Source organism: Geotrypetes seraphini, chromosome 3, assembly GCF_902459505.1.
Source record: "Geotrypetes seraphini chromosome 3, aGeoSer1.1, whole genome shotgun sequence".
Taxonomy (NCBI): domain Eukaryota; kingdom Metazoa; phylum Chordata; class Amphibia; order Gymnophiona; family Dermophiidae; genus Geotrypetes; species Geotrypetes seraphini.
Genome location: NC_047086.1, coordinates 380,580,798 through 380,828,533, shown reverse-complemented (window position 1 = coordinate 380,828,533; position 247,736 = coordinate 380,580,798). Strand labels below are relative to the sequence as shown.

The following is a 247,736-nucleotide window of genomic DNA, read 5'->3' as shown; positions in this document are numbered from 1 at the left end:
TGGGGAAGACGGGGGGGGAGAAGGACGCTGAAAGCACATGGGGAAGACAAAGGGGTGGAGAAGGACGCTGAAAGGACATGGGGAAGATGGGGGGTGGGGTGGAGAAGGACGCTGAAAGGCCATAGGGAAGACGGGGGTGGTGGAGAAGGACGCTGAAAGGCCATGGGGAAGACAGAGGGGGGAGAAGGACGCTGACAGGACATGGGGAAGATGGGGGGGGGAGAAGGACGCTGGAAGGAAATGGGGAAGAGAGAGTGGGGAGAAGACGCTGGCAGGGAAGAAGACAGAGATGCCAGACTATGGGGGGAGCAGAGGGAAGAAGATGGGTGCCAGACCAATTTGGAAGGGGGGAGAAAGGGAGAGGCACAGTAACAGAGCAAATGGAAGACGCAGAAGGAAGAGAGACAGTGGATGGAAGGAACTGAATGAGAACATGAGGAAAGCAGAAACCAGGCAACAAAGGTAGGAAAAGAATTCTTTTTCTTTTTTTTTTGCTTCAGGATAAAGTAGTATATTAGTTGTGTTGATAAAAATTTATAAACAAAAGAGGCTCTGGTAGAAACCCATTTACAAAGTGTGTATTCTTCCCAATTAATATTTTCAAATTAATAAAGTCTTTTTGCTTATTTGTAAATGGGTTTCTACCAGAGCCTTTAATTCAGTAGCATAATTAAATGAAATAACTATTTCTGAAGTTTATAGGGACGGGCGGGGACGGAGGGGATTCCTCATGGGGATGGAGGACATTCCTCGCGGGGACGGGTGGGAACGGAGGGATTCCTCACGGGGACGGGTGGGATTCCTCACGGGGACGGGTGGGGACGGGTGAGACTTTGGCGGGGACAGGTGGGATTTCTGTCCCCGCGTAACTCTCTAGTCCGCAATTAAGATATGCGGCGTGGCGGGAGGCGAGTGTGACGGTGTCTGCTTTGCAGCTCACCTGGCAACAGGGCCGGACTGGCCATTGGGAGGACCGGGCATTGTCCCTGTGGGCCGTGGCCCATCCTCCTGTGCTGGCTGTAGTCCTGTGAGTGGATGTTTAGCCTGCCTGTCTTCCCCTTAGTATCCTATGAGCCAGGCAGTGTGTGAGGGGGAAGTGGGGGGAGGAAGAGAAGCTTCACACTGAGTCTGTCACAGGAACTCAGTGAGGCTGTAGTGTGACTCCACATGTGACATCTGTAATCAGGAACAGTTCCTAGTGCTCCCATGTTAGAGAGGTGAGGATATGGGGGGAAGTTAATGTGTCTAATAATGTGCTCCTCTGTAAAAACCTCTGTATCTTCCATGGGGGACATGCTAAATTCGAGGAAATAAAAAAAGCTGCTTATGATGATTGCATAGAGAAGTTCAGTAAGCTGAGAGGAGGGCTGGGCTCTCTGTGAACAACCAACAAACCTCTGCGCTGTACCTTATGGAAAACTCAATATAGCAAAAAACAGTAAAGTGTATATGTGGCCCTTCACAGTGCTTTTGTAAACATCATAATAAAATAACAAAGGCTCCAATAATGAAAAATAAAAGTCCTTTTCCCATACACTCAGGTTGCACAAGTCCGGTTTTCACCCGGACAGTATATTTTTTGACCAAAACGGATGTCTACAATTAGTAAAATTCCTCAATCACATATTTTTTTATGGGGACGGATTTGTATACAGCACTTCATTAGATTTTTTTTATTATACAAATTTTATCTTTTTGTAGACTTGAAGTCTTGAACAAAGAAAATGAGTATAGCAAAAAAAGCAAAAACAGATAGTGGAAGACCATTCCAAGAGGCCTGGACAGAGTACATATGGAGTGATTGAACGCAGTGGGAAAGCATTGTGTATTATGTGTAATGAAAGTGTTGTGTCTCGCACATCAAGTGTCAAACGTCACTTTGAGACCAACCATAACAGTGTTGCTGAACTTGGTTTAGCTCAAAGAAAAGAGTTCCTTGTAGGAAAATTAAAGAAATATCACTCCCAGTCTCTTAGTTTTAGCAATTATCTTTCAAAAACTAATCATCTTACAGTTGCCAGCTTTCAAATTTCACTGTGCATGGCAAAACATGGTAAGCCCCTCTCTGATGGAGATTTTATCAAAAAGGCAATTTTGGCTGGGAGTAATTCATTCTTCCATGATTTCCAAAACAAGGATAAAATTGTGCAGCGCATCTCTGAGATGCCGCTAAGCAGAAATACTGCAAAAGATAGGGTTCTGCGAATGTCAAGTAAGTTGCAAGTAAGTCAACAGCTTACTTGCAACTTACAAAAAGCACCCTTCTACTCCATGTGCTTGGATGAAAGTACAGATATTACTAACCATGCAAGACTAGTGCTCATTTTGCGTTATGCTACTGGTGACATCATGAGAGAAGAGCTGGTAAAACTGCTGTCTTTGCCTGGAAGAACACAAGGGATAGATATCCACAATGCTGTGATGGAGGCTTTTTCATCACTAGACATAAGTCCAGAAAAAGTAGTTTCAGTTACTAGCGATGGAGCACCTAGCATGGTGGGGACAACATCAGGATTCATTCATTTCTTTGCTAAGGAAGCAAAACATCCACTGATTCATTTTCACTGCATAATACATCAAGAGGCTCTCTGCGCCAAAGAAAGCAGCAAAAAACTTGACGATGTCCTCAAAGATGTAACAAAAATGGTGAACTTCATCATGGCGCGTGCTCTTAATTTTTGACAATTTCAAGCCCTTCTTGATGAGGTTCAGGCACAATATAACACTTTACTGATGTACAATAATGTCCGGTGGCTGAGCAGAGGACGAGTGTTAGAGAGATTTGTGGCCTGCTTGGAAGAAGTTAGGCTATTTATGAACAAAAAGGGGGAAGACTATCTTCAACTCACCAACATGGCCTGGCTTACCAACCTCATGTTCTTTACAGATTTTACTAACCACTTTAATGTACTAAACAAAAAATTACAAGGCATGGGAAAAACAGCAGAAAGCATGTTTAGTGACATCAAAACTTTTGAGAGAAAATTGCATGTTTTTGAAAAAGACCTTGAGAGTGGACAGCTAAAATATTTTCCCAACCTAAAAATACATTTGGATAATTCTACAACATTTGTGGACAGTCATAAAAAACACCAGGAAATCCACAAAGCATATTCCACCATTGTAGTCGAAGCAAAGGAGAATTTTAGTAAAAGATTTTCTCAGTTCCGTAAGATGGAGACAACCCTTTCATTTATAACTTCCCCAGAAAAGTCCACATTTGAAGATCTTGATCTTTCCTGCTTACAGTGGTTGGATATTCAAAATTTGGAAATGGAGTTACTGGAATTTCAAGAAAGCTCTATCTGGAAAAGTAAATTCAATGACCTGCGTGCGGCTCTTGAACGTATTGAGTGTGAAAGGGTGACAAATGAAATCACTGCTAGCAGTTCTGAAAATGAAATCCTAAAAGCGTGGAATTCTCTGCCAGACAATTTTAAGTCCATGAAAGCACTTAGGATTGCTCTTCTTACTTTGTTTGGGTCATCCTATGCTTGTGAGCTGCTGTTTTCGGCTTTGAATCATATAAAATCTGATGCTAGAAACAGATTAACGGATGACATGAGTGCTGCATGTTTTGCTCTGAAATTAACGCACTATGAGCCAAGGATTGACAAGTTATCAGCATGCATGCAACAACAAAAATCACATTAATTTTTTTCAGAGCATGCCCAATGCATATGTTTACATGAAGCAGTGTTTTCAGTTTGCAGTTAAGACACTTTCTAAGTTATTTAAAGATGTTATTTAAAAAAGGGACTTTACATGGCCCTGTTGTATTCCAATCTGGAATTTCCAATAAAAACGGTTGGTTTAATTGAAAGCTCTTTTGTTTTCTTTACATCATATTATTAGAAATGTAATGATTTCATTATTTTCTAATTTGATTGTAAATTTTACAAAAAAACATGTATAGACTCTTTGGGAATGCACACCGAGTCTTGACACAGTTAACAGTTTTAAGAAGTTTATCTTTTATTTTACTCAGGATACATTTGACATGTTATGTGAATAATACATTTAAAATATATTGTGTAACTGAATCAAATTCTTCCTAGATTCATTAAATTGAATGAAATCATTAAAACATTATAAATTGCCAATAAATTGAAATGAAAAACAAAGGATTGTGAATCAAATTGATTCTCTGACAATACAAAGATTCCAACCTTTAAAAATGATGTTACATAGTTCAGGCAACTTTATAAAGAGTTTTTAGATACTAAAATCTTGTTATTAAGGTTTAATTGACGTGCTGGCACTTTGAGGAAATTCTTTGGTTTTGTGCGGCAGTTTGGGCACTCGGGCTCAAAAAGTTAGCCATCACTGGTCTAATGCCTGGCAAATAAAATTCAATGCAAAGAAATGCAGAGTAATGCATTTGGGGATTAATAATAGGAAGGAACCGTATATGCTGGGAGGAGAGAAGCTGATATGCACGGACGAAGAGAGGGACCTTGGGGTTATAGTGTCCAAAGATCTAAAGGCAAAAAAACAGTGTGACAAGGCAGTGGCTGCTGCCAGAAGGATGCTGGGCTGTATAAAGAGAGGCGTAGTCAGTAGAAAGAAGAAGGTGTTGATGCCCCTGTACAGGTCATTGGTAAGGCCCCACTTGAAGTATTGTGTTCAGTTTTGGAGACCGTATCTGGCGAAAGACGTAAGAAGACTTGAGGCGGTCCAGAGGAGGGCGACGAAAATGATAGGAGGCTTGCGCCAGAAGACGTATGAGGAGAGACTGGAAGCCCTGAATATGTATACCCTAGAGGAAAGGAGAGGCAGGGGAGATATGATTCAGACGTTCAAATACTTCAAGGGTATTAACGTAGAACAAAATCTTTTCCAGAGAAAGGAAAATGGTAAAACCAGAGGACATAATTTAAGGTTGAGGGCAATGTTAGGAAATTCTACTTTACGGAGAGGGTAGTGGATGCCTGGAATGCGCTCCCGAGAGAGGTGGTGGAGAGTAAAACTGTGACTGAGTTCAAAGAAGCATGGGATGAACACAGAAGATTTAGAATCAGAAAATAATATTAAATATTGAAATAGGCCAGTACTGGGCAGACTTGCACGGTCTGTGTCTGTGTATGGCCGTTTGGTGGAGGATGGGCTGGGGAGGGCTTCAATGGCTGGGAGGGTGTAGATGGGCTTGAGTAAGTCTTAACAGAGATTTCGGCAGTTGGAACCCAAGCACAGTACAGGGTAAAGCTTTGGATTCTTGCCCAGAAATAGCTAAGAAGAAAAAAATAAAAAAAATTTTAATTGAATTGGGTTGGGCAGACTGGATGGACCATTCGGGTCTTTATCTGCCGTCATCTACTATGTTACTATGTTACCCATAAGTTGGGGGAGAAGGGGGAAGATAAAGTGATCCATTCCAGACTGAAGGGAGGAACAGATGCTGCACCTACAAGTGGGAAGGGGGTTGATAGAGAGAAGAAGAGAGTGAGGTGGGAAGGGAGACAAAACTATAGTATTTTTGGAGTAACTGTTAAACAACCAGAAACTACAGTTATCTGGCACCCTCCAATCCCCATGGGTACTGGATAACGGAGTTTATATGTAAACCACTTAGAAAAGGCAGTATTCATGTTCAATTCCCCCCTCCTTTTTCCAGCTACTTTCTTCTAATATACTTAAAAAAGTTTTTTAGAGTGGTTTTTGCCTCCAACTCAATCTTCTGTTACATATACCCAGGAGTTCATGCATTAGCTGTTGATTTCCATTAGTCGTAAATCTGCAGAAGAGTGTCGCTTTAAGATCTTAAACTATTTCCCTTCTGCATTAGAGAACAGCTCCCTCTTCAGTTTTTCCTTCTGTAAGCGAACTGAGACGGTATGTTCTGATCTGCTCTGCTTCTTTTTTAATTTTCCATTTATTTTTTTTTTATTATTATTATTATTTTTTTAGTTTCTTTGTGGCTTCAGTGCTCAGAGGTCCTCTTCTTGGGCTTACTTCGCCAGGGATAGGACACTGTCCCACATGGATTGCTGCTGCTCCCAGGCCAATCTCTTCACAGTACCTGTGGAGCCAGCCTGCTTGGTGTTCTTTAGGAGCTTGAAGTCCGTTCCCCTGGGAGCTTCTCACCTGATTAATCAAATGCTTGAGCATAGACTGTGGAGCACCTGAGAGAGAACCCGCAGGGTATCAGGGAGCTGGCTGATTAGCTTCTCCCCCATCTCTTTATAAGAAATTTCGGGGGTGGGAGTCTATGGTTGAGATCCGTTTGACCAGCAGCCAGAAGATCTCATCAATGGTTGAGTTCCTGACAACACCTGAGGCAGAAATCCTTTCCCTGCAGGCAGGCTTATACAAGCTGACAAGCACCAAAAGTCACAATGAGTACTCCCATTATTCCCTATGGGGAAAATCAGGGATGAGGGGGAGGAAGGGGATCTGAAAATTTCAATTCATTATTAAGGGTTTCTGAGGTTAGAATTAGGTTCCCCTTCCTCCAAAACTTCCTTTTTTCTGCCTCGAAACCACTCATTTAGCCTAGACATAGTAACATAGTAAATTATTGCAGATAAATCTAATCTAATCTAAACCTTAAGTTTATATACCGCATCATCTCCATGAGAATGGAGCTCGACACGGTTTACAAGAACTTAAAATAGTGGGTAGAGAAGAAGAAAAAGGATTACATGAACTTATGTGTAGAAGGGGGGAGAGAAAGGGGGGAAGGATAGAGCTACAATTTGCTGAAAAGCCAGGTTTTCAGTTGTTTGCGGAATAACTGAAGGGAGCTCAGGTTCCAAAGACCTGTGATTTTGAAGAGAAGGGATTTTCCCAGTTTGCCTGAATAGTGGATGCCGCGTGGAGAGGGGAAGGCTAGTTTAAGACCCAAATGGCCCATCCAGTCTGCCCAACCATACATTCTCTATAAATTAATGATTTAATTTAAATGGTCCCTTAGATATTTCTGGACCAGAAACCCAGAGCTCTGCCCAGTACTGTGTTAGGTTCCATCTACTGGAGTCTCCATTAAAGCTCACTCCAACCCATCTAAACTATCCCAGCCATTGAAGCCCTCCCCAGTCCATCCTCAACTGAATGGCCATATACGAGACACAGAGCATGCAAGTTTGCCCATTACTGGCCTTAGTTCTTCAATATATACCATTATTTTCTATTGGATGGGAAAAGTGATTTGAATCAAAAAATCAATTCAATAGGCCAAATCAAATTGAAAAAGTATTCCCTGAATTGGGAAGCACTAGTGTGTACTCGCTCCAATTATATCAAATCTTATGTTATGATTACTGTTATCGAGATGCCCCAGCAACATTATCTCCTGTACATGCGCTCCTCCACTAGCTGTGGAATTGCTTTGTCTCTTGTCTGTTCCTGAACCAGCTGCTCCATAAAGCAGTCCTTGATTTCATTAAAAAATTTTATCTCCCTAGCATGTTCTGATGTTATATTTACCCATTCAATATTATGATAATTTAAATCACCTGTTATTATTGCATTACCCAGTTTGTTAGCCTTCCTAATTTCTGATAACATTTTTAATCTAATCAGGATTTCTTAATCGTGCTTATCCAGTACAGGTTCAAGGTGATTTACAAGATAAGAAGCTGTTATCATATCGTAGAGGAAGGTTACACTGCTATAATAAGGGAAGGAGCTATAGCCAGGGCCGGATTTAGATGAAAAGAGGCCCTAGGCTATTCCACTTATGAGGCCCTTTCACCTCCCATTTTTAAGTTTGTAAATTACATGAGAGATAATAAAATACATCATTACTGTGATATATATCAATATGTTAAATGAAACATGTTGTTATTGGTATTAACCTTTATAAAAAATGTGACACGGATAATAAATAAAAAAAGTCGAGAACACTTATTTGGACATTTATTCTCAGCACCATATATAGTACTTGTAACAATAATTAATCAAACATAACACACAACATTGCCCCTTCCTATGTCTATAGTGCCCCCAGTGCGTCCTTCCTCACCTCACCCCCCCCTCCGATGCCCGCCTGCCTCCCATCCCCCTTCCATTGAACACCCCCCCATGCCATCCTGCCTGCCTGCCTTCCATTAACCCCCCCCTCCGATGCCAGCCTGCCTGCTTCCCAACCCCTTCCATTGAACCCCCCCCCCCCCCCCCCCCGATGCCAGTCTGGGCTCCCTGTCTTGACGGATCCACGTTTTGCCTCTCTCTCCGCGGGGTTCCGGACTGACGTCTTTCCCTCCCTGATCCTCCTCCCAGGACGAGAAAAAGAAAGGGAGAAGCCGAGTCGGCGCCCTGTTGCAGCCGGAGCCGGTTCCGATCCCAAAGCATAGAATTTCTCCTTATTTTCGGTTCAGTGTTTTAGTGTTTCACTGTTTTTAGAATAGTGTAATTTTAATTTTGCTAACAATTTGAATGTAGGCCCCTCTTGATCTTGAGGCCCTAGGCTGAAGCCTAGTTAGCCTATAGGAAAATCTGGCCCTGGCTACAGCACATTGTAGAGGAAGGTTACATTGGGCTAGATTCACAAAGCAAACCGATCATGTACGAATCGGTTTATGGCCCCAGCCCGATTCACTTACCTGTCTTCCAACCATCCTCCGATCCGTGCATGCAAATGAGGGCAACGACATGCAAAGTAGGCAGGGACGCGATTCACTAAACAAAACCCTGCAACACCGACTGGGCTGGCCATTCAAAGAAAAGCAACTGCTGAGGACCAGTCCCTGAAGCCCTTTGCGACTGCCCTGCCTTCTGCAGCCCTGCTCTCTGCCTTGTCAGCCCCGAAGTCCTGCCTGCCCCGAACTCCTGCAGCCCGATCTCTCTTGCCGCCCTGATTCTTCCACCCTTCCCTGTGTGTGCACAAAACCTTTCCCTTAAGAAGAGGGAATAGTAGTGTCCCAGCGAGTCCTACACCCATCTCTCTCAAGCCCCTCATTTCGCTCCAGCACCGCCAAGATCTTAGGGCTAGATTCCCCGTAGTGCAAGCCCGTGGTTTTAACCCACGGGCTCCAAACGTCCTGTTTCACATTCCCTTTCCTCTGCCCTAGAAAAAAAAGTTGTTAAAAAAAAAAACCTGGCCCCGGCTCGAACGGGCATGCGCAGACCATCTACAGATGGTCTGCACATGAGCGCGGATCGCACAACAGCGATTTTTTTTCCTTTCAGAATTCGTCAGACCTGCCCGGATCGGGCCCGATCGGGCAGGTTAGTGAATCCTGGCCATTGTGTTGAGGATGACTGCTACATTGTCATGGAGAGAGGGGTCACTGAGCTGAAAGGAATTCGTCAGCATCCATCTATTCCAGTGTTCTTCAACCTTTTTACACCCATGGACCGGCAGAAATAAAAGAATTATTTTGTGGACCGGCAAACTACTAAGACCGAAATAAAAAAACACATTTTCGCCCCGTCTCCGCAAGCTCGGTCCCCACAAACCATCTGATCCCATCTGCACAAGCCTCAGTTATGATTTTATATTGAACGTATTTTATTAAATTATAAAAAGAAACAATATTCTGTACAATTGTCATTTTATAAATATAAATATTCAGAGCAAGGACCAACAAAACCCCTGTCTCCCCTTCACATATATCCCCTCTACTATCAAGAAAACTGAACAAGCCAAATTATTACAAAATGCTACACAAAAATATCATGCTAACAGAATACTGCAGTCACACATGATAGGAATAGTGTTAGGCTTTGCAGTCCCCAGTTATGACTCTAGCAGGATATATATTTCAAATCTGATATATTGTAATGACAAAATAGAAATAAAATGATTTTTTCTACCTTTTGTGGTCTGCTTTCATCTTCTTTCCACTCTTCCTTCCAGCATCTGCCCGTTCCATCCACTGTCTGGCCTCTCCCCCTTCCATATGTATCTGACTTCTTTCTATGCCCCTCTCCCCTTTCCATCCAGCCTGTGCCTCCTCTCTCCTTTTTACATCATTCATTCCAGCTTCACTGCTTTCTTCATTTTTATCTCTCCTACACCAGTCTAGCATCTTTATTCCTCTCTCATTTCTCTGCTGACCCCCTTTCCAGCATCAATCTCTCTCTACTTTCTCATTCCTGACTCTCTCCTTTCCCTCCTCTAATCTCCCTGCCAGCTGTTTCCTTCCTATTTTCCTTCTCCCTTCCCTCCCCCCTATCCAACAGTAGCTCTCTTCCCATCCCTTTCCCTCTTCCCCTCCCAGCAGCATCTCTCTTTCTACCTCCCTCCAGGTGCAGTAGCAGCTCTCCCTTTATCCAGCAGCTTCCCAGCCTCCAACAGTGGCTTCCTCTCCTTCCAGCAGCTCTCAGTACTTGCCTGCAGCAGTGATTTCCTTAGGCAGCCTTGGGTCCGTTGCCCCTCCCACCCGAGGAAAGGGGAAGTTGCCAAAGTGAATCACTGCCCTGGTAAGTACAGAGCTGCTAGGAGAGGAGACAGCCACTGTTGAAGGCTCCCCATGATCTTACACCTGCTGTGCCCTGCACATTCGCGACCCCCCCCAAGCCGGCAAAAACAGCTTTGCACCACAGGCTCTGCCGCCCAAGACGAGCTGGAGGCCCCTACCCGCCGCATCCTGCACGTGGGCAGACTCTCAGCACAGACACTGCTGATGGCCCCAATCCACACGCTGCCCCCCACCGCGCACGCTGACCATCTCCCTTCTACTTGCAGCTTCCCCGCGGCCCTCTTCGGTGACTCGGCAGGGGCAGCGATCAAGACAGGCTGCCGACGTCTGGATCTTTCCTCTCTGAATCCCGCCTATTTTGTTTCAACTTCCTGTTTCTGCATAGGCGAGACTCACAGAGGGAATGCCCGACGTCGGCAGCCTGTCTTGATCGCCCGAGGCTGGGAGGATCAGAAGATTTTCGCGAACACCACCGGGGCAGGAAATTTAACGGCATCCATCTCGCCAGCCCTGCGCGGACTGGCAGGAATTTTCTGAGGACCGGCACCAGTCCGCGGACCAGCAGTTGAAAAACTGTGATCTATTCATTATGGTCAGGCGGACAGTAGTACACTCCTATCACTATCTTTTTACCTTTTACATTTCTACCCACAGGGATTCCCAAGATGTGTTTTGGTTCCTGTAGAATTTTTAATAAATTTGATCCACCCTATTATTTAGATATAATTTGTACCCTGGTATCACAGTGTCCCACTAGTTATCTTCCACTAGGTCTCAGAGATGGCTACTATATCTAGCTTAAAAGTGTATGACTCTTTCACATAGATAAGTGCAAGGGAAAAACAAACCACTCGTACACAGGCCAGAACTTTAAACCCAGAAGAGGAAAAAGCCTGAGACAACAAACCCTCCCACCATCCACAAAAGTAGGTCTAAAGTGTTCAGGCTAAACAACATTGGCATTAAAAAACCTCCCTTGGAATTTCAAAACAGGCTCCTTGTGGTGGCACTTTTGTGGATGGTGGGAGGGTTTGTCATCTGAGGCCTTTTCCTCCTCTGGGTTTAAAGTTCTGACCTGTGTATGAGTGGTTTGTTTTTACCTTGCACTACCTATGTGAAAGAGTTATACACTTTTATTATTGGATTTTTCACTATATCTGTGTTGTTTAAAGTAATCTATCTATCTTTCCATTTAGTGCAATATATTCGGTTTATCCCATCTTGTTTAATTGGCTGCTGGCATTTACATACAGACATTTCAAACAGTGTTTGTCATTCTTATTTACAACTTGCTCAGCAGTTGACATGGATAATTTACCATCTTTAAAATCTATCTGTTGTGTATTTAAGGACCAACCAGATGCAAAGGACTTGTAAATAAGAGAATATCTATAGTACATTATAGAACTCTCAGATACCTGTGCTGTTAAATCATAATAGATTTCTCTTAAACAGCTTGTACAGGTCAAAGATATCATTCACTGAGTTCTGTATTTTTCATGAAGTGCAAATGCTTTGTGCAGATAACTCAAAAATAAAGTGCTACTGTGCAAATAGAATTAAAGACAGCACTTATCTTTAAGCGCTATCAGTTGTAATGCGATGTCTATAAAGCCCAACGGGACCTGTTTCTCCGGCTTCTTCAGGGGTCTTATTTAAGGTGGGCAGCTTTGCTCCGTAGTTCTCTAGCAGCCATTTTCTGGCAAAGATACAAATGAAAAAAAAAAATAGCTGACACAGTAAAATGGGGGAACAAGACATTTTTTAGATATATTAGTGATAGGAGGAAGTGCAAAAGTGGCATTGAGAGACTCAAAGGTGAAGGAGAAAAATATGTAGAAGCTGATAAAGATAAGACTGAATTGCTTAACAAATATTTCTGTTCTGTGTTCACAGCTAAAGCACCGGGGAGCTGGACCGCAGAAGACAAATGAACAATTTTTAGAGGATTGTGTTTATGAGGAGCTAGCTAAAATAAAGTTGGCCAAAATGATAGGGCCGGATGGTATACCTTCAAGGGTACTGAAGTAACCTAGGGAAGTTCTGGCAGCTCCGCTATCTGACCTTTTCAATGCTTTTCTAGAGTCGAGAGTGGTACCGTAGGACTGGAGAAGGGCAGATGTCCCTCTCTGCAAAAGTGAAATTAAGGAAGAGATAGGGAACTATAGGCCGGTAAATCTGATTATGTGGTAAGTAAATCAATGGAAATGCTTTAAAAAAAAAAAAAAAAGAACATTGAAGTTTCTGGAATCCAGTGGATTACAGGACCCAAGACAACATGAATTCATTAGAAGCAGATCTTGTCAGAAAAATCTGATTAATTTCTTTCATTGGGTGACCAGAGAATGGATTGAGAGAGAACGCTAGATGTTATGTATTTAGATTTTATCAAAGCCTTCGACTGCATTCCACACCAGTATATAATAAACTGAGTGCCCTTAGTATGGGCCCCAAAGTGACAGACTGGGAATGGAATTATTTGAGTGGAAGGTGACAGAGGGTAGTAGTTAATGGACATCTCTCTGAGGAAAGATATGTTGTCAATGGTGTGCGTCAAGCTTCGGCATGTCCTTAACATTTTTGTAACACAACAAAGAAAAATGGGGAGACCCAATGATCCACAGTGAAAACAATCCACCGATGTAAACAAATATAGCGGTAAAAATCCAACCGGACCCTACACGGTCTGTGTTTCAGCGAACACGCCTTCCTCAGGGATCCAATTGTTTGCATTTAAAGACAATAGACTGTTTTCAGTCCAATTTTTTATATGTGAGTTTGCAAACAATTGGACCCCTGAGGAAGGTGTGTTTGCCGAAATTTGGACCGTGTAGGGTCCGGTTGGATTTTTACCACTGTATTTTTTATCATTGTACTTTTTTCATTGAATTTTCATGTTTTTATATGTCAGTATATAATAAATTTTCTCGAACATCTGTATCCACAGTTTTTTGTTTTTGTTAACATTTTTGTAAGCAATATTGCTGAAGGGCTGTCTGGTAAGATTTGCCTCTTTGTGTGCGATACCAAAATCTGCAATAGACTAGACATCCCTGATGGTATGGATAACATAAGGAAGGATCTAGCAAAAAGCTGGAAGAATGATCCAAAATTTGGCAGCTAAGATTTAATGCTAAGAAATGCAAGGTCATGCATTTGGGCTGCAAAAACCTGAAGGAACAGTACAGTTTAGGGGGTGAAGAACTTGTGTGCATGACAAAAGAGCGGGACTTGGGTGTCATTGTATGTTATGATCTTAAGGTGGCCAAGCAGATTGAAAAGGCAATGCAAAAGCTTGAAGGGTGCTTGGGTACATAGGAAGAACAATGGCAGTAGGAAAAAGGAGGTATTGATGTCCCTGTAGAAGGTTTTGGTAAGACCTCATTTAGAATATTGTACAGAATTCTGGAGATCACACCTTCAAAATGATATAAACAGGATGGAGTCGGTCCATAGGAAGGCTACTAAAATGGTTGCTGGTCTTCATCATAGGCATAAGGAGACAGACGTAAAGATCTCAATATGTACAGTATACTGGGAGAAAAGACGGGAGAAGGGAGATATGATAGAGACTTTTAAATATCTATGTGATATAAATGTGAAAGAGATGAGTCTTTCAATTGAGAGGAAGCTCTGGAATGAGAAGGTGAAAGAGGACAGATTTAGAAGTAACCTCAAAAAATACTTTTTTATAGAAAGAGTGGTGAATATTTGGAACAGCCTCCCAGTGGAGGTGGTGGATACAAAAAGTGTATCTGAATTTGAGACAGCTTGGGACAAGTAGGTTAGATATCTAAGGGAGAGGAGGGGTAATAGATGGCATGCTTGAGCAGACTAGATAGGCCATATGATCTTTATCTGCCTTAATTTTTCTCTATTTCCATGCATAATGATCAAATCTCCCACTACAATGGCTGTCCTAAACCTTCCTTCCTGGGCAGAAATCCCTGGAGATACATTTCTGTTTGAGATGATATTTTCCACTTATTAAAAAAAAAGGAGGATGAAAGACAAAATGGCAGCCGGCATGGTTGAGCGGTGAGGTGATAATGAACCTATTAGAGCTAAAAGAGAATCCTTCAGAAAGTGGAAGAAGGATTTGACTGAAAATAATAAGAAACAGCAAAGGAATGGCAAATCAAGTGTAAGGCACTGATAAGAAAGAAAAGACCTTGAAAAGAAGATTGCGCTGGAAGCAAAAACACATAATAAAAACTTTTTATGTATATTAAAAGCAAGAAGCAGGGAAAAGGATCGGTTGGAGCACTAGACGACTGAGGGGGGTGAAAGAGGTGCTCATGGAAGACAGGCCATAATGGAGAGACTAGATGAATTCTTTGCTTTGGTCTTCAGAGGAAGATGTAGGGGAGATACCAGTGCCAGAAATAGTACTTAACGCTGATGAGCAAGAGAAACTGAAACAAATCTCTGTAACACTGGAGATGTAATGGGGCAATTTGTCAAACTGAACAGTAGCAAATCGCTTGAACCTGATGGTATAGATCCCAGAGTACTGATAAAATTGAAATTGCAGAGCTATTCTTAGTAGTTTGCAATTTTTCTTTAATATCAAGAATGGACACTAAGGAAGCAAGATAGAAAAAAGATTGACTGACTGATTTGAGCTTTGGTGCTGGAGAAGGATTTTATGCATGCCATAGTCCACCAGAAGAACTTACAAATTGATTCTGGAAGAGATCAAACCAAGCAAAGCCCAAATGATGACGTTACAACTCTTTTTTTTTTATTATTATTATTTTTTTTTTATTTGGTCACACCATCAGAATTGAAAGATCATTGGAGAAGGACATCATGTTTGGGAAGATGGAAGGAACCAGGCAAAGAAGGTGACCTGCAATCTGATGGCTGAACACATTGAAAACAACCATGGGGATGACACTGGAGGACCTTACTAAACTAGTACAAAATAGATTTTTTTAAATATCTGTAATTCATCAAGTCGCTAGGATGCAAACACTAGTCGATGGCACCTAATATCCAGGCATGGTACCAGAAGACTGGAGGGTGGCCAACGTAACACTGATTTTTAAAAAGGGTTCCAGAGGTGATCTAGAAAATTATAAACCAGTGAGTTTGACATCAGTGCCTTGCAAAACGATAAAGACTATTATTTGTTAATGCCTTCCTGTGCTAATGCTATTCTCTGTTAATGCTGTTCTGTTCTGTAAATGATTTTATGGGATCTTGTGTTTCCATCTTGTAGGATGAATTTAAAAGAAGATTTTAATAATGATACCGTTAGTTTATGTCTTCTTTTTGTCTTGTTGAAACACGTTTAGCATTTCTTAAATATGTATGCATGCAATTTTGTAAACCACATAGTTATTATGCAGTATATAAATTTTTAAATAATTAAATAAAAAACCAAAATGGCAGTGCATATATATATATATATATATATATATATATATATAATATATATATATATATATATATATATATATAATGATGCAGAGCCAACATGGATTTAGTCAAGGGCGATTTTGCCTCGCCAATCTACCATATTTCTTTGAAGGGGTGAATGAACATGTGTATAAAGGTGAGCTGTCAATCTTGTGTATCTGAATTTTCAAAAGGCATATGACAAAGTACCTCAAAAAAGACTTCTGAGGAAATTAGAAAGTAATGGGATAGGAGGAAATGTCTTATTATCTGTTAAGAAACATAGAAACATGATGGCAGATAAAGAACAAATAGCTCATCCAGTCTGCCCATCTGCAGTATCCATTATCTCTTCCTCTCTCTGAGATTCCACGTGACTATCCCAGGCTCTCTTGAAATCAGACACAGTCTCTGTCTCCACCACCTCTACCGGGAGACTGTTCCATGCATCTACCACCCTTTCTGTGAAAAAGTATTTCCTTAGATTACTCCGGAGTTTATATCGCCTCTTAACTTCATCCTATGCCCTCTCATTCCAGAGCTTGCTTTCAAATGAAAGAGACTTGACTCATGCGCATTTATATCACGTAGGTATTTAAATGTCTCTATCATATCTCCCCTCTCCCGCCTTGAGACCTAAATTAGATAAAACTAGAAGAAATCCAATACTACAGATATAGAGGTGGATACAGCATCATGACAATGAAAAAGGAGGAGAACTGTGTCCATTTCTGCTGGTAACACTGCTGCATAGACGGTTTTCATGACTCTTCTAAAAATGCATCTGACAGGATGAGAAAAATAAAACTCAGTCCATGTCAGCCCGAGAGGTACCAAACTGTTGGGTGTAAAGCCCCTGGAGACAACATCCTTAGTGTAAGAGGATATTCCATCTCTTGGTGTGCAGGTCCTACTACAGGATTATTTCCTATTTCAGGGTAATGCTCTCCTTTTAGGAGACCTCCCTCCTCCAAGGCAGTACAAGGGCTGCCAGATTGGAGGTGGGACTTCTTTACAACTTTCCTGTGTAGGTCTCCTCTATGTACCTGTCTGTCTCCCTCAGCTCCTCCAAGTCTGCCACTCTAGCCTCAAAACAATGGACTCATTCTCTGAACTTAACTATTCTCTGAGCGAAAAAATATTTCCTCCTATTGGTTTAAAAAGCATTTCCCTGTAACTTCATAGAGTGTCCTAGCCTAGTCTTTGTAATTTCTGACGGAGTGAAAAATCAATCCATTTGTACCCGTTCTACTCCACTCGGGATATTGTAGACTTCAATCATTTCTCCCCTCAGCCATCTCTCGTCTTAGCCGTCTCTTTTCCAAGCTGAAGAGCCCTAACCTTTTTAGTCTTTCCTCATACGAAACGAGTTCCATCCCTTTTATCATCTTGGTCGCTCTTCTTTGAACCTTTTCTTTAGATAAAGAGACCAGATTTGAACGCAGTACTCCAGATGAGGTCACACCATGGAACAATATGGGGCATTATAACATTCTTATAACAGTCTTATTAACCATCCCTTTTAAAATAATTCCTAGCATCCTGTTTGCTTTTTTGCCCGCTGCCATACATTGGGCGGAAGGGTTCATTGTATTGTCTACGATGACAGCCAGATCCTTTTTTGGGCTCTAACTCCCAAAGTAGTCCCTAGTATCCGTTAACTGTGATTCGGGTTATTTTTCCCAATGTGCATCACTTTGCATTTGTCCACAATAAATTTCATCTGCCACTTGGACGCCCAGTCTTCAAATTTCCTAAGGTCTGCCTGCAATTTTGTACAACCCGCATGCATTTTAACAACTTTGAACAGTTTAGTGTCATCTGCAAATTTAATCACCTCACTCTTCGTTCCACTCGTTTATAAATAAGTTAAATAGCACCAGTCCCAGTACAGATCCCTGCAGCACTCCACGGTTTACTCTCCTCCATTGAGAAAAATGACCATTTAACCCTACCCTCTGTTTTCTATCCGATAATCAATTCCTAATACACAACTGAACTTTACCACCTATCCCATGACTCTTTAATTTTCTCAGGAGCCTCTCATGAGGAACTTTATCAAAAGCTTTCTGAAAATCTATATACACTACATCAACTGGCTCACCTTTATCCACATCTGGCATTTGCCTCCTTCCCCCCCCCCCCCCCCACACACACAAACACCTACCTCCCTCGGCACCTTTAGCAGCAGCAGTGATGGACATCCATTACCTGTGCTGTTACACAGGCTTCTACCTGTGCATCCTGTACTCACTGACATCACTTCCTGTTTCAGTGAGGAACTCCAGAGCGATTTGTGTCGGTTAGAAAAATGGGCGGAGAAATGGCAGATGAAGTTCAACGTGGAGAAATGCAAGGTAATGCATTTAGGCAGTAAAAATAAGGAATACGAGTACAGAATGTCAGGTGCAACTCTGGGAAAAAGTGAACAAGAAAGGGACCATACTCCTCCCCTTCGACCCATCAGATACCACCACCACAACAAAGCTGGAAACAACCTTAGATACAGTAGAAAAATGGATGATGGATCACAAACTAAAACTAAACTCAGAAAAAACAAAATTCTTCTTGCTCGAACAGGCCAAAACGCCTGCCATCACAGAACTGAAAATCAAAAACACCAAATACCCAATACAACCCGAACTAAAACTCCTAGGAGTTATAATAGACAGATGCTGCACAATGCAGTCCCAAATCAACAAGACGACCCAGAAAGCTTTTCTAACCATGAGAAATCTACGTAAAATCAGAAAATTCTTCAACCCAGCACAATTCAGACGAATTGTCCAATCCCTAGTCTTAGGTCTGCTGGACTACTGTAACTCCCTCTATCTTCCTTGTCCAGCCACTATGATAAAAAGACTCCAGACCATACAAAACACCGCCCTCAGACTGATCTACTCACTCAGAAAATATGATCACATAACTACTGCCTTCTTAGACTCCCACTGGTTACCCATACAAGCACGAATTCAATTCAAATTCTACTGCCTATTATTCAAAGCGTTACATGGCTCTTCCCCTTCCTACCTAAACAACCGCTTAAACCAGATCTCCACCTCAAGACACAGAAGAACCCCAAACCCTTTTACCTTTCCCCCACTCAAAGGCACACTACGCAAGAAATTGTTTGACAACCTTCTGGCTACACAAGCAGCAAAACTCAACCATACCATCTCCAATCTGCTGACAACATCGGACGACTTCAAAACATTCCGAAAAGAAATCAAAACCCTGCTTTTCAAAAAATTCATCCAAATATCTTAACCTTTCTTCACCTACCTCAAGATATTACGTCCCCAAATAACCCACCTAAACACCTTCCAAGCAAACAGACCCCAAAAATTAGATGGTAATCTTACCTACTCTAACAATATTCTCTTTGTCCATATCACACAGTTCGGCACTGTCATTTTACTATCCAACCCCTAAATCCCCTTAGGAATCTATCCAGCTATCTCTCCTCTGTCAAAAAAAAAAAAAAAAAATTGTATCTTCACTGGAAAATGTCCAGTCAAATCTTTTTGTAATCCGCCTTGAACTGCAAGGTATAGGCGGAATAGAAATCCGTAATGTAATGTAATGTAATGGATCTGGGTGTACTGATAGATAGGACCCTGAAGCCGTTGGCACAATGCGCGGCAGCAGCAAATAAGGCAAATAGAATGTTGGGCATGATAAAGAAAGGAATCTCGAGTAGATCGGAGAAAGTTATAATGCCGCTTTATAGGGCAATGGTCAGACCCCACTTGGAATACTGCGTCCAACATTGGTCTCCCTACCTAAAGAAGGATATAAAACTGCTGGAGAGGGTGCAGAGACGAGCAACTAAACTAGTGAAGGGTATGGAGAAACTGGAATATGAGGATCGACTTAAAACACTGGGATTGTTCTCCCTTGAGAAAAGGAGACTGCGTGGGGATATGATCGAGACCTTCAAAATACTGAAAGGAATCGACAAAATAGAGCAGAGAAGATTATTTACATTGTCCAATTTGACATGGACAAGAGGACATGAAATGAAGCTAAGGGGGGGCAAGTTCAGGACTAATATCAGGAAGTTCTGCTTCACACAGAGAGTGGTTGACATCTGGAATACTCTCCCAGGGGAGATTATTGCGGAATCGACAGTCCTAGGCTTCAAAAGCAAACTAGATGCATATCTCCTTGAGAGAGGCATATAAAGATATGGTTGGCTATAAAATAAGCCAGGTGTATACCTAGTAGGGCCTCCGCGTGTGCGGATCGCGGACTTGATGGACCGAAGGTCTGATCCGGAGATGGCGCTTCTTATGTTCTTATGTTCTCCCTGGTGGAATGCAGCAGACCAGCACAAGCAGAGGATGTGCATCATTGCTGGTGCTGAGGTAAAGAAGAGGGAGAGAAATGCTAGGCAAAGAAGAAGGGATTTGTAAAGCCCACCCAAAATGACAAGTCTGGCTTCACCCGATTGCAAGATATCGGAGAGATGTATTTCTAAAAACTGTCATATTCCATTTAATATGAAGAAGGAGATAGATCCTGCACAAATGGGGACCAATTTGTCCCTGTTTCATTCTCTACTGCCGATTTCTAGAACATGGAGAAAATAATTATTTGACAAAATGCTATATGCCAACTCCCTAATGACATATTTTATCATTTACTATATAAAAACAAGAATTGCCATGCAAGATCAAATGAAAGGCACGTCAGGCTCAAAGATCCTGGTTCCATCAGTGGCCAATAGGAGTATCTGACTGGATCTCAAAAAGTAAATAGATGCTATGCTACCCACTAGCAGGATTAGCAGTGGCTTTCCCCAAGTCTATCTGGTTAATTATGGCTTATGAACTTTTCTGATTGTGGAACAGGAGATTGGATGTACCAGTTTGTAGCTTAATAAGCGTCCAAATAACTTAAAAACAATACACTTCTCCCTCCGTATTCGTGGTGGTTACGGGTGGGACATAGCCACGAATATGGAAAAACCGCAAATAACTTTTTGTGTGGTATTCGCAGTTTTTTGTAACAGCCAGCATTTTTAATATTGAAACCGCGAATAACATTTCCCCATTTCTCCCTCTCTAGTCCACCAACTCCCCAATACAAAGTTTGGCTGAGGGCACCCCGGTCCCTACTAATGAATGAAGAAGCGAGGTTCAGCTGCTCCCCGGATCCTTCGTCTCCTCTGAGTGTGGCTCAACCTGAGCTTCAGACACTCAACGCAGGGAGCCGGGACCTCAGCCCACACTTTCCCACACGAGGATTGGAGATTCGAACCAAGCCTGAAGCTACTGTCACCCTAAGGGGCCCGTGCTTCCCTCTCACTGCTCTTAGTGCTCCTCTCAGAAGACCTGAGCCCATTGTCACTTACCCCGAGTGGCCCATGCTTCCCTCCCGCTGATCTTCTTGGCGCTGATAGCAGTCAAGCAGCGATTTTCAGGCTGAGAAGCAGCGATTTTGTGGGTGAAAGCGTTAACCTTTTTTTTTTATCGGTACTCATGATGTAATTTGGAGGGAGGAGTCAGCATGCGAGAAATCGGGAATAAGTGAAACCACGAGTGCTGAACTGCAAATATGGAGGGAGAAGTGTAATCATAAAAACAATCCACATAAGTCAGCTAAATTTTGTGGGGATACAATTCTTATTTTTCCTGATATGGCAAAAGCTACGCAATTAAGGAGGAAGGCTTTTCTACAATTGAAATATAGGGTATTATCTTTAGGTGCTATATATTATTTGAAATTTCCCTACAAATGTATGATTTAAATTCCACAATCATGAATATATTTTTGGGGATGTTAATCAGAACAGTTTAATTCAAAGGGAACAACATTAGGATAATTGACTTCTGATCTTTTAGAGTAGTCAAGAATTGATTCATCACCGCAGTATTAGAGGGGAATGCAGTCTAAGATAAGTGTTTGCCTGTTTTAGTCTAATTTTTGAGGGAAGATATTTCCTTTAGTAATGTATTACTTTCTTGATTTTATTTTTGATGTTTATAAAATATGAAATGGTCCTCCATTGATGTGGCTAGAGGGATAATGAAGTTGCTATTGAAATGTAAATAAGGTTGATAACCTTTTTTCTCTTTATATTTGTAAATCCCTTTATATTTGTAAATCCATTTCCTTGCTGTATTGGCAAAAGTTTGAAATTAAAGTGAAATAAAAAAAAATTTAAAAAATCCACAACGGGTGTAAGCAGTTGCAAGTGAGCCACAGGATAGAAACCAAATAATATATACAATAAAAATGACCCAACACGGGCCGTGTTTTGGCAAAATAAAAATGCCTTCCTAAGGGGTCTTATAGGGTCCTTAGCAATCTTAAATATAAAAACATAAAGGTCACAAAAAAATCCAAATAGTTAAGAGGCTGCAAACAAGCAGCACAGCTCACAAGGCTATAATGTAGGCTGGTGCCATGTAGTCTTGTGAGCTGTTCTGCTCATTTGTAGCCTAGAAAAAAATTTAATCATTAATTTATAATGTGTGTAACTATTGGGCAGACTGGATGGACTGTTTAGGTCTTTATCTGCTGTCATTTTATGCTACTACTAGTCTTTAAGCCCGTTACATCAACGGGTGCTAGAATAGATGTGTCTGTCTTTCTTTCTGTCTCTCTCTCTCTCTCTCTCTCTCTCTCCTTGACCACTTTCTGTCTGTCTGTCTATCTCTGTCTCTCTCCTTGGCCACTTTCTGTCTGTCTCTCTCTCTCCTTGGCCACTTTCTGTCTATCTGTCTCTTTTTCTTTCTTTCTCGCTCCTTGGCCCCTGTCTGTCTCTCTGGCCCCCTGTCTGTTTGTCATTCTTTCTGTCTGTCTCTCTCAATGGCCCCCTGAGCAAACCAAGATTGCTGCCTGCCCCCCAGCACACCCCTCCCCCCAAAGCAGCCCCTTTTCCCTCTCCCCTTCCACTTCCCTGTGCAGCAGTAGCAGCTGGATGCCTCGCAGCACCTCGAAGGACACCTTCCTGCCGATGCTCTCACCACAGCACATGCCGCAATCCAACGCATGCCGCAAATGGAACACGGCACGGAAGCAGAAATCACGGCAGCAGGGATCATGCCATTTCAACAGCACGTGCGCGGGTAAGGGTTTTATTATAGAGGATTATGATACAGATGTTTAAAACATGAAGAAGCTGCTGGAGTCGAGTTAAAAGAGGAAAGGCTAGAGACTGACAAGTGTTATATTTGATCATTGTGAAAAAGTCTAGCTGATCTTTGAGTCATTTGTGTGAAGCATTGCTTTAAAACCTTGTACAAAAATAAACAAGGGAAAGGAAAGAGGGAAAAAACCCAAATTAATATCTACCACTAGAGGGCAGAATGTTATTGCAAATTTTGCATAGCCAAATCTTTCTAGTAATGTAGAAAACGAGGGCATTGGAGCAAAGGAATGGGCTGAAGAGAGAAGTGGCATTTCTAGTTCCATAAAACAGAATCCAATAGCAACTGTTTTGAATGTTATGCTCATTACGAATCAGTCTCTGCAGTGCTTTAAAACCTAATGCTGACTTTTACTAAACTGTGGTTCTTGTATGGGACACTACAAATGTTCTCTTTAATAATTTAGGGAGGTTTGTACCGCAGGCTGGCAAGATAAATGCTCCGACGTTCATAGACTTCCTATGAGCATCGGAGCATTTGCCTCACCGACCTGCGGTAGAAACCTCTACCATGGTTTAGTAAAAGGATCCCTAAATTACTAAAGAGAACATTTGTTGTGTCCCATACAAGAACCACTACAAAGCCCTCCTGGCCTCTCGCCCCCCATATCTTCCTGCGGTGCAGAAGAGCCCCAGTTCAGTTCCAAACTAAGAAAAGAAGGGGAAGCAGGAGAGATGTGAGAATAACTGCCTGTTGTCCCTGGCTAACACCTGTTTCAAGAAAGAAAATGTGCTTTATCCAAGAACAAGCAGGCAGGGTATTTATTTATGTATTCAGTTTTCTATACCATATTCGCATGTATGAAACTCCCTGACTGCCGGGATTATGGTTGTGAAAAGAGGATGTCCACCACCCACCATGAGCCTGGTGAGACCAAGTGGAATGGGGAACTTTGGCTTCCTAGGGTGATTAAAAGTTGTAAAAGAGCAGTGAAGGTGCTAGACTAGGATTGCTAGACTACTGCAACATCCTCTACCTCCCCTGCCCTGCCACGATGACCAAGCAACTACAAACAATCCAAAACACTGCTCTGAGACTCATCTACTCACTGAGGAAACATGATCATATCACAGAAGCCTACATCAACTCACACTGGCTACCAATCCAAGAAAGAATATTATTTAAATTCTACTGCATGATATTCAAAACCCTAAATGGAAACAGCCCAGCCTACCTAAACAATCGCCTCATCCAAGCAACCTCAACCAGACATAGAAAAACGCACTCCCCTTTCACACCTCCCCCGATCAAGGAAGTAAAACGGTCAAAACAATACGACGGCCTCCTAGCCACTCAAGCTGCAAGAATGGATAACCAAATCTCCAACCTACTGTTAACCACCCCAGACTACAAGATTTTCAGAAAACAAATAAAAACTATACTCTTCAAGAAAGCCCTGAAACAGTCCTAACCACACCCACCCTTAAAACCTCTTACTCTTAACAACACTTTTACCTATCAAATGCTTTACATATCAAATGCTATCTAATACCCATAATTTCACCACATTCTTACCTCCTAAAGACCTCCACTTCCCTTTGGTAACTCTTTATCCAATGTTTATTACCTTAAAAAATTCTATGTCATCGCTTATTCTACTCCTTTTAATTTGTATGTAATTCCTGTTTTTTAGTTGGAATGTAATCCGCCTTGAACCGCAAGGTAATGGCGGAATAGAAATCACTAATGTAATGTAATGTAATGTAATGTAATGGAGGGCCAGGTGACTGCCCTACAAATGTCCTCAATGGAAATCGAGTGGAGATAAGCTACGGTAATAGCCATGGCTCAGACTTTGTGCGCCGTGCCATGGCCATCAAGGGGCAGTCCAGTCCAAGCACTCTCTAAAGTTAAAAGGGGATAGATTCTATACAAACGTAAGGAAGTTCTTTTTCACCCAGAGAGTGGTGGAAAACTGGAACGCCCTTCCAGAGGCTGTTGTAGGGGAAAACACCCTCCAGGGATTCAAGACAAAGTTAGACGAGTTCCTGCGGAACTGGAACGTAGGATTGATCTTGGTTAGGGCGCTGGTCTTTGACCTAGAGGCCACCGCGCGAGCGGACTGCTGGGCACGATGGACCACTGGTCTGACCCAGCAGCAGCAATTCTTATGTTCTAGTATAGCAGAAAGAGATACAGTCTGTGAGCCATGTAGAGATGATCCTTTTGGAAACAGACACTCCCAGTCTGCTGGGATCAAAGGACAGGAACAGCTGAGTGGAGGTCCTGTGAGACTAAGTACAAGTTGAGTAGTAGGCAAGAGCTTGCTTGCAGTCCAAGGTGTGTAGAGCTGCCTCGTCAGGATGAGAGTGTGGCTTCGGGCAGAAAATGGAACACAGTGGACTGGTTAAGATGAAAGTCCAAGACCACTTCGGAAGGAATCTAGAGTGGGTGCGAAGGACCACTTTGTCATGGTAGAATGTCATAAGTACATAAGAATTATCATACTGGGTCAGACTGAAGGTCCATCAAGCCCAGTATCCTGTTTCCAACAGTGGCCAACTCAGGTCCCAAGTACCTAGTTAGATCCCAAGTAGTAAAACAGATTTTATGCTGCTTATCCTCGGAATAAGCAGTGGATTTCTCCAAGCAATCTCAATAAGGGCCTATGGACTTCTCTCTTAGGAAATTATCCAAGCCTTTTTTAAATCCTGCTAAGCTAACTGATTTCACCACATTGTTTGGCAATGAATTCTAGAGTTTAATTCTATGTGTGAAGAAATATTTTCTCCAGTTTGTTTTAAATCTACTACTTAGTAGCTTCATCACATCCCCCCCTAGTCCTAGTATTTTTGGAAAGAGTGAACAAGTGATTCACATCTACCCTTTCCACTCGTGAAAGAATTCTGAGAAAGTTAGAAAGTCATGGGATAGGAGGTAATGGCCTATTATGGATTAAGAACTGGTTGAAAGACAGAAAACAAAGAGTTGGTTTAAATGGTTGTGAAAGAGTAAGGGGTTATCTTCTGCTGATGCTACCATTCCATCTTTGTACAGCAGGGGCTGCCAGTCCGAGATTGAGTGAACTACATGTCCCAGATCGCACTGGTCTTTATAGCTCTGTGCTGAGTTACTTTAAGGCAGGGGTAGGGAACTCCGGTCCTCGAGAGCCGTATTCTAGTTGGGTTTTCAGGATTTCCCCAATGAATATGCATGAGATCTATTTGCATGCACTGCTTTCAATGTATATTCATTAGGGAAATCCTGAAAACCCAACTGAAATATGGCTCTCGAGGACCCCAGCTTTAAGGTAACCCTGCTGAGTCAGGAGACAGGGTTTTATCTGCCACAGAGGAGAATCATTGAAGAGAGGTCCCTGGTGGAAGAGAAAGGAACTCCCTAGCTTTCCCCTAAATGTTGCTGCAGCAGAAGCCTGGGGAAGCTAACTTCACTTGAGCTGAGAAAGAAAGACTGTACAAGGTGAAACAGTTACTGATAGCTTGACTTGAGGGTATCTGGGCTGTATGTGTGGACCAGCTTTGCCACATATGGAGGCCCCAGAGGGAACATAACATAAAAATTTGCATCTATACCACAATACAGTTAAGTTCTATGCAGTTTACAAAAGAGAAAAGTGAATACATTAGATGAAATACTTCAATTACCCAAAGAATGTAGTAAACAAATATATTTTTAAAAGTTGCCTGAATTGTTGATAAGTGTTGGAAGACATAATTAGACGATTCAAATCCTTGTCCCAAGATACTGCTTGATAAGACAGAAGGCGTTTATCTTTTAAATTTACAGCTTTTAATAGATGGAAAAGTGAATAGAGCACATGAATGTCTGAAATGTTTTGAACTAGCAAGTGTGAACAAATCCAGGAGATAGTTGGGTATGAGACCTGCTAACACCACTTAAAGCAAATGCAACTAAACTTAAACTTTACACGGGCCTCGACTGGCAATCCATGCAGTTGTCGGGGAAAAAAAGGTGTAACATGGTCAAACTTATTTAAGTTGAAAATCAAACGAACAGCTGCGTTCTGAATAATGCACAGTCTCTAAAGATTTTTTTGAACAACAGCAAGATGGACAATGTTATAATAATCAAGCTGACTCAGGACCAGGGATTACACCAGAAATCTGAAGGATGAAACATCAAAGTATGCTCTTATGGTACGCAATTTCCATAATGTTTGGAACCCCCTTTATACCAGAGCATCAACCTGATTCTTCATTGTTAAATTTTGATCCAAGAGTACTCCTAATATCTTGATAGTAGATTGGATGGGATAAATTTTAGCAAGTTTGATGCGGAGATGCATAAAAGAATTTAGTCTTTTCCGGATTAAGTTTTAATTTAAATATGGCCATCTGTTGTTGAATTATCAAGAAAATCTCAGCGATTATATGGCTGGTCTGAGAGAGTGAGATAGGGATGGCAATCAAAATAGTTATATCGCCAGGGTAACTGAACAGCTTAATCTTCAAATGGGATAATCTATTACCCAATGATGACAAGTAAATATTAAAAAGCAAAGGGGATCAATGGTGAACCCTGTGAGACGCCGAAGTCCAAGCTCCTCCTCAGCCATGCCACTAGGAAGAAGCCTTGCTGCGGGCAAACTTACAGGTCAGTGGCATTATCCGTTTAAGATTACCTGCACAAAGGGCAGGCATTTTTCTAAAAGCCTCTTTCCACAGCCAAAATACTGTTCCCCTCATATAAATAGCATACAAAATTATTGCACACCCCCCCCCCACCATCATTTCATCTGTTTATTAACATCTCTTTTTGCAATTGCAAAGTTAGATCTATTCATCTTTCTTTTCCTGGCAATTGTTTTGTACGTAATATACAGGCACATGTTACACCGTCCTGTGAGAGTCGCAGATTGGTCTGCTTTCTGTAAAAACCAAAATATGCATAGTCCAGTGGTTCTTAACCTTGTTGGAGGTACTGAACCCCACCAGTTTCATATGCGTGTTCACCGAACCCTTCTTTATTCCCTTAGTTTTGCCGGAGCTAGACTAGAATTACTCAACTTGGCATTGCAAATCATGCAATTAGGACGCTGACTCCCATCACGTTCCGTTATACATGTGAATCCATATTGTACATATTCGTCCGACCACTTTCGTATTTTGCTCGGCATAGTTAGTAAGGGATTAAAATATTAAGATAGGTATCACACGACGTACCATCACAACAGTTACAATTCGACTACTGTGCGCATCAAATCCCCTGCAGCACAGATAGGCCAAGCGATGTTGCATCATCACCTGCAGCCAATTATGGACAAGCAGGGCGTATCATCACGAATTATAAGCGCTTCGGTCACGTTCAATCATATCAGTTAAATCACAAATTTTGATCAGGAATTGACTGATGTATATAAGGCGTTAGTTACAGATTGATAGATCAAGAAACCGAGTACACGATCAGTCTTGATCAAAATCACTGAATAACTGATAGATGATTGAACGTGACCGAAGCGCTATATGAGTCGGAGGTGTGTTTTGACCTCTGCCGAACCCCATCGAGACCGACTCACCGAACCCCTGGGGTTCGGTCGAACCCAGGTTAAGAACCACTGGCATAGTCCCTTGCATGTAAATACTTCTGATGAAAATTGATTGTGAATACCCTGGAAAAAAAAGCATAGGCTCTTTCATAGCTTGGGATAGCCTAATACACACAGACAGAGACACACACACGCTGTTTTGTGAATATTTTGAAATATATATAGTTCATGTCACCCTTGTCCTTCTAGCAAATTGCTGAAAAATTGCATAAACATGAATATCTTTTTTTAAGCTTGGCTGTGTTTCACTGCTATGTTGCTATCATTATACAAACAAAACACCCTGTTCTTTTGCCTGCCAAATGAACTTGGCATCATGGAAAGTGGTTAGCTGCTAGACAACCATGAAAATATTGGGATGTTGTGATTCCTATCGTGGTGACGAGGAAAGCGGAGGGATTATGTTGTACACATCTCCCCACCCCAGTACACACACACACACGGGCACGAGGCAGCTGGTTCCTGGTGTAGTCAGAAGTCGCACACCAGGTGTCAGGGAGAGGAAGGGAAAGCCTTGGCCCGCTGACGGCAGAACAGCGCTAGACACTTTCCCCAGCAAAATGACAAGCTCAGACTTTCAAGAGGCTTCTATTCGAAGAGGGATATGGAAAACAATATTTAGCATATAATGGTGTTTTATGAAATGCCTCCAGGTTTAGCACCATCTATACTATACTTAAATAGTCAAAAATAACACGCTGTTATCGTGTTGCCATGACTACAGCCTACATATAGCACATTAAGCAGATTCATGGCTTTTCTCACCTCTGTGTTAATAAATTATAGCAGCTGATGAGATTTACGCCTTCGGGAAAGGCCAACATGGTGTAGCAAATTGATTTATCACATAACACTAGAAAAACCTTTTTTCCCCTAGAATCTGGCATTTCTCTGTGGAAAATATTTAGATATTTATGTTTAAAAAAAAAAATTGATGGGATCAACATTCAGCAGGACATTTGTCGGTAGGAAGAACTCTTACCTGGATAAATCATGTTCACTTATGCCCTTTTACTAAGCTGCGTGAGGTGCCTAACACAGCTGAAATGGAGTACACTGGGACACACTCGGGCATCCTGCGGTATCTCTGAAATGTGCGCGCGCTATAAGATATCTTGAATTTTTTATTTTTTTTTTTGCGGGGATGTGCCATAGGCAGTTTGTAACAGAGAGCCGTGCTGCTCCCGACACTCGTAGGAACTCTATGAGCGTCAGGAGCAGTGCGGCTCACCGCGCTAAAACCTGCTCTCACAGTTTCGTAGAAGAGGGGATTAGTGCAAGAATACCCTATGAGCCCATACGATGAGAGTCAGTAAATGGCGCTCAAAAATGGCTTTTTTTTTTAAAAAACCTTTTCCTATCATGTGTCCCGGATGATGGGACATTCCCAAAATGACATAGACAGTGGATAAACAGTTTGTATGGACTAATAAAGAGCCAGGAACACAAAATATTTGAATTTACAGACTTATGACTTATTTACATTATGTTTACAATAGCCGTAAGTGATAACGGTGAATAATACAAAACTTTGCTAAAATAATTACGATGGGAACCAGCGTGACGTAAAATTTATTACGATAGGAAAAGGTTTAAAAAAAATCCGAATGGAGCACTATTCTGCGCATGCGTTAGGATCGCTATAGAGCAAGCCAGGCAGGCGGTTGGGGGCATGATTCCGATTGCCCTTATTTGCATGAGGGCAATTCGTGAATCAGCCCTCCAGACACGGATTGGATCCGATCTGTGCCCTTAGTGAATCTAGCCCTTAGGCACCTACAGTGTAGGCCTTTAAAATCCTGGCCTACATTATAGATGCCTAAGTTTTAAGGGAGGTGCAATTCTGTACTAGGCACTTACGTGTGATTGACAAGAGACAGGCATCTCGATTGTAGGCACCTATCTTTTTAGATGCCATTTACAGAATTACCCCTATATGATTTGTGCGCAGATCTTTATATAACTGTACATATGCCAAATTAATGCCAATAATTAGCACCTAATTATTGGTGCCAATTGGCTCATTAATCAATTTAGTTGTGCATACCTCAAGGTAGCATGCAATTTTGTGTGTGCAAATTTGGGCACCATTTCTAGAATCCAGGGTGTTACTACTTACAAAATAGATGATGGTACATGTTCATGCGGCAATTTTTTTTTTTTTTTTAATGGTTGCCCGCTAATGGAAAGGAAAAACACAAAGTGCAGAAGACTGAAGAAATGGCTATATGGACCTCAGCTTCAAATGGAAAGTTTTTAGTAGGCTGACCCGACATGGCCGTGCATTAGGGGTCATTACATAATCTGTAACCTGTTCTGAGCTCTTCGGGGAAAACGGGATTGAAAATCAACTTTCTACCATATTTATTTAATATGGTAGAAAGCTGATTTCTGTTATATCCACAATGCGAGTGGTGTACCTGTCGTGCCAAAGCATCCCCTCTTATCCAGAACACCCCCTGCATACGTCCATCGGCTCCTCCAATTCCCCACCATGGAACAGAAAATTAATGTCAGGGGGTGGAAACTGACGGCCATGCAGAGGCGAACCATAGTCCCACAACCGCTCTGGCACCCCTAGGTCCCCTGAACCTTGATACGCCACACAACAAAGCTGAAACTGAAAATGATGTGTCCCTTCAAAGCTGTACCGCTATTAATCTGGAAAATGCCGCTGACAATTCAGTCAGATCACTTCGGTACTATCCATGATTGATGCCATGACATATTTCCTGTTCGGCTTTTAAGCACAGGGTGCTTTGCTCCCCGTTAGCTCCGCCTTCCTCCCAGCCAGCTTGTTGGACGTTGAATATCTTTGCCTTCTTACCTTAAGGATTCCTGATGAAGGGACGCTGAGTTGCCGAAACCGGGCTTGGTTGAACCCGGCCACAGGAGGTCTTCAATTGAGGTGACTAGTCGGACTTCCTGCTCGTTGTGGAAACCTGCGCTTCTGATGAAAGCAGCCACAATTACAGCCTTCAAGCTAAGTTTTCAACATTTGCTTTTTGGGAGTTGACTAGGGGTGGTTTGCAAGGAGCACTCTTAGTGATTTCAGTTTAGCAATTACTTAAAAGTTTGTTATAAGCAGTCTATTTTTCACTGCTCACTGTCACTCTATTTATGCACATGTGAGGTTTTCAATGATGGTGTGCGGGTAGGGGCTCTTTGCTCCTGCTTGGTCAGTTTCTGTGGTGGAGGTTTGTTCCTCCTGTCCCGGATTCCCCACACTGAGAATGCCCCGTTTCACTCAATATATTATTTATTGTTAGTTTTATTGGCTATAGTGATCTTCTTTGAGTGCTTCTTGTGACCCTTGACTATTTCTGCCTTTTTGTGGTATCTTAAGTTTTGTTTGGCAGTTTCCTTTTTGGGGTTTTTTGTGTGTGTGTAACATATACAGCATCTCCCCATTAAAAAAAAAAAAAAAGGTTAGGTACGCAATTGGTCTTGGTCAGTCGCTTTTTTTTGGATCGCTAAAAGCGATCACTTTTTTTAGTACACTAGGAAACCGTGTTAGAGCATCAATCTCTCTACTAGTTTACATGTATTTTAATATTAATGAGCTTATTTGCATGGTTGGATCAGGGAATGAGTGATCGTGCAGAAAAGCAGGCGGTAAGCCATTTTCTGCATTGTGTTGGTAAATGCGATCGTCGCTAAAGCTGTTTTTTTTAACATGTTTATTAAAAGTAGACATAACAGTACAAATAACAGCAGACAAAAGAATAAAAGAGGAACATTGCCATATGCAAGGTACAACAGATCTGATGAACAATAAAGTTTTCAAGTTTATACCACACTCTTCCCTTCCTTGACGCTACAATACAAGCGGGAGATCTCCATGTAGTGAGTAGACAGATGCCAAACAGTGTAGTCACAAATTCAACAATCTGCTTCTAGCCACTGGGATCAAAGAGTTCCAGAAGGGCTCTCAGATGGTCTGGAGCTGTCTTCCCTTAAGAGAATCCAGATTTGAGACTCCCAGACGTTCCAACTGTAATGATAAGCAAAGCTCTCCTTTGGATGACAAATGGAGCCGTTGGCATTAGGTGGCAAAGCAAAATGGCTTTGACACCCAGAAGAAGAGCAACCTTGAGAAAGACTCGCATACCCCAGGGCAATGAGAAAACACTACCATGGGGGTCAGGAAACGCCTCACCTTCCATAAAACAGATACATGGTGCAAAATCCTCTTCCAAAAGCCTTGAATGGAAGCACAAGAATAAAACGTGACCAAGAGTAGGGATCAAAGATTAATCTATGAATGGAATACTGTGGCCCCTATGGGCTAAACTATTAAATAGAATGGCCCTCTAAAAAGGGAAGGGAGTTGTCAGCAGGATTAACATATGGACAGCAATGTATCAAATTTTCTTGTATCTGTTTTAAGTTGATTTGGGGATTGGCCCCCAACTTATCTTTTATCTCATTTCGTATTGTATAGTCTTATAAGGAAAACTAGGAATTCACATTTATTTGCTTATCCAAAAATTACTGGTTGCAGATAGAAGACTTTTTTGGATAAGACTCTTGCATTCCAAGCAGGTAAACAGCAATTTTGGCTGGGTAATAATAATAATAATAATAACTTTATTTTCCTATACCGCCATAGTCAAACTGACTTACATTGGTGAAGCTATGTTGTCTTATGGTGCATTTTGTAAAGAAATTAAGTTAGCGCTGTTTGACAAATTTATTTCTTAAATGTGTTAGCAAAACTCTACTTTGAGTATATCTAAGTAACTGTTGTATTTTTAACTATTTGTATTTTGCTGATTGTCCAGCCTTCTTCTGTGTAAACCGCCTAGAAATCGTTTGGTTCTGGCGGTATAGAAGAATAAAGTTAAGTTGTTATATGTTAAGGGAGATTACAGTAGTCTTTCTTTTTAAAGGCTGGTGGCTTTTTTTTTTGTTTGTTTGTCAGTTAACAACTCCTGGTAAACGAAAAGTCAAGATCAGATAAATGGAAACCTGAGTGGTGTGCTGCCTAAATTTTGTATTACATTATCAACATTGATGATAGTAGTTTGGTTTCTTATAAAGTGGATATAAGTATTAAGAATTTGAGGTTTGGGAATGAATACTGATTGTGCAATTTTACAGCTGCTATGAAATTTCTCTTGAAGAGCCAGTCTCATTGAAACTGGGCCAGACTGAAGCCTATTGAAAATTTATTTGCACTTGAACTAGGAAGGGGTTTTTTTTTCACAATTTTTCTATATTTTCGCTTTTTGAGCACATGGAGTAATTGGAGACCAGCCTTAAGGAACCAACACTCTTTTCAACAGATTTTTTCAACACCTAAACCTGTGAACATTTAAAAAGTTACCAAGATTCAGGTGCAGATGAAGCAACCTCCTCGGGCATTGGAATAAGTTTCAGATAAGTAGTAGTCTTTTACGCGGTGTCAGGTCAAAAGCGCGCCCAGACAATTGAGGGTTCATAGACAACGGCACGAAAGACAAAAGCACACGCCGACGATTGAGCGCCGCCGCACCGCTCTAAATTACAGTTTTTAGGGGCTCCAATGGGGGGTTTTGTTGGGGAACCCCCCCCAGTTTACTTAATAGACATCGCGCCGGCATTATGGGGGGTTTGGGGGGTTGTAACCCTCCACATTTTACTGTAAACTGAACTTTTTCCCTAAAAACAGGGAAAAAGTGAAGTTTTCAGTAAAATGTGGGGGGTTACAACCCCCCACACCCCCCACAACGCGGCGCGATGTCTATTAAGTAAAGTGGGGGGGTTCCCCCCACGCTCCCCCGTCGGAGCACTAAAAACAGTAATTTAGAGCGGTGCGCACTGCGCTCAATTGTCTGGGCGCGCCTTTGTCCCGGCGCGCTTTTGACCTGACACTATCTGACTCGGCGGTGACTACACTGTGGAGTATGTGAGAGTTCAGCCTTTGTTCTCTGACCCATGCTTTCTTCTTCTTGATAAAGAGCCCCTTGAAGCACAATCTGTGTCAAGGAAGCAGAACAAAGTTTGCGTTGTTTGCACATTCATGGATTATTCAAATTTTTGATAGACTGTGATACTTTTTATCATCACTTTTTTGATTTTGGACTATATTATGGATTTTTGGATATAAGGGAACACATCACCAATTGGTTTGTCAGCTGGTGAAGCTCTTCATGGCACTTTAAGATTTTAACGCCTCCCTGATTGGAACATTGCAGCACTGTCAAGACTGTTTGAGATAAGTACATTGGGCTATATTCACTAAGCAAACCGATCATGTACTGATCGGTTTGCGAGCCCTTTGCGACCGAAGTTCCCTCCAGTCCCATTCACTAATGCCTGTAGCGATCCGATACCGACCCTCCCATGCAAATTAGCAAAACCCCATGCAAAATAGCCAAGCGATTGATTCACTGCTTGGCTATTTTGAATCTGGTTTTACTATTGGCAAACCCAACTGTTGCAGCCCTGTCGGTAACACACGCAAAATATCTGTGCCATGGAAAAAAATGAATAAAAAAGAGACAGGCCTGTAAAAAACCTGCAGACCAGTAACTCAGTAATCTTAAAGTGCCGACAGGTCTGCAGATTTTTTGACAGGCCTGCCTCATTTTTTCCATGGCACAGATATTTTGCGTATGTTACACATGCGAAATATCTGCCCCATAAAAAATTTTATAACAGACAGGCAGGCCTGTCATAAAAAATTTAATACACACAAATGCGCCCCTCCACAAAGAAAACGCACCCCTCCCCCCCCCCCAAGCAGGAGGGATGCCAACTCCCTCTTGCCATAAACACTTAAAAAATCCCCACATTATAATGCCGATGCTGCACTCACCCTCCCTCAGCATGGCATGGCATGGCCCTCGCCCCTCCTCCTGGTACAGGCCTCCCCCTCCTCCCCCCTCCCGGCATGGCTACCCACCCCCGGCACCAAAAAGTTGGGAGCAGGAAGGGTGCTCAGTCCCTCCTGCTCCGTAGGCCTCCCACCCCCTGCCCACCACGATCGTCCCACCCCTGATCGGGCCGGCCTGCCTGCACCCACCTCCCTCCCCGTACCTTTAAAATAGTTGGGAGCAGGAGGGGTGCCCGACCCTCCTGCTCCTAGGCCAATCTTCAGGAGCAGGAGGAAAGTCCTCCTTCTCCCCCAGCCACTGCTGCGCAATAGCAGTCTTAGGCCCCGCCCCGGCACATCATCTAATGCATGGGGTGGGGCCTAAGGCACTGATTGGCTGAGGCACCTCTGGCTCCGCCCAGGCTCCTTACCTTTTTGATGTTTCTGATATTTTAGATATTTTAATGTTACTTAGGAGATAGGGAGGGCTTGTGCTTTGATATAATAAGCTGCATAATAGTCTTTCAGCCTTCCAGCTGCATTTATGCATGTTCATGTCACTGAGCACATATTTATTTATTTATTTAAAGATCATTCATGTAATGTATTTCATTCATGTGAATTCTCTTGGGAGACTTTGCCTTTTGAGAATTTAGTGATATTTATTATTCTTTCATTTTTCAAATATTTGAGGTATTGGTAATACCATTTTACCCAGCTTTAGTGTTGAAATATGAATAACTGTGGGAACACAGCAATGCAGTGATGGTTCCTGAATCCACTAGGCTTTACATTCAGCACCCAAAATATAATTCCACTGTAAATATGAACTCTGTAATGGGAATTATACACGTAATTCCCATTATAGAATACTAGTGTAAGTCTGCAGTTATGTGCCTAAATTAAATGTGAGCATATACACCAGCTCAATGGCTGGTGTAAATGCGTGCACATAACTGCTGGTATTCGACAACCTGTGCGCATAAGTGCTAGGCATATCCCTGCCCCACTCCTTCGCCCCCAGGCCCACGCCCCCTTTGAAGTTGCACACTATAGATTTTGTGTGCACAATTTAAAGAACACCGATTGTGCATATTAACTGCAAATTATGGCCAATTAACACAAATTAAAGCCAATTAGTGATTGTTAATGTCAATTAGCAGCTAATAAGAAGAAACACAAGCACTGGCAAGTTAGATGCAAAGCACTGATAAAGACAGCTAAGAAAGAATATGAAGAGAAACTTGCAAAAGAGGCAAAAACTCATAGCAATTTTTTTAGGCATATCAGAAGCGGAAAACCTATGAGGGAATCTGTGGGACTGCTGGATAATCAAGGAGCAAAAGGGGCGCACAGGGAAGATAAGGCCATTGCAGAGAGACTGAATGAATTCTTTGCTTCGGTCTTTACGGAGGAAGATGTAAGAGATCTACCTGAACCGGAAATGGTTTTCAAGGGTGATGATGCGGAGGAACTGAAAGAAATCTCAGTGAATCTGGAAGATGTACTGAGCCAAATTGCCAAGTTAAAAAGTAATAAATCGCCAGGACCAGATGGTATACATCCCAGGGTACTAAAATAACTCAAACATAAAATTGCTGACCTGCTGTTAGTGATCTGTAACCTGTCACTAAAATCGTCTGTAGTACCTGAAGATTGGAGGGTGGCCAATGTTACACCAATTTTTAAAAAGGATTCCAGGGGAGATCTGGGAAATTACAGACTGGTAAGCCTAACTTTAGTGTGGGGCAAAATGATATAAACAATTATAAAAAATAAAATTGTGGAACACGTAGACAAACATGATTTAATGAGATGGAGTCAGCATGGGTTCAGCCTAGGGAGATCTTGCCTCACCAATTTGCTTGACTTCTTTGAAGGTGTGGATAAAGGTGAGCCGGTTGATATAGTGTATTTAGATTTTCAGAAAGCTTTTGAAAAAGTTCCTCACAAGAGGCTCCTGAGAAAATTAAAGTGTCATGGGATAGGTGGTAAAGTTCAGTTGTGGATTAGGAATTGCTTATCGGATAGAAAACAAGACCATTTTTCTCACTGGAGGAGAGTAAACAGTGGAGTGCCGCAGGGATCTGTACTGGGACCGGTGCTATTTAACTTATTTATAAACGATCTAGAAATTGGAACGAAGAGTGAGGTGATTAAATTTGCAGATGATACTAAACTGTTCAAAAGTTGTTAAAACGCATGCGGATTGTGAAAAATTGCAGGTGGACCGTAGGAAATTGAAAGACTGGGCATCCAAATGGCAGATGAAATTTAAAATGGACAAATGAAAAGTGATGCACATTGGGAAGAATAACCTGAATCACAGTTACCGGATGCTAGGGTCCTTCTTGGGGAATAGCGCCCAAGAAAAGGATCTGGGTGTCATTGTAGACAATACGATGAAACCTTCCGCCCAATATGCGGCAGCGACCTAATCTGGAGTATTGCATTCAATTCTAGACTCCTAATCTCAAGAAAGATATAGTGGCGCTAGAAAAGGTTCAAAGAAGAGCGACCAAGATGGTAAAGGGGATGGAACTCCTCACTTATGAGGAAAGACTAAAACGGTTAGGGCTCTTCAGCTTTGAAAAGAGACGACTGAGGGGGAGATATGATTGAAGTCTACAAAATCCTGAGTGGAGTAGATCAGGTACAAGTGGATCGATTTTTCACTCCATCAAAAATTACAAGACTATGGGACACTCGATGAAGTTACAAGGAAATAATTTTAAAATCAATAGGAGGAAATTTTTTTTCACTCAGAGAATAGTTAAGCTCTGGAACGCATTGCCAGAGGATGGGTAAGATCGGATAACGTAGCTGGTTTTAAGAAAGGGTTGGACAAGTTCCTGGAGGATAAGTCCATAGTCTGTTATTGAGAAAGACATGGGGAAGCACTGCTTGTCCTGTATCGGTAGCATGGAATATTGCTACTCCTTGGGTTTTGGCCAGGTACTAGTTACCTGGATTAGCCACCATGAGTATGGGCTATTGGGCTTGATGGACCATTGGTCTGACCCAGTAAGGCTATTCTTATGTTCTTATTAAATTATGTTACCTGTGCAACTGACACTTTTCTATAGCCTATGCCTATGCTAAACATAAAATTGTATGCACAAGTACATAGACTGGGGGTAACTAGATAAATTAGGACAGCATTTTTGCTGTCCTAACTTTATCCAGATAATTACTTGTTAACAGGCTGAATATGGTCACTAACCGGATAACCTCTGGCTTTACCTAAGTTCTACTCATGGACTGCTCTGGCACTATCCAGATAACACCAAGATGGTCAGAGGAAATATTTGACAGCCCTATCTGATTAACACTGCTGAATATCCTCATTACTGGCACTTACTGGTATATACTGTGATAGGTCGAGTTGCTGTCAGACTAGAAAAAGTGGTGGCATAGTGCTAGGAGGTTGCAGGGGGGAGTCCTGGCTCACTGATGTCTGACATGACAGGTGCAGTCATGGCCTGTCTTGGAGGTGCCACAGGAGGGAGCTCTAGCTCCAGAATTATAAGAGCTACAAGTAATAAAGAAATGGTAGTTTCCCTTTAAATTAAAAGACAACTACAACTTCCAGGAACCCTTAGAAACATGATGGCAGATAAAGGCCAAATGGCCCATAGGGCATAGAGATTCCAACTAGAGAATGACACGGGGAAAAAATATTTCCCCGTCACTGCACCGTCCCCGGCCCACCATCCTCTGCACCGCCCCGTCACCGCCGTTCCCTTCACCGCCCTGTCACCGCCACCGCCATCCCATTCACCGCCCCGTCACTGTCACCGCATAAAAGCCTCAAACAGGTATGATTTTATATACTTATCTTTATTAACGTATAAAGGAAACATTCTTTACAATTTTACAACTTACTTAACTATACAAAAACAAAACACAACCTGTACTAGCAGATTTAAACTAGCAGATTTAAAAAAAAAAAAAAAGAACCAGCTCCATGCTGCAAAAGCAGCTCAACCGGACACCCCCCCCCCCTCCGCCGGAACCCTGGGCAGGCAAACAGAAGGAAAGTGTGGGCCATTTCCATGGGTTACTGAACACGTGCTGGTCCTGGATTGAATTCCTCCAGTCTTGCAGCACGTGTTCAATAACTAGCAGATTTAAAAAAATAAATAAATAAACCTAGCAGATTTAAACTAGCAGATAAAAAAAAAAAAAGAACCAGCTCCGTGCTGCAAGAGCAGCTCAATCGAACCGAACTCCCCCCTCCCCTTCCCTCCCCTCGGGAACCCTGGGCAGGCAAGCAGAAGGACCTTACCTCTTACAACGAGTTCTAAAACGAAGTTTCAGCTCCAAGTCCGCGGTGACTCCGGTCCAAGCAAGCAGCAGCGACTCCAGTCCAAGCAGGCAGCAGCGACTTCAGTGCAAGCAGGCAGCAGTGACTCCAGTGACTCCAGTCCAAGCAGCTCCTTTCCAAAATCCCAATCGCTACTGCTGCGCCACTACAACCCATTAAATGGGGTTTTCAAATCATGTGTGGCAGTAGCGATTGGCAGTGGCGTACCTAGGGTATGTGGCACCCGGGGCCCATCATTTTTTGACACCCCCCCCACCCTCCATGTAAAAAATATTTTTTGTAATAACCATGAAACGGTATAAATGGTCAGAATAGAAACAGGGAGTGAAAATATTCTTTTATTGAACCTCATATATGTAACCATTATTCCAAACATAACATAACATAAATTATGTCTGAATTGTCATGACATCAGAAATACGTAGGTGATGCTTGGGACAGTTCTGATTGTGTTAGTTCGGTTTTATGTGTTTTTTGAATAGAAGGGTTTTTATTTCTTTTTGAAGGTTTTGTAGTCTGTGGTCGAGGTCAATAGGTTGTAGAGTTGGGGGTCGAGTGTTAGGAGGTTGTCAAACTGTTTTTTTTTCTTTTGACGATTTTGGTTGGAGGGTGTATGAATGGTGCGTGAGTTCTCCTATGTCTGGTTGAGGTGGATTTAATTATTTAGCTGAAGAAATTAGTTACCCCCTCATCCCACACACATTAATTCTCTTCCATTTTTGTTCCCATTATAAAAAACACTAATAAGTTCACAGAAAAAAAATGCATTAAAATAAGAAGTGAAACCAAAGGCCCCTACAGATGAGAAGATAACATAAGAATAGCCTAACTGGGTCAGACCAATGGTCCATCATGCCCAGTAGCCCATTCTCATGGTAGCCAATCCAGGTCACTAGTACCTGCTCAAAACCCAAAGAGTAGCAACATTCCATGCTACCGATCCAGGGCAAGCAGACACTTCCCCATGTCTTAATAACAGACTATGGACTTTTTCTCCAGGAATTTGTCCAAATCTTTCTTAAAACCAGCTACACTATCTGCTTTTACCATAACTTCTGGCCACTTCATTTTTAAGCTTAGATCTTTCCTTCCAAACAGAGACCTTGCTAGATGTCAAATACAACACAAGGGAACTTCACACGGACTTAGCTGTGCAGGAAATATGAATCTCCTCATACACCCACCTATAGTGCAAAAATGTGCAAAGGTCTGTTTTTTTTCTGTCGATCACTAGATAGCCTAATGCCACACAAGCAGCACTGTTACAAAAGGTCAATGCTAAGGTTAACAAAGTTTCCTTCCTTGGACCACAAGGAGATACTGACAAACCACTGGAAGAGATCCCAAAACAACTACCTAGGCACAATACCCAAAGACCCACTCAGTGTGTGAACCAGTTGAGTGGAGTGGACTAACTGGGGGGTGGAAATGGGCCCGGAGTTTGCTCAGGAGAATTTCCCAGACCACCTCTTCCTCGCAACACATTGACACACTGCCACCACCACCACCACCACTAGGAACACCTCACTGGGTAGGCCAGCAATGCTTAGAAACTTTATAAAACACATTATTATATTTTTTTTATAAAGCACATATTTTAACTGAACTCTCTGACATCCTCAGCCTTTCCATTCACAAAAATAGAAGGAAGAAAAGTTCCCATTTCCTGCTGTCTCATGTCCCCGGCCTATACAATATTTTTCTTCTGCAGACACTTCAAAAGTCTGACCAAATCCTCATTTCACTTGCATTATAAAGTACTGAGAATGCCATCTCTTCCCAATCCCAGGTCCTATAGTCTGAGACAGTAGCGTAAACTACCCGATTCAGGAAGAAAAATTTCGATTCAGCCTATTTAATTGGTTTTTCGATTCGATTTTTCTGCCCAGTTGGGTGATTTTAAAAAAAAATCCTGGTGGGTTTTATAGCTTTTTCACCTCCTTTGGTTTTTCCTAACCACACTGGCGCTGTGGTGTAAATAAAATAAAGAAACAAAAAGGACTTTTCCTCTCTCTGTTAAATCCTAGCTCACGTTTGTGGTCTAACACCAGCTCTGGCAGGATACACATTTCAAATCTGACATATTGTAATCACAAAACAGAAAATAAAATTAATTTTTCTACCTTTTGTTGTCTGGTTATTTTTCAAATCTTGTTGGTCCCAGGCTCTGGTTGTCTTCTGATAACTTGCTTGCCAGGGTCTCCTTCTTTCTTCATGCTAACCATCCATCTGCCATCTCTGTCCTCCCTTTCCATTTCCCTTCCCTCCCCAGGAAGTCTGGTATCTTTCCTTTTTTTCATCTCCCTCCACAGATCCACCTTTTCTTAACTACCCTTTCATCCGGCATCTCTCCCACCTTCCCCACCACCCCAGGGCCCACCATCTCTCCCTTTCTTTTCCCAATTACCCTCCTATCCAGTATCTCTATCCCTCCTCCAAACCATCCCTTGTGTCCAATTTCTCTCCCTTTCTGTTCCTTCCCTCCCTAAATCCCATGGTCCATCATCTCTCTCCCTCTCCTCTATTTTCAGACCCATTATTTCTTTCCCCCCAAAGTCTGGCATATGCACATCTCTTTGAACACCCCCTTCCCTTTGTGTACTTCTACACCAGGGTCCCCCCCAAAGGCCTGTCCCCCTCCCTTGAAGGCCTGCACCCCCCCGAAGGCCTGTCCCCCCCTTGAAGGCCTGTCCCACCCCCTTGTAGGCCTGTCCCCCCTTAAAGGCCTGCCTGCCTGTCCTCCCCTTGAAGGCCTACCTGCCTGTCCCCCCCCGAAAGCCTGTCTCCCCCCATGAAGGCATGTCCCCCCTTTAAGGCCTGCACCCCCCTTGAAGGCCTGCACCCCCTGAAGGCTGCACCCCCCCAGAAGGCCTGCACCCCCCTGAAGGCTGCACTCCCCCAGAAGGCCTGCACCCCCTTGAAGGCCTGTCCCCCCCCCTTGAAGGCCTGTCCCCCCCTTAAAGGCCTGCCTGCCTGATCCCCCTCAAAGCCTGTCTCCACCCATGAAGGCTTGTCCCCCCCTTTAAGGCCTGCATCTCTCCCTGAAAGCTTGTCCCTCCCCTTGAAGGCCTGCACCCCCCCCCCCGAAGGCTGCACCACCCCAGAAGGCCCGCACCCCCCCGAAGGCCTGCAGCTCCTTGAAGGCCTGTCCCCCCCCTTGAAGGCCTGTCCCACCCCCTGTCCCCCCCTTAAAGGCCTGCCTGCCTGCCTGCCTGTCCCCCCTTTTAAGGTCTGCTTGCCTGTCCCCCCCCCAAAAGCCTGTCTCCCCCTTTAAGGCCTGCATCTCCCTCTGAAGGCCTGCCTGCCCGCCCCACCCCGAAGGACCGCTGGCCCCCCCTCACCCCCATCCAGACTTCCGGTTCTTCCCCTCTGGCCTCCCCGCACCATTAAGAGTACCGAAGCAGCCTGCAGCAAGATCGCGGTGTCAGCGATCTTGAGCTGCTTGTGCTGTCCTCCGCCGCGGACCCGCCCCCCTCCTCTGACATCAGTGGAGGGGGCGGGACCGCGGCGGAGGACAGCATGAAGCAGCGTGAAATCGCTAACATCGCGATCTTGCTGCAGGCTGCTTCGGTACTCTTAATGGTGCGGGGAGGCCAGAGAGGAAGAACCAGACGGAGGGGGAGGGGGAGGGGGAACGGACGCCGGAGCACCCCTTCAGGGCTTGCACCCGGGGTGGACCGCCCCTCCCGCCCCCCCCTTGGTACGCCACTGGCGATTGGTCCCCTCACTGCTTGAGCAGGAAGAGGTGACTAATCAGGAGCCAGCACATTAAAAGGGGGCAGAGTCAATGCGGCAACACGGCGATGGAGAGCTGGAATGGAGGAGACAGCATGGCCGCCGGAGGAAACAAAGGATCAGGCACGGTAAATCGCGGTTTCGCGGGTCACAATGAAGGGGGTAAATTTGCCTGCGGGGACAAATCTTTTCACCGTTCTTGCGGGTGATGAAAAGTTTTGTTCCCGTGTCTGCGGCGATTTGGCTGGAAAGTCCCCATAGCCCGCGGGCAAACCGCAGCAGACCGCGGCTCCCCACGGTGATCACTCACTGTGTCATTCTCTAATTCCAGCTCTCAAAAAGGGGAAGCTTAGAAATTTCTGGCTCTTGCCAGAAGAGGGATAAGGAAGGAGCCCAAGAATGTGGGAGGAAGACTAGTTCACTGATAGGTGGGGCAGTTTAAAGGAGGGGAGAAATTCCAAGCTGCATGAGGGAGCTTTCCCCAGAAAACAGATAGTAGAGAAAGAGATGCCAGGAGAAGAATGTTGCCTGCAACTAGAGAGGATGGATGAATTGGACTGAGAATTCTGGGGTGTGGATCCTTAAGCAAGTAAGAAGTACTTACCTGAAGATATTACGATGTGGGGGAAGTTGCTGCTCTGTTTGGACTAAAGTTTTTGCAGTGAATATGTTTTTATTGGAACTGAAACTAACAACTGGAGGTGAAGGACAGGATCATAAAGTCATGTTGAATGTTGTCCTGTCCAGATGTGAAGGCTGTTAGGCTGCACTCCTGAGAGGGTGTGGTCCCGAAATGAAGCAGTCTTATTTTTCAGAAGTGAGGAAAACTGGTTCAGAAACCACCTTAAGAAAGTGCCAGTGTTTTCTGAGGAAGTCCATTTACATAAGGGTGGTGGTGGTGAATGAACTAGTTTGCATATTCCGTACACTCCCTAATCCAGTTTAATTCTTGTAGAAATGAAGGAGCCTGAGGCTCTAGAATTATAAGAACTGGTCTATTACCCAAAGAAAAAGGGTGTCAGTCAGAAGGAGATCCAGCTAAAGGAAGATGTGAAGTTACTCTAAGTGTGCAGAGGATTTGAAATAAGGACTTCTGTTGTTAAAGCTTTGCTAGGCCCTTCTCACCATTTGGTGACTGTGATCATAGTTGTCCAAAAGGCATCATACAACATGTGCCTGACTTTATCAACTATGCTTATAGTGATTTCTACTGTTGAGTCCTTTAAGAAACATTTGAAGAGTCATAAGTTTGGTCAGGCTTTTGATTTTGGCAAGGAATGTCTCTAATGGGCTGAGACCTCCCACAATAGATAATATGCTCACTTCTTTTGCTAGCTCCTTCTTATTCCCCATGGAAACTTTCTCAAAGTTCTTAGTGCTGCTGCCCATCTCCTTTGCTTGAGACCTTCCATACTTAGCTGTAGAGCAGTGGTCTCAAACTCAAACCCTTTGCAGGGCCACATTTTGGATTTGTAGGTACTTGGAAGGCCTCGGAAAAAATAGTTAATGTCTTATTAAAGATATAGCAATTTTGCATGAGGTAAAACTCTTTATAGTTTTGGCCAAGTCTTAATAATAATATTGTCATTTATAGCTAAAGAGACGTATGATGAAGAAACTGTTTTATTTTACTTTTGTGATTATGATAAAAATACTGAGGGCCTCAAACTATGCTTAGAGTGATTTCTACTGTTGAGTCCTTTAAGAAACATTTGAAGAGTCATAAGTTTGGTCAGGCTTTTGATTTTGGCAAGGAATGTCTCTAATGGCCTGAGACCTCCCACAACTTGTGGGCCGCAAGTTTGAGATCACTGTTGTAGAGAGCTCTCCTTCTGGCTTGGTGGGAGAAAGCTACTACCCAACCCTCCTAGCTAGTGAAATTTCTCTCTCTTTCACTCTCTCTGTCCTGTGTTCTGTCCCTACAGAAAATCCCTCCTTTAAAAGGTTATCTGGTCTTAGGAGACCTGATTGGTAATTAATTACTGCAGCTATGAACCTAACGAATCTTCAGCCTTCCTCATACTTCCCTCCAAGTCTTATAGGATTATGGGAAATGTAATAGTAACTTTTCTCCCGCTGCCCTTATTTTTTTCTAGGCTGTGATATGTGGTTTCTCTCCAAGGGGAGGAGCTTTCACCACAGTCTGCTAGGGCCATCCTGGAGTTAAAAGAGGCCAGTAGCTCATCCCATGCCCCCTCAATCCAGAGCTTCCTTCCAACTGAAAAATACTTGCCTCATGCACTTTCATGCCACGTGGGTACGAAATGTCTGTCATATCTCTCCTCTCCTGCTTTTCCTCCAAAGTATACATATTGAGATCTTTAAGGGCTCCTTTTACTAAGCTGCGCTAGTGGTTTTAACGCATGCTGCATTGCCCCGCCCGCTAGACGCTAACGCCACCATTGAGCTGGCGTTAGTTTTCACGTGTAGCGCGGGGTGCAGCGCGCGGTAAAAATGCTAGCACACCTTAGTAAAAGGAGCCCTAAGTCTGTCCTCGTATACTTTATGACAAAGACCACTGACCATTTTAGTTGTTAGAATGAACAGGGAGAAGAACAAGACCAATACAGGTGAAGAAAAGAATCTTTGGAGACTGAAAATATTTAAGAAAGATACATATACATAGTACATACCAGGTATTCCAAAATAACTTTGGGTTCCTGAATGAAAGAAAATGCATTACATAATTCAAATTCTTAATATAGAGAGAAACAGTAATATCTTGATAGAAAATGAAAACAGTATACTTATTAGATTGATATGTATTTCTGCCATTGAGAAGTAGTTCGTAGTAACTTTGAAATTCTGTTGAAAAGATTAGCTAGCATGTTATTGTACAATTATTGTAAAGCCAGTTTTAGGCTTTAGTAATTTTTAATGTCTGATCTTAACTATTATTAATGTGAATTTTAAGATTTTAATCGATTAAAAAAAATTGTAAACATTTTAGCATTCCCCTCTTTTACTAAGCCAGGGTAGAGATTTCTACCACGGCCCAAACTGGAAATGCTCAATGCTCTGACACTGCTACGATGCTCGTAGAAGTGCTCCGGGCCTTTGTAGAAAGCTCTACCACGGCTTAGTAAAAGAGGGTCATTGCTAAGGCCACTTTTTACCACAGTTTGGTAAAAGGGTCCTTTAATAGCTAACACAGCCTTATGTGGGTCATTCCTCCCTTTATTGCTGGAGTACAATGGCTGATTTTTAAAAAATTTTCCCCATTAATGTCCACAAGCTAAATTTATGGCCATTAGCGGGTGAGCCTCTACCAGCACCCATTATGCATGCGGTAAGGACTCACTCACTAATCACATGCTAATCCCGGTCAGTATTTTCATTGACCCCCCTCTTTGAGAAGAAGACTGGTTTGAGGTGTCTGCAGCCAGTTTTTGATCTATGAAATTGGTAAAGTAAAATCCAGATTTTCTGTCTCAGTAGTACAGGGTCACAATCTAATATAATAAAATGCTAGGCCGCGCATGCGCACTCCCATCTGCGTGCGTCCGTTTTCCGTGAGATGTAGGGCACCTTAGGTAGGAGTGCGCATGCGCGCTTATGTCACCAGCCGCCGATGCCTCCATAAGCCGGGACCGCAGCCAGCCGCCGATCTCTGTTCATCCAGCGGGCGGGGGGGGGGGGTGTCTCGGAGGAGAGGGATCGCGGCCGCTCAGTGCCCCCACCGAGGAGCCCAGCAATTTTCCGCCCCGGATCGGGACCCGAATCCTTTGCCCCCCCTCCCTTCTCCTTACCTTGGCGATTCAAGCAGCGTGTGCAGCAGTCTTCACACGCTGCTTCGGGCCCTTCTACTGCCCTGATTTGCTCTGCCGCATCTCTGATGATGTCATCAGTGACGTGCCAGAGTAAATCAGGCCAGTAGAAGGACCTGAAGCAGCGTGTGAAGACTGCTGCACACGCTGGAATCGCCAAGTTCGTAGTCTGTACCGCGGGAAGGGAAAGAGGGGTAGAGGAAACGCTAATGCTGCTGCAGGGAACTGGTGTGGGGGGAGGAAATGCTGCTTTGGACAGACAGACAGACAGAGGGAGGAAGGGAGATAGAAAGAAAAGAAGAAAGACACAGGGGCAGGGAGATAGACAGAAAGACATAGGGGACCAGGGACAGAGACAGACAGAAAGAAAGACAGCGGGAGTCGCGTCAGGAGGGGTGCGCGATGCGGCAGAGGGAACTTTTCCAATGGGTGCAACTGGGTGGCTGTCGGGAACCTCTGATCAGGGGCAGAGCAAGGTAAGTGTATCATAGGGATAAGAAGGAGGGGGGGAGAAAAAGGAAGGGTCACCTACTGCTGGACAGGGGGAGAAGGAAAGAGGTGCTGATGGACAGGGGGGAGGTAAAACAAAGGGAGAAGGGCTGCTGCTGCTGCATAAGGAGTGCAGTGAAGGGGTGGTGGTGGACACAGGGGAGGTAAAAGGAAGGGAGAATGGACAGGGGGAGCAGGCAAGGGGTGGTGATGGACAGCCAAGGAAAAAGAAAGAAAGAAAGCGGCTAAGGAGAGAGAGAAAGAAATAAAAGACAGACACACACACATATATTCTAGCACCCGTTAATGTAACGGGCTATAAGACTAGTAATAATAATAATATCATAATAACAGTAGTAATAACTTTCTGGATGATATTCAGCTGGTATCATTTTTCATGCCCACCACTAACTATATTCCTGGATATTTAATGCTGGACCATGTCTGAGCACTTTCATTGAATATCCGGTTTTAGGTTAGCTACTAAACCTTTTGGGCTCATTTTTGAAAAATGCAGATGTCCAAAACAAGGACATCCTAATCGCCAGGATGAACAAGTGCCAATGTTTGAAACTGTCTTTCTGGACATCATGTGAGGCATCCCAGCCACTATGCATCCAAAACAAAAGGGAGATGTGTTAGAGGCAAGTTCTGGGCGGGGCTTAGACTTGGACATCTTGTGGTAATAATCAAACCTTTCTCAAAACGTCCTGGATGGAACTTAGACGTTGTGAGCTAGACCTGTTTCAAAAGTGTCGAAGTGCCAGAAAGGTACCAAAACTGACCAGATGACCACTGGAGGCATAAAGTTATGACCCCGCCCACACTCCCCCAGTGGGCAGTCTGAGTAGAGCATCACACAGGTGTCTTAAGTAGCTTGGTGAGTGGGCTAATGAGCCATAAAGAGGAGGACCCAGGCCGATAAGCCACTCTAACCACTACATTTATGATGAAAAGTGTGAGCCTACCAAAATCATACTATACTGCCATATAGGTGCCACCTGCAGCCATAAGGGCTATTGGAATGGTAGACAGGTGGGGAGCTTTGGAGGGCTCAGCATAAATTATAAGGGGTATATGGTGAGATGTACACCTGACACCCTTTATGTGAAGTTCACCGCAGTGCTCTCTAAGGTGCCCCACTGCTCTGTTGGAAAGTCTGTATGGCCAGTCCGTTACAATGATGGCCCCTCCCATGCCCAAATGGTCTGGGTTTGGACATTTTGCCCTTGGACGTTTCTGTGGTTGAAAATGGCAAATAAAGTTGGACGTGCTAAGGTTGGACAGCCTGGCAGCCAAGATGTCTATGCAGGTTTTGAAAATGGCTATTTGTCCGCCACATAGACGTCCTATCGAAAATGGCCTTTCGTGTGGTTGGGTGCAGTATTCAGCCCTTGGCCGCATAAGATGAATCTCTTAAAGATAGGACTTCTGTTTATGTGGTTCAATTTAAGTTGTCATCTGAACCTAACGGATGTAGCGGTATATAAGAAATAAATTACATTACATTACATTACATTATGTGGTCAAGGGCTGAATATCAACACTTAACAACCATGTACGCATCAACCTTGCCCCCAGAACGCAGTAGTAACCGTGAATATTCAGCAGCGCTAACTGGTTAAGAGCTGCTGAATATCGGCAGTTAGCCACAAGCAAACAATTTAAGCAGACAGGAGGCTCTCCTGCCCACCTTAGCCATTTTGAATACCAGCAAGTTAATTTCTGTCTCTGCTTTGCAAGCCATCATACAAAAAAAAAAATGGTGGCCCGACTTTTTACCCATGACATGACTTTATGTATGTATCGTGTTTCTATGATAGCAGCTTTGATCATCAAGTACAACTAAATACATGGGAGGGAAAGACTCTGATCTTTCAGAGTTCTTACCCCGTCGGTTACAACGGGCAGTTATTTCCCTGAGGCGCTGCCATTTCCTCCTTTCCTTTTCTTCCCATCATCCGCTGTCCCTTCTCGATGTACGTTCCTATTCCAAGGGTAAACGGTGCTGCCGAAGTAAAGCCTTTCCTACCCGTGGACAAAAACCCCGCAGAGCGATCATGATTGCAAGCTTGCAGGTCTGACTCTGCCGGTTGCCTCGAGACTTCCCCTAAATCCCACACATTAACTGTCTCAAAAGGCCACGCGGCATGAGGGCCTATGCCACCAGCCTGCGTTTTCTTCGGAATCTGATTTTCAGAAGCCTCAACTACTGCTTACATTTTCTCACAGAACCCTAGACAAAAGCCACCGTAATTGTCTTAAACACAGACATGTTGATTTTCCCTATTTACTGACTTGAACAGCTTCACATGTCAGGCACAAGTGGAGATGTCTTTGTTTAAGAGTATGCGGCTCTCACTACCTTTCTTTCTTTTTACCCACCAATGTATACTAGAGGGATTAGGGCAAACAGATAGCTTTGTATTATGAGTCTGACACCAGCTATTAGTATCCATATGACTAAAGAGAGGAAAGTAAGGGCCATGTTTGCAGGCACAAAGTGAATTATTGAAAAAGGTATCTTTGTCAATGTACTAGAGCAAATATTTGTAGTACAGATTGAGATCTTGCAGTGTGGCAGCACAACGCAAAACAATTTTACCAAGATTGAGAAAGGACAGAGGGAGAATGGTGTAGACTAGAGACTATATCCACATAGCACAACCTCAAGAGCGTAGGATAACAAGTCCAAGTGTTACTCTTCAGGGAGAAAAGACCTCAGTGTCTAATAGGGAAAATCAAAGCAACCCCTATAGACAGGCTAGTTGCAAATATCACTTGCAGCCAGCAGACACATCCTCGGTCAAAAACTCCCAAAAAGTTGAGGACACAATTTCACAGTGAATTTCAACAGTCTTAATTCTAAGTCTCAAAATGTTTTCCAAAAAAAACCCACTTATCTGAAAATTGTTGTCTTCTCGATCAAATTGCAAACACAAGAACGTGATCCTGGAGCTTGGAAGCAGGAGAAAATCACTCCATAGGAGACCAACTCAGAGCATGGCAGCTACTAAATATCACCACTAGCATAATCCAGACTAGAGACTGACACGGGGACAAATTTGTCCCTGTCCCCACAGGAACTCAATTTCCCCGGCCCGTCCTTGTGAGTTTTGACGCTGCCCCTAAGCTCTGCCTTAACCGCACAAGCCTCGAACACTAACGATTTTAAACTGTTTGAGACTTGGGCAGATGAGGACTGAGTTTGTAAAAACAGGGCAGGGACAGGATAAGAACTTGCTGGGACCGGATGGTAAAATGAGTCCCGACGGGGAAAAATTTGTCCCCATGTCATTCTCTAGTATAGACAAGGTCAATGGCCACGACTCACACCAAGTAAGTGCATAATTTTAGGCACTCAAACAGAATTTAGGCACCCAAATTGAGATTTGAAAAGGCAATTAGGAACCTTACCCTGTTTCCCCAAAAATAAGCCCTATCCTGAAAATAAGCCCTAACATGATTTTTAAAGATGCTCCTAATATAAGCCCTACCCAAAAAATAAGCCCTAGTTAAGATTGACCCCCCCCCCCAAAGCCCTCCACCCTGAATGTCCCTGACACAAGTGCTGCCTGATTTTGCTGAAAAAAATCTGACTCGTCAATTCATCAACCCCCACCCCTGCTGCTTTAGGAGGCCTCGGAGTGGAGGTATGTCAGTCTCACTGTGGGAGGGTCGGTGGGGGTTCTTCTGCACAAGGGGATGGGTGAGAGGGGAAGAATAATGCTGCACATGGAGGGGGAGGAGCGAAAGGAAAGAGGAAGAATTGGGGGAGAGGAGAGGAAGGGAGAGATGATTGTTGTACATGAAAAAAATAAGACATCCCTGAAAATAAGCCCTAGTGCGTTTTTTTGGACCCCTAAAATTAATATAAGACACTGTCTTATTTTCGGGGAAACACGGTACTTAGATGCTATTCCATAAATCAGTGCCTGAGTGCTTTAGCTCCTAACCACAAAAGAGGGTATGCATGCGGGCAGGGCAGGTTGGGTCACACATTTAGGCACAGTGTTGTGTAGTAACTAACCCCCTCTTTTACAAAGGCACGGTAGCGGTTTAACGCACATAATAGCGCACGCTAAACCGCCGGCCGCACTAGCCGCTACCGCCTCCTCTTGAACAGGTAGTAGTTTTTGGGCTTGCGCATGGGTTAGTGCGTGATTAAATGTCACGCGCATTAAAGCCCTTAGGCACGCTAGCCATTGTAGCGCGTGCTAAACGCTAACGCGTCCATAGAACATGTGCTAAAATGGCTAGCGTGCCTTAGTAAAAGGACCCCTAAGTAAATGTAACTAGTTGTGTTATTTTTACTTGTAAAGAAGTTCGGATAACATTTACATTACATTACATTAGTGATTTTTTTTTTTTGTAAATCTTTATTAGTTTTCAATTATTAGCAGTGAATTTAAACATAAACGAATCAAACAAAAGCACTTTAAATATACAAATATTTCAACAACAAACATTTTCACCCCCCTCCCCTTAACTAAAGAAAATAAAACCACATGTATGATTTCAATCAAATAGATATAATGAATAATAATTATAATGTTTTCCCATCTCCCTCCCTCCCACCCTGGATAGAAACATAGAAATTGACGGCAGAAAAGGGCCATAGCCCATCGAGTCTGCCCATACCAATGACCCACCCCCTGACTTTTACTCCCCTATAGATCCCACGTGAATATCCCATTTTCTCTTAAAATCTGACACGCTGTTGGCCTCAATCACCTGCTGAGGCAGTTCGTTCCAATGATCGACCACCCTTTCGGTGAAGAAGTACTTCTTAGCATCACCTTGAAATTTCCCTCCCCTGATTTTCAGCGAGTGTCCTCTGGTTACCGAGGGCCCTGTAAGACTGAAGATATCATCTTTCACCTCTATACGCACCGTGATATATTTAAAGGTCTCAATCATGTCCCCCCTCTCTCTTCGCTCCTCCAGTGAGTACATCCGCAGTTTTTTTAGCCTTTCTTCATACGTGAGTAAGGAGGACAGATAAAAAGTGATTAGTGATTTCTATTCCGCCATTACCTTGCGGTTCAAGGCGGATTACAGATCGGAGTTATCTGGACAGTTTCAGTGGTATTACATAGCGGAGCGGGTTGCTATTGGAGATTGAGATGATTCTTGCTGTGTTAGTTTGTCTTTAAGGATTTCATGAATAGCAGGGTTTTTATTTCTTTTTTGAAGGTTATTCTGTAACAGTGGTTTCAAACCTGTCCTGAGGGCCACTAGTTGGTCGGGTTTACAGGATATTCCTAATGAATATGTATGAGACAGATTTGCATGCCTGTTATCTCTATTAGATGCAAATCTGTCTCATGCATATTCATTAACCTAAAGCCTAAGCTTGGGTTTTTTTTTTCAGTTAATTAAATAGCTTCCTATTGGCTAACTCAAATTCTTAAAACCAGCTATTAAATTTGAGTTATGCATATTCATTAGGGATATCCTGAAAACCTGACTAGCTTGTGGCCCTCCAGGAGAGGTTTGAGAGCCATTGTTATGGAAAATTTTCACTTGTATTAATTAGTTATGGTTTATTGAGATTTGATTGTTTTAGAGTTTTATCTTTAGAATTTTTATTATTAGAATTGTTACTATTGAGATGTTGATTGTTATAGTATTTTAGGGGGAAAAAATGAACTTTTGCTCTTATTCTTTCTTTTTCTATTTTTAAATGGAGTTCTTTTCTTAATTAATGTGAACTGTTTAGATCCTTTGTAGGCTGTTATGTGATATATAAAGTTTTTTGGGGGGGTTTTAGTTCAAAAATTTTTTTTATTGAGTTTAGTATATAAAGTACAATAAATGTTAACAAGGCAAGAAACATGCTGTACCAATGCAAAGATTCACAAAATATTATCTACAGAATGTAATACAGAAGGCAGACCCATGCCTGTCTATAAGGAGGAAAGTAGCAGCATAACACCAGCCAAAAGTACATGTAGTATCCAAAACACAGAGAGACACCTATAGAAATACACCTATAGAAACACTGGGAGTAATCCATAAAGTAAGAGCCAGGTTGAGATGATGATATCCATATTTTAGCACATGAACTGAATGTCGTCAGCCTGTGTTGCAATAGAAGTTAACCGGACTCCATATTTTAGTATAGGAACTCATGGCCTTATATTTTTCCGCTATAACACTTTCATATTTTACTGTACGGCATAGCGTATTCCACCTTGTGTTGTAATTCACCTTAGACATGTCTTTCCAGCAATGTAATATGTTTTTAAGGGCTAGAAATATCAATATGTTGAGCAGTCACGCATTATGATCAGGCAGCGCATGCGGGATGCCATGATGACCTAGTATTTAATAAACATAAACATTTATATCAGTTTGCCTTTCCTGTGTTTTCAGGTGGACTTTCTGGGACACCAGGCTGCTCAGTGGTACAAATTAATATCTGGATTTATGAATAAAAAAACAAAAACTGGTCTATGAGACATTTGGAGCATTGAGATAAAGCATCAAATTAATGCGTCTCGATGGCCACGAATTTGGTCTTGGAGAATGAGATGTACAGTGTCTGCATCTATGAGGCAAACTTGGTTTTTTCTGTTACATAGAGCATTTTGGACCCCGGTAAGTTTGCAAAAATTAGATAGCTCCAAGTCTAATAGATGTCGGCACTGTCATCTTGAAGCTGGTACATATATTGTTTTTTTGTCCTCTAATTTATAATTTTTGGAAATCTATTTGGAGTCAAATTAATAAATTACTTGAGAACCGAGTAGCGCTTTCATATGATGCGATATTATTGAGGAATCAATGAGGAAAAAGAGTCAAATTTCCTCCAAAAATGATAAACTTTTACTTATAATGACAGGAGTTGCCATTCAACAAATTACAAGAAATTGGAAAAATTATGATAGATTAAGTTACACTTTTTGGTGGAATTCAGTATGTCATATTTTCAAAATGGAGAGGATATTAGCTATTCAGCAGGGACGTTATAAAAAAAATTCATTGATGTTTGGGAGCCATTAACAAATTATTGTAAGGATTGTTTATAATTAATAATTTATTTCTTCCCCTTTATTTATTGAAGCATAGGGAGGGGGGGAGGGGGGATTAATTTTAAATTATCTGAAATTATAAGAATATAACGGAGGGAGGGAGAAATAGTATTATGATTTCAATATATGTAAGATTAATAAGTTTATATTAAATTGAATATGATGGTATTATTATGTACTTGTTGAAAGTTTAAAAATGAATAAAGATTAAAAAAACCCAAAACAAAACATTTATATCAAAATAAAGAGGTAATGCTAGCATGCATTGCCAAAGCCTTTCTGAAAAAGAATGGCTGAGTTTCTTCATACAGCTAGCAGTGTTAGCTATCAGTAGAAGACTAATCGGGATGCTGTTCCCTTCTTGAAGATCAGCAGTTGCATGATCTAGCTTCAGCAAAGTAAATTGTAGATGAAGAAATTCCATGCCTTTGGGTTTAAAGCTCTACAACGTCTAAATTTGTTGGAAAAAGTAGAAAGATAATAGGTCATCATTTTCCAGTGCCTTGTGCATTAGCAACCAGTGCAACACTCTGAGATGGGATTGATATATGATGGTGTCATGGAGGCACCTGTTACCGAGCTGCCAGCAGCATTCTGTATTGGCCGCAAAGCTCACTGAAGTGATTGTGACAGCTCCAAATGAAGAGAGCTGCAATAATCAAAAGCTTTGTACACCAGTTCTAAAATCATCCTTACATAAAGTGGAGGGGCATCTTTGATATGACGTCCAAATCCGAGTTTGAATGTTTTTGCAAAAAAAAATCGTAGAACAAGCAAGTGCCAAACCAGATAAACCTCTTATCTTTTTGGTACAAAAATCACACTATCTTAGATGGTATTGTGCTTGATGTGTCCTCCTTTAAGGGCCATTTTCAAGCAAAAACATGTACAAAAACAAGCCATCGGGATGTCTGGAGGCTAGAAATCTAACTCGAATGTTCAATCTCTACAGCATTGAATAATTGTACAATTGACTATTTGTATAACTTGTTCTGCTCCACATAATATGTAATCGTTAGCACTGGCTTATTTTATGAGCATTCAGATGACGACTGTGTTAAGCTCCCCGTGTTAAGTATGGACTCTTAACTTTATAAATCACCTTGAACCTTTATAGGCATAGTGCGATACAGAAATATTAGATTTGAATCTTAATCCCATTTTTGATCGTAACCACCTTATATTATACTAGTATTTTAGCCCGTCACATTAACGGGTGCTAGAATATATGTCTGTCTGTCTTTATTTCTGTCTCTCTCTCTCTCTCTTTCTCTGTCCTGCTGTCTTTTTCTGTCTGTCTCTCTCCCTGGCCCCCTTTGTCTGTCTGTCTTTCTGTGTCTCTCCCTGTCCCTGTGTCTTTCTTCTTTTCTTTCTGTCTCCATTCCTCCCCCTGGTGGTAGAATATATGTCTGTCTTTCTTTCTGTTTCTCTCCATACCCCTGTCTTTTTCTTTCTGTCTCTCTTCCTCCCGCTGTCTTTCTTTCTGTCTCTCTCCCTCCCTGGCCCCCTTTGTTTGTCTGTCTGTCTTTCTGTCTCTCTCCCTGCCCCTGTCCCTGTGTCTTTCTTCCTGTCTCCTTCCCTACTTCCCTATCCAGCAGCCACAGCATTCCCTCTCCCTCTATTTACCGCGAGAGGAGCCTGCACGGACCTAACAGCCCGAGCCCCCAGCAGTGTAACTTCCCGGCGGCTCCTCTCACGAACACCGCCTTCTCCGACGCAGGAGTGGCTCTTGAGAGGAGCCGCTGCAGCGTCTTTGAGAAGTTGAAAAAAACTTCGGCCCGTCTCCGTGCTCGGCCGTGGCGGGCTACAGTTGCCGCGGCCTGCAGCCGCCGATAGCCGCCACGGCCGACATCCGCCTTGCCGTATTTTTTTTTTAGTTGAAAGACGCGGCGGTGGCTCCTCTCATGATCCCCACCTGCGTCGAAAGTCCGACGCAGGCGGGGATCTTGAGAGTAGCCACCGCTGCGTCTTTCAAAGAACCGTAAGCCACGCATGCGCAGTTCCTATGGGTCGCTACAGCTCACGGAAAATGGACCCACACGATGGGAGTGCGCATGCGTAGCCTTGCGTTTTATTATATTAGATGGTGAGCCCTCCAGGAAGATCAAAAAAATGTACTGTACCCCACTATAATAGCCTTCATGCCACCTATATGTAGGTTCAGTAGGTATTCTGTGATTTTTGGTGCACCCACTTCTACCTCAAGTTACAGTGGGATATGGGCCTTGGCAGTGGTGCATTGAGGGTGAGAGATGCCCGGGGCAATGGCGCCCCTCCCCTGACCCTTCTCCACCCCCTCCCCCCACTGCACACATGCACCTCTTCCTAACCTGTACCTTTTTTTTTAACTTTCCCAGCATGAGTAGTATCGCCAGCTGTCCCTCTGATGTCACTTCCTAGGTGTGGGACCCAGAAGTGACATCAGAGGGAGAGCCAATGCTGGCATGAAGAGATAGAGGTACCGGGGGGGGGGGGGAGGAGTGGAAAGGAGCAGGGGAATGGAGAGGAAGATGGTTTCTGGCACCCTCACCAAGATGGCACCAGAGGTGGACCGCCCCCCCTTCCTTACTATGTCACTGGGCCTTAGTCCCCTTCTCTATAGTCCACTGCACCGACCACTAGGCTATTCCAGGGATTTGCTTGCTCCTCTAAGAGGAATGGCCATTATATCTCCAGCTGTCATAGAGCCTGGTATGTACTGTCACTTTCACCTCTTAGGGGGTGGGAAGGGGGTCGGTGACCACTGAGGGATTAAGGAGAGTCATTTCGTATTAAATTTAAAGTTTTGAAACTCATACACCAGGGTGTTTATGATTGTCTGCCCTAATATCTGAAAAAAAATTTTTTTAAAAAAATCTTTATTCATTTTTAATACTTTCATTAAGTGAATACAAGGAAAAGAATACATTTTACACTTTATACATCACCTAAAGTCTTTACAATATATAGTGAGATCAACATATTTCCTCCGTAAAAATTATTATATATAAAGTTACTGATAAAGTAAATTCATACGCTTCCAAATATGCAAATATTTAATTGTGCAAACCCCAACCCAATCCTTCCCACCCACCCAACCCATCCCCTCTGGATGTGCAATTGATATAACAACAAATTCAAAACTATAATAGATCTACAAATGACATATTAATTTAAAAATTTTTATGTTTCCCGACAAATCAGCATTCACTTTCTCATATTTATAAATTTGCCCACCAGAATGTGAAATTTAAATGGTCCCAATTTTTCCAGTTTCTCATAATTAATTGTATAGCTGTTCCTGTCATAATTAAAAACAATCTCTTTCTATATTTATCAAGATTTTTGACGTTGTACGTTCCACCGAGGAAGCTGAGATCTGAGAATCACAGGTTCTTAGATACAAAAAAAAAAAAAGAGAGTAATGTTCATTATGTACAAAGAGTTCCTGTTTTTCTTTAGCTGGAATGTGAAATGCTTTGTCCGGAATGTTACGTTTTTGTGGAAATCTTCTGCAATTCAGGAAGTTGCTTAAAACCCATCTGCTTGTCCAAGCTTTCTTTAAGTGAATATAAAACGTTTTTTTTTTTTAGTTATGTTGTTATTGGACAGCTGTGTACTAAATTGAAGAATGGTGTAACTTCACAATTGCTCAGAAGGAACTGCACTGTAGCCGCAACGATTTTATATTGTGACCTTGTATTTTCCCTCTATTTGATGTATGTCTCCTTTGAAAATGTTTCTTTTATTATGCATGGAAATTTGTCAGCCGCCTTGGATAAAGGCAGATTAGAAAAGTTTTAAATAAATAAATAAGGCCTTTATCCGTCCAGTGGTCATGTGGTCAGTTTGGACACCTTTTTGGCACTTAGGCCCTCTTTTACTAAGATGGCGCTAACCGATTAGCGCAGGCTAAACACGAATACATGCATGTTAGTCTATGGATGCGTTAGCGTTTAGCGGGCGCTAACCGGTTAGCGCACCTTAGTAAAAGAGGGGGTTAGTTGTAATTGAAACGGGTCTAGCCAGAAACGATCTAGGTTCTGCCCTGGACGTTTTTACAATGTTCCATTATTGCAGAAAAAGACCAAACCATAAACCCACCCTAGTCCCAGCCCCAAAACGCTTCCAACATGCCCCCTTGAGATTTAGATGAACTTCTTAGAAAAACATCTTAAAAATTAGTTTCAAAAATAACAATTTAGATGCTTTGTGCTGTTTTATGGTAGTAAGTAATAGTTCTAGAGCAGTGTTTTTCAACCTTTTTACACCTATGGACCGGCAGAAATAAAATAATTATTCTGTGGACCGGCGGTTGAAGAACACGGGGCTAAGTCATGGGCCAGACCCCACCCATCTCTACCCAATCTCCACCCCAGACCCCGCCCCCATAATAGTACTAATTGCATCTTGCACGTCCCGTACCTCATCTGGAAGCCTTCTTTTTGACATTGCAACATCAGAGAGAAGGTTTCCGGTTCAGGTACAGGACGCGCGTAAGAGCCACTGCCCGTGGCTTTGTGCACTGAATCAGTTAGGAAGAGGGAGGTGGCTCGAAGATAACACTGCATCGATCGCACCGTGGACCAGCGGTTGAAGAACACTGTTTTGGGCCCGATGCACGTGCTGGCCCTGTGGGCCGGCAGGAAATTTCTGTGGACCGGCACTGGTCCATGGACCGGTGGTTGAAGAACACTGTTCTAGAGTGTCCAACTTTGCAACATTATACTGAAAACGTCACTTTTTCCCTAAAAAAGAGGGAAAAAGTTAAGTTTCCAGTAAATGAGGGGGGTTACAACCCCCCAAACCCCCCCACAACACCGGCGCGATCTCTATTAAGTAAAGTGGGGGGTTCCCCACCAACACCCCCTGTCGGAGTCTCTTAAAATACTGTTTTTCTTCGGCGCGCTTCCACCTTGCGCTCAGTTGTCTGTGCTGGGTTGTCGGTGCGCCTTTGTCTATGAACCGTCTTTGGGAGTCCCAGCTTCTGTGGGCCTCCTTATGAGATAAGGCTTTTTCATTAATTTGTGGAAAGACAGTGCAGTCAGTGTACTTTGCTGACTGTGTTAGTGTTTTACTGCAATAATAATTTTTATGTAAATATTTATCGCTAAGGGCTCCTTTAACGAAGCTGCATTAGCGGCTTTATCTCATGCAACTTTCAACGTGTGCTAACCCCCGTGCTAGCCGAAAAACTACCGCCTGCTCAAGAGGAGGCGATAGCGGCTAGCGCGGCTGGCAAATTAGCGCGCGCTATTACGGGTGTTAAACCACTAACGCGGCTTCATAAAAGGACCCCTAAGTGTGTTTGCTCTATTTATTTGATTTTCACTGCACACATGAAGACTCGATGTTGGTGTGATACGTTGGGTGGCTACCCACGCACGGGTTGTAGGACTGAACGTTTTTACGTTTATTTGACTTATCAATCCACACTGAGGTCTTCTCATTAAATTTAAAATTGTAATTTATTTATTTGCAGTTCACACTACCCAGTCGCAAAGTAGGATACTTTAGAACAGGGGTGGGCAATATGTCGATTGCGATTGACCGGTAGATCAGGAAGGCAACGCGAGTTGTTCGCGGAGCCCATCTACCGGGCCGATCAGCCTTCCTCTCCCCGCCGTCAATTCTGATGTCGGAGAGGATGTTCTGGGCCAGCCAATTGCTGCCTGGCTGGCCCAGAACTTCCTCTCCGACATCAGAATTGATGTAGGGGAGTGGAATGCTGGTCAGGGAGAGCATGGGCGGCGGGATCTTGGGAGCCTGTTCCCCGATGGCTTGGGGGAGGGCAGGGAGACAGAAAGAAAGGGGGCATGGAGAGAGAGAGAAAGAAAGAAAGGGAGAGAGAAAGAAAGAAGGGGGCAGGGTGAAAGAAAGAAAAAGTTGGGGGAGGGAATGAGGACTGGAGGAGAGGAAGCATATAGGAGGATGAAAGAAGGGAAGAAATATTGGATGCACAGTCAGAAGAAGAAAGTGCAAACAGAGACTCATGAAATCACCAAAGGTAGGAAAAATTATTTTATTTTCAATTTAGCGATCAAAATGTGTCCGTTTTGAGAATTTATATCTGCCGTCTATATTTTGCAATCGTGGTTTTTAGCGCAGGGAGCCTATGCGAATCAAGAGCAGCACAGGGCATTTAGCGCAGCTCCCTGCACTAAAAACTGCTATCGCAGTTTAATAAAAAGGGAGGGGGGTATATTTGTCTATTTTTGTATGGTTGTTACTGAGGTGACATTGCATAAAGTCATCTGCCTTGACTTCTTTGAAAAAAACCCGGAATATAAATGATAATTAACATTTTCTCTGCATACAGTGTGCTTTGTGGGTTTTTTAATTTTATTGTTGGTAGATCATTTTGACTTGGTCATTTTAAAAGTAGCTCGCAAGCCCAAAAAGTGTGGGCACCCCTGCTCTAGAACTATTCCTTACTACCATTATTGTGCTGTTCTAGCAAGCTTTTGGGTTCTATTGTTTTGATTGTGCTGTTTTCATGTTTTAAAAATGAGCCTCATAGGTTTTAACTTATTCAAAAGCCAAAGATGAAAGTTCATTGACTGCATGACTGCCTAACCCCCCCCCCTTTAAATGTCACGTTAGTGTTTTTTAATCGCCAGCCGCGGTGGTAAAAGTTCTGACACTCATAGGACTTCTATGAGCCTTGGAGCTTTTACTGCTGCTGGCAGCAATAAAAAACGCTAATGTCATTTCATAGAGGGGGGGGCAGTAATTTGGGCTTTTATTACCAAAGTTGAATCCAGAATGACAACTGTGCTGACAAACCATTAGCTGAATATCTTTCAACGCCAGGCAAGATAGTGTATCAAGAAACACAGAAGAATTAAACACATTACCGTAATCTCTGCTTTGGAAAGAGTCAAGACTAAAAGTAGTCAGCACAGCTTGGTTTTTTAAAAAAGGTTTGGATACATTCCCAGGAGGGTGTGGTGCAGTGGTTAGAGCTACAGGCTCAGCACCCTGAGGTTATAGGTTCAAATCCCTTGGTGTTTCTTGTGACCCTGGGCAATCCCCTCATTGCCCCAGATACACTAGATAGCCTGCTGGGACAGATAGGGAAATATGATTATTTATTTGTTAATTTTTATAGTCCGTCCTCCCAATAAGCCCAGAAAGGGTTACAATAAAATAAAAAAATAAAAAAAAGATAAAGTACCTGACTATAAAACCACTTAGGATACAAATGGTATATGAATAAATAAAAATACAAAAAAATAATAGTTATTAAGATAGATCTAGGGAGAGCTACTGAACAGACCTGGGAGTTGGTAATATGGAATCTTGTTTCTTTTTTGGATTCTGCCAGGCACTTATGACCTGGCTTGGCCACTGTTGGAAGCAGAATACTGGGCTAGATGCATCTTTGGTCTTATGTACATTTTGTGACCATGTATATTGCTACAGATTGCAGACAGTAATGTAATTTAATAGTAGCTTTAGAAAGAGAGGTATCAAACTTTCTAAGCTTATTCTATAAAGTGATGCATATAAATCTCAAAAGGGAGCATGGCCAGGTGGGTGCACGGGCAGGTCGTGGACATTCCTAAAAGTTAGACGCACTTTATAGAAAACATCTGATTCACTCACAGCTTAAGTGAAGGTATTTAGGCCTGGTTTTCGTTGGCCTAAATGAGTGTGCCTACATGTTAGTCACAAGTATGGGTCTTAAGTGTGATTCTATAAACTGCACATAATTTCAGAGGCATTTTATAGAACCATGCTAAGTGCCGTCCTTGTCAGATCTGAATTTTTTAGGAGTCATATAAAGAATATAGCGCTTGGGGTAGGGGAGAAGTCTATAAATAGCATCTGAAATTAGACACCAAAAATGAGTGCTGAACTAGAATTCTAAAATGGCAACTTTGTACGCCAAGTCTGTTATAGAACACTAATGCAAGTCCTTAGATATGTGCCAAAGCTTAGGCTCAACCACTTAAACTACACTATAGACACAAAAGTAAAAACAAAGGAGAAGACCAGACCTTCAAACTAAAAACTTTTAATAACAAAATGGGAAATGGAGCAGGAAAATGGACCCAACACAGGCCGTGTTTCAGCTACAGAGCCTGCATCAGGCGTCCTCAAGTTGTCCACTCAACAAAAAGACAAAATAAATGAGTTTATGTAGCAATCTAATTCAGCAAAAATTGTCATCACTATTCTAATATAATGTAAACTAGTTAACAATCTCTATGACATACAGGCCTTCTCCCGCCCCACCACAGACTCCCCACCATCGGCCAATGCTCTGGCTGTATTCTTCAACAACAGAATCAACTTCCTAAGATCCAACCTACCAGTCACTACATACAACCACTTGAACTACCCAGTGGCTCAACACATAGTCGAACCTCGGGTAGACATGTCCTGGAATAAATTTTCGATCCCCACCTGGCAACAATTCTGCAAATTCTACTCAAAATACGTCGATTCCTACTGCAGATCAGACTGTTGCCCACCAAACATCATGAAAACCGCCCCAGTCACCTTCAAAGCCAAGTTACACAATTGGCTCTCTTCTCTTTTACTGTCAGGCACTTTTCCCGAGGAGTTAGGTCAGATCTTAATCACACCAATTGTAAAAAATCCCAAAGAATCTATCAAGCTGACATCGAATTACAGACCCATTACGAGCATTCCCTTATTTGTAAAGCTGATGGAAGGTTTGGTAAACCAGAACTTAGTAACGTACCTGGACAAACACAACATATTACATGACAACCAATCAGGTTTTCAATCCGGGTGCAGCACAGAAATAGTTACTGCTTCATTGCTAGATTCCTTGCTGAAATTATCTGTATGATCTGGATGAGTGGTAGCAGTATAGGCGGTTGTTTAGGTAACAGGGGGAAGTACCATGGGTTACTTTAAATAGTAGACAATAGAACTTGAATTGAGTTCTTGCTTTTATCGGAAGCCAGTGAGAGCCTATGTAGACTCTCACTGACTTCCGATAAAAGCAAGAACTCAATTCAAGTTCTATTGTCTACTATTTAAAGTAACCCATGGTACTGCCCCCTGTTACCTAAACAACTGCCTATACCGCTACCACTCATCCAGATCAAGGAGAACTCAAAACCTATTCACCTTCCCGCCTCATAATGGTACCCGACGTAAGAAACTATACGACAGCCTTCTAACGACACAGGCAGCGAAAATTGACCCCACCATCACCAAACTGATGATCAAAACAACAGACATCAAAGTGTTTCGAAAAGAAATCAAAACATTTCTATTCAAAAAACACGTCCCTACTAACTAATCTCCTCCCCTTTCGCACAAGCTCTCCCTCTCGTGAATAACATTAGTCAACTCCTAGAACCTTACCTTCCAAAAATATTCTGATTCCTAAATAAGCATCTACCTTCACTATCCAACAAACTTCTTCCGTCATTGTTAGGTAATTTTTCTTCTGTAACCCGTATATACTGATATTCTCCACTGTATCCTGTTATCACTTGATTCTCTGCTATGTAATTCTTTCGGAAAAATCCAGATATCTTATAATTTAATCCTCTACCACACCATGTAAAGTACATGAATCACTGTTATGTAATTCTCTAGGTAATCATTGTAACGTAATTCTCTCGGTAATGTCCAGATCTCTTCTAATTTGTAATCCGCCTAGAACCGCAAGGCACAGGCGGAATAGAAATCACTAATGTAATGTAATGTAATGTAAATTATTCAGCCAGAGTACAAGCGCACTAATCCTGCAGCTAGACTTGAGTAGCGCCTTCAATTTAGTCGATCATACCATCCTAATTGACTGTTTGGAGTCAATTGGTCTCTCAGGTAATGTATTAAAATGGTTTCGAGGTTTCATGACTACACGTTCATACCCAGTCCATAGCGATAACAATCTATCTAATGTAATGTAATTTGTAATCCGCCTAGAACCGCAAGGCACAGGCAGAATAGAAATCACTAATGTAATGTAATGTAAATTATTCAGCCAGGGTACAAGTGCACTAATCCTGCAGCTAGACTTGAGTAGCGCCTTCAATTTAGTCGATCATACCATCCTAATTGACTGTTTGGAGTCAATTGGTCTCTCAGGTAATGTATTAAAATGGTTTTGAGGTTTCATGACTACACGTTCATACCCAGTCCATAGCGATAACAATCTATCCACCAGCTGAGTAAACCCATGTGGAGTCCCACAGGGCGCCCCCTATCTCCCACTCTGTTTAACATCTACCTAGCCCCTTTGGAGAATCTACTGCAAAGCTTAAAAGTCAAATTTTATTGACGACATCACCATAGTTCTTCCCCTAACAAGCCTGACGTCTGAGACCAAGAATCATCTGACATCAACTTTAGAGCAAATCGAATCATAGATGGCTGAATTTAAACTCAAACTCAACTCAGAAAAAAAAAAATTCTTCCTGGCGAGTTCGAATGACAAAATAAAAGATACTTCAATTTCCTTGAACAGTCAGACCTTTCCTATTGCTGACACCATAAAAATTCTGGGAGTGACGCTGGACCGCTACCTCACTCTAGATGTTTACACTGAGTTACTAGTTAGAAAAGGCTTCTCGACATTGTGGAAACTAAGAACCATCAGAAAGTACTTTGATGCAGCATCATTCCGCTTACTGGTGCAATCTTCCATTTTAAGCCTGCTCAACTATTGCAACATCATTTATCTAGGGTCCTTCAAGAAAACCATCCAAAGACTCCGAATCATACAAAATTCGGCAGTTCGACTGATTTTTGGTATAAAAAATGGGAACATATAACCCCCTACTACCAAAAACTTCACTGGCTGCTCCTGGAAGCAAGAGTGCTGTTCAAATTTGCTTGTCTATGTTGCAAATCTATTCAAGGTTTGGCCCCCATATATCTGGTTTCCCACTTCAACTTGGACTGTTCCACCATTCCTACTCGCATGTTTAGCCACCCAACATTAAAGGCCTGCTAATTCAAGAAATATATGGGCAGAACTATTGCTGTCCAGGCAGGCCAACAGAACGGTTGGCTGGGTAACATCATTAAGCACATCTCATCCTATCTTAACTTTAGAAAACTAGTCAAAACAAACCTGTTCAACCGATTTGTAACCAAGAACTCTTATCGCCTTACCACGTACTCTTCCTACATGTACTCGATACCTCTACTCCAGTGATCTCAAACTTGCGGCCCCCCAGGTACTATTTTGAGGCCCTCGGTATGTTTATCGTAATCACAAAAGTAAAATAAAACAGTTTCTTGATCATATGTCTCTTTAGCTATAAATTACAATATTATTATTAAGACTTAGCCAAAAGGAAAGATTTATAAACTATTTCTTTAATAAGACATTAACTATTTTTTCTGCGGCCCTCCATGTACCTACAAATTCAAAATGTGGGCCTGCAAAGGGTTTGAGTTTGAGACCACTGCTCTACTCTGTGTCTATCACTCTGACTCACTCCCACTCAACTTGTATCCGCCCTTCTCCACTTGTACTCGACGACGTCATTGTAATTATTTTCATTGATTGTCCAGCTCTTCTTGTTGTAAACCGCCTCGAACTACCAAGGCTTTGAAGGTATATAAGAATAAAATTATTATTATTATCATTATTAATAATCTAATCTTTGGTTTATATACCGGGTCATCTCCCAGTGGAGCTCGGTTCATATATAATTAAGACTAGAGTACATAGCAGAAAACATAGGAGAAGGAAGAACTAATTAAAAACTACATAAGAAAAATAACTATAATATTATCATTTCGTTGAGGCTGTAGTTAAACCATTTAAAAATTGTGAGAACAACAAAGTTTTCAGGAATTTACAAAATAATTGCAGCTGGCCTAAAAGCCTAATGGAGTCAGGAAGTTCATTCCAGATCTCTACAAACTTGAAAACAAAAGATCGACTGAGCTTCCCACTAGATTTAATTCCCTTAAAGGAAGGGAAGGCTAACTATTCCCTGTTTTAAAAGTGTTTCCATTCATCTACTTACCATTCATCCACAGACCATTCATCTACTTACCACAGTCAGACTTACCAGCCTGTAGTTCTCTACTTCTTCCTTACTTCCACTTTTGTGGAGAGGGACCACATCCGCCCTTCTCCAGTCCTCCGGTACCACTCCCGACTCTAGAAAAGCATTGAAAAGGGCAGCCAGCAGAGCTGCCAGAACTTCCCCAAGTTCCTTCAGTACTCTTCTTTGTACACCATCTGGCCTATCACTTTGTCCACTTTCAGTTTAGCTAGCTCTTCACAAACACAATCCTCTGAAAATTCACGACACTTTACCCTATCTGTCAAAAAGTATGCACTATGTAAAATAAGTGTTTATTTACAGAACGGCTCTTGGGTAGAATTTTGGCATTTATGTACATCTGTGCACACATGCATGTGTATATGCCATTACTCTAATAGTTTATGTGCAAACTTGCCATGTAAATTTTAGTGACAAAGTAAGCTGAACATGCAAGGTAAAATTAATATTGAGCAGCTACAAATTAATTCCTGCTCTTGTCTGAATGAAGGCCATGTTGGCTGAAAGAGACTAGGAACAGAAGATAAATTTGACAGTTGACAGATATTTATTCTATTAAGGGTCACTTGTGAAGGCTAAGTACAAAACACATATTACGGAAAATATGGATGCCACTGAAGACAAAAAAGGAATGCTGATGAAATCCTAATTTAAAAATTGGAGCAAAGACAAGTTAAAGAGTGAAAAAAAAAGACCTTAAAATGTTTGAATCATAGTAACTTAGGAGCTGATATTCAGACTGCGGGAGGAAGTGATATCAGAGAAAGCTCCGAAGCCAAGGCGGGTAGCAAGTTCTTCACTGCTTGCACCATAGTAACATAGTAACATAGTAGATGACGGCAGATAAAGACCCGAATGGTCCATCCAGTCTGCCCAACCTGATTCAATTTAAATTTTTTTTTTTCTTCTTCTTCTTAGCTATTCCTGGGCAAGAATCCAAAGCTTTACCCGGTACTGTGCTTGGGTTCCAACTGCCGAAATCTCTGTTAAGACTTACTCCAGCCCATCTACACCCTCCCAGCCATTGAAGCCCTCCCCTGCCCATCCTCCACCAAACGGCCATACACAGACACAGACCGTGCAAGTCTGCCCAGTAACTGGCCTAGTTCAATATTTAATATTATTTTCTGATTCTAAATCTTCTGTGTTTATCCCACGCTTGTTTGAACTCATTCACAGTTTTACTCTCCACCACCTCTCTCGGGAGTGCATTCCAGGCATCCACTACCCTCTCCGTAAAGTAGAATTTCCTAACATTGCTCCTGAATCTACCACCCCTCAACCTCAAATTATGTCCTCTGGTTTTACCATTTTCCTTTCTCTGGAAAAGATTTTGTTCTACGTTAATACCCTTCAAGTATTTGAACATCTGAATCATATCTCCCCTGTCTCTCCTTTCCTCTAGGGTATACATATTCAGGGCTTCCAGTCTCTCCTCATACGTCTTCTGGCGCAAGCCTCCTATCATTTTCGTCGCCCTCCTCTGGACCGCCTCAAGTCTTCTTACGTCTTTCGCCAGATACGGTCTCCAAATTTAAAAAGGAACGGGGAAGGGGTGCGGGAGTGCATGTGTGCACAGCGGGGGGGGGGGGGGGGGCGGGAGAGGGATGCCACTGCCCTGGGCACTAGTTACTCTTGCTACGCCACTGGCGCAGACTGCAGATGATTGAAGGCCGGGCTGTTTACAGTGACCAGCATTGAATATCCTTGGGTTTTTTGGGTGGTGATAACTTAACCAGCTAAGACCAAAGATGCATCTAGCCCAGTATTCTGCTTCCAACAGTGGCCAAGCCAGGTCATAAGTGCCTGGCAGAATCCCAAAAAGTAACAAGATTCCATGTTACCAACTCCCAGGTCTGTTCAGTAGCTCTCCCTAGATCTATCTTAATAACTATTATTTTTTTGTATTTTTATTTATTCATATACCATTTGTATCCTAAGTGGTTTTATAGTCAGGTACTTTATCTTTTTTTTATTTTTTTATTTTATTGTAACCCTTTCTGGGCTTATTGGGAGGACGGACTATAAAAATTAACAAATAAATAATCATATTTCCCTATCTGTCCCAGCAGGCTATCTAGTGTATCTGGGGCAATGAGGGGATTATGTGACTTGCCCAGGGTCACAAGAAACACCAAGGGATTTGAACCTATTTACATGCACAGCAAATGCTAACATACAGATTAAAAGGTAGCCTGATGTCATATCCGGATTATTTTTACATTCAGATCAATTTATCAATTTATTTGGTGCAAGTAAGTTAAAAATATTTATTAGAATTTAAATTTAAAGATTGTCTTGTTTTCTCGTAGTGATATTGCTGGCGCTTTTCCCGATGAAGCTCTTCTAATTGTATGAGCGAAACGGAGATCTTCCGTCGTTGTGAAGCTAAGTACTTCCTAAATTTTATTCTAAAACGGAAAAGTACTGTTAAACAAATAAAGTAATGAAGACCAGTATACAAGTTAAAATAAGACTTACAAAGTATTTAAATATTTAAAACATTGAAAAAGAGAACATAAAGGAGCAATGATAGCTCACCCTGTGGTTATTAGCTTGAAACATATATCAGGCTTATAGCTGTGAGCGCTTGAGATCTTTTGTAGTTCTCCATTATATTCATTTGGATATACTAACTTGTGCTTTAGCCAAGAATTTATATTAGTTTAGTGTAATAACCAAAACAAACAACAAAAGAAATTATATGATAGGAAGGGGGAAATTGCGCAGAAAATACCTAAATATTCTAACTTCACTAAGGCTGAATTTGAAGATTCTCTTCAGAGAATCCTCAGATTGTGATTATAGCTGCTGACAAAGACAGTGGGATTGTTCTAATGGACCTCCACAAGTACATATCCAAAATTGAATGGCAGATAAAAGACAACAATTTTTATGCTCCCCTAAAATGTGACCTTATACCAGATCTACAGAGAGACATTAAAGAGATTATTGAAGCTGCTGACACAATGGGGTTCATTATTCTAAATGAAAAGAAATTCCTAACAGTAGACCATTCAGTGATCCCCACTATATATGTACTACCTGAAGTACGTAAAACATTGATTGATCCACTAGGCAGACCCATAATTTCAGGTAATGGTTCATTCTTGAGCTGCTTTCTGATTTTGTTGATTTCTTCCTGCTGCTAGGAGGTTGGATATTTTTTGGTGGTAATCTTTGGCGTCCATCTCTACAGTTGTGTTCCCTTTGTCTGCAGCGAGAATAACAGAGAAATCAGATGTAACCCTCCATGGCAGGGAAACTGATCATACAATTAGGTTTGAGAACACAAAATTCCTGGAGAAAGAAGACTGCTGGTAGCCGAGAAGAACCAAAGAGGCAATAGAGATAGCAAGACACCCCAATAACTTCAATGGAGATAAAGGGCTCTCCATAAACAAAGCATGGCAACCACTCATCCAAAAGAAATTCAGCACAAAAAAGGACTGGGGCCGAGGGCAAACGCCTTCTCCCTCCATCTAAAAGTTTCCACAACCCCCCCCCCTTTTTTTTTGGGCTGTCAGAATTCAAAAAACGTAACCACAGACTTTACCGCCAGAATTTACAATTGGGTCTAATGGATGTTCCTGCCAAAATTCAAATTTCCCACCAGAATTCAAATCTGTGAACAACAAACTTTCCTGCCACATTTCAAATTTGTGACCAACAAACTTTCCCGCCAAAATTCAAATTCATGATCAACAGACCTTTCTGTTCTCAATCAGGTCAGTCAACCCACTATATATAAAAACAAACTGCAAACCTCACAAGCATATCATGAAGAGAGTCACAGCATGATGGCTGAAACGTCGGTTCTATCTATCCAGATGCTGCGAGACACGGAAAACAGCAACAATCATTTTAAATAGTGTTGCTTAATTTCATACTGCTATATTGTAGAGTATATATTCTCTACTTTAATAGAGCCAATTTATCCCTCAGTCAATGCTCCTCCCGACATGAATCCACATTTCAAATTCTTCTTCAGGGTCGAGGTAGTTATTGAATGCAGATTGAAGCATTTCATATTGAACCTTCGATAACCACTTTGACCCTGAAGAAGATGCCAGACTTCTGTTATCCAACAACATGGACAAAGACTGTGTGGCAAATGTTTGATATGCTGCCTTGCATTATCTACAGCAGCGGTCTCAAACACGCGGCCCGCGGGCCACATGTGGCTCTCCAGGTTTTATTTGCGGCCCGCAGTCTGGAGGCATCATTTTCTTCCTTTTGGAGCAGCAGCCGGTTCGTTCATTCAAAGCCGCGGGTTGGCGGCTCCTTGCGCTATCCACTCCTGCATCGGAAGCCTCTCTGATGCCACCGCCGCCGCGGAATAGGCTGCTGCTGCTGCCGCTATCGGGAACAGGCCATCTCCCTGCTTCTCTTCTGCACGGGGCCGACCAACTCTCGCGGCCCGATGTCAATTCTGACGTCGAGAGGACGTTCTGGCTAGCCAATCACTGCCTGGCTGCCCGGAACGTCCTTTCCGACGTTAGAATTGACATCGAGCAGCGAGAGTTGGTCAGCCCCGTGCAGAAGAGAAGCGGGGAGATGGCCTGTTCCCGATAGCGGCAGCAGCAGCAGCCTATTCTGCGGCGGCGGTGGCATGGGGGAGGGCAGGAAGGAAGAAAGAAAGAAGGTGGGGTGGGGACAGGGAGCCAGAAAAAAAAGCAAAAATTGGGGCACGGAGGAAGGAAGGAAGAAAGAAAGAAGGAGGGGGGACAGGGAACCAGAAACAAAGCAAAAATTGGGGCACGGAATCAGAGAAAGACAGACATAGAGAAAGAAAGAAAAAGTTGGGGGAGGGAATGAGGTCTGGAGGAGAGGAAGCATACAGGAGGCTGAAAGAAGGGAAGAAGTATTGGATGCACAGTCAGAAGAATAAAGTGCAACCAGAGACTGGTGAAATTACCTCATGCAAAACCTGATGAAACAAAGGTAGGAAAATGATTTTATTTTCAATTTAGTGATTGAAATGTGCCAGTTTTGAGAAAGAAAAGATATTGAATTTTAAATGTGAGTGCTGCAGAAAAAAATAGAGTACTTGGAGGGCCGCAGAAAAAATAGTTAATGTCTTATTAAAGAAATGACAATTGTGCATGAGGTAAAACTCTTTATAGTTTATATATCTTTCCTTTTAACTGTTAAAGGAAAGTTTTATAAACTATAAAGAGTTTTACCTCATGCAAAATTGTCATTTCTTTAATAAGACATTAACTATTTTTTTCTGCGGCCCTCCAAGTACCTACAAATCCAAAATGTGGCCCCGCAAAGGGTTTGAGTTTGAGACCACTGATCTACAGCATTCTGCTTCTGGAAGATCTTCTAATTTGAACTTCTCTAGCGATTATAAAACCAGCAAGGTAATTTAGATTATCTTGTGCCCATGCAATCTGTTATATAAAGTTTCAAGTTTATTATTGATTTGATATACCACCTTATCATTTATTTCAAGGTGGTTGTACAATAAAAAAATTTGGGTAAAACAGATAATACAATTAACATAACTTAACAAAAGATTAGGTACACTACTGGACAAACGGGTGCAAATGGAAAGAAGGGAAGAACTACAATAGTTAAAGAAAAATGAGGTACAAAGGGGAAAACAAAAGCGTGGGTGACAACGGGGAGCCCTGAGGTACCCCAGATGGATTGCTCCAAGAATGAGAGTATTTTCCATCACATATCACTCGATAAGATTCCTTTGTCAAAAAACCCTGAAATCAGTTCTAGGCTCTTCCCGAGAGCCCCATTGCATCCAAACAGTGTAGCATTATCAGGGTAGCTTAGAGATATTGTTGAGTATAATGTAATGTTTTGTGTATTATTGCTCTAGGTCAGACATTTATCGCTGCATAGAGCTGCGTAGTGGATACATGGTAAAATTGCTCATCCCTCTTTTGTGCTTATTCCACTGGCTTTTTCTGCTCTCCCTGTCAATATTTTACACTGGCGCAGGCACACTATCATTTTAGGTCATTATAATTATTCTCTATATTATGTACACTCTTCGCTTCTTATCATCATACCATGGATATTTGTTCTGTTCATGAACCAATTTTCTTACTTTTCCTGTGCACCATTATCACTTGTTTGTATTTTGTGCACATAACTCAAGCATAATCAAGCATATTCTCTTTATGAACCACGTTGATTCCTGTTGTTCACCGCTGCATATTGTGACCTGTGTTCTTACTTTGGAGACTTGTTATATTTTTGATTTTTAATAAATATTTTTTTTTTTTACTATTTTTACCTGCATTGTTTCCATTTTTTTTGTGGACATTTTTCCTTGTGGCACTTTTACCCCCTTTTGCCACTTCTGTCATAAGGAATACCATTCATTAAGGCAACAGACCTGGGCTCTTTTCTCATTGGTTTACAAAGGCTGAGGTCATCTGCTGAGTCATTCTACCCAGAGCATCATGTTGCTTGTTCCCTATAAACAATTGTTAACCATTTGTTAATCAAACGTAGTAATTTCCAGATCCTATGAATATTCAAATGAACTCATGATATTAATCACAGCTGCTACTTATTGGCAAGTCTCTTCTAGCTTTTCACAAGCTTCAAAATAGCTCATTATAAATAGAGCGAAGAAAAGACTTTAAGCAAAAGACAGTTGCCTGGAGAATAGAAGCCATTAGGGACACCGAGGCAGGTTTTCACTTGTTCAAAGCCTGTTAACCATCCTTGATACAGAGATAATCACTGTCTTTGGAAACAAGGCAGAAAAGCTGAAACAAATTTCCATTCTTGTAGTATATGAAGCCATAAGAAGGAAAAAATACCAAGATTTTTTGCAAAAGTCAGAAAACTTATTGAGTAGAGAAATAAGAGGTTCAAAATAGATTTAGCTGCTTTTTTAATTTTTTAAATAAATATACATCCCAGCAGTGGCATAGCAAGTGTGAGAGGTGCCCGGCGTGGTGGTGCACTCCCCAAGCTCCTTCCACGCCCGCCACACACGCACCGCTTCCCTTCCCCCATACTTCTGTAACGTTCCTGGCGCGAGCAGCAATCCCCTAGCTGCCATTGTGCAAGCGTAGGCCCTTCCTCCAATGTCACTTCCTAGGCGCAGGTCCAGGAAGTGATGTCAGAGGAAGAGCCGACGCTGGTGCGATGGCAGCTTGGGGGTTGCTGCTCGTACCGCAAACGTTACAGAGGTACGGGGGAAGGGAAGTGGCGTGCAAGCGCAGCAGTGGGTGGTAAGGAAGGAGCAAAGGGGACGGAAAGGAGGACAGGCGCCTGCACCCTCACCATGATGGTGCCCGGGGTGGACCGCCCCTTTGCCCCCCCCCCCTTACTACGCCACTGCATCCCAGTGACTGACCCAAGAAACACCATTAGGATTTATACATAAAAGTCACAATGTTTGGTGCCTCTGACACCTGCCTCCGTGATCCTTGGAGTTTGCTCACACTGATATTCCAATGGAGCTTTGGTGCTTACAATCCCTACCAAGGAATTGGGGCATATTCACTACAAAACATGGCAAGCACCATGGCAGCTGGTGAGGAAGAGATTAAACCGAAAGAAACTCTGTGGAATGATGATGTTCCTTAAATGGACTTTATTCGAAAAATGTCAAAGTTCCAAAGGTACAATAAATCATCCACATAAAATAAAATCATCCACATAAAAGTAAAATAATCCAAAAAAAAACCTTAAAGGACCTAGTCCACTAGGGACACAGGACCCAACATGGTCCGTGTTTCGACAAAGAGTCTTCTTCAGGGGTCCCTGAGGGTCCTGTAATGGTGAATACGTGGAGATGCTAATATGTGGTGAACCGCAAGCAAGATGCTACTTGCATCCAAAGTGAATAGGAAGAGATTAATCGGGTGAGGAAGGAAGAGCCCGGCTCCGATGCTCTGGTCCTTCTCAGTAGGGAGAGTTAGAAGGAATCTCTGGAAGAGTGTTAAGGTGGAACCAGAGCATCGTTCGTCCCTTCTTTATACACTTTGGAGGGAATTCTTTAAATGCCATCAAAAAACGGACACCGGGAAAATCAGCACTTAGGGGCTGATTCTACAAATGGTGTCCCAATCGTAGGCGGCGGTAGACATCCTAAGGCTCCCGGGCCTATTCTGATTGGCCCAGGTGCCTCAGGCCCCACCTGTGGGCGGGGTTTATGCTGCCTGAGCCAATCCAGCCCCATTCTGGATCCGGCTGGCCTGCCAGACGGGCGGGCTTGGCACCCATCCGTCTGGCCAACTTACAGGTAAGGGGTAGGGGTGGGGGTGGGGGTGGGGGTCTTGGGGTCAGCTGGGGAGGTCGCGGGTTGGTGGGGGGCATCCGATTGGGGTTCTGGAGGGGGCAGTTGTTGGGGGGAGGGGGGTTGTGTCGAGGGCAGGAGGGCCTGGGATCCCTCCTGCCCATATTGTAGTGGGGGGTGGTGGGTAGGGATCGCCGAGGCCAGGAGAGCTTGGGCTCTCTCCTGGCCCATTGTGTTAGTCGGGGGGGTTGCCGGGGCTAGGAGGGCTTGGGCTCCCTCCTGGCCATATGGAGTCAGGGGTGGGCACGATCGCCGGGGCAAGAGGGCTTGGGCTCCCTCTTGCCCCGATATCGTTGGCGGGTGATATATTGCGGCAGGAGAGATTGGCCATCTCCCCTGCCGTGATGCGATCACTCCTGTACCCGAACTGCCACAACCCGCGGCAGAAGAGATTGGGCATCTCTCCTGTTGCGGGTCGCGGCAGTTCGGGTAGAGAGGTGATCGCATCGCGGTAGGGGAGATGAGGCATCTCTCCTGCTGCGATGGTTGTGGTGGGTAGGTTGCCGGGCTGCTGAACTGATCGCGCCAGCGGCCATCAGCTCAGCGGCCCCTTTTTCGGCACTTAGACCTGGTTTGACTTCATCTAAGTCAAAAAGGTCTAAGTGCCGACTAGGCAACCTGTGAAATGTTTTGGTTTTACCTGTTGTACGCCTAGATGTAGGTCGGCCCACCTCCCGCCCACTGTCCGCCCTTTCCCCTCCTCTAAACACGCCTCTTTTCCCTCTGTGCGTCTAGAGGCAGGGGAAAGGCCTAAGCTGTTTTTAGATACGTCTAAAAACTAGCTTTGGTTATGGGTACTTGGACGATCAGGCTTTTTGATCGTCCAAGTAGCCATTTAGGACACTTTTTAGACGTTTGTTTGGTTTTTTTTTAAATTATGAACCTCATACTGTATATATATTGTATATATAAATGAAGCACCTAGAGAGAGGTCTCTTGGTCTATAAACCAGAAAGTCCCTTCTCCATTGTGACGCATGTGAAACATCTGGAAAAATATGTATCATTGAGCCCATAAATTGAGCATTTATATGTCTGAAGTAAATTTTGAGAATTAAATCTCTAGTGAACTCAAGAGCAAAAGTCACCGCTAGTATTGTCCTTTCCACAATCACTTCAAGAGAATTTTCCAAAAAATTTGTCAAATCAGTTTCACCTCCAACATTCTCAGCCTTATCAGTTGGTGTAGAGCTAACTGGTTTAGCTTTAATGGTCAGATATTGTGGCAAATTATCAACGGGTATCAATAACACTTCCCGCAAATACAGTATCTACTGACCATCTCAATGGCTGAGATTACTGACGAACTGGAAAAATTCAGAATTCTCAAGTTAGTTTTCCTTTGATAATTTTCCATATACTCCAACTTTTTCTGAATAACAGATCTTTCTTTAACAATATTTAATTGGAGATCATTAACTTGATTTATCTATTGTTCATGTTTTTGAATAGTCTCACCATGCTCTTTCAGGATTTCACCGTGGTGGTTCACCTTTGAGTTGATATTTCCACAAGCTGTCCTCAATACAGCTATGGCTTTTTTCAGGTTAGAGTCCATAATTTCTATTGCCTTCCATATAGCTTCCATATTTACAATGGCAGGTATCATCAGCTCTCCAAAATGTAGGTTTTCCTCCCCAGGTTCTCTTCCTCCTTCAGTCTCAGTGCTGGAGATCGTTGCTAGATCTCCAGCTGGTTCTTCAGCCACACAGGGTCCCACAGCCGCTCCTTCAGGGCCCAGTGCTTCCGTTTCCTCTCCTGGGGACGCCAACGCTGCCTGCAGCACAGGACTGAGGACACTGGGCTGAAGAGGTGCCTGTTGTGATTCAGGGCTCAACGAAGCCCCATCAGAGCTAAGGTTCTCCATTCGAGGTGGAGTCTCTCCCGAATCAGGCTGCGTCTCCTGTGTTGCCCGGAAAGCCAAACCTTCCAAAGTTATCTGGACTAACCGCCGCGGAGTCACGGCCACTGGAGGCACAGCATGCGACGATCCTTCATGCTTCCCCATCGCAAAACGGGTAAGATAAAAGTCAGTGTTGTCCAAACTGCAGCTAATCCTTAGTATATTAGACTGAATCTAATCCTTAGTACATTTGCCCCATACTGTAAACTGTGGGGGAGGGGGGGGGTTCTCCGAATACCTTCTGATGATATTCAGTGCACTTTTTGGTCTGATCTGAAGGTGATTATTTGGGCAATATCATCAGTGTAAGAATTATTATTATTATTATTATGAAGCCTAGAGAGATAATAGAATTAATAATAATGATTTTCTTTTCTCAAGTTTAGATCTGATCATTATCCTGTATGTGTTAGTGTTAACAGGGTTTTGATTTTTTGTAAAGACAGTCATGCAAGACCTCTATAGAAGGTATAAATCTAAACTAAACTAAACCTTAGGTTTGTAATGTAATGTAATTTATTTCTTATATACCGCTACATCCGTTAGGTTCTAAGCGGTTTACAGAAAATATACATTAAGATTAGAAATAAGAAAGGTACTTGAAAAATTCCCTTACTGTCCCGAAGGCTCACAATCTAACTAAAGTACCTGGAGGGTAATAGAGAAGTGAAAAGTAGAGTTAGAGGAAAAATAAAAATAAAATAAACATTTTAACAAGACAGCATTGATCTAAATACTTTGGAAGGTAGAAGAGAGGAGAGAAAGGAATAGAAGCATGATGAAGTGATGAAGTGGAGCAAGTAAGTTTAGGAGGAGCGATTGACGTTTCCAGAAAGGGCTTCTTCAGGGAAGAGACTTGGCCGACAGTCCCAGGATGCCTATGTCTCCTCCCCTGAGATGTTCTCCCATCCATGCATTCCCTCCCAGACACACTGCCTGTGCCCCAGCCGCTCCAAGGATGCTGCCCCAGATGAGGCCCACGGTGAATGCAGGATTCTCTCCTCTGCAGGAAAGCCGCCCGGAGCCGACAGTCGATCTTCTTAGCGGATTGCAGGGGGGGGAGAGTTCACACTCTTGGTAGTATCGGGTCTGTGTGCTCTCGGTGGTTGTGGCTGGTCTTGGTGCTGCTTAGGTGTAAAAGCAGTTGATCTCCTACTTCTGATGATATTTAAAAGCAAGCATATTGATTTTTCCAACGGAATGCTGGGGGAAGAGCTTACTTGTCTGGCTGGATCAGGGCAAAGGGCTCTCGGTAGTGGTGGCTGGTCCTGTTGCTGCTTAGGTGTAAAAAACAGTTGATCTTCCTAGTTTGTATACCGCGCCATCTCCACAAGCGTAGAGCTCGGCACGGTTTACAGGGTTAGGTTGAAAAGGAGCTACAATGAAGGGTTATAGGAAAGGAGCTAGGAAGATAAAGAGGGACAGGGAACCAAAAAGCGGGAAGTGTTAGATTTTTGAAAAGAGCCAAGTTAAATAAATGACACAGTAAGATTCTACTTGCATCCTCACCACTTACAAAAGCTGGGTGTTTACGTTCTAAAAACCTTAAGAACATAAGAGTGCCATAATGGGACAGGTCAAAGGTCCATAAAGCCCAGTATCCTGTTTCCAACAGTGGCCCGTCCAAGTCCCAAGTACCTGGCAAGATCCCATAGGGCAAAACAGATTTTATACTGCTTATCCTGAAAACTGAACGTGGTCAAGATGGAGCTACTCATCCTTCTACCTAAAATGACCTCTCCTCTTCTCTCCCCACCACTCTCTATCTCAGTGGATAACATTCTCATCAGCTGGTAACCTGGGGGTCATCTTTGACTTCTCTCTCTCTTTCTCTGCACAAATCCAAAAGACTGCCAAAACCTGTTATTTCTTTCTCTATATCACCAAAATCTGACCCTTCCTCTCTGCACCAAAACCCTTATTCACACCCTTATCACCTCTCACCTTGACTACTGCAACTTGCTTCTCACAGGTCTTCCACATAACCATCTCTCTCCCCTTCAATCCAGTCAAAATTCTGCTGCACGACTTACATTCCACCAGTTACTATGCTCACATCATTCCTCTCCTCAGTTCAGTTCATTGGCTCCCTATCCATGTCCACATACAGTTCAAACTCTTCTGATTGACTTACACGTGCATTCACTCTGCAGCTTCTCAATATTTCTCTTTTCTTATCCCTTCCTATACTCCTCCTCGGGAACTCCGTTCATCAGGCAATTTTCTCTTATCTGTACCCTTCTCCTCTACTGCCAACTCCAGACTACCTGCCTTCTCTCTTGAGGACCAGATGCCTGAAACAGACTGAGCTCTATCCCTTTCCACTCCACTCAGTATTTTATAGACCTCAGTCATATCTTCTGTGAGCCATCTCTTCTCCAAGCTGAAGGCCCCTAGTAGTTTTAGCCTTTCCTCACAGGGAAGTCTGTTTAGATTGTAAACTCTTTGGCGCAGGGACTGTCTTCTTTGTGACTCTGTACAGCGTTGCGTAAATCTGGTAGCACTATAGAAATAATTAATAATCCCGACCCCCCCCCTTATCATTTTTATTGCCCTTTGCGGTACCTTTTGTAATTCTGCTATATCTTGCCATGACTAGTATTGCACATAGCATTCGAGGTTCGGTTGTACCATAGAGTGATACAAAGTATGTCTGTCTGCATTTCTTTATTTCTGTTATAAGGGAAAGCACCCTTCAGGGATTCAAGACAAGGTTGGATAAATTCATACTGGAACAGAACATACGCAAGTAAGGCTAGACTCAAATAGGGCACTGGTCTTTGACCTAAGGGCCGCCGCGGGAGCAGACTGCTGGGCAACAAACACAACAAAAATTTAACCAGCAAACAAAAACATTAAATAAATACATAAAATTATCCTGACACAAAAATAAAACCTCATATGTAATCTGAACTAATGAGAGGCTAAAATAATATACACTTACAAAGAGAAAATTACTTAAGTGCTCCGCTTAAAATATAAAGGTCAATTTTCAGCTGCCATGATCAATCTTTTTTTAAACAGCGGTTGCAGTAGTGAAAAAGAATTCAGATATTCAGCACCACTATCGGAATAGTGGCCGGGACTGAATATCTGGATAAGGCAGTAAGAACTGGAACTTATTCAAACAGTGGTAACATTGTCTGCTAACTTAGGAGAGATTTTTATCAGTTGCAAAATATCCAGATAGGAGACTGGAATATTATCACTCTAAGGATAGATTCCAGAACCGTCCAGTTCCAGCCATGCTGCATCCTGGCACTACACACATTACAGGCAGATCTACAACAGGGCCCTTGTAAATGAAGAGCAAAGTGACTTGGTGCCATTCTGTTATACCAGTGGCCTCAAACTATATTTTCAGGAGATATTTGCTCACTGACGATTCTGAAGGATATGGGGCAATGTTTTTTTTTTACAAGTATTGGTGAATGTGGTTAATCTGATGTTGGGACAAGGTGTCTTCCAAAACCTTTGAAGGTTGCCACACGTCAGCTTCCTATTAAAGATCCCGAGTTAGGTTTTGATCAAATATCTAATTTTAGACCAATTTCAGGGCTCCTTTTACGAAGCCGCGGTAGCGGTTTAACGCGCGCTAAACTGCTGGACGCGCTAGCCGCTACCGCCTCCTCTTGAGCAGGCGGTAGTTTTTGGGCTAGCGTGGGGGTTGGCGCGTGATTAAAAGTCGCGAGCATTAAAGCCGCTACCGCGGCTTCGTAAAAGGGAGCCCTCAGTTTTGCCAACTTTAGCTACAGTTGTGGAAAGAGTTGTGCACCATCAATCGGATGAACCTTTACGGTAATGCTCTGTGCTGGACATTCATCAATACGCTTTTTGTAAGGCTCATAGTATGGAAACGCCGTTGATGACTACATTGGATGAACTCTGTGCAGGTGTTGATCGAGGTATTAAGTATTTAATGTTTTTCTAGATATCGCTGCCATATTGTTAAGTCGGCTTGCTGAATGTGGGCTACGAGGAATAGTGTTCCATTGGGATGAGTCTTTTTTGAAAGATAGGATGCAGGAAGCGTGTAGGGAGGGATGTTTTTCTGGATGTAGAGAAGTGGAAATAGGGGTCCCGCAAGGATCTGCGCTCTCTACGGTGCTGTGTAACTTGCATCTGCTTCCTTTGTGCAAATTAATGGTAAAGCTAGACAGTTGTCGGCTGTATGCAGATGACTTGCGACTTTTTTCCCCCAATTGAAGATTCCCTATCTCAAGCTATCATTCGTTTGAACGCTGTATTGGAGAAAGTGAGGAACTGGTTAACTGCTAATAAGATGATGTTGACTATTGCTAAAACTGAAGTTACGGTTGTATCAAAGCATGTGCAGTTGGCATATCCAATAAGGTGTGACTGTTTTAAATAATATGCTGTGTTTTTCTGCAGAAGTTAACTAGTTTGGGGCGATTTTGGATACTCAATTAACTTTTCGCTCTATGTTCAGAATGCAATCAAGAAGGTTGTTTTAAGCTGTGCATGCTCAGTAATTTACAAATGTTTTTATCCAAGTTTGAATTTAAACAGGTGGTGCAGGCTATTGTCCTTGCAGGCTTGGACTATTGTATCATCGTGCTCTTGAGGATTCCATTATCTTGTCACCAAGCCCTGCAGGTTGCTCAGAATTCAATTGTTGGCTTATTGTATGGGATTTGTAGGTTTGAGCATGTAATGCATATTTCATTTCAATGTATTGGTTGACAGTGGAATATTGAGCAAAATACAAACTGTTATTGATGGTGTATCTATGTTTGCATCGACTTTCTCCTATATACTTGCAGAATTGTATTGTGCTATAGGTACCAGCTAGGCAGTTGCATTCTGCAGGTCATTTTGATCTAGTAATTCCATCATATAAAAGTTTTCAACATGAAGTAATCAGGAAAAGTGTTTTCTCTTGTGCTGTACCTGTGGAGTGGAACAAACTTCCAGAATACATTCATCAGTAGAAAGATCTGGGCCAATTTAAGATGCTGTTGAAATAAGACCTTTTATGCTAGATGAAATATGCCTCCTGACATGGTGGACGTTTATGGTGTTGATTGATAGATGACCATCTTCCTCTAAGGCGCTCTTCTATGATTACATTACATTACATTAGTGATTTCTATTCTGCCATTACCTTGCGGTTCAAGGCGGATTACATCCAAACTAAAACAAAAATTACATTCAAAATTTGAAGGAATAGAATAAGCGATGACATAGAATTTTTAAGGTAATATATGTTGGGTAAAGAGTTACCAAAGGGAAGTGGAGGTCTTTAGGAGATAAGAATAGGTTGAAATTATGGGTTTTTGATAACGTTTGGTAGATAAAAGAGTATTAGAGAGATCTAAGGGTAAATAGAGTGTTGGATATTGGGTTGGGATTGGTTGTGCTGGATAGGTCTTTGTTGATGTCTGTCTGTTGATGATTGCTCTGTAAACTATAAACTATATGGTAACATTTCAAAAATATTTTTCTGCCTTATGGAAACCATCATGTGGGGTGTCTCAAGGTTCTCCTCTTAACATCTTAATGAGTTCTTGGGATACTTTCTTATATCGAAGGGTTGTAGCGTTCTTATGTATGCAGATGATATAACTTCTGCCTTCAACTTGCATTGTCAACTGTACATGTCAGCTTGAGAAGTGGATAAGCAACCATTTCTAAAACTGAATATAGAAAAAATAGAACATTTTTAATGATTGGTCAAGTTGACCAAATTTGGAATGATTGTCTTTTCAAGCTGATGGTTATCAATTCAAGCTTGAAGTCCCACCAGTCACATGGCTGCTGTGCCACTGCTAGGTGGGCCTGTACTTCCCCAGGCCCACCTACGGCTGTGCTACTGAGAGCAAAGATGGAATTGCAGTACTTAATAGCAGTGCTTCCCCAATCTGTCCTGGAGAACCACCATAGTTGGGCTTTCAGGATATCCCTAATAAATATGCATTTCCCCAAAATGTCAAAGAAGCTATTATAAAGATATTTTTTTCAATTTAATCTGCTATAAATCTTAATAATAACAGTAATAAATGCAGTAATAAATATGCATGAGAGAGACTGGCAGGCATGCAAATCTGCCTCAAGCATATTCATTAGGAATATCTTGAAAATCAGACTGGCTGGTTTGAGATCCACCGCTTTATAAAATCCATGTACATTTATGTAGTGATAAAAATGTATAAAAACCACACAATCTACCATTCTTGGCGATGTACATTCACACATTTTTATCTGCTCTCGAGCACTTAAATCTGCCTCAGATCTGACTTAGGGGTCCTTTTACTAAGGCGTGCTAATTGATTTAGCACACGCTAATGATTATTGCGCGCTAAATGCCAATGCATCCATAGAATATAATGGGCGGGATAGCATTTAGCGTGCACTAATCGATTAGCACGCGCTAAATCAGCTTGCACACCTTAGTAACAGAGGGGATTAATGAAATCAATCATTTTTACATTTGTACATTTTAGGGATAGTACTGATTGCCTATTTTATCAAGGAACATAGGCGCCTGCGTTGTCTTTATTAAAAAGGCAAAAGGCATTCTTTTGAAAATGTTTCCAGTATAGTTATGAAAATACCTCTAATGTGCATTTTATATGCGCCTAATTTTAAATTATGCTTTCTTCAGAGTGCTTAGCTGCTAGCATATGGCCACTGAGACACCAAGCCTTTATTTTCATGGTTGCCATGATAACCAAAGATTAGGCTTTATTAAAGACAATAGGACAGTGTAACCATGGCAACCCCTGGTGTATAAGCAGTTCCACCATGTATTGGTGATAACTTGAAGTGGACAATACTGTATCTTTGGCGGTTTACTTCTTCAGAATATTATTTTAGCATATTGAACATCTGTTGTTTAATTTTGTTCTTCATTCTAAAATAACTGATCTCAAGCATTAGTCTTTAAGACACCTTCGAAGAAATTGTTCATAGTATTATTCAACTTGGAATTGCCAATTTCATCTTTCAAAAAAAATAGCTTACTAACACTTGGGTCCATAGAAACAAAATGGCAGATTAAGGCCAAATGGCCCATTTGTGGCATCCACTATCTCCTTCTCTCTCTAAGAGATCCCACATGACTGACCCATGCTTTCATGAATTCAGTCTTTGTCTACACCACCTCTACCGGGAGACTGTTCCATGCATCTACCACCCTTTATATAACAATGTAATTCCTTAGATTACTCCTGAGCCTATCACCTCTTAACTTCATCCTATACCCTCTCATTCCAGAGCTTCCTTTCAAATGAAAGAGACTTGACTCATGCGCATATACGCCACGTAGGTATTTAGGTTCAAACAATTTTTTATTGATGCAAACAACAACAAATACAATGCCAGGGCACCCCAAGGGTGCACAGTACAAACAATGATGCATCATATACAATAATATAACAAGCAGGTACAGAAGAAGAATAACAGCAACAAAACTGACCCCCCCCCCTTTTCGAATCTACGCAGGGCAAGCGAGACCAGAGGGGGTGGAAAGGCACTCCGAGGCCCTTGACTCTGATGAGCCCCAAAGATGCCACACCCCCCCACCTAACCCCAGATCATACCCGTAACGAAGTGCCAGAACCTTTCAATACCCCCACCTCCCCTCCCCACTCCCCCCACCCCATCCCTCCTCCCCCAGTGGTACTCTCCGCCCCACCCCACCATTACTCACCATTGCTCTCTCAACCCTACAAACTGAGCGCTCAGATTAGGACACCCATCTTAAAACCTCACTGCGTCCCTTTGGATGCAAGGACTGCAGATATGGCTCCCAAATATTCAAGAACAGAATCTTTCGCTTCTTAGCCCCTCTGGCATCTCGCACTTCCCAGATGGCCAACTGATGCAACTGGTTCCATCAATGCCAAAACGCTGGAGGGTCATGGACCGTCCAGCACTGAAGAATACATTTCCTGGCCAGTAAGCTCAACTTCCTACACAGAGTCTGATGCCCCCTAGGCAAATGGCCAAAAGCCTCTGGCAAATCCAAGACAAAGTGGGCCGGAGAACTGTGCAAGGCTCTCCCAATTAACCCTGACATGTAAGTGATTATACGCCTCCAGAAGCACTGGATAATGGGGAAGGACCAAAAGGCATGTCCCAAAGTGTCTCCCCATCCCACATTTATGACACAGTGGTATAGGTAGACCTCAATTGTAATTCAACTGTGTAAGAGTATAATAGACGTGTAAGGTCACCCTATAATACATTTCTCGCAACCAATCACACAGGGTCACCCCAGGTGTCGCCCTCAAGGTATGGGCTACGTCCTAGTGTCCCAAATTAATCTGCAATTCCCCCTCCCATTTACCCCGGATGATTTGTTAGTCCTTGGCTGTTTGTAAATCTCGCAGACTAGCATGAATGCTAGACACCGAGAGGGATAACCCCTCCTGTCCCCTTGGTCTGGCATCTCCTTTTTATCCTTTTCCTCCCTGCTTCTCCTCTCCCTTCCCTGGTCCTCCTTCTCCCTCCCTCTCCCCAGTCAGATGCAGCAATTCTCTTCCCCTCCATTCCCCTCCCTCTCTTTGTCACCCTCCTAGATCAGCAGCATAGTATTCACAACTCACTGCTCTTATCGGCTTCGGGCCTTCCTCTCTGCTGGGTCCCACCTAATTCCTGTTTCCGCAAAGGAGGAACCCAGCAGAGAGGAAGGCCCGAAGCCGACAAGAGCGAGTTGTGAATGCTGTACCGCCAAAGATGTTCCTGATGTCAGCTCATGAACCCTCCACTCCCCCACCCCACCTCAGTACCTTTTGTTGAAAATTAGGCAGAAGGGATGCCCACTCCCTCCTGCCTTGAAGGGCCACCCCTTCAAAATAGAGGCCCTTCTCCTTCCCGGTGCATCCTGTATGCACTGGAAGGAGCCTAAGGTCCTGATTGGCTCAGACCCTGGGAACTTTGGACCCAACACGGTACGTGTTTTGACAAAAATGTCTTCCTCAGGGATCCCTGTTGGTCCTAAGATTGAAACTTGTGGAATATCTAATCAATCCTAATGAACAGGTTCCTCAGTAACACCGCGTAAGTGAGAAGAATTGGAGTGGAGGAGACGAAGAGAGAGATGATTGTTGTACATGAAAAAAATATGACATCCCCCCAAAATAAGCCCTAATGCGTTTTTTGAACCCAAAATTAATATGACACTGTCTTATTTTCAGGGAAACACGGTAGCAGGGTTATAAGATAAAACAGGAAGCAGAGTACAGAGGTAGAGAGAGATAACATCACAGAGACTGGTGAAGAGTAGCAGAGAGAATTCAGTGACCTTGACTGTTTACAAGGGTGGAATAAAGTTAATTTTTTAATACTTGAGAAAGTGAACCTGTTTTTAAATCAGTATTGCTTGAAACGATACATGTTGTATTGTTTGTACTTCATTTTATTTTGAATTATTGTACGTGTCGTTTGTTATCTACATTGGTCAAATGTGGTTTTGAATTTGCAGAATCTAAATTTTGAAATAGAGTACCGGTATCCATGGTGCAAGTTCTTAATTACACCTAGTTAGTTCTTATGGTTCATTGCATTCCTTGAAAACAGAAAAAGGAGTGGGGAAGGGACACTGGTCAGACCATTGCGTGGTCAAATATGTATATTTTTTACATTTAATTTTCGTTACAACAAATATACACACGAATAAAACAAAATGTGGCAGGCATGTCATGTCCTTTGGATTGAAACATATACTGGACCCCAACACGGTCCATGTTTCGGCCACAGAGGCCTTCCTCAGGGGTGGTCAAAGGACTTTAAAAAAATGTATTTGACCACGCAATTTTCTGACCAGTGTCCCTTCCCCGATCCTTTTTCTGTCTTCATAGCTTTGCTTGTGGGGTTGTGTTTTTTCCTTTGCATTGTATTGCATTCCTTGTGCATATGAAATATAAAAATATCAGATATGTCTGCATCCTGTCCGCAATAAAAGAAGAAATCAAATGTGGTGGAGATAAAAAGTGAATCTAAATTCCAGAAAGCTTGGGACAAGTACATTGGATCTCTAAAGAAGAGGAAGAGAATAATAGAAGGAAAGAATGGATAGGGAAACTAGACAGGCCATATGGTCTTTTATCTGCCTTCATTCTTCTGTGTTTGTCTGTTTCTCTGTCTTCATTTCCAGGTTATTCTAATTCAAAGAATTTCTGTGGGTGCATCTTTAGAGCCTGGGGGAGGGGTGCCACATTTCTTTAGGGAACTATAGCTTCCATTTAGAGCTTGGCTTGAAGCTATGTATACTTTTGATATTAGCCTGCTAGACAAGAAATCACACCTTTTGTTTCATTAATTCTTAAAGAGTGGCTTGGCTTGGTTTTGCCACTGTCTGGTAAAACAGCTGATGGCAGATGGCTAATTACCATAAACCAGATAGAGTTGGTTCTGGTAGTCGTATGCATATCCCCAGGCCTAACTAAGCAAGTGCATGTGAAAGCAGCATTAGGCTTTCTGCATAAACTAATTTTGACCTTTAAATGGGGGTAAAAACTGTCGGCGTCAGTTTGTACAGATGGCCAAGAGAGACATGCAACAGCTGTAATGTCATTTTTGTCCCAGAATGCTTCACAACTGCCTGGTTCACGAGTCCTCAGGAGAATCACAAACTTATAGAGTATGTTAACTCTTGAAAAGAATGCACATCACAAAGTGTTTTAGATTTCTTTATGTCATAGGAGTGGAAATCTTCCTTTTGTATTTTACCTCAAAAATGTATATTTTACATAGTAACATAGTAAATGATGGCAGATAAAGACCTGAACGGTCCATCCAGTCTGCCCATAAGTTATACCCATTTAAAAAAATACGTGATTTGTCTCTTCTTTGATATTTCTGCGCCGTAGACTGTAAAGGCTGGTATTGTCGTAAGTTCCAAATGCTGAAGTTGCTATCCAAGCTCACTCCAGCCTATACAAACATCCCGTTGTTTGCAGGATATCTACTGTACAGTCTGGCCAGAAACATCCTCATGTTCCAAGCCAGTGGTGTTCCCATTGATGCCCACCCCAGCCCAGACAGTTTTTCCCCTGCTCTTTTGGGCTTCTATCTTAACTGGCACTGGCCTTTGTAAGGCTATTGTACCGTCTTTCTTAGCAACAACCTGGGTGTTTTCCTCTATATATCCCTCTCCCAAACCATGTAGCCCAGTTACTGCAGCCACATTCTTTGCAATGAATACCAAGCATGAAAACTCTCTCTGGAATCCTGAATTCATTTATTTATTTAATTAAATTTCTATCCTGTTTTCCCCAAAGAGCTCAGATGGGCCCTAACCTCAGCCACTAGGTGATGCCATTGTACAAAGACTTGTCTTCCAGGGGTTACGAAGGTGGAGCAGAGGCCTGGCCTGGAAATCAAACCCATGTCCTGCTCTGCCATCTTTCTCCCCTTTAATCTGTCCAGAATTCAGCTGCACCACTCATATTTCGTGAGAGCCACTATTCTCACATTACCCGTCTCCTAAAGTCGCTTCATTGGCTTCCCATCCATTTCTGAATACAATTCAAACTCCACTTACTGACTTACAAATGTATCCACTCAGCTGCCCCTCACTATCTCTCTTCACTTATCTACCCCTATATTCCCCCCTGTGAGCTCCACTCAGCTAAGTCCCTCCGATCTATGCCCTTCTCCTCTTCTCCCCAACTCCAGACTCCATCTCTTCTATCTTTCTGCACCGTATGCCTGAAACAAACTGCCCGAATCCCTATGGTGTGCTCTGTCACTGGCAGTGTTCAAGTCCAAGTTAAAAGCCCAGCTCTTCGAGAGTGCTTTCAACTCCTAACTCCTATCACTTTGGGTTCTGCATCCACACACACACACCCTGCCCCGTCCCTCTCTCCCGCCCCGAAGCAGCAATGGAAGCGGTCCTGACTAGACAACCCCTCTCTGTCCCTCCATACAGCCCCTGAAGCAGCAGCCAGTCAGCAGAGGCAGTTCTGTAAACAGGCTGCTTTCGGCCAGCCCCAGCAGGGCCTTTCCTCTGCTGCATCACTTCTGACATGGCAGAGGGAAGGTCCTTTCAGGGCTGGTTACAAGCAGCCTGTTTACAGCACTGCCTCTGCTGACTGTCTGACACTGCTGCTTTGGATAAGTGAGGGGGAGGGGGGGTCCAAGAGGCCAGATCCATGTGGAGCAGCAGTCTCAAACTCAAACCCTTTGCAGGGCCACATTTTGGATTTGTAGTTACTTGGAGGCCCGCAAAAAAAATAGTTAATGTCTTATTAAAGAAATTACAACTTTGCATGATATAGTTTATAAATCTTTCCATAATTGCTTCTCATAATTTTAGCTATACACAACTGAAAGCAGTGCAATATACAGAAAGTTAAACTTAGAGATAGTTTTTCACTTTCTGCATGTTGCACTGCTTTCAGAAATTGAAATGAAATTGGAAGGATCAGTGCTGGAGATGGATGTAATAGAGGGAGTAAAGAAGACGGGAGAAGAGAGAAAAATGACAAATGGACAGGAAACCCTGGCAAGACAGCCTTAAGAGAAGGCAGAAACCAGAGACTGGAATCAACACGATTAGAAAAAATTAAATGACCAGACCACAACAGGTAGAAAAAATAATTTTATTTTTAGTTTAGGATAAAGTAGTGTTATAGATGTGTTATTCCACTCTAAAGATTAATAGATAAAAATACATATGTAGACAAAAATTAAATGGAACCCTTAAGAAGCCAGATACTGCACACAATGCAACACCACAGAAAGAGAAAGAATGGCTTGTATCCTCCTGTTCAGTGTAAAATATAAAAACAGCAGCACTGGGGGGGGGGGGGGACAATAAGGAGAGGGAATCAGGGGACCCCCTTCTTTCTGCCACCGGGACCCACAATGTCTAAAACCGGCCCTGCTTGGAGGCATCAAAGAGCAGTTACAGTCAGAGCAAAATTCCAAGTTCTGACAGCCACAAAAACTCCCAAAAAAGCCAGCACTTACTTTAACCTGCATTTTTATAAGATTGTGTGTGATGATTGCTGAGTGTAATTATCAGAATCTTGAAGGGTCTGTAGGCCAAGATGTGTAAGGCGGAAGATTCGCCTAGGATGCCCTCTACCCTGGCACCAGCTCTACTTCCAACTGATCAGAAGAAGGAACTTCCAGGCTAAATGAAAGACAATTTGGAGTTGATGTTCAGCTGCTCCTGGAATGCCCCCCCCCCCAAAAAAAAAAAAAGAGCCATTTTTCTATTAGGCATTAGCCAAACATTTTCAGTGAGATACAGTATAATCTCGTTATAACGGACTTCAAGGGACCTGGAAAAACAGTCCGTTATATCCAGAGTTGCATTTTTTAAAAACTTTATTTATTGAAACAACGTACAATCAATGAACAACAGTCACTGCACAACCATATCAAGAACAAAACTCAGCAAAACATTGGCATGGCACGAAATGATTGCAAAACCAGAACACTAAAAGATGTGCTAAAGCATTATGTCATACTGTACTGGAAAGAAAAATACTCCGTCATTTTCTTCTGGGCTGCATTTTGATACTATATAACTGGCACGCTAAGCGCCTTGTAGGCGGAGCCTGCATGTCCGTTATAGCCAAATAAAATTACAGCTAAAATATATGCGATGATTTTCTGCATGTTTAAAAAGGCGCTCGGCCAGGACCAGCGGACCTCGTCCACTATAGACGAGGTTCCGTTATAAGCGAGTCCGTTATAACAGATTATAGTGTAATTAAATTTTCTGATGACACAAAGTTTTTCAGAGTTGTTAAATCGCAAGAGGATTGTGAAAAATTGCAAGAGGACCTTGTGACGCTGGAAAACTGGGTGTCAAAATGGTAGATAACGTTTAACGTGAGCAAGTGCAAATTGATACATGTGGGAAAGAGGAACCCGAACTATAGCTATGATATGCTGGGTTCTATATTAGGAGTCACTGCCCAGGAAAAGGATCTAGGTGTGATTGTTGAGGACACATTGAAACCCTCAGCTCAATGTGCGGCAGTGGCTAAGAAAGCAAATAGAATGTAAGGAATTATCAGGAAAGGAATGGAAAACAAAGATGAAAATGTTATAATGCCCATGTATTGCTCTATATTACGGCTGCATCTTGAATACTGTGTGCAATTCTGGATGCCGTATCTCAAAAAAGATATAGCGGAATTAGAAAAGGTACAGAGAAGGGTGACAAAAATTATATAAGGGATGGGATGACTCTCTGTGAAGAAAGGCTAAAATGGCTAGGGTTCTTCAGCTTGGAGAAGAGATGGCTCAGGAGTGATATGGTAGAGGTCTACAAAATAATTAATGGAGTGGAAAGGGTTGATGTAAATCGCTTGTTCACTCTTTCCAAATATACTAGGACTAGGGAGCATGTGATGAAGCTACTAAGTAGTAGATTCAAAACAAACCAGAGAAAATATTTCCTCACACATGTAATTAAACTCTGGAATTCATGGCCAGAGAATATGGTGAAATCATTTAGCTTAGCGGGGTTTAAAAAAGATTTGGATAATTTCCTAAAAGAGAAGTCCTTAGGCTATTGTTGTGATGGCTTGGGGAAATCAACTGCTTATTCCTAGGATAAGCAGCATAAAATCTGTTTACTACTTGAAATCTGGCTAGGTTCTTGGGTCTTGGGTTGGCCACTGTTGGAAACAGGATACTAGGCCTGATGGACCTTTAGTCTATCCCACTGTGGCAATTCTTATGTTTATTTATTTAAAAAAAAATTATATTCCGCTCTATCAATATTTCTAGGCGGATTCCAACAAACATACATATTTTATAACAAATGAGTACATTAAAACAGCAATTACTTAATAAGCTTCAAAACACTAAGGGCTCATTTTACACAGGTGCGAGAGGGTTTTTAGTGCACGCACCGGATTAGCGTGCGCTAGAGCTGAAAAATTACCGCCTGCTTAAAAGGAGGCAGTAGCGGCTAGCGTGTGCGGCATTTTAGCACGTGCTAAGCGCACGCTAAAACCGCTAGCGCGCCTTTTGTAAAAGGAGCCCTAAGGGCCTCTTTTATCAAACTGCGCTAGCAGTTTTTAGTACAGAGAGCCGCGCTGAATGGCCCGCGCCACTCCCGCCGCTCATAGAGTTCCTATGAGCATCGGGAACAGCGCGGGCCATTTAGCGTGGCTAGCGCAGTTTGATAGAAGAGGCCTTTCATGAAAAAAAAAAAAAAAAAGCACTAGCTAGGAAATCAGCATTGATATGCCTCCCCAAACAAAAATGTTTTCAACAAAATCTTGAGACGGTCAACATTACCAAGCCCTCACAGGTAATTGGTTCCATAACAGCGAATTACACGAACCGACGGGACCATGTTGGTCGATAAATACAAAGGGAATCTAACAGAACTGAAAATTTCCTACCGGCCGTTTTAGAAACAAGTAGAAGCAATTTATAACGAATACAATACTCAATTGGCAACCAGTGCAATTCTCTAAGAACGGGAGTGATATGTTCAAATCTAGAAGGCCCAGTAACTAACCTTGCCACAGAGTTTTGAGCAACCTGTAAAGGTTTCAGATATTTCTATGGAACACCCATTAGCAAGGAATCACAATAGTCAACACGTGGGAAAATCAGACTTTGAATAACCAAAGAAAAATTAGAACTGGTTAACACTGACTTCAAAGGGCGCAAAAGCCTCAGCTTAAAAAAAAGATGTGCTTGTGAAAATGGGCAGTTAGTCCCTTACATGCGATTTAACCAGCTAGGAGTTTCTGGCCAGACAAATCACTTTGAATATCGACACCTCTTTGAAAATATTAATAAAGAAATGGGATTTGGGATTTAGCTGACACCTGTTCAATAGTAGCTCATGGCAAATTGCATTCAGATACATTACCTTGTCCCCAGAGGGCCCCGTAGCCCCAGGTACATTAGATAGATTGTGAGCCCACCGGGACAGATAGGGCAAATGCTTGAGTACCTGATTGTAAAAACCGCTTAGATAATCTTGATAGGCGGTATATAAAAACCTAATAAACTTGAAACTTACACTCTAAGCTTATATCTGAGGCAGTGGAGGTTTAAATGATTTGCTTAAGATCTCAAGGATCAGCAGTGGGATTTGAAAGTTGTCTTCCCTGCTTCACAGCCCACTGCCCTAGGCATGAAGCTATAATGGCTATAAATCAGGGGTAGGGAACTCCGGTCCTCAAGAGCCGTATTCCAGTCGGGTTTTCAGGATTTCCCCAATGAATATGCATGAGATCTATTTGCATGCACTGCTTTCAATGCATATTCATTGGGGAAATCCTGAAAACCCAACTGGAATACGGCTCTCGAGGACCGGAATTCCCTACCCCTGCAGTATAAATGATCAATTATACTCCAAACACCTGTCTTATAGAAAGGAAAAAAAAAACACACTCGCTTGCTCAAGATACAGTCGCAAGTGTGCACTCATTCAGCACCCCACTCCCTGCTGGTAGGAAGATCAGGGGCTGAAGGAATAACACCCCAGGTTTCTTACAAGATGTTTATACCAGTGGTTCCCAACCCTGTCCTTGAGGAACACCAGGCCAATTGGGTTTTCAGGCTAGCCCTAATGAATATGCATGAAGCAAATTTGCATGCCTATCACTTCCATCATATGCAAATCTCTCTCATGCATATTCATTAGGGCTAGCCTGAAAACCCGATTGGCCTGGTGTTCCTCCAGGACAGGGTTGGGAATCACTGGTTTATACTATCCAATCTATCAGTGGCTAGACCAGGCATGGGCGACTCCGGTCCTCGAGGGCCAGAATCCAATCGGGTTTTCAGGATTTCCCCAATGAATATGCATTGAAAACAGTGCATGCAAATAGATCTCGTGCATATTCATTGGGGGAAATCCTGAAAACCCGACTGGTATATGACTCTATAGGGAATATTAAAATTTTCAAGCTAATATGGGGTCCATTGACGTCTTTTGTTGATCTATTGTAGATTTGATTTTTATTGATATATTATGCACACATCCAGGGGGAGGGAGGGAGGGTGGATTTATTTTTAAATGATTCTCTGAATTCTTGTAAAATTAATGTATTGGTTTATTTATTAGTGTTTATTATCTCTTATTATGGATATGAAATGTATATCAATGAGCTTTTTGAAGATTTGATTATTAAATTAAAAATTTATAATAGATATGGGATAGGGTGGGGGAGGGATATAGATTGATTTGTTTCTTGAAAGAATATTAAGTAATGTCTTAAATATAAAATGTATTTAATTTGTATTGCACTTATTGAAAATACTGAAAATGAATAAAGAATTAAAAAAAAAACCCAGCAAAAAGCCAAATAGCCAGTTTAAAAAATAAAGGTAACCCAGAATTTAGCTTTCATGCTGTTCTCTGTACTCCGTGATGAGTTTCATTAAGTTCTGCTTCAGGGCTTGGATTATATCATGTGAAAAGCTAGCTTACTCGTTCAAGCTGACCAGATCCACAGCAATATTTGATTATATTTATTTCACATTTTTTGATATATCACAATGGCAGTGCATCTTCTCAGCAACAGCTTTTGCTGTCTTAAACAAGTGACGGGCTAAATATCACTACTATCCAATTAACTGCCAGGATAGTGCTGCAGTGATCAGAGGGGTCTTCAGTGGCAGTATAGGCCCATTTCTACACTGTGAACTGAAAAAAACCCACCAAATTTTTTTTATTTTATCTTCCACAGAACTCGACCGATTCTTATGAAATTTAGGCGTTAGCGGTTTTAGCGCACGCAGCTTTTTAGCGCGTGCAACACCTGTGCTAAGCGGCTAGAACTAACGCCAGCTCAATGCTAGCGTTAGCGTCTAGCGTGGCCGGCAGTTTAGCGCGCGCTATTACACGTGTTAAACCGCTAACGCGGCTTCATAAAAGGAGCCCCTAGTGTTGTGTCCTGAATGAAGCTGATGTAAAATGTTGCAAATATTTCTCACTGCACTACAACACTACCTTGTGAAAATGAATTGTGAACTGAATAAAAACACATCAAAAAGTTGTATGGCGTATCTTGCAGAAAAATGTAAAGTCAAAAAGTAATATTTAAATTAAGCAGATGTTCGAAGTACGCTCCCTTTACACGAAGGGACGCCCTCAGCCTTGGCCACCACTGATCTATGGACTTGTCAACAACACACTGCTTCAGCTCAGCCCAAACAGAGATGAGGCGCTGTTTAAGGTCTTAGACATCAGATATCGCTATCTGGTAGACGTGTTCCTGTATCAGTCCCCAGATTCGGTAGTCAACTGGGTTTAGGTCTGATAAATTCGGTGACAAGAGGTCTGGACTAATGAAGTCTGGGATCTCCCGATGTAGCAGTTCTATGATGTCCTTTGCCACATAGAAACAAGATAAAGGCCAAATGGCCCATCTAGTCTGCCCATCCACAGTAACCATCATCTCTTTCTCTCTCTGAGAGATCCCACGTGCCTATCCCACGCCTTCTTGAATTCAGACACAGTCTCTGTCTCTACTACTTCTTCCGGGAGACTGTTCCATGCATCTACCACCCTTTCTGTAAAAATGTATTTTCTTTGATTACTCCGGAGCCTATCACCTCTTAATTTCATCCTATGCCCTCTCATTCCAGAGCTTCCTTTCAATTGAAAGAGACTTGACTCATGCGCATTTACGCCACATAGGTTTTTAAACGCCTCTATCATATCTCCCCTCTCCCGTCTTTTCTCTAAAGTATACATATTAAGATCTTTAAGTCTGTCCCTGTATGCCTTATGATGAAGACCACACACCATTTTAGTAGCCTTCCTCTGGACCGACTCCATCTTTTTTTTTTATATCTTTTTGAAGATGCGGTCTACAGAATTGTACACCATATTCTAAATGATGTCTCACCAGTCTTATACAGGGGCATCAATACCTCCTTTTTCCTAATGACCATACCTTTTCTTTTGCACCCTAGTATCCTTCTAGCTTTCACCGTCACTTTTTCAACCTGTTTGGCCACCTTAAGATCATCACATACAATCACACTCAAGTCCTGCTCTACTGTCATGCACAAAAGTTCTTCACCCCTAAACTGTACTGTTCCTTTGGATTTTTTCAGCCCAAATGCATGACCTTGCATTTCATAGCATTAAATTTTAGCTGCCATATTTCAGAACAGTCTTCAAGCTTCGCTAGGTTTTTCTTCATGTCATTCACACCATCCAGGGTGCCTACTCTATTGCAGATTTTGGTATCATCCGCAAAGAGGCAAATCTTACCTGGCAGCCCTTCAGCAATATCGCTTATAAAAATGCTGGGCATTTTCCTGTTGGAAGATAAAGTAGTCTCCCGACATGCAATGGATCACTGACAACAAGCTTTTGTGTCAAGAGGATGTCTCAGAAGTATATGCCTTTGATCTTAACCCCAGGATCAATGAAGAACAGATCTGTGAATCTAAGTTTCAAGATTGCGACTAAGACCATGACTGATTGGCTGAAGGTTGGATGGGTCTGTAGTAGGCGTTTGGCATTAACCTCATGTTTCAGTGTTGTTGAAGGCATGAACAGGCGATCATTGTGTATGTTAATCGGTGGAGCTACTGTAAATATCTTTTCATCCGTAAATCAGATGAAGCTGATGCTGTGCTCTGGGTACTTGGTCAGGTGTGTGTCTTTGTTGTGTAAAGTTCTCTTAGGCGCGACACTTTTTAAGACACTATAATGTCAGATCATCAAGAATTATCCTAACCACAGATGTCTGGCTTATTCCTGCTTCTCTTACTATTTGGCGAGTTGTTCGGTGTGTTTGCGGCGCATCCTCCTGGTTTAGTACAAGATCGTGTACAATGTCAATGAGCTCTTGTGTGTTAATTAAGTGCAGTCATCCACTGACTGGCTTATGATCCACATTGTCCATTGCTCAGATCTTGAAAAGCAGCACATCAAGACCGTTTTGGTTCCAACCCTTCTGTGAGAACTCTTTCAACAATCAACTGCTGTAACCTTTCAACAGTACCAAGTTCTTTATCAGAATTCAGTCTTCAGGATACAGAGGGAGGTGCCTAAGGCCTAATTGACTCAGACACCTATGGCCCCTCCCCTTGGGAGGGTCCTTAGGTGACTGAACCAATCAGGGTCCCCTTCCTGTGCCATCACATGATAAACCAGGGAGAGGAAGGTGCGTCATCAGGGACTAGCAGTGGTGGCTGAAGCAGGAGCCTCCTGTGGGCTTCCAGCTTCCAAAGTTTTAAAGAGGTATGTCAGAGGTTTAGAGGGGTAAGGTGAGGGGCATCCAGTGGCAGGAGGGACTGGGCATCCCTCCTGTCATTTTGGGGGGTTTTGGGGGTGGTGGGGGACCTCTGGTGGTAGGAGGGAGTGGGCATCCCTCCTGCCACATCGCTGCCATGGGGAGGGGGGATGTCGCATTGACAGGAGGACGTAGGCATCCCTCCTAACAGTTTTTGCTGCTATAGGGGGATCATGGTGCCCTAACAGCAGTGACAGGAGGCTGCTTTCCTTGTCAGTGCTGTTAGGGCTCTGTGCATGTGTCAAGATCAGTCACGTTTGCATGCAAATGATTTGCATCTCCATGTAAATCATTTGCATGCAAACTTGATAGTGCATTGATTGCTGCTGGAGAATCGGCCAACAGCGAATGAGTCGCTATCTTTAGTGCATCTAGCCCTAAGTTAGGCAGCAAGCATCCAATTAAGTGCAATTTACATCAGTTACAAGGTGCTAATTGTCAAGTATTTGTCCAGAAATCCTCTTCTGTAATCCACCTTGAACCACAAGGTAATGGCGGAATAAAAATCACTAATGTAATGTAATGTACTAAGTGCAATAAAAAATTTTAATTGTGCAATTGCAATTAAAATTTTTGGTCAAACACATATAATATTTACTTATAATCCACTATAATAAAACCCTTAGTGTGCATGCGCATTTGAGACTCCATGCGTCTTTGTGCCTCCGTGCCTTTGCATGTGCTGTAGGAGCCTGCACGGGCGCACGGAGTTTCAAGTGTGCATGCGCTCTAAGGGTTTTATTAACCCCATCGCAAGAAGGAACCTGCGGCGGTTTCCACATCGCCCTCCCTCCGTGACGCTGCGAGCATGGAGCCAGTGTAGATAGCTGAAGCCTGGCTGGAGGAGGACGAGGAGGAGCTGTGAGAGCTCCTCAGAGGCAGGAGGTGCTGGATTTGGGGGAAGAGAGTTGGAGAAGGGAGAGATGTTGGACTCAAGTGAGGAAAAGAGAGAGAGACAGATGGATGAGAATGACAGAAGGGCTACAAGGGGGACAGGGAGAGATGGTAGGGGATAGGGAGAGATGGTAGGGGATGGGGAGAGATAGACTTCAGGAAGGATGGAGGGAGCAAGAGAGAGGGAGATGGCCTTGGTGAAGGATGGAGGGGACAGCAAAGGGAAAGATGGCAAAAGGGGTGAAACAGGGTCAGAGAGAGATGGTAGAGCGTGTGAAAGGGGGAAGAGAGAAATGGAAATGGTAGGACCGCTGCTGCTTTGGGGCACTGAGGGAGGAGGGGTTGATACGTCAGAACTGCTGCTGCCGCCTTGGGTAAGTAATGGGGGTCCAGGAGGCCAGAACCACATGGAGCAAAAGGCCCTGTCAGGTGATAAATACAATAGAGGATCTATGAGGGCCAAAAGGGTACAGAGGACTAAGGAAATGGTGAAAGGTGAGGTGGTGGGACTGGGATCAGTGGGAGGCAGGTCCGGGCATGGTAGAGGCGGGGCATGGGTGGGGTCAGGGTCAGGGTCTAGATGGGGCTTTTCTAGCACCCGTTACTGTAACGAATGTAATGGACTAAAACACTAGTGGAACAATAAATTCTAACCAACACTATCTGCTTAATGCTTAATTTTTATTTTATATATCTCTGGATATGATCAAATTACTTGTAATGCTCAGTCTTCTTCCCTGAGAACTCTTTCTATTCACCTCTGTTTTGTTATTGTGCATGGATGTTATCTTTAATCCTGTATATCTTGTTTTTCATTCATCAGCATAATAAATGTTTGAACCAAAAAAAAAAAAGCAAGTTTGCCCATAAGAAAATGCAATTGGGGGGTTCTAAAGTAAAAAGGTAACTGAGCAAAACAGCACAGCTTGTTTGAACTAGGTTTACTAATTTATGGCTAGATCTACTAAAACGAGCAACCACATAGGCATATGCCAAAGCTTTTAATTATTAAATGGGTTTTGTTGCACAGTATGGGACTTGTGCCAAATGCTGCACATTCATGTACACTAATGTAATAATGACTTTGATAATTCTCGCTCTTAATCATTAATTAACTTATTATTTGTTTTTAGCTCACACCCTCATTTATAGTTCAAGGAGAGTGTGGAAGAGTTTTCCTGGACCCTGTGCTCACTCACATAAACAGCCTGGACATTCTTGCAGGTATAATAGTTTAAAAAAAAAAAAAAAGTATGGACTTGAGTCTATTCCCTCACATGCTCTGGTAAGGCAAAACCATTTCTCAGCTCAAGGATAAACAGTTTTTCTTAAGCAAGGTTCAAGGGCTGGTCCCAGCCAGACCCACACATAGTCCACAATCCTCAGTATAATAAAAGTTGGCTTACCTTAGCCAGCCATGTACCAAAGGTCTTGCACTGTCAGCTCTTCTAACAGTCCTTGCCAGATTTCTTGACTTCCCAGGGATTTTCCTCAGCCCATGGCTACGGAAGGGTTCTCTTTCTCACAGGCTAATAAGAATCCCTCTGCATCCCAGCGCTCTCCTCAACCCACAGCTAGGGAAGGGTTCTCTAGACTTCCTCTCAGGGACCTCTCCTGAATGATTCCAGTCTGGGGCTGTATCATTTCTTGAATGGATCTTAGCACTGAGATGCAAAGCTCAGGGCATTCTGAGACAAGTAGTTTTCCCCAATTTGTCTGCTGCCCAATGATATAACTGCACTCTTAGTGAAGGATAACCCCAATCCCTCACAGTAAGTTACATTCAAGTGTTTATCTGCCCACTCTAAGGGGCCTCTTTACTAATGCTCTTCTCCCATTTGGTGTCTATGGGGACAATGCTTAATAAATAGATTCTAAATTTTATATCGGAGGGAAAGGAATAGGGGATGGGACTTGATATACATACTGCCTTTATGTAGTTACAATCAAAGCAGTTTACATTTTACATACAGATATTTATTTTGTACCTGGAGCAATGGAGAGTTAAGTGACTTGCCCAAAGTCACAAGATGCTGTGGTAGGAATTGAACCCAGTTCCCTAGGTTCTCAGGCCACTGCACTAACCACTAGGTTCCTCCTAAAGTAATTTGCTTAGATCACAGAATCTAAACCTTTCCATTACTAGTTCTAAACTTGCTGCACTATCCACCTTTAGTGGAACACTGGGGGCAGGTGCATGGAGTGGTTGTAAGGCTGGAAGAACATGCACATGCAGACCGTGGCCTCCCCACATACCCTCCCCCCCCCCACACACACACACACACACTGCTTGGAGGACATGGGATCTCTAGCCAGAGGAAGTGGTGCTCTGTCCTAGGGAGCCATCAAGCCAAGATCACCACTACTATTAGGCAAGTGTTTCTCTCCCCAGTCCTCGGGGCACACCTAACCAGTCAGGTTTTCAGGATATCCACAATGAATATACATGAGAAAGATTTGCACGCACTGTTTCCTTGGCATCCTGAAAACCTGACTGAATGGGTGTGCCCCGAGACTACTGACAAAATCATTTCCATTTACCATAGCAACAGCTGCATGACTGCAGCAAGGGGTCCTTCCAGAGAAATTTCAGTCCTAGGGATGGGTATTCAGGATAGGGTAGGGTATTTGTTCTTTTAGAGTCAGGATAATGAATAAAATCAACTCTTGCCAACTTTAAGGTGAAGTTAAAGACATTTCTCTTTCTCGATGCTTTTGTAATATAAACTGTCCTTTCAAGAGCGACTTAGATCCAAGTAAGGTTTTTACCTTCAGCCCCTTCTCCCTTTGTTATTCTTTCCCTTACATGTTCTCTTTCTCTCTATCAATTGTAATTCTAATCTTTCCTTCCCTTTTGTTCCTGTTTGTCAATGTCAACGTCTTTAAAAATTATTACTCCCTGCTTGTTTTTGTTTAAAATGTATTTTATTTAGTACTTTGTTTTAGCGTTTTTGGACACCGCTTAGAAGGCTTGATTGGGCGGTATAAGAAATTTTAAATAAACTTGAAAATAGCGCATAAAGGTGGTAAATAACTCCTGCTGAGCCAGTAAATGGGTGGAGTGGAGGGCATCAATGAAGTGTCTATGGTGGCTCCACCTCCTGTTCAATCCTGATTTGTTTTAGAACTATATAGAATAATTTTTCACTACCCTGAATAGAATTTTTTATTACAATTGCTAATAGGGGGCGGCACCTGAATTCTCCAGCATAATCACTCCCTAGACGCTAAAAAGACCAGGATTAATTGACCCCAAAGTTGTGAGTGCACCTAGCAAAATCACAACCACACTGCAATATGAAATATTTAGAAAGAATAATGAATTAGGAAATGAGGTAAGATTCTATTGCACAAAGACTATAATTCCCTTCATCTTTGGAAATAATTTAAGACTTGACTAATTCACTGAGATTTGGGCATCAGCCCTGGCTTTTGGCAACGAGGAAATCCAGACATTTCAGCTTCAAACAGAGACAGGTACATATATCACCCACAAAGAGTTTTGTTACAGGAGGATGGATAGAGAAGCCATTGAGAACAAACAGCTAAAAGTCTGCTTCTGGCTTCACCACATGAAGGGTTGTAAATCTGTGCACACAGAAACAGTTCTGTCTCCCGACACGGAGAGAAGAAAAGCAGAAAGAAGCAGTGCCTGAATAGCTGGAGACCATTTGCAAACTAAAAGTTGCAACAACCCAGAACTGAAGCTGGGGCAGTGAACTGGGGTAATATTGTGCGCTCATCACAGTGAAGTCATAATATAATAGTTCCAGTGCAACAGGGCCAGGTGATGTCAACAAGATAGAAAAGCAGCACTTCAGTCACTGCTTCCAAAAGAAATCCCAATAACATTGCCAAAACAAGCAGCATGTCGATAATAGAGTCCTTGATGATCTCGCGCAGTCTTTATTGGAGGGAGCTCCAAGCGTTACTGCTGTTATCTTACCGAAGGCAGAATGCACACACTGTAAAATCAGCCTCTTCATTTTCTGCTTGAAAAGATCATTGTGGGAAAAAGAGAGTGCCGTGGAGTGGAGGTCACGCTGATTTATTGGCAATTAAAGCTGCAGAATTTCTGTCCGCCTTGCAAAACAAAACCTCTCTCCAGCTATTCAGCCTGCAAGATGACAGTCGGCTATCAACTAAAAGGCAGGACTCATTCTGCCTTCTCACAGCAGAAACAATTAACTCAGCCACACTTGTAAAATTAGTGCTGTTTTCCGTGGCAGCTTTTTGGATATCTTCCGCACGTCCACTGATTCTTGGAGCTTCCCCTTCAGTCCATCTATTTCGGTATAATTCTTGCCCAGTCAAGTAGAAGAGCCAGATTGGTAGGCTGCCATGGTCTTTGCAGTTTGGCAGCCCTGCATGAGTGCTTCACTTAAGATGACCACAAGCGCAAATCAATACTGTAAAACTGCACTGGGCCTGTACACTTCATATTTGAAGTTAAAAAAAAAAAGTGTTGTTTGACCAATGTAAACTTAATGAAAAAATGTTTTAAAAGTTATGTTGTGTTATATAGTAACATAGTAATATAGTACATATAACTAGACAGATTTTTTTATTTAAATATATTATATTTTTATTAAATAACACAAATCTTAACACTATATTATACATTAAACATAAATGAATCCATATTGCACTTCCAGTTACTAAAATCTGTATTATCCCACAATACAGTGGAAGAAAACCTGGAGCTTGTACTCAGTCCATTCCCAAGCCTTTTCTGATGAAAATAAAGCTGTTCCACCTCATAGTCTGTGTGTATTATTTCATTTCTCCAGTAATCTCCAATGATCCAACAAGCATATATTGATTCTTAGACAACGCTGTTATAATGCCTTCTCATTCCAATTCAGACTGTGTCCAGCCAGCCGACGTAGCACCATGTTTCGCTATTACAGCGTCTTCAGGAGCTGAAACTGTGGCAGGTTTTCAACTTCTTTACTGCTTCATTTCATTATAGATTAGCAACTGCAGGGGTACACAAACCCACTCTCCCCTGAGGGGATAATACAGATTTTAGTAACTGGAAGTGCAATATGGATTCATTTATGTTTAATGTATAATATAGTGTGTGTGGGGGGGGTATTTTTTACAATATATATTTTTTTAATTCTTTATTGATTTTTAAATAATAACAGTGCACTACAATGAATTATCAAGAGCAAATCAGAAAAAAGCACTTTACACATACAAACATTTTAAAACAAATCATTAACTAGCAATAATTAATAATATTTTTTTATTTAGAAATGGTTGAACACAAAACAAAACCACAACATTCGGAAACAGAGCCCAAATAGAATATTTTTTTTTAAATCTTTATTAAATTTTGAAAACTAACACAAGTGCAAACAATATACATACATATATAAATAATCACAATCAGCACTTATAATCCGACAATATCAATACAAAGAGAATAAAACTCCTCCCCCATCAAATATTTTCAGACAGGGAATACAAAAGAGATACCCCTCTCCTCCCATCCTCTCCTGGATGCGTGTTAAAACAATGGAAAATAAAGATAAAAGAGAACTATAACGAAGCCACAAAAGACGTCAATGGACCCCAAACTAACTTGAATATCTTATTATGCCCCAGCATGTCAGCGTTCATCTTTTCATACTTATAACATAGACATAAATGTATAATTTAGGGCTCCTTTTACGAAGGTGCGCTAGCGTTTTTAGTGTATGCACTGGATTAGCGCGCCTTATAGCCAAAAAACTACCGCCTGCTCAAGAGGAGGCGGTAGCGGCTAGCGCACGTGGCATTTTAGCGTGCGCTATTCCGCGCGTTAAGGCCCTAACGCGCCTTCATAAAAGGAGCCCATAGTGTCGAGATTTGTGTTAAAAAAAATACAGTATATTTAAATTAAAAAACCTGTCTAGTTATATATATTAAATACTTTTTGAGATAGGTAATTTGGTTAATTGTACCCTGCTTTGTAGTGTTGGTATACATAGGGCTCCTTTTACTAAGGTGCGCTAGCGTTTTTAGCGAACGCAGGAAATTACCGTGTGCTACACCTCATGCTACGCTTCTAGAATTAATGCCAGCTCAATGCTGGCGTTAAGGTCTAGCATGCGCGGCAGTATAGTGCATAGAAACATAAAAACATAGAAGATGACGGCAGATAAGGGCCATAGCCCATCAGGTCTGCCCATTCTACTGACCCACCCCCAAGTGCGCGCTATTCTGCGTGTTAAAGCCCTAACGTGGATTAGCCCATAGTAATATAGTAAAGATTTGGTTCTATATTAATACCTTTCAAGTATTTAAATGTCTGTATCATATCTCTCCTGTCCCTCCTCTCCTCTAGAGAGGCATAGAAGGATATGGGTGACTACAAATCATGTTTTTTTGCAAGTGTTTTTGTTTTCCTAGTGTTTTCTTTTGCTAGGGTAATAGTGGATATGAATTAATATGACATCATCATGTGTGCGTGATGACGTACAGAGTTGCTTATCAGTCAGAACGCCGAGGGGCCATTTTAAGACAGGAGTGGAAGCGGGTGAATGATCGCTGTGGGTTAAGTTATACTTTTTTGGTTTATTTTATTGTTTTGAAAGTTTTCTACAATCAGTTTTTTTGTTTTTTACAGCAGATCCCTGAAGAAGCATACTAGCGAAACAGGGAGCCCTGTTGGATTATGTGGAAGTGTGTTAAGTTTGAATGACTTTCAGCTTGTTCTCCACGGAGCAGTTTTTTCCTGCTTTCTAACCCCAGGGCTACATTTAATCAGCTCTATTCAGATAAGTGACTTTTATTGAAAAGAATTGAAAAACACTATAAATTATATTGAGTGAGAGAGACTCTGTATTGAAAAAAGAAAGAAAAAAAGATAAAATAGAATTTTAAAGAGTGTGTTTTTTGAAAATGATGTACACACCATTTCTTCTGTACTTTTGGAGTTTTTGACCAAGGATGTGTCTGCTGGTCTCAAACTCTGTTTGAAACCAGCTTGTCTATGTGGGTAGCCCATAGAGCCCCTATTGGACACTGAGGTCTTTTCTCCTTTTTGAATATAATGTGATATGTAGACCTGTGTCTTGAGGGTGTTGTGTTAATTTTTGACTACAAATTATGCAAGGTGTACACCTGGGAGGGCCTCCGCGTGTGCGGATCACCAGGCTTGATGGACCGAAGGTCTGATCCGGAGATGGCGCATGTTTAGGTCTTCCAGTCTCTTCTTGTACTTCTTTTGGTTCAAACCCCTTACCATTTTCATCACCTTCCTCTGGATAGCTTCAAGTCTTTTTATATCCTTCGTCAGATAGGGCCTCCAAAACTGAACACAATACTCCCAAGTGCGGCCTCACTAAACCATAGTGTGGTTTTTAGCGCAGGTCAGAGTGGTAACAGCTCCAACGCTCATAGAAATTCTATGAGCATTGGAGCTGTTACCGCTGCGGCTGGTGCAAAAATCCACACTATAGTTTTGTAAAAGGGGGAGGAATAGTGCATAATGAAAAGCAATTTAAATTCCTAACATAAGGCTCCTTTTACTAAACGGCGCCAGAGGTTTTTAGCACAGGCCAGCAAGGTAAATGCTCCGGTGCTCACAGAATTTCTATGAGTGTCGGAGCATTTACCTCATCTCTTCCTTCTACTACACTTGTTTTATATATTTCTTACTGTGTAAAAGAAAATGAGCAATGACGATTCAGCAAAATAACCAATAATATCCAGTTCTTACGCTTTTAAGATAAGTCCCTCTTCAGTTGTTATTTTGATCTTGCACATGGTTGATTTTGTTCAAGGTTTTTAAGCATTGCTCTTAGAGACTAGTTTTTGTTTTTATTTAAATTTTAAAACTCTCTTCACTTTATTGGAACACTTATAATTTCAAGTGGAAAAAAGCATGATGTAAGGCAGTGGCCTCAAACTCAAACCCTTTGCAGGGCCACATTTTGGATTTGTAGGTACTTGGAGGGCCGCAGAAAAAATAGTTAATGTCTTATTAAAGAAATGACAATTTTGCATGATTTAAAACTCTTTATAGTTTATAAATCTTTCCCCCCCGAAGGCCTGCATGTTCCCCCCACCTTCCCTTGCAGCGTTCTTCAGCTTCCTTCTGGTTTCCCAGTCTTAGTTTCAGCTAATTACCGCAGCCTGCAGAGAGGATCGCTGGTGCTGTAGCGTTCCTTGCAGGCTGCCATTGGCCTCTGAAGCACATTCCCTCTGCCGCGGTCCAGCCCCTCCTCTAATGTCAGTGGCAGGATCGCGGCAGAGGGAATGTGCTGCTGAGGACGATGGCAGCCTGCAAGGATCGTACAGCACCGGCGATCCTCTCTGCAGGCTGCGGTAATTATCTGCCAGGGGAGAAGCCGGAGGACGCTGCAAAGAGTGGACAACACTAATACAGACCGCAGACCACAAAATAGTACTTGGCGGGCCACGAGTTTGAAACCACTGATGTAAGGGAATGCCTGCATTGTACCACGATATTAGAGGTGTAATTATTGTCCTGTGGACTCTGAATTGATCAGGTCCCCCTAACAAGCTAAGTCCTTCCATGTTTTCATAAATATTTTTCATTTCATGTTTTACTGCATTATTATTAGTATTTTGCTGAATCATTAGTGCTCATTTTCTTTTACACAGTAAGAAGTATATATAAAACAAGTATAATAAAAGGAAGAGATGAGGGCAGTTTTTCTTTAGGATATTTTTGTTCTAACCCCCCTCCCCTCACCGTTTAGAGTTTAGGCTTTTTTGTGCTGCTCTGACCCTCATACAAATTCTACGAGCGTCTGAGTAGCGTCGGAGCATTTAGCACTCTGGGCTAGAGAATGACATGGGGAAACAATCTGGCCCCAAATCTGCCCCGTCCCCACAAACCATCTGATGCCATCCGCACAAGCCTCAAATAGTTTTATACTAAACTTATTTTATTAAAGTATAGAAAGAAACAATATATTCTGTACAATTGCCATTTTATAAGTCAAAGTTCTGGCTGCCGAGCTAGAGGAAGAGATCAGCTGGCAGGGCTTTATTTATAAATGTTTATCAAGACAACTAGTATACTACTTTATCCTAAAGCAAAAAAAAAGAAATATAATTTTTTTTCTACCTTTGTTGTCTGGTTTCTGATTTCCTCATCTTCTCATCATTCTATTCCTTCCATCCACTGTCTGCCTTCTCTCTGTCTCTTCTAAATGGAATCTACTCTATTTCTATGCTTTTACCAGAAACTGAGCCTCTCCCTTCCATCTCTCCCTCCATTCCCCCATTGGTCTAGCACCCATCTTCTTCCCTCTGCTCCCCCCATAGTCTGGCATCTTTGTCTTCTTCCCTTCCATCTTTCCTTCCCTCCCCCAGGTGGTTTTTAACATCTTTCTCCTTTCCTCCCCTCAGATCTGATATCTGTCTCCCCAATGCAGCATGTGCCCTTTTTCTTCATCCAGTATGTACTCCCCTCTCTCTCTCCTCCCCACTTTCTTTCAGCGTCTAGTGACCTGGACTGGCCACGTGAGAACAGGCTACTGGGCTTGATGGACCATTGGTCTGACCCAGTAAGGCTATTCTTATGTTCTTATGAGTTTGAGGGAAGAAAAAAGAACTGGGTGGGGGATGACCACGCCTTCTCGAAGGAGGAAATGAGTATGTTAGGGCCATCCATGGGGGGAGGGGAGAATGTGTGTATGTTGTGGAGGGGAAGGGATAAGCTACTGGTGTGAAAGAATGGGTGGGAGAGAGAAGAGAGGTTAAAAATGGGATAGACCAGTGGAAAGAGGGAAAGAAAAAGAACAGGACAAACTGGTCAGTAGTCCATTGCTCTATGGTATACTATTATAGTAATCCTGGAAGTATTCTGCATAAAAAAATTAATGTTACATCTTTCGGTAATAGCTTTTGCCTGCAATGTACTTTGATGACACTATGTTATTTTGACTTCATGTATATACGTGATATATCAATGGTCACACCTACAGCCTCATTAATATTTTAATTTCTATATCTACCACAGTCTGTAAAGATATGATTTAGAGATATCCATAGCCCAAGTAAAAGATGAAAACTAGAGTCGTCTACAAGATATTTGTTTGTAAAAGGGGGAAAGGGACTGGGACTTGTTACAGTTAGTTTATTTGATATACCGCTTTTTTTTTTAACAAATGTAGTCAAATCAAAGCGGTTAAAAAAATTAAAAACAGTGGGTTAAAAAAAAAACCCAAACGGACACCCCAATACAATAGACATACTAAGACAAAAGGATTTACAGGGAAGGGGTAGTTTATAATATTTGCAGGGGAGAGGGAAATAAAAACAAAGGGAAAAAAATAAAAGCTGAAAAGGTAAAAAGTTCTTTTATATTCCCTTTTTATAGTCTTACAACCACACTCAGGGGCAGATTCGCAAAACTAAAATTTGCCTTTAAATGTGCTCGCTAGACCAGTTACAGCCAGTTTAGCATGCATGTATTTTAGTGGTGGATTATCAAAATGGCTTCCTGAGGGTTTTTTTTAGCAGTCTCCAATACTGCCATGCAAATGTAGCACAATGAGGTCATTAATTTTAAAAGGATCGCTCCGAGTGATTCTCTATAATCGCCAAGTGATTCTCTAACCTGGTTGTGCCACATTTGCAGCCAAAATTAACCAACAGCTCTGAGCTACCTGGTTGTGCCACATTTGCAGTCAAAATTAACCAACAGCTCTGAGCTGTCATTACCTTACTTTATGATCAGTGCCTGAGCACTGATTGGTTTAGGCACTGAAAGGAAAGTAACGTTTGATAGCTCAGATCCCCCCCAATTAAAATAATAATAAACAATTTGAAAATCAGCAGGAGAGATGCCAACTTTCTCCTTCTGTTTCGCACAATCACCGACACTAATAACCCCCCCCCCCCCCCGGTAGCAAGAGAGATGCTCACTCTCTCCTGCTGCCCCCAACATTCCCCTGTGCCACCGCCAACCCCCTTCTCCTTCTCTTACTTAGAAAGGCTGACCGGAGGGATGCCTATGCCCTCAAGCCAGCTGGCCCACCTCTTCAAAATGGTGGGCCTTCCCCCTCCACCCCGGTGCATCCCAGCCCGAGCTCTGATTGGCCAGGTTGTTTAAGGCACCGGGGAGGCGAAGGCCTGCCATTTTGAAGAGGTGGGACTGCTGGCTGAGGGAGTAGGCATCCTTCCGGCCAGCCATAGTAAGGTAAGGGAGAGGGGGCTGGGGGGGGGGGGTCATCAGAAGCATGGGGGGAGGGGTTGTGTGGCAGTGGGAGGGAGTGGGGGTGTTGGCTGGGCAGTTGCTTGATTGACTTCTGCTCAATTTGTTTTGGGGTTGTTTTTTTTTGCATTTATTCTGTGCATGTGCCCATTGCTATTGTAATGAAGGTTTAAATTGGGCCTCTACTGGATAAATCTCTGTAGTTAAGAAGTGAACAGGATTGTAATACTGGTCTATGACAGGTTTAATTAAATAGGTAACTACTGCTAGGTTTCTTGAAAAAGTAGATGGCCTGCTCTTGTTTTTAGATGTCACTGTATTACTATATTAAGACTGAAAATCTCTAACTTTGGTTTCTATTTTGCCAGTGTGGATGATTAATGACAGGAGCATGGTGCTTGAGGAGCTAAGTTCAAGGTAAATCACTTGATGATCAGTTTTCCTTTGCTATAGCTGTGTAACATACTTTCACTCATTTAACTCTGCAGGTATGACCTAAAGAGAAAAAGAGGGAAAGAAGAGGCACTTGGACACTTTCCCTGCATTATACTCCTGTGGAAATCCTTATGATACACTTATGTGTAGTTTTGATCATTAAACTTAGTGAAGTGATTCCCTAACCTCGTTATGCCACATTTGCAGCCAAAATTTACCAACAGGTCTGATCTGTCTCTTTACTTTCTGATCAGTGCCTGAGCGCTGATTGGTTCAGGCACTGACAGGAAAGTAAGATATGACAGCTCATGCCCACCCCCCACCCCAAATGCAAATTAAAATAATAATTTTTTTAAAAAACCCAAATTGAAGATTGGCAGGAGAGATGCACACTCTCTCCTGCCGCATCGCACAATCACCCGCCACTGCTAAGCCCGTCACCCCAAATTAAATTAAAAAAAAACCCCAACCCAAATTGAAGATCGGCTAGTGGGAGAGATGCCCACTCTCTCCCACTGCCACACAACCACCCCCATGCCTCCAACAACACCCTCCTTCTCCCCCTTACGTTGCTTAGATGGCTGGCTGGAGGGATGCCTACTCCCTCCGGCCAGCAGGCCCATCTCTTCAAAATGGTGGGTCGTCCCCTCCCCGGTGCATCTTGGGATGCACCAGGGAGGGGCCAAAGGCTCTGATTGGCCCGATTAAGGCCCCCTCCTATGGGAGGGGCCTTAAACAACCTGGGCCAGAGATTTAGGCACCGTGGAGTGGAAGGCCCACCATTTTGAAGAAACGGGCTTGCTGGCCAGAGGAAGTAGGCATCCCTCTGGCCAATCATAAGAAGTAGGCATCCCTCTGGCCAACCATGTAAGTAAGGTAAGAGGGGGCAGGGGTCGTCGAAGGCACAGGAGGAGGGATTGGATGGCTGCGAGAGAGAATGGTAATCTCTCCCACTGCTGGGGGAGGGGGTATGCAATTGTTTGGTGGCGGGAGTGGGCATCTTGCCCTCTACCGGGGAGTGTTTGTGTTGGGGTGTGCTTGACAGCGGGAGAGAGTGGGCGTCTCTCCCGCCACTGAGGGGAGAGGTGTTGCTTGGCATCGGGAGAGAGTGGGCATCTCTCCCACTGTTGGTTGGAGGGTTACGCAACTTCGGAGGCTCGATTTGTTGTTTATTTTTTTGTGTGTTTATTCTGTGTATGTGCCCATCGCTATCACCAGCGATGGGCACATACAAATTTAGCAAATCTTCACTACTCTCCACAACCTCATTTGCATGAGCGTTTTTTGGAGAATGACTCGCTTTTTTAAAATCTCTACTATAACGGCTGCAACAGCGGCCTGTCAATTTTTAACATGAATTTTTGAGAATCCAGCCCCGAGACTGTTGCTCTTTCAGATGCTGCCTACTATAGAATCAATGTGTGCTGTCCTTATTATAACGCTGTTGCTTTCATCAGTGCTTTTCTGTTTCTATTCTGATTGCAAACTGCTTTAATTTGTTTGCCTGAAAAGGTGGCATAGCAAATATAAATAATAAACAAGAAGAACCTGAGGACCTACTTATCAAGAGGTGCAAATCTTGCAGCTTGTTCCTCTTTCAACTTCAGGCAGGTATGGGGAACCAGTGCAATTGCCCCATTTGCCCATCCCTAACGCTGGCCCTGGAAGTAGCAGCAGCAGCAGACTGAACCCAAATTGTGTAGCTAGGAAAGAACTGGGCACAGAGATCAGCCTAGGTATGAGGACCTAGGGAGGCACAGTTCAGCCTGAATGTCAACACCCTTTCCCTCTTTATTCAGTGGATGAAAGACAAACAGCCAACCATGCTGGCCAGTTCCAGGAAAAAATTCAGTTCCTCTTCAGGAGGTCTAGCTCCCCCACAGTGTCACAAAAGTCGCACCCTACTGCCTGGCTATATCCTCAGGAATATAGCAAAAAAAAAAAAAAAAACCCCAAAACAAAAACCCACCCCACAAAGGACCTCAATGAACAGGGACTTGTTATTGACCAAACACAGTCGTGTTTCAGTGCACACCTGCATCAGGGGCCAGCCAATGAGCAAAATGCAATTTCCAAACTTATGGGATCAGTCCTTAAGCCAGAGGCAAACGCAATCTCAAACTTCAGCAGGGAATGCCCCACTCTCATCACCACAGCTTGGCCCTACAGATTAGAGCCAGTTACCGGCGGGAACTCCCCCCCCCCCCCCCACTTCAGCGAAGACGCAGCAGCAACTTCCCCACACCCACGTGTCGTGACGCAAATAGAACGCCACACCTTAGAGTGTACCACGCGCCAGGGTTTTGGTTTGGCAGTTCACGTCACTCTTCGCTACGCTGCTATCGTCCTTTAAAAAAAAAAAAAAGAAATGCATCCAATCATTTGGGACGTGTCTCTGTGTCTCTTCCCCTTTCCTTTGGAGTCCAACCCCCAGTGGAAGCGAAGAGCAGGAGGTGGGGCCGCCGCCGCCAAACAAGAAAGCGAGCGAACGAGCGGCAGGCTTAGAGTAGGAGGAGGGGGCGGGGTTAGGCAGGCGGCGTGCTGCCATGGTAACGCGCGGGGGTAGCTGGTGGCGTGGCTGCAGCTGCCGCCGCTCTGCGGTGTGTTCTGGCTTTTCTGTGCGGCTTAGCATTGACACATCCTTAGTCGCGCGCGCGTTCTCTCTCTCTGCCATATTGCACACAGGGACGCATTTACATGCCTGCTGTAAGTATCAACCCCAGCAAGCTCGTTTCTGTAACGCGCATAGATAGTTCTCTTTGATGGGTTCGCTGTGCAGCTTGTGGAATATATATTTTTCTATGTTAATGTCTTGCTGCGGGGATGAAGGCTTAAATAATTACATTTAGGGAAGCGGAACACTGCAGCGCCGTGTGTTGCTATTTCCCCCCCTGCACGACTAAAGCGGGAGTTGATCGTGCTGTTTCCAATTTGGGTGGGAGTTGGGAGAACCCTTGATTCAGAGCAAGGGGATTGGTTATTTTGAGCTCCGAACAGATCGGGGCCGCGGTTTGGGGTTTTTTTTCTGCCTAAAAACGGGAACATTTCGCTGTTCTTCGGCTGTGCCTCGTCTTTCTTTCCACCGTTGCGTTTCTTCCGGTTCAAAGCCCGAAACGAGCACGCTTAAAAGCAGATGCGCGATCAGAAATCCAGGGCAAAATGTTCCGGCTTTCAAGCTTCCTGCTCTGGGCTCCCACGTTGGGATTGGGGGGGGGGGGGAGAGAAAGCAGAAACTCCCGCTCATCTTATTAGAACAGTATAAAAATCTTCCCGGCGGGAGTTCGATTCAACCGGGGGGGGGGGGGGGGGGGAGGTGAAGCGAGACTGGCTGTTTGCAGGACGGGGGCGGCGAGGGGAGGGTCTTCTGCTAAAATGCCCCCCGTTGAGGGCGACGTGGGTCCTGGGACAATGCTGCGCGAGGGCCTGTGAACGGTGGCGGCTGACAGCCACGTGGTGCTGCGCGAGCCGCTGCCTCGCGCTCTCTCGCTCTGCTGGTGGCAGCAGCCCATGTGCAGGGCGGAGGCCGACCGCTTCTTGCTATTGTGAAATCGGGACCGTGCTATTTTCCTTCTGCCGTGCCTCTTCACACCTCGGAGCTGAGATGCAATTGTTGACCTTTAGTACTCGTGGGGGCACAGTGTAAATATTTCTCCTTTGTAGCCTCTGCTCCCTGACAAAAAAGGCTTTAAAGAAGTTTGCCTTGTTCTGCACTGGGGTGGCTGGGTGCTATCTTTCTTTTGTTGGCTTTGCTTGTAATGGAAATGGGACACTTAAGTTCTCTCAGCCCCAGCAAAAGATGTATCCTTCCACGTACTCTTAACAGCTCATAAACTAGAGTTAAGATTGGACTTCAGCAATTTTGTATGTCAAGAAAAATGACTAAAGGAACACTGTATGCAAATGAAATGAATGATACATATGGTTACAGTTTGTATCGGTGCTGTTTTGACCAGACAGCTGTTTTCTTTGATTATTGATATGGGCCATGTGGGATATCAAAGCAGTGTGGAAAAACTGAGAGAAGTGATGCTCTTAACAGCTCATAAACTAGAATTAAGAGTGATGTGGTGGAGCAAAGTGCAAAGGTTTAGGTGCCCTAAGTAAAACTCCAGTCTTGCATCCCTCTGTATACCCTGCCCCCCCCCCCCCCCCACATTTACTCTCAAGCCCTCCCAACTGCCCTTTCCTTGGGTTTCTGATTTTATTCATTTATTGGGATTTATTAACTACCTTTATGAAGAGTTTTCCCCAAGGCCAGTTACAGTTTGACACAAAGCTTACAATTTTGTTATTATAATATACCATAGACCCCCATACAACGCTCATGCTGGGGTTCAAGATATTTGACTATGTTATAAATGAATGTGTTTTAAGGGGTTCCAAAGAATAATAAATAATAGCAAAAAGAAAAAAAAAAAAAGAGGTACACCTCTTGATTGCATTGTACATGGTCCCACATTATATCAACCCGCATTGTATAGGGTCTACGGTGTGAGAGCAAATTGACTATTTTATGCTTATATTTAATCAGTGAGGTAAGCTTAGAGATAGTAAATTGAATTCTAGTAATAAAACTAATGTGATACAGTTGCAAAAATATGTACAATTAAAACAACAAATGTAATATCAGTGGAATGCAAATGCTGCTATAACAAGTAGCTTGGAAGAATATTCATATGCCGTATGATTCTCACAATGTCAATACAATAAATATGAAACATCTTATTTGAATATTCTGGTGCATGCTTACTATAGATATATGATGCACACTACATACAGTCTTAATAGACATCCAAGTGCAGTTGAGATATATAAACAGTAGTACATAGTCTTTAGGATAAATAGATGGGTGACTAAACTGCAGGCAGGTGATAGATTGATTCCTCATATCTAATTCAACGGTACACAGGGTGTGTGGCAAGCTAGTCCAAGTACAGAGCGAGTGATCTGAGTAGTGCATTTGATTCGGTGGACCACTCTAAATTACTTGAAGTTTTGGGCGCACTAGGAATTCAAGGGAAAGTTCTTTCATGGTTCAAAGGGTTTCTTGACTCAAGATCATACCAAGTCAGATTTAACAACTTATTATCTAATACTTAGAAGAACCCTTGTGGAGTTCCCCAGGGTTCTCCACTTTCTCCTACATTGTTTAATGTTTATCTTTCTTCCTTGGGTTATATATTAAGTGACTTGGGCATGAAATTGTTTAACTATGCAGACGGTATCACAATTATCATCCCATGCAATAGTTTTATCCAACAGTACTCAAATTATTGAGTCTGTGTTGAATTTAATGGATTCTTGGATGCAGGCAGTCAAGTTGAAAGTGAATCATGATAAAACCAAATTCTTTTTCGCAATCTCACAAAAGAACTGCATTGAGCCATCAATTAAGATAAATTCATCATCTTATACCATATGTTAAACAATTAAAATATTAGGTGTAGTTTTTGATCGACATCTGACCATGAAGAATAAGATTGATGCTGTGATTCTTAAGGGATATTACACTTTATGGAAATTACTTGTTATCGGACCATATTTTGAAATTTCTATTTTTAAAAATTCTTGTTCAATCTTTACTTTTATGTTATAACATTTTATTGAAGGAATCAAGTAAATATACAATAAAACGATACAAAGAAATATTCATTACAATTAAATTCATAATAAAACATTTGCATACATATTTTGTCATTCCTCCAAAATATAGTTCTATATACCTAATCTATTTTTTCCCTTACCCTTATCCCTCTTCATTCTATTTATTTCATTTATACTTTAGATTGTTTATTAATATTATTATATTATAATAAATGAATTACTTTATAACATTTTATTGAAGAAATGCAACAAATACACAATAATATAACACAGTAAAATAGTCATTACATTTAAATTGACCATATTAACTTCTAATAAGGGCTTCTTTTACGAAGGCACGTTAAGGCCTTAACATGCGGAATAGCACGCGCTAGTCGCTACCGCCGCCTCTTGAGCAAGCGGTAGTTTTTTGGCTAGCATGCACTAATCCGGTGTGTGCGCTAAAAATGCTAGCGCACCTTTGTAAAAGGAGCCCTAAGTCTTCTTGACTATTGTAATATCATCTACTTGTCAGGCACCAAGAAAAATATGGCCAGACTCAAACTGATACAGAATACTGTGGTCAGACTAATTTATGGTCTGAAGAAATACGACCACGTGACTCCACTTTATTGTGAGGTGCATTGGCTCTCAGTGGAGGAACGAGTTGTTTTCAAGTTGGGATGTCTGTGCTAAAAAGTTGCCTTTTGGATCAGCTCCATCATGTCTAGTTGACATATTCCTTATAGCACCTTACAAGAATAGTAGAAAGTCACATGCTCTGTTCGGTTTTCCACCAGTTAAAGGATGCAAAAGTAAGAAATATCTTGGCCTATCAAGCAGCACATCATGACAAAGTTTTTCGGCATTTAATACGTACATCTTTTTCTTATGAACAATTTAGAAAATAACTGAGAACTTTTCTTGTTTCAAAATTTCTTACGAATAATTCAGAACATGGCTGAAAATTTTCCTCTTGCTAAAACTTCTGATCTAATATTTTTTATTGTATCGTTTTTATAAAGTTTTGTAAACCGCATAGAACTTTTTGGTTATGTGGTCTAGAAATTCGGTGTTATGTTAGTTGTCACCTGTATTTAAGGCTTGGGAGAAGATCCAGGCCTCTTCAAATAGAGGTGGTCTTTTGAGTTAGACATAGCCGCTCTGGCAATGAGTTCAAGAGTATGGGGACTTCTCCTTAGAAGACTTCGTTTATCAAGAGTATAGATAGTGATTCTTCTTGAATCTTAGAGGCCTTAAATATGTTTAGAGGGCTACGGTAATATGTGCTCTGGCCCATTTTGACTCAGATCCTCCATTGTCCCAGGTACAAAATAAGTACCCGTATATATGCAAACCACTTTGAACGTATAACTACAGAAAGTGGTGTACAAGTCCTATTCCCTTGTCTTTCTAAAAATCAGAGAGACATATGTGGCTATAAGTTTGGCCCTGTTTGGTACTAGTAGCTAGTGCAGTTTTTACAGGAAAGGTGTTATGTGACACTGTATGTAACCCTCTTGTTTTGAATGATTTGAAGCTGGTGCAAACATTTTGGTTTGACTAGTGTATAGGGCATTACAGTAATCCAGTCCTGACATAATTACTGCATGGACCACTGTGTGGTCAGACTTGCTTTTTGAGAGAGATCCACGCCTTCAGATCACAGGTCAGGAATCTTGAGATACTTCTAAACTTTGATCCGTCAAATTCAAGCAACCTTTAAAAACTGGTTTATCACCTGTAGTAACTATAAATTTTGCTTCCCAAATGGTATTTTGAGGTCCTGTCCACTTTTGTGTTACAAAACAATCATATTTGATTTGATTTTGCTTCAACTTTCATAATAATTTCAAAGTGGGTTGTAATAAAATATTCCGTTAAAATCAAATACAAATAATATAAAAACAATCGAGTTCAAAAACGCTGATAGTATCTAACCGTGAATACTTTGGTTTGTCCTTCCACCTTTATAAATTCCTACTATTACCACAAACATCCCACTAAAATTAGATTAATCCCTTCTTTCTCTGAAAACATAGTTGGAATTTTTACTCATTTGTGGAATTTTAGCTAAGCCTTTTTTTTCACATGTGACATAAATGTAAAAAAAGCAGTATGCTCTACAACGGTGATCTCCAACCTTTTTCATGTAAAGGGCCACAGTGTGACTACAAGAGAGCTCTGAGGGCCATCAAAAGATTTCAGCCTTACACGTTTAAAACTTTGTTTCAAGTTTATTTTATTAAAATATTTTTTAGACTGCTTATTCTGGTTTCTAAGCGGTTAACTATATAAAATTACATAAAAACAAATAATAAATTACATAGAAACTTATAAAAACAAGATAATGGATAAAAGTCGGAAAATGGATGGGGGAGAAGAGCCGCATGCTTGAATGATGAGGTGTTTCTCATTAGATAAAAGGAGAATGCATTTGGAAAACGCTCACAATTTTGAGGATGCACCTCACTCCCCTCCCCCTTTCCTCCTTGAAGTTTAAAGGTGAACTGGTAGGGATGGATGTCATTGGCCCACACTAGCCAGCAATGTCATGGTCTCACATGGGAAGATGTTTTGCAGCTCTCCTTTTAGCTCATTAGAATCCCAAACGGCCTCAGCTTAAAAATTAATGAAGGCCACTGCTCTAAGGATTGGCTGGATGCATGCAATTTTTTTTTTTCGTATGAGCGACAAGTTTTATTAATAACCAATGATTTTTGATCCCAGTATTAACATAGTAACATAGTAGATGACAGCGGATAAAGACCCGAATGGTCCATCTAATCTGCCCAACCTGATTTAATTTAAAAATTTGTTGGTTTTTTTTCTTCTTCTTAGCTATTTCTGGGCAAGAATCCAAAGCTCTGCCCGGTACTGTTCTTAGGTTCCAACTACTGAAGTCTCCGTCAAAGCTCACTCCAATCCATCTACACCAGGAGTCTCAAAGTCCCTCCTTTTTCAAGATTTCCCCAATGAATATACATGAGATCTATGTGCATGCACTGCTTTCAATGCATATTCATTGGGGAAATCCTGAAAACCCAACTGGATTGCGGCCCTCAAGGAGGGACTTTGAGATCCCTGATCTACACCCTCCCAGCCATTGAAGTCCTCCCCAGCCCATCCTTCACCAAACAGCCATATACAGACACAGACTGTGCAAGTCTACCCAGTACTGGCCTTAGTTCTTCAATATTTACTATTATTTAACGACGCATTTCTGTATATAGCATAAAAAATCATCACACATTTGGTAACTGGTTTAATGTGCTGTTAAATTTGTTTGAAAGTGAGGCCAGTCATTCTATTTTTGTGAGTAACATCCATGCAAAATGTATGATTGATTTGCTGTGCGCTCCGCTTAAACGGAACATAGTCGTAGAAAATTATATATTGTCTTTTTTTAAAATTTTATCATTGCAGTTGAACAGCAATATACAGATGTAGAAAAATCTTAACACCACAATACTGATTTAGGGCTCCTTTTTTTTTTTTTTTTTTACAAAGCTGCAGTAGTGATTGCTCCACGGCAAATGCACTGAAGTCCGTTCAATTCCTATGTCCTTCGGTGCATTTGCCATGGGAGAATCGCTCCTGTTGCTTTGTAAAAGGGGCCCTTACATTTTATTCATTATTTTAACCTTTGAACACAACAAAACTAAAGTCACTTTATTTGTTCATTTCTTTATAACTGCTTATGCAACTTTCCTGAAGAGGAATTGGGAAAACTTTACAGTCAAGTTGCATAAATAGACAATGTATGTGAAATGATTTTATTTACTCCAATGCAGAAATTACTCCAGATATAACTTGAGAATAAACCAATGTTTGCATGACACAAATTTACTCCTCTCCCCACCTTATGAAGTCGCGATAGGCTTTTTTTTATCGCCAGCCGTAGCGGTAAATTTCGCTGATTATCCAGCACCTCTTGTTGTATAAACTGCCTCGAACTATCATGGCTTGTATTCGATGACTTTATATTGTGACCACTTCGCTGATTGTCAAGCACTTCTTGCTGTAAACCGTCTCAAACTATCATGGCTTTGGTGGTATATAAGAATAAAATTATTATCAAATGCTCCGAAGCGCAAAGAATTCCTAAGAGCGCTGGCGCTAATGCCACCACAGCCGGAAATAAAAAATGCCTAACGCAGTTTCATAAAAGGGAACCTTAGTGTATCTACCCTGCAGTGTGTGTATGTATATCTATGTATATTAATGCTGATTTTTACATTTTCACCACGCTCTTGAAGGCCTATCCCATGGTTAATTAAATGCATGGATATGAAACTGTGAATAAGTTGCATCTGTTTTCAAGGTGATTTGTAAACTGAAGTCCAGTGGCTGGAAAAAAAATTCTGGATTCTTAGGCTACAGAGTTTTAACTTTGCATGAAGACTTGGCACAGTTAATGTTTGTAGCACATCAAATATAATCATCACCTGGCTTTTTCAGGCTGGATAACATTGGGATAGTAAGATGCATTGTGCCAGGAAACTGAAACTGTAATAAAAATATTGCTTGTTCTCTGAAGACAAAACAAAATGCAAAGAGCACCAAAAGGTTCTACAAAGGAAATGAAGCAGCAAAACAAGAAATGATTATGGAACAGAAAATCGGATGTACCAGTTTCTAATTTAATAAGTGTCCAATATGTGAGACTTTTTAAAGATAGCCTTCACGCCCAAGAGAAGAGTTATCTTACTGTGTTGGCCGACTGCGGAGCCTCTCTCCCTGGTCCAGTGGAGGGCACTCCTCATACAACATCTCCAGGTAGAAAGGCAGAGAATTTTTAATTTGGACTCTCCAGGAGGGAGAAAGCTGAAATTTACATGGGAACCATTTTGGAACTCATTGACACCAACTGCCCGAAGTCGATTGCTTAGCTTGAGTATTGCATTCAGTGTTCCAAAATGGGGACATGGGAGATGTCCAGCTTCTGTGGGGGGGGAGGGCAGAAAACAAAACTGACTGTGTTGTATTATTCTTTGTTCATTGCATTCATACATTTTCTTTCTGCAGATTGTACTATTTTTTTTTTCTGGATTTTTGTGATTTTCTCTTAATAAAACATATACAAATAAAAAATTAGCCATGCAAAAAAGTTCTTAAAAACAATTCACAAAGGACCCAATAAGACCCCTGAGGAAGACATTTTTTTATTTTACCAAAACACAGCCCGTGTTGGGTCATTTGTATTTTATACATTATTTGGTTTTCCTTCTGTGGGTCACTTGTGGCTGTATACATCCTTTGTGGATTGTTTTTAAGGTTTTTTGAACGCTTATTAAACTACAAACTGGTACATCCGATTATCCCAGGACAAGCAGGCAGCCTATTCTCAACAAGTGGGTGATGTCATCCACAGAGCCCGGATGCAGACAGCTTCACAAGCAGACTTGCTTGAAGAACTTTAGAACGTTTGCAACTGCCACACTGCGCATGCGCGAGTGCCTTCGCGCCCAACGCAGGGCGCTTCTCCTCAGTTCTCAGTTTTCCGCGGAGCCGAGAAGTCCTATTTCGATGCTCTGCGCTAGACTCGGTTATACTTTGTGGCTTCTCTCACCATAGCTCATGTTTTATTTTTTACAGGGTCGCTGTGTTTCTTTGCGCGTTTTCATTTAAAAAAAACAAAAACAAAAAAAACTTAAATTTATTCTTTTGTGTCACAGTGGGGCCTGCCTCGCGGCCTCAGCCTACAGGCTTCAAACTCGCTGAGGCTAATTTTCCATTTATGTCCCGGCTGGTCACAGGCTTCAAGAAGTGTAGCTGATGCCAGCGCGCGATCTCCCTCACTGACCTACATAGTTGGTGTGTTCAGTGTCCGGAGTCATGTGCCCTCTGTGTTACCCTTCAACCTTGAGCCCTCAAACGCCGTCGAGTTCAGGTGGAAAACTTTTTGGCAATTTGGATCCATTTTCCCTGACCTCAACCTCGAATCCGATCATGCTTCTCACAGGGTTTCTGCCTTCTACCTCGACCTTAATCAAACCCTCCCCGTTCGGCGGGTCCTCGTCCTCAAGCAAATCTGCTAAGTCTTCTCCTGATGAGACGCTTGCCTCGCTGCCTCCCTCAGGTCAGGTACCAGCAGTGGTTATCAAGCTGCCCAAGAAGCATGTCTCAAAGTTGAAGAGTCATTCTTCCTCCTCTTCCTCTGGTTTGTAAGGCCATTTGCTCAACCCTACTTCTTTTTTTGGGGGGGGGACATAAAAGTTAATCAATGAAAATCAAATGTCCTCTGATATCCCATGAGAAAAAAATTTTATGAACTGAATATCTTCAGGTACACATCCACTTTTATAAATAGCTCATGCATTTTGCACAAATAGAAAATCCTGTGCTACTATTTCTTATGGTCTCTTGTAATGCACTGATCAAAAAGAGGGTACTTTAAAATGGATAGTTTTATGGACAAGTAGGCTAACACATTTTTTTCATACCTGTGATGGGTTGATCCAGTTGTCCGTGTAGCCCAGTGTTTCGCAAAGTGTGTGCCTCCTGAGATTTCAGGTGTGCCGCGAGACGCTGGGAAGGAGGAGAGGCGCCGGCTGCCTGCCTACAGGATGCGCCTCTTGTGGCGAGAGGCACATCCTGTAGGAAATCAGGCGGCGCCAGCGCCTCTCCGCTCCGCGCGCCTTCCCTTCCGGCACCCCCCTCCCCCACTTGGCTCAGAGCCCATATGTAGGGCCTTCGCACATGCGTTGACGTGGTGATGTCACACATGCGCATGTCATCATCATGTTGACGTCGGCGCACTTCCGGATGCCTTGAGACGCAGCCACTACGTTTAGCATGCCGCAGCTTGCCACTGGTGTAGCTAGTGGGTGTAACGTGTTCATCATGTGGAAAAAGTCTGTGAAACTCATTGGCATTTAGCTTAGTCCACTTCTCCATGGGTAAATATTGATGTCTTCATGCACTGGATCCCAAAAGCTGTAAATTGACGATATGAAGGATTAGCTCATTGGTCCATGAGACCAGCCCAAATAACCTTTTCTCCTCGGTCCAGACTATTTCACTGTTGCCTCAGCACTTGCATCTGTTTTGCCCATACACTTTTTTTTCTGCGGTGTCCTTTGCTCATTTTTTTTTGTTTGTTTTTCTTGCATTCCTTCAGCACAGTGCTGCTACCACTGTGTTGCTTTTTTTTTTTTTTTTTCCATTTAATGGGGGTTGCAGAGGAAGGAAGGAAGGAGTTCCTGTTGCAAAATGAAGAATACATACTATCGTACTTAGTTATACTGCAAAATGTAACTGAGCGAGGCTGATTTCTTTTTCTTTTTTTAAATTCTTTATTCATTTTTACATCAAATACATAGTGCAAACAGAAGAACAAATAAGTAATATAGCATACTGCACTCTGTTCCAATCAAATAATATACAGTTATTAAATCCCACCTCCCAACTTCCCTCCCCCCTCCCCTGGATATGTATAACACTCTTTCACAAAACAAAGGGAAATAATATTAATATATCATAACTTGCAGTAATTTGTTAATGGGCCCCAAATTTCCTTAAATTTACTATGATGCCCCTCTGTATAGAATAAATGTTTTCAAACTTATAAATTTGACATAAGGACTCCCACCAAAAACTATAATTCAAGTTTTTCCAATTTTTCAGTATCATCTGCATGGCCACTCCTGTCACAATGAGGAACAATTTATTCTGATTTGCATTTATAGGTTTCTTGGTTAGCAATATCGTTCCAAATAATACTATATCATATGATAGTGATAAAGGAACTTCCAATATCATAATAATTTGACCCCCAAATAGTTTTCCAGAGGTTGAGTATCAAAGGACAATAATAAAGCAAATGATTCAACATCCCTATATCAAGATGACAATGCCAGCATCTATTAGATTTAGAATTATCCAACCTTTGCAACCTAACCGGGGTCCAAAAAGATCTATGCAATAAGAAAAACCAAGTCTGCCTCATAGATGCTGACGCTGTACATCTCATCCTCCAATTCCAAATTCGTGGCCATTGAGATGCAGAAATCTGCTGCTTTGTCTCAATGCTCCAAATGTCTCTAAGACAAGTTTTTGGTTTTTTATTCGAAAGACCAGATATTAATTTGTACCACTGGGCAGCCTGATGACCTAGGAAATCTGTCTGGAAGCACAGGAACAGCAAGCTTTATTGATCTTTTAAGTTCCACCATTCAGAGAACCCTTTCTGAAGAGCCTGCTTCAACTGCAACCATTTAAATGTTTGAGACCTTGAAATACCAAAAGATTGTTGTTGGAGTGAGGCTGATTTCATCTGTAGAGAAAGAGCGCTCTATAGCTGAAGTTCCCTGCAGTGTTGTGTATATATAAAACCTGCCACCCTATTTTGAATTTGAATACATCTTTTTTTTTTTCCCCTCCTCAGTAAGATGATTCTTTTCTGATCTATTTCACTTGTTCATCATAGCTTCCTCCATCTGACAAATAATGCTTGTTCTTTGTGTGTCTTGCTCCTAGCATTTTGGCTTCTGAATGGATACATTGAGGATGGCTTTAAAGCTCCATAACTGGGATAGGCCCTAAAGCAATCGAGCTTTAAACGTAAACAGCGCATTTGTTCTGTCATGTGTACAAGTAAAGCTTTGTGTTGAGGGACTCGGGGGTGTAAATGTGTTTTTAAATGTGTGTCATCGTTTGCGATAGATTATGCAGTATAAAGTTGCTTCAGCTAGCAGAGTTACAGGCGAGACCTGTTGGAGGATACAAGCATTCTGTCATGATGATGTGAATCTGGTGAAATTAGTCTTATGTCCTAGTAAGGGCCGAGTATTTTGTACCACGTTCATTGTTTAATGGTGGATTGATGAGCGTGACTATTGGGCAGACTGGATGGACCTGAACTTAGGCCATTATCTGCCGTCGTCTACTATCTCTATCTCTAGCGGGCCACAAAGCTCCATAGACTTTCTGTGTTAAATAAAACTTTAACTAAAAATGATGGAAATTGCTTCTGTGGCTATTGTATTTGTGAAGTACAATATTTAAAGCTTGCCAGAACTCTGGTTAATGATGTTTTCTGCATAAAATTTAGTAGCAGGCCACAGGTTGCTCACTCCTCTACAGTATAATAAGAGTCAGGAAGTGATAATCCTAAGCTGCATCACCTTGACCACCAAACACCCTCTCTACATTCGTGTACGTGAGTATTCAGTGGCTCATGGTGTTCCAGTTGGCTGGGGGAGGGGGGAGTTAGCAGCTTAAAATGCTTCCTCCCTTCTTTTATGGCTGTGAGAGGGGTTGAGAGGAAAAAAGGGTAGGTTAGACAAATGGGAAAGCAGTGAAAAACGACTTGTCAAGCACCCATATCTGTTTGTTATTTCCTCCTTAGCCCCATACCCTATCTACCTTATCATTCCCTATGTAATTCTCTACCAGAGCCAGGAATATAAATTTACCCTTTTTGTACTGTTTGTTATAATTAAATTGTAAGCTCTTTTGAGCAGGGACCGTCTCTTGGTGTTTAACACAGTTCCTCATAGGAGGCTCTTGAACAAACTTGACCGGCTGAAGTTAGGACCCAAAGTGGTAAACTGGATTAGAAACTGGTTGATGGACAAACGTCAGAGGGTGGTGGTTAATGGAATTTGCTCGGAGGAAGGAAAGGTGAATAGTGGAGTGTCTCAAGGACTAGTGTCGGGGCGGATTCTGTTCAGTATGTTTGTGGGCGATATTGCCGAAGGGTTAGCAGAAAAGGTTTGTCTTTTTGCAGATAACCAAGATTTGTAACGGAGTGGACACTCCAGAGGGAGAGGAAAACATGAAAAAGGATCTGCAAAAGTTGGAAGAATGGTCTAATGCCTAGAAACAAAAATTCAGTGCAAAGTGATGCGTTTAGGGAGTGGAAATCTGAGGGGGCTCTATGTGCTGATAAGACAGAGAGAAGGACCTTGGGGGTAATGGTGACTGAGAATCTGAAGGCCACAAAGCAGTGTGCCAAGGCAGTGGCTGTAGCCAGAAGGATTCTAGGCAGAAGAAAGGAGGAGTTGATGCCTCTGTACAGGTCTTTGGTGAGGCCCCACTTGGAGTGTTGTGTTCAGTTTTGGAGGTCACATATGGCCAAGGATATAAGAAGACTTGAAGCAGTCCATAGGAAAGCAATGAAAATGGTAGGGGGGGTCTGCACCAAAAGAAGTACAAGAGACTGGAGGACTTTTATACTCTGGAGGAGGGGCAAGGGAGATATGATACAGATGTTGAAATATTTTGAAAGGTATCAATATAGGACCAAATCTTTTCCAGAGAGAGAGAAAATTGGTAAAATTAGAGGACATAAATTGAGGTTGAGGGGTGGTAGACTTAGGAGTAATGTTAGGAAATTTATTTTCACGGAGAGGGTGGTGGTTGCGTGGAACGCCCTCCCGAGGGAGGTAGTGGAGAGGAAAACTGTGACAGTATTTAAAAAAAAAAAAAGCTTGGGATGAACACACAGGATCTCTAATTAGAATATGAATGGGCAAACTTTCATAGTCTGAATCCCACAAAGGAGATAGTTTGGAGCTGGAGTAAGCTTCAACGGCAACTCCAGTAGTTGTAACCTAAGGAGAGTACCGGGTGGACTTCTAAGGTTTATGGCCCAGAATAAACAAAGGGATGAACCATTCAGGTCTTTATCTACCGTCATTTACTATATTAATATATGCTATATTTAAATTTACTCCTGTATACCTGCTTTAGCTGATGGGCAGGACCAAAAAGGTGTACAGACTACATTAGAGAAGAAAAGAACAAAATTAAGGATAGGAACAGGATTCAAACATCAAAGGCAAACCACACACCATACATATGGACATTAAAAATTGCCAGAACAAGGCATTCATGAACATGACATAATCCAATTCGTGTTCCAAAGGCTGGTTTCAAACTTAAAGCGTTTTAGGGGGAAGTTCACTATGGATGGCAAATGGCAGGCTTTTCCCAAGAGCAGGGGCGATTTAAAAAAAAAAAAATGTCCAAATATTAGCAGAAAGACACAAAAGGTTCATTTTTGATGTACCAGGGAATTATCCAGTCAGAAGTTATGTCTCTTAGAAGGGACCAATTAAAGGGGATTTAATTACACTGTACAAATACATTAGAAACCACAATGGCTCTTCGAGGGGATTATTTTCCCTTGGGAGTTACTCAAATGAAATAGGGATTTTTGTCTCGGGCTTAGAGTAGCTCAGTTTCACATCCCTTGGCAGAAAGTCTCTGTACTGACTGTGGAACATTTTGTTGCCAAAGAAGATTGTGGCTACACCTTTTTAAGTTCTTCTGGTCCCAGGTATATTAATCAGCTTGAGTCCTGGGATCAACACTTTTGTCAACAACCCACCTACTGTATATCATATCTCCTTTTCAAGTTCCTCCAGATATTGTCTAGTTTTTTTTTTTTCTTTTGAAATTGCATAGCTAACACTTGAAATAGTGATGGAAGCTAAAAACCAGTTGGCCCAAATTAACTTACAAGCAACTGACCACTCTTTAGGCGTTCGTAGATTGCATCTCATTCAGTTCACTCTCTCAGGCTTGTCTGCTATCTTGCAGATTTTCGTATTGCTGTCCACAAAAAGACAACCTTTTCCTCCTGATCCCTCTGTGTTATTGCTCAGAAAGATATTGAACAGAATTGTTCTCAAGACCTAGGGCTCCTTTTATCAAGCCACGCTAGCGGTTTAATGTGCGTAATAGCGTGCGTTAAACCGCTAGCCGTTACCACCTCCTCTTGAGCAGGTAGTTTTTAGCTAGCGCGGGGGTTAGCGCGTGATGAAAAGTCGCGTGCGTTAACCCCGCTAGCGCGGCTTGATAAAAGGAGCCCCTAGCATTGAGACATCCCACTTGACATTCTTCTTTCTTAGAGTGAGCTCTTTTTAAAAAATTTTTAATTATATTTTTTTTTTAGTTCCAAAATATTTTTTTTTAAATTTTGTATAACAACATACAATAAAGCAGAAGAAACAAATTAAACAAATAGCTCATAACATTATTAACACAAAGCGTAGGATATTAAGGCTCCTTTTACTAAGCCGCGTTTAGGGGCATTAACGCGCGGAATAGCGCGCACTAATTCCCGCGCGCCCTAGATGCTAACGCCAGCATTGAGCTGGCGTTAGTTCTAGCCACGTAGCGTGGGTTTAACGCGCGCTAAAATGCGTGAGCTAAAAACGCTAATGCGGCTTAGTAAAAGGAGCCCTAAGAGACAAAATCCTTGAAACAAACTCTCCCTCCCCACCCACCCATCCCATTTGCGGAGAGTGAGAAAACTAACATCCATCCATACCTACATACATCTCCATTCTCTCACTACAATTCAACTGTTATCTGCAAACTCTTGTATAGGTGCCCATAATAATCTAAATTTAGCCCCTTTACCTCTTTTTTCCATTATGAAAAACACACTGAGTGAGCTCTTAACACTATGCTGTATCATTTCTCCCTCAACCTATTCCTAATTATGTGCTTTTGTTGAGATTCTTTGGTTCTCTAATGTTTGGAGTGGATGAATATGTAAATTCAAATATATGTCAACAACACCAAACTCCTCCCTTTACTGTATATATATAAAAGCCTCCTCAGATACATTTTTTAACCTGATCTTTCCATCTTTATTTATCTTCCCTCCCCCCCCCCCCAAAAAAAAAAAAAAAAAATCAGTTCATCAATAATGCTCAAAAATGTTATGGTGCCTACCAGTTAAAGTTGTAGAAGCTGGCATAGTAAATAGATTTTGGATATTATCCCAGGACAAGCAGGCATGATATTCTCACATGTGGGTGATGTCATCTACGGAGCCCCGATGCGGAAGCATTTTCAAGCAAACTTGATTGAAGATTTAAGTTTGCTCTGCTGCTCCACGCATGCGTGCCTTCCTGCTCCACTAGGGGGCGCATCCCCTCGTGGTCTCCAGTTCAAAATTTTCCGCTGAGCCTAGAAGTCGTGTTTTTTCAGGCTCTGCCCCAACTGCCTTCTAGCACCGCAAATTTTCTTGTTTTTCCTCGTTTAAGTCGCTGTGCGTGAAATTCTTCTTCTTCAACTTGATTCCTGCTTCGTTTTGACCGACCCAGAGGCTTCCGGGTCCCCGTGGCCGCGTGGCTACTCGAGCCGTGGCCACTTTCGATTCTATGTCCCGGCCTTTGACCGGCTTTAAAAAGTGCACCCGGTGCGAGCGGCTTCTTTCCATCACAGACCCGCATCGCCAGTGCATCCTTTGCCTGGGGGCTGCTCATCCAACTGACTCCTGCCCCCAGTGCGCTACTTTCCAGAATCGGGCCCTCCGTCGAAGGAAAGCCCGCATGGCGGATCTTTTCGCCCCAGACCAACCCTCTACCTCGGCCTCGAGGTCGGCCTCGGCCCGGCCTTGACCTCGGCCACGAATACTCCGGCCCCCCCCCCCCCCCCCCCCCCCCCCCCCCCCCCCCCCCCCCCCCCCCCCCCCCCACTCGACCCGAAGTCCTCGGGACAAAGAAAGCTCGGCTCCGGGTAAGTCCCCTCTTCCCTCTTCAGGTTCTGTACCAGCGAAGAAACCAACCTCGGGGACACCGGCGACTCATGGCGGAAGTCCAATGCTTACAGCCCTGGCGAATCCCTCCAAGCCTTCGGGCCGTGCCTCCACCACACGGGAATACTCTGATACGAGGTCGCCCCGGTGGAGTGCACCGAGGCAGGGGACATGCTTTCGATGCTGTCCGTGCCCGTCTTCCAGGACCTACTCCGAGCAATGATCTCGTCGGAGCTGTCCGCTGCAATGGCCCATCTACAACCGGCCTCAACCTCAACCTCGACCCCGCATGTGCCAGACCAGCCTGAGCCTCGCGTCGAGCCACCTCGGGGAAAAGTGCGCAAACTTCGCCGCATCTCATCCTCCTTGGACTCCTCGCCGAGGCACCCGAGGCGCTCTCCCCCTACAGACCGCCACAGGGCAAAACATCGTGCTAAACTGACAGAAACCCTCGAACCGCCGTACCTCCAGAAGGCCCGGGGTTCCCCCACTCTATGAGGCCGTTCCCCTACACCTCGTACGGGACCGCTCAGGGTGGCGGAGTTATCACTCTCCAACCCGCGCATCCTCCGAACTCCCCCTCGGACCGGGGCTCCGGTCCGAGGTGCCAGGCTTTTCACCGAGGGAGTCGGGTCGAGGTCACCGATTCGACATCGATCGGTACCCCCCGAACCCCGGCATCGTCTACGAGGGGCTCCTCGAGACGTCGGAGATCCCCCAACCCCGGAACACTCCCACAGTGCTTCCCCGGTCTCGGAACGTGGATCGGAGCAGGAACCTCGATACTCGAGGGAAGCCTCCCCGTCCTTCTCCACCCGACGGATGTCTCGTTCACCGACCCCACACGGGGCCTCGGGAACATCCGCCCATCCTTCACTCACTTTATCCAGGACATGGGCCATGCTCTGGACTTAGACCTCCAGTCCGACTCCAGATACTTAAAAGAGTACCTAGCGGAGCTGGACATGCCATCACTGCCCAGAGAGTCCCTTCGTTTACCACCTAATCCGGTACTCCAACAGGCTTTCTTCAGGAACCTGGAGACCCCCTATATGGTCACAGCCGTCCCCTCCAAAATGGAGGCCAAGTACCTACCCGGCGTTTGAACAACCGCAGCTCTCTCACCAGTCGCTGCTGGTAGAATCGTCTTGAAAAAGGCTTCACCCCTCCCGGGTCTCAGCCACGGTCCCCCCAGGTCGGGAAGGCCGAACCCTGGACAAGTTCGGCAGGAGACTATATCAAAATGCGATGATGGTCTCTAGGGTGCAAAGCTACACTTTCACCTTCACATCCTACCTCAAACACCTCATCGGACTACTGAGAGCCTTTGAGACTGACTTACCAGCCTCTCGCCAAGGAGCATTTAGCCTGCTTGTAGAGTCCCTCTCCAACCTACACCTCCATCTATTCCACGCGGCCTACGATGGCTTTGAACTCTCCTCCAGAGAGGCAGCCTTTGCTGTCGCCATGCGCCGACTAGCTTGGCTGCGCCTGGTCGACATGGACCCCAACTTACAGGACCGGTTGGCTAACCTCCCCTGCGTGGGAAAAGAGCTATTTGACGACACTATAGAGGCGGCTACAAAACGCCTCTCTGAACACGAACGCTCATTTGCCTCCCTCGTCCGGCAAAAGCCAAAACTGCCCGCGTCCAGACCGTTCAGGGCCCCTCCGCGCCGCTACCCGCAAAAATCCACTCCCGCCTACTCCCGGCCTCCGCCAAGGCATCCACAAGCCCACCATCGGGCCCCAACCAAATCCTAACCACCTGCAACTACCAAACCATCCCCGTCCTTTTGACAGAGTCCCAGGCTCCCTACCCATCAGGGGCCGCCTCAGAGCTTTTTACCCTCACTGGGAACAACTCGCGTCGGACCGCATGGGTCCTTGGCGTGAGCTCATCAGGATACTCTCTCAACTTTCGAGCCATTCCTCCAGACAGCCCCCAATGACGTGCCCCTCCCAACCGCACGCTGCTACCCCTACTCCTCTCAGAAGCTCGAGATCTGCTTCGCCTGCGAGCAGTGGAGGAGGTTCCCCCCGACCAACGGGGGAAGGGCTTCTACTCCCGTTACTTCCTGGTACTGAAGAAAACGGGAGACCTACGCCCAATATTAGACTTGAGACGACTCAACAAATTTCTGGTACGGGAAAAATTTTGGATGCTTTCCCTACCGATCCTCTACCCCCTGATCGAAAAAGGCGATTGGCTCTGCTCCCCTCGATCTGAAGGAGGCGTACACACATGTTCCAGTGCACCCCGCTCACCGCAAGTTCTTGCGTTTCCAAGTAGGAGACCTGCACCTACAATACCGAGTCCTCCCCTTCGGCCTAGCATCGTCACCCCGGGTCTTCACCAAGTGCCTCGTGGTGGTCGTAGCTGCCTTATGCTCCCAGGGTCTTCAGGTATTCCCCTACCTGGACGACTGGCTGATCAAAGCACCGTCCAGGAAGGGGTTATCTCAGCGACCCAACAGACTATTATCTACCTACAGAGTCTGGGGTTCGAGGTAAATCTTCCCAAAATCCAACTGAGCCCCTCGCAGTCCCTGCAGTTCATCGGGGCCACGCTGGACATGGTTCGCCTCCGTTCCTTCCTCCCCCCTCCGCGTCTAGAGGCGTTAGTAAATCTGAGTCGAAGGATCTCACTGCTACCCTCGGTATCAGCTCGACAGATGATGACTCTACTAGGCCACATGGCCTCCACCGTCCATGTCACACCATTCGCCCGTCTCCACCTGAGAATCCCTCAATGGACCCTAGCCTCTCAATGGTGTCAAGATCGGGACTCGATCGATCGCTCCGTGACAGTGACTCCTTCCTTGCAACGATCGCTCCGCTGGTGGGCCGACTCTTCAAATCTTTCCAAAGGTTTGCTCTTCCTCGCCCCCCCCACACAACAAGGTACTCACCACGGACTCATCGGAGTACGCTTGGGGAGCCCATCTGGATGGCCTACGCACTCAAGGGATGTGGTCAGCAGAGGACCGTCGCTGCCACATCAACGTGCTAGAGCTTCGGGCCATCTATCTCGCAGCTGTAGCTTTTCAACATCTGCTCCACGACCGGGTGGTTCTCATCCGAACCGACAACCAGGTAGCAATGTACTACGTAAACAAACAAGGGGGAACAGGGTCTTGGCCCCTCTGTCGGGAAGCCCTGCGCCTCTGGAAATGGGCAATCTCCAACAACACCTTCCTTCGAGCGGTGTACATACAAGGAGAACAAAACTGTCTGGCGGACAGACTCAGCCGCCTCCTCCAGCCACACGAGTGGTCACTGCACTCTCAGACCCTACGACAGGTGTTCGAACAGTGGGGGACTCCTCAAATAGATCTGTTCGCATCCCCCCACAATCACAAACTGCCTCTCTTCTGCTCCCGGATATACTCCCCGGACAGGCTCGAGGCCGACGCCTTCCTCCTCGACTGGGAGGGAAGGTTCCTATACGCGTTACAGCCATTTCCCCTGATCCTGCGGACGCTTGTCCACCTGAAAACAGTACAAGCCACCCTGATCCTGATTGCTCCTCGCTGGCCACGCCAGCCTTGGTTTTCCCTTCTACTTCAACTCAGTGTCAGAGATCCACTGCCTCTGCCTCTGTTTCCCTCTCTACTGTCACAGGGTCAGGGTTCGCTGTTACATCCCAATCTTCAATCTCTTCATCTGAATGCTTGGTTTCTTTCCCCCTGACTTCTCTCCCCATGTCTCAATCAGTCAAGGAGATATTGGAGGCCTCTAGAAAGACCTCAACGAGAACCTGCTACTCCCAAAAGTGGACCAGATTCTCAACCTGGTGCTCCTCCCACAGCCAGGACCCGGTGTCGGTCCCCGTCCTCTGGTCCTTGACTATTTACTTCAATTATCTCATTCCGGCCTAAAGACCAACTCCATTCGAGTACACCTCAGTGCAATTGCGGCCTTTCATCAGCCCCTGGAAGGGAAAGCCCTCTCGCTCCATCCCTTAGTCTCTCGCTTCATGAAGGGTCTTCTGAATGTCCACCCTCCTCTCAAACCCCCTCCGGTGGTTTGGGACCTCAACGTGGTTCTGGCTCAACTAATGAAACCTCCATTTGAGCCCCTAGACAAATGCCATCCAAAATTCCTCACTTGAAAGGTAATTTTCCTGCTTGCGCTCACTTCCGCTCGGCGGGTTAGTGAGTTACAGGCTCTGGTAGCGGACCCACCCTTCACGGTATTCCATCACGACAAGGTGGTACTCCGCACCCATCCAAAGTTCTTGCCTAAAGTAGTGTCTGATTTTCACCTCAATCAGTCCATTGTCTTACCTGTGTTTTTTTCCCAAGCCCCACTCTCACCCCGGAGAGGTGGCGCTCCATACTCTTGACTGTAAGAGAGCGTTGGCCTTCTACCTCCAACGCACTCAGCCACACCGGAAAGTCCCACAATTGTTTTTGTCCTTCGACCCAAACCGGTTAGGTCACCCAGTCTCCAAGCGCACCTTGTCCAACTGGTTGGCCGATTGCATCTCCTTCTGCTACGCTCAGGCTGGTCTCACACTGCATGGTCGAGTAACGGGACACAAGGTCCGAGCGATGGCAGCCTCCGTAGCGTTCCTCAGGTCCACACCTATTGAGGAAATCTGCAAGGCTGCCACGTGGTCTTCGGTTCATACTTTCACCTCCCACTACTGTCTGGACTCACTGTCCAGGAGCGATGGCCGGTTCGGCCAATCGGTTTTGCGAAATCTATTTGCTTAAATTGCCAACTTCCCTCCATCCCTTTTCGGTTAGCTTGGAGGTCACCCACATGTGAGAATATCATGCCTGCTTGTCCTGGGATAAAGCACAGTTACTTACCGTAACAGGTGTTATCCAGGGACAGCAGGCATATATTCTCACAACCCGCCCACCTCCCCGAGGTTGGCTTCTTTGCTAGTTAAGTGAACTGGAGACCACGAGGGGATGCGCCCCCTAGTGGAGCAGGAAGGCACGCATGCGTGGAGCAGCAGAGCAAACTTAAATCTTCAATCAAGTTTGCTTGAAAATGCTTCCGCATCGGGGCTCCGTAGATGACATCACCCACATGTGAGAATATATGCCTGCTGTCCCTGGATAACACCTGTTACGGTAAGTAACTGTGCTTCCTTGACACAGATAACAATTCGGGACATAGCACTGCAAAATACTGATCACTATTCAGTGAATTGTAAACTGCTTTGGGTGAATCTCTTCATGAAAAGGCGGTTAATAAATCTAAAAGAATTAAAAAAAAAAGTGAAGCTAACTAGGTGGATCTTAGTCCTTCTGCTGTTGTCTATGTTTAATGGTTTTTGATACAAAACAGTGGAGAGGACCAAGCACTCAACAGTGCTTGAAAACTTTATTAGTACTCTGTGGCTCTGCTTGGTCTGCATCAGGAGTCCGAAGACATTCTAACCAGTAGCTAATATTGACATGCAAAGTAGAGAATGACACGGTGACAAAATTCATCACCGTTCCCGTCCCCGCGGATAACCGTGGGAAACCATCTTCATGTCATTCTTTAAGGAGAGAGGGAAGAATCGGAGTATGAATGGCCACAACCACTGACCCGCAAGCTTTGCTTTGAAGAATGCTGGTGTAGAAGGACTGAGGTTGAAACAGACACTACAGAATGACACATGTTCGCCGATATCGGCACCTTATAGAGAGTTCGGGCCAGAGTACTAATAAAGTTTTCCAGCACCATCGATTGCTTTGTCATTTCCATTGTCCTTTTGCGTCCTAGTGAGAAGGGTGGAGTTAGTTGCTTCTATTAATGGTTTATGATGGCATTTCATACATTCAGCAGACTTATTACTTGATTTTGTAAAGGAAAATTTTCTTTTTAAGTCGGGAAATGAGTTGGGAGAGACACAAAGGCTAATTTAATACCCTTTATCCCCGAAAGCAATGTTTTAAGAAATGCATTTAGATAGACTGTATCGCATAAGCTTAGTGCTATTAAGCAGGGTTTTTTTGCAAACCGAGTACTTTCTTTTCAGATTCTCTACCTTCATTGGGTGCAATTTGTCAATGTGAGATGGTGATCTATAAGCACAATATTTATTTAATTCATTTTATATTTCGTCCTCCCCAACGGGCTCAGAACAGGCTACAAGGTTAACATGCATAATATATAGCCAAACAAGTTACAAATTGATCTACGTAAAATAGTTTGTTCATCCTGAATTTACACACACAATGAATTTAGTTCAACATACATTTGGAGGTCATTTGATTGGGAAGTACAAACCAGATGGTTGCTTCTCATATTAAAAATATGCTATACTAGGGGGGAGTGTCCAAGATGGCGGCGGGACTGGCGAGCTTCTAGCCGATTGCGTTGAGGGATCTCTTTTCTTCTTTGAACACTATGCCACATACGAAGCACAAAGGCTTGGTTCGTCTGGGACCCCCACCAGCCTGTTCATCCACGCCGATGCGCCAGACAACGCTGGATTTTGCAGCCGCCAGTGTTCCTCCTCAGATTGCAGGAGAGCGAAGCTTGCAATCCTTGGCGTCCCGGGACTTGGCTGCCGCGCTGGAGCCGGAAGTCTCTATATCGCTTCCCGACCCAGGTAGTGCCTCCGTCTCCCGCAGCCGCACTGTTTGGGTGGTTGAGTGGCTCTGCAACCGAGGTGGTCAATGGAGTCGACTCACGAGAGGGGAGCAGGACAGAAGTTGGAGCTGCGGTGAAGAAGAGCCAACTAAGGGCCGAAGGTGATACCCTGATCCTGCCAACGGAGGTAACGTTACTGGATGTCTGGAAGACACTCTAGAGAATGGATTCTACCATTCAAAAAACAGCGGGGGAAACTTTATTGTTAGTGACTAAGGTAGACTCATTGGTAAAAACAGTTGATGATTTAAAAACGGACAATGAGAATAAACATGATAAAGTCAATCAGGAGATAATTGCTTTGAAATCTGTTTCTGAAGGTTTGAATAAAGATAAATTAATGATACATAGGAAAATAGAGTAATTGGAGAATCATAATAGAAGATTGAATCTGAGACTATTGAATTTTCCTAGATCTTAAGAGATTTCACCAGTGAAATTGTTTAGGAAATACTTAATACAAATTTTAAGTTTCACACCAGAGACTATTCCTCCTTTGAATAAAATTTATTACCTACCTAGTTTTCTTAAGAAAAATGGAAGTGAGACTCAAGAAAATCCTCAAGTTCCTCAGAATCAACCTCCTTATTTGGGAAATATATCAGCTATTTTAGAAACATCTATGTCAATTTTGGAAGAAAGAGCTACCTTACTTGTTTCATTTGTGTTTCAACAAGACCTCAACGTTGTTTTAAAATTTTACTTTCGTAATTTGCACACTCCGTTTCTTGGTCAACGTATTTGGATATACCCTGACGTTAATAAAAACAACTCAAGAAAGGAGGAAAATATTTCTAACAATGAGGCAAGAAACTAAAGATTTAGGAGCAACATTTCAACTGGCATACTCTTGTAATTCCTCATTAAATATTTGGGGACAAAATATACTTTTTTTGTTCCAGAACATCTCCAGAGTTTTCTGGACACTGGACATAAAGAAGATCTCCAGTGTTTAAAGGGTGTGATTTTGAACTGAGGAGCTGTTCCTGTTAAGCTGTTTCCTTTTTGTTTTTTTTCTGATGTTTAAATTAAGTCTCTTTATTTTCAGGACTTCTCCCCCTATAAATGTTTTGGGGTCTAAGAAGATTGTAAAATATTTTCTTTAATTGAATTCTCTTTTCTATTTTATGTATCATTATGTATCGTGTTACTTAAACAAGTGTGTTACTTGTTATTTATTTTCAAAATTATAAAACAAAAAACAATATACAGTCAAACCTCGGTTTGCGAGTAACCCGGTTTGCGAGTGTTTTGCAAGACGAGCAAAACATTCTCGCAAAACGTGTCTCGCAAACCGAGTGTTGACTCGATTTACGAGCATCGCCCCGATAACCGGCATCGCTCACCCCGCTCGCAAAGGGCCCCCTCCCGCTCGTATTGGCACCCTCCCCCCACAAGAACAGGAACCCCCCGCCCGACCAACTTTAACTCACCTCTCCCTTTGGCACCGGCACGCAGCCCACAAGTGCCGGTGCTGCTTGAAGATCTTCTTCCCAGTCTCTGCCGGCTTTGAGCAAGAGGGAGAATTAGAAGGGCTTGAGCATGCGCAGATGCATGCTCAAAGCCGGCAGAGACTGGGAAGAAGATCTTCAAGCAGCACCGGCACTTGTGGGCTGCGTGCCGGTGCCAAAGGGGGGGTGAGTTAAAGTTGGTCGGGCGGGGGGTTCCTGTTCTCACGGAAGGGGGGGGTGCCGATTTGAGCGGGGGGGGGGGCCTTCGCGAGTGGGGGGAGCGGTTCTCGTGCCGGTGCCGGTGCCAGACAGGGGGCGTGAGTTAAAGTTGGTCGGGCGGGGGGTGCCTGTTCTCACGGGGGGTGCCGGATCACGTGGGGGGGGGGGACTTTGCGAGCGGGGGAGGAGCAGCGCCCTGGCCTTGGGGGGGTGGGAACGTATCAAAGCGAGTTTCCATTATTTCCTATGGGGAAACTCGCTTTGATTAACGAGCATTTTGGATTACGAGCATGCTCCTGGAACGGATTATGCTCGTAATCCAAGATACCACTGTACTATAGTAACCTTGACCGTATTCTCCAGGAACAGGTTCCACAGTTTAATTATGTGCTGTGTGAAATTATTTGTTTTCAGTCTAGGGGACAAATTTCATGGCATGTTCTCCTGCTTTAGTACTATTTAACTGCATACCCCACTGATAATTTTATTAACTTCATATCCGCTTTGATTGTCTTTTCTGTTTAGAATACTTCGTTTATGAAGAGAAGCTATTTCCTTTAAGTCTCCCTTCTCAATAGTATACTTTTGTACTTAGTTTAGCTCCTTTTTCACCTTTCCCCGGGAAAAAGATTATCTCTGCCCTGTCCATCTGTTATAACAAGCTAGAGAAAATACTTTCTCACTCAATCTGCAATTACGTAAACTCTGGAATTCATCGGCAAATAATGTGGTGAAAGCAGTTAGCTTAGCAGTATTTAAAAAGGGTTTGGATAATTTCCTAAAGGAAAAGTCTATGAGCCGTTATTAAGATGGGGGGGGGGGGATATCCCACTGCTGCTTATTCCTTGAATAAGGTGTGTGTGGGGGGGGGGAATCCCACTGCTGCTTATTCCTAGAATAAGAAGCATAAAACCTGTCTTACTGCTTGGGATGGGGATGGGACTCGATATACTGCTTTTTCTGTGTAGTTAACAATCAAAGTGGTTTACGGATTATAGGCAGGTACTTATTTTGTACTTTGGTCAATGAAGTGTTAAGTAGCCTTTCCTGGTTCATAGACAACCCCGCTAAAGACAAAGGCGCGCGCCGACAACTGAGCGCAAGATGGAGGCGCGCGCCGAATAAAATTACAGTTTTTAGGGGCTCGACGGGGGATTTTGTTGGGGAGCCCCCCTAGTTTACTTAATGGAGATCGCGCCGGCGTGGGGGGGGGGTTTGGGGGGTTGTAACCTCCACATTTTACTGTAAACTTAACTTTTTCCCTAAAAACAGGGAAAAAAGTGAAGTTTTTCAGTAAAATGTGGGGGGTTACAACCCTCCACGCCCCCCACAACGCCCCCACAACGCAGCGCGATCTCTATTAAGTAAAGGGGGGGGGGGTTCCCCCCCACGCCCCCCCCCCGTCGGAGCTGTAAAAACTGTAATTTCTGCAGCGTGCGCCTCCGCACTGCGCTCAATTGTCTGCGCGTGCCTTTGTCCCGGCGCGCTTTTGACCTGACACCGCCTTCCCTAACCAGAGTCACAAGGAGCTGCAGTGGGAATTGAATTCACAACCTCAGGGTGCTGAGGCAGCGGCTCTAACCACTAGGAGGTCACTTTTTCATCTGGGTTGGCCATTTTCAGAAACCAAGATAGTGAACAAAAACTAATTTTGACTCATTGAACAATTGTCTGATTCACAACACTAAATTCAGAGGATTTTAAAACATATATTTTACAGCAAGCCTTTAAACGCATTTTCAGTTTTGATTTCGATTTCTCTGAGCCAAGCAAGGCCTAGCCCTTGGGTTTTTTTTTTTTGTTTTGCTTATTTCTGTCTAAAATACATTGACCTTCACAAAGGACTTGTTGCTCTTCTGAGGCACATTATTACCTTGAAGTACTTGGTACAGTTTTATCTAATAACAAAAGGCTATTGGTGTGGATCTGTCCTCACACAAAGGATAAAGGTTGAGTGGTGTGAAGCGTTGCTAATAACTCCAGTTTAATTCATTTAAAGGTTTGATTTCAGCTGTTTTCTACAACTGGTCACTATTTTCTTTAAAATGAGCTAAATGTTCAAAATGTAGACATGTTAAAGCAGCGTGATGTGTCTTACAGTGTTAAAAACAGTTACATCTATTGTACCTGAATATAACTTGGCTTGAACTGTTAATGAAAAGACCTGAGCTGAGTTTCAGCCAAGATAGCATTTGGGAGCTCTGACTGACTTCCAGATTTCTGCCGTTATGTACGGGAGGGTTCCCTTAGCTCGAGAATGAGCAGGAGAAAATCGGGGCATGTCCCTCGGCATTGAGTTTTACCCCTTGGTTCTGTCAGACCACTCTGAGGCAGTTTAGGGCCCTGTTGGTGGCCACCAGCAACAGTATGGATGGAGCCTCCTTGAGCCATGTCGAGAGAGCAGCTCTTCAGCAATCGGAAAGTTTTCTTGCAGGAGAGGAACAGAGTGCAGGTGGTTTTGTGGTACCTGAGCTGTCAGAGGGTCCTTATGCAGCATCATTCACCCTGGTATTTAAGAACTGTGTTAAATATGGAGGATAGCTCCTTCAGTTTGCAACCAATTGTGAGTGAGAGAACTTTTTTGCTAATGGAGGGAACCTTGCTGAACTTCTTGTGAAGGGAATTTTAAGATTAGCTGTAGTGACACGTGAGTCACTCTGGGATGCAGTACAAGCTCTCAACTCTTCTTTAAATAATTTTTTCTAAGAAGTTTGGTGAAGAACTAAGTCTTATTTCTGGGGCAGTTGTGGAATGAACCCAGTTGATAGATGAACATACCACCAGGATTGGTGCCTTTAGAAGGAAAAGTTGGAACCTTGCAATAGCTGGGACATTAAGTTATCTTTAACTATACTTCCTTATCAGCAGCAGATGGAATCCAGATGAGTGGGTTGTGTCCACCTACCAGCAGGTGGAGTTAGAGAGCCCAAAGTTGAGTTTTGCCATATATACGATGGTCTGCACAGTGTTCTCTATCTCCACAGGCTTTTGGTCTTATCTGCTGCTCAACATGGTCTGCTAGCATGGCTTGGTCCAGCTTTGCTCCTGTTTTGGCTCTGCTGACTCAGTGTAGGGAAAGGCTTCCTGGGAGCCTCTTGGGGGTATAGCTGGTGGCGCCAGTTCCCTACCTATCCCCTATACCCCATCTGACTTGGTCCTGCACTCCTAACTCTCTCCTCCTTTATAAAAAAAAAAAGATGAAATGCAGTCAACAGGGGATGGTTTTACAATACAGCCTGATGAGGCCTACTACAGTTTCTGTCCACACACCTTTGGCTATGTGGAGGACTTTGCTAGTTGGCACTTTGGCCTTTCTCCTCCTATCAGATTTGAGGAATGTCCTTGAGGGGTGTGTGTATGTGGGGGGGGGGGGTTAATTCTCTTGCTGCCCTTCTGTGGCTCCTGGATAGGTGGGATCTCCCGATCGGGCCCTAGAGCAGCCTAAAAAGGGTCTCCTAGTATTGTATTTTCCCTTTCCTCTTTGTTTGGCAGCTCCTTGGTAGCAGATTCAGAGTGGAGGGCTGGCTTAGTTGATAGAACTGCTGCCTCAACAACTGCATTTCTGACTTCAATCCCAGCCTGCTCTTTTGCGGCTCTGGGCAAGTCACTTAATCCCTTCATTGCCCTGGGTACCGCAATTAGATGGTGAGCCTGCATTGGGGGTTTCCTGTTCTCTTTATGCTCCTATCTGTTTAAACTTTGCTTCTTTCTGGGGTTCATGCTCCTTTTCCGGTAGTAGAGCGAGGCCCTCTCCCTCTTTGACTCTTCTAGGGTCTAGTTGCTTCTGTACTACGTGACACCGTCTACTGAGTTGTGGCAGCTCTATTTTGGAGTTTCTCTGCCCTTTCTACTTTGCTTCCTCTATGTCACCTCCTCACTCTCTGCAGCGCCACCTTTGGCCAGGCTCCATCCTTGGATGTAGAGTGTCTCTGCACTTGCATCTTAGCCATAACTCCAGCTACATCTCTGCTTCATCTCCCAGATTACCATCATCTCTCAATCTGGTTACTGCCTCTTCTCTGGAGGTACCGCTCAGCTTCGAAACAGCCTGTTTGTTTCTGCACCGGTTATGGTTGCACAGCTCTGCTCCACTTACCTTTGGGGGCAGCCTCCACTTACCTGCTTGCCTAGCTCCATTGTCTGATGTAGAGAGTGGCTGTCTTTGTCTGTTTAGCACAGCTTCATTTTTGGATGTAAAACATGGTTTCATTTGTTTCTGGCATAGCGCCTTCATTGATTGTCAGACCTTGTATCTAATATAATAAAGCCCTAAGCATGCATGCGCACTCCCACCTGCATGCTCCCGTTTTCCGTGCGCTGTAGGGACCCGCAGGTAGGAGTGCACATGCGTGTGGCGGCGCAGAGTCTGTTGGCCACAGTGGCTCTTGGCGTCTGAAGGATGTGAACTGGCCAGGGCGACGTTAGCGCGAGCCGGAACGGACTTTCATTCCTGCCTCCCTGGCTTCTCCTGTTCCAGCTGGGTCCGCGTAAAAGGCAAGGGCTGCGGATCCTGAAACCTTCCGATTCAAGCAGCGTCTGCAGCACTCTACACACGCTGCTTCGGGGCATTCTACTGCCCTGATTTGCTGAGCAGTAGAAGGCCCTGAAAAAGCAGTGTGTAGAGTGCTGCAGACGCTGCTGGAATTGTAAGGTTTGTCGGGACCACAGGAAGGGAAGGGGGGGTGGTAAGGGACTAAAGGAGCTGGCCAGACCGCAGGAAGGGAAAGGGGAATAGGGGAAACGCTGCTGCTGCACAGGGAAGTGTTGTGGGGGGAGGGAAATGGAGGGGGAGGGAATGCTGCTGTGGCTGCTGCACAGGGAAGTGGTGGGAGAGAAATGCTGCTGCATAGGAGGCAGGGAGAGAGACAGATAGATAGAAAGAAAAGAAGAAAGACAGGGGCAGGGAGAGACACAGAAAGACAGACAGACAAAGGGGGCCAGGGAGAGAGACAGACAGCGGGAGGGAGAGAGAGAGAGAAATAAAGACACACAGACATATATTCTAGCACCCGTTAATGTAACGGGCTAAAATACTAGTAATAAAAATATTTTAGTATTGGTATATTAACTTGTCAGTTTACGTTCAGAAATTCATATTTGCCATTTATTGCTTAGTTGTCCCTGAAAATTTTACAGGCAGTGTGTGTGTGTGTGGCATAGTAACGTAGATGATGGTTGAGAGAGACCAGCCAGCCCATACTGTTTTCCCAAGTATTCCTGTTCACACTCAAAAGGATGTATTCCAGCTGCCAGTGATGACATAATGTAATCACTTCATGTCCTGGTCAGTGTAGTTATCTTCCTCTACTCTGCTTGCTATTGGACTAAGCCAGGTTGGCGCAGCAGCCTGATCCTCAAATCCGAAGGTCAAGGAGAAAGGAGCATCACTCAAGAACTGGACTGCTGGAGGAGATATGCAAGAATCTAACTGTTCAGATTGGGATCCTTTCCCATAGAGGCCTGAAAAGAGAAACTGATAACTTTTAAATGGAAGGAATTAGGTTTTCCCTGCACCCAGGAAACCCTGACCTCAAAGGACAGGTGATTTTTGAAAGGAAAAGGGAATGAGGACTTGTATACCGCCTTTTTGTCACTTTGGCATTTCAAAGCTGACTTTCAAAGCAGTGGGCACTGGAGGATTAAGTGACTTGCCCAGGTTCACAAGGAGCAGCACCAGGATTTTATCTCACAACCTCTGGGTGCAGAGGCAGCAACTCAACCAGTGAACCACAGACACAGGTAAAGGAAATTTGTGGAGTACTATAGTGTTTAATGCTATAACAGCCTCAGAACAGAAAGACTAACTCGAAGCAGTTTTTGGCTTGTGCTTGTCTTTGATAAATTGATTAGTTGTCCATGGGTCTGAATTCATCGACAGACCACCTTTTCACCAGGATGTATACTCACTTTACAGCTTATTTTTTTAATTTATAGTCTGTCTTAATATTCAAGGCAGCTTAAAGTTAAAACATAAACAATATATAATATAGTTAAACTATAAAAATAATCCTAGTATATCAGTACACAGCAGTCTGTGCCCTGAAAATTGCAAGGACAAATCAAGATAAGTATGCATACCTAGTATTGCATCATATCTTATGCTATGAATTTATCTTGTTGACAGACTTTCTGCCGTCATCTACTATGCTACTATCAAAGCAACTCTAGGAATAAGATATCAACAAACTGATCTTTATAATCAATCATGGAAGGCCTTCCAGTACAGAAAGGCCTTTAGGGATTTTCTAAAAGTTTAATTCGTTATTAGCCTCTGTTCCATCGGTAGAGTTCCACAAAGTAGGTCCTGCTACATAACAAAAATAGAAGACCAAGATGTATTTGCTTCTTTTTATTTTATTATTTTTATTTTATTATTATTTATTTATTATTTTCAACTTAAATTTCAAGTATTACACTTGTACAGAAAGCAAGAATAGGATAGATATCAAATACAAAGCAATATAAATCTTAAATTAAACAATTATACTATTTATGCTCAAGTCCACAATTAGGGTCCAAGAATTATTGAAAATTGGCGAAATTATCTAAAAAGAAAATTGTAATAGAAGCTGAGAACTATAGCACTGAGATGAGGTCACAATATCCTAAATATAGGGCTCAAAGATTGTTAACATTTAGGCGAGACATAGCCACAAAGTTTGTCAATTGTGATGGTTCAAAAAACACATATTTAAGAGTACGGTGATATACAATACATTTTTATTTTTATTTTTAACTTAGAAGACACCTTTTTCTCCCTTTTCATAAATCATCCTTAAACCTTTTCATAACTAATCAGACCTGTACAAAAATTTGTAAGGCGGATTGTGGTGCATCTTTCTTTGCAAATATTTTTTTGGAAAGATTTATTTATTTATTTTTTAACGTGTTTGTGTAAAGAGAAACAGGGAGAGCAGCTGTGTTCACTTTAGTCTTGTGACAGCAGATCACATGCAGTGTTGCCTAAAGCTGTGACCAAGAAGCCGCTCCGTCCCCAAGAGACCAGAAGGCTTCAGTTGTCCTGGATACACGATGACATATAGCATTGTAATCAAATCTGGGCTTCCATTCGGGATTCAAATCTGACCTCCAATCTGAGCAGCCATTTCAGTGAAATGGACACTGCTGTGGAAAAGTGAGACAAAGGAAGGCAGGGCATTGTTCGAACAATAGACGTTGGTCCTCCATAGAGTGCTGGTTCTGAAACTGTACATTTGCCTTTTTACTTGATCACTTCCTTCTTCTCCCTCACTTGCTAAAACCTGATCTTTTGATATTTTATTCCTTACCCCCACCCCCGCCCCGTGTTCAGGAAAGTTTGGCTTGCGTTAGGAAAGGCTATTGCATTATACGGATCTTTTGCTGCCTTGGTTTGCACAAACCAGTCAGTTTAGTGCAAGCATGTAAATTCGGTGTGCAGTCGGTGGAGGGAATCAAGAGCTACTGGTTGAGACTTTCTGTTTTGTCTAAGGAAGTGGGTTTCTTTGCAGTAATATTTCATAACAATATGGTATTCTTCTTCTGTCTTTCACATTGCAAATTAAATTTATGTAGTGGCAGTAAAAAGACTAGACATCCAGGAAAGATGAATAGAATTCAACCATAGGCAAGGAAGGAGAGTTGGGATGATAAATGGTCTCGTCTTTCTTGTATCTTCCATTTGCTGGATAGAGGTTACAGCTCACATTGGCTGTGTTCTCTTAGCCGACCTTCTGTGTGTAACCTGGAGAAGTCACTAAGCTTAACAGTACAGTATTCAAGTAAGAAATCTGAGATTAGGCCTCTGAAGTGGCTTCTACAACACTGCATGATTTCCCAGTGGAAAGGTAGAATATAAGTTGTTAAATTATGAAAGTACTACAAGCTGATACCAGTCCTCATTTCGATACTGACTAATCTCACACTGCCCTCAGTAAGCAGTGCGAGCTCTGTTGGCCTCTATGCTCTCTTCCCTTTCATTTCACATCTCGTATCGTCATAGCCACATGCCTCTGGGAAAGAGTTCAGTATAATTTGTTTTATAGATAATTTGCCCGAGGTATATTTTTCTAATTTCACCAGTTACTGTATATACTCGAATGTAAGTCGATCTGAATATAAGTCGAGACCCCCTTCCCCCCCCAAAGAGGAGGGGAAAAAAAAAATAATAATAAATGGTTGACTCGAATATAAGTCGGGTGGCTTAATATTCAAGTGTCCTGCCCTGCCAGTCTCTGCACCCAGCACCCTTCCTTCCTTTCCTCCCTCCCCTGTCAGGCTTTGCAGCCAGCACCCTTCCCTCCCTCCCCTGTTAAGCTCTGCACCCAGCACCCTTCCCTCCCTCCCCTGTCAGGCTCTGCACCCAGCACCCTTCCCTCCCTCCCCTGTTAAGCTCTGCACCCAGCACCATTCCCTCCCTCCCCTGTCAGGCTCTGCACCCTCCCTCCCAGGCTCTTCCTTATGTCCCCCCTCCCTGCCCTATCCTCCACCACTTCTTCACTGTGGAATATAATGGACATTTGTCACGCAATATTTGCATCATAACTCCAAAGGAAAGTCATGAATGTTTTCTTCTGCAATAAAAGGAACTTAACGACTCGGAGTTCCACACTTGAATATTCCACACTTTTTTCATTGACACGGTTCAATCAATAATCTGAAACAGACAAATTGGCACTTTGCGAGATAACACTCTCATCGGCTACAGTGGCAAAATAACGCTCAGGATTTAGAAAGTTGGTTGGGCTGAGAACTTTTCAGTACCCTCTAAATGGTAAAAGTTCTACAACTTTTTAAATTGGTAGTTCCAGGAAATGTTTTATGTTTATTTTATTTGATATACCGTTTAACTTGTTCAAAACAAAGCAGTTTACAAAGCGAGCGGTATAAATGTATTAAAAACCCGGGTTTGCTTTTCTGAAGTAGTCTGTGAAAACTGTAAGGCTGTTTATAGCTATTCTGCATGCTGGTTTAGATTTTTTGTTGTTGTTGTAATGTTTCAATATGTGTTTTTTAATTAATTTTTACATTCTTTTAGGACTGTATTTCTTTTTTTTTTTTTTTTTAATTTATCAAATTTTTATACATTATCATTTATACAAATAATAAGAAAAAGGAATTTTTACAGAAACATAAAGACAAATAATATAACCTCCTAAAGGTTCTCTATATAATTTCCTCTTTTGTGGAGACAATGTATTAATATTTCCAGATGTGGCCCATGCGACACAATTAAGAAGAAAATCTTTTTTTGGTTTTGAAATCTAGGGTATTAGCTTTGGGAGCCACATTCTATTTAAAGTTTCCCTGTAAATGTTTGATTAAATTTCAGGAAAATGATTATGTTTATTGGGACTCAATACAATTAGAACAATTTTTACAACGTCATGAAACAAGTTCATCTTCTTCTCTCACCACATAACTAATATCTGGAGTCTTATTTGTATTTACACACCAGAATGTTTGATCTTTATTGATCATGATTATGTTTAAATATATCTGTTTTATTTGCCTGTTTTGTTCTCTCTCAATTATGTGGACTAGAGGACTGTATTTCAATTAAAATTTTGTAATCGTGATTAATTGTGTGATGTTTCCTACCCCCCCCCCACCTCAATTTCTGCTCCTTGTGATTCTGGGCAATAGAGGGTTAACTGACTTGCCTAGAGTCATGAGGAGCTGCAATGGTGGGAAAGGGGGGGGGGAGGGAATAAAATAGCCTACCATTAATCGTGTGATTGATTATGGTTAAATTTTTTAATTGAAATGCAGCCCTAATCAAAATGAAAGTTAAAAAAAAAATTAAATCAAAGAACACTTTTTTTAATAGAAAAGCCTAACTCATCCATGAGAGAGACACGCATGCCACTTGTTTGTTTTAATTTATCAGTTCTCCGATTTTGTTTTACAGGTCTACTGGAAATGCTTTTCTAATATAATTAATTATTATCAAATGCTTGAATACACAGATAAGTTTTTAATAGAACTTTTTGCATTTTTTTCAGCTCTGCTTCCTTGCAAATTGTTTTAGGATGATCATTCCATGACTAAGGAACCACCCAAAGGAAAGCTCTTTTTCAAGTTCATTCTGCAGCATGACCATTCTGTAGTCTTGCAGTGATCTTAATACACTAATTAGAAACCTAGAAACATGATGGCAGATAAAGGCCAAATGGCCCATCTAGTCTGCCCATCCGCAGCAACCATTATCTCTTTTTCTCTCTCGGAGATCCCTTGTGTCTATCCCAGGCCCTCTTGAATTCAGACACAGTCTCTGTCTCCACCACCTCTTCCGGGAGACTGTTCCACGCATCTACCACCCTTTCTGTAAAAAAGTATTTCCTCAGATTACTCCGAAGCCTATCACCTCTTAACTTCATCCTATGCCCTCTCATTCCAGAGCTTCCTTTCAAATGAAAGAGACTTGACATGCACATTTATATTACATAGGTATTTAAATGTCTCTATCATATGTCCCCTGTCCCACCTTTCCTCCAAAGTATACAGATTGAGATCTTTAAGTCTGTGCCCCATACGCCTTATCATGAAGACCATACACCATTTTAGTAGCCTTCCTCTGGACCGACTCCATCCTTTTATATCTTTTAGAAGGTGTGGCCTCCAGAATTGTACACAGTATTCTAAATGAAGTCTCACCAGAGTCTTATACAGGGGGCATCAATACCTCCTTTTTCCTACTTGCCATACCTCTCCCTATGCAACCTAGCATCGCCATCACCTTTTCAACCACCTTAAAATCATCGCATACAATCACACCAAGTCCTGCTCTTCCGTCGTGCACATAAGTTTTTCGCTGTTTCCTCTAAGCTAGTGGTTCTCGGTCTTTTTTTTTTAACTGTTGTGAAACATCTGACAGATAGTGTTTGTGGGGAACAATAAATTCACACCTGAACGAAAAAAAAAATATTCTTAAAAGCTTTACTTTTATTTTCACAGCTTACAAAACACAGAAGTTTTGCTCTTCACTTTCTCAATGAGAAATCTGGGCCTGAATTGCGCGCAGTTTTTCCATATTGGATTGTATAGTAGGCAAATTCATAACCTTACTGCCAAAAAAACCCCCTCTTATCCACTCTAGAGACTAAACATTTATCATAAAAAAATCAACCTCTCTCTTTTACTAAGACACACTAGCCGTTTTAGCATGCGCTAAACACTAACGCGTCCATAGACTTTAATGGACACATTAGCGTTTAGCATGCGCTAAAAACGGCTAACACGCCTTAGTAAAAGGACTCCAAATGTATTTTCAGATTTGGTGTCACCTCAGTAACAGCAACACAAAATCCCTATACTACCAGATTCATTGAAATAACACTAGAACATAAGAATAGCCTTACTGTGTCAGACCAATGGTCCATCAAGCCCAGTAGCCCATAAGAACATAAGCTATGCCTCCGCTGGGTCAGACCTGGGGTCCATCGTGCCCAGCAGCCCGCTCACGTGGTGGCCCAACAGGTCCAGGACCTGTGTAGTAATCCTCTATCTATACCCTTCTATCCCCTTTTCCAGCAGGAAATTGTCCAATCCTTTCTTAAACCCCAGTATCGTACTCTGCCCTATTACGTCCTCTGGAAGCGCATTCCAGGTATCCACCACACGTTGGGTAAAGAAGAACTTCCTAGCATTCGTTTTGAATCTGTCCCCTTTCAACTTTTCTAAATTCCCTCTTGTTCTTTTATTATTTGAAAGTTTGAAGAATCTGTCCCTCTCTACTCTCTCTATGCCCTTCATGATCTTGTAAGTCTCTATCATATCCCCTCTAAGTCTCCTCTTCATGAAAAAGAGACCCAGTTTCTCCAGTCTCTCAGCATATGAAAGGTTTTCCATCCCTTTAATCAGATGTGTCGCTCTCCTCTGAACTCTCTCGAGTAACACCATATCCTTCTTAAGGTACGGTGACCAATATTGGACGCAGTATTCCAGATGCGGGCGCACCATCGCTCGATACAACGGCAGGATGACTTCTTTCGTCCTGGTTGTAATACCCTTCTTGATTATACCTAGCATTCTATTCGCTCTCTTAGCAGCCGTTGTGCACTGTGCCGTCGGCTTCATTGTCATATCCACCATTACCCCCAAGTCCCTTTCTTGGGTACTCTCATTCAATAACATCCCTCCCATCGTGTAATTGTACCTCGGGTTTCTGCTTCCTACATGCTATACTTTACACTTCTCAACGTTGAACTTCATCTGCCATCTCGTCACCCATTCCCCTAGTTTGTCCAAGTCCCTTTGCAATTCTTCGCAGTCCTCCTTTGTCCGAGCTCCATTAAATAGTTTGGAGTCATCCGCAAATTTTATTATCTCACACTTCGTCCCTGTTTCTAGATCATTTATGAATATATTAAATAGCAGCGGCCTGAGCACCGAGCCCTGCGGACAACCACTCGTGACCTTCCTCCAGTCCGAGTAGTGGCCCTTCACCCCTACCCTCTGTTTCCTACCCTCTAACCAGTTTCTGATCCATCTATGCACGTCTCCGTCCACCCCATGGTTCTTCAGTTTCCGGAGTAGACGTTCATGAGGCACCTTGTCAAAGGCTTTCTGGAAATCTAGGTATATGATGTCTATGGGGTCTCATGGTGGCCAATCCAGGTCACTATTACCTGGCCAAAACACAAAGAGTAGCACTATTCCATGCTACTGATCCAGGGCAAGCAGTGGCTTCCCCCGTGTTTTTCTCAATAACGGACTACGGACTTTTCCTGCAGAAAATTGTGCAAAACTTTCTTAAAACCAGTTACTCTATCTGCTCTTACCACAACCAATGGCAACGCTTTCCAGAGCTTAACTATCCTCTGAATGAAAAAAGATTTCTTCTTATTGGTTTTGAAAGTATTTCCCTGTAACTTCATCAAGTGTCCCGTAGTCTTTGTTTGGTTTTTTTTTTTACGTCTGTTTTCCAAGCTGAAGGGCCCAACCCTTTTAGTCTTTCCCCGTATGAGTTCCATCCCCTTGCAAATACTCAGAAGATACAGTATTTAGCAAACAGAGCATATGGACAGCAGACTTGCAGCATTTCTGCTTGGGACTGATTAGAGAATGACACGGATACAAATTTTTCCCCATCCCCGCGGGATTCATTTTCCCGGTGAGTTCTTTTCCTGTCCCTGCCCAATTCCTGCAAGCTCTATCCTCAGCTGCACAAGCCTAAAAACACTTTAAAATCATAAGTGTTTGAGGATTGTGAATTTAAAGCAAAGCTTGCAGGAATGGGGCAGGGACAGCGACAAAACTTGCAGGGATGGGACAGGGAAATTGAGTTCCTGCGAGGACGGGGAAAAATTTGTCCCCGTGTCATTGTCTAGGACTGATGGCAGCAGGGTAGTCAAGAAGCAGAGAGAGGACTAATTTTGGACATTTTAAGGGACATGTCTACTACCTCTTGGGGACACACCAATGTGTCCTGATAAACTGGTTGAGAACCACTGCCCTAGGCTGAGCAGGAGTCCCTGTGGGGGTTTCCACTATCACATTTTCAATAGTGAGGAACAGGCATTCTCGCTGGGACTCCAGGGAATCTGCCTGTACCTAGCAATTGAAATGCATTTGGAGGACTCCTGCCCAGCTCAGAGGGATTGGTGGCTATTTGGGAAAGGGGGGGGGAAGGATTGGAATTTGATATACCACTTAATAGAAACATAGAAACATAGAAGATGACGGCAGAAAAGGGCTACAGCCCATCAAGTCTGCCCACTCTGCTTACCCACCCCCTATCTATGTCCTAATGACCCAATTTCCTTATCTTGACCCTCGTAGGGATCCCACATGGGTATCCCATTTATTCTTAAAGTCTGGCACGCTGTCTGCCTCGATCACCTGCACTGGAAGCTTGTTCCAATGATCAACCACTCTCTCTGTGAAGAAATACTTTCTGGTGTCGCCATGAAATTTTCCGCCCCTGAGTTTGAGCGGGTGCCCTCTTGTGGCCGAGAGTCCCTTGAGAAAGAAAATATCATCTTCCACTTCGACACGTCATAGAAACATAGAAAGATGACGGCAGAAAAGGGCTATAGCCCATCAAGTCTGCCCACTCTACTGACCCACCCCATTAAGTCTGAGTACTAATGACCTAGTTCCTTAACTCGACCCTCGTAAGGATCCTACTAGGGCATCCCATTTATTTTTAAAGTCAATAACGCTGGTGGCCTTGATCACCTGCTCTGGAAGCTTGTTCCAGTGATCTACAACCCTTTCTGTGAAGAAATACTTCCTTATGTCACTATCAAATTTCCCTCCTCTGAGTTTGAATGGATGTCCCCTTGTGACCGAGGGTCCTCTGAGAAAGAAGATGTCTTCATCCACCTCAACACGTCCCGTGATGTATTTAAATGTCTCAATCATGTCCCCCCTCTCCCTGCGCTCCTCTAGAGTGTAGAGCTGCAATTTGTTTAGTCTTTCTTCGTACGAGAGACCCTTGAGCCCCAAGATCATCCTAGTGGCCATCCGCTGAACCGACTCAACTCTAAGCACGTCCTTACGGTAATGTGGCCTCCAGAATTGCACACAGTATTCCAGATGAGGTCTCACCATGGTTCTGTACAGTGGCATTATGACTTCAGATTTGCGGCTAACGAAGCTTCTATTGATACATCCCATAAGTTGCCTTGCTTTGGATGAGGCCTTCTCCACTTGTTTGGCGGCCTTCATGTCTGCACTGATGATTACTCCCAAGTCTCTTTCTTCTGAAGTCCTAGCTAGTGTTTCTCCATTTAAGGTGTAAGGTTTGCATGGATTTCTGCCACCGAGATGCATAACCTTACATTTCCTAGCGTTGAAGCCCAGCTGCCATGTCGAGGACCAGTTTTCCAACGTAAGCAGATCCTGCGTCATACTATCCTGCAGATTGCTTTCACTTACTATATTACATAGTTTGGCGTCATCAGCGAATAGAGTTACTTTACCCTGAAGCCCTTGGGTCAAGTCCCTTATGAATATGTTAAAAAGGAGTGGACCCAGGACCGAGCCCTGTGGCACTCCGCTGGTCACCTCTGATGTCTCAGAGAGGGTGCCGTTGACCACCACCCTCTGACGTCTTCCACTCAGCCACGTCCCGTGAGGTACTTAAATGTTTCGATCATGTCTCCCCTCTCCCTATGTTCTTCGAGAGTATAGAGCTGCAATTTGTTCAGTCTCTCTTCGTACGAGAGACCCTTGAGCCCCGAGATCATCCTGGTGGCCGTCCGCTGAACCGATTCAATTCTGCGCACATCTTTACTGTAATGTGGCCTCCAGAATTGCACACAGTACTCCAGATGAGGTCTCACCGTGGCCCTGTACAACGGCATTATGACTTCAAGCTTTCGGCTGACAAGGTATATTAAGCAGTTTACAATCAGGTACTCGAGCATTTTCTCTCAGCGGGCTCACAGTCTATCTAATGTACCTGGTGCAATGGAGGATTAAGTGACTTGCTCAGAGTCGCAAGGAGCAGCATGGGGTTTGAACCCACAATCTCAAGGTAACTCTAACCCAGTGGTCTCAAACTCGCAGCCCGGGGAGCCACATGCAGGCCACCAAGTACTATTTTGAGGCCCTCGGTATGTTTATCAAAACCACAAAAGTAAAATAAAACAGTTTCTTGATCATATGTCTCTTTAGCTATAAATTACAATATTATTATTAAGACTTAGCCAAAAGGAAAGATTTATAAACTATAAAGAGTTTTACCTCATGCAAAATTGTCATTTCTTTAATAACTCTTTTTCCTGAGGCCCTCCAAGTACCTACAAATCCAAAATGTGGCCCCTTTGCCACACCAGCTAAGCCCTGTACATAGGACAGCTGATGATAGTATACACTGTGTTAACCTTAACAGCTTGAACTTAATTCTTAATTTCTTTTTTTTTTTTTAACATTACCTAGCATCCTAATCACAGTATTCTGTAATGTTTGTAATTGTTTTAAATTAAATTTGAAATATTTATGTATAGCTGATATTATCGTAATCTAATTGTGAGATCAGGACTGGAGCGCATGAATCAAATGTATGTAGACTAGATTCATCAAAGTAGTGCCTCACTGATCTTGGTTCTCAAAGGGAATAAAACCCCTTTTTTTAATTTTATTTTTATTACACTCGAGATTTGTTCATTGAAAGTTGGGTTAGAATCAGTGATGACACCTAAATGTTTTAAAACTGTCCATTGAAGGATAGGTATTTCCCTGACTCGGAAAAGGTTTTCGGTCTTAACAGCTGGTTCTCCAAGGACAAGCAGGCATAATATTTTCACGTGTGGATGATGTCATCCGATGGAGGTCATGGTGCAGACACTGTCAAGTGTAGTATTACTTTAAATCTTAGAAATGGTGCCCCCGGGTGCCTTTCCACCCAATGTTGTAGCATAGAACCATCAGTCTCTATTTTTCCACAGAGTAGAGAAGTTCCATTGTCAGTCTCTCCTCAGTGTGTCAAAACCTTCTTTGCCTTTTGGTGCCTTCCTTTGTTGGGGGGGGAGGGGGTTCTTATTTTACTTTATATTTTATCCTTTCTATTTTCATATTAAGTCATTTAAAAAAAATTTATTTTCGAGTTCATAGCTTTGGGCCTCCAGTTTTCAGTATATCAAGTACTTCAGGTTGCTGAGCCATTGAGCCTTTGCATTGGCCATTTTATGTCATAAAGGGTGCCGAACGGCTTTTAGAGCTGTACTTGGCGCAATAGGACCATTTCAGGTCTTCACCCCTTTAATGGGTCTGTTCATGCTTGGGCCTTGAGTACTGGGACATTCAGAGTGATTTCTGCTTATACAAAAGAGATCCCTTTAAAGCCTGCAGAAACCAGTGTACTAAAACCTTTTACATCTGTATGGACTTTGGGCATAGCAGGGGTAGCATCAACAGAATTTGACCTGTGGCTTCCTTAGTTCTTAACCTGCTGCTCTAACCACTAGGCTGTACCACCACATCTGCATATCTTCCACATAATTTGGGTACTCCACCTGAATTGATGGGAGGAAAAGCAGCATAGAGATTGCAGAGGTCCCACCATTTTCTTCCTCTTCAAGCCGGTCTCCTTCCTTGCAGTCTATCCTAGCACCACTCATGAAACAGCTCATTTCTTCTTGCACTGCATGTTCTAGGTTTGAGCTGCTTGATACCAGCTGTTATGCTGTTCTTATGCTCTATCTCTTGAGAAAATCACAGGAATTACAGGCGCTGTATGGCTTTCTTACAGCGAGCTGTGCGGTGCCAAGGCATTAGCTTGGGTCGTGCTGGCTATGGGAAGGAAAAGGGACAAGGCGGGCCAATTGAGGGAATTGCTGGTTAGGGGAGAGAGATTGGTGAGGAGTAGGAAATATGGTCAGGCAGAAAGGGATGGGGGATGAGTGATTTATTGCCCTTTTGGTTAGGGCTTTTGATTCTTGGGGGTTATAATTTTGTAGTCTGTGGGAGCCTAAGAGGAGCGTGGAGGTTGCTGGCATTTATGGCAGCAACTGTGAACATGGCTGTGGGTGATGCCACAAATTTTGACAGCTGCAAGGAGTCATTGCTGTCAGCAGCTTGTAACTGGCAAGTTAAAAATAACATGCTACTTTGTGGAAAAATAACTTGATATTATTGGTCATATTAGTGATTTTATATTAAGTATAAATACTTGTCTTATGCGTGTATGTGATTATATACTGTATATGTAAAACCCAATCGCAGTGTATATCAGCATTGGAATTTACAGCTATGTGTAGGCTTGTTTTTATATATAAAAAACCCCCACAAACCTACACAAGCAAGGGAGCAGTTTTTTAGTATGTATATATATATATAAAACTGTATGCGTCTTATCCCTTAATTTAAGTTTCAAATTTATTGAGGCTTGATATACTGCTTTAATTACCAACACGGTTAACATCATACCAAATTAAAAATTTAAGTAAAAATGGGGAAATGAAAATACAAACCACACAATACTACCAACGAGACATGGTACAAAAGGGAGATGGGTGGGATTACATTACTTAAAAATAAAGAGAAAGGGGGTGTCTGGAATATGCCTTACGTTTGAGTCTCGTATGCGTTTAACCTTATGTCTAAATCTCATAGGCATAGATATCAAGTTTTAAGGCTGGACTTGAAGTTATTGGAGTTAGTGTCCTGTCTCAGGGCAATGGGGACGACGTTCCATAATGTGGGTGCAGCTACTGAATAGATAGTCTTGTGTGTTGTATCGAAGAATAGTTGTCGAACAGAGGGGACTGTTTCATAGCGTTGATTCACCATTCTGAACAAATGGGTTATCCCTTCCTGCCTGCAGAAAGAGGTAGAGAAAAATACTGGACTCCTCGAGGGGGTACCACAGCTTATCTGATGATGTTACTGGTTCAATTCAGCATTTTCTCTACCTCCGCCTACTGGTAGGGAGGGATAATCCATTTGTGTAGAACGGTGACCTGACTAAAGAAAAGAAAATGATCAGATAAGGCATAATTTCTCCTTAGCACATGCCATTAAAGGATTACCACGGGAACATTTTTGTAGGTGGTGTGGGCTCATGCGGTAATCCTGCACCAACTAGTTAGTGTGGTAATGTGACTAGTGCAGGAATGCCTATTCTCCACTCCCAGATATGCCCCCTCCAACAAAAATTTTTAAAATATTTTGTAGTGCATGGTTAGTGCATGCAGATTTGGAACTTGCGGCAGGACGCCTGAGCGTGTCATATAGCAAGCCATTTTAAGATGTAATAAGCACGCACTAGTGCTTACTGCAGCTTAATAAAAGGGCCCCTAAAAAATACTATAGTGTGCAGAATTCTTCCTGGAGTAAAATTATAGGCTCTGCTGGTCTTGATCCCACCCTGAAAATCAGGAAGTAACTTCAGAGGGGGGTGGGATCGAAACCGGCAGAGCCTTTAGTGACTTGGCAAGAGAGAAGTGCCCCCGCCGCATCTGGCTTCATTATTGCCAGCTGGTTTAGTAGGATTGGGACAGGACCGAAGGCAGGGATGCTTACAATCTGGATGCGCTGCTGACTCCTCACTCCTCCTGGCGGCCGGCAAACAGCATGGAGGACTGTTGCGGTGGCCGCCCAGAGGAATCGGCTACTTGCCTCGCATGTAGGGCCTGTCCCTGACCCGCGACTCCATTCCCCACAGCCCAGTAGGCTTAAATTTGGATATTTTTTAAAAAACTATAGTAGTAGATTTAAATATAAACAGAGATTCCCTTTTTTGGGCCATTTTTTTGGCCATACATCTCAGTTTATATTCAAGTATATACGGTACATCCAAAATTAGGAACGTGACAAAGTACGAGGACCCTTTTTTTTTTTTAAAAAAAAAGTAAATTCCAACTTGCTGGAACAAAGAAACTGGACTTATGTAAAAAAAGTTTTGCTAGTTCAACAGCTCTTGGAAAAACAATTGCTGGTGGTGTTTTTATTCCTTGTTTTTGCAAAAAGATAGAGACAGTAAGAGAACATGGGTTTGAATCTTTTGGAGTTTAGCATTTCACAGCAGGTGGCCAAGCAATTTACTGGGATGACTTGAAGCTGTTTGAAAATCTCCCTGTTTTTATTAATCTTTCCTCACATAATTAAAAAAAAGAAGCGTTAAATCTTGTATCAAGGAGAGAGAAATCAGTAAGCACTCATTTTTAAATCTTGACACTGTACCAATAAATATATTAATATAAGCACTGTTTTAGATGTGTGTGCTGTGAAATATAAAAAGTGTCTGCAAATTTAAAAAAAAAATCAGGCTGGCTTCCATATTCTCTGCTATAAACATGATAGGGGAATCCCTAGTGAAAACATACCTGTGGTGTTGACTCAGTAGCTCCTTGGTAAACACTGTGGTGCACTCTGACATTAATCTCTTGAACGGTCGGGAGCTGAACCTCTCTTGGTATCTACTGCAGTACCTGGGACCTAGAAATTGCTATAATACAAGATGTTGTTTATTTTTTGTTTTGTTTTTAACAAGGACAAAGCGGATTGCTAAAATCCAGTGCCTGCTACTAGGCCCCAGTAGAAGAGCCACCACCAGGGATAGAACTGGGACTGGAATGGGGGTGAAGGAGCTGCTGCTACGGGGGAAAAAGCCAGAACGCAGGAGCACCCACTTGGCTGCAGAGGGAAAAAAAAGTGAGCACAGAGAGCATCAAAACAAAGAAGCAAAAATATATCGCTCTAAAGATCCCATGCTATTGTAAATACACATCCTTTTAAATATGATTTACTAGAATAAAGTAGTAATTGAATAAGCCCTATTTGTGAATTTGCCCATGTTTATGTAAGCATTTAAATGTGTATCTCACACAAAGAAAACACAATTTTAGTAAGGTAGTATTTCCGTGTGTGTTGTGGTGTGGGTGGGGCCTAGAAATAGTTTCAAGTTTAATAAAATTTTGATTAAAACGCATTATCATAAGTTCAATGCAATGTACACATTTAAAAGAAAGGGAGTGACAAACAGAATATTTGAGGGGATTAAAAGACTTTAATACAGACAAATAAGCAGTGACAGGAGCAAAAGGGGAGTGGGAGGAACTATAATGCGTAAAGAAAAGGAGAACAGAAAAGGGAATAACAGTAGGTTAAAACACATAATTTAGTGGCCTTGTAGCTTTTAAAGTTCGAATGCAACTTTAAAAAGAAAGCATTTAAGATTTCCTTTAAATCTATCTAGATTACCGTATTTCCCCTTATATAGGCTGCCCCTCTGCATAGGCTGCACCCATGTATAGGCCTATGTTTAAAAACCAGAAGATAAGCTGCCCCATGGTATTAGTTGCGGCTTATCTTCCGGTACCTCCCTTGCCTTTTAAAATCTCTCTCCCCCCCCCTCCAACCCCGATACCTTTTTCGGAGCCCCCTGGATGGCGGACGGCAAATCTCCAGCGTTGCAGGGCAGCCGTGATCTCTTCAGCATCTGGCCTGCCCGTGCACCGCTCGCTGAATGGCCATAATCGGCTCTCGCGGGACTCGCAAGAACTGACAGCAAGCAGTGTGGGGGTTCAGGCCAGATGCCCTGCACCGCTGGAAATCCGCCGTCTGATACGGGGGTTGGGGGAATGATTAAAATTTCCCTGTTAGGACTTACTACAAAAATACTCTACCATCTTGATCATTACCAGTCCGTACTGCTTATTTCCTTAGACCTCTCCTCTGCTTTCGATACCATTGACCACAACCTGTTACTAACGCGACTTCATGAAATCAGTTTATCTGACCAAGTTATGGACTGATTTGTTTATTTTTCAGACAGATCATTCAAGGTCATTTTCAACGGCGCATTGTCTGAACCTTTTACCAATAAACATGGAATCCCGCAAGGTTCCATCTTGTCATCGTTGCTTTTTAACATTTTTATGCCGCTTTATGTTGCTATTTAACATCTTTATGCCCTTCTTACGGTAGGCCAATCTATTGGCTTTACTACATTTGCGTATACTGATGATGTGCAATTAATTCATCCCATTGATCTTAACAATATAGAGGAGGTTGTATCCATAAATTACAAAAAAATTAAAACATGATTAGACTCAAACTGTCTCTTAACATCAACAAATTGAAACTTAATATTTTTCTTTTCAAAGAAGGAATCACTCTTCAGGCTCCCCTGAAGTTTGAATCGCTCCCTATCAAAATTGTGGCACCAAGAAATATGATCATGTCTCACCCCTCCTGTTCAGCGCACATTGGTTACCCACTGAACGTAGAATTAGTTATAAAATCTTACTTTCAACCTTTATAACACGTTTAAATAATCAACCTGAGTTCATTAACAGACTTTTAATTCTTTAAAATCGCTTCACTCAATGTCACAAAATTTCCTCGTCATACCTTCATTAAAATTAATCAACACGTGTTCCAATAGTTTTGCTGTCACTGTCCCTACTCTCTGGAATTCACTGCCCAATCATTTGCATAGTGAATCCGAAATAAAACAATTCAAATCAAAATTAAAAACATTTTTGTTCAAGGATGCCTTTGGACAATAACTCTTAAGGACAAAAACAAATTTTATCACTTTTTACCCTAACCTATTGTTCTTTCTTTTTTTGTTTTGCTTTTTCTTTCTCAATTGTAGTTCTTCCCTTTCCTATTGTTTGAAGTAAGTTCATATGTCTTAAGTGTTTTACTAAGTCACTTTGGTTTTGTCTAGTATCACTGATTTTTAATCTGTTTTTATGTAAATTTTATATTGTATATCGCTTAGAAACCTGATTAAGTGGTTTAAAATTTTTTTAATAAACTTGAAACTTTATATATGCCGCCCCATAAAACTAGGCTGCGCCCCATACACGAGTTTGTAAAACCCATGTATAGGCCGCGGCCTATATATGGGGAAATACAGTAGTTTCTTCTCTCAAATGTGCAGGCAATGAGTTCCATATGTGGGGAGCCGTCACAGAAAATATCCCGTCGAGTGTTAATAGTTCTTAAGGAAGGAACTGAGAGTAAATGTTTAGCCTCGGATCTTAATGATCTAGATCAGTGGTCTCAAACTCGCAGCCCGCCAGGTACTATTTTGAGGCCCTCGGTATGTTTATCATAATCACAAAAGTAAAATAAAACAGTTTCTTGATCATATGTCTCTTTAGCTATAAATGACAATATTATTATTAAGACTTAGCCAAAAGGAAAGATTTATAAACTATAAAGAGTTTTAACTCATGCAAAATTGTCATTTCTTTAATAACTCTTTTTCTGAGGCCCCCCAAGTACCTACAAATCCAAAATGTGGCCCTGCAAAAGGTTTGAGTTTGAGACCACTGATCTAGATGGAGCAATGAGGAAGTGAGTATTCTTTCCAGAAATGAAAGTGCTTTTTGACATTTTTGGAAGAAGACTTTACATCCATGAAATCAATGTTGAGATATACACCAGCTCCCAGGGATGTCTGGGTATAATAAAGGTGCTCTGTTTGGAAAGCCCTCTACTAGAGGGGTTAGGGGAGGTTGCTTCTCTTAATCCCACGGTGTTTTAACCCATGAAGTCAATAGTACCATATGATTGCAGGCTCAGTACCTAATTGTTTGAACGTTGATGTGTAGGATTCCCAAAATGACTACACAGGCATCTGTTCGTCGACACAGTACATGCTTGTGTCCTGAATATGTATTTAAGTGCCATGTTGGTGTATTGCCCCCATTTGATGTTTTAGACTAGTTCTCACAAACATTTTTAGCTCCGGTATCCTAACGGAGCAAATGATTTTTCGCGGCACACACAGAGGACACGTGGCTCCGCCCTATAACTTCATCATTTGGATTTCTAGTGACACAGCCGGTTTGATCTCTTCCAGAATTGATTTGTTAGTTTTTTTGGCGGTCCACGGCATGCATAAAATCCTTCTCCAACACCAAAAAAATAGTAGTGCATTATTGTAATCTTTTTTTTTTTTTTTTTCCTCCTCCCAGCTAGCAGCTGAGAATACAGTGTTCCATTGTGACGTACAAGTCCTGAACACAGGATTGTATTCTTTATATTGATATTCAGAGGACAAATGTAGCTGTGTTGATTGCAGACTTCTGCAAACTCTGCCAAGCTGCAGCATTGGTACAATAATATATTTCACAAAAAGCAAACCACTTGCTAGAAACACTTCTTATGTGTAAAGTTTGCAAAACAATAGACTGTTTGAACAAAATATACCATACAATAGCTGGTGCATGATGAGATTATAAAAAGTTTTCAAGTATAACATGAAAAGGAACAGCAGGCAGCAGATGACACACGATGATTAAATAATGGACAAGGTAAAAACTAAAAGGCGTTTTGAGTGTAATTGTGGTACTGTATCCTTCAAAGTGTTCTGTGTCTTAACTGGTAACTCTGGGGAAAAGATCTCTCCTTGCCTTCACAGTATTCAAGCAGAGATGGAGACACGCTGTCTCGAAAGCAGATGTAATGCACAAACAAAAGAAATCTATTTTGGTAGCGAACCTATGCCAGCAAATTGGACTCATACAATAGATTTCAGGTATATAATGAGGTGTGCGTTGGTTTGCACTGAAAAATTATGCAGGCCAGCAATAATTAAGGCGCGTTTGGCATGATGGATGGGTCATGCCACCGACTCATGGCAACATACAGTGAGGAATCCACCCTGTGATGTTTCATGGCAGAGTACAGGAGTGGTTTGCCATTGCCTTCTCCTGCGCAGTTTGCGGCTCCACTATGTCACTACTGCCCAACAAAGGGCCCCTCAGCCTACAGCACCTGCTATTCCCGGGCGGTCTCCCATCCAGGGACTAGCCAGGCCTGGCCTTGCTTAGCTTCTGATAGTAAGAGCAGGCCTACTCAGAGCTGCCAGGCTGTAGGCTTCATTTGGCACATTAGGTAGGTGAAAATAACAAAATTTAGGCAATGATACCTTTTTTAAAAAAAATATATACTTATTGCACCTTCTTGTTGCATCATCTCATTTGGCAATCAACCACTAGTGGTACTTTTTTGATGGGTCAGGGGTGCCAGGTTGTCAGGGGTTGAAACTAACTACTTGGATTGGAACTTCTATGTGTTGTAATGTATTTATTTTATTATTTATTTTAGTCATTTATATACTGCCTATTAATTGTCTTAGTGGTTTACATTCAGGTACTCAGTTATTTGTCCCAATGGGCTCACAATCTATCTAACATACCTGGGGCAGTGGAGGATTGAGTGACTTGCCCAGGGTCACAATGAGCAGCGCGGGATTTGAGCCCACAACCTCAGGGTGCTGAGGCTGTAGCTCTAACCACTAGGCCACTCCTTCCTTCCAGATGCTGTATGGGTGTCCAAATATGTTTTGGGGGTTTTTCCTCTAGACACAGCAAGAGTCACTCAAAGAAAAAAATCAGTTTTTATTGCTTAGAGCTAGGGCCCAACAAACAGGGTCCAATTCTATAAGAACACAAAGAGTTGCTGTACTGGGACAGACCAAAGGTCCATCAAGACCAGCATCCTGTTTTCCAACTCTGGTCCCAAATACCTATCTAGATCAGTGTTTTTCAACCTTTTTTGGGCAAAGGCACACTTGTTTCATGAAAAAAATCACGAGGCACACCACCATTAGAAAATGTTAAAAAATTTAACTCTGTGCATATATTGACTATATATAAAGTAATTCTCTTGAATAGGAATCAAATAAACACAAAGAAAGTATTTTATAATTACTTTATTATGAAATATTAAGTAAACAGAACAGTGAAAAATTATAAAATACTTTATTCAGTGCGAAACCTGGGCCTGTTTGGCTGAACACAAAGCTGATATTCTGGCTGGAATTGAAGAAAGACATACACGTAGCTCTTCGTCAACAGCCGTTCCCTTCACCGCCCCGTCACCGCCATCCCTTTCACCGCCCCGTCACCGCCACTGCCATCCCATTCACCGCCCCGTCACCGTCCCCGCTGCATCCATATAAGCCTTAGTACTGTAATATTTAGCTTATTCCTTTCTTATAAATCAAAGTTCCTGCTGCTGAACTAGAGAAAGAGATGTTCAGCTGGCAGGGCTTTGTTTATAAATTTTTATCAACACAACTAATATACTATTTTATCCTAAAGCAAAAAATAAATAAATAAATATAATTTTTTTTTCTACCTTTGTTGTCTGGTTTCTGCTTTCCACATCTTCTCATTCAATTCCTTCCATCCACTGTGTGTCTTCTCTCTACGTCTTCCATTTGCTGTTACTGTGCCTCTCCCTTCACCCCCCCCCCCAATTGGTCTAGCACCCATCTTCTTCCCTCCGCTCCCCCATAGTCTGGCATCTGTCTTCTTCCCACTCTGTCTTCCACATTTCCCTTCGGGGTCTGTTCCTCTCCACCCTCCTTCAATGTCTGTCCTATTCCTTTCCACCACCACCCTTCCCTCCCTCCTTTACCATCTGTTCCTTTCTACCTTCAGCTCCTCTCACGTGGCTTATCTATCTACCTTCCTCCCTCTTATTTTCATGGCACGTTACAATGTAATTTGTGCAAGCCACTGGAGCCTGCGAGCTCGGTCCCTGTCCCATCCCCACAAACCATCTCGCTTCTGTGCTCCTATTTTCTCCATTTCTAATATCTCCCCTATGTATCTGTCATTTGCCCCCCCCCCTGTGTCCATATACCATCCTCATGGCATGTCCCCTTTATGTCTCTGTCCCTATGCCCCATGCACATAATTTCCCCTCTTTCTGTTACCTTCCTGTGTCCAGATTTCCCCTATCTTCCTCTTCCATACCAGTGTGTCTCTTCTTTTCAACCCCATCTAGCTTTTTTCCCTCTTTCTTCCCCCCCCCCCTGCTTCTAGCACCTGGCTCACCTGCCTGTCCTTCCCTTTCTGTCCTGCTGTGGGTTTTTCTTTCCGTCTTCATCCCCTTGGCCCAGAATCCTTTTCCCTTTCACTCCCTCCTTCTAATTTGAGCTGGGAACACGAGCGATCGCACGGTCCCCGCAGCCACCACTCGCCTGCCCAATCGATCCTACTGTTTAGCTAGCTCTCTCCCTTCGCCTCACCTTAGTTTGTAGGTTTTGTTTTTCGGCGACATGCACGCTTTCCCAAAGAGCCGCGCACGCGCGGCTGCTCAGTGTTCAATCTTCTGCTCTGCTGCAACTTCCTGTTTCCGGTTGCGTCAGAGCAGAAAATCGAAACTGAACAGCAGCGGGGACCGGGGGAGTCTCATGGGAGCGCGTGCGGGACCCGGCCTGAGGCCTAATCAGTGTCTGCACCGTACGGCACACCAGGCAACATCTCGCGGCACACTAGTGTGCCGCGGAACAGCGGTTGAAAAACACTGATCTAGATCCCAAGTATAAAAACAGATTTTATGCTGTTTATCCTAGGAATAAGCAGTGAATTTCTCCAAGCCATCTTAATAATGGTCTATGGACTTCTCATTTAGGACATTATACCAACCTTTTTTTTTAAACCTCACTAAGCTAACTGATTTCACCACTTTCTCCAGCAACGAATTGGTTGAAGTTGTTCAGGGCGGTCAACAACGTGTTCTTTGCGACTCCGTTGGCTCTCCCGCTGACGTCACTTCCAGGTGCCGCAAAGAGGGAGAGCCGACGGGGTTGCGAGGAGCACTTTGTTGACTACCGTGAGAAACAACTTCAACTAGAAGTACAAGGGAAAGGGGGGGAGGCATGTATGGCAGGCAGGAACGGGGATGGAGTGGGGGTGGGGCACCTCTCACCCTCGCTAAGTAAAGGTTTTTGAATAAAAGACCTTGTTTACATTTAAAAAAAAAAAAAAAACAACTTTCAGAATTCAAAACTGATGGCTGCCAAAGTTCATGATCTTCAATATGTTGAATTAGCCTTTCTACCTTTTGTCACCTGGGGGGCCTTGACTTTACAGTCCGTTCGGTTCCTGAAAATGTTTGAACTGCAAAATCGCAAATTGCGAAATGTTGAGTCTATGGGGAAAATAGAGGTTAGGTTCTATCAGTACACATTGCGCCTCAGAACCGTGGAAAGTGAACAGTGGTTCTTACTAGGAAATTAAGGTTAGGTTCCTGCCTGGGACAGCACTTTGAAGTACCTGTAATTCACTCTCCAGGCACTTGGGGACCTTATCTGGAAGCAAAGCCTGACCACGTGGTGGGAGTGAAAATAAAAAAAGCTGTTTTTCTTTTAAGCGCCGGTCCATGAATATGTGAACACAGTGGCGTGAATGGGGAATCTTGATTGCAGTTGGTGCAACTGCAGATAGGCGACATTGTGCATAGTGAAAGCGCAAATAACAAGAACAGACTGTATGTACATATTTATATGATGATCGCACTTCTCCATTTCAACACTTACTGCTCTTTTATGAAATTGTTTAATTGAGTATTGCGGCAGGAGAACAGGAGTCATTGACCCTATCCTGCAGGTGGGGGGCGCTGTAGAAAAATCTTGGTCTCTTGTTTTCATGCTGGCTAGTGAGGATCCCTTTATATAAAGTTCACGAAAGCCTGAGCAAGAAGGTTTCATTTATTTGTTCCTTTTCCCCTTCCCCTGTTGGATCATTGCATCTGAAATTGAAGTTTTCTACGCCAAAAATGGAAACTTGAGGCACAGATTTAAAATTCTGAAGAGTTTATTTGTCAGATAAACCTCATTGCAATTATTGTCTTTTGTTTTCTTCACAGTTTGCTTCCTTAGAATATGTGCACTGCTTTATTGCTGAAAAGCTGTATAGGAAATACCGTATTTTCGCGGATATAACGCGCGCGTTATACGCGTTTTTACCTACCGCGCATACCCCTCGCGCGTTATACAAAAGTTTTTCTACATAGTTCCCACCCCGCCCGACGCCCGATTCACCCCCTTCCCCCAGCAGGACCGCTCGCACCCCCACCCCGAACGACCGCTCGCACGCGCTCCCACCCGCACCCGCGATCGGAGCAAGAGGGAGCCCAAGCCCTCTTGCCCGGCCGACTCCCCGACAATATCGGGCCAGGAGGGAGCCCAAACCCTCCTGGCCACGGCGACCCCCTACCCCCACCCCGCACTACATTACGGGCAGGAGGGATCCCAGGCCCTCCTGCCCTCGACGCAAACCCCCCTCCCTCCCTCCAACGACCGCCCCCCCCAAGATCCTCCGACCGCCCCCCCAGCCGACCCACGACCCCCCTGGCCTACCCCCACGACACCCCCACCCCCCTTCCCCGTACCTTTGCTAGTTGGCCGGACAGACGGGAGCCAAACCCGCCTGTCCGGCAGGCAGCCAACGACGGAATGAGGCCGGATTGGCCCATCCGTCCCAAAGCTCCGCCTACTGGTGGGGCCTAAGGCGCGTGGGCCAATCAGAATAGGCCCTGGAGCCTTAGGTCCCACCTGGGGGCGTGGCCTGAGGCACATGGGCCCAACCCGACCATGTGCCTCAGGCCGCGCCCCCAGGTGGGACCTAAGGCTCCAGGGCCTATTCTGATTGGCCCACGCGCCTTAGGCCCCACCAGTAGGCGGAGCTTTGGGACGGATGGGCCAATCCGGCCTCATTCCATCGTTGGCTGCCTGCCGGACAGGCGGGTTTGGCTCCCGTCTGTCCGGCCAACTAGCAAAGGTACGGGGAAGGGGGGTGGGGGTGTCGTGGGGGTCGGCCAGGGGGGTCGCGGGTCGGCTGGGGGGGCGGTCGGAGGTTCTTGGGGGGGGCGGTCGTTGGAGGGAGGGAGGGGGGTTTGCGTCGAGGGCAGGAGGGCCTGGGATCCCTCCTGCCCGTAATGTAGTGCGGGGTGGGGGGAGGGGGTCGCCGTGGCCAGGAGGGTTTGGGCTCCCTCCTGGCCCGATATTGTCGGGGAGTCGGCCGGGCAAGAGGGCTTGGGCTCCCTCTTGCTCCGATCGCGGGTGCGGGTGGGAGCGCGTGCGAGCGGTCGTTCGGGGTGGGGGTGCGAGCGGTCCTGCTGGGGGGGGGGTGAATCGGGCGTCGGGCGGGGTGGGGGTAGGGGGTCGCCGTGGCCAGGAGGGTTTGGGCTCCCTTCTGGCCCGATATTGTCGGGGAGTCGGCGGTCCTTCGGGGTGGGGGTGCGAGTGGTCCTGCCGGGGGGGGGCAGGGCAGGGCGGGTAAACGGAGAGTCGGGACAGCGCACGGAGAGTCGGGGAGGGCGAAAGGAGAGTCGGGGTGGCCAGAGGAGAGTCGGGGCGGGCGAAAGGAGAGTCGGGGTGGCCAGAGGAGAGTCGGGGCGGGCGAAAGGACAGTCGGGCAGCATGCGCGTTATACCCGTGAGCGCGGTATACAAAAGTTTTTATACATAATATTGTGGTTTCTGCGCGCTATACCCGTGTGCGCGTTTTACACGGGTGCGCGTTATATCCGCGAAAATACGGTATGTAACCTATTGGCTGAGCTGTGTTTATAGATAGCACACCTGCCGCTGCTTCTCTCCAAGCCCTCTGAATGCGGGGGCTGTTGCTATTGCATGTTTGCTCAGCACGCATACTCTGTGGCAAAGGTCTTCACTCATTTTTAAATCAGGGCCACTTTAGATCTAATGAGCTGAAGGAGAACTGCCAATACCTTTCCATGTGAGCTCACGACATTGATGACTAGTGTGTGTCAAATGACATCCACCCTACCAACCTGCCTTCAGACTGTTAATTGGGCCTTTCCAAATACATTCTGTTTGAACATAAGCATTGCCCCTGCCGGGTCAGACCAGGGGTCCATTGTGTACGGCAGTCCGCTCCCGCGGCGGCCCCCCAGGTCCATGACCTGTAAGTGCTCCTAACCTAAAACGTTCATACCCTATTCATTTAATATCCTGTAAAGTAACCCTCTATCTGTACCCTGCAATCCCCTTCTCTTCCAGGAAGTCATCCAGTCCCTTTTTGAACCCCAATAATGTACTCTGTCCTATCACCTCTCCTGGAAGTGCATTCCAGGTGTCCACCACCCTCTGAGTGAAGAAGAACCTCCTAGCATTCATTTTGAATCTGTCTCCTCAGTTTTTCTGAATGACCTCTTGTTTTTGTTGTCCCCGCTAGTCTGAAGAATCTGTCCCTCTCCACCTTCTCTATGCCTTTCATGATTTTATAAGTCTCTATCATGTCCCCTCTAAGTCTCCGCTTTTCCAGGGTAAATAGCCCCAGCTTCTCCAGCCTTTCAGCATATGAAAGGTTTTCCATGCTCTTTATCATCCTTGTTGCTCTCCTCTGGACCCTCTCGAGTATTGCCATATCCTTCTTAAGGTACGTCGACCAGTATGGGACACAGTATTCCAGATGTGGGAGCACCATTGCTCGATACAGTGGCAGGATATAACTTCCTTCGTTCTGGCAGTGATACCTTTTTTGATAATGCCCAACATTCTGTTCGCTTTCTTTGAGGCCGCTGCACATTGTGCCGCCGGCTTCATTGTTTTATCCACCAATACCCCCAGGTCTTTGCCTGTTGAGAAATGCCTTGTCTTTCAAGCTTGCGGCTCTTCCTCTCATGAACTTGGATAGAGAGGCAGAGCGATGATGAGGGCTGCCTTGGAGGTCTCTAAGGGCCGCCATTGGCTCCCGGGCCTTGTGTTGAAGAACACTGCTCTGTGGTGGGTTCATTGGGCTAAAACTGACCTTACTCACCCTTACACGATTTTTCCCCCATGCATTAAAAACCATTTGTACTGCTGCAGTAAAATGGCTGATTATTTTTTATTTTTGTTAATGACCATGTGCTAATTACATGTTGACTTTAGCAGGTGGGCATTAAAAATGAAAAAAATGATTCATTCGGTTTTCTATACCGTTCTCCCAGGGGAGCTCAGAACAGTTTACATGAATTTATTCAGGTACTCAAGCAGTTTTCCCTCTCTGTCCTGGCAGGCTCCCATCCATCTAATGTACCTGGGGTAATGGGGGGATTAAACCTGGGTTTTACTAAGCAGCATAAGAGCATTTTAGCTCAGGCCAGTGAGGGAAATGCTCCGATCATAGGAATTCAATGAGCATCAGATCATTTACCTTACCAGCTTGCAATAAAATGCTCTTATGCAGCTTAGTAAAAGGAGCCCTAAGTGACTTGCCCAGGGTCACAAGGAACAGCGTTGGGTTTGAGCCCACAACTTCAGGGTGCTGAGGCTGAAACAAATTTACGGCATGAGCACTTACCAACGCCTGTTTTATAGGCAGTAAAAGAACTGTATCGGCCGCCTAGGCAATCTAGATGCCTAACTTAATTTTTTTTTTTAAACGGCACAGATAATTGAAAGCACCATTAAAAAAACCTAATTTTAAATGATTAAAAACAAAATTAACTGCCAGGCACTTAAATCGGTAGGCACCTACTACTTCGATGTAGGCATCTACACCGAATCGTCTACCAGCAAGTTGGTGCGGTGTGGGGGGCAGAGTTTGGCATGGATTCAGTTAGGCATTGGTATGTTAAATCGAGAAAACCCTGGTTTTAATCAGGTTTCAGGTTTATTTAAAAATTTGATAGACCGCCTTATCGAAATTCAAAGCGGTTTTACATAATATATAAAAACAAAGAATAGAAAGGCATAAGTTAAAAACAAATTAAAGCAGACAATCAAACACACAGACAAACATTAACTTACCGAAACAAAATGAAAAAGGGAGGAAATACATTTGTGTAAAGAAAAAGAGAGGGAGAAGGAACAAAACAAAAGGGGGGGGGGGGAGAACAAAAAATAAATAATCTAGCACTTTGTAGAAAAGATGAAAATGAATAAGAAAAAGCAAGGAACGAAATTCCATTCCAGTCCTTAAAAGAACTATTATACTTCAAATGCGTCTTTAAAAAGAAAGGCCTTCAAGCTGGTGCTTAAGTTGCCTGCTTTTATTATTTATTTAAAACTTTTTTTTTTTTTTATACAGTTTACAAAAAAACCCAAACAGGATTACGTCAATTAAAACACACAAAAGATTAAAAACAAACCATATCGTAAAATCTACATAATTAAACAAATTTCCTCGCTGCAAATGTCGGCCGATAAGTCGTAAGAATACAATAGCAAATATGGTTACACGGATTCTTTTCTTCAAATGCCAACTACTAAGTCACAAAAATGCGGCAGCGATCAACTGAGTTTTTAACCTGTTTCTTAAATTGAAATCAGTTTACACACGGTCTTGGTTGAGCCCGCCAGAGCGTTCCACATTTTAACACCAGCAAATGCGGAAAGTCCATCGCTCTAGTGTCTGCATACTTTCCCTGCACTCTTGGAATTAATAGCTTTTGATTTTCAGATTGTATAGATCTATTAGGCTTATAAAGTACCACAACTTGTCGCAAAATGCCTTGGGGTTTGAAGGTAAATGGACCACAGAAACAACTTTATGTTCCACCCGAAATATAACCGGTATCCAATGTAATTGCTTCAGAATTGGCGTAATATGTGCCATCCTGTCAACTCCCTTCTACTTCAACTCAGCACCAGGGAGCCTCTACTTCTACGGGTTTTTCCTTCTCTGCTTACTCAGTCAAGGTTCCTTGCTACATCTCAACCTCCAGGCTCTACACTTAACAGCTTGGTACCTTTTTACCTAACAATCTCTCTACAATTTTCTCAGTCTGTACAGGATATTTTGGTAGCAGTGTTACGACCAGAAATGGACTAGATTTTCTGCTTGGTGTTCCTTGGCGTCTGTTTTGGATTATTTACTTCACTTATCACAGTCTGACCTCCAGTCTATATCTGTCCAAGTCCATCTCAGTGTGATTGCTGCTTTTCATCAGCCTCTTGATGGGAAACCCTGTCTGGACACCCTGTGGTTTCCCGCTTTATGAAAGGACTTTTTTAATGTTCATCCACCGCTCAAACCACCTCCAGTGGTCTGGGATCTCAATGTTGTCCTGGCTCAATTGATGAAGCCTCCATTTGAACCAATTGATAAGGCTCATCTCAAGTACCTTACTTGGAAAGTAGTTTTCCTGATTGCCCTCACGTCTGCTCGAAGAGTCAGTGAGTTACAAACTTTGATTGCGGATCCACCTTTCACAGTTTTCCACCATGACAAGGTGATCCTCTGCACTCATCCTAAATTCTTACCTAAAGTTGTTTCAGAATTTCACATCAATCAATCTATTGTTCTTCCAGTATTTTTTCCAAAGCCTCATTCTCACCCTGGAGAAGTGGCGCTCCATACTTTGGACTGTAAACGTGCCTTGGCTTTCTACTTGCAACGCACTCAACCTCACAGAACAGCCCCACAACTTTTCATCTCCTTCGATCCAAATAAGTTGGGGCATCCTGTCTCGAAGCGAACCATATCCAACTGGATGGCTGCTTGCAACTCTTTCTGCTATGCCCAGGCTGGTCTCCCTCTGCAGAGTCGAGTCACAAGCCACAGAGTTCGAGCAATGGCAGCGTCTGTAGCTTTCCTCAGATAATAATAATAATAATAATAATAACTTTATTTTTTCTATACCGCCATAATCTTGCGACTTCTAGGCGGTTCACAATGATCAACTCCTATTGAGGAAATCTGCAAGGCTGGTCCTCGGTTCATACATTTACCTCTCATTACGTCTGGATACTTTCTCCAGAAGGGATGGCCATTTTGGCCAATCTGTTTTGCAAAATCTCTTTTCTTAACTTGCCAACTCTCCCTCCATCCCATTATGCTTAGCTTGGAAACACCCACTGTTGAGAATATGCTGCCTGCTTGTGCTGGGATAAAAAAGCACAGTTACTTACCGTAACAGTTGTTATCCAGGGACAGCAGGCAGATATTCTCACAACCCACCCTCCTCCCCTGGTTGGCTTAGCTAGGTATCTGAACTGAGGTACCTCACAGGAGACGTGCACCCTAATTCGGGCGGGAAGGCACTCGCACATGTGCAGTGCAGCACTCGGAAGCTCCTTACAAAGATCTTCAAGCAAGTCTGCTTTCGAGGCTGTCCGCTGCGGGGCTCCGTCACCCACTGTTGAGAATATCTGCCTGCTGTCCCTGGATAACAACTGTTACGGTAAGTAACTGTGCTGAATCAGACAGTCAGTAGAAAGATAGAAGAGTTGGAGTCAAAGGTTTGATGTACCGACTTCACAGTCCTGATAGAAACTCTCCCACAGTGACTCATCCTAATAAATTTTCTTTATATTTTCAGTGGATACAAAAGATCGCCAGAGAATTTTCAGCTTCAATACAAGGACGTTTTGAATGTGATGGAAGTCAACTTAATAGTAGCTTCTGCATAACACAGTAACACATTTATTTATTTATTTAGCCCGTCCTCCCAAAGGAGCCCAGAACGGGTTACAAGAGTATATTCATATTATGGGTAGGACATACTTTAGTGAGAAATACAGAGTTTACAGCATTTACAGTATAGACAAAGGGTCTTAGATTTCAGCATTTACGGTGTGGACTAGAGAATAACATGGGGGAAAAAATCTGTCCCCGTCACTGGACCACCGTCCCCTTCACCACCCTGTCCCCGCAGCATCCACCTTTCCCTCTTGCCACCTCACTGCCCTTCGGCACCCCTCGCGCGGTCCGTGCATCTCCCTCCCTCCCCCTTACCTTCTCAGCGCGTTTTAAGGTTTCACACTTGTTAAAAGCCGCCGGAGTATTCGTGCAGTCGCGTGCATGTGTGGGCGGAAACTTCTCTAATGCAACCGGAAGTTGCGTCAGAGGAGAAGCTTCTGCTCACACACGCACGCGACTGCACGTACACTCCGGCGGCTTTCAACAAGTCAGCAACCTTAAAACACGCTGTGAAGGTAAGGGGGAGGAGGGAGATAGATAGATTCGGATGGGTAGTTAGGAAGGAGGGAGGGGTGCCGCGCGCGTTCCCTCCCTTAACTGCGGGGACAAGGCCATTTACCACTCCATGGGGCGGTGGATGGCCTTGACCCTGTACCTGCGGTGAGCACCTTTCCCCCCTCCACCATTTTGGCGGGTTACCCGCAGCTACTCGTGGGTAACATCCATTGTGTCATTCTCTAGTGTGGACATAACATACAGACTTAAAGTACAGACTAGTAGACATGGAGGTAAAGTAGCTTTCTTAGCAGGAGGTGCATCTTGAATATTTGAGAATGTGGTACTAATTATGGTTATATTAGCGGTGGCAAGCGAGTTTTAGTGAGATTCCGTTTGGTGTATTTGATGGTGTCTTTGCAATCCATCCGTGAGAGACACTTGGGATAATAAATTACACATTGCCGGTTCAGCCTGTATTGTCATTAATTATGCTTGCATGTGTCAAACAAAAGAATCTGATATTGGTGAAGAGGGAGTAAAACATCTTAAACTTTTTTCTTCTTTTTTTTTTTTTAACAGTTGATATGTTTTATTCATCAGGTCTATTAATTATTTTAGGTTAGGTTGTGTAAGGGAAAAGGTTTGGGCCTTGTATACTGTGCCACCTTTTTGCAGTTATGCAACCACACTCAAAGTTGTTTACATACAGGTACTTTTTTTTTAGTTTTTAAACTATTTATTGAGAGAAAGTGACCACAGAAAGGCAAACAGCTAATTATAGAAAAAACACCCAATAAACAAGTACAGAATACATGTCATAAGAAGCCATCTGGAAGGGATGGCCATCAAAACATTGAAGTAACAAAATATATTCCTCCTTCCATATTCGCGGGGCAGAACCAGTCCGCGACTATGGAAAATTCGCAAATAATTTTTGGGCCGACTCTTGACCCGCTTCCCTCCTGCGTCCCGTACCTTACCTAGTTGTCTAGCGGTGATGTGGGGCAGGAGCGATCTTCCTACACTCCTGCCTCGTGCAGAGCTGTCATCGAAAATGGCTGCCGTGAGTTCCCGTCGTCTCATGAGATCACGGGAACTCACAGCAGCCATTTTCGATGACAGATCTGCATGGGGCAGGAGTGTAGGAAGATCGCTCCTGCCCCGTGTCACCGCTAGACCACCAGGTAAGATCAATTCACTAGGCTGGGGGTCCCGGCAACAAAAACTGATTAGTTGAAACCGCGGGTGCCGAAACGGCGAATAAGGAGGGAGGAGTATAAAGAACTAAGTTGTATGAGAAAGCCAAGAACAATTGCTACAGTTAAATTTCCTCTTAATTTTATTTATTCCCCCCGTATCCCCCCTACCCCGCTCTCCAGCCTGCAAAGAGAGTTGTAAAAGACCCATAAATTATAACAAACACCAGCAACGATGCCATACAGACTAATACTTGCAGCGTTTTGCCCCTTACATACAGGCACTTTAACCCTTTCAGGACCAAGGGACATATTTGTCCCATAACTTTAAAATCCTATAAATTTTGATTGGGATAGTCTACAGTTCTAAATTTGATATGTACGGATTCCATATGATACTGCCTTTATGTAAACAAACTGGTTCCGACATTCATTCATTAGCGTCGTTGCTAGATTGACGAGAAGATTCACTTGCCACACTGTCCATAAGCCAGAAGTGTGATTTTTTTTAAAATAAAAATAATGATATTTCACAAAAAAAATCAATTTTTTGCCATCTGCAAGCCCTTTTTACCATAAAAATGTCATCAAAACCACAAAAATTGGCCTACGATCCTTATGGTCCTGAAAGGGTTAAGCATTTTCCCTATCTGTCCTGCTGGGCTCAAAATCTGTCTAATGTACCTGGGGCAGTGGATGATGAAGTGACTTGCCCAGGCTCACAGGGATGGGGTTCGAACCCACAACCTCAGGGTGCTGAGGCTATAGCTCTAACCACTATATTTAAATGTTAAAGTCAGACTGTCGGTGGGCATAAAACTATTTTAAGTAAATTATATAAATCTTAAAAAATAAATGTAAGAAGATCATAGTAGCTGCCAAGCCTCTTTTCTTGCTCAAGCTGCTTTTAACCATGGTTGTGCTTTTAGCACTCCTGGGAGCAAGTGTGAAATGCGGTTTCTGCTCAGATTTTCTACCAGGATGATTAGTGGTCACATAGGATTAAAGTGTTTAGGATTACCCTGGCTAATAACTGCTTTTCTTTGTTACAGAACAATAGAATTAAATGGGTCCAATAACTGGAATGACTCCAGACAAGAAAGCTGAAACACCTGGAGCAGAAAAGGTTGCAGGATTAAGCCAGATTTACAGAATGGGAAGTTTGCCGGAAGCTGTTGACGCCGCTGGGCCCAAGGCCAGCTCAGTGGACACCGTTTCAGCGGACGACGAGCTGACAAACTTGAACTGGCTTCACGAAAGTACAGATCTTTTAAATAACTTCAGCCTTGGAAGTGAGGGTCTTCCTGCGGTGAACCCCCTGTATGACATCGAGGGCGATAGTATGCCGGCTTTTTCGCCAGCCTGCTGCCAGAACACAGAAAAAAAATCTGCCTCTTCCAAGCCTCCTTATTCCTTCAGCCTTCTTATATACATGGCAATTGAACACTCTCCTAACAAGTGCTTGCCAGTCAAAGAGATCTATGGCTGGATTTTGGATCGCTTCCCCTACTTTGCTACAGCACCCACTGGGTGGAAGAACTCCGTAAGGCACAACCTTTCCTTGAATAAATGTTTCCGAAAGGTGGAGAGGAGTCATGGCAAGGTGAGGTGCCAATATCTTGTCCCTCTGCCTTTGTCTTTTCAGCTTTAAACAGATCCTGAGTAGCATTTCAAGTGTTTGCATAGGTAATATGCATTTATTTGTGACACAATAGTCATCAAGTTTTATTAAAATTTGTTATCCCACTTATCAGATTTCTAACTGGCTTACAGTAATAAAATTTATAAAAATGGAGGGATATACAAACAATAGTCATTACATGACGGTATAAATATACATTTAGACATTATAGACCGACTCAGAAGGTAGAAAGGGAGAAATACAATATTGAATAGGACAGGAAGACATAGCATTTAACTACCATAAGATCAGCTATATAATCATAAATTTGTTTTGAAAATAGACATTTATTGAGCATGCACCTTTACTTTTAAATTCTACTAATCTGCTGCTGGAAGGGTAAAGATGAGAATGAACTTGAGACTGAAAACATCTGTGGCACCAGATTCAGAGTGAACTGTTCCATACTGTATCCTCTCAATTACTTGGTGGCATTATTTAATAAAGATTATACTCAGAATATAGAATAGGAAAAAAGTATAATACTCGGCTGTCAATATTCAGCCAGCAGCAGTGAGTGGTTGGGTTTTGTTTTGGGTTTGTTTTTGTTTTTTGCAGGTTTGTAGTAATGCTGTTTGTGTATTTGCACATTTTTTTTAATACAGTAATATCTCAGTTTATCACTGTGGTGTTTTCCTTTTCATCTTGCTTCTTCCATTCTTAAGCTAATTGCTGGAAGTTGAGATAGGGGAAGAAAAGCAATGTGAGCATGGGAGGAGGCGACTGGAGGGTGACATCAGGGGCACATTACTAAAGGTGTTGGAGGGGGAGGAGTCAATATGTTGAGGTCACCAAGTTGTGTTGGGGTTTTTTTTGGTAATTCTTTATTTATAAGAAAAAGAAAAAGCACACTAGACAAGCATCAGGTCATCAAGCAGAAACTACAACACAGAAGACATACCCCTCCCCGTAACAGCAGGCAAAAAACCCCACAATCCAAATCTCCAACAATGCCACATGCAGAGAGGCACCCCCAATACAGCGAATAGAACAAGAAGTTCAAGTTTTTTTTCACGTTTCAAGGTTTTTTTCAAGTTTATTTAAAATTTGTTTAATTGCCCTATCATATATTCAGGGCGATGTACAATTCTAAAAATATTTTGTAACAATACACAGGGGAACAAAAAGTTCATATAACAAACACATGACTTTCAAAACAGACGAGACCAGTAGGGTAAATAGGATAGAAATACAATAATTAAAGGCAGATGACACAATCAAGAAAAATTACAAGTGGAGGGATTTTTTTTTTTTTTTTTTTTTTTAAAGAAACAATGGATTTTGCTTTGGTTTTGATGTTTTTACGATTTCTAGCAGTCAAATGCATCTTTAAAAAGAAAACATTTTAATTGACTCTTAAATCTACCAATGTTTCTTTCCTCCTTTAAGTAAATTAGCAAGGAATTCCACAATTGGGGGACCATGACAGAAAAAAATGTATTGTCTTCACGTATTAATGGTTTTAAGTGATGGAACAGTTAGCAAATGTTGGTCATTAGATCGAAGAGTTCTAGTTGAAGCGTAGGGAATTAGAATCCTGTTGATAAAAGCTGGAGACTTATGGAGTTGGGCCTTAAATGTATTTTGTAAATTATTCTATGCGATACTGGGAGCCAATGAGATTTTTTTAAGAAGTGACGAAACATGGTCAAACTTTTTTGCATTCGTGATAATTTTAATAGAGGTGTTTTGAATTAGCTGTAAGCGCCTGATCTCGTTTTGCGTAATACCTTTGAACAGGGTGTTACAGTAATTGATTTTAGAAATGATCAGTGAATGGATTAATATGTTTAAGGATTTTGGTTCTAACCATTTAGAAATTGAGCGAATTTGCCGTAACCTGAAAAATGTTGATTTGACTGTACTGCTAATATGATCATGATAGGACAGTTTCTGATCGAATATAACCCCTAGAATTTTGATGGCAGTGACTGCCTGAAGAGTAGCGCCTGTAAGTGTAATGGGATGGTTGAATTTTAGGCCTTCTTTCCATGGAAAGAGCATTACATTTGATTTGGAAATGTTAAGAGCAAGTCTATTAGTAGCGAGCCATTGCTGTATTTGCTCAAGTTTCTTGATAATTGATATTGATTCTGAAGGATTCTCGGTATCTATTGGATATAAAAGTTGAATATCGTCTGCGTAAGCAAACGCATTGAATCCAATAGATTGACAGAGTCATTAGAAATGCAAGGAAGGGGGTCACGTGATGCACTCATCCTGATCAGACGTGTCTGAGTACCTCTCCCGAACTCTGGGCTGATTTTTAGCCATATCCCGCTATATATCTGCATTTCCAGCCTGTTTTCTTTGGCGGCCGGTTGGGGCAAGGTCTTGGCTGCTCGTCTGTACCAATTCTGGCAGGGGCGCTTCGTTATGCCGGCCAGAGTCCAGAGGTCTACCAAAGTTGTAAGAGGCCCTGCTACACCAGCTAAGATGGCGGACAATACTCCATCTGACCGCATGCAGCTCACCCCCACCATCATGCTGCAGGCGGATGCAATCGAGGAGCTGAAAAAACACCTTACAACCTTTTTGGATGACAAGCTAACGCGATTGCAATCCACGGTCGACGGTCTTAAAGACTCGGTGGAGCGGCAGACCACTCGCCTGCAACACGTGGAGGACAGGGTCTCGGCGCAGGATGATCGCACGGTGGCTCTGGAGGCAGGAGTCCGAGCCCTGGAGGAGAAGTGCCGTAAACTGGAGGACCGGGCTGAGGATATTGAGAACAGGAGCCGTAGAAATAACATACGGCTTATCGGACTTCCAGAATCAATTTCGGGTGCGAGTTTGCATGACCTGGTCTCCACGTGGCTGCCTAAGGAGCTGGAGATGGATAATGGAGATTCGCCCCTCCTGGTTGAGAGAGTGCATCGGATCGGAGCCTACAGGGAGGGAGAACGGAAGCCGAGGCCGGTCATTGCACGTATTCTTAATTTCGCTGACAAGACTAAGCTTATGCTTCATTATAAAGCGAAAGGCACAGTCTCGTATGAAGGCCAGCAGCTTCTCCTGTTTCAGGATTACTCTCCTCGGGTCTCTGAGCAGCGCCGTGCTATGGCTCCGTATTGCACGCAGCTCCACACGAAGCAGCTGCGTTTTGCCTTGCAATACCCGGCAAAACTGAGGGTCCACCATGCCAACAAATCGCATTATTTTAACACCCCGGCGGAGATTCGAGCCTTTCTAGAGAGCTTGCCAGACTGAGTATCCTGCACTTGCCTGTACATTACCTTTCCAGTCTGCACGGCATCGGAGACTCGATCCAGCTCTGTGCCTTGTGAGGATGATACCCTGCTGTAACATTGCTGATCTGGACATTTTGTGATGCTCACCTTTCTGATTTGGCTTTTTTCCTCCCTTTCCCTCTCTTCTTTGCTGTTTGGGGACCTCTGGGATCCGGGGGTGACCTGTTGTCTCCAGTTGGGAGTGTGAGCTGGTGATCCCTGGGCCCTAGATCGAGTGGAAATGGTCTCGGGGTCCTATCTTTTATTTTTCCTATTTCTTTTACTATCCTGCTCATGTGATCTGGCTATGGTTATTCTTCTTGCTCGGCGGGGGCTCAAGGCTATGTGCCCCTTTTGTGAGCCTGCTTCTGCTCGTTGCTGCCTTCATGGCTTCTGTTCTCAGCTGGGCAGTGAGTGGGGCACGTGCTGTTGAGTCCCCCACGCTTTTCTGATTTCCTCCTTATCTGGGTTTTTGCTTGCTGTATCTAGCGTCTTCTCACTTTTCTCTCCTGGACCTTGGGGTGGGTTGGAGGGGGGATCAGGGTCTGGGGTGGATTGTTTGGGTATTCAGGGGTAGCCGTTCTCTGGCTCTAGTGGGTCTCTGGGAGATTGTAATGTGAAATACCTGTGCTTTGCTCCTATCTTACTGAGTATTTGTTTATTGATTTCACTGGTTTGCCCCCTGATGGGATGCTGTTTTTGGGACTGCTGGGCATTTCATCGGGGCATGAGGGGATTTCTTTTCACTTATTTTTGGGAGGTAGGGGCTTTCGGGTTTGTTGGGAGTATTGCTTTGTTGGGTAGGAGTTTGTGGGCAGGGGTTTGGTAGCTACATAGAGTGGGTATAGACTGGGGTGTTTTGGGGTGGGATAGGGAGTCAAGGTTCGGTTAGCGGGATGTCCTTTTCTGCCAGATATCGGCTGAGGGTAAGGGAGGGGGGAGGGGTGGTTGTGTGCAGACAGTTTTCCTTGGGATTGGGGTATTGGAAAGTCAGGGGAGGACTTTCCGGGAGTAGGGCGTGAGGTGGTAGGGGGGGTAGGATGTGTGTTGTATGGCTGTGGATGCTTGTCGGGGGGTGTGTGAATGGGGGGGGTGGGGTGGTGATTAAGGGTCGTGATGACTGGGGGACCGGAGGGGCTGCGGGACGCCTGTTTTTCTCTGGAGCCGGGCTTGGCTGGGAGGTCCGGTTTCTGGCATGCTTTTCTTTCTGTGCAAATAGATTGCTATGGTGGCTTTTTCTGCTCAGTAGTTATGGTTAACTTAACTGTAGTCACTCTGAATGTAGATGGTATACACTCTCCAGTTAAACGCAAGAAAATTCTCACTTGGCTTCGGCAACACCACGTTGACGTAGCTTTCCTGCAGGAAACACACCTGACGGGTACTGAACATGAGAAACTACGGAGAGAATGGGTGGGAGATGTGAGTTACTCCGCTTACAATGGAAGGCAGAGAGGGGTGGCCGTTTTACTGCACAAACACTTACCATTCCACACTCATAAGATTATTTCAGATAGAGATGGCCGATATGTCATTGTGTTGGGAGAGGTCTGGGGTTCTCAACTCCTCTTCTGCAACCTATATGCCCCAAATGTTTATAGTCATAGTTTTTTTTCTGGGCTGCTGGGAATTCTAGCTCAATATCCCACTTATCACTTGATTGTGGGGGGGGATTTTAATATTACTGCTGATTCGACCTTGGATTGCTCTCCTGCCAAGCCGCGGCCTAGACACTATGCTCGCATGGGGGTGAATTTTTTATGTGCTCAGCTGGAGGTAGTGGACGCTTGGAGAACTCTTCATCCATTTGATAGGGAATATACCTTTTACTCTAACCCTCATTCTGCGTATTCCCGTTTGGATTACATTCTGGTGTCCACCAATTTTTTCGCCTGCGTGGATAGGGTTACTGTTGAAGATGTCCCCTTCTCTGATCACTCGGCGGTGGTGCTTACTTTAGGGATCACGGGCCTGAAGGGGGATAGAACTTGGCGGTTCCCGGCGGCTTTGTACTCAGACCGAGATTTTGGACTCTATTTGCGGACCCATTGGCTGGAGTATATTGCGCATAATGATACCCCTGACGTAGACTCCGAGGTGTTCTGGGACGCTTCTAAAGCGGTGATGCGGGGCCATATTATTCAATATGTGGCCACTAAAAGGAAACAGCAGGGAGAGAAACTTCTTGCTCTTACGGACCGCTTGGCTGTGTTACGTGCCCGTCACCGGACGTCCTTGACGGCGTCGGATGGACAACAGATCAAATTATTACGCCGTCAGATCAATGAGATATTGGACTATCAGGCTCGTCAGAATCTCTATTATCAGAGGTTTCGGCTTTATCGGTGGGGAGGTAAGGCGGGTAAACTGCTTGCGAACCTAGTTCGGCCTTATCGGAAGAAACAAATCATCCGGCAGGTGAAGAATGCTAGGGGGGATAGCGTTACGCAGGAAGCCCAAATCCAGGAACAGTTTGTGGCTTTTTATAGCGCTCTTTATGCGCGAAGGGATTTTACGGAGGCGGACCGCGATTCCTTTTTCCGGGATATTTGTCTCCCACGGATCTCCGTTACTCAGGCTGAACACCTGAGTGCCCCTATATCTCTAGAGGAAGTTCGTTTAGGGATCCGAAAGTTGAAGCTTACTAAGTCTCCGGGGCCGGATGGTTTCGGTCCGGAATATTACAAACTCTTACCTGATCTTCTTGCGCAGCCCTTGGGGAATTTCTTTAACTTTTTAGCTGCGTCTACATCTGGTCTCCGGAGCAACATAGCCCACATCACCCTGCTCCCTAAACCCGGAAAGGATCTTACCCAGGTAGGATCCTACCGACCGATTTCGTTGCTGAATCAAGATGTTAAATTGTTGGCTTCCATCCTGGCAGCACGACTGAATATGGTCTTGCCCCAGCTTGTCGCGGATGATCAGGTTGGATTTGTTCCCCAACGGTATGCTTCTATGAATCTTCTTAAGGCTTTGACGGCGATCCATGAACATCGCGATGGAGGGGGCACCTCTGCTATCGTTGGGTTGGACATGGAGAAAGCCTTTGACAGTATTTCGTGGCAGTATCTCTTTTGGGTGCTTCGGGAGTATGGCATGGACGGGAACTTCCTTATGTGGATTCAGGGCTTATATACCTTGCCGCAGGCCAGACTTATCATTAATGGAGGCCTTTCGTCCCCCTTCTCGCTATGTAGGGGCACGCGTCAGGGGTGCCCCCTTTCCCCTCTTCTGTTCGTCTTGGCACTGGAGCCGCTCGCCATTAAGATCCGTAATACTCCTTTGTTGCGGGGAATCCAGATAGGGAGCGTGGAGTGCCGTATCACGTTATTTGCGGATGATATTTTATTATTTTTGGATCAGGCGCCCCTTCATTTGCCGGTGGCGTTGCGTTTGGTAGCGGAGTTTGGTGTATTGTCGGGTCTCCAAGTAAATTGTGCTAAGTCCGAGCTTCTTCCTCTATCTGGCCTGGGTCCTGAACCTTGGCATGCTAATTTGCAGATACCGCCGGTGCGGAAGCCGATGAGATATCTAGGTATTTATCTTCATACTGATCCTCGGGTTATGTACAGAAGTAACGTGCTAGCTGCTATTGATAAAGTTCAAAACTTGTGCTCTGCCTGGCGAGATCTCCCACTGACCCTGTTGGGGAGGGCGGCTCTGGTTAAAATGATCCTCCTACCCAAATTGCTGTACCCTTTACAAACTGTGCCCTTTTGGGTGCTGCAGCGAGATGTGGGGCGGCTACGGTCCATTTTTACCTCGTTTTTATGGCGCCAGAAGGCGGCGAGGATAGCTTATGCGAAATTGACTCTCGCTAAAGGGGAGGGGGGCTTGAGCCTCCCGGACATCCGTGCGTATAATGTGGCGGCTCTCTTGCGTTTTGTACATGAAGGGGTGACTGGAGTTGCTCGTTTTTCTCCGTCTGGATGGCTGACTGGGTGGTGCGCACCCTACACTTTTATCAATCTTCTCCATGTGTCTTCGAGTAAGGCGGGGGGCGGAGTGTTGCCTTCTAGGTTGCGGTTCTTGCGCCCCTTCCGTTTGGCCTGGCAGTGGTGGCGTAGATTACAGGACAGGTCTCCGATTGCCTCCCCATTTTTGCAACTTCAGGGTAATCCTGGCTTCACACCGGGTCTCGGCCATTCTCCATTCGACTCCTGGGCATCTAGAGGGGCCTCTAACCTATCTTTTCTGATTGCGGCTGATACGGGTACTTTTGTCTCGTTTGCTTCTATTCGGGAACGATGGGGCATCCCTAACCAGCAATTTTTTGCTTATTTACAGGCCCGGCACTATTGCCAGACTTTGCATCAACAGTTTGGAGCGGATTGGCTGTGCGGCTCTTTGGATGATTACCTACTTAATATCTCGGCTTCTCAGAGCTCCTTGTCGGTATGGTACAGGGTGATTCGATCTGTAGCCTCCCCGGACCATTTAGCTGCTCTCAGAGACCGGTGGAACCGCGATCTTGCCGCTCAATATACCCATGATACGTTTCTCGATCTTTTTTACACTTTGCATGCTTTTGTGAAGTCTGCGGCTTGGCAGGAAACTCAATTTAAAATCCTCCACAGGGCTTACATTACTCGAGAGCGAGGGGCGGGCATGGGATTATGGGAAGACCCGATGTGCACTAGGTGCTCAGGAGCTCCGGGGACGCTCATCCATTCCTTTTTGGAGTGCCCTGGCTTATCTATCTGGAATTTTTCTTTTGCACAGTTGCAGTTGGTCTTGCAACGATCAGTTGAGTGGGATTACAAGACATTGCTCCTCGGGGACCAGTCTCTGCTGGAGGAGCAGGGTTTCACGATGCCACAAAGGCGCTTCATCTACATGACTGTACTAACGGTTAAACGAACGATCTTACAATATTGGGTGCAGGTGGGACCTGTCCCCTTGGATAGCTGGCTGACTCAGATGATTGAGCTGGCGCGGTTCGAACTTTGTTATTTTAAAGGTTCTTTTAACCCTGAGATTCTGGCTTACATGGCTCTTTGGAGGGTGTTCCTGCAGCTACCTCTGGTTCTCCGGCGTGGGGGGGGTGGGGAGGGGGGGATGGTGTGACTGGATGGGGGGTATGGAGAGTATGGAAGGGGTTTGCATGTTTGGATGCCTGATCTGCGTTGGTTGGTATGAGTGTTTATTTCTTTGTGGGACCTTATAGGGGGTGGGTTGGGTCTGTTTTCCACTAACATAACAAAAAGTCTTGAGGCTTCCATAAGAGGTGGGCTGTTATTATTGGGAATGACCTGTGCTTGGTGGTTTCTCTTGTTCTTCTGTTGAGGATTGTTCTGCCTCTGTATTGCCAGCATGTATCTGCAATTTTGTATTGCACTGGTGTTCTGTATTATTGGATTTATGCCTGTTTCTATTGTGGTCTCTTGAATAAAAATGATGTTCAAAAAAAAAAAGAAATGCAAGGAAAATATTAAACTCAAGGCTGAACAATAAACAGAACTGTCGTGACCCCGCCCCCAAGAGCCCCCCCATCACCCCTGAGCGTTGTCCTCCAACTCCAATCCCTCCACTGCCAAGAATCTACCCCAAATATCTACATACTGTTGCCATGACCTAGCCAAGAAGGCCGAGAGCCTATACCTATCCCTTACCCAGCCCAATTTTTCCTGCATGACTTGCAAAGAGGTCACCAAGTTTTTGATGTAAAATTTTAAATGATGGGTGATGAATAGTATAGAGATTCTAACATGGTATCATGATTTCTGATGTAAATGTTCATCCCCAAAAAATGAAAAGTCCCCTCCTGAGAAGGGACCTACCATGGACCTTATATTCTCTGCTACTGAGGACTTTCCTTCTTTTATCATTGCTGCTGTTTCGCTGATAAAAAACCTAGGAATATAAAGTGTCCCCAGACTTTGCCACAAATGTAGGCTGATTTTATGGCATATTTATTGTATATGTTTTATAGTTATTATGCATTTGGATTCTTTAGTATATTATGAGCTGTCAACATACCTAAGGCAACCCACCACTTATCTTGACTTCCAGAAAATAATTGAAACATATCTTTTCTCTCTTATAGCCATGCTCCCACACTTCACGTCTTCTTCCTAAAAACCACAAGATTGGGCTTAAAATATGTAACTTCAAGAACTTGATCTAACTCTTATTGTAAACTGCATTAATTCCTTGTAATAAATTGTTGTATATAAGACACTATGGGGCCCATAATCGAAAGGGAAAAACGTTCAAAAAAACGGCCTAAGTCGGCACTTGGACGATCATCAGTCAAAAACGTCCAAGTGCCAATAATAAAAACGGGTTTTGGACGTATTTCTAAATGACCTAGGCCTTCATAGTGCCGCTCAACGTCCAAAGCTAAACGGGGCGTTTCGATAGGCGTGTTGAGGGTGGGATTTGGGCGGGACGTGGGCAGCTTATACTTGGTTGCACTGCATGTATAACTGAAAGTTATACAGCACAGCATAGACAGAACTTGGACGTTGTTACTTAGACCATTTAAAGCATGGTCTAAGTCACAAAAACCCACGTAAAGTGACCAGATAAGCACTGTAAACACATAATACAGACCCACCACACACTACCCTAGTGATCACCGACTCCCACCCTCATAAAAATATTAATCACAACTTGAAAATTGTGCCTCCAGAACCTGGCAGCCTAGCATAGGAAAGCCAAGTTGTGCTGCACAGAGGCATCTTAAGCCGTCTTGGGGGTGGGTTAGGGACCCATTGAGAGAAGGACCCATGCCCATAAGCCCCTGTAATCACTGCATTGATATTTAAACATGTGCACTCCCCTATACACCCCAAAACTCTTTTGTACTGGCATATAAGTGGCTCCTGCAGCCATAAGGGTTATTGGGGTGGTAGATAAGTGGGTGTAGGGGATTCTGGAGGTGGTTTGGGGGGGCTCACCATGACCCTTAAGGGAGCTGTAGTGAGATGATGACAGGGCACCCTTTTTGTGAAGTTTACAGCAATGTCCTGTAAGGTACCCCACTATTTAGGTGTCATGTCTGGGTGTTCAGTCCATCACTTTGCAGACCTCTCCCACGTCCAACAGGGCTTGTTCTATGCGTTTTTGACTTGGACGAAAGGTTGGACGAAAATGTGGTATAAAGATAGACGATTTAGCGGCTTGGACGATCAGATCAGCAGGACGTATAGTTAGACGATTTTTGAAACGAAAAAAAATTTGGATGTATTTTTCGAAAATGTGTCCTAAGCTATTTTTTACTTTGAGTGACTTGGACGAAAACGGACTTAGACGTTCCTTTCGATTATGTCCCTCCACATTGTATTTTTGCTACTGACTGTATTTGTTTCTTTAAACTGCTTTGGGTCGGATTGTGTCCAATGAAAATGAAAATGGAATAGAAATATAAACTAATATTGCAGTGACAGTCCTCCAGGCAAGAAGTGCAGACCTTGCTTCCCTCTGAAACTTGGTACGGATGGGCTCTTGGTCCAGTAAGTAAGGTACTTTTCTTGATTGATAAGGGACAGGGTCACACTCTCTCACTGATGTTCCCGGCACCAGACATTGTGAAAAGCACAGTGAAGTCTGGGAATCAAAGCTGAATCTAGTTCTCACTCCCTTGCTCTCCAGTGCAGAATTTTCAGGAACAGCCTAGTTTTCTGCTTCATGGACTATGTGTGAGTTGGAGTAATTCACTCTGAGTCTGATTTCCTAAGGCCTCCTTCGTTTCTGTGTCTTTGGAAAAAAAGCTTAGTAAATCACCTCTTTCACTTAACTGTGCTTTTATACAGTTAGTAGGTTAATGTTATTTCCATTACGTCCCAGAGATCAATCCAGAGATTTGTAGGTTATGTCCATCTACCAGCAGGTGGAGATAGAGAGAAGAGGGAGACAGTGACACAGGACCTTTATAGCAGAGCTCTTCGCTCTATCTCGGCGACCTTAGCAGGGCTGAGGGAAGAGTTTGAAGAGTTTTAAGCGGGCTTCACTGTGCCGCACTCCACCCATTCATTCATAGTGGCCATTTTTGGTTTGCCACCATGTGGTGTTAGCGGCGATTCCAGGCAGGACTCCCCTCAGCCAGAGGTTTTGGTGGTTCTTGGGGGTAAGGAAGATCTGGATAAGATGGTTAGGCCTCCTTAGACACTTCTTTTGTCTCTTGAGTTTCTCTTTCTTATGCATCAAGCTTTCCTGTTAAAGCTCCCCTCTGGCTCCAACCAAAGAGACCACATGTAGATGCTGGTGGGGAGCGTGTGGATGCTTATGGAGAGCTGGATATGTTGTCTGTGTCTTTGGATCTTGAGTCTGAGGCCCCTCTATCAGGGACTTCGTGTCCATCAGTTTCTGATCCCCTGGAAGAGAGGGTGAGCTTCCATCTGAGAATGGGGATGACCCCCACAGTGGCTAGATGTTTCTGTAAAAAGGAGCTTCTGTCCCTCATTTCGAAAGCGATGCAGGTGTTGAACATTTCTGCTCTTGAGTTTTTCTTCAGAGGCTACTTTCCACCCTAGGATGTTGGGCACTAAGAAGCCTCCAAAAACATTCCATATTCAGTTGGCAATGAGAGATCTCAGCTCAGTGGGAGATACCAGACAGGTCTCCAGATGACCAGAGCTGTGGCTGACCTTTACCCAGTTCCCTGCACAGGAGTTGTTGCATTTTGCCTAGAGTGGTCATGGCAATGACTAAAAAGACTATGTTTCCAGTGGAGGGTGGTACAGTCTTTAAAGATGTCCAGGATTGTAAGCTGGAGACTTGTCTTAAGCTTACCTTCGAGGTGGCAGTGTTATGCTTGCAGGTCACAGTTTGTGAGTCCTGTGCTTCCCAGGCTTGCTTGAGCTGGGTGCAGAAGGCTGTATCGGTAGAGGACCTGGTTTATCTCTCCTGTGCTTGGAGGTGGGTCTAGCATACTTGCCAGATCTTCTGTATGATCTGCTTAGAGCCTTGGTTAAGAAGGTGTCTCTTCTTTGCAGCTCAAAAAAAAAAATCTGTTAGTGGATATTCCCATGCAAGGCTCCCAGCAAAGTTCAGGAGCATGCTATAGGACATTCTATGGTTGGGGCAGTCTTACTGGTGTCTCCAGCAGATCAAGGTCAAGGGCATTATTTCATCTATTTCTTCATCCCCAAAAAGGTCTCAGAGTCTGTCATTTCTGTGATCGCATCATTGCGACCCGGGGAGTTACTGACGTCTCTGGTTCTAAAGGAGGTATATTTCCACATACCCATTTGGCCTCCTCACCAGCACTTTCTTCACTTCTCTGTGCTAGGAGAACATTACCATTTTCAGGCCATGTCCCTTGGACTCACATCAGCACCAAGGACTTTCTTCAAAGTCACGGTTGTGGTGGCAGCAGCAAGGAGAGATGTATCGCTGCAGGTGAGGAAAAACTGGCTTGTATTTCTCTCACACACATTTACAGAGATGTCAAGGGTAAAGCATCCTAAAGAAGGAGATTTTTCAGAGGGTACATTGGGGGTATAAATCTAGAATGATTTAACTGTAAGTATTTCTTTGCAAATGAATCGAGACAGCATTAAATGATATTGGCTTTTCTTTGGAGCTCCTGAAGAATTCAGCCAAAGTGAGGAGTAGAGAGTTGCGCGGGAACAGAAATCTCACCCGTCCCCGCCAGGATCCTCTCCGTCCTCACCCGTCCCTGTCAGGATCCTCTCCGTCCCCACCCGTCCCCGTAAGGATCCTCTCCGTCCTCACCCGTCCCCGTCAGGATCCTCTCCGTCCTCACCCGTCCCTGTTAGGATCCTCTCCATCCCCACCCATCCCCGCAAAGAATTACCTCCATTCCCTCCTGTCCCCATAAAAAGCAGAAATTACTTCTGACAGGATCATCAATTCCACAGTTTCTTTTGTGTTTGCGCTGCTGTTTTCCTTGTGGAATCTCTTTGGTGGAACCCTTTTTTAGTTTTCTGTTCAGGTAATTAACTTATAAACCCCCTCTTTTACTAAGGCTGACATGTCCATTATATTATATGGATGAACCCTGCTTCCAAAGCCTTCCATCCCCGTGGGAGTCCCGTTGGCTAGAGGGGGGTCCCCATGGGAGTCCCGTGGGCCAGAGGGGGGTCCCCGTGGAAGTCCCTTGGGTTAGGGGAGATTCCCGTGATCCCTGTTCCCGTGCAGACCTCTAGTGAGGAGCAATTTGGGTAAGTTTTTAAGCTGAAATTTGTCTTTCACCCAGTAGCTAAAAGAAATGTGCATTGGTTTCAGAGTACGTGTACTTGCAGTAAAAGGAACAGGGCATGGGGAAGCAGTGGGCAGGAAGGTGTACTTAGATTTCTTCTTACTGGTTGGCCCACTTGGTTTACTTCTCTAAGGTCCCTCTCATGATAGCAGTGATCAAGATCAGTGCATTGCTACTAAAGCTCAAATGAGTTGAGACATAGGGCTCAAGGAATATAGAGCAGTGGTATTCACTAATCTCTAAGTTGGGGCCACTTTGGATCCTATGTACTGAAGGAGTCCACTAAGTATTTTTCCATGCAAGGTCACAACACTGCTGACCATTGTATGCCGTCAAACTTTTTATTGGATGTATCCTTAAGGAAGTGGGCATTTCCAAATGAATTTTCTTTAGCCTATTGAGAAATTTTGTCCTTTCTGCATGTGGCTCTTTCTCCCATCCACTTACGTCTTTCTGTTCTGAATCTGGTTAGAGAAGCAGAGAGTAACAAAAAAAAACAAACAAGCCATTTTGATGATGAGGACCACTTCAGAGGTGTCTTAAGGGCCACCATTGCCCCCCCCCCCCCCCCACCCAAGGCCTTGCATTGAAGAACAGTGGTGTAGAGCAGTGTTCTTCAACCATCGGTCCACAGAAATTTCCTGCCGGTCCACAGGGCCAGCACGTGCATCAGGGCCAAAACAGTGTTCTTCAACCGCCGGTCCACGGTGCAATCGATGCAGCGTTATCTTCAAGCCAGTTCCCTCTTCCTCACTGATTCAGTGCACAAAGCCACGGGCAGTGGCTCCTATGCGCGTCCTGCGCCTGACCCGGAAGCCTTCTCTCTGACATTGCAAGATGAGTCACGGGACGCGCAAGGAGCCTCTGCCCGCAGCTTTGTGCACTGCATCAGTGAGGAAGAGGGAGCTGTCACAATCCGTCCCCAGTGGCTCCGCTCATTCCAGAGCTGCCGGTGGCTAAACCTTATCCAGCCACTCAGCGAGCTAACCACGGGGATAGGATTGTGACTAGTCCCAGGAAAAAAGGTACATTTCCCTTTAACTGGAAGCAGGCTGAACTGCAGGGAGTAGAGGAAGGAGAGCAGAACAGCTCAGAAGAGCCTGAGAGGGACCTCCCTCCTCCTGTTCACTCCCAGCTGAGGCCCATGGTGAGAAATGTAAAACAAGCTAAGCAATCAAGGCAGGTAACTCCTCCCCCTCAGAGAGCAGGGTGTGTTCGTTTGAACAGTATAGAGGCTGCTCTGAGGAGAGGAAAGTTAGTTGGCCCTGAGCCAGCTCAGGGAAGGGTCTCTCCTGACTATGGCCCTGACTGTGAGGATGTGACCATGGAGGAAATTGTCACAACTGACCCTGTTGCCAACCAGCCGGCCCCGCCTGAACCCATGGAATGGGGAGAGAGCCTTGGACTGCCTGAAGATATACTCATGGAATAAAGATAAGTGGCAGGTCTGAAGGTTTGGGCAGGCAGGAGCCTTTCTCTGTTTATTAGAGCACTGTTGTGCAGTAGTGCTGTGTGTGAGAAAAGTGCAGGGACTTGTGCTGAGAAAAAAAAAACGTTTTTTTTTTGTAACTCAATTGGCCTGAATTGGGGATGTATTTCTGTGACTGTGAGGGAAGTAAATGTCATGACTTCTGGGGAGAATTCACTTAAGATCCAGGTCGGGATAGTGGGGCCATTATTGGCATTCTGATACTTCAGAAAAGTAATAAGTGAATTCCTTTACTCCCCTCCCCCACCAACAGTTTCTCTGTTGGATTTAGCCCGGCTTTAAACTTGCTGAGCTTAGAGGCCCAGAACTTGAGTGAGAGTGTGTAAGGTTGCTTTATCTTGCCTAAGGTAAAGACAAGCCCACTCCCGTTCTGTTTGTTATTTTTGGATGTAAATGATACTTACCTAAAATTGCCTGATTGAAGGTAGCAGTGGTAACCCATTCCAGTGGGTCCACTCCAGATTTTATTTTTTGTTAGCTGTGGAGAGCATTCTAATTGAACTTTGGTTTTGTTTTTGTATGAATGCTTAAGGGAGACGTTGCTCCCAACTTCGGTTCAAGGAATAAAGGAACTTTGAACAAGTGAACTGATTTGTTTATTTTTGCTATTTTGCTTCCTGACAAGAAAAGATATTCCAGCAGGACTTCCTTCCTTCATCGGAAGCACGTCGGAGTTGCGCTCGGGTGAGCAGAGGCCGGGTTACGGCAAATACAGGTACCGGCTCTGTCACATATGGTATCAGGAGTGGGATAAGCGCCTCCTGCTGGACATTGTGAGAATTGGAGGAAAAAAAAAAATATTTTTTTTGTTTGGAAAAAAAAAAAGTTTTTGGACTTGTGAATAATTTGTTGTTTTAGCTTGTTATTTTAGTTTGTTGTATTGGTTCCAGTCTGAGCAGAGCGGAGTTCCGGAAGTCTTCCGACCGGGGTGCAGAGGAAGCAAGTGGCTTGGCTGACCCAGATGCACCAGTGAGGAGCCAGAGTCGGAGGAGGCTGAGGATCGATATAAGAGGACAGAAACGCAGCTATACGACTGGGGGCCAAGGAGGCCTACAAACAAAAGGCAAAGACTCACCTTGTGCTCTGGTAAGAGGCTTGACCAGGGGGGTGAGGGAGTTTGACTACACTCATATAGTGGTACCGCACTTGGGTTGGTCTCTCTCGCTTTGTTTCTTGTAGGTTAATCGGCAAGATGGAACAGCAACAGCTGATAGCGTTCTTGACGGCGGAACGCCAGAAGCAAAGCGAGGACTTACAAGCAGTGCTAAAGACCAACCAGGAGTTATGGTACCGGTCTCAGGAATTATCTCGGCGGCAACACGACGAGATGGTGCTAGCGATGGGGGAGCAAACGCAAGTACTGTCTAGAATTTTGCAGAACCCATCGACATCGGCAGGCAGTGAGCCTGGACATAGTAATTTGCCACAACCCTCAGGAGCAGCTAACCCTCTAGCCACGCTAAATCTGTGTAAGATCGCACCAGCGGATGCGCCGGATGAATTCCTATCCGCGTTCGAGAGGGTAGCTACTGCTGCTGGTTGGCCTCAGGGTCAGTGGGCTGTAAGGCTACTCCCATGCCTTGCAGGAGAAACCCTGTCTGCTTATCAGACACTAGCCCCTGAGGTAGCTAACAATTATCAAGCTGTAAAGACACATATATTGGAGTACTTAGGCTACACTCAAGAGCATTACCGCCAGCGGTTTAGAGCAACCCTTATGCAGGATAAGGAAAGGCCTAAGGCACTTGCTCAAAAACTGTCTAAGTTGGCTGAGAGGTGGCTTAGTCCATGGCTTGGGGATGCCCGGGCCATTGTATTAGAGGTGATCAGGGAGCAGTTTCTGCAATCCGCTCCCAAGAATTTGAGGGGCTGGGTGCAGAAACAGGGCTGCAAAACCTTAGCCCAGACCTTAGAGGTAGCGGAAGCCTATTTGGATGCCCAAGGCGCCTATGAGGAGGGAAAGACAACCACCCTACCAGGCCTGGGAAAAGCTAAGGACAGCCGAGGTCAGGACCCACCTAGGAAAACTACAGGGTACCCTAGGGCGAAGGAGCCTGTCCCTGAGAAAACCCAGAGGTGCTATCGTTGTGGGAAAATAGGGCATACCCAGAGGTACTGTAGGGTAACGAGGGATCTGATAATAACTCAGAGGCCTGGGGCCCCGATTCCCGAAGAATATCAAGTCATAGTCTCAGTAGCCAACAGGGAGGTCCCGGCTCTGGTCGATACGGGGGCTGAGCAGTCGGTCGTATCAGAGCAACTATGGGATGAATTGGGCCCAGATCAGGAGCTGGGGGTGAAGCAAGTACCCATCACCTGTATACACGGAGAAACACAGGAATACCCCCTTAGAGACCTGACCATTCAACATAGGGAAAAAAAAACCCGAATATCAGTGGCAGTTTTAAAGACAACACCTTACCCATTAATCCTGGGAAGAGATTGGCTGAATCGGGCGCAGATAGGAGTGCCGGAGAGGAAGGGGATGTTGAGTAAATGTGTGTTGGGTAGTCGGGTTGAGGAGAGCTTAGTCGGGCCCCGGGAGGGAAGACGACGGGCTAAGGGGTTAAAACCTAAATATGGGAAGCCTACAATTCGGTGGGCCCCGCTGTCAGATAGGGCCATAGCACCCACGCGGGTTTACGCTAAGGCTGCAGGCTATGACCTATATGCCGCCTGTGAACAAACTATCCCTGCTAAGGGAAGGTCCCTGATAAACACAGATATACAAGTATCTCCCCCGCCAGGTGCCTATCTACGGATAGCTCCAAGGTCAGGATTGGCGTTAAAGCAGTCAATCGATGTGGCCGCTGGGGTCATCGACCCAGATTTTAGGGGCAATGTCGCGGTACTCCTGGTCAATCAGGGTGATAGCGAGTACAAAGTGCAAATCGGGGATCGTATAGCCCAGCTTATTTGCGAGAGAATTTGGCACCCCAACCTGGTACAGTGGACCCGTCTCCCGGACACCAGCAGAGTAGAGCAAGGGTTCGGGTCCACCGGGGTAGGAACTATAGAAAGTAGGTCTCGCCCTGAATTAGGATCGGAGCTGAGAGGGAATATAGAAGCCGCTAAAGTAGCCGCACTAGACGCAGAGATACTGAAACTGAGAGAAGAGTTGACACTAGCACGAAAGGATTGGGAAGCTAACCTAAGAACCCAAACCGAAGCCAAGTTCCAAGCTTGGAAGGATCCCCTAGACCGGGATAATCAACGGTCCAGGGAGGAAATAACTGCCCAGTGTCAGCGGGAGTCAGGGAAGCTGACCGACCTTATGGCGCAAATTACGGACCAACTGAAGGTAGTACAGGGGCAAATAAGGGAAAATGAAGTCCAACAGCAAGCGATCCAACGTAGCGTTGTAGAAATAAAGAACACTTGCGGAGAACTAACAAACCAAACTGGGAAAGCAGAAAGTTGGGTAACTAAACAACGGGCACAGGAAGAGCAACTGGAACAACACGCCCAGCATTTTGAAAAGGTGCTGGATACCTTTAGGGGAATAGAACAGGACCTGGAGGAAGTGAGGGTTCAGATTGCCCAAGTAAAAAAGGAAGACTTAGGGGATATCACACAGGTGGTAGCTGCCCTTGCCCAGAGAGTAGAAGGGTTGGAAAGTCCTCAGGATCAAGATACAGGGGCCTTAGCAGGGCCTTATGAGACACCCCTGTTGAGATGGCCGGAAGATTTTGAGGACTCTGATCCACCACCCCTAAATCAAGGGAGAAGGGCAAATAGGCCCCGGAAACGATATTGAGCATCGCCCTGGCAAGTTAAGTGTGAATGTGGACACTCTGTCTCGTATGCAAGAGGATAGTGAGTTGCCCCGGGAAAATAGGGACAATCAATCCTTAAGGGTGAGGGTATGTCACAATCCGTCCCCAGTGGCTCCGCTCATTCCAGAGCTGCCGGTGGCTAAACCTTATCCAGCCACTCAGCGAGCTAACCACGGGGATAGGATTGTGACTAGTCCCAGGAAAAAAGGTACATTTCCCTTTAACTGGAAGCAGGCTGAACTGCAGGGAGTAGAGGAAGGAGAGCAGAACAGCTCAGAAGAGCCTGAGAGGGACCTCCCTCCTCCTGTTCACTCCCAGCTGAGGCCCATGGTGAGAAATGTAAAACAAGCTAAGCAATCAAGGCAGGTAACTCCTCCCCCTCAGAGAGCAGGGTGTGTTCGTTTGAACAGTATAGAGGCTGCTCTGAGGAGAGGAAAGTTAGTTGGCCCTGAGCCAGCTCAGGGAAGGGTCTCTCCTGACTATGGCCCTGACTGTGAGGATGTGACCATGGAGGAAATTGTCACAACTGACCCTGTTGCCAACCAGCCGGCCCCGCCTGAACCCATGGAATGGGGAGAGAGCCTTGGACTGCCTGAAGATATACTCATGGAATAAAGATAAGTGGCAGGTCTGAAGGTTTGGGCAGGCAGGAGCCTTTCTCTGTTTATTAGAGCACTGTTGTGCAGTAGTGCTGTGTGTGAGAAAAGTGCAGGGACTTGTGCTGAGAAAAAAAAAACGTTTTTTTTTGTAACTCAATTGGCCTGAATTGGGGATGTATTTCTGTGACTGTGAGGGAAGTAAATGTCATGACTTCTGGGGAGAATTCACTTAAGATCCAGGTCGGGATAGTGGGGCCATTATTGGCATTCTGATACTTCAGAAAAGTAATAAGTGAATTCCTTTACTCCCCTCCCCCACCAACAGTTTCTCTGTTGGATTTAGCCCGGCTTTAAACTTGCTGAGCTTAGAGGCCCAGAACTTGAGTGAGAGTGTGTAAGGTTGCTTTATCTTGCCTAAGGTAAAGACAAGCCCACTCCCGTTCTGTTTGTTATTTTTGGATGTAAATGATACTTACCTAAAATTGCCTGATTGAAGGTAGCAGTGGTAACCCATTCCAGTGGGTCCACTCCAGATTTTATTTTTTGTTAGCTGTGGAGAGCATTCTAATTGAACTTTGGTTTTGTTTTTGTATGAATGCTTAAGGGAGACGTTGCTCCCAACTTCGGTTCAAGGAATAAAGGAACTTTGAACAAGTGAACTGATTTGTTTATTTTTGCTATTTTGCTTCCTGACAAGAAAAGATATTCCAGCAGGACTTCCTTCCTTCATCGGAAGCACGTCGGAGTTGCGCTCGGGTGAGCAGAGGCCGGGTTACGGCAAATACAGGTACCGGCTCTGTCACAGAGCCAGCCTGAAGATAATACCGGGGCGGCATAAAATGGCCAAGTGGGAGCAGGCCAGAAGGTAAGGCATAGCATGGAGGGAGGGAGACAACAAAGGTAGGGGGGAATTATTTTATTTTTGAATTTAGTGATTTAATTATGTCAGTTTTGAGAATTTACATCTGCTGTCTGTATTTTGCACTGTTCAGGAAGAAATGCACTTGTTTCTTTTTCTCTGGAGTTGTACTGCAAAATCTTAGAGTTTGTTTGTATATATTAGTACTTTTAGTTTGTGGTCCCGTATTTGCATAGGGGTTATCTGTGTTCTGGTAGGAATGAATGTTGAGAAGCATACAGTGTGCTTTGTGTAGTTTAATTTTGTGGTTAACCATTATGTGTTGTTAATAAGATTATATTGTGAGTATCTGTGAAAAATGAATGGAAAAAATAGTGTTACAATTAGTACTATTATGGGGGCGGGGTATGGGGTGGAGATTGGGTAGAGATGGATGGGGTCTGACCCATGACTTAGCCCTGTGTTCTTCAACCGCCGGTCCACGGACCGATGCCGGTCCACAGAATAATTATTTTATTTCTGCCGGTCCATAGATGTAAAAAGGTTGAAAAACACTGGTGTAGAGTGAGAGAGTTTTCAGTTGAGTTTGACACATTCCTAATGGGTGAAACTTGACATCTCCGTCATGCCATATTCTATTTGTTCTTTTTACCTAATCTCCCTGCACAATGACACACTTTTAAAATCAAACACCACCAACAGGCTAATCCTGCCACATTAATATCCTGCTGTTTCCATTCCTTGGCCCTCCTAGCCCTTCCCTTCGCCCATATTTGGTCTATCCATCCAGGTGTCCATGTCCCATATTCTCTTTCTTGCTCACAGCGGCCAGTACCTGGTCGAGCCACCTCCATTATTACTCTGCTAGAGGTGGGCATTAAGTTACTGACACCTATGGCTGTGACCACAATCAAGGATACCACTTTTAGCTTGTGAACTTGAGTGATATATGTGAGAGCTGTGAAAGAGAGAGGGTCAGAAATGAGAACAAAAGAAAAGCGGGAGAGGAAAAATAAAACAAGAGAATAAAAACTGAGAGGGGGGAGAAATGAGAATGGAAAACTATATAAATATAAAGCTAAAATGTTGGAAATACATACAATTGAAGGTTTTTTATTGGCCTTTCAAACATATCAACTTAATATATAACATTCAAATTTATGCAAATATGTTGCTGAATGTCCACATGATTGCAAACCATAGAAACATGATGGCAGATAAAAGGCCAAATGGCCCATCCGGTCTGCCCATCTGCAACATCCACTATTTCCTCCTCCTCTCCCTATTGGTTAAGGCTTTTATACCTGCATTGTGAGGTCACAGAGCATTGTTGTTATAAGCTAAGGCTCTTAACACTTGCATTGTGAGATCATAGAGCTTTATGGTTATAGAAACATGATGGCAGGTAAAGGCCAAATGGCCCATCCAGTCTGCCCATCTGCAACATTTACTATTTCCTCCTCCTCTCTCTATTGGTTAAGGCTTTTACACCTGCATTGTGAGGTCATAGAGCATTGTTGTGATAAGCTAAGGCTCTTAACACTTGGCATTGTGAGATCATAGAGCTTTATGGTGTTAGAAACATGATGGCAGGTAAAGGCCAAATGGCCCATCCAGTTGGCCTATCTGCAGTGACCTTTATCTCTTCCTCTCTCTAAGAGATCCCACATGCCTATCCCATGCTGTTGAATTTTCTGAGGTTTGTGGCAGAATATAGATCCCTGTGTTAAGAGGGAAAGGAGAATATATTATTTGAGAAGTGCTTCCCAAATTGTGGGTCTACCTCAGAACCCCATCAGAGAGGAACCCTCTACTACCTGGAAAGGGTAGATGACTTCATAGGCATAAAAACCTCCTAATGTCACTGAACATTTGAAATCAACAAACTTAAAAGCTGTTATTTTTGCGATCTTTAGATTGTTTACGATAGTATAAACTGCTGAAACAGACTTATCTTAAGCGTGTCTGGCACAGGCTCCCGAACCCACCGACGATGGCCAGGCATTTCGCCTCGTGGCTTCTTCCGGGAATAGGGAGGAAAGAGCTTGTATTCAGCACACGATATGCTCACACTTGCCCTCGCCTTCCCTGTTGCAATAGGTTGTAGCCACATAAAGTATTAAAACTTACAGACCACAAATCTGAAATTCTAAGTGATCTAACATAGAATACTGGACAGTGACAAAACAAAGCAGTCACTTAGAAACATATCAGTAACCATCAATTTCGAGCGATCAGCTGGTTATACCCAAGAGGGTTTTTAAAACTGTTCCATAGCATTGAAGAAATAAGTCTTCAGCTGTTTCTTAAATGTGTTTTGTTTGATGACCTAGGGAACTCGGGCAACTGCGCATTCCACAACTGAGGGCCTATGATCTTAAACATATATCTGTGATGGATTTCAAGTTTAAACTCCTTGTAAGAGGGGAATCTCTAACAAGACCGTGTTGGCAAATCTCACATGATGGTGGATTTTAAGACTTGCAGCAATAGTTGGAGAAATTGAGTATAGTAATCACTTTTCTAGAAGTCCCTCACTATGCCCTGGAATGCCCCTTTTTTCAGACTAGGCTAGGGTATACTCTGTTCTTTCCAATAAGTACTGCAGTATTGGATCAGATGTGTAAAACTAAGTAGTCAAAAAGAATGCAATAGGAATCACAAAAACGACATAAAAATATCTCCCAAATGTATAATCTATCAAAAAACTGGAGATAAAAATATAACTACTTAATCATTACTATTATTACTAAACTAACTAAACTATTCCTTAGGTTTATATACCGCATCCTCTCCACAATCGTAGAGCTTGGCACAGTTTACAAGAGTTGGGAGAGAAAGGAACTCCAATGAAGGTTAAAGGATATAGTGAGAAGAATATTTGGAGGGCTTAGGGATGCCATCGCTATATTACTGTGATATAAGAGAGTTGTTATTGTAAGGACTGGTTCAGTGATAAGATTCTAAGTTTCATCATGTGGGTGAGACGACCATTTCATTTATTTAAAATATTTATATCCCGCAAATCCACCAATGCTAAGCGGGTTCCAGAATTATATACATAATCAAATAAAATACAAGACATGCAATAACAAACCATCATTAAAAAAAACCCAAAACCCGCACACAGTAGCAACAAATTTAAAACATCATAAAAACTACATAATAAAAAAAGCAAGTCAAACAACTTTCAAAAAAAAGTATTCAATAACACCCATCTTATAAATCGACGTGCAAATAAGGCTGTTTTCAAACCTTTCCTGAACTGAATTAAAGTAGGGGCCTGCCTTAGCTCCAAAGGAAGAACATTCCAGCAAACCAGACCCAGTATGGAAAACATAGGGGTCCTTTTACTAAGGTGCGATAGCTGTTTTAGCATGCCCTAAACGCTAACACGTCCATAGGATATAATTGATGCTAGCGTGCCTTAGTAAAAGGGACCCCATAGTTTTACGAGTTACAGATGGCTTCGCAAAGGTCAAGGATGGCACTGTCAGACTCGCCCTATCCATGGAATGGAATGTGTGTGATGGTCGATAGACTTGTAGATCAGATTGCGACACTGTCGAGCACCAATCAACATTTTAATATAGTGATTGATTTATATAATGATTAAGTTATAGTTTTGTCTCCAATTTTTGGATAAAACATTAAGTACATAAGAACATAAGCATTGCCTCTGCCGGGTAAGACCAGGGGGTCCATCGTGCCCAGCATTCCGCTCCCGCGGCGGTCCCCCAGGTCCATGACCTGTAAGTGATCCTTTACCTAAACCTTTTATTCCCTAATCATTTAATATTCTGTATAGTAACCCTCTATGTACCCTTCAATCCCCTTCTCCTTCAGGAAATCATCCAAACCCTTTTTGAAACCCAATATCGTACTCTGTCCAACCACCTCCTCTGGAAGCGCATTCCAGGTGTCCACCACCCTCTGAGTGAAGAAGAACTTCCTAGCATTTGTTCTGAATCTGTCTCCTTTCAATTTTTCTGAATGCCCTCTTGTTTTTGTCTTCCCCGCTAGTCTGAAGAATCTGTCCCTCTCCACCTTCTCTATGCCTTTCATGATCTTATAAGTCTCTATCATGTCCCCTCTAAGTCTCTGCTATTCCAGGGAAAAGAGTCCTAGCTTCTCTAGCCTTTCAGCATATGAAAGGTTTTCCATGCCTTTTATCATTCTTGTTGCTCTTTTCTGGACCCTCTCGAGAATCGCCATATCCTTCTTAAGGTACGGCGACCAGTATTGGACGCAGTACTCCAGATGCGGGCGCACCGTCGCCCGATACAGTGGCAGGATAACTTCCTTCGTTCTGGTCGTGATACCTTTTTTTGCTAATGCCCAACATTCTGTTCGCCGCCTTTGAGGCCTCTGCGCATTGTGCCGCCAGCTTCATTGTTTTATCCACCAAAACCCCCAAGTCCTTTTCTAGGTTGTCTTCCCCCCAGTACCATCCCTCCCATCGTATATACATCGGGTTCCCTTTCCCTATGTGCAAGACTTTATATTTCTCTACACTGAAGCTCATCTGCCATTTATTTGCCCACTAAATAACTGAGAGGAACACTATTCTGGTGGGCACAGTTGCATGTCCAGATACCGACTTTAAATCTATGGAATTGGGATTTGTCATTGAGAGTTGTCTTGTAGCAGAACTCCAGAAAAATGGCTGCCTATGATCTCAAGTAGCAGCCCAGTTTGGGTTGCTATGGCAGCATTTCCTTTAGCTACATTTGCTCCTAAACTGTTAGCAATATGAGATAACGGTGTGTTCATGCTGATCTGGAGGAGCATGTGTTCAGTGTCTGCAGAGAAAAATCCTCCTCACTGTAGACCTGATTATTAAGCATTTTCCGCTTAGACACCGAATCGGAGGGGGGGGGAGCAGCTTTAATGAGCTGTCCGTGTATTAACTCAAATGCACATGTTAATTTGCCATGGTGTGTTAATATAAATGTAATAAATGAGGTAAAATTATGGTAGATTTAAGGAACTATGTAAATCCTTTCACCTGCCTGCAAGGTGAGGTGATCTTATGAAATAGTTTTTGCTAAAAATTATAGAAACGGAAATTATGCAAAGTGGCAGTTTAATTATTTGAATTTACCCCATGGCCTTTTCAGTGGTAGTCCAAGGTGAGCTAAATTTAGATATATTAGGTCAGTAGCATGCAATAAAAAGGGGGTGGGGGGGGTGCAGTGGCGGTGGACCATTCCGGGTGCGGTCTTGGTGGGTGCATTGGCACCTCTCCTCCTTTCTGCTCCCCTCCCCAACCACTCCTTCCCACGCCTCCCCTGTCATGCCTTTAGCCCTTTGCCGGCATAAACAGCAACTCCAACCTGTTGCTCACACTGGCCTCGGCACTCCCCTTTGACATTACTTCCAGGTCCCTCAAATAGGAAGTGACATCGGAGGGAGGACCTGTGTGGGCAGCAAGTTGGAGATGCTGCTCGCGCCAGGAAAGCTATACGGGTATGGAGGGAAGGGGGCTGTGCGCTCAGCAGGAGGGGTGGGGAAAGAGCGGGAGGGCGGAGAAGAGGGCAAGGGTGGGCACCTCCCACCCTCGCTATGCCAGTGCATTAGGTTAGTGATTCTCAACCCAGTCCTCAGAACACACCTGGCTGGCTAGTTTTTCAGGACATCCATAGTAAATATGCATCAGAAGATTTGCATACTAAGGAGAGTGTGAATGCAAATTTCTTATGTATATTTATTGTGGAGATCCTGTTCTGGTTGTATTATGAGGACTTGGTTGAGGTATTTACCCAACTTCAGATGACCTTTTTTTTTTTTTTTTTCTTCTTTGTTCTTTTTGTACCTGAATCCAAATTCACAATAACCCATAATATATAGATCACAAAATAGTTCATAAGGTGTACTTAATTAATCTTGAAAGTTTTTTTTTTGTGCTCATAGATCAGCTTGATTGTGTAAGAATAACCATGAAGACTCGACAAACTAGTGGTTTTTTTTCAAATAATCTAATCACAGTACAATGATTCCTTCAGTGCTCAAGACTTTATGCGTAAACGTGAAGCAGAAAAAGCATGTAATCTTATAATGAATGTGTATAAAACTCGGCCTCGACACAGGCCGTGTTTCGCAAGCTGCTACTTCAGGAAGCCGTGCAGTAGATTAAACATGAAGATCCATTTCATATTCAATCTCGCAGTGGTTTTCCTCAACTTGCGGTTTTCCTCTAAGGCAGTGAAGAGTTAAGTGATATCCAGTTCTAAATTTGTGATTTTGGACATATCTTAGAGACCCATATTAGTAAGGTTGAAGTACGACTTACCCTACAGCAGTGCTTCTCAAGCCAGTCCTTGGGGCACACTCGGCTAGTCAAGTTTTCAGGATTTCCACAGTGAATATGCATATGAGAGCATTGCAAACCAAGGAGGCAACGCATGGAAATTTATCTCAAAGACCTTCATTGTGGGTATTTTCAAAGTCTGACTAGCTGGATAAGCCCCGTGGACTAAATCGAGAAGCAATGCTAATGTATCTTGTATCCCACCGACTCCCACGATCAGTGGTTCAAAGTGGATCTAGTAAAAAAGCAAGAAGAAAACAGAAAAGGAATCGCAAAACAGACAGATTAATATAAGAATTTTCTAAATAGGTTTTTAAGTTCTTAGGAAAAAAGGAAAGATAAGAGGAAGAGGATCGGAGCTCAAAAGGCAACAAAAGCCAAAACTGTACTGCTTGATAATGAAAATAATCCTTCAGTGTTTTTTTTTTTTTTATACTTCCAAGAATGAAGGAAAAGTTACAAGAAATGGGTCATCGGTTCTGGAAGAGACGACCCATTAAACATCTTGGAACACAATGCAGGCCAGTTTGAAAAGGATGCAAGCTAGAGATTGCATTTTCTGTCCAGCATCAATGTAGCTGAGAATAGAACTGTTGTACATTTCTTTACCTGGACACTCTTGAGCAAGGCAGAACCCTGGCCTGTGTGCCAGGAAGTCACGCTGGCGGTTAATAGAATCCGTCATCTAGTCATGTTTCTTATGCTTCTTCACAAAATTAATAAATAGGCTCATAAATATTCCAAATGCAATTCTATGAATCCATATCTCAGCGGACATATTTTTCCTGGAGGATAAGAACAAAGCCCTTTTTATTTAAAATTCTTGTATTCTGTTCCAGGTGAATTAATACTTTTGGAAGTGGGAGGATTGAACATTGTCTGCTAGCCACCTTCAATTTCTCTATCGCCTTCCTCTTCGTTTGTAATCCTGTCAACATAAGAAACCTAGCGCTCGAACTGCAAACGGTTAACAATTTATAACCATAGATCATTCTCACTAATCTGGTTGATGATTATACTCTGTTCTGTAGCTGGCTCCTGCCATGTAGTTCCAGAAATGTACAATTGAAAAGCTGGGATTCAGCTGCTTCTGAGGTTTACCATCAACATCTCCTCAGTTACCCTGGAGACTTGTAATGTGATGCAGAGACTCCTAAAATGTCACATGTTTCTGCAGAGAGTCCACAGTATGACAGTGTATCTGAAGGAAAAATCTGAAACAGGAAGGAGATAAGCCTTGAAGATATTCTGTTAAGTCCTTCCTATTTTGCAGTCCATATTAAGCAGGAAATTGCTGTCTAGAACAGTGTTTTCCAAACCTGTCCTGGAGGTACATCGAAGAAGTTTGGTTCCAGTATATCTATAAAGAATATTCATGTTCTGGAGACTCGTGCTGTTAGATGTGTCTTCAGAATTGGATTAGGAAACGCTCTTCTGGAACAGAAGATGACGGGGGACACTGCAGACTGAATGGGTTGTGATTAGCGAATGGCACGGGGACAAATTTTCCCGTTCTGTCCCGGCGAGTTCTTTTCCTGTCCCTGCTCCATTCCTCCAAGTTCTGTCCTCAGCTGCGCAAGCCTCAAAGCACTTTAAAATCTTAAGTGTTCGAGGCTCATGTGGTTAAGACAGAGCTTACAGGAATTGGGACAGTGACAACACTTGCAGGGACGGGGAAATTTGAGTCCCCGCGGGGACGGGAAAAAAAATTTGTCACCGTGTCATTCACTAGTTGTGATTATAAGAGAATTTCTTGACATTGAGGTGTTGCTACTTTTGTGCCCTCTGTAGAGAGAGGCTGTTTTACAACACACTGAGTTGAAAATGATTTTTTTTTTTTTTTTTTTAAACTAGTTCTCAACTGGCATTTAAATGTGCACTAGTGTGTCTCAGAAAGTCCCTCTTGCCACAGAGCTCTGCTTCCTGTTTTCAGCACTTTCCCTCCCATGTAGCATGCAGGGAACAGGAAAGAAAGGGGGAAGCTAAAGCAGACCGAAGCAGACAAAAAAACCCCAAGCTGATCTGCTCCTACCATGTTTCCCCAAAAATAAGACATGTCTTATATTAATTTTGGATCCAAAAAACATACTAAAGCTTATTTTTAGGGATGTCTTATTTTTTCATGTACAAAAAAATTATCTCTCCCTTCCTCTCTTCTACCCCAATTCTTCCTCTTTCCTTTCTCCTCCCCTCCCATGTACAGCATTTTTCCTCCCCTTCACCCATCCCCTTGTGCAGCATCTTTCTATCCCTCCCTCCCATCCCCTTGTGCAGCAGAACACCACCAACCCTCCCACCGTGAGACTGACATACCTCTGCTCCGAGGCCTCATAAAGCAGCAGGGGTGGGAGTTGCTCAATTGACGAGTCCGATGTTTTTCAGCATATCAGTACGGTCATTTATGACATCTAGGAAGTTTACCTCCCTAGCATTCCCCAATGTAACATTTTAACCAGTCAATGTTGGGGCAATTGAAATCAGTAACTACCAATATCTTACTCAAGTAAAAAAAATATATAGAAACCATTTTGACGACGGCTTTACACAGGGCATGAGCATAGGAAGATCGCTTCTGCCCCATGTCACCGCTAGACCACCGGGTAAGATCCGGGGACGCAGGAGGGAGGCGGGGGGTGGGTCAGAGCCGGCACAAAAAAATTATTCGGATTTTTCCCTATTCGCGGGCCAGCTCTGCACCTAACCCCCGCGCTAAATGACAACACATCCATAGAATATAATGTGCGCGTTAGCATTTAGTGTGCGCTAAATTGGCTAGCGCCTTAGTAAAAGACCCCTATAGTTTATTTATTTTGTTTGCTAACTTTCAGCAGATGCCTAATATACCTCTCTATATGCTTTAACAGAGAACTTAACCCATTCTTCCTTCTGCCCAACATTTCACCTTTTCCTATCGTAATACATTTTTATGTTACGCTGGTTCCAATCGTAATTATTTTAGCAAAGTTTTGTATTATTCACCATTATCATTTACGGCTATTGTAAACATAATGTAAATAAGTCATAATTCTGTAAATTCAAATATTTTATGTTCCTGGATCTTTATTAGTATGGGACATACGATGGCAACCACATTTTTGGAATGTCCCGTCATCCGGGACACACGATAGGAAAAGGTTAAGATGAAATTTCCCAGCAGGCCTTACAAGCAAGGCCTGACTCGGCACTCCTTCAGTTTGTGTCTTTTTGACTGTGAGAAAGAAAGGGAGGGTCAGTTGGAAAGGAGCAATTTTCTAGCCACCACGTTTAAGTGAATTGGTGTTTATGTACTGTAGTGGATGCAACTGCCTCTTTCCTAGAAATGCACTGGGAAATTTTGGTTGGAGTAGAATCGCTATAATCTTTTTTGGCCCATTTTCAAACTCGGTGTGTCTTTTCACCAGTTTTTCCTCCATTCCATATTTGGTCCTGTTCTCTTAAATTTTTAGCAAGTTACTTGAACTCAAGAGAGAGATTCTTACCCCCTTATGTATAATTTCTTGCCAACATTACTTCCTATTAGAAAAAATAACAATGCACTATTAGGAATTTTGTTATTCAGCAACTAAATAGATCAGTTTGGAAAGAAACTTGAATTATAGCTATGTGTTGACTGGTTTCTGCTGAATAGGTGAATTGATTCATAATTTGAAGTACAGTAGCTTTTGTCATAACTAAATTCAATATATAAAGTCTAAAAATGTTAATTTGTTCTTTCCCTTATTTAAATGTATTATACTGTACAAAGAAAATATTCATAATCTGATACATTGTTTATAGCTTGCTTATCCAGTCATTGAGATTTATAGTTGTATATACAATTATTATCTGAACAGATATAGCTTACACATTATGTTAAGATTTATGCAATCTTTCTTGTGCTACAAATGGTAAGGTTCAATTTACTTATGTAACACCAATAATACCTAGAACCATTTTCTTTCTTTTTAAATCTTTATTAAGTTTTCAAAGCTAACAAAAAGTGCCAAACAATATACATACATATATTAATAATCATAATAAGCACTTATAATCAATCAGTATCAATACAAAAAATATAAAAACCCCTCTCCCAACCAACATTTTCCATCGGGGAATAAAAACAAACAAAATATTTCCCCCCCCTCCCCTTAATGTGTGTGTGCTAAAACAACAGAAAATAAAAATAAAAGACAACTAGAACCTAGAACCATTTTCATTAGATATTTTTCACTTCTGTGCATGAGTTAAAAACATAGGAATTGCCATACTAGGACAGACCCGAAGTTCTATAACAGATTTTATGCTGCTTATCCTAGGCATAAGCAGAGGATTTCCCCAAGCTATCTCAATAATGGCCTATGGATTTCTCTTTTAGGAAATTATCCAAACCTTTTTTTAAAGCCTGCATAAGCCGACTGATTTCACCACATTCTCCAGCAACAAATTCCAGCGTTTAATTTTACTGGTAGTTAATATTTTATTTTTGAAGACCCATGAGCCAATTATGGTTTCCTTAAACTTTATTGTGCTTCTGACTTCAGTGTGTGGTGGCATAATTGGCTCATGTAGTCCAACTCAATGTGTTATTACCTTGTGTAGGCCCAGTGGAGGTAAAGACTGCCGTAAAAATTAAGTGCATAGTACTAGCTAGCCCTCCAGGCATCCAGAGCGCCACTAACAGGTGAAAAAAATATTGTCACGGGTAGCCTGAACAACTGAGCTGCTGGACCCTGGGTGTCAAAGTCCCTCCTCGAGGGCCGGAATCCAGTCGGGTTTTCTGGATTTCCCCAATGAATATGCATTGAAAGCAGTGCATGCACATAGATCTCATGCAGATTCATTGGGGAAATCCTGAAAACCCGACTGGATTCCGGCCCTCGAGGACCGACTTCGACACCTGTGCTGGTGGGTGATGGAGGAATAAGGAAGGATGGTTGGCAAAGGGAGTAGGAAAAAGAAGAGAACATATAAAACAGAAAAATAGACAACAGAGAAAAGGAGAGTTGGGTGAGAGGATGTTTATGGGGAGGATGGAAATAGTTAGAATTAAGAGGTCTGAATTGAAAAGTCTTTGGTTCCTGTTTGTCATTTTCAGAATTATTTCAGATTTTTGGACATGGCTTGTTTGTATATCTGTATGCATAGATAGCTAGATAGTTGTGTGTCTAAATGTAGTATTTCAGTGTGTAATTTGTCGGTGTTTTTGCCAAAGATGTACAAATCTTGCAAAGTAGCTTATTGTAAGCTATGTTGTTGAACTTCTAAATGCACCAGTAAGAACATAAGAATTGCCGCTGCTGGGTCAGACTAGTGGTCCATCGTGCCCAGCAGTCCACTCCCGCCGCGGCCCCTAGGTTAGAGACCAGTGCCCTAACTGAGACGAGCCCTATCTGCGTACACTCTGGTTCAGCTGGAACTTGTCCAACCTTGTCTTGAATCCCTGGAGGGTGTTTTCCCTTATAACAGCCTCCAGAAGAGCATTCCAGTTCTCTACCACTCCCTGGGTGAAGAAGAACTTCCTTACGTTTGTACGGAATCTATCTATCCCCTTTTAACTTTAGAGAGTGCCCTCTCGTTCTCTCTACCTTGGAGAGGGTGAACAACCTGTCTTTATCTACTAAGTCTATTCCCTTCAGTATCTTGAATGTTTCTACCATGTCCCCTCTCAATCTCCTCTTTTCAAGGGAGAAGAGGCCCAGTTTCTCTAATCTCTCGCTGTACGGCAACTCCTCCAGCCCCTTAACAATTTTAGTCGGTCTTCTCTGGACTCTTTTGAGCAGTACCGTGTCCTCCTTCATGTACGGCGACCAGTGCTGGACAAAACACGTTGGGGGAGGGAGGGACTCAGTGGTGTGCCTAGTCTTGAGAATGGTTGGATTGGGGAGGAAATGCAACTATGTACACAGGGAAACAATAACAACTGAGCTTTTAGATTCTTCCGTGCTTTAACAAGAGTAGGCTCGAACAAAGAGCTAGAGTTGCATGGGGACAGAAAGCAAATCCATCCACATCCATCCCCTCAAAAGTAACTGAATGTCTTTGGGATAACCTGATAACATTCACTTTTGACTTGGGCATTCTTTCAAAAATGCACTCCACATATGTTATTTTCAGTAGATACGATCATTCATTTTACAAGTGTTTTCTTCTTCTTTGTGTCTCTTTCTGCTGTCCTTCCCTTTTCCCTATCTTTTTGTTCATCTGTTTCTTCATATCTTTGTTGAGAGACAATGTGCTGATCAATGGAATGACAATCAGAAGTACCCAGTTATACAAAACACAATATTTTATAAATATGTAGTTCAATAATTGCTTTTCTTATAAAAAAAACTTTATATTTGGGAGAAAAACCTTGGAGACCTTAATTAAAGACCTAGAGTTTGAAATCTTTCAATATAACAGATTTTATTAAAAAAAAATAAAAAATTATTGCACTATATAAGTATGAAGTACTAGTTTTTTAGCCCGTTACATTAACGGGTACTAGAATAGATGTGTAGACTTAGGCCTTTCTTTCTGTCTGTCTTTCTGTCTCTCCCCCCCCCCCCCCCCGTCCAGCAGCACCCCTTCCCTGCTCCCCCCTGTCCAGCAGCACTGGTCTGTGGGCTGGCCTAGCAAATGCCCTGTGGTCGCACAGCTCCGTGGGAGTGACAGAGTGGGGCCAGGCATCAGCGACGGAGGAGGAGGCCGAGCAGCAGTAACGCCGAATCTGACACTGCCATCTTTCCTCTTGGGGCAGGAACGTTGTTGGGGAAACCACCGCACGTGTCGCAAACTCTGCAGGCTCCTACTGTGCATGCAGGGGCATGGAATCACGGATCAATGATCATGGCCGCACGGAGATTGAAGTGGGCATGCGCATTAAGGGTTTTATTATAGCGGATGTGTTTTGTATAACTGGGTACTTCTGATTATCATATGCATTAACATCGCACCAGTTTTTGCGGTTTTGATTTTGATCAGTGGAAAGACCCCATACCATTCAATGATGTATACACCAAAACTGGCTACTAGCATAGTAACATACATGTGAAGTTTATGTGAGAAGACTAGAACAGTAAAATCCTAGAGAACTCCTGAAGAACATCCACTGTATTTCTCTTTGGCTATCTTTAAATTCATGTTGTAGGGAAGCAGAAGAGTTTTACCAAGTCTGTACTTGACTCGTATCTTTCTGAGGAAATATGTATTCATTTGTGCTTGTTGAATATATTTTGATATACAATCAAATTTTAAAAAATGGATTACATTTGTATGTTACAAAATAGTCTTAACATTTGTTTGAGAAAATTTCATTATAGAATAGTCAATAAATATGACGACTCCATGGGAATAGGGTTTGTAATCGTAATCTCTCTGTATGAGATTAAACATGCCTCAGATTTTGCACAGATAAAATGCATTCAAATAATTTCACTTACAATTCCTTTTTTGGTCTTCACATCTTTGACTTCTCAATTTCTTTTGCAGGTGAATGGAAAAGGGTCATTATGGTGTGTCGATCCCGAATATAAACCTAATCTCATACAGGCGCTGAAGAAGCAGCCATTTTCATCAGCCCTTGCAATTTATACTGCCCCAGCATCACCAACGAGGTATGGAAGTTCTTGATGAGACAAGCATTCAGTGGTGTAAACTTTTATATAGAAACATGATGGCAGATAAAGACCAAAAGGCCCATCAGATGAAGCCATTAGATGTCCTTTTAAGCCAAGTTTCAGTAGGCTCTTTGCCCTAAATTTGTATAGACTTGTTTCTCTTTCGCATTAATTTAAGTTCTTTACACTGGAAATAAAAAAAATAAAAAAAAGAGAATAAATAAAACGGAGAAACTTATTGCTGTGCTCATGTCAACCAAATGCTATTTTCTGTTTTTCATAGGAAGAATTATTCTTAGTGGTCATTTATTTATTTAGATTTCTATCCCGTCCTCCCAACAGCTCAGAACGGGTTACAGAAGGACATTCACAGTGTAGAATGAGGACATGAAGTTAAATACAGGGACTACAGAAGACAAAAGAACTATAAAGGAATAGAGGATACCAATAGAAGCATCCAAGGAGACAGTTTCTTAACTATATAGAAAACAATTCCAGCTCATGGTCCAGTCCCTAGTCCTAGGTCTCCTCGACTACTGCAATATCCTCTATCTCCCCTGCCCCACAACAATGATAAAACAACTACAAACAGTACAAAACACAGCCCTGAGACTAATCTATTCACTAAGAAAACACAACCACATCACCGAGGCATACCTCGAATCACACTGGCTCCCAATTCAAGCAAGAATACTATTTAAATTCAACTGTCTATTATTTAAATCCATAAATGGTGACAGCCCAGCCTACATAAGAACATAAGAACTGCCATCTCCGGATCAGACCCTGGATCCCTCAAGTCTGGTGATCTGCTCCCGCGGAGGCCCAGCCAGGTGTAACCTGGCGAAAACTTAGTCACCCGTATCTCTCTATGTGCCTTTCAAGGAGATGTGCATCTAACTTGCCCTTAAATCCTAGAACGGTGGGTTCTGCAGCAATCTCCACCGGGAGAGCATTCCAGGTGTCCACCACTCGCTGTGTGAAGCAGAACTTCCTGGCATTTGTCCTGGGCTTATCCCCCCTCAGCTTCAGTCCATGACCTCTTGTCCTAGTCACATTTGACATCGTAAATAACTTTTTGTCCTGCTCTATCTTGTCAATTCTTTTTATTATTTTAAAAGTCTCAATCAGATCCCCTCGCAATCAGATCCCCTCGCAGTCTCCTCTTCTCAAGGGAGAACAGTCCCAGTTTTCTAAGTCGTTCTTTGTAGTTCAAGTTCTCCATACCTTTTACCAGCTTCGTTGCTCGCCTCTGCACCCTCTTGAGCAGTTTTATATCCTACTTGAACAACCGCCTAATCCAAACTACCACCACAACCAAACACAGGAGAACCCAGAAACCATTCACATACCTTCCAATCAGAGACATCAGACGGAAAAAACTGTACGATGGCCTTCTAGCCACACAGGCAGCAAAACTAGACCACCAACTCTCCAATCTACTAATCGCTACTCCAGACTACAAAACTTTCAGAAAAGAAATAAAAACCCTGCTATTTAAAAAATCCATGAAGACTAACTAACACCGTATGAAACATTTCAATCCTCTGAAGCAACCCGCTCTACTCTGTAACACCTCTGGATATGTCCAGAAATCGTCTTCTGTAATCCGCTTTGAACCGCAAGGTAATGGCGGAATAAAAATCACTAATGTAATGTAATATAGGGACACAGATAGTAGCTTTCAAAGAGGTCAGTTTACAAGGAGTGAGAAATACTGTAGAGACTGCTGATTGAATGCTTTATTGTTAGTTGAGAGTTTTAATGCATCTCATTCCTGGGAGTGTGTGGCACAGTGGTTAGAGCTACACCCTTAGCACCCTGAGGTTGTGGGTTCAAATCCCTCGCTACTCCTTGTGACCCTTGGCAAGTCACTTAATCCCCAGGTACACTAGAGTTTGAGCCTGCTGGGACAGATTGGGAAATATGAAAAGGTACCTGAATGTGAACCACTTAGGATATAAGTGGTATAAAAATTTATTTATTTATTTTTAAAGTTCATGCTTTTTTAGAACAGCATGTTTTTTTGAACCTAAATCCAGTTTGAATCCAGGTGTTGTTTAGCTCTTAGAGCCATATGGTCAGAGCTGTAAGCTGTCGAGGCAGACCAGAGAGGTTAAAATCATTTTAGTAGACTTGAGACATAAAGTCAAGGTGGGCTTCATATCTAAGTATATATCATATATATATGTATTGGTTATCTTCTTTCATCTCTTAAAGTGTTGTCTTTTGCCCCAGGTGCCAAAAATTCTGACATTAGGACCAATAGAGACAACACTATTTTTTTCTTCTCTATAGTGGTCTTTGAGACTTGATCCTTTCATTTAAACTGTTGGGCGAAATTGTTTGTTTATTGTTCACTTGATATCCCACTAATGCAGTAGGTCAGAGTGGCTTGCAAAATTAAAATGTCATAAGAAAGAATGCCAGTATTAAAAAGCAAAAGTGACACAATCAAACAAGGGATGTGAAATGTTCTCTTAGGGTTCTGCGGCTGGCATCATGATTGTTAATGTTTTCTGGGTCTTTTCGTGTCTGGGTAGATAGAACCGACATCTCAGCCATCATGCTATGGCTTTCCTCAGGGTTCCACAGCATGATGGCTGAAACGTCGGTTCTACCTACACAGACGTGGTGAGACCCGGAAAATGGCAACAATCATGACGCCAGCCACAGAAGCCTAAGAGAACATTAAACATCCCTGCTTGGCTTCATCATTAAGCAGTTGCTGCAGTTTGCGGTCCTGGGTCAGCATTTCCATTTCAGAGACATGCTGTTTGGTCTTGTCACAGTGCCAAGGACATTCCTCAAGGTGATGGTGTAAGTGGCAGCCTTTCTGCATCGCCAGGGGATCAAGGTGCGTCCTTATCTGGATGACTGGTTGATCTGGGCTTGTTTCAGGGTGGTTAGGCAGCAACAGCGATGGTGGTTCAGCTTCTGCAGATCTTGAGCTGGGTGATCAACTTCAAAAAGAGCAGACTGATTCCCTCTCAAGTTTGAATTACCTGGGAGGTCTGTTTGATACTGTGCCAAGAATGGATTTTTCTTTCCAAGCACAGGCAGGAGGAATTTCTTAAGGCCAGCTGGTTGCTTCGCCTTCCACATCCCTGAGCATGGGACTATGTCCAGCTGTTAGGTTCCATAATGGTGGCACTGGAGGCTGTTCTGTGGGCATGGGCTCACTAGTAACCATAGCAGTGGTCTCTCCTTAGTCACTGGTCCCCAGTGTCCCAGGACTACAGCATTTACCTTCTGTAGTCTTCCAAAGCCAAGAGAAGCATAACCAGGACAAACCTAAGCAAGCAGGCCTGATAGGTGGTGACAACAGATGCCAGTCTTATGGCTGGGGTGCTTATACTACCAATTGCATCTGGTTCAGGGTGTCTGATCTCCCTCGGAGGCATCTTGGCCCATCAATCTCCTGGAATATGGGCGATTCATTTGGCATTGAAGGAGTTTTCTCCATTCCTGGAGGGGAGGAGGGAGGGTCCCCAGTCAGGGTGTTTTTGGACAGTTCCACGGCAGTGGCTTATGTCAATAAGCAAGAGAGAACTCGCAGCCTTCATTTGGCTTATGAGGCTGTTCTACTCATGTCCTGGGTGGAGAGGCATCTGCTCTGCTTATCGGCAGTCCACATTTCGTTCTCCTTGAATGTGCAGGCAGATTTTCTCAGTGCTCTAGATCCAGGGGAATGAGAGCTGTCTGAGGATGCCTTTCAGCTGATCATTCAATGCTGGGTTTGTCCAGGGTATGATCTGATGGCTACTAAGTGCAAAACTAAGGTGGATTCCTTCTTCAGGCAATAGATGGAGCTGGGCAATCTAGGCTTTGATGCTCCTCTTCTGCCCTGGCCAACCGATACCTTGCTGTATGTGTGTTCTACCATGGCCCATGGTGGGTCTAGTGCTCAGAAGAGTGGCATCTCATCTGGATCTGGTCATCATGGTGGCTCAATTGGCCTTGGAGGCCCTGGTATGCAGACCTAGTCCGGCTGATGGATGGGCAGCCTCAACCCCTGTGCTTCAGATGGGGCTGCTCCTCCAAGGGCTGGTATTGATGGAGGATCCCTCCCCTTTTGGTAGTATGGCCTGGTCCTTGAAAGGTCAAGGTTGAGGTGCAAGAGCTACTCAGACTCTATGAATGTGACATTGTTGAAGGCCAGGAAGCGTTACATTTCAGCCATTTATGCTAGGGTGTAGAGGACCTTTGAGGCTTGGTGCACTGAGGCATTGGTGTCTCCGCTTGGCCTTGGTATCTCAGATCCTGGTGTTCCTCTGGACAAGGGTTTGGCCCTTGGTTTGCTGAAGGTGCAGGTAACAGGGTTGGCTTGCTTCCAAGATTGGGTGCAGTGGTCTTCCTTGGCTTCACACACAGATGTGATTCAATTCTTGAAAGGGGTGAGCCGGCTTTGGCCCCCCTCTCTGTCAGGTTTGTCCAGAGTGGAATCTCAGTTTGGTTTTGTGGGCTTTACAGAAATCTCCTTTCGAGCCTCTGAGGAAGGCTTTGCTCAAGGATCTCACATTGAAAACTGTCTTGCTGGTGATGCTTGCCTCAGCATGTTAGATTTCGAAGCTTCAGGCTTTGTCATTTCAGGACCCCTTCTTGCAATTTACTGAGGTGGGAGTGAATCTATGGATGGTTCCCTCCTTTCTTCTGAAGATGGTTTTGGCGTTGCACCTTAATCAAGTGATAGAGCTCGCCTCCTTTCGGAGGCAAGATTCCAAGGACCAGTTCGAGAACCTATGGCTCCGGATGTGCAGCAGATGCTCCTTAGATATTTGGACGTTACCAACGAATTTTGGTGGTCTGATCGCTTGTTTGTTCTTTTAGATGGATACAGTAGGAGTTTGACAGCATCTAAGCCCACGAGAATGAGGTGGCTGAAGGAGGCGGTTGCCTCAGCATATTTGCTAACAAATGAAAGAACCTCCCTCACCCCAAGAAGTCTGCAAAGATTAGGGAAAAGAGATGAAGTCCAACTCCAAACTAAGCAGAAAATGAAAATAATTCTATAATTTAATTTAAGAGCATTAACCGGACAAGCCCTCAGTCACACAGCAACCTCTGGAAACTCCAGGGAAAAGCTGTCGCGAATTTACACCCAGAAAGGTGTTAACTGCGAAACATCCCCGGGCTTGCTCCGGATAATGTTTGTGGTGCTTGAAGGACATTTACTTCATTTACTGCTTATGGATCACTATTTCCATTACACACGGAGAAGCTAAGTCCTTACAGCCTGTGTATTTTTGTGCTTGGTTGGATTTGGACACTAACTTTCCAGTTTGGCCCCCAGCTTAGGGGTAAGAGATGAATTCCTTCTTTATTTTGATAATGTGTGTTTTTTTCATTTGAGTTTTTTCACACATTGCACATTTTGCACTAGTTCAAGCACCACAAACATTATCCGGAGCAAGCCCGGGGATGTTTCGCAGTTAACACCTTTCTGGGTGTAAATTCGCGACAGCTTTTCCCTGGAGTTTCCAGAGGTTGCTGTGTGACTGAGGGCTTGTCCGGTTAATGCTTTTAAATTAAATTATAGAATTATTTTCATTTTCTGCTTAGTTTGGAGTTGGATTTCATCTCTTTTCCCTAATCTTTGCAGACTTCTTGGGGTGAGGGAGGTTCTTTCATTTGTTAGCTTGTTGTTGTACCTCCTCCATTTAGGGTTCTATTTTTTGTCAGCATATTTGCTGGCAGGGAAGTAGCTTCCAGGTCGTCTTTGGGCTCATTCGACAAGGCGCTTTACCTCTTCTTAGGAACAGTCTGCCTTGATGCTGGCGGACATCTGTAAGGTGGCTACTTGGTCTTTTTTTCACTTTGTTAGGCATTACCAAGTAAATGTAGCGGCACATTTGGACACTAGAATTGGGGCATCGGTGAACATAAGCATCGCCTCTGCCGAGTCAGACCATAGGTCCATCGTGCTCAGCAGTCCGCACCCGCGGTGGCCCTCCAGGTCCGTGACCTGTAAGTGATCCTTTACTTAAGACATTTTATCCTATATAGTACCCCTCTAACTATACCCCTCAATCCTCTTTTCCTTCAGGAACTTGTCCAACCCCTTTTTGAAACCCAAAATCGTACTCTGTTCTACCACCTCCTCCAGAAGCGCATTCCTAGCATTTGTTCTGAATCTGTCTCCCCTCCCCCCTCTGCTTTTGAACATCCCACTGGTCTGGAATATTGGGAAGGATGCTATGGAAGACGAAATTAGGTCTTATTTGATAATTTTCTTTCCATTAATCCTTCATACTAGTCCAGACACCCTTCCTCTTCTGGTTGTTTACTGTATGGAGCTGCAGTGCAGCCTCACTGTTTGGCCCTTTGGGTCTGTCTGCCTTCACAATACAAAAAAAGGAAAGGGGGAAGAAAGTTCTTGGAGTGGTTGTTAGACTCTTGATTCCTGATTTTAGTCTGCTTGTCTATGTTAATACTGAGGAGCTGTGAAGATGACTAGGACTTATATCATTCAGCTCTTGCATATTCTGTCTCCACCTGCTGGTCGATGGACATAACTATCCCACTGTTCTGGAAGAGTGTGAATGACTAATGGAAAGAAAATGATCAGGTAAAACCTAACTTCTCGTTCAGCTAATTTAACAGAACAAGGTGTCAAATTATTGTATTGCTAGTATCAGCCACTAAAAAGAGTGTCCAAATTTGGCAAAGGATTCACCAATTTGTGATGGAGTGGGTGTATGGTATGGTATGAATTTATTATATGAAGCTTTTTTGTACAGATTGGGCAAAGAGGCTAACCGATGTGTATGAGATATCAATCCCACTGGAATTCTTGTTATTGCAGGCAGAGCCAGTGGGAACCACTCTCTCCCACGCAAAAGCTTTCTTCCACTGTACTGCATTCCTTGGCTAGGTGCTGGATAACTGCAAATATTCCACAAACAACTACATCAACTGTGGCAGGCATTTTCTCTTTGTAGACTTGCTGCACATAAACAAGAGAGTAGAGTATCCGGGGAAAAAATCTGAAAGCCCTTTGTTGGCTCATATTCTCAGGGATAAATTCGAGGGTGTTTTTGCACATTCCTCATACTACACATGAAATATGATTACGAATGTAATAAGGAGTTGAATGTTCAGATAATGCTGTTACTGTTATCAAAATGATCTTGGCAATTTCAGCCATAGAAACATCTTCTGAGCGTGTGTTTCCATTAGCCGGTCGTACAATTGAGGAACTGCAGACTCATTTAAACACAGAAACAGTGGATGATTTAGGGCTCCTTTTACTAAACTGCACTAGCGGTTTTAGCGCGCACTAAATTGCTGCGCGCACTAGATGGCGTTAGTTTCTCCGCGTAGCGTGGGGGTTAGTGCAAGCTAATTGGCAGCACGCACTAAAAACGCTACCGCAGCTTAGTAAAAGGAGCCCTTACTCTTTCTTTATGGATTGAAAAAAATTAACTATTTTATTAAAAATAATAATAATGAATCATAATATTAACTATTGTTTATTTTTCAATATTAAATATTATTTGCTTGAGTACCTGAATAAATTCATGTAAACCGTTCTGAACTCCCCTGGGATAATGGTACAGAAAATTGAATGAATGAATTTCTGTCCAGCTTTATGGGAGTCAGCTATATTAATTGATGTTTTACTGAATTAAATCTGTACGTACTTTTCTTTGTTGGAAGAATTAGGTTTTCATGGCATCCCTAAGGATGGGGAAGTTGTTTTTTTTTTTCCATTTACAAAATCATTTTCTGAGTTCTTTTTTGTACTGTTGGATATTTGTATTGAATTAGTATGCTTTCAATAAAATTAAAGTTAAAAAAAAAAAATTTTATGCAAGAACACATGGGAAAAAAAAGAGGAGAGCAGAAAAGTAGCAGGAGGTGGGATGGATCTTGTGAGAGAGGGCTTTAAGGGACCTTTTAAAAAGGACTTTTCTGAGCCAGGGATTGTAAACCTGGTTGAAGGGCCTGTCAGATGGCATCAACTACATGTGGCTGACAAATGCTTCTTGTCTTGAGTGAAATAATTTTAGCACACGTATTTATTTCAATTTTAATAAAACTTGTTTGTATCCTAAAATCCTTCTAAATACACTTCCCCCCCCCTCTGTATTCACGGTGGTTTGGGGCAGAGCCGGCCCGCGAATATTAAAAAAACGGGAATAATATTCGGGCCAGTTCTGCCCCTAACCACTGCTTTCCCCCGGCTATTTTAAGCTTTGAAAGCCCCCCTTAAGCCTTACCTGGTGGTCTAGCCGGGTTTTCAGGCAGGAGCGATCTTCCCATGCTCCTGCCCCGTGCAGATCACTCACAGGAAATGGCTCGAGAGACTATGGGAGCTCAAGGCAGCCATTTCCTGTGAGCGATCTGCACTGGGCAGGAGCATGGGAAGATCGCTCCTTCCCCGAAAACCCGCTGGACCACCAGGCAAGGCTTAAGGGGGGGCTTACAGGGCTTAAAATGGCCCGAAAAATGAAAAAGCATTTTTTTGTTTTAAAACTGTGAATAATCAAATCCGTAGATACGGAAACCGTGAATCCGGAGGGGGAAGTGTAGTGTGCACAGTCTAGCTAGCACACTGAAAGTTGCACAAAATTTGGTACACCTTATTACATCTGCCTCTCAGTTTTGTAATGAAACTATAATCCTTGCTGTTTTACTATCTTTGCTATTTTAAAAATTGACTTTTTGGGATAATTTTGTGTTTTCTTTACAGTTCGTCATCACCTTCCCACTACTTAACCTCAGTTCTTAAACCGAATAAGGGCAGATCTCCTAAAGGTATGCCATGTTGTCTAGGTTTCGCTGTTATGTAGCATCCCTGGATGCATTTGCTGAAAGAATGCTGAACTCTTTTCTTTTATTTGCGCAAGGTTTGAGAACTTGAGCACAGTAGAAACTGGTCACAAACGAGGCAGTGCTCAGGGAAGACCAGTAGCTGAGCAAGGGTCTCCCTTTCTAAGAAAACGGGCAATGGGACTGAAAAGGAGAAATTAGCATTTCAAAAACAGCTTTAATTGCATTGCCTATTGAGGTATGAAGTAGAGAATGACACGGTGACAAAATTCATCACCGTTCCCGTTCCCGCGGATAACCGCGGGAAACCATCTTCATATCATTCTTTAAGGAGCGAAGGAAGAATCAGAATATGAATGGCCACAACCACTGACCCTCAAGCTTTGCTTTGAAGAATGCTGGTGTAGAAGGACTGAGGTTGAAACAGACACTACAGAATGACAGTCTCTGGTATCCAGAGCAGATATTGTGATGTCATAATGCCTCATTCCACCAGTGCCTAAGAGCCAATCACATCAGTGATGTCACAATGGCTTCATTATCCTTGGCTCCCATAAGAATCAGAGTATGAATGGCCACAACCACTGACCCTCAAGCTTTGCTTTGAAGAATGCTGGTATAGAAGGACTGAGGTTGAAATAGACACTAAAAAATGACATGGGATTATTTCCCGCGGTTATCCGCGGGGACGGGAACGGTGATGAATTTTGTCACCGTGTCATTCTCTAGTATGAAGCTTCAAACAGTTTATAGGGGGGAATCCCTATAAATGTAGAGTTTAGTCAAACTGCTAGCGCAATTATAAACATTGATTCTTATTATAATCTTAAAACAGGTAGATAGAGCCAAGGGTAAGATTTATAGGTTTACAGATCATTGGTTTAACTACAGTTGCAAGAACCCAGCCTCTGTCCCTCTACAATCAATATAAAAAGGCAGGAACTGGATGCTATGCTCTGCTATGCCCAGTACAGCTTCCGGTCGCTGGAACTTGTGAGCAGTTTATTAAAGTGTTTTTTTGTTTAACACCTAATATGGATGCAGCTGTGGTGCGTCTGTTATCCGCACCTAACAGCTGCATTCTGACCATAGGTGCGGGACATAACACTCACTTAACAGATGCACAATAGGCCTTTCATAGCCTTTATTAAGGACAGGAAGCAAACATGCAACTTTTATTCCTAAAGTACTGTATTCTCTTATAAATCAGCTTAGTTTTGTGGTATGTTCGGGTTATGTATGGTGCCTTCACAGAGCTCCAGTTAGGATGCACCGGCATTTAAAACATGGAAAATGCCTATACTATATTTTATTTCCTGTCCAAAATGACACAAAACCCAGGAAAAAAGTATTTCCATCATATTAGGATATTTTATAACCTAGATAATGAAAGAAACCAGACACTCTCCTGGATACACCATCAGAATTCCCAGATGATGCTTACAAACATCAGATTTTTGGAACAGATTTGAATTCAGCTGTTTGCAAAATGTTTTATAATCCGAGAGCCATCTAATATCGTAAATGGGCAGAGAGTCCCACCATCTTGCTGATTGATATGCTTATAGAAGGGAAGTTGAGTCAAATACAACCTAATTCTATACAAGCCACTAAAAATTTCGCCTGCAAATTTGGAAGCACACCCAATTTGCACACACAGTATAAATTGAATGAGTCAATTAGCATTGATAATTGGGATTTTAAGCTGCTATTCATGCTAATTGGAATTAAAAATTATGCATGGTTCCAAAAAGGGAGTAGGGCCCTTGGAGTGTCATGGGGGAGGGGGTTCCTCAATTTATGTATGCAGTTATAGAGTAAAGGGGGGGAATCCACACCTAACTTAGGCACAAGGATTTATACCATGTTTCAGTGGTGTAAATGGCTGCTTCTAAAGTTAGGTGCGGTTTGCGGTGCCAAGTGCTATTCTGTAAACGGTAAGTGAACTCAAACAGTTCTTTGATATTTTTAAAAAAAAGTTGTTATGATTGAACTTAAAAATGAAGATAATTCCTACAGAAGCAAAGACAGAATTTGTTTTCTTGTGGACAAACAAAACGTGTTAATTTTCTGGCCCAACCTAGTGTGCCTTCTGAGAAAGTTGGCCTGCACACTTTCTCCTACTACATGGGTTGCGGAGAACACCTGATGTGAGCCTCAGCCCACCTGAACAACATCTGGGCCTCCAGACGTAACAGAGTGCCTGTTTACATATGCTACCGCATTGTCTGACTTCCTTGCCTTCCAGATCTTTCTCCAGTGACTTTAGGACTAGCTGGATGGCTCGCAGTTCCAGGTGATTTACGGACCATTTACTCTGATGGAGAGTCCATCAGCCGTATAACGGACGCCCACTGCAACGGGCCCCCCAGCCTGACAGGTTGGCATTGGTTGTAAGGATACCCATGAAGGGCTTCAGAGTGTGACGCCCCTCAATAAGGAGTCTACTCAGAGCCACCAGTGCAAGCTGTTCCTCATTTACAGAGATCAGGGAACCTGCATTTGAAGGGAATGACGTTGGGGAGTTCACCTGGAGAGGAGGATGCATGTGCGCTCTCGCCCTTCCAGGATGGCTGCCATGAAGCCCAGGACCTGAAGGTAATGTCGGGCAGTGGGGCATTGTATCCCTTGGAGATCTGCTATCTGCATCCTGAGCATCTGTTTGCGTGGCTTGGGAAGAAAGACACCGCCCTTTGCAGTGTCGAAGCAGACTCCCAAATACTCGCAAGCACTGGGTTGGCTCTAGATGACTCTTCTTAAAGTTGATGATCCAGCGCAGATCCTGAAGGAGATCTACAACTTGCTGCACTGCCTGCTCTCTCTTCGCCTTTGATGGGGCTCTGACCAGCCAGTCATCCAAGGAAAGATGCACCTGAATTCCCATCCTACAGAGGTAAGCTGCAACTGCCACCATCACCTTGGTGAAGATGTGCGGAACCATTACTAACCTGACGAGTAGAGCCACAAACTGGAAATGCCTTTGTAGGACATGGAACCTCATGGAACCAAAGCATGGATGAAGTCTGATCACCAATTCTCCCAGACCTGGTCCATATGGTCACTCAGGCTGGGCAACAGATTCCTTAGTGGAGGGGAGGTCTCCTGGGAAGGAATCTTTCCCTGGTCCAATGCTGGTGTACCTGCAGGTAGCACAGAGCATCCCAGGCCTGTCAAATAAGCTTTCCACAGGAGATTCACAAAGTCTGGTTTAAACCCCTGAATAGGAGGCCCCATAAAACCCCCCCCCCCCCCCCCCTGCAGGACCTCAGACTTACTTCTCTTGGGTTCCATCGCTTCCACGTACTTGTGTTTTGCAAAATCACTCTTCAGGGTCTCCGGGAGGGATTTCTTCCCAGCCATACAGACCCCCTGCAGTGCCCTGCAGCATGTGGTACACGGATGCTCCTCAGCCAGCCATCCAGCGCAAAACTGGCATGATATAGGAGCAGAATAGGCTGAGGAGTCCATCCCAATCAATTTAGTCAAATCAAGGTATTTTGAGGCAGATGGAAGCTTTAGATAAAAAGATTTGTTTAAAATCCAAGATGGCCATCGCCAGCTAATTTATGCCAAAAACAGCCTGTGGGGGCTTCCCTGAAGTTCAAAAAAATTCAGGTAAAGGGGCTTTGGAGGTGGGGAACCCTGGCCCCAGAACCTTTTAAAAAATCAAATTTTCAGACCCCCCCCCCCTGATTTTCCCCCATAGGGAATAACGGGCTGTACCCTCTGTGCTAGGCTGATTCCTGCCTGTGTCAGCTTTTTCTGCAGCATAACTGTATTGAGAAGACTTTTCTGCCTCAATGTCTGTCAGACATTATCTAAAACTGGAGATCTTTGGGCTGCTAGTCAGAGTGGTGCCAACTGTGAGCTCAACTCCCATGGATCCTCATGGTGTGACAGAGGAAGTGGAAAACGCAGCTGGCTCCATGAAGCCCAAAGGGCCTAACACAAGGGTCCCACAGCTTGCGCTTAAGCCTCTGATAAATCAGAAGGTGATCCAGCTCCCAGGAGAATAGTCCCCAAGTTTCCAAACTGTACAGAGCAGGCTAGCTCAGCAGGTATACCTGGGGGTTACCCTTCAAGATGCAGACCGCTCGTGCATAATCTGCATCCTCGTCCAGTCATAGTGGCCCCTAAATTGGGGACTGCTGGGCATCTAAACCTCATGAAATGGATAAAAATACAGTGGTACCTTGGATTGCGAGCATAATTTGTCCCAGAAGCATACTCGTAATCCAAAGCGCTCATATATCAAAGCAACTTTCTCTATAGTAAGTAATGGAAACTTGGACGATCCGTTCCACATCCCCAAAACTCTGTAGATTAATTACCATTAGCGACGCCTCCACCGCTGCCTCGGATTTATCTGCCCGGCTCCTCCAGTTCTCTCAGGGAGGACTCTGATGCTGTTCGCTGCCTCTCCAGGTCTCTGTCCCGCAGAGGACCCCCAGTGCCTGGCCTCCTCGTCGCTCTCTGCAGAGCCCACAGTCCTCAAGCGGGGAAAAAACTCAGCTGCACATTTCAGCAGCAGGTACTGAGAGCTCTGGGGTGTCCCTTCCTTTCATTTCTCATTCCGCCTGGCTGCTGGATGACTCCTCATTTGGCACAAAGCCCAGTGCACTAACCCCTATTCTTATGCTAATGCCCGAGAGCACAGGGACTTGCAGTTAGAAAGGAGTTGCTCCCTTACCCCGCCATTGCGTCCATGCCGTCGTCCAAGTTCCACCCCCTTTTCATTGCATTTCCTGTTTCCGGCGTAGCTGGATGCGGCATAGGCAAGGCAGTGGTGCCAGCATGGGTTGGTGAGGTAAGGGTTTGGGGATGGGCTGTGCTCGCTTATCGAGTCAACACTCATTTTGCAAGTTAAAGTTTGCTCAAGTGTGTTTTGCTCGTCTTGCAAAATACTCGCAAACTGCGTTACTCGCAAACTGAGGTTTGACTGTATACTGAAAAAATAATAAAACCAAATGAAGCCGATCAGAACACGCTTTCTCGGTTCGCTTGCAGAAGGAAAAACAGAAGAGAGCACTGTACTTCACTGGTGAAAGAATTGGAGCTGAAAGATGTGATTGACATCTTTCTGCAACAGTTTGTGACCAGAGGATATTCACCTAGTGTACACACTCCTATGTTTATGTAACAGAAAACAAGTTATTTACCTTTAGCAGATGTTCTCTGTGGACAGCAGAATACAGGTCTTCACATAACCACCCATCTCCCCTAGGGGTTGTATTGTATTATAAGCTTTTTTTTTTTTAGACTGAGCAGGTTCTCTACAGCAGTGATGAGCAAGAAACTACATACATGCATTAGGATTTATTTACTGCTTTTTTTGAAGGAGTTCACTCAAGACGGTGAACAAGAATAAGTCAAACATAAACAATTACAGCAGTAAAAAAAAAAAAAAATTCAGATTACGGTACAAAGTATGGCATAGTATGTTACATTACAATGTCAACATAATGTGTGATAACATTTTACTAGCATAAGGTGTAAACAAAGGAGGAGTACAGTAGAATCTCAGTTAACCAGTACTTGAATAACCAGCACTCTCACCCAACTGGCAAAAAAATCGCAGTACCCCGATACACCAGCGGCAGCGGTCTTGAACGGCAAACCCCCCTCCTTTCCTCAAGCCCCGAAATACATAGTAGGAACGGCAGCAGTCCTGAGCCGCGAACCCCACCTCTTTCCCGACCCGAAGCACCAGTGTGGCAACGGACCTGAGCCGCAGAGCCCCCCCTCCCTCCAATTCTTATCTTAAGCTGCCGGCGGTTAACAAGAGGCAGCGCTCAAAACGGGCGGCTCACGGCCAGCCCCGGCAGGGCCTTTCCTGTTTTGAACGCTGCCTCCTGCTGACTGGCAGCCGTTTCGGATAAGGGAGGGAAGAAGCGAGGGGGTTCGCGGCTCAGGACCGTCTCATGCATCTGCTGCTTCGGAGCTTGAGGGAAAGAATGAAGGGGGGCTTTACGAAACCCCACTATTGATAAAATCTCACTGGCTACCTGTCTCTTACAGAATAACCTGTAAGAACATATTGTTAGCCTTTAAGACAAAGATCTCCAAACAGCCAGAATTCATTAACAATTACTAATCCCATATACACCCTCAAGAACAATAAGATCGCCAAATCAGAAACTTTTAGTAATACCCACACCACAACAAATAATTTATAATACTACACGCTCTTCCATATTTTCAGTCACAGTCCCACAATTATGAAACTCCACGTCTTCTTATCTCCATGTTCATGACTTCTTCAAAGAAACTTCTATGGATAGATTTAAATCGAACCTGAAGACCTTTTTATTCAAGGATGCATTTGATTTATGAGCTCCATCTCTTCTTTATATCTTCTGCACAAATGGGATCCTCCCCTTCCCTAGTATATTAAATGTCTTTCTTTCCTATTCAAAACTGTAGTTCACCCCTCAAACCCCTTGTAATTAACCTAAATAATGTTATATCTGTCTGTCCGTACTGTAAGTGTTAATGTTTTTTTTTCCATATTTTATAATTTTATTATTGTACACCGCCTAGAAGTTATTATAGGCGGTATAATACATTTTAATAAAACTTGAAACTTGAAAACTTCGAGGTGGGAGAGGGGGGGGGGAATTGAGATCTGTGTTAGACAAGATTTCTAACATAGCACTCTCAATCAACCAGAAAAACAGTTATCCAGCATCCATCAATCCCCAAGGGTGCCGGATAACTGAGATTCTACTGTATATAGATAGAAGAGACAGAGTAACAGAGGTTAGAAAATAAGGGGGGGGGATTGGGAAAGGAATTGGGACTTGTATACCGTCATTTTGTAGTTTTACAACCATACACAAAATAGTTTACATAAAGGTACTTGAAGCATTTTCCCTGTCTGTCCCAAAGGGCTCACAATCTATCTAATGTACCTGGGGCAGTGGAGGATTAAGTGACTTGCCCAGGGTCACAAGGAGCAGTGTGGGATTTGAGCCCACAACCTCAGGGTGCTGAGGCTATAGCTCTAACCACTATGCCATACTTTCCTCCAGTACAATATCAGAAGTGAGCCAAGTATAGAACAATGAAGCCATTGTGACATCACTGATGAGGTTGGCTTTTATTGGTGGAATGAGCCATTATGACATCAGGGAAAGAGATTAGGACTTGTAAACCACCGCACTCAAAGCAGTTTGCATACAGGTACTTCAAGCATGTTCCCTATCTGACCCGGTGGGCTCACAATCTATCTGGGGCAGTGGAGGATTAAGTGACTTGCCCAGGAGCAGCGTAGGATTTGAGCCCACAACCTCAGGGTGCGGAGGCTGTAGCTCTAGCCACTATGCCACACTTATTTGAAGAAAATTGCACATGATGTCAGACTAATGCTTGAAAATGATCTCATCTAGAATAGGTCTGGATAAAGAGGAAAGGAATTGGGACTTGTGTATCGCCTTTTTGTAGTTACATAACCATACTCAAAGTGGAAAAGGTGTTGCTTAAAGCATTTTCCCTATCTGTCACGGTGGGCTCACATAAACATGTCCTACTTTAGCATGTGCAGCCAGGTGTCGCTCCATGTATGGTGTGTGTGTGTGTGTGTGACTAACAAATTAGCCAAGCTTTCACCTGCTTTCTGAAGAAGAGATAAGTCCAGAGTGTGTGGGCTACTCCAGAGAAAGCTCGCTAGTGGGTATCACATTGTGTGATGTTGGAGAGGGTGTGGTTAGGGATGCTCCTTGGGAGGACCTTTAGTGACCTTGAAGGTGTGTAGAGGGAGTTCCTGTTTTTCAAGTACTTTGGGCCATTTCCTTTGAGGGTCTTGAAGATCAGACACAGAGTTTTAAATTTCGTCCTATATTGTACTGGTAGCCAGTGAAGTTTTTGCAAAAAGGTATGATGTGGTCACATCACTTACAGCCTCCTATTATCTTGTTGCAGCATTCTGAATCAATTGGAGCTTACGCAGACACATTGTAGTCAGACCAGTGTAGAGTTCATTACAGTAATCCAATCTTGTTGTAGTCATGCAATGCACAACTGAGACTAGTTTTGCTTTCCCAGTGTAAGGAGAAAGGCTGCTTGATTGTTGCAAATGATAGAAGTAGCTCTTGAAGGTTGCTTGGATTTGGGGGATCAGAGTAAGTATTGATTCTAACTGTATTCCAAGGTTCCTGAGTTGTGATTTGAGGAGGCGTTCATATTTCCCCAAAGAGATTTTGATGTTAGGTATGTGCCGACTTGTGTTAGGGACCCATAGGCGTTCGATTTTACTTGAGTTCAGGCAAGGTTTGTTGTTTTTAGCCCATTCTTGAATCGATGTTAAGGCAGGTAGTTTATTCAGGACTGTGGCTAAATCAAGATATATGGGTATGAGTAGCTGCACGTATTCCGCATAGATGTAGAACTGAGTGTCAATTGACCGAGACAGCTTGGTTAGTGGCTTGAGGTAGATAATATTGATCCTTGTGATACCCTACAGGTGATGCCTTGCAATACCCATGGTGATGATGAGGTGCTGCCAAACAGTTTGGACTATTGTCCGTCTATAGCAGGAATCTCAAAGTCCCTCCTTGAGGGCGCAATCCAGTCAGGTTTTCAGGATTTCCCCAATGAATATGCATTGAAAGCAGTGCATGCACATAGACCTCATGCATATTCATTGGGGAAATCCTGAAAACCCGACTGCATTGCGGCCCTCAAGGAGAGACTTTGAGACCCCTGGTCTATAGAATCTGAACCAAGAACTGTTCCATTGATATCTATTGCTGCCAATTTGTGCTAGCATAATATCATGATCCACAGAATCAAAAACTGCTGAGAAATCTAGCAGTACTAACACCGAGGCAAATCCCACATGCAAAAAGCTGTTTCTTAAAAGCTTCTAGAAAGCCAAAGAGCCTTCTCAAAAGGGACTCAAGATATTTTTACCCCTCTGAGCATATATATTCTGCTGTCCACGGAGAACATCCGCTACCGTTATATACTTGAATATAAACCCATCCAAATATAAACAGAGGTAACCTTTTTTTTTTTATTTTCTCCTAAAATGGGGAAAAAAGTTAGCTAATATAAAACAAGGGTTTATATTCAAGTGCCCTGCCCTGTACCCAGCCCCCCTTCTCCATCCTGCCAGACTCTGCACCCTCCCACCCTACTTCCTTCCCTGCCAGGCTCTGCACCCAGCCCCCTTCGCTCCTCTTGCAGTAAGCCATGCTTGTCCAGCGAGTAGCCAGGACAGGAGCAATCCCTCCAGTCCAGGCCAGTTCTGAAACTTCCTGTCTCCCTCCCACCTCATGGACATGTAGAAAGCCTACCTTGAAAATTCTGGTGGTCCAGTGGTGAATTGGGGGTAGGGACAATCTTCCTATGCTCCTGTGCCATTCAGAGCTGCTATATAAAATGGCTGCTGCAAGTTCCCATGGCAACCTCACAAGACAGCGAAAACTGGGGCAGGAGCGTAGTAAGATTGCTCCTGCCCCAGTTAACCACTGTACCACCACGACTTGTAATGTAGGCTTTCTGCATGTCCAAGAGGTGGGAGGGAGGCGGGATGCTTTGAGTTGGCCTGGACAGGAGGTGGGAGGGATCATTCCTGTTCTTGGCTAACTGCAGGACCACCAGGGCTTACGGCAGACCCAGGGGAAAGCTTCCAACAGGTCCAGAGGGAGGCAGGTGGGCAGAGACTCAAATATAAACTGAGACCTCCATTTATGGACTTTTATGGCCCCCAAATCTCTGTTTATATTCAAGTATTTGATAACTTGGTTTGCTAATTTTGTATTCTTTGCAAAGCCTACATCTGCAGTCAGATCTTATTCTATCTTGTAGTCTTCCTCATTAAAACAAGAAGATGGTGATAACAATAGCTTAAATGGGAAAAGATGTTTCTGATTGAAAAATAAAATGAACAGTTTGCAGCATCTATGCCAGTTGCTATATAACAGTGGTCTCAAACTCGCAGCCTGGGGGCCACATGCAGCCCGCCAGGTACTATTTTGAGGCCCTCAGTATGTTTAGCATAATCACTATCACTAAAGTTAAATAAAACAGTAACTTGATCATATGTCTCTTTAGCTATAAATTACAATATTATTATTAAGACTTAGCCAAACTATAAAGAGTTTTACCTCATGCAAAACTGGCATTTCTTTAAGACATTAACTAACTATTTTTTTCTGAGGCCCTCCAAGTACCTACAAATCCAAAATGTGGCCCTGCAAAGGGTTTGAGTTTGAGATCACTGCTATATAACATGTATTAGCTCGACGACCATGTTGTTGTCAAGAGTACAAATAAAAACCTGCTAGAAAAGAATAGTGATGTGAGCTAACACAAGTTGTGTGGGTAAAGTGAGAGACTATTAAGAAGGCTGACATTTTTAACATTTTTATGGTTTCAGTAGGCAAAATGCCTTTGTATGTATAATCAATTGCTCTGTAATTTTGTTCTTTATGATAGAGCATATACATAAGCATGGATTAATGAGACAAAGGCAATGTGAATATAATCAAGGGAAATCTTGCCTTACCAATCTACTACATTTCTTTGAAGTGAATAAACATTTGGAAAGAGTTTGATTTTATGTATCTGGATTTTCATAAGAGATTTGACTAAGTACCTCACGAAAGATTTCTGAGGAAATTAGAAAGTCATGGGATTGGAGGTAATGCCCTATTATGGATTAAGAACTAGTTAAAAGAAAACAGAGAAGGGTTAGTCAATATTCTCAGTGGGGTTCACAAAAAAAAGCTCTTACAAATTCCTCAGCATTACAAGTCAACTGAAACAAACAAAAGGCTGTAAATCTAAAGATACTAGACAAAACAGAACTGAAAAACAACTGGGAAAAAAAAGCCTCAGAACCTTGTTGGGAAAGGAACTCGCCTTAGACTGGAGAGGGTAGTGACTTCATGGGCAAAAAAACCTCCAGTGATTCAAAATATTTTCTCTGTTGTGATTTCAGGAAAACTCTTAATATACTGGATCGCTCCTATTTTAGTACATTTTTAGATGACAATCTTGATCTGTTGCAAAAAAAGATAAGATGGTGGGACTGGGGTTCTGAGTCTTTTTTTCTTCAGTTGTTTTTCAGTTCTGTTTTGGTCCATCATCTTTAGATTTACAGCCTTTTTTTTTTTGGGGGGGGGGTTTTGTTTCAGTTGAATAGTGGTGTTCCCCAGGGGTCTGTGATGTCTTCGCTGATTTTTAAGTATAAGAACATAAGAATGGCCGCTGCTAGGTCAGACCAGTGGTTCATCGTGCCCAGCAGTCCACTCACGCGGCGGCGGCCCTTAGGTCAAAAACTAGTGCCCTAATTGAGTCTAGCCTTACCTGCGTACGTTCTGGTTCAACAGGAACTTGTCTAACTTTGTCTTGAATCCCTGGAGGGTGTTTTCCCCTATAACAGCCTCCGGAAGAGTGTTCCAGATTTCTACTACTCTCAGGGTGAAGAAGAACTTCCTTACATTTGTATGGAATCTATCCCCTTTTAACTTTAGAGAGTGCCCTCTCGTTCTCTCTACCTTGGAGAGGGTAAACAACCTGTCTTTATCTACTAAGTCTATTCCTTTCATTATCTTGAATGTTTGGATCATGTCCCCTCTCTGATGACGTGAACTTATTCAAAGTTGTTAAATCGCAAGAGGATTGTGAAAAATTGCAAGAGGACCTTGCGAGACTGGGCATCAAAATGGCAGATGACATTTAATTTGAGCAAGTGCAAAGTGAAGCATGTGGGAAAGAGAAACCCAAACTATAGCTACGTTAGAAGTCACCTCCCAGAAAGGATCATTGAGAATACATTGAAACCTTCAGCTCAGTGTATATCAGTGGCTAAAACAGCAAATAGAATGGTAGGAATTATCAGGAAAAAGAATGGAAAACATAGATGAGAATGTTATAATGCCCTGCAACCGCTGTGTGCCTCTGTCTTACCTGAGTTCTGAGTCCACCTTTGTTTGTTACCCCCCCCCCCAATGGCTGTATGAGTTATACCGTCTCCCATTTGCCCCATGAAAATTTTGTAGCTCAGATCTCAGTACTTGATTACCCCCTACTAGTCTAGTAAGACATTTATATGCACTGTCTTTATATATTTTAAGCACATTTCTGGAAACGTCAATCGCTCCTCCTAAACTTACTTGCCATATATACAGTCAAAACATGGATAGCGAGCAACACGGTTTACGAATGTTTTGCAAGACAAGCAAAACATTTTCTTAAATTTTAACTCGATAAACGAGCGTTGTCTTGCAGTATGGTCACATATACGTGCGTCTCGTCAAATACGCACAATATATGCGTGTTGCATCACTGATCGCATCTGAACGTAATACATGCACCCGCAGTTCAAGCGCGCACAACATACGCACATCTTGCGCTGAGCACGGCTGAATGTAATAAAAGCATCATGCCCAATTCACCCGCAGTGTAGTGACTGTTCAAAACGAGTGAGATCTTGCAATATAAGTACGTACAGTACTGTATTTTCTATTAAAGTTTTTGGGATGTGGAATAAGTCTGAGTTTCCATTATTTCCTATGGGGAAATTTGCTTTGATATACGAGCGCTTTGGATTACAAGCATGCTTCTGGAACGAATTATGCTCGCAAACCAAGATACCACTGTATTTATATATTTAAATACATCTCATGATTTGGTCCTGAATTTGCAAATATTCCAGTTACATTTAATACTGGTGAAGTTCTAGAGTTCTCTTCTAGAGTATTGAGAATCATGTTAGATTCTTCTCTTTCTTTCCATCATCAGGTAAATCATCTGATTAAGAAATGTTTTTTTTAGTTAAGCACATTGAAAAGTGCCTGCCCTTTATTTTACCAACACCATTTTCTAGTATTGGTCCAGTCAGTTATTTTAGCTCAGATGGACTATTGCAATTCTATCTGTGTTGGTTTAAGTAAAGGGAATCGGAAAAGGTTGCAGTTAATACAAAACACTGCGGCACAACAAATTTTTGGAAAATCAAAATTCAAGTACGTTACTCCATTGTTTAAGAACTTACACTGGCTCCTGTTTCGTTACAGAGTTCAGGTTAAATGTGCTTGTATTGTTTATAAAATTATTCATGGATTGTTTCACTCTTCAAACATTTTGGGTTGTAGAACTATTCATATATATGTTATGTTCTCGATCAACCAGCAAAATTGCTCGATCTTTTTCCTTCCTATTGACTGCACTATGGCATGACCTTCCCGTTCAGATACAATTATGTATTTCCTTTCAGGTTTTCTGTATAGGTACAAGGTTCTTTATCCGAAATCCTTGAGGCCAGACATATTTTGGTTTTTGGAATTTAGATTTTGGAAAGGGAATAGTAATTCAGAAAAAGACAGAGACTATAAGATCATAAAATTGCCACCAAACTTTTTTTAAAAATTTTTTTCTAATAAACGCTTCTCACTGCCATTCTGAATGGAATCTGCAGCTGTCTGCCATTTTTCCAGCCCTCCGACTTGAATTGCACAGAGAACAGGAGAATCATGCACCTTGTGTTGATTTCAGCATGTATCATGCCGGGGAAATTGACTACTTCCATTTCTCGCCAATTTTTGGTTTTCAAAGCTTTTCGGTTTTCAGAATTTCAGATAAAGGATCTTGTACCTGTACTATGAAAAGATTAATATATTACATTTTTATAGATGTAAGACAAGAGAAAATGTGCACTAAGCCAACCTTGAGATTTTCTTATACCATAACTGATTTTAGATCTGATATACTAAGGGTTCCCCCCCCCCCAAAAAAAAAAATACTACTACTACTTAGGGAACAAAATCTTACTAAATCAAAGAAACACAGCACATGGCATGTTAAAACCATATGTACTATGCAATGTCCGTACAATCTTCTATCTCTTCCTCTCCCTTTGAAATTGTGCATGCTTGTCCCATGCTGTCTCGAAGCTAGATATAGTCTTCATCTCTACAACCTCTACCAGGAAGCCATTCTACACATCTACTACCCTTTCCTTTATGTATTTTCTTAGATTACTCCTGAGTTTCTCCCCATTCACCTTCATCCTATGCCTCTTCATTCCAGAGATTCATTTCAATTGAAAGAGATTTGCCTCCTGTGTATTTACGCCGCATATGTCTTTAAACATTCCATCATATTTCCCCTTTCACACCTTTCTTCTGAAGTATTGAGATCTTTGTCTGTCCTCATACGCTTAATGACAAAGACCACTGACCATTTTAATAGCTACCCTTTGGACTCCATCCTGCTTATATTTTTTTGATTGCGCTCTCTCCTGAATCGTACCTCGTACTCTAAATGAGGTCTTACCAAAGACTTGTACAGAGACATAATTGCATCTTTTATCCCTACTGGCCATTCCTCTCCCTATGTACTCAAGCATCCTTATGGCTTTTGCTCTTACTTTTCTACCCGTTTGGGCCACCTTTAAGGTTATCATTATTATAATGAGATGAGAACAGAAAAACCAAAGTGATCCATCTAATCTGGCCAGTTAAAATGCTTCCACTTAGTGCAGATGTTTATTAATTTCCATACTTAACCCAGCTTAAGCCCTCCGTTTCCAATGTATTTCAATCACTGCCTTTCACAGCCAGGGCTTACTTTGAGGTGCTATATGGATCATATCTGTGCATGCCCTGCCATGCAGGGTCAACTGTGAAGGAATGTTCTGTTGTTGATGATCAGTATCTCAGGATTTCAGAATAAGGAGTACTTTAAATGTTTTGTTTACATCATAAGTTTGTATAAAATAGTGTAAACATGTAAGTCCTTCAGTAGAGTTAATTATGTTGATCCTTGTCATAGAAGTACTCAGCCAAAGTCTGGGGGGAAAGTGTTTAACACAGGCCTCCAGTTGCTTTGGGAATTCTTAACAGCATTGTCCATTGGTCTGTGTGACTGGCTGTCCCAATTCCTTGAATTCGGCAATTGTCATACAAAATTCTATGTCACTGTGATGTCATTAACAGTAAGCTGGTATCCCGTTTGTTTGTTTTTCAAATAATGGTAGTTTTACACTGCAAAAATGGAAAAAAAATGATCAAATTAAATGCTCCTTAAATTATTCACCAATACAATGCATTCAGGAAAACACAACCATGAGAAGAAATACCAAACGGTTAATCTGAAAAGTGCAGAAAATACCTCAGTGTCACGTTGGATTTAGTAGGAAAGACTCAATCCTCTGGACAAGACAATTCAAATAAAAATTTGAAGATGCAGATCCTTGGTCTAGAAAAACTCCACATTCCTTATTAGTTCTTTACTTGAGTAAAAACATTGTTCTGATAAGTAGCATTCAACTTTCAAAAGATATTCACTACATAATATCTACAGACCATCTTCTTAGTAAAACTCAAAGCAAAGAAATAAACAAAAACTTATCTGCAGCAGGAATCTCTTCTACAGGGTGTGTAAGCATGGTGCAGATAGAAGGTTAGGAAAGGGTCCGAGTGTATCCAAGTTCATATGGTACTCTTCAACGGACCCCCTTCAGCAAACTCCCGACAGGGCCCCTATTTCGCTATATGAAAGGAGGAGGCCTGGCTCTGCTTTACAAATCATTCTTCGATGTCCAGCTCCTTGAAAAGGGTAGCCATACCTCTTTAGAATTCATGTTAGCTTCAGTCAACGATGAACTTCATCCCTACCCATTAGGTATCCTGTTACTTTACCACCCACCAACCCCCTGGAACAAATCCTCTGAACTCGTTCTCGAGACCATAACGAGGACCTTCCTAAAATTCCAGAGACTACTGATCATTGGAGATATTAATCTCCACCTAGACGATAAGGATGCAACCGAATTCAAAGACTTCCTCACCTCCCTAGGCTTCACCGCTCCTTCACCCACCCCTACCCACGATAAGGGGCATACACTAGACATCATCAGCTTCCTTGACCTGACTGAGCACAAAACTTCTGCCGAAGAGGCCCATTGGGAACATGTCCCCTGGTCTGATCACCTTCTAGGCTCTTTCTGCCTTCCCATTTTCATGTCTCATCTTGGCACTCCACCCCAACCCACAAACTCTATCACCTACCGCAAAAAAATCACGAGTGAACTGTTCTGGACCCAATTTCTCAATCAACTCCCCCCTTTTCCTAAACATGCCGACCCAGATTCCAACTGGCATAATTGGGTAACCCTTTCTGGGACTACCTACCGTGCTCTTGCCCCTTTGTCTACTAAACCTATCTCCCACTCCCGCAAGGCTCCCTGGTATCTTCCATACCACAGGGAATTAAAGCAGAAATGTCGAGCCCTGGAACGTAAATGGAAAAAATCGAGTTCTATAACACAGTACTAAAAAAAGCAAGGAAGAATTTCTATGGAGATAAAATCACCAGATCAAAAAACCAAAATAATACACTGTTCAACATCTGGCGCAACCTAACCTTAAAAAACGACTCCACCTTTCCCCTTTCCCCCCCCCCCATCCGCAAACGACCTAGCTAAATTTTTCAACGAAAAGATTACTACCTTACGGAGTTCTTTCCCCTCAGCAGTCTCTTACAATTCTCTGCCTCCCAACGCCTCCAACCCTATCCCTTCTGATAGATCCTGGACTGCCTTTGAACTCGTATCCGAATCCCAGATCTCTAAACTCTGTCTCAAACTGAAATCCTGCAATTGCATCCTGGATCCTTTCCCTTCCTATCTTTACGAAAACAATCCCGCGCAGGCCATCTCCTCCCTTACCAGGCTTATAAATTCTGCTTTACTATCGGGCCTGTTCTCCACAGAAATGGGACACATTGCCTTGTCCCTTCTTCTGAAAAAAAGCCGATCTCGACCCTTCCGTACCATCTAACTACTGCCCCATAGCAAATATCCCTCTCCTAACTAAACTGCTAGAGGCCATAGTCGCCACCCAGCTCTCTTCTTACCTAGAGAGATTCTCCATCCTCCATCCCTACCAATATGGCTTCAGACCCAGCTTCAGCACCGAATCCCTTCTAGTTTCCTTAATTTCTAAGGTGCAACAACTACATTCTCGTAACAAATTCGCTGTCCTATTACAATTCGAACTCTCTGCAGCTTTCGATGTTATCCACCACGACATACTACTTTATCAACTTTCTGAGATAGGAATTGACTCCACCGTCCTAAAGTGGTTCTCAAACTTCCTACGTTCTCGCTCCTACACTGTCAACACAAATGGCACCATGTCCGTTCCTTGGACACCATCTTGCGGTGTCCCTCAGGGATCACCCCTAACCCCTATTCTCTTTAACATCTATATGTCCTCCCTGAAACTCCTCCAATTATCCCCCCTTGAAACAATCTACACATACGCTGATGACATCCTTGTCCTCCTTGAGACAGACCAGAACCTCACCAGCCTCCACGAGAACATTACAGCTTGCATAATGAAACTCCATTCCTGGTCCTTCTCGGTACAGATGAAATTGAATGAATCAAAAACAAAATTACTCTGGCTCAGCCCAAAATTAGAACACCTGCCCACCCTCTTCACACTACCCTCAGGCGCTGCACTGTAGCTTGAGTTCTCAAGCAAGGTCCTTGGCATCATTATCGATTCTTCTCTCTCCCTCAATGACCACCTCAACTCCTTGGCTAAATCATGCTTTTTCAGCCTTCACATGCTGAGGAAAGTAAGATCCTATTTTCGCCAACAACGTATTGCTGTCCTTGTCCAATCCATCATCCTCTCCAAACTAGACTACTGCAATGCCATCTACTTAAGCCTATCAAAAAAAAAAGTCTTCAAAGACTCCAGCTAATCCAGAATACTGCAGCCAAGTTGATCTTTGCAAAACGCAAGTCTGACCATGTCTCCCCACTCCTAACCAAACTTCACTGGCTCCCAGTGATTTCCAGAATCCATTTCAAATGCTTCTGCCTGGCTTTTAAGATCATTCACAGCATCCTTCCTCCCTTAATCCCACTATCTTATAACTCCTCGAGTCTTGACTCTACCAGACCCGCCCAAAGATATAAACTATCCTTCCCCTCTCTACACGGTATTCGCTATGCAAGCAAACTGGGAAAATCCCTTCTCTTCAGAATCACAGGTCTTTGGAGCGACCTTACTACCCCGCTGCAGAACCTGGGCTCCCTCCAATTATTCCGCAAGCAACTGAAAACCTGGCTTTTCACTAAAATGTAATTCTATCCCCCCTTACTCTTCTCTTCTATATATAAGTTCATGTAAACCTTTTTTTTCCTTCTCTTCCTATATTTTAAGTTCTTGTAAACCGTGCCAAGCTCCACAACATCCGTGGAGATGATATGGTATATAAAGTTAAGGTTTAGTTTAGTTTAGTATAGTCAGGGGAATAAGCTGCAACAACAAAAAAAAATCACAAATCAAAAATATGGTCACCTACCAAATAACATCTCAGCAGTCTTCTATAGTCTCACAATACCTCCAGCTTGAGCTAAACGCTTCAAATTTCCTGCCACCAAAATGGCTCCTCAGCCTCCCGGAAATAGGTTTTACAGTGCAAACATATGCAAAGTGATGCACATTGGGAAGAACAATCCAAATCATAGTTACCAGACGCTAGGGTCCACCTTAGGGGTCTGCGCCCAAGAAAAAGATCTAGGTGTCGTCATAGACAATATTATAATGCCTCTGTTATCACCTTGAGTATTGCATTCAGTTCTGTTCGCCGCATCTCAAAAAGGATATAGCAGAATTTAAAAAAAAAAAAAAAAAAGGGTTCAAAAAAGAGTGATCAAGATGATAAAGGAGATGGAACTATTCTCATATGAAAAAAGGCTAAAGAGGTTAGGGCTCTTCAGTTTGGTTGAGGGGAGACATGATTGAATGGTGTAGAATGGGTACAAGTGAATTGATTTTTTTTTTTATTCTATCAAAAATTGCAAAGACTAGGGGGCAGTAGATGAAGTTATAGCGAAATACTTTTAAAATCAATAGAAGGAAATATTTTTTCACTCGGAGAATGGTTAAGCTCTGGAACGCATCTCCAGAGGATGTAGCAACAGCGGTTAATGTAGATGGGTTTAAAAAAGGCTTGAACAAGTTTCTGGAGGAAAAATCCATAGTCTGCTGTTGAAATAGACATGGGGAAGCCCCTGCTTGCTCTGAGATCGGTAGCCTTGAATGTTGCTATTGTTTGGGTTTCTGCCCGGTACTTGTGACCTGGATTAGCGATTGTGGAAAGAGGATACTGGTCTGGATGGACTATTGGTCTGACCTGGTTTGGCTATTCTTATTATGTTCCTATGTGCTCTTTTAGTTTGATTTTTTTTTTTTTTGGCTTTTTTTGTGCCCACTTGCTGAAGAATCAATCAAATTTGCACAGAAAACATCTATTATTTACTTTTCCTTGTTTTAATTTACCTTTTCATTAGTTCAGAGGAAATTTAAGCTCAGACTTAGTCTATTAAAAAGATCACCTGCTGTTAAGCACCTTAGATCGACATATCTAGCTCGATAGGCATCTATACCGAGGCGCCTATCTGGAAAGTAAGCGTGGTTAGGGGGCGAAGTTTGGGCATGGATTGAGTAGGCGTCTAAATTTGAATGACATGCAGTAGGCGCTTGCTGAGTTAGGTGCGGTTTATAGAATCGGAACCGTAATGTCTTGAAGCATAAGATCATTGTCAACACATTATGTATTCTTATATCTTAAAAAAAAAAAAAACACCAACTCCTCGGTTTAAAAAGAATTTTGATAAATGCTTATAGGAAAGATCAATGAACCATTATTAGCTTGGTAGACTTCGGTTGGCCTTTGCTTCCTGAGTATAAGTAAGAAGGAAAGGATAGATTCTTTGGGATCCTGCCAAATTCCTGTGAGCTGGATTACGCACTGTTGGAACCAGAATGCTGAACTTGATAACCTTTAAGTCCGATCCACTACGGCATTTCTTATGTAACTCATTTTTTTCCCCTCTTTGCAGATTCTGACATAGATGCCGCCACTGCAATGATGCTGTTAAACACTTCTAGTCAGGAACAAGCTTTAGACTGTAAGAACATTTTTTTACGATGTCTTTCTGGCATGCTCAACTGCATAGTGCAATGTTTCGCAAACTGTGCCGCAGTGAGATTCTAGGTGTGCCGTGAAAAAGACGAGTTGGTCACGCCCCCCTCTCCCCCCCCCCAAGCGATGGAGGGATTTCCAAAACCCGATAGTTTGTCCGGGTTTTTTTTTAAGACCCCTGAGCTCAGGGCTGCATCTACAGGGCCTCTGATCATGCGCAGATGTCGACACGATAACATGTGCGTGATGTCACCGGTCGATTTTCATGCATGCTCAGAGGCCCTGTAGACGTGGCCCCGAGTCTAGTGTGCCGCGGCGGAAAAAGTTTGCGAAACACTGGCATAGTGAATGTAGAGCTTTCATATACATAATATGTAAACCATTTTGGGTGTACCACAGAAAGGTGGTACAGTATATCAAATGCATTAACCTACTCTTACCCATACCCTCTTCTTAAATGCCGATTAGGAGCTTGTATTTTCAGAGGGCCAAAACTACTTCATATTTGAACAGAACACAGAGGATCTAGAATCAGGAGATAATAGTAAATATTGAAGAACTAAGGCCAGTACTGGGCAGACTTGCACGGTCTGTGTCTGTATATGGCCGTTTGGTGGAGGATGGGCTGGGGAGGGCTTCAATGGCGGGGAGTGTGTAGATGGACTGGAGTGAGCTTTGACGGAGACTTCAGTAGTTGGAACCTAAGAATAGTACCAGGCAGAGCTTTGGATTCTTGCCCAAAAATAGCTAAGAAGAAGAAGGAAAAAAAACAACAACAAATTTTCAGATTGAAGCAGGTTGGCCAGACTAGATGGACCATTCGGGTCTTTATCTACTGTCATCTACTATGTTACTGTGAAACCATGGTTCATTTTGAACAACCCCTCCTATCCCAGCAAAATGAATTACACGTGATTTGGCTTTTATTTTATTTATTTATTTTTCTGGTTTTTTTTAGTAAATTTTGTATTGGTGTATGTTCATGTTGAATAAGTATTTTAATTTAAATGAGGATATATGTATGCTTGAATTTGTAACCCACCTAGAATGGTTGGATATTGTGAGCTTAAAAGTAAAAAAAATAAAATAAATAGCCGTGAAGGTTGTGCTTCGTAGTTCTATAAACCAGGCACTTTCGTTTGACATGTACGAGCATGTGTGCGTGCGTAATCTCCCTAGTGCTGTTCCTAACTTATAAAGTGAGTATTTGCAAGGGAAGAGTACACAAGAGAGGAGCATGGTCAAGGTAGAGGCAGAGCTCCAATATATGCACGCAGCTTACCAAATACTGCAAGTTGCACATGTCCCTACAGCACTTAGGCACCTGCACTTAGGGCTCCTTTTACTAATGTGCGCTAGCATTGTCGCACGCGCGCTAATCCCACGTTTCGCGCCAAGAACTAACGCCAACTCAGTGCTGGCGTTAGCGTCTAGCACGCACGGCAATGCAGCGTGCACTAAAACCACTAGCGCAGCTTAGTAACAGGAGCCCTTAATACAGGCTCTGTAGTTGGCCTAGATGCAGGCACCTAAATAGAGAATGACATGGGGGACACATTTTGCCCTGTCACCACAGGAACTCAATTTCCCCCATCCCTGTCCCATTCCTGTAAGCTTTGCCTTAACCACATAAGCCTCGAACATTTATGAATTTAAAGTGTTTGAGGCTTCTACAGATGAGGATGGAGCTTGCAGGAATGGGGCAGGAACAGGAAAAGAACTCAACAGGAGGGGTGTCATTCTCTACTTGGGAGAACAGTATAGAAAAATGAATAAATAAATAGTGTGAAAAGTTTCAGCCTCTGATAACCAGAGCTGGTATTGTGACGTCATAATGCCTCATTCCACCAATGCCTAAGAGCCAACCTCATCAGTGATGTCACAGTGGTTTGATTGGCCTATACTTGGCTCAATTTTATTACTTTGATTTCTAGAGTGGTGCAGTGTAGAGAATGACACAGGGACAAATTTGTCCCCATCCCCGCAGTAACTCATTTTCCCCATCCTGTCCCCATGAGTATTGTCGCTGCCCCCTTCCTGTAAGCTCTGCCTTAACTGCACCAAGCCTCGAACATTTATGATTTTAAAGTGTTTGAGTCTTGTGCAAATGAGGACAGAGCTTGCAGGAATGGGGCAGGGACAGGAAAAGAACTCACCGGGACAGGAAAATGAGTTCCCGCGGGACGGGGAAAAATTTGTCCCCATGTCACTCTCTACACCTAAAGGTTAGGTGTGTCAATACAGGGTTGCACTTGTATTCTGTAATGTAATTTGGGTGCCCAGGTTCCATATATAATAGACTCCTTATGCGTGCCCTTGTGGCACCTACACGGAGGCACTCACTTCTACAGAATTACCCCCTTAATGACTAGCTCAGTGGCTTCTGGTGCCATGGGGAGTCTGGTACAGTACTATTTTTCTTCTTTTCTCTTAAAACTTTTCTCTTTTACTTATTTACTCTGTTGTGCACTGCTTTGGTAAAATTTGCATTGCACTATATCAATTGGAAATGAACACAAATGACCAAAATGCAGCCTAAGCTGCAGTAATTGCTAGTATGCACTTATCATTGCTTAAAATGGTTTACTGTGGTATTCGTTCAGGCATCCCGTGATAAGTTCCAAATCAGCGTGTGCTACTTGCATGCTAAAATATAGATTTAAAAAAATTTTTTTTTCTTTCGATTGGGCATGTGGGGGCAGAGAGTAGGTGTTCCTGTGCTAATCTGTTCTTCCACATTACCATATGCTAACTGGTTGGTGCAGAATTTACGTGTGTGCCCTTACCACCTTACAAAATGGTGTCAATAAGCGATTCCATGATCATTCTTTTCAATGGCCACCTGCTAATGGCAGCAGTAGCATAAAGCCTTTAATATATATAAAAAAGGAAATGATCCATTTTCCAATTGCAATAAAAATAGCCTTAGCACACAGGCAAAGAATCTTGTAAGGGTGTGCCGAGGCAACTTTTTACTGTAGCTTAAAGGACCTCTGGTTTAAACTCAAAACAGTTGGTAGTCGCTGAGTTAGCCACACTGAATTTTTTGAAATGTGTCATGAATTAAAAATTTTAATTTATAAGTTGGAGGGAGACCCACAAACCCAAATGTCGTTGCTGTTTTATTTTTGTTTTTCAGGAATTTTTTTATTTATTATTTATTTATTTATTTTTGTGGATCCCTAATTAGGAAGTGCACAGGTTTTAAGTACAGATGAGTTGAAGAATTACTGCTAAATATTTTTCCAAGTTTTTTTCTGTCCAGCGGATGTGGTAAGAACGGATAGCGTAGCTGGTTTTAAGAAAGGTTGGGACAAGTTCCTGGAGGAAAAGTCCATAGTCTTGTTATTGAGAAAGCCATGGGGGAAGCCACTGCTTGCCCTGGATTGGTAGCATGGAATATTGCTACTCCTTGGGTTTTGGCCAGGTACTAGTGACCTGGATTGGCAACCGTGAGAACAGGCTACTGGGCTTGATGGACCATTGGTCTGACCCAGTAAGGCTATTCTTATGTTATGAGGTTTGACCAATTTCAAGTTAAAAAAAAAAAAAAATCCTTTAAAAGCTTATTAACATTGAAATATTCATTAATCTAGGAAAGGTACCAGCCACACCTCTATTATGATTTTTATTGTAACAGAGTTTACATGTGTCAGTCTAAGCCAGTGGTCTCAAATAGAGAATGACACGGGGAAAAAATCCGTCCCCGTCACCGTCCCGTCACCGGCCCACCATCCTCTGCACCGCCCCGTCACCGCCGTTCCCTTCACCGCCCCGTCACCGTCACCGCCATCCCTTTCACCGCCCCGTCACCGCCTCTGCCATCCCATTCACCGCCCCGTCACCGGTCCACCATCCTCTGCACCGCCCCGTCACCGCCGTTCCCTTCACCGCCGTTCCCTTCACCGCCCCGTCACCGCCATCCCTTTCACCGCCCCGTCACCGCCACTGCCATCCCATTCACCGCCCCGTCACCGTCCCCGCTGCATCCATATAAGCCTTAGTACTGTAATATTTAGCTTATTCCTTTCTTATAAATCAAAGTTCCTGCTGCTGAACTAGAGAAAGAGATGTTCAGCTGGCAGGGCTTTGTTTATAAATTTTTATCAACACAACTAATATACTATTTTATCCTAAAGCAAAAAATAAATAAATAAATATAATTTTTTTTTCTACCTTTGTTGTCTGGTTTCTGCTTTCCACATCTTCTCATTGAATTCCTTCCATCCACTGTGTGTCTTCTCTCTGCGTCTTCCATTTGCTGTTACTGTGCCTCTCCCTTAACCCCTCCCCCCAAATTGGTCTAGCACCCATCTTCTTCCCTCCGCTCCCGCATAGTCTGGCATCTGTCTTCTTCCCACTCTGTCTTCCACATTTCCCTTGGGGATCTGTTCCTCTCCACCCTCCTTCAATGTCTGTTCTATTCCTTTCCACCACCACCCTTCCCTCCCTCCTTTACCATCTGTTCCTTTCTACTACCCTTCAGCTCCTCTCACGTGGCTTATCTATCTACCTTCCTCCCTCTTATTTTCATGGCACGTTACAATGTAATTTGTGCAAGCTCGGTCCCTGTCCCATCCCCACAAACCATCTCGCTTCTGTGCTCCTATTTTCTCCATTTGTAATATCTCCCCTATGTATCTGTCATTGCCCCCCCTGTGTCCATATACCATTCCCATGGCATGTCCCCTTTATGTCTCTGTCCCTATGCCCCATGCATATAATTTCCCCTCTTTCTGTTACCTTCCTGTGTCCAGATTTCCCCTATCTTCCTCTTCCATACCAGTGTGTCTCTTCTTTTCAACCCCATCTAGCTTTTTTCCCTCTTTCTTCCCCCCCCCCCTGCTTCTAGCATCTGGCTCACCTGCCAGTCCTTCCCTTTCTTTCCTGCTGTGGGTTTTTCTTTCCGACTTCATCCCCTTGGCTCAGAATCCTTTTCCCTTTCACTCCCTCCTTCCAATTTGAGCCGGGAACACTAGCGATCGCACGGTCCCCGCAGCCACTACCTGCCTGCCCAATCGATCCTAGTGTTTAGCCAGCTCTCTCCCTTCTCCTCACCTTAGTTTATAGGTTTTCTTTTTCGGCGACCTGCACACTTTCCCAAAGAGCCGCGCATGCGCGGCTGCTCAGTGTTCAATCTTCTGCTCTGCTGCAACTTCCTGTTTCCGGTTGCGTCAGAGCAGAAGATCGAAACTGAGCTGCAGCGGGTGCGCGGCTCTCTGATAGTGTGCGGGTCGCCGAAAAAGAAAATCTACAAACTAAGGTGAGGAGAAGGGAGAGAGCTGGCTAAACACTAGAATCGATTGGGCAGGCGGGTGTGAGCTGCGGGGACCGCGCTATCCTTCATGCCTCACTGCGGGGACAAGACCATTCACCGCCCCGCGGGCGGTGAATGGCCTTGTCCCCGTCGCCGCAGCGACTGCTAGTTTTCTTCCCCGTTTTTGGCGGGTGACCCGCGGCTAAAATGCGGTGGCCGCGGGTAAACCGCCACCGTGTCATTCTCTAGTCTCAAACTCAAACCCTTTGCAGGGCCACATTTTGGATTTGTAGGTATTTGGAGGGCCTCAGAAAAAATAGTTCATGTCTTATTAAAGAAATGACGATTTGCATGAGGTAAAACTCTTTATAGTTTATAAATCTTTCCTTTTGGCTAAGTTTTAATAATAATATTGTCATTTATAGCTAAAGAGACATATCATCAAGAAACTGTTTTTTATTTTACTTTTGTGATTATGATAAACATACCGAGGGCCTCAAAATAGTGCCTGGCGGGCCACGTGTTTGAGACCACTGGTCTAAGATGACACTTCCTTTCCAGTGCTTGGAAAATAATTTTGCTAGTATGTTTTTAAATCAATTGAAAGGCGTGGAGATGTCTCATACTGACAAATATTAGAGATTGTTTTATTTAAATTTGCTTATACTGAAACATTTTTTTTTTTTTTTCTTTTTAAATTAGGTGAGAAACCCCAGTCTCTCAAGGTGGTGTTACCCAAGAAAAGAAGCTATGCCAACGCATTTAGTCATCATAGTTCTCTGAACCTCCAGGAAAATGACCCCGCAGCCACAAATATCGATCCAAAGGAGGATCATAATTACAGCGCAAGTGGCGGAACTTCACAACGATGCGAGTCCCGATCCAGCGTGTCTTCCCTCTCCTCCGTTGACGAGGTATATGAATTCATCCCCAAACCCAGCCGAGCAGGAAGTGATGGCAGCGAAGGGTTTCACAGCGATGAGGACACGGACATTGACTATGAAGACGATCCACTGGGCGACAGTGGCTATGCGTCGCAGCCTTGTATGGATACCATGAGCAAGGGTCAGATGAGGAAAAAATCTCGGAAGGTGCTAAATCAAGATATTGACGAGGAGCTCAAGGAGGCTGCGGGCTCGTTGCTTCACCTAGCTGGAATCCGCACATGCCTTGATTCTTTAATAAGTACTGCAGACACTCAAAGTCAGAAACATAGGAAGAAACAGTGATTACAGAAGTCTCCATTTATTTGGGGTTTTTTTTTTCCCGAGTTTATTTTTCTAAGTGTGGCAATACTCTTCTGCTGTCCTTCACCAAGGAGATCAAAGCCATAAAAGGACCGGTTAGCTCTTTATTGGTTTTTTTTGTGTCCCCCTGCTAAACTGTAGTGTGTGCTTTTTTTTTAATCCCCAGTATTTCCTGAAAATGATTTGGGTAGTCTTTTCATAGGAGAGATGATGCATGACTTCCAAATCCCAAAGTCTGTTCGATCATCATTACCAATGCTTTTATATTTTTTAAGTAAAAGAAACCTGTTCATATAAAAAAAATATTCCTATCGGTCAAAGACAAGGAGGAAACACAGGCTTATCATTTTTATTTCTAAATCATTGGGTAAATTCTGGCAGTATTAAGTGAGATTTCTCTGACTGCAGGTGGGAATAGCTGTGGTTAAAATGGACAGATGTGAGAGCATTGGACAGTGCAAAGCTAGAGATTCAATAGTTGACTAGCACTAGACTGCTTGATTGACCAAGAGTTAGCATGTTTGACAGGTATGTGAAAAAATGATAACTTACTGAAGAACTTTTCCCTTTTTTTCTCCCCCCTCAGGATAATGGAATTGATCACATTAACGTTATTCCTATGACACTGAGCATTTTCAAGGCTTAATTTGTAGACAGAAAAGAAGTGGAACTTAAGGGAGGGGTAAGAAGTCCAGGGTAGGAGCAACAGAAGAAGGGCAGAGTGACTGCTCTCTGTTCTGCTCCAGACTCAACCCCCCCCAGCCCCATCCCCACCAAACTTTCCTGCATACTACCCGGAAGGGAAAATCTGGAGCAGAATATTCTATTGCTGTGTAGTCTGAAAGGAAGTAGTGTAACTGCTTTCCAGGCTGTTCCCCCAGAAATTAAACCCTGGGCTCTCCCCCCATTCTTCTTCCTTTCTGATGTAATGTTCTTAACTAGTATACTTTGGTTTCTTGCTGTTAAAACTATTTACTGTTAAGCCCCTACCCATTTGTACTTCTCTTCACTGGGGGGCACCTGTGTAATTTTTTGATACATGTTAGATAAATTAGTAGCATTTTTATTTTTTTTTTTGGGGGGGGGTGCTCTGGTGTGGAATCTGAATTGTTCCTGCTTTTGCCACAAAATCCTCTTGATTAATATATCAAAGGTGGTGGTTTAGAACAGTGTTTCTCAAGTCCGGTCCTGGACTACCCCCTTGCCAGTCAGGTTTTCAGGATATCCACAATGAGTAGGCCTGAGATTGGTTTGCATACACTGCCCCCATTATATGCAAATTTCTTGCCTGACTAGCAAGGGGGGTACTCCAGGACCGGACTTGAGAAACACTGGTTTAAACATCAATGGCATATAATCCAGAAAGAAAGCAAGGCATCTTCTTAATTTTGTGCATTTTGTAGATATGTGGTGACAGTTTTTTTTGTACATTATCTCTTAAATTTTTGTTTAATTTTTTCCCAATTATACAAACAAAATGCAAACCATAGAAAGAAAGAGTAATACTTTCACGGTTTCAAATGACAGTAAAATAAAACTACCCAAAAACAACCCCCCCGCCCCACTTGCCCTGAAATCACTTCCCTTCCCCCAGTCAAATAAAATTTCTATAACTCTCTTTGGGGCCCACTACTCTTCCGTCGAGGAGCTCTGATCATACAAAAAAACAAACAACAAATCCCTTCTGCCCCTCCCTATACCCCAGTCCTTCCCCTGTAATTAGAATTTCCTATAAGCGGGTCCATTCTTCATGTGCAGGATCAATAATGGCCTTGATGTTTTATTGGTCAACTTCTCCAAATCTCTAACAGCTCTCAGTCACACGAGCCAACCGTGTAAGGCAGGTTCTACAGTTCGCTTCCGGTGAACAACAAGTTCACATTTGGCAGCTGCTAAACAGATTCTGTTATGTCTGGGCTGCTGTTTAAGTCCCCTTCCATTTCCCAGGCCCAGAAGGCAGAACACTGGGTCCAAGAAGAAAAGGAATTCCTGATCCTCGTGATAGTAATTGTACAGCAGCAGTCCAATATTGTTGTATCTTCCACAGGACCACCATACATGGTTAAAGGTCTTCCATTCTTGGGACCTCCAAAACATATTGGAGGCACTAGCGGAAAACCTATAATTTTTAATTTCTTTGGAGTGTGGTACCACTGGCGTGACTATCTTGTATGCATTTTCTTTAATCAAAACACAAATAGAAGCTTCATTCATCTTTTGAAACACTTTTTTTTTCCCCCTTTCAGTCTGTGTTAAATTAGTGACAGTCTTTTTCTTTTTTGTCTGTCCAAGACTATGGGCTCCTTTTATGAAGCCGCGTTAGCAGTTTAACGCGCGCTAATTTGCCGGCCGCGCTAACTACTACAGCCTCCTCTTGATCAGGCGGTAGTTTTTTGGCTAGCGCGGGAGTTAGTACACGCTAAAAATGTGCATGCAATAAAGCCGCTAACGCGGCTTTGTGAAAGGAGCCCTATGTTTTTTTTTTGTAATGTTGCAGCAACATCACTAGGCCAATACACTTCTCCCTCCGTATTCGCGGTTTCAGCATTCGCGGTTTTGATTATTTGCGTTTTTTAGCTTGTTGGCTCCTCCCCCCCCAATTACATCAGCTTGCATAGCGAAATTGCTGATTCCAAGTGTTTACAGAGAAAAGTCGCCAATTCCCAGCACTTTCTTCACCGTGTTTTGCCTCTCCTTCAGGAACAGGCCAGGTCTCCCACCATGTTTTTCACGGTTTCACCATGTTCACGATGGTTTTTAATAGAAAACAGCGAATAACATATGAAAGTTATTTTCAGTTTTTCTGTATTTGCGGTTCTGTTAATCCCCTATCACAGTGAATACGGAGGGAGAAGTGTAGACTGATCAGATAGCTGATGGCACTGTACTTAGAGCGTATTTCATAATCTTGAAACAGTTGGTCTGTTTTGCCTTTCTCTTTAAAGGGAAAAGGTGTATATCAGGACATCATCAAAACCAATTTTGTTTCAAGATTTCCCACTCGTTTTTGGGCTGTTTTAACTTTTGAAAATGGGAGAAAAATAGTACATGTGCCGGGAGTGAGGAGAAGAGCATTGTGTAAATTGTGTGAAGATTCTTGGTTAACGGTGCCTCCGTTTTCATTGAACATAGTACAGCTGTTGGGGTTTGTTGCCAGGTTGCTTTTATCTGAGGATTTTTTAATGGCTGCCTCAAACTGTTGTCCAGCTGTTCTTAAGCATGAAGCAGCTTTGGGGATTTTTTTTTTCCATTAGTGTGTCAAGGTAGAAAAAGGTCTAAACTGAGTAAAAGGCGGTACTAGTTCCTCAAAGATTTCTAAGACTTCCATCATGTAACGTTTCAGCATTTCTCTGGGAGTTACTGCCTTGACTCTAGGAAAATTAATCAATCTGAGATTATTATTTCGAGAAAAATTTTCTAGACTCCAACTTCTCAGATTAATATTATCTCTCACCAAAGTATCTATAGTTTGTTTAGTAACTTTTGTTTCGTAAACTGGAAAATTTAAAACATAAAGGGCCCAAAATTCAGCCAGTGGTAGTCAACGTTATGTCCAAAGTTGGGCAGTATTCCCAGATATTCAGTGTTGGGGGGGGGGGAGCCATGTCCAGGCAGTGGCATTGAATATCTGATTATAGATTGGCTGCTAAAACTTATACGGTTAAGTGTAATATTCACCCTTGACCATG

General features: G+C 43.3%; 1 protein-coding gene across 7 annotated transcripts; it reads left to right on the top strand.

Annotated features, from left to right (window-relative positions):
• Nucleotides 1–111,903: 111,903 nt before the first annotated feature.
• Nucleotides 111,904–246,390, top strand: FOXN2 (forkhead box N2). 7 transcript variants are annotated; one of them, XM_033939418.1, is made up of 7 exons: nucleotides 112,030–112,217; nucleotides 156,790–156,950; nucleotides 174,173–174,723; nucleotides 208,685–208,809; nucleotides 217,508–217,572; nucleotides 237,461–237,529; nucleotides 243,503–246,390. In XM_033939418.1, the coding sequence occupies exons 3-7, from the start codon at nucleotides 174,187–174,189 to the stop codon at nucleotides 244,027–244,029; spliced, it is 1,323 nt and encodes a 440-aa protein (XP_033795309.1). In that variant the 5' UTR covers nucleotides 112,030–112,217; nucleotides 156,790–156,950; nucleotides 174,173–174,186; the 3' UTR covers nucleotides 244,030–246,390. The 7 variants fall into 7 exon arrangements, with proteins under 7 accessions (XP_033795314.1, XP_033795309.1, XP_033795311.1 ...); XM_033939421.1 differs by lacking the exon at nucleotides 112,030–112,217 and adding an exon at nucleotides 112,888–113,150; XM_033939422.1 differs by lacking the exon at nucleotides 112,030–112,217 and adding an exon at nucleotides 142,556–142,607.
• The last annotated feature ends 1,346 nt before the right edge of the window (nucleotides 246,391–247,736 follow it).

What these genes read in the sequence shown, in the direction of transcription:
- FOXN2 (XM_033939423.1), top strand. Translation starts at nt 174,187, where the DNA reads ATGGGTCCAATAACTGGAATGACTCCAGACAAGAAAGCTGAAACACCT. An exon ending in GCCCCAGCATCACCAACGAG is followed by an intron (nt 208,810 to 217,507) that starts GTATGGAAGTTC and finishes TTTTCTTTACAG; the next exon opens with TTCGTCATCACCTTCCCACT. An exon ending in TCAGGAACAAGCTTTAGACT is followed by an intron (nt 237,530 to 243,502) that starts GTAAGAACATTT and finishes TTTTTAAATTAG; the next exon opens with GTGAGAAACCCCAGTCTCTC.